At 37.3% G+C, this 230,145-nt stretch overlaps 2 protein-coding genes across 2 annotated transcripts; one reads left to right on the top strand and one right to left on the bottom strand.

Moving 5' to 3' along the window:
- The first annotated feature begins 45,991 nt into the window (after window positions 1-45,991).
- On the top strand, window positions 45,992-195,307 carry NECAB1 (N-terminal EF-hand calcium binding protein 1). Its single transcript, XM_012760724.3, has 13 exons — window positions 45,992-46,148; window positions 53,988-54,012; window positions 75,738-75,846; window positions 108,621-108,646; window positions 116,313-116,410; window positions 156,164-156,300; window positions 162,447-162,568; window positions 165,178-165,254; window positions 170,087-170,140; window positions 178,974-179,086; window positions 186,786-186,863; window positions 188,128-188,219; window positions 192,830-195,307. The coding sequence occupies exons 1-13, from the start codon at window positions 46,050-46,052 to the stop codon at window positions 192,856-192,858; spliced, it is 1,059 nt and encodes a 352-aa protein (XP_012616178.1). The 5' UTR covers window positions 45,992-46,049; the 3' UTR covers window positions 192,859-195,307.
- A 517-nt stretch (window positions 195,308-195,824) lies between these two features.
- Window positions 195,825-222,358, bottom strand: C7H8orf88 (chromosome 7 C8orf88 homolog). The gene is made up of 6 exons (XM_012760725.3): window positions 221,975-222,358; window positions 214,151-214,249; window positions 212,255-212,328; window positions 204,995-205,070; window positions 197,931-198,037; window positions 195,825-196,241 (listed from the first exon to the last, which is right to left on the bottom strand). Exons 2-6 carry the CDS (start codon window positions 214,227-214,229, stop codon window positions 196,218-196,220), a joined length of 360 nt encoding a protein of 119 aa, XP_012616179.1. The 5' UTR covers window positions 214,230-214,249; window positions 221,975-222,358; the 3' UTR covers window positions 195,825-196,217.
- Window positions 222,359-230,145: the final 7,787 nt, after the last annotated feature.

The raw sequence follows: 230,145 nt of genomic DNA, 5'->3' as shown, positions 1-230,145 counted from the left end.
AAAGCAATGACTATAAAATGCACACTATCTCTATTTTGCTTATCTCTTTGAAAGTATTAAAGTAACCACGTTACAAACAGTTTTTTAATGGCAGTTTAATTCTTGATTCTTGAAACTTTGCCCTTCATGGTATTTAATCCACTTCATGTTAAACCCAGAATTCTGTTATGTATAAAGTATTTCCTGGATGCCTACCTTGCAGGATGTCAGATTTAGCAAGCAATAATACAGGTCATCCAATTAAGTTTGAATTTCAGAAAAACAATGAATAAGTGTTTATTATATGTACATTCCATGCAATACTTGGTACCTGCTTATATTAAAATATTGTTCATTGTTTGTCTGATATTTAAATTCAACTAGACATCCTTATTTTATTTGCCAGCACTGCCACCATGTTATAGGCCCTATGCTAGGTGGTAGGAGACTACTATGAGTGAGTATGATTGCTGCCCTCCAAGAGCTTATAGCCCAGAGAAATACACATTGTGAAAAGGCAGTGGAAGAAGAGTGGGAGAGATGCTGTAAGAGATGGGGGTAATTGCGGGGTGGACAGGTAAGCTAGGGCTAGGTCACAAAGGGCTCGTGAGCCCTACTAAGGGCTTGGAACGATGTGCAATAAGTGTTACTGAAAGGCATTAGAGGCAGTGAAGGTATAATTCGATTCATCATTTTCAAAGGCACATATTGGCTGCCGTAAGAAGGAGGAGCCAGACTGGACAGGGACACCAGTGCAGAGGCTGCAGTGATCCAGGCAGAACATGATGAGGGTCTGACCTTAAGGGAGTAGCAGTGAAGATAGCAAGCAGTTAATAAATTAAAGCAATATTTAGTAGTTTGGATTTGGGGGCTGCTTAGCTTTTTCAAGATTCAGGTCTTCCTTTATATGCACAAAGTTTTCTTGAATTATAGCTTTAAGTATTAGATCTGTTTGTTATTATTGTTTTCACCTTTAGGAACTCTAATTATACATATATTCAATGTTCTTTTTCTTTTCTCTATCACTACTTTTATGACTTTTTTTAACCTCATTATTTCTTGTTTTATTCTGGGCTATTTTATTTTCTCTCTGAAATGTAGTTTTAAAATATTTTAAGTCTAATTTATGTTCACATGAATTTTCCTCATGGTGAATGACATCAAGCATTTTCTCATGTAGTTATTGCTATTTGTATATCTTCCTTTGTGAATTGTCTTTTGCTCATTTATTATGTTTTTTGTCTCTTATTACTAAGTTCAATAGCAATTGAACTTTATATTTTCTGGATACAAGTGTTTTGTCAGATATATATGTATTGCAAATATTTTCCCCAAGCCTATGGATTGCCAATTTATTTTCTTAATAGGAGCTTTTGATGAACAGAGTTTAATATTGATTTTTCACAATTTCTTATATAGATAATGTTATTCTGATTTTCTATTTGTTCTGTGTCCAGTCCAAGTAGGAATTTGTCAATTTTATTAATCATTTCATAAAAGCCACTTTTATTTATTTTTCTCCCTTTTATTTATTTTCTATTTCATTGATTTATGCTGTTTATTATTTTCTCCTCAACTTACTTGGGGTTTAATTTGTCATCTTTTTCTAGTTTCCTAAGGTAAAATATTAGATAATTAATTTTCAGCAATTCTTCTTTTCTAATAAAAGAATTTAAATGTAAAATGTGTTTTTAAGTACTGCTTTAGTGACAGCCCACAAACTTTGATATGTTGTGTTTTTATTATCATTTTATTTTATACTATCTTCTTTCTCTTCTATTTCTTTCCTTAATTTATAGATTATTTATAAATGTGTTGCCTAATTGCTAAATAGTTGGACTTGTTTATTTTTCCCTTTAGTTATGTCAATTTCTTTATTCTTATATTTGGAGGCTCAGTTATTAGTTTGCATGCATTTAGAAAGGTTGGCATTTTTAAAATATAAATGACCAAACAGTAAATATTTTAGGTTTCAGGAGTCTTGAAGTCTCTGTTACAACCTAAATCTGCCTTGATAGCACTAAAGCATACATAACAATATGTGATCACATAAGCATGGCTACATTCTCATCAAACTTCGATAAAAAAGGAAAGAGGTAGCAGACCAGATTTAGTTCACAGGCTGTCTTTGCTGACTCTTGACATAGAAGTGATAAGTCTTTTTAATGAATACATCCTTTTATCACTATGTAATGATGATGTCTCTGGCAGTACTCCTTTTCTTGACATCTACATTGCCTTATTAATCTAACTATGGATTAGTTAGATTAATTTTTTTCTTTCTTATGTTTACTATAATATTTTCTTTCTTATGTTTACTATAATATTTTCCTCATATTTTTGCTTTTCATAAATCTGCCTTTGTATTTAATGAGCTTCCTTGTAAAAAGCATATAATTGGACATTGCTTATTTTTCTGCCGTAATAATCCCTGCTATTTAATTGGACTATCTAGTTCATTTACCTACAATATGTTTATCAATATGTTTGGGTTTTAAAAAAATCACCTTGCTTCTTGTTTTCTATTTGTTTACCTTATCTTAGACTCTATTATTCTTTTCTACCTTCTTTTTGACTAATCAACTTTTTAAATACTTTGTTTTATTTCCTCCTTTGAATTTTTACCTGCAGCTCTTTTATTTTTAGTGGTTTCTTTAGTTATTTTAATATGTATCCTTAACTGTTCATGATCTATGATAATGTAAGGGCCTTCTAAATTATACTTTGATTATACCCTTGCTGTACTTTGTGCTATTATTGTCATATATTTGACTTTTCCATATAATTTAAACCCCACAATACACTATTATTATCTACGCTTTAAACAGCGTGTGTCTGTGTCTGAAATGTCACTATCTGGGTGATCTGAGCATCTGTTACATTGTCTATTGTTCTGGGTTCCCATCCCATAGTTTCGTCTCTCTGTGTGCCTGATCTTTTCAACTCAGTGCCAGTTGTTGTATTTGAAAGATTATAGAGGTAATTTGAGGTCTAAAAGAAAATTATCTTCATCCCAAATAAGATTTACATTTGTTTCTGGCAGATATGTTGAAACAAAAGCAATACCAGATCACCTTAAGCCATGAGGGATTGAGGTGATTCAAAACTGAGCATCAGTCCTTATGAGAGCTGGCCTATTTCAGTTTACCCTTGATCCTTAGGCATGACCCTTGGGGGCATCTCAACCTAAAACCTGGGGATTTCCAGAGTTCCCCCGCTTCTTGAAATACTCTGCATTCTAAGTTTTATCCTTCTAAACACATAATGCTGTTGCAAGTTCAGTTTAGCTTCTCAGTCTCTGAACATCTCCTATAGAATTAACTACTGTCCCTGGAGAAAAATGGTCCAAATATCAAGTTTGTTTTTCTGGGTTTTCTTCTCCTGGCTTTTGGTCCAGGGATTCTGTCCACCTTTGTAGCTAGCCAATGCTCTCCTATTTTTGAAAACAATTTTTGTCAAACTTTTTAGTTGTTCTGAACTGTAGAATTGGTGCAAATTGCCTACTTGACCATGCTGAATATATTCTTTCATAATTTCTAAATCTGCTTATATACCTCCATAAGATTATAATTATAATTAATTTGATGTCTGCCTAGTAATATTAGTTATGAAAAACTAAAATATTTTAAAATATGATACATTAGAAAAACTCATAAGAAATATAGATACGACTTAACTAATTATTGTAAAGTGAATATTCATATTCAGAAACCAGTTCACTGACAAAGGCTTAAACACACATTATGGATAATTCAAAGATGTGGAAAATTGATTATATTGTTCATAGCCCTTTTCTCACCAGGATTAGGGTAAAAATGGTTGAATATCACAACATGGAGCATTTCAATTTGAGCAAATTACTTAAATATTATTCATTAATTTCACATATTTTAAAAGTTGATATTTCTTACAAAGACAAATATAGAAAAGATGAGAATATCTAGTAAAAGAGAAAATAATGGTAGAACATGAAACAAGCTAAGATTAGTATAGAAAAATCTTTATCATAAGTTTCTATAGTACATTTAGAAGTGAGCCACACATTTGACTCTGAATTCCTTTTAGTGCCGAAGCAAAGAGGAAAATACAATCCGTTTCAAGATTCATAGCACTACAAACCATTGTTTGTAGATTCACAAACAAACCAATTGTTTAGGAGATGAACAGCTGTTCCTGATACTTATGTCTGAAATAAATTTCTGCTATGGGTCCTTACTCAGAAGCTGCTTAAATAAATGTATAAATTAGAATGAGACATTTATTTTTGACCAAGAATGCTAAGACACATTAAATGTGGTATATTAATAGTAAGCTGCTAAAACGGACTGGACAATCACATGAATAATTTTGAGATATTTATTGAGCAGATGTTCTATACCAGAAAACATGTCAAATACTCATGGTCTTGTGTGGGAAACAAAAAAAGGAATCTTATAGCAGTGTGAAATTATAATAGAACTACATTAAGTAGCAGGAGATGGTTAGCATCTCTGGCTCTACTTGGGACAGGGTGCCCTGCTTTGGTGCTGTTTCAAGCAATTTCTCCACCTAGGAAGAAGGATAAGAGCTGGCACTCCGGTTTGGTGCTGCCTCACCGTCAATCCCGAGCAACTGCTACACCTGGGGAAGGAGGGAATGTTCTACCAATCTAGGAATTCTCCAGCCCAGGCATATAAGATTTAGAAAGTGACCTAGAGTAACCTAAGAGTAATTAATATGCCATTAACTTGAATCTACATTGCAGTTCACCACCCCACCCAGGTGGGCTTTCTTAGAGGAAGCTCCTACAGGAAGATGGAATTTTGGAGACACCTGTTGATCATTTGATAACATCGTACACCTTCCAGAAGAGCTCTTCTCCTGACTGGGCTAATAAAAAGAAACAATCCTAGAAGTGAGGAAGTGAGTGGGTAAGTGAGTGAGTGAGCTGGTCTGTTTCTCTGCACTGGTGGAGAAAGAATTGTTTTATTCTACAATAAAGAGCTGCTCTTAATGAAACTGCTCCCTGTCTGAGGTTGCTCCATAGTATTGGCCTTGCTGGTGATTTTTCCAAGAAAGGAGTCAGAGTACCAGGATAATAGTCTGGCCTTGACACTTTGGTGTGTCTGGCCATTCTTCGGCCAAGAGCACACCAAGAACCAAGAGCCGATTGCCACTCTGACATCTATGGTGCTGAAACCCAGGATTCTGACAGAAAGGGCAATGGGAATGGGAAGAGATTCAGTTCTCCTTCCACAGAAAAATGAGAATCAAGCAGGCTTATCATGAGTAGTGTTTCTCAAGCAACAAGGGGAGGATGGAAGCTAGATAGAATAGTGCATACCTAGAATTGGAGGAATAAGAAAAAATGGAGATCTATGAATAGTTAGAGGAAGAAATACAGATTGGAAAAGAAACAGGAGATAAATCTAAAGAAGAGGACAAAGACCAAATGATAAGCCATTCAGATGCCACCTTATATCTAGTGGGGAGCCATTCAATGACTTAAAACTAGACAGGTATAAAATTACCGCTGTGCTTTAGAAAGATCGCTGTAGAAGCAGCGTGGAAGAATATTAGAATATTAGAGAATATTAACATTGAAGGTGAGAAGAACAGCAAAGAGGATATTTTGTCTCATTAGAATTATGTGTTCTTTTTCAGATAACAGAAATGTTAATTTCTCTGGAGATGACCATATAATCCTTTAAAATGACTATGTATCTAAAGGAGATTGAGGATCTGAGGCATATAGATGACTCGGAAGTGCCTGGTCTAGAACTGAGCCCTTCCTATCACATGTACATCTGACCTAAATGTATTTTCAGTCAAATTTCACATATGAACAGTCTTTTTTTCACCATTAGCATGCGCATTCTTTTTCTGATTGAAAAATGTTTCACAAGGTTAAAAAATGTTCTTGATGTTCCTAATTACTTTCTAAAGGGTTTCCAAAAGCACATAGGTGACCAAGATAGTGATAGTTCATATGTTGTTATTTTTTTTCATCCAAAGCTATACTATGCCTATAGACTACACATTCAGAGGTAAATATTAATAAAAATTTATTCCTGCCCTTGCTTGGCAGGGTATGGTGTAACATGGGATGGTATGGTATATTTGGAGGCAAATGTGTAATTAGCAGAAAACTTCAACACAAAATAAAAACTGGGGTCCACAGTATAAAACCACAGTGTGTTGTGTAAATGCAGATGAAAGATACCTCTTGTCCCTGCCAAGTGCTCAGATGTTGTGTTATATGAGTAAATAAGCTAATTGTGAATATGAACAGAAAAAATGCTAAAGGGATATCTAATCAATAGAGAGTTAAACTAGAAGAGAATTCATACATTATCTGGAGGGCTGAGATAAGATAACTGCTTTCCTCTGCCAGTTCCCTTACAAACAGCAGCTCTACTAAGGGCTATATGATTTCGCTGGAATATTTTAAAGTAGAAATGAGAAGAGTCAATGTGAGAAGGGTGTACTTGGGTTTTAAGGGGTGATGATTTTCCAAAATGCATCTCAGGAGCTAATCTTTCCTATCCAAAATCATAGAGGAAATTTATTTTCCCTCTTTTCTCACATAGAGAGAGAAGTCATTTCTTATGTAGCAAAAATGATATTACCTGCTGAAATATAAGATTTATGCTGTTCTTTGGAGTCTGTGAGTACAATGGAAAAAAGGAAGAAATGTAGAGCAGGATAGTAACTACAGCAGCAATAGTCACGAGCAATTCACAGGTACGTGTAGAAAGACTTTGTTTTATAATAATTATTCATTAAATAATGCACCTATAATTTGTGGGTCCCTATAGCCAGGGAGAACCACATGCAATGCAAAAAAGTTGCAAAAATTCTCAACAGAAGACAATGCAAAAGGAATGCTGAGGAAGGCTGGGAAGCTAATTAAAACCACTGGATGATTAGGAGACATCAATTGGATATCTCGCTAGTTAACTAAAACACAATTAAATACGTCTATACTGATACCATTTCTGGAATTTGATTCTTGCCATTGTTTTTCCCTGTTGTCTCAAGAAAGACCTCTTTTTAAGTATTATGGAAATGAAGTGAGCTGAATCCAAGTGGACTAGCGTCTTGCTACTCAATGTGTGGTCCACAGACCAGCATTCATCATCACCTGAGAATTTTTCAGTCCCACTCCATTCTGAATCAGAATCTTCTTTTTAAGAAGATTTTCAAGTGATTTGTATGTATTGTAAAATCCGAAAAGCATTGACAGGAGTATATTATTCTGATGCCTTGTCAAGGAGTTTCTTTCCCTGAGTCTATAGAGTTTCCTATTATTTTAACTTCTACAAAGTATTTTGGCCCATATAACATTACTAGTTGAATGGATTACTACTTAGCAATATAATATACACATACATGTGCATGAACACACACACACACACACACACATATATATATAAAGTCTTTATTTGCCTCTTGATAATGCAATAAGCAGTATAAGAAATTCAATTGAATTTAGTCATTTATTTCCTTGTCCTGCAAATAAAAAATAAGTGTCTATACCATACTGGTAATGAAGATGATAAAGTAGTTCAAAACATAGTTATTATTTTTATGAAAATAATATCTAATTGAGAAATTATATATTCACAAGAAAACACTAAAAAAAGAACCTGTGACATAAGTGTTCAAACTTATTTTCCAACTTGTGGATCCAGGACCCTGAGGGGAAGCAGAGGTATTTCATGGAGTCCTACTAATTTACTTATCAATGGGTATTATTTTTTCAATCAAGGAATATCAGTACAAGTGCTGTCATGTGGGGTCTATGAAGTTTTTCAGTGTTAATAAGCTCATATTTGGAATAATTAGCATTAACTACACAAATTGTTAACAAAGTCGAATTAAGAGTCAATTGGATGGGTTTAGAAGAATGTGAGTACCTTAGGTACTACAGAAAGTGAAATTTACTGAGTGTCTGTGGGGCATTCTAAGCAAGAGAAAACAGCACCTATAAGCTTATGAATAAACAAACTGGGCAAAGAATAAAAAGGAAACATCTAGAAGAGGTAAAGTATGTAAAATAGGCAGTAATGAGAGATTCAGTCAGGTAAATAAACATGAGGCAAATAATACAAAAATCTGTTATTTTTCGTTACCCCATGCCTTACTCTCTTATTCTCCAAATATTGGCAGGACATCTCACAGCTGGAGAAACCCACTTGCCAAGAGTCCTTAAAATTAGGAGTTCACAGCTATGGTATCCAAGCCTGGGGAAGAATTTAAGTTTCAGGAGGAAAAAAAAAAAAATTGCTCCTTCAGAGTGAAGTGATGGTTTCTTTTTAGTTAGATTTCTCCTCTCCATTGTTCCCTATGGCACAGCAATTTTGTTTTACACACTTAGAATCTTTGATGATGGCTCTTTATATAGGTATACAACAAAAGTAAAAAGTTGTTTTCAATTCCTTTATGTTTATTCTTTTTCTTTTTCTTTTTTTTTTTTTTTTTGAGACAGAGTCTCACTTTGTTGCCCAGGCTAGAGTGAGTGCCATGGCATCAGCCTAGCTCACAGCAACCTCACACTCCTGGGCTCAAGTGATCCTTCTGCCTCAGCCTCCTGAGTAGCTGGGACTACAGGCATGCACCACCATGCTCAGCTAATTTTTTGTATATATATATTTTAGTTGGTCAATTAATTTCTTTCTATTTTTAGTAGAGACAGGGTCTCGCTCAGGCTGGTTTCGAACTCCTGACCTCGAGCAATCCGCCCGCCTCGGCCTCCCAGAGTGCTAGGATTACAGGCGTGAGCCTTTATGTTTATTCTTGCCAAGTTTGTGAAAGGGAATCCGTATTAGGATTTGGTAGATGAAATTGTTACATTTTAAATAAAACTTTCGTATACATGAACTTTGCATTGTGTTTCATGATAATTTCTTCAATGTCTGTCTTGAGTATGAATCCTATAATCCATACAAAGGAACTCTTTTCTAACAATTACTTTCATCTGAAGAATTGATCTGCCTTGATGTCAAATAAATATAAATTCCTTTAACTTTTTTTTATTTTATAGTATCTAAGCTATTGAAAGATGTTATAATATGTTAATGATCCATAAGTTCTTTATGATTATTATATATATTTTAATAAGCTTGGAAGGTGAGATAGTTTTATTCAAGAGATATTAGAGAATAATCTCCTTTCATCTTAAATAAATCCAATCACTCTTAGAAAAATGCCAAAAAGAACAATATAATAACTAACATATCGGAAGTAAAAAAAGTGATACCCAAAGGCCAAATCTAGCCCATAACGTATTTTTGTGAACAAAGTTTTATTGGAACACAGCCTTGCTCATTCATTTATGACTGGTCCCTGGCTGCACATGGCAGAGTTGAATAGTTGCAATGTAGACCTTATGGCCCACAAAACCTAAAATACTTACTATGAGGTCTTTCAAGAAAAAGTCTGCTGATTCCTAAAATACATCATCAAAGCTATCTAGACAACAATATTTTGCATTCATACAATAGTGTTTTGTCCTTTGACATTAAGGAAAATAAAAAATAAAGTAATCAAAAATAAATATTGAGAGAATCCTTATAATCTCTTAATATATAAAACATGGTCCTGGACAAGTGAAAGCACTTGCTGATGGCAGTCCTGGAATGAAAACAGCAATGAGTAACTTTTAAAGGACAAAGTAAACTTTCAGCTCATATAAGATGTTTTTACTAAGTACTCTGATCTTTTTTAATTTTAAATATATAGGCAAATCTTGAGAGGAATGCATACAGATTTGGATAAATTTGGCAGAGTGAGGACATTGTTAGGAAAGCTAATGACAAAGTGAAAGTAGACTTTTGTCTTCTGGTAATGGAGGCATGGCTCCCACTAGACCAGCTCTCTTCCATGATAGTGACTACAAGCTCTAAACAAAAGAAAAAAGAAACTCCAGTCTTATTGCTCTTCTTCCATAAAAAAATAATTTAAAATTTGTATTCTTGCCCCTGAACCTAAACATTCCATTTAAGGCTAAAGAACTTAAAACTGGGCCAACAAGGAAGAGAAAAGCAGACTGTTTGTATAAGATGATACTTTGGCAGCATTATGTAATAAAAATTAAGTTTTTTCTTATTTTTCCAATTAATTTTATTTTTTATGTGTTAACTCTATTTTTATAAAAATTACACATGCATATACTTTAGAAGATAAAATAGTTCTATAAGGTTTATAATTTTAAATAGGCTATTTTCTATCCCATACCTATAGATATTCAGTTCATATTCCTAGGAGGCAGTTGCTTTCACTTCTGTTGGCTATTTTTTTCTAGAATTTGCCTTCATTTTTTTTTAAATGCTCATACCTATATTTCTTGATTTTCTAAATTTTACTATTTGTTGATTTCCTATTCTGAAAGATTATAATTCAGCTAAACATATACTTCCTTCTCCCGTTTTCCTAACATATCAATCATGAATTTTGGTAAGGTCAAGATTTGGTGTCTGCCTTATCACAACTGAACTCTTAAATGCATAAGGTACTATGATTACATATCGTTTCTTACATTACTTTCTGTTTTCTCAGAAGATATAATAACTATTATCCTTTTTATTTTCAATTGCTTACTTCCTATGCATGTATCATTTATTTGTCCCCAAACTGTTCACCTCTCAAAGCAGTCAAAGCTTCCTTCCTCTGGGAGTTTCTTCCTCCTTCCCTGCCTCTCTTTCTTGTTCTCTCTGTGTCTTTGACATCCTCTCTGAAGCCCTCACAACTCCTGCCCCTGGCTCACTGACTGTCCTGGGTCTTGTTGTGCAGCTGCCTCACCAGGGGCTCCTCCTCCTCCTTCAGGCTTGGAATTCCCCTGCGCCCTGGATACAATGTCTTTCTCTTTCTTTGTTTACACTCTTGTTTGGGTGCCCTGGATACAATGTCTTTCTCTTTCTTTGTTTACACTCTTGTTTGGGTGAAGCATGTTCTTCAGTGATTTTCCAAGAAAGGATATGTTTTAGTCCATTTCATGCTACTATATCAGAATACCTGAGACTGAGTAATTTATAAAGAACAGAGATTTATTTCCTATAGTTCCAGAGGTTGGGAAGTCCAGGGTTGAGGGCCCTACATCTGGTGAAGAGGGCCATCTTGCTGTGTGATAACATGGCAGAAGACATGACATGGTGAGAGAGAGCAAGAGAGGGTTAAACTCACTTTGACTACAAACCCCCTCTTACACTAATGAACCAACTCCTGAGGTAACTATACTCATTCATTCATGAGGGCAAGCTAATCACCTGTTAAGCTAATCACCTCTTAAAGTCCCACCTCTTAATATTGTTGCATTGGGAATTAAGTTTCCGACACGTGAATTTTGAGGGACATATTCAAACCGTAGCAGAGTACATGGAAGGTGAAGTTTTTGATACATTGCTTATTGTATTAGTGAGGGTTCTCCAGAGAAACAGAACTAATAGGAAATGTTTGCCTACACACACATATGTAGAGAGAGAAAGAGATTTATTTTAAGGGATTGGTTCATGTGATTATAGAAGATGGCAAGTCCAAAATGTGCAGGGTAGACCAGCAGGCTAGGGACTCAGGAAACAGCCCGTGTTGCAGTTCAAGTCCAAAGGCTGGCTGGCTGGCTGGCTGTCAGTTACAGAATTCCCTCTTGTTCCAGGGAAGTTGCTCTTTTTGTTCTATTCAAGCCTTCAACTTCTTGGACGGGACCCACCCACAGTATGGAGGGTAATCTGTTTTACCTAAAGTATATTGATTTAATTGTTTATCTCATCCAAAAACACACTCAAAGAAATATCCAGATAATGATTGACCACATATCTGGGCTCCATGGCCTAGCTGAGTTGACACATAAAATTCACCATCATACTTATTTAATTTTTTTCTCCCTACACCCTGATGGATGACTGAGTATACAGGTCTAGGTTGCAAATGGTTTTCGCTCAGAATTTTGGAGACACTGCCAAGTTGCCTTTTGGTTTTCAGTGTTCCCCTTGAGAAGTCTGATGCCATTTTGGTTCTTCAATTTAAAAAAAAAATTAAATTTTTGTAGCTTTGAAGCTTTCAAGATCTTCTTTTTAACCCAGTGGTCTCTTTACTCTCATTATTTCACCATAAAAGGTTGTGAACTGGGCCTATTTTACACTCTGTGCAAGGCATCATCAGACCCTTTCTAGGCTCGAAATGTGTTCCTCGTTTCTAAGAGATTTACTTGAAATTTTTTTTTCCTTTTATTGCACCCATTCTGCTTTTCAGGAACTTTTATTGTTTGGATATTGAATCTCTTGGACTAATCTATTTTTCTTGCTTTTTTCTTTTATAACCTATTTCTTTTATTACTACTTTCTGGGACATTTACCACTTTATCATCCATCTCTTTATGAAACATCTGCTTTCTGCATATTTTTAATATCTAGGATGTCTTTGTTATTTTCAAGTAATATATCTTTTTTATTGCATACTGTTCCATGGATTTAATATCTTATCTCTGAGAAGATATTAATTATAGAAGTTTTCTTAGGTTTTTTGTTTTTCTGTTCCCCAAATTATTACTATTTCCTGAAAGGTTTTTTCTTTTTCTTTTTTTTCCTGTTTATTCTGGCATTTCATGCCTGAGGCGTTCTTCCCATATCAACTGACCTTCAGATACTGTTCATGTTTAGAAGTGAAGCACTACAAAGCTCTATGATCCTTGTGTGAGTGTTTCTGTCTGGTTGATATTTCTAAGGGAATATTTCACAAGGGGAATTCCTCCTTCGTGATCAGTAGAACGGTTTTCTTTTGGCCTGAAGGAGGAATCCTCCCATCTCCTGATCCGGAGATGAGCGCTTGTTGGACAGCATTCTATGACCCAGATGGGAGGAAGGGGAGTGGAACGTTACAATTCAAAATAGAGGCTTTTACTTATCCTTCTTTATGTGGATTGACTCTTTTGGCCAAGCCTGGGGTTGAGGATATTGAGAGCTAAGAAGCAGAATGTGAGCACACCCAGCAGGAAACCAATCGTATTGCACTGCTTGGGAGGGGAGAGGAAACACAGACTCAGTCTTTGCCAGATGTTGTTATCCAGAATCTATGAAAATCGAGTCAGGAGAGCTGTGGGCCATGGCAGTGCTCCTAGCCATAGAGGTAAAATATTTCAGGGAAGTTCAGGTTAGAATAGGATCTGGCTATGTGGAGTGTGGCACCGAATCCAGCTCCTGAGAGGTGGGCGAGCAATGTCTGGGGAGGTGCTCAGCACCCCAGCCCTGCCGAAGTCCAGTGCCGTGGCGGCTAAGAAGATTCTAGCCGTGTTCATTGTGTGGTTCATGATTTTATCCCCATTTCTGGATGATGTGAGTTGGTATCATGCTTAAGGATTTGTGAAAACAAAAACACATGGTGGCATTCTTTTTTCCTGGGTTTGTTTCCTCAAAACGGAAGGGCTTATTATATCATCAACGCACGCAGTGTTTAGTCCAGGGCCCTGTTGCTGGTGGCTGCTAATCTGCCGTGGGCCCTGATTGCTTTGAGAGAGATGAAAGCTCTGTTCTTTGACCCAGATGCCTGGGGCAGTGCTGCAGAATCAGGGCAAGGGTCCAGTCAAAAAACAAACAAACAAAAAAATGTGGATCTAAGCCAAATTACACACAGGCCAGTAAACTTAGTTTTAACTAGAGGGTACTGCTTCAATCTAGCTTATTTTTTCCCAAATTGTCATTCAAATATATGTCTATACTGCTTCCTCATGGAGTAGCTGCTATTGTAGGACCTCATCACAAACAAGGGACTGTTTTTAGTTGCCCTGATACCCTGGAGAATGTCAGGGCAGGGAAATTAATCAGCGCAGGAATGGCCATTGGTCGGAAGACAGGTATGGAGAATAGCTTGTGGAAATCTGGAATGAGTCAAGTTGGCCCAAAGGAAGGTAATAAAATGGAACAAATAACTGTACTCACCCTCTCTTAACTGTATGTCCGGGGCAACCAGGATAATTCCCTTCTCTGTCAGTGTCCCTTATTTTATGATCATCTTCTACTTGTCACACTTTGTGAAATGAAGCCTTAAATAGAGCCACAGACGCTTGTTCTTTCTCAGAATGATAGAAATGAAACTGCACTGATATTAACAGAGAATTTTTAAAATAAACATTTTCATATATCCTTTAACTTAGAGAGGCAAATAAAAATAATGCAATTTTAAGTCAATTTCCCTCACATATTTTGGTTACAAGACAGAAGAATATATCCTGATCTATAGTCTTCTTATGAGAGGGTATTTGACAATAGCTGGAGGAAAGCATCTTTTATCTATGTAATAAAATATTTTAAAAGAATAATGATACAAGAAGATACTTGCTTGAAACAGGATATACCTGTACATTATAAAATACAGAGTGTCAGCTACTGTGTTTTCAAAAATGCCTTTCTGAAAAGACAGTTTCCATGAAGGCATAAACATAAATAATTTTAAAAGTCAAATCTTAAAATTGTGTAGATTATTCTCATTATGATAAGTGCAGCTAAGAATATTCTTAGGTAATGCATAGATGAGTTATTGCTAATATATAGTGCAAGGCACCAAAAGATTATAAAACTAGTAACAGGTAAAAGTTGAAGCTATATTTTTTTAAAAATGTAGACAAGTTAAATTATTAATAAAATATTTATTACACCAGATTTTGAAAACATAAAGAAAAAATAGTATGCCACAGTTTACTAGACACCCATGAGAAGTTGAAGGTCACTTGGGTTACTCCTGGTTAAGTGGACCAGAACATCTACCCAGTCAGCACCAATGCCAGATGACACTGCCTTTCAAGACCCCAGGGAAATGACACAGGATGTCATTTAGCCACTTTAGCTTCTGCTAGCTAAAGTTACAGAGTTTTAAAATGTTTTGGCAAGTAGCCAAACACTGATCAGTTTAGTGAAACATCCTACTTAACATGTGTGAGTTCCATGTTTATTTCAGTCAAACTAGCAGTGAGTAGAGCCAATGTCAACTTTTTGGCAGGATGTTGAATAAGTCACTACTTTCCTCTCTATATAAAAATTTAAAGGGCACAACTTCAGTTATAAATACAATATAGTGAAGGACTTGCTTCTAAACAGTTTTTAGATAAAATCTGAAGTTTCATAGTTAAACATTCCTATTGACTGTTCTATATAAAGGTTTTAAACCCTTTCCCACCATAGAAGACAGAATGTAGATCATAAATTAAACTTTTCTTGACAATTGAGCGCTGCCATTATGAACTTTTATTGGAATGTCATGGCTACAATGTTACATACAAAAGTTGATGTTGTAGAACATAGATCCATAAGTTACCAAGGGTCACCATAGATCTAAAGTGATTGCTTTCGTAAATTCATCTAAAAAATATATATTACTTTAATAATTATGTATTTCTAAGAAATTTTAGAAAGACAAGAACGGTGTGCTTATGTAGCACTTATTTTTTAAGGCACAATGGAAACAAACATGCCAAGATATTATGGGGAATAATTCTGGAGGTGGGTAATTGGTATTATTTTTTATAATTTTTATGCTTTTAAACTTCCCCCTGGGAAAAAAATTCCTTTTTTTAAAGAAAAATTGCCTTATTTCATCTATAAAAAGAGTTGAAGCATTACATTTGCAATATTGTGGCCACCAGAAAGATATTGTATGAATTGAATGCAGAAACTCTTTCCTCTTCACTGTTTTCTTTTTCTTTTTTTAACCTCTTCTTCCTTTGCTCTTTACATTCATTCAATCATTGGTTCGAAAGTATTTGCTGAGCATCTACTATGTTCCAAGCACTGCACTGGGTCCTAGGGATTGAATGATGACTCAAAGCATGGATGCCTATTCCGATGCTGACAAGTGGTGGTGGGGTAACTGGGCCAGTGGACAAATATTGATTGAGTATCACACACACTCCAAAACAAATGGACCATGAGAGTTATCCCAGCTGAGGCAAAGGGGATGCCAGGAGCAAAGGACAAAACACTCCGCAGTTCATAGGAGAAAACAGAGTCTAGTAGCAGTTAGCAGCTGGGGATAAGTCACTCTGTGCCAGACACAGAGTTGGCAACTGCGAGCTATTATCCTTGCAGGCTTTAGCTTTGGAAACAATCACCAGGAAACGAGCAATCTTTTATTCTGATTAGTGAACCTAAAAAGTCAATATTGTATCTTCTTAGGTCTCCACAACATGTCTTTCATTCAATTTTGGTGCTTTTGGAGTTTTATTTTCTGCAGGTCTGTGATTATTCCTCACATGTGCTCAGTCAGAGAATGTTGTTTTACTAACTCTCATCCCTTGTATCTCAGCATATGTGGAGTAGTAGCATATTTTTTTTTAAAGTTCTAGATTATCAAGCAATTCTGAACAGCTACTTTCTTTTCTATCCTGGAAAGCTATGGCCTTATTTTTTCTAAACTAAGATCACTTGTTATATCCTTTGTGTGCAGACAGCAATATATATTGATTTATAAGAATCTAGAAGTTCAAAAATAAGAAAGGGAAAGAGTTAGGGGCAGTTGAGAAAGGCAGATATTATCTTCCTTTAATAGGAATGAAATAAATAAATTAAAAGGTGAGTGAGTTTATGAAGAGTACTTAATAAGTTAATGGCAACGATGACATTCAAACCCAAACTTTTTGACTCCAACTCCTACACTTTTTCTGTAATGTGTCTAAATCAATATTTAGAACTGCATTAATGCTGTATTTTAGGTTTATGTAGATTTATTCAAGAATATATTTATTTCGATCTATTTCTGAAGTTACATTTTGAGAAGGTTTTCCAATGTTCTCTTCCTGCTACACTAAAACTTGCTTTATCTGATCAAAAACTTTTAAGTTGCCAACTTAAATTCTTATATTTCATATGCAAAGAGATATTTGAATCATAAACAGGATGAATAAAGTTTCTGAAATAGTATGACACTGCTGACTGCTGATGCTAGACATTCCCAAGTAGTTGAATTGTATTTAGACCAGAAGATGGCATAAGAGTTATAGCAATGGAAAATTATACACACTAGGCTGTGGACTTCCTTAGAGGATTACATTATAAACGAGGACCTACATTATATAATTCTCTGTTTTTCTGAGAAAAGGAAGCATGTTTTTCCCTGTGCAAATTTCTCCTTCCTTTTAAATTACATAATAACTGCAGAAAAAAAATAACACCCATACACACAAAATTAAAACTGTCCAAATCTCATGATGCAGAGACTACTGTCACCAACCTCTTGTATCAGTACTTCTGATGGGATCAACTATTAGAGTATAAACTGCTATATCAACTGCCACTTTCATTGAACAACATGTAATCAACATTTGGGGGTTAAAGTTGTTCTGTATAATTATTTAGTGGCAGCATAGTGTCCCAGTGCAGCAGGTACCATGATTTATTTCATCAATCCCATACTGTTAGATAAATAAGTTGTTTCCAGTGTTTTAGTATAATACACAGTTCTGTGATGAGGATCCTTTTACATATAGCTTTGCTCACATGCCTATTTCCTTAGCAAAAATTCCTAGAATTTATCCTAGAAGCAGGATGATTGGTCAGAAGATTGGAATTTCAAAGCCTTTTCCACTCATCATCAAATGGCCCTCTACAAAGGCTTTCTTAGAGGTGTATGAACGCCTCACTTTCCTCACCCCTACCTTAGCCCTATATATTATCCTGATAGCAGTTTCTAAAAAGAATTTATTATGAAGTTTCTTGTATGAGTCCCACCTTTATAGCTATACATAAAAATGGAGGAAAAATGTTCTTATTAAAGTTCATTAAAAACTTCATTCACAGCCAGGTGTGGTGGCTCATGCCTGTAATTCCAGCACTTTGGGAGGCTGAGGCAGGAGGATCACTTGAGTCCAGAAGTTCGAGACCAGTATGGGCAACATCGTGAGACTCAGTCTCTACAACAACAACAGCAACAAAATTAGCTGGGTGTGGTGTTCATCTGTAATCCTAGCTTCTCGGGAGGCTGAGGGAGGAGAATCACTTGAGCCTAGGAGTTCCAGGCTTCAGTAAGCTAAGATCATGCCACTGCACTCCTGCCTGGGCAACAGAGCAAGACCCCGTCTCTTAAAAAATAAAACTTCATTCACACAAGTGTATGAGGATTTTATTGTTTAATAAAAAGAACAAATATGTGCTGCAAACCTATGTATGTTAAATTAAACATTCTCTGAATGAAAGAATAAATGAATAAAAGAAATAGTAGTAACAACAATAATACTGCCACCTAGTGTTTTTCCCTGTGTTTACTATGAACCAGGCATTGTTCTAAAAGCATTACAAGAGTTAGCTTATTTAATTCTCATAATAAGACACTTAAAAAGATATTTCAAAGAAATTCACAGAACTATGCCTATTTGTGTTCATCCACTTATCTATGTATCTACATATCTATCTCTCTAGAAAGGAATTTTTCATGTATTATGGGCTTATTTTTATGCCACCAAGGCTAGAATCCAAACTTGCAAGATCATATTCCATGCCTGAATGGGCAGTATCCAATGTTGGGTGGAAAATTTCATGATTGAAAGGTTATATTCCATCCATAGAATCCCACTTTCCAAGTGGGAGAGATCAGGTTCCATGTCTGGGAAAGATAACTTCTATGACCGAAATGCCAGGTTCCATGTCTGGAGTGTCAGGTTCTACATTTGTAAGGCATGTTTCATGCTTGGAATTTGTAGTATTAACATGAGTCCAGTTCCCATGCTTTTGGGCCCAGGTTCCATGCTTACTTGGAGACTGAGATTCCATACATTGAAGGGCAGAGTCCAAAAGTAGCACTGCATGTTTGGAGGCTGAAATTCCATACATGGAATAACATGTCCCATGCCTGGAAGTACAGTTCTATAAATTAGGAGCCGAGGTCAATGCCTGGAGGATGATTTTGTCATACTCTGAAACTAGATTTTATCCACAGATGTCCAATTTCCAGACATTGAGAGATTCCATATCAAGAGATCAAGTATCAAGACTAAAAGGTCTTATTTCATTGTCAGAAGTCCAGATTCGATATTAGGAAGGCCAGAGTTCAGACCTAGACAGCTCTGATCCATACCTGGTTGGCCAGATGACATGCTTTGAGGTTCAAGTTCCACCCAGAAAGCTAGCCTCCAAGTTTGGAAAGAGAAACTTCATATAGGTAGTTTGACATGTCTGAAAAGACCATTCCATTCCTAGAAGGCCAGGATCTGTACACAGTAGCTCAAGTTTTACACCTTGGTTAAGTGTGTCTGCCTGGAGAGACAGGATTCATATCTGTAGGATGCTTCCACCATGCAAATCAGACTTTATACTTGAAGTCTTTACAAAATATACTTGAAGTCTTTACAAAATCAGACTTTATACTTGAAGAGCCAGGATCCATATTTGGAGGGCCACATTAAACACTTGGAGGGCCAATATACAGACTTAGAGGGCTAGGTTTTATGACAGGTGGGCCAAAGTTTATGCTTTAGGGCTGGGTTTCATATGAAGAACCAGATTTTATGCCTGGAAAGGCAGGATTCACATACAGAACACTTAAATCAATGTCTAAAAATAACAGAATTCATACGTTGAATGCTAGCATTCTTGCATGTATAGCCAGGTTCCATGCTTGGAGACTGGCATTTCTTACATGGAATCCTCATTTCTAGGTCAAGGTGACCATATTCCATTCTTGGTGAGTGATATTTCACATATGTTATGGCAGACTCTATGGATGTAAGTCTAGGTTCCATGCTTGGAGATTGGCATTCCTTACATGGAATCCTCATTTCTAGGTCAAGGCAACCATATTCCATTCTTGGTGAGTGATATTTCACATAAGGAATGGCAGACTCCATGGTTGCAAGGCTAGGTTCCATTCTTAGAGATTGAGATTCTATATATGGGCTGTCAGGTTTCATGCCTGGGAGGCCAGTTTCTAAAACTTAGAGTGGCAACATGTAGTGGGTGAGTTTAAGGGATTTGGGGCTAATCAAGGAAAGAGATATGACCACAAGGGGCAGTAACACACGAGCTTAGTGTGCGGTGCTTGGATAGGGTTGCACAGAGGGGAAGTACCTACAGCATGAGTTCATCCAGAGGCCATCATCCAGAAGAGGAGGAAGGCAAAGAAACCTGGGATTGGGGGATTGAAGAGAGAGCTTATGGAGCTTTAGGTGATGTTCATTCAGCAGCATGGGGGAGATTCTCTGGGTCAGAAGGGTCTTAAGGGCAGCAGCAGCTTGGGGCCTTCTAACCATAAGAGTCTATTTTATTAAAAGGTGAAAGATTTATGTGATCTGAAGAGAAACCAGAATATAGAGTCTATCTTATTAATGGCTAGCAGAGTAGTTTCATAGGATATGCAAAGCAAGTAGACTCTAAATGCCCCAAAATTTGCCTACTTGGGAGTTTTTTTCAAATAATTAAATGTGCAAAAACTTAAGTGTAACACCAGTGGGCTTTTGAGCCAATGGTTCTCAGGCTCCAGTGAAGAAACAAAGGGGCCAATACACAGAGGTCATCTTTTATTTATATAGCACAACATCTATAACTGATATTCAAGTATCATGCTTATATTTCCAGTTTGCACACTTGTAATATCATGTTCTTGTAAAATCATAGTCCATTTTTTAAAAATGAGATTATGTACACAAAGGGCAAGGGGCCTTGCTTGTAAGGCCAGCATCCCTATCTTGGAAACTATGACTCAAATGCCTGGAATCTTATGTGGAGTTACAGGCTCCACATTTGTAAAGCCATGGCATATGCTTGGAGATTGAGCTTCCACATGTAGTATGTCATGTGCCATATATGTGTAATCATGTTCCATGTGTAGAATTTGAGACTTCACATGGAAAGTGCCAAGTTCTATGCTTATAAGATTCCATATTTAGAGATTGAGATTCAACACTGCCAGGGGCCTGTTCCATACCTCAAAGTACAGTTCTATAAATGGAGGGCCAAATTCAATGCCTGGAGAACTACATTTCCACACTCAAAAATTCAGGTTTTATCCATTGATGGCTAGTTCCAAACATGGAAAATCAGATTCTATGTCTAGAGTCAAGTATCAAGACTGAAAGGCCCTGTTTCTTGTTGAGAAGTCCAGATTAGGAATTTCATAGCTAGAAGATCATGTTTCATCGTTGGTAAACTAGATGGCATCCCTTAAATTCACATTCTACCACTTTGAGTCTATTTTCCAAGGCTGGAGAAAGGGATATCAAACAAGTGGGAAGTCATGGCTTGTCTCAAAGGCCTAATTTCATGGATAGAAGTTCTGACCTACATATCGAATCACAGATTCCACGTAGAATTCTAGAATGAATGATTCTATGGGAATGATTTTTTTGTCTGGAAAGGAAGGATTTACATTTTGATGCCCTTTCCATGACTGTAAAATAAGATTCCACACTGGAAGAGTCAGCGTCCTTGTTTAAATAACTAGGTTCAACACCGAGGACCAATGTTCATACTTAGAGGGTTAGGTTACACTCCAGGAAGTTTAGATTTCAAGATGGTAGAGCTAAGTCTCATGTGGATAACCAAATTTTATTCCTGGAAAGACAGAATTCATACCTAGAACTAAGTCTATGACTGATAGTCTACATTTCATACAAGAAGTGCCAAGTTCCATGCCTGGAGACCTCAGTCCTTATTTTGGAACTTCTATGGCTCAGACATCAGGCACAAAGTTTGAATTGCCATATTCCACATTTGTAAGACCATGTTCCATGCTTGTAGAATGAGATTCCACACATACAGTGCTGGTTCCACTCTTATGGGGCCAGCCTTCATGCTTGGAGATTGAGAGTTCACACTTGGTGTGACAGGTTCACTGCCTAGAAAACCAGGTTCTGTATCTTGGGGAGCCAGCCTTTATGACTGAAATGTCATGTTCTGTGTCCTGAGTGCCAGGTTTCTTGAGGGCAATAGTCTATGTTTAAGGATTAGAATTTCACACATGGGATATTATGCTTCTAAGGCCAGGTTCCATTCTTAGAGTTTGAGATTCCACACATAACGTGCCATGTTCCATGCTTATAGGGTGAGGTTTCATGCTTGGAGATAGAGTTCTCTCCCACAGGATACAAGGTTCCTTATTTGTAGGGTTGATTTCCATGCCTTGAGATTAAAATTCCAACACAGAAGTCAGGTTCCACTCATGCTTGTAATGTTAGTTCCATATATGGTGTCATAGGTAGCATGCCTAGGAAATCAGGTTCCATGACTTGCACAGCCAAATACTATGATTGAAACACCAGTTTCCACATCTGGACTGCCAGGTCCTACACATGTCAGGCCACATTTCAGGCTTATAGTCTGAGATTTCACACACTGAGATCCAGATTCCCTGTTTGAAGGATTATGTTTTATACAGTGAGCATGGAGATTCCACACTTGGAATATCAGGTTCCATGCTTGAGGTCCTATATCTATGAATGACAAGAAACTTTACAGGCCTAGGTGCCATAATCCACACTTCTGTAGTCAAGTACCTATTTGGAGATTTAATATCCACACATGAAGTGTCCAATTCCATCATTGTTTGTCCATGTTCCCTACATGAAAATATATATTTCGTGAATGCTAAGAAAGATTCCATGCTTGCAGGTTTAGAATCCATTTGGGTAGTAATAAATTCTATACTAGGAGATAAGTTTGCATGTTTTAGAAAGCCAAATTCCAGGAGTCAAACTTCATCTTCCTTTTCTGGGGGGTTAAAACATATAAAGCCAAGTTATACATTTGGAGATTAAGATTCCAACAGAAGTACCATGTTGCATGCTGTTAGGGACAAGCTCCAACTTGAAGATGGAAATTCTACATATGGAATGCCAGGTTCCATTCTCTTGGGACCATATTTCCTGTCTAGAGATTGACAGTTCACACATGACATGCCAACTTTCATGCTTCTAAGGCCGGGTTCCATGTTTGGAGGTTGAAATTCTATACACTAAATGCTATTATATTTTCTCCATGATTTTAGGAACCAGTACATGCTTAGCAGCTAATAATGAATATATATATTTAAAATTTCTTACCTGGGAGTGAAACTTCCCTGTCTTGGAAAGCCAGCAGCTATACCTCACACCCATGTTCAATGTCTGGAGTGCCAAGTTCCACCCAAATAGTGCTATCTTCCCTGCTTGCTTTTTGAGATTATAGATAAGGAGTGCCTGGTTTTATGCTTGTCAGGCCAGGTAAAAGGCTTACATAGATTCCACATATGAAATGCTAGTTTCCATTTTAACTGGACAATGTTCCATGCATGAACTTTGAGATTTCAGACATGCAATGCCAGGTGTCATGCATATGGATCTTAGTTCTTGCTTGGAGATTGAGACTCCACACATACCATGTTTGTAGGACCTGGTGCCATGTCTAATGATTGGTATTCCAGGCATAGATTGTCAGGTTGCATGATTTTAAGGCAAGGTTATACTCTTGTAGATTAATATTTCACACATAGAATGCCAGGTTAAATTCTTACTGGGCCAGATTCCATGTGTGCAGATTGAGATTCCACATATAGTGGGAGGTGCCAAGCCTGTAGGGCCAATTTTAATGCTGGGATACTGAGATATTATACATATAGTGAAAATACTATGCATAGTTTCACATACTGCAAAGCCAATTTACATGACTCAAATACCAAATTCCATGTCTTGAGTGCCAGGTTCAGTACATATAAGGCTATGTCTGTCCCATGCATGGAGATTGAGATTTCACACTTGGAATGCTAGATTCCATGCTTGTGGGCACCCATAGTCCATCCTTGGATCTGAGATTTCACACTAGAATGCCAAGTTCCATGTTTGGAAGGCCAGATTCCATGCTTAGGGGTTGAGACTCCTTACGTGGCATGCCAGATTCCTTGTTTGTAATGCCAGGTTTCATGCTCTGAGATTAAAAGTACCCAAGTCATGCTCCATGCTTATAATGCTTGGAGATTTAGGTTTCTGCCACAGCATATTAGTCTGCTGGGAATGCCAGAACAAAACACCATAAACTGGGTGATTTAAACAACAGACATTATCTCACAGTTCTGGAGGCTAGAAGGTGCCAGCAAACTCAGCCTCTAGTGAGAGTTCTCTTCCTGGGTTTCAGAAAGCCACTTTCTCACTGTGCCCTCACATGACCTTTCCTCTGTGTGCATGCAGACAGAGTGAGCTCTGGTGTCTCTTCCTCTTCTTATAAGGACACCAGTCCTTTCAGATTAGGGCTCCACACTTAAGACCTTATTTAACATTAATTACCTCCTTAAAGGCCAGATCTCTAAATCAGTCACATTGAGGGTTAGGGCCTCAACTTATGAATTTGGAGGTGACACAATTTAGTCTGTAGCACATAATGGGCCAGATATGATGCCTTGGAGAGCCGTTTCCATGTTTTGAAGAGCCAATGTCTATAATTGAAATGCCAGTTTCCATGTCTAGAATACCAGGTTTCGAAAATGTGGCATGTTTCATGCTTGTAACCCACACTTAAAGTGCCTACTTCCATGTTTGTAGATCCAGGCTCCACACCTGGAAATTGAGATTCCACACATAGAATGCCAGCTTCTGTATTTATAAGGTCATATTTCACCCTTGGATGTTGAGCTTCCATGTATGAAATACCAGATTCTGTGTTTATATGGCCAGATTCCATGCTTGGAGATTAAGATTCCACACATGGAGCTCCAAGTTCCTTGTCAGGAAGACCACATTCAATATGTGGAGAGCTAAAATCTATGAGAGAAATACAGGTTTCCATGTCTTTGGGTGCCAAGATCCACACTATGAAGCCATGGTCCACGTTTAGAGATTGAGAGTTCACACATGTGCCACCATCCTTTATGTTTGTAAGACAGGATTCCTGCTTGGACAACTGAGATTAAATACAGGGAATTCCAGGATCCATGACTAGGAGTCTAGTTTCCAAGTTTTGGAAAGCACATTTGTATGACTGAAATACAGGGTTATATATCTGGAGTGTCATGCTTCACGCTTATGGAGTCAAGTTCCATGCTTTGAGATTGACATTTCATGTATTAAATGTCACGATCCAGGCTTGTAAAGCTAGGTTTTATGCATGGGATTTGAGAGTCTACAAATTGTACTGCAAATTCTATGCTTGTTAGGCCAGTTTTCATGTTTGCATATTAAGCATACATGTGTGTAGTACAAAGTTTCACGCCCGAGAGATATGAAATCATATATTGGAGAGACAATATCTGCAACTCAAATGCCAAGTTCCAAGTTTGAGGTAGCACATTCATCACATATAAGGCCATATTTCATAGATGGAGATTCAGATTCCACACATGTAATGCCAAGTTGTATGTTTGTAGTGCCAGGTTCCATGACTGGAGATTGGCACTTGTAGAGCCATGTGTCCTATTCCGAGATTGAAATTCCACATATGAAGTGCCAGTTTTCATGTTTATAGTGCCAAGTTCCATGCTCGGAGATTGAGAATACATACATGTAGTGCAAAGTTGACAAGATTTCTTATGTTGAATAGTCAATATCTATTCCATACCCAGATGTCTAACAGCCACATGTAGAAGTCCAGGTTCTATATGTAGAAAGCCAAATTTTATGCCTGAAAGAGTAGAATGCACATTTGGAGTTACTTTCAGTGTCTGGAAAGTTGGATTCCATGCTTAGAGGTCTGGGTTCCATGACTGAAGGGCCACATTCTATCTCTGGAGGCCAGATTTCATACTTAGAGGGCTGCTTTCCACTCCTGGAAACTAAAGGCATACCTGTAGGCCTGGGTCTTATGTGGGAAACCAGATTTTATGATTGGGAAAGCTAAATTCACAACTAAACAACCTAAATTAATGTCTGATAAAACAGATTCCATAATTGGTTGGTCAGATTGCATTCCTCTAGGCTCATATTCCACACCCAGAGTTTGAAGCTCCTTAGTTGTAAGGTCAAACTTCATGTTTGTGCATAATCTTGCATTATACACAAACTATATGTTTATGTATAATGTTGCATTATATTGCAAGATTCATGGCCAGTTTTCACAACTGGATGTCCATGCTTCATGCTGGGAAGGCTGAGTTATGCATGTGAAAGTCCAGGCTCCATGTCTGATATTCCTGGTGTGCCAGGTTCCATGCATGTACCACAGTTCTATAGTACAAAGGTAGGTTACGTGACTGCAGAGCCTCTTTCCATGTCTGGAATGTCAGATTTCACACTTGGAAAGACAGAATTCATGCCTGGAGTGGCCGAGTCCATATACAGGAGGCATGTTCTTTGACTGCATGTAAGTTTCCACATCCAGAGGGTTGATTTACACACTGGAGGGTGGAGCCAGGTTTCATGCTTGGGTGGGGGTTAGGGAGCAGTTATTCCATTGCCTCCAGGGTCAGATTCCATGACTCAAGAACCAGGTTCCTATGAGTGGAAAGCCATTCCCAGGCCTGAAGGACCAGGTCTGAAGCTTGGACTGCCTGATTTCATGGCTAGAAGGCCAGGGTCCATGCTCCAAAACAAGCAGCCCATCCACAGCCATGCTCTAGCTGGGAAAGATGATTTACCTCCAAAGTTATTACCATGGAAATAGCTATTCTAATTGCCGAATTGAGACTACATTGAGACATGAGTGACCTAAGTATGAGCAGAAAAATGGCGTCAGCCTAGCTCACAGCAAATTATAAGGCCTACCAAAAATTTTTATGCAATGACGCAGTAAAAAATGCCCCAAGTGAAGTGAGGAGACAAATATATTTTGTTTGCACACTTTCAGTCATGGCAATCCAACTTGGTAGTGTGATGATTACTGAGACGAACAATGAGTCAGGTGCTTTGCTAAGTCTACACTTGCATCGTACCATTTAGTACCAGGGGGTATGTCCTGTTATTTGGCAGATGAGAAGGCTATGGCACCGAGACTTTTACTGATTTTCCCAAAGTCTCCCAGCTGGTATACAGTAACGCAAGATATGAACTCTGCTACTCTTAGTGTGTTTTAAATGATAACAGGCTATGTCTGCAGTGCCCAATGAGCCCCAAATGAGCAGTAGTTAGTGCTAATTCCCTGGCTGCACAACCAGACTCAGCTGCCTCTGTGGTATGATGCTCACAACCTACATTTTGAACTGCAAAATGATCTTACATGGTATAAGATAGAAATGGTATCTCAACTCCAATAAGTATTCCTGCTAGCAATTAAAAACACAAGTTCCATTCAACTTCAGAGGTATGAATTTATGGTGTGCATGCCGTGTGATATTCATAATTGGTTCCTATAAGCAATTTTCATCCCTGAAGTATTTTATGAAATTAACTAATTAATCTTCACCATATCCTTTAGAGAGAGATAACCGTATCTGGCAAAAAGCCTCTGTCATGAGACTCAAAATGCTTTATGAATATTCTACACAGTGATAAACAGGCTCTAGGCACTTCAGATAAACACACTGACATTGAGGATATTAGAATTCATTCATTCCCTAAGCAAATGTTGATTTAGTGTCATTACTAGAAATCTATAACTGTGGGATTGATGTCCCTCGGAGGTTAGACGTTGTCTGTCTGGATGAATGCAGTAGAGATTATCAGTGGGATGTTGTCTTTAGAAAACACAACCAGTCCCCCCTGACCTCCTTGACCCAAATATAGAATTACACTCATGAGGGCAGGTCACCCAAGTGCAGAGGCTTCTACTTCCTTCTGCTCACATTTTCTAACCTGTAGAGTTTATTTCTAACTTGGCTCAAGAACACCGATTGCCTTGAACTTGTAGTGCAGGCCCCCAGTGTTTGCATTCCTCACAGCTGCTGACATTTCCCGCTGCCATGTCCCCCCATCCATTTTCAGCCCTGTTCTAGTCCCTCCTCTCAACTACAGTCTGAAAAGAATGAAGCAGCACTAACCCAGAGATCTGAGGTTTAGTGTTCAGTCATCTGTCATATTAGTCTAGTGCCAAAGTACTAATACTTTTTTGGGTTTGTACTTCATTTTTGGTGATGTACCCTAGAAGCAGAGTCTGAAAAAAAGACATTTGTGCAAATAATTTATATAGAAACTGCTCTTAGGAGAAACTAGCCAGGAAGTGAGAATATCGGAATAGCACAGGAGTTGGAGCTATGATGTGAAAAGTAGTCTCAACCTGATTTCCTGACCACAGGGGTACAATTCTCATTCTAGAGGTAAAGAGGATAGGCTACTATATGTCCAATAAGTCAGTCATTGGATATGAACCACACTCGACAGGGGACAAAGTCCACAAGTGGGATGTCTCTAGGTGAGGTGGCTTTCATCAGCAGAAAGATTTTTGTCAGCGGCCAACACCTGCAGTAACTGGGGGACAGTGTCCTGCTCTGGTAAAGGGCGTCCGGGCAGAGCACCACCAACACATGCTCCAGCCCACCTTGCCCAGCTCGGATCCACTTGCTTCTTGAATTAAGTGTTCTCAATATACTCGCAGTTTCTTCTGGTTTCTTTTTAGTTATAATTTCTAGGTAAACTCACAAGAGGAGGATTAGTGAGAGAAACTATAGCCTGCTTTTGCTATTGGTCCTGAAGAAGCAATTGAAACTCACTGTGACCCTTCTCTCCCACTATTCTTCATTTCTTTCATCCTAGTTCATACTTCTGATGGTCTAGGTGATTTGCCTGCTGGCTGGCCTAGCCCTAGACCCACATTCTGGAGGGCTCTGAGCCCTTGATTACCATGCCCTCAATGGGGCATAGTTATATTTGCCCATTTTATTTTATTTTATTTTATTTTTTGAGGCAGTCTCGCTTTGCTGCCCAGGCTAGAGTGAGTGCCATGGCATCAGCCTAGCTCACAGCAATCTCAAACTCCTACGCTCAAGCCATCCTCCTGCCTCAGCCTCCGAGTAGCTGGGACTACAGGCATGCGCCACCATGCCCGGCTAATTTTTTCTATATATATTAGTTGGCCAATTAATTTGTTTCTATTTATAGTAGAGATGGGGTCTCCCTCTTGCTCAGGCTGGTTTCGAAATCCTGACCTCGAGTAATCCAATCGCCTCGGTCTCCCAGAGTGCTAGGATTACAGGCATGAGCTACCGCGCCCAGCCTATTTGCCCATTTTAATTAAAATTGGGCTTGGGCATATACCCAGAGATGCCCAGTGGATAACACGCTTGCCGAGGTATTTCTCCTTGCCTCTCTTATAAAATTCTAATCTATCTCCTCACAACAATTCACATAGTATCTATCTCATTTATTTGTCTGCTGGTCTATTGGAACAATGATCCCAAAGCAAACAGGTAGCAGCCACAGCTTTGCGTTTAGGGAGACTTTTACTAAGTGTTTTGGTGAAAGTTTTCCCAGGAAGAGTCTAGGATCTTTATTCCTACAGAGCCTAAACTTAGAGTGATAAGAAACATAAATTTTCCAAGCAGGTCACTGGGGAAAGATGGTGACTGGGCCTATTTCTACTTGTGCATCTTAGTTTCCAGATCTGTGTGTTCTATCTGTTGGGAACACAATAATACCATGTAATGGGTGTTGAATTCAGGTATATACTGGGTCCCAAAGAAGAGAGCTCCCCACGGTCAGGCGCACTGTGTCTGTAAGCTGGTATGTTGTAGGAGGAGTGGATCCCATCATCATCTGCCCCCTGCTGCACGTCCTCTGCTGTAAAGTGAGTCTCTTGGTCCAAGGCAATGCCATGTCAGACCTCATAAAGAAAAGCCCAGTTCTCTGGTGACCATACTGGTTGGAGCATTGTGGAAAGAAAAGGTAACCCTCTACTGCTACCTCAGGATGAACTGCTGTCCTTTTCAGGGTAGACAGAGTCCATCCATGTAATCAACCTGCTACCAACTGCCTGATTTGACTCCTTAAAGGAGGAGCCTGTATTAAGTGCTCAGGATTGCCCTTTCTTATTGGTCAGATATTTAGCAGTGGCATTAGCTAGATCGGCCCTGGTGAGATCTGACAAGGACAGAAGCCAATAGGCAAGCAATCCTGTGCCCTTGCTTGTCCAGCACCTGCCTGCACTGCATGCTTTCTGGTGGGCATCAATGTGGATACAAAGATACTCACATTTTGCACCCACCCACACCAGCTGCCTTTTCCCTAGACCTCCTTGGCCCCAGTCTTCTCATCTTGCTTCTTCCAGGCCCCTGACCAGCCAGTGAAGCCATTCACCACTGCCCATGATTCTGTGCACATTCTCAACTCAGGACATTTTCCCCCACACAAATAGAGGATGAGGTTCTCTGCCCCCAAAGCTCTGTTACTTGGGAGGAGATCACCTTACCACCATTCTTTCAGGATCACCCCTGAGTTAGGATGTATTTCATCATCAGCCCATTTTCAACCTGCAGAACATATTGAGCTAAGCCATCTGTGAACCAAGCCTGGGTTTTTCCTCCTCCGTCATCTGATCTTAGGGAGCTGCATGTGGCCATCGTGTGAGCTGAAGGAGAGGTATTGGTGCAATGGTGCTGGGTGTATGGGGTATGGCTCACCTGTTCTTGCAGATTACTCTTGCCTTCTTAAGCATGCTTAAGCCCAATCCCGATATTTCTCCTGCTCTTTATGATTGGTTTCTGCTGATCGTATGATATAAGGGGTCTGACAAAACTCAGTTCATGATAGACATTTCTGGCTAAATGGTCACTTAATGTCCCATGATCAGAAGCTCAATATCAACTAAGGTTCATATAGCATGCCAAAAGATGCTTTTCAATTCTTCATATAGTTCTCTGCAGCAGACAACATGGCCTTCTTCCAGAACCTTAGGTGTCTAGTAATGTGATTCTCCTACCAGGCCTTTCTAGAAATTCCACGCAGACAGCTATAGTACTGTGGAATCTGTTGTGTCACATGGCCCACTTGGCAGGGCTGCTGGTATTAATACTATAGCCTAGACCTGCTATAGGAAGCTTTCATTTTCTGAATTCCACTCAAAACAGACAGCCTTTCTTATAACCTGATGAATGGTTAGAATCAGTATTTCCACAAGAAATAGATGCTTACCATACGACCCAGCAATCCTGGGTATATATCCAAAGGAGGGGAATTCAGTATATTGAAAAGATATGTGCACTCCCATGTCTGTTGCAGTGCTATTCACAATAGCCACGTTTGGAATCAACCTAAGTGTCCATTGATGGATGAATGGATAAAGAAATTGTGGTACACATACAAATTGGAATATTATGTAGCCACAACAAAGAATGAAATCCTGCCATTTGCAACAACATGGATGGGACTGGAGAACATTATGTTAAGTGAAGTAAGCCAAGCACAGAAAGACACATCTCACATGTTCTCATTCATATGGAGTAACTAAATATGAAAAACAATTGATCTCATGGAGACAGAGTAGATTGATGGTTACCAGAAGCTGGAAAAGGTAGTGGGGAGGAGGGATGAAGAGGGGATGGTACAAAAACATAGTTATATAATTAGATAAAATGAACAATATCTGATAGCACAACAAAGTGACTATAATCAACAATAAGTCAGGGTGTACTTTAAAACAACAAAGAGTGGACTTGGAATGTTTCTAACACAAATAAATGATCTATGGTTGAGGTGATGGATACCCCAATTACCCTGATTTGATTAATTCACATTGTATGCCTGTATCAAAACATCACGTGTATGTCCTATAAAAGTATATAACTTTTATGTAAGAAATATATGCTGCTTCCAAAACCCAAGGAGGTTCTATTTGGTGTTGTGCTTCTTTCTTAGTGGGAGGAGGGACAAGGTACTGGTCCTTCACCATGAAGGTGATGGTTGGCATACCCAATACCACCACCCCAAAAATGACCTCACCTTTAAAAGATATGGGTATCTCCTGTGTACAATTACACAGTACATATCTGTAGGTTCCTTTGGGAGGATATTGGGAATTAGCACTTGCTACGACACTATAGGGTTCTTTACTCAAGGTGACCCAGCCCCTTTCTTAATTCATGAGTTCTGAGAACTATTTTAACTTTGAAAACCAAATAAGGGATGATGACTTTCCTTTGGGCAGCTTGTCTGTGCATGCACGTGTGTGTGTGTGTGTGTGTGTGTGTGTGTGCCCTGTTGGGTATCCATATGTCTTGCTTCTGAGAACACCACATTTTATGAGCCATATCCATAGACTCTTTTTAAAAAAATTTCTTTTTATTTCAGCATATTACAGGGGTACAAATATTTAGGTTATGTATATTGCCCTTGCCCACCCAAGTCAGAGCTTCAAGCATGTCCGTCCCCCAGATGGTGTGCACTGCACCCATTAGGTGTGTATATAATACCCATCTCCTCATCCCCCCTCCCATCTGCCCAACACTCAATGAATGTTATTACTATGTGAGCACTTAGGTGTTTATCAGTTAATACCAATTTGATGGTGGAGTACATGTGGTGCTTGTTTTTCCGTTGTTGTGATACTTCACTTAGTAGAATGGGCTCCAGCTCTATTCAGTATAATACAAGAGGTGCTAGATCACCATTGTTTTTCGTGGCTGAGTAGAACTCCATGGTATACATATACCACCTTTTTTTAATCTACTCATGTATTGATGTGCACTTGGGTTGTTTCTACATCTTTGCAATTGTGAATTGTGCTACTATGAACATTCTAGTGCAGAATGTCTTTCTTTACTTTGGGTAGATGCCCAGTAATGAGATTGTTGGGTCAAATGGTAGTTCTACTTTTAGCTCTTTGAGGTATCTCCATATTACTTTCCATAGAGGTTGTACTAGTTTGCAGTCCCATCCATAGACTCTTGAAGGTCAGGTACCCCGGCCGCCATTCTGACCTTGTTATCCATGACAATAATTACACCCATCTTGGCTCTGATAGTTACATGCTGTTGCCTGATTTCTGCTATTCTGAGATCCATCCTTCCCACTGCTACTAAGGAGCCCAGTTCTGGAACAATGTCTCCCATAATCACCTTACAGAGGACAGCCACTATTGAGCTTGTCAATGATTCCTTTCCAGAACATTCCTTCTTGCCTTGATAAACGTATGTTCTTTGGGCCCTTCCAAGGGAGCCAGCTAGTGGATCTTCCAGTCTTATTTAATAAATCCACCCTAGCATGATCACTTTTCTAAACTTTTTGATCCCTGCCTAAACTGCCACAGAGTATTCTTAACTATCACATTATCTCACCTCTCTAAAGAGCAAGACTTTAGGCTACACACTGGGCCCCAGTATGGCAGGGCTATGGTGTATGGAAAGAGAGGGCGGTATCCCAATTTTTCCAGACAGGTTATTGCATCTTAGACTCAGCATGGAGATCCAGGCACCGTACCAGACCCAGGAAAAGGCCTCTGGCATATGCCCTGTTGCCCTGCCCAAGTCCCTTTACCAGGCTGTGCACCAGTCCACAGCTGCTTTGGGTGCTGGCTGCTGTCAGCTCAAAGCTGCATCCTTCCCTGGAGGATTATCCCTGGCTAATGGGAAGCACCTTGTCCCTAGGTCCTGTCCCTGTCCCTGGGTCCCACAGTCAAAAACTGGCTGCTGAAGCAGTATGATGGTCAAATCTCAGCAGGGCTGTCGGGCGAGGCCACACAAGTACCAGCAGGAAGAATGTAGGTGCATCTGAGAGTAATTCCGAGGGTGCCGACTAAACTGGGACATGTAAATGGAAAGCCGGATCGGAGGTTTTGTCAGTATAGAGAGCTCTCCCAATAGCCTGGACACTAATTATGTCCTGGCAAGGGTCCCTAAAGCCAGTTCCAATCTGCTTCGGGGATGGTACTTAAAAATTTGGGTGAAGTAATGGCCTACGTTCAATCCAGCAGAGATGGCAGAACCATCGTGCCTGTGGAATCATCTGTCTGGCACCAAGCCTCTTGCAAGCTCAATAATTTGAAGATCATTTAAATTTCTGAGGCTCAATTTCCTTATGAATTAAAATGGGAATAATAAAACTTACCTCATAGTGGGTGAATGTTAAATGAGTTCCGAGATGTACATTTGCTTTGAACAGGCCCTAGCACAATGACCTTTTTAGAAATGTAAGTTATTATTGGTTTTATCGCTACTGAAAGAGTTATTTGATGTATGCTGGTTGCTTGGGCCTCTGACTATTGCCTCTTCCTGGATTCCCCACTGCTTACCTCAACCAGCGTGTTGGAAACCAGTGCTCTCCCACCCAAACCCTGCCTCACATTGGATTCCACTCCCAGAGGACAGGTGTTGTTCTAAACTCCAGCCTTTCTCATCTGTCTCTCACTTCCACTCTGTCTGCATTGGCAGGAAGTGGCCCTGCCCCTCCCCCTTGGGAGGGGGACCCTGGGGGGGTACTATGCTCTTTGTGCCTTGGAACTAATAGCATTAGGAAGCTAGAGCCAGCTTCAGAGTGTAAGAGTCTTTAAAACCACCATGTCATTTTATTTATTCAACTTTAGTGCTTTAGAATATATTTCTATTGCATCACTGTTACATTTTGCAACTGAGTATCATTTTCAAGCATGATTTGTTCCTGTCACATGAAATGATAAATTTGTTCATTTGGAACTGCAAATCGAGTTATTCATGCTTTATGTAAGCAAATTAAATTTTTTCTTTGGGATTATTGACAATATTTAATATTATGCTTTCTATTGAGATGTTGAAGAAGGGATCTGAATTTTAAGAACCACAGTAAATTGCAAAATGGGTTTATTGATCTGGGGAGGTTTTACAGAAGAGATTACATGTGAGCTGGGACTTGAAGGAAGACTTCAATTTCCCCAGCTGTGGATGTGGGCTGGGTAGAGCAGGCAGTTGAATATACTAAGCTTAGGTGTAGGAAAGGGAAAGGATGGGGTTAGTGTGGGCAATACCTGCTGTCCAGTTTGGAGCACAGTCAAAATCAATGGCTACGAAGGTAATGTGCAGGCACATCTATAGAAGTCCTTGAGTACCATGTTTCCCCGAAAATAAGACAGGGTCTTATATTTCTTTTTCCTCAAGAAGACACCCTAGGGCTTATTTTCAGGGGATGTGTTATTTTTTTTTAAGTACGGTACAGTAATCTACATGTTTTCAAATATAGTTAAGTCGTCTTCTTCTGGAACATCATCATAACTCTCCAAACCCCAAATTCCATACTGAATTTCTTGTGACTCTATTTCCTTTAGAACCACTGGGCCCAATCTCTTATGTTGAGCAATAGAGCTCTCATAGGGCAGATGAGAAAGGCTGCTCGTTTTTTTACCACTCCGCGATGAAATGCATGGGTTGTGCAGATACGCCATGTAGCCACGCTCAACACTAGGTCTTATTTTCAGGGTAGGGCTTATATTGTGCAAATGCTTCGAAATTCTGCTAGGGCTTATTTTATGGGTAGGTCTTATATTCAGGGAAACATGGTAGTGGGCTTTTGACGTATCCATGCTTCAGCCTTGTTGCTTCAGAGTGAACCTTTAATTAAATCAGTTCCCATGAGATAATAATACCCATAGGTGATGTGATGGGGTATTGATATACATAGCCAATTTTAGAGTCACGGTGGACCTACCAGAGCATGACAGACCCAGAATGGAAATTCTTCTCTTCTTATTTATAACAAGTGCCATGGTATCATTATATAAACATCTCTCTTAATGTAACATGCTTTCAAGTTACTTGAAATATTACCATCAGATAAAATGGCCACTAATATTTTGTATTTTGGTGATCTTTCTTCCCGATATCTCTGTATGCTCTCTCGCTCTCCCTCTCTCTCGCTCTTACACACACACACACACACACACACACACACACACACACACAGAGTCCCATTTTCTTTACATAATTGCATACATCAAATCATGCTTTAAAGATTGATTTAAACCTGATTTTGATATAATTTTGAATATATCAAAATTCACTGAACCAATAATCTATGCATAAAAAATTGGGGTTATATAAAAATGTGAAGTCCCTAAATCACTTTACCACAAACGTACAGTGTACATCTGTATTGGAACCAACTTACAGTCTTCCCCACATTTTCCTGGTCCCACCTGCCTAGCAGAGCCTCAGCTGCTTGCTCAATGAAGCTCAATGGAGCACAGAGGCTGCCTTTGCACTCGCCTATCTTCTAGTCCTGGGGGCCGTCTCAGACTCCCCCACAAGTGACAGTCACGTGTGTAGAGCTTGGCAGGGCAGCTGCAGCACAAGCCAGACTCAAGGGGGCCCATGAAGTTCTGCCTCCTCCCCCCACTTCCCAACTTGGAGCAGAGAGCTGGGGGCTGCGTGGGGAGGAGATTGGGTCTGGCTTCCCCAGACTGCCTGGATGTGCCAAGTAGCACAACCTGGAATTATAGGAGCACTTAATATGCCAAGCATGGGGGTGTAGTGGCAAGCTGACCAGGGAAAGACAGGGGATGAGATGATAGATGGATTGTCACCCCTCTTTCCCCCACCCCAGGCAAATTCCCAGGTGCAGTGGATCCACACAGCCTAACCAGAGGAATCTGGCATGACTCGGTGACCAGCTATGTTATTTTATACCAAAATGGACAGAGTTTTATTTTTTTCTCTCTCCTTTTCTGCCTGGTTTCCCTTTTCTATCTTTTTTGCTGCCCTGTGACTGTATCTCCCAATAAAAATTGACCTTGCAAACTTTGCCTCAGAATCCATTTTCTAGGCAATCTGAGATAAAATATCATCCGTGAAGTTGTCTGCTTATCCCCGCGGAGAGAAGTGCCTAGAAGCAGACTAGAAGTCAAAGGACACGAACATTCTCACTTTAACACAAGCTGCTACACAACCTCCCACAGAGGTTGGGTTCATTTACCCACCGCTCATCAACTGAATGCTAACATCTTTTTGAGGCAGAAAATGATGGGCTATGAAATGAATTCTTCTTGTTCACCTTTAATATTTTTTATCTTTTGCTAAAATTAACATTAAATTCGTGCTGTTTCCGAAAGAAGAGTTCAATAGCTCGCTGTAGTTCAGCCTAGGGAAAAAGGTATACTGATACATTGTAACATTTTGTTTACAAGATTTTTCTCATGCATTGCTCCCATGGAAAAAACTAATATGTGACTCACCTAGTTTAAATATTCCTTTTTACGTGAGATATGGATACGCTGAATTTTAAATTTTAAGGGAACAAAATGAACATGGCAATTTGTCATTTAACAGATTTTAACTCAACAATACTTGCTAAGCCGCTATAATGTGTTCGGGGCTTAATACACAGTGCGGAAAACTGGCTTCTGCCTTTTTTGAGTTTATGTGCATGTCTGTGTGTGCACACATAAATGTGTGCATGTGAAGGTAAATAATGTATGTATATGTGTGTGCATGTGCATGTATAAGTGTGTGTCTGGAAAGTGGGCTCATGCAGAGAGATGAAACTGGATTTTGCAGGGTCTTGAGAGAAACATAAAGGACATTTGGACTCAATCCCAAGATCAATGGTGTCCATTGAACATTTGTGAAAGGGGAAATCAACAGAAATATATATATATGTTCAAGATCATTGCTCCAACTGTGGCACTGATGGGGAAAGGAAATATAGTGTCTCAGGAGGAGGCCATAGCTCCAGAGATAAGGTACTGAGAAGTGATTTGGGGCAAAAATGTAGACAAATGGAGGGATATAGATCTGGAACTATTTATGTGTTAGAATTCACAAGACCTGGTACATGACTGGATTTGTTAGGGGTGAAGGGATGATTCCCACTCTCTCTCTCTTTTTTTTAAATTTGAAAATGCTCCATCAAAGCATGTCCTATTCTCTTGCTCATATTCATAGGGAACTACAAAGGGATTTATTCAATTGCTTAGTATATAAATTAATAATTAACTTTATTAAGCGATCATTTTGAGCCAGACATGAGATATTTCATTCAATCTCCACAGCTCTCCATGAGGTAAGTGCTATTATCAGTCCCTTTTTCAGATGAATAAACTGAGGCACAGATAGGTTAAATGACTGGCCTGAGGTCACACAGTTCAGAAGTGGAAGAGCCTATTCAAGACCTAGTTCTTTCTCCCTCCCTCTCTTTCTTCTCTCTCTCATTCTCATTATCTCACATTATTATAATGACTGTTATGGACTGAATTGTGTTGCCCTAAAATTCATATGTTGAATTGGCTTCATAAGAGTGGGCACTTAATCTGATTTGGCTTGCATCCTTATAAAAAGGGGAAGAGACATGAGAGCTGTCTCTTAGCATGTGCACAGAGGAAAGGCCATGTGATGGCACAGCAAGAAGGCGACTGTCCATAAGTTAGAAAAGGGCCCTCACCAGAAACCAAAATCAGCTGGCACCTTGATCTGGGACTTTCCAGCCTCCAGAACTGTGAGAAAATTGATTTCTGTTGTTTAAGCTACCTAATCTGTGATATTTTGTTATGGCAACCCGAGCTGACTCATACAATGACTTCTATTAGCAAAAATGAAAAAAGAACTCAGTGAAGTTAGGAAATTTTTTTAAACCTAAAGTAATTGTGCCCTTTGGAAGATGGGCAGTTCACCTTAAATAATTTAAAAAGTCTAATTACTTAGAAATGAGGCATCAAGGGCAAAACTTCACAATTACTTAGCAGTTGAGTTTTTTTTTTTTAATGATTTTGTATTACCAATTTTTAAAGTGTTATTCCATGCCTTTAAACAAAACCTACTCCCTTCATTTTTTTCTAACAGACAAATTTGAAGCTAGGAAGGAAATTGGAAGGAGGAAGTCACTGCTGTTGTTAAGCTCTGAGAATTTTACCAAGTGTCATTCAATCTGTAAATTGCTTTCGTAAATTAGATTCTTTGGAAAACTTTCCCTAAGATGTAAATAAAATGCTGTATTTTATATGGTACTTACATAGGATTGAATGTACTTACCTCAAGGGTATACTACGATCCAAAAGGGCTACTTTTCTTTATTAAAAATATTGAAAGCGTATATTGTGGATTCTGAAATGTCTGAAGAAGAGTTTTATGATTAGAATATGGTTTCCAACTCTTGTGTAGTAAAAGCAGCTTAATAAATCCAGTTTAAAAAAAATCACTTGAAAAAATTGTTTCAAATAACCTTAGTTCATCCACAAACTAAGCAACATATTTTAGCTTTCAGGGCTTCTGTTTTTAGAGAAATTGTTAAGGGTCAGTCTGTTCTTATATAGTTCCCTAATTAGAGGCTAATTTGCACTTTTAAAGGAAAATGTCAAATGCATTACAAAAGCCCCTTTTCATATACTAAGGAGCGACTAAAAGGGGAAACTGCTAATAGGGTGAAATGGGGCACTTTCACCCTCTACACAATTGCAGGCAGATGAAGAAAGTCATTATTATGACAGCTCTTGCCCAGGTGAAGTCTTGTATGTCTGCCTTTCTTTTCTTTACATCCCTTTGAGATTAGAAAAGTTGACAATGTTGCACACGTATCGATGATCCTACTGTGTGCTGGTTGCTGATTTATTCAACCAGCATTCACTGATTGCTGAGGACACAGTAATTGAACAAAACAGACGGGATCTGACCACAGTGTTCATGGCAAAATGTACGTCTATACTCGTTAATCCCACAAAAATCTTATGCAGTGACTATTATTATCTGATCTTTAGGAATGAGACCACTAGAGCTCAGACAGATTAAGCGACGTGCTCAGGACTCCATGGCTGCTAGTAAATGGCAAAGCTGGAATTGGCTTTCTAATCCTGCCCCTACTGTTCTTTCTCATGTTGGCTCCCAGGGTTTAGTGGCACATTCCCGGGAACTTCCATGAGATTCCTAAATGTCCACATTAGTGTGAAGAGGCCAAGTCAGAAAGAAATGAGGCATGTTCCTAGGACTCCTGGGTAAGACCCTTGGATTTTCCATATAGAGTTGCCAGATCCTCCTTCCATCTCCCTACCATCTTTAATTTCTAAAAAATGTAGGTGCATATTATAATACATATTTCTTGTATTTTTCTGATTGTGGAATAGTAGCTAAGTTCATCAAAGTTTAATGGTTCCCTTTTAGGGAGGCAGGGCCACCCCTGCTGTGTTGCCCTAAGCACACCCTTAGTCTGCCGCTTGGTGACTCAGCATCCAGCTCTGCCCAACTCTAGAAGCCAATGCTTACAAATCTTCCACCAGCTTTTGAGGCCCCTCTGCTTTGTCTCTGTACCTTTTTTTATCATCAATTCACGTAATTGGACATCATGACAAGGAAGCAGCTAACATCATTCATATTCTTACTCTGATGTCTATAAGATTTATTTAACCTTTCCCATTTTTGTTCATTCACTCCACATTTATCTAGTGCTTACCATGTGTCTAGCAATTTACCAGGCACAAGATATAGATGGAAAATATAGTTTCTATTCTATAGCATCTCAGAGTTCAAACAGGCAGGCAGAGAAGATACTAAAAAACTATTTATAAAAAAATGTCTAGAGGACATGAAAGGAGTATGCAGAGAGTGCTATGGAAACAAGGAGGAGAGGAAGCCAGTCCAGACCTGTGGATTGGTGGGGGCGCAGGATCTTCCGCAGAGGAAAAGATGTCTGAGCTGATTCTTAAAATCAAACAAGTGATGGGCAGGATGATTAAGGAAGACACATATTCTAGGCAGAGAATGCCAAGGGCAACAGCCCAGCGGCATGGCAGAGCAATGCATATCCAGGGATCTGCAAGTAGTGATAAATAGGCACATTTTGGTGCCATTATTTTTGTGCAAGGTACCATGCGAAAGGTCTTACATGCATTATTTAACTGAATCCTCATCTAAACCCTGTGCAGTAGGTACCGTTCTTATTTCTATTTGAGAATTGAGGAAAAATAGAGGCTAAGTAGCATGCCTTAGTGTTATCCAAAGATAATGAGAAGCTAGGCTTGGATTGGAGCCCAAATCTTTTGGATATCATCATTTATCTGCTTAACCACTTAATGCCACTCCATTTATACTGTGTGACCAGAATATTGAAGCTAGGGAGGAATTAGGAGGAGAATGGCAAAAGATTATGCAGTAAAGGTGATTTTATTTTGAAGGCACCAGTGAGCCTCTGTAGGATTTTAAGCAGGTGTATGCTATGCTTAGATGTTCATTCTAGAAGCCTCACTCTGGAAAGTGTGAAGCATGCTTTAGAAGGATGCCTGATTGGAGACAGGGAAACCAGGCAAGCTTCTGCTTCTGGTGGGCACTGCCAGGGGCACTGCTTCTGGCGAGAGGTGACAGTTTCTTGGTTCCATATAGTGGTGATGGGGATGGAGAGGAGAGGGTTGATTCCAAAGATAAGGCTTGCAACTGTTTAGACAGAGGTGAGGATGGGATGGAAGTAGAATGAGGGACAGTGAGAGAAGGAGTCTAAGATTATTCCCGAGTTTCTCTTCTGGATGAATTGGTGAAGGGTGATGTTATTCAATAAGATAGGAAGCATATGGTAATTAGGAAAGAATGATGGATTCATTTTTAGTTATGCTTAATTCAAAATGCCTAAGAAATGTCCATAAAAAGATATGCACCAGTCAGGCTGAAACATGAATCTATGTGGTCATCAGTCCATAGACAGTGGCAACCATGGGATGGGATAATATCAGTGTATGGAGGAGAGGAAGAGAGAGCAAGAATGAGAGCAAAAGAGATGAAAAGGTGAACCAGAAATGCAGTTTATAAAATGTAATAACTAGAAGGCTTAGAAGACCCCATGAAGAAGACTAAGGAGAGGAGGAGGAACATGATCAGAAAGCAGAAATAAGAGTTTCAAGAAGGAGGGAGCAACAAACGGTGTCTCGGGCTATAGAAAGCAATGTCTTAATACTAGTGACCACCACCGCAAACTGGACACTTAAGTGCGGGCTGCTTCTAGTCCACCATCTTGCCTCAGCTTTTCTTCCTCAACTTTGTTTTATCAGATGAGGAATTTTGCCCATGAGAAAGACTGAGGTAATACTAACTATTAATATAATAACAAATAGGGTCCAAGGAGAATATTGGGTGTTTAGGATTTTTTTTTTTCTGTTTCAAGATGGACGTGCTTTATGTTGAGTAAGCCAGTAAATGGGAGTTTTATTTTACTCACATAGTGGCATACTAGAAAAAATTTATTCTCAGGGTAAAAGCTCATTAGGAAAATAGCCATTATTAACTAATAATTCTGGTCCATGGCACTTACTATTCCCAAGACCTAATTTTGCCATCTACAGTTACATAAATGGTCATGTAGAACAGGCACTAATGGGGAGAAGCAGCCTTTTCTTCTATTCCCCATCAGCCCTCACTGCAGACCTCTGGTATTACTCTTGTCTCACTGCATTAAAATTATCTATTAAAATAGAGTCTCCTTAAGCAGTGTGTGCTCTGCAAAAGCAAGGACCGGTCTTTTTCATCATTTCTCCAGCTATGCCTGGAACGAAGCAGGCACTCAACAAATGTCTGAAGAGAATTAAATTTTTTAGCCAGTTTTTTCCAGTGACTTCACAAATAGCCCTCTTTAACAGGAGACATTCAGACTGAATATATTAGTCAGAGATCAAACATCAAAAACTAACCCTAAGGTAAAACAGAAAAGAAAAGATACCACGTCTCTTGGGAAGTCAATGCAAAGGCTGGAGATCAAGCTTGGAGGACAGGGCTGCTGAAATCACAAAGTGCTTAAGTCACCTACAGGGCTCTGCTGCCCTACAGGTGCTCACTGCCATTAATAAATTTCCCTTCATGTCCATTGATCTAGATTTAAGGGCAAGTGAAATGTTCTATTGACTGAGCCTAGATCTCTGTGCTCTAATCTGTGCTCTAGCCAGCAGGGGAGAGGGAGAGCGAGAAGGAGAGGGACCATCTTCCTTCCCTGCAGAAGAGGTGGCCCTGCCTCCAATCAGGACCCACGCCATGGGGACAGGCACCTAGAGAGGAAGAGGGCTTGGATCCGAGGCTGCCAAAGCAACAGAAATGTCCACTAACTTGACAGAAAGGCTTCTGACTCATTGCTCAGCAGGATAACCTTCCCTAGAATTTAGAATATAAATAAGATAGATTCCTGGCTGTCTGAAATGGTTTAGATAATAGTTCCTCCATGAGGCAGAGATAGATTGAAATACAATACATTCCCACACAGCTATCATCTTCTGAAATGCTAGAAATACCTTTCTGTCAAAGTCTTATCATAGGAAGCCTGAGAGCTGGAATCTAGAATTACATATCTTTTTTTTTTTTTTTCCCCCCAGGCCCTTGCTACAAAGTTAGTAGGAAGATGCATTTCCTCTTTTAAGTCTAGTGTCTCCTGTTTACAACTGATACTATATGCACAGCAGTGCAGCATCTATGTATGTTTCAGGAACATGATGTGTGAAAACAGTTTTCAAAAATGCATGCTGTCTGGATAAAAAGAAAACTAAAAATATGTTTGGTCACCACTTCGTTGAGCCTATTGAATTTGGCTGTGAATGGGAATCTAATTGCCATGCATTTCCAGTGGCACCTTCCATGACCGTCACATTTCCATTAAAAAGAGAAGTCAGCTGTAGCACCCTAGTGTTCATGCAGGAATCGTAAAAATAAATAATGACCAGTTGGTTGTTTAAAAATGTATATTTCTTTTTGATAAGACCAAATAAGCAAAGCCACAGGTACAGAAAGTACCATTCCTTGTCGGCAGAGGGAAAAGGAATGTTTTTACTGAAGCGTTACAAACAGCTTCCTGGTTTTGAATGCTGACTACTGATTATTCCCCTGTTCTTCATTTATAATCAGAGAAAGTCTTCTTCATCACCTGTTCTTGTTACCATGGGACTGGCATAAAAATATTACCATTTGCAGGGCTGAATGTGAGGGCTGAGGGACCAGACTTAAACCGTACTTGTTGCAGAAAAATCCATACAATCCTCCATCCAACGGCAGGAACAAATAATGTGTTATTTTGGTAAACATGGTAACCTGATGTTCATGACCAGTACCCCTCCTCCTTCTCCTGGTTTTTCTTCTTCAGTGATTTCAATGACCATTATCCACTTGATGGGTTGGCCAGTCTGTTTTTTAATGATTTTGTATTTCTTTTGATTGAACAGTTGTTAAAGGGAAGAGTCTATTCTAGCAGTTCAGATAAGGAAATTTGCGGTGAATATAGTAAAAGCACGCAAAGATGCCAGATGAATATTTCTAAAGCACAGCTCCAATCAACATCTCCCCTGATTAATATCTCTAATTCCCTACCTATTTAAGTCCAAACTTTCTGGGTATTCATCCTATATAGCCTCTGTATGTCTTCTGATATTTTATTCTTTTTCTCCTGTACTGTATGTATAGCATAGTCAAGTTTGGTGGTTCTTAATCTTACACATACATTAGAATCACATGGAAAGCTTTTTAAAAATAAAATTTACGCCTTGGGACCACCACATGCTATTAATAATTGAATATCAATCTAAGGATGAAGCACAGGCATCAATTTGGAGGGCTTTTTTTGGAGTGGAGAGAAGTAGCTCCTTATTCTGGTTATCTATTGTTACAAATCCAACCACCCTCCCCCCAAGATTAATTTGTGTAAAACAGTGTACATTTTATTATACCCCCAAATTCGGTGGGCCAAATTCTGACAGGCACAGCACTAATAGTGTGTCTCTGCTCTATGACGTCTGTGGTCTTGGCTGGGACAACTAAAATGGCTGGAGATGTCTTCAAAGAGGTGGGGGCTGCAGTTATCTGGAAGCTTCTTTAATGACATTTCTGCTTGCTTAGGTTGGCGTAATGCAGAGACCCTGCTCAGAGAGAGCTATCAGCCAGGTATGCCTTTCCAGATAGCTTGGTCGTTCTCAAAGCACAGCGGCTCCTGGTGGTCACACTTTCCATATGGAAGCTCAGGACTCCAGGAGCAAATATTCCACTGGAAAAGGTGGAATTGCAAGGCCTTTTATGCTGGGAACCACAGACAGTACATTGCGTTACTTCTGCCTCATTTTCCTCATTGAAGCAGTCACAGTCTTTCAGATTCAAGGGTAGGGAACCAACTCTCCATAAGAAGAGTGTCCATGAATTTGTAGCTACATTTTAAAGTTGCCATATAACTCAGGTGATTCCAACTCAGGTGATTCTTGCTGCCCTCGACTGGCATGAATCTGAGAGTGACTGTGCTTAACTCTGTATTCGTTTTTGTTTGTTTGTTTGTTTGTTTGTTTGCAAAGTACTGATCTACAGAGCAGGGCTGGGACTTGGGTGAGGTGAAGGAGACACATATGGTGCAAAATTTAAGAAGCCAGTTACTCTCAGGATCATGCCAGTCCAGGCAGCATGAGAGGGAGTACACCTCCTTACATTTTGTGCCCAATGTGCCTCATTTGCTTCACCCTAGCCCTGGCCCTGTCGCAGAGCAACCGTGTATGAATCGGTGGGGCGAGGGGCTAGGTAAGATTCCTGGGCTAGCTAGTAGTTTAATGCAGAGTTCATAGCACTACCTTTGTCAATAGCACTACCACATGTAAGCCTCAGAACACTTCGAGGTGTGTGTCGTGACCATTTTACTGATGAGGAGAATTGAGGCTTAAAGGATTTCATAACTTACTAGATCGCAAGATAGCAAAGTAACTAAGGCGGGTTTGGAACTCAGGTCACCAAATGGCTTCATCCCTACCTGCAACCAGTCGCTCCTTTCTCTGTGGTATCCCGCGAACCCACCCGCCTTTGGGGACAGTGGGGCAGACAGGTTCTCTTGGACCAAAAGCAAAGTAGGCAAACCGTCTTGGAATCCCTCTTGATTCATGGTTTCCACCTCGGGGTGAGCCTGGACTGGGGGCGTCCTTCGCGCTTTGGCTGCTCAGGACAGAAGCCATCTGTCCCCCTCTCCGTGGGGACCCCCGCCCCGCTCCCTGCTGGTGGGGCAGTCTCGGGTGGGGCAGGGGCCCCCGGCTGTGTCCGGGCGGCGGCCAATGGCGGTGCCCGGGGGCAGAGCCCGCTCCCCGCGAGGGGCGCCGTTGCTAAGTGCAGCGATGAGCCCGAGCCCGGCGCCGTCAGCCCAGGGAAGGGGGAGGCGAGAGTTGGAGCGCGTGGGAGCGCGGAGGCCGGCGAGAGGGAGGGGAGACCGGGCGCAGGGACGGCGGAGGGAGGCGCGCGAGGGAGCCGGCACACTCGGATCGCGAGCCCGGGAGGCGGCGGCGCCAGAGGCAGCAGCTGCGGCCGCGCCCTTGCGCCCAGCCCCGCTGCGCCCTTGCCCGAGCCCGTGCGCCCAGCCCCGCGCGCCCTTGCCCGAGCCCGTGCGCCCAGCCCCGCTGCGCCCGCGGCCGGCAGCGCTCCCGAGCATGGAAGATTCCCGGGAGACGTCGCCGTCCTCCAACAACTCCTCGCAAGAGCTCAGCTCTGCCCTGCAGCTGTCCAAGGGCATGTCGATCTTCCTCGACGTAAGTAGGGATGGCAGAGCGAGGCTGGCGCTCCCCCAGCGCCTCTCCTCTTCCCGGGAGGGCGGAAGGGGTTTGGCTCCGGCGCTGACCAGCCGGCGTTTGGCCACCAGAGCACGGGTGACAACTGCCTCCTTCCTCTCCAGAAAACCTCGGAGGCGCCACCAGAACGACTGCCACTTAACTTGTATAAAGGGCCGTCCCAGACCTGCAGCCCGGGGCTTCACAAGCCTTCATGAAATTCCAAAAGTTAGATTTCCCAGGAGCCTGGGTTTGATAAAGACGGGATTGCAAATACAACAGTTTCCATTTGGGTGATTGGGGCCTTTGAAAGAGGTATAAGGTGTGAGGTGGGGTAGACTGTCCCAACCCCTCTCTCATGTGCCCTATTTGCAGGTAACCAAGGGGAGCAGTATAGGCTGCGAGGCTCACTAACCTCCCCCTGCCCCTGGGAAAACAATTACATTGTACACATTTGTTTTTCCCTTTACAGCCTGGCTAAGATCTCTTTCATGATAATTCTTTTTTCACTGCCACCTCCTATTTTTCCTTTTTTTCTACCCTGTTACTCTTCTTCCTTGCACCTCTCCAAGTCGTAATTACTGTTATCTTCATGAATTCTAGCTTTCAACTGTGTTTCCTTTGGTCCTATCCTTCGTTTTGGTGTTGACTTCCTTTCTCCATTTCATCTTTCTTTTCCTTCTGTGCCATTTTACTGCCCTAGTGCTGTGGTTTCTCTCTTTAAAGCAGTTTTATTTCTTATTTATTTCTCAATTTTGCTTTCCTTCCTCTTCCTGCTGTTTCTGTTCTCTGTATTTTTCACCCTGTCGCCCAGCTCTTTTCTCTGCCTTTGGGTTTCGTGTTTTTCCTCTCTCTCAGTTGCCTGCGGTTGTCACATTCATGCTGTCCCCCCTGAGAGGTCGTGTCTGGCTCAGTGGGGACAATTCTGGCAGCTTCTTAGTTAGGCATTATAGAAAATGACAGAGGGCGATGAGGAGTGCCGTGGGCTCTGTCCTCTACCCTTCTCTGAGTTATAATTTCTTATTAAAACCAAAGTGAGTGGGAAGTGGGCCAGAGGCCAGATACATTTGTTTGTGGATAAATGAAAATATGAGAAAATCAAATGATTAGTATCATAATGGTGAGGTAGATGTGAAGGTAATGGGGGAGGGCAAGGAACCCTCCCAAGTTTATTTTTAATGGATTAGCCAGACTGTTTGTGATTGGGAGAGAAATTCCTATTATTAATTACAACTGGCCTAAGACAAACAATAGAGATGAGTTTCCACTATATGTTAGGGCAGCTGTCTCTCTTCATTACCATGTGGTTCCAATCGGGGATCCAGGCATTCTGGGCTCACCTAGTCTTCTTGCCACCAAAACCCAAACATCTGATTCCCATTCAGCCACTCAGGGATTGTTAAGTACCTTGTTCTTCCTGAGCACTTACCTCTGTTGGGCTTGGGTCAATCAGGTGATGTTACTGGTGCTAATGGTTTAGCTAGATTCCTTTCAAGTCCTGCTGTTCAGGGCTATGAAGCCCTCAAGGAACTGAGCTGGGAGAGGAGGGAGGCACCACATACACCTGAGAAGGAAATTCTCAGGAGCAGGAGATAGGGCCCCGGGAAATCATGTCAGTTACCAGGCTAAGCACCAAGCTGCCATGAAATTGATTCAGAGAGAGCAAATGGGGTCTCCATTCATTCTACCCAATCTTCATTTGTCCTCCAATAACATCAAGCATTTCCCTGTGCTTGTTTCTAAGCAGTTAACAAATCCTGGTGATAGTGTGGAGATGAATGGATTAACACTATATAATGGAAAGTCATCCTTCCTACACGCCAACCTTGGCTCAAGTGTTCAACTGCAATTTTTTTTTTTTTAAACCAGGAAATTAAAATTTCTTATTGTATGGGCAAGATTGTTCCCAAGTCTGTAAACAGCATCAGGTCCCTGTCCTGAAGGAACTTGTAGCCTATGAATTGGGCACTCTTGCCTTTTTATATCTATATCTAGAATTTAAAAATATAAAACTGATTCCACATGAGAGGTGTTGGCATGCTTGTCAGTAAAATGCTAGAGTCTACAAAAAACAAAACCAAAAACTGCCATTGGATTTGTCTCAAATAGAAAAGATTTTGTTTATACTTTTCTTTGAGTTATTTTGTGAAAAATCTAACACTCTGGTGAAATACGTGACATGAAAAAGGATTTATTACTTAGGGATTTTTTTGAATTATTCATTTCTTGATCATAATGCCTTTAGCAAACTAAACTGTGAAATATAAATGCATTATTTTATTTGATTAGATTTAATATATTCTAGTATCCCTGATGAAAAGGATTGCTATTCAAATTGCCTTCATATTATAACAAATAGGTGGTAGATATTACCTATTCCAAACCGGAGCAGAAATGAAAGCAATTGGAGGCTTCTGCATTACACAGACTAATTTCCAAATTTGAGGAAAACTTTGATTTCCAGTGTTTTTATACTCCAATGTCACTGGCATAATCAGTCCTTTAAGAAATTGTTTAAACAGCTTTTGAAAATACTCTTAATGACGTGATAGACATGCCCAGCTGGTTAGAAACTAGAGATAAATGTTTAACAAGAAAAGCAGGGAAAGATTTATCACAACTGTTGGCTCTTGCTTCATTATCCTTCTCTTCAAATCGACAATAATCATGAGTATGATACTTCCCAGGGTTGCTCTGATTATGAGATAAGAGGTCACAGGTTAGAAAACTGCATTTGCGTAGGGCGCACCTGCCAGCCATGAAAGAGGGGCTGAACTGGGTCCAGTATGCAGCAACACAGAGGACCAGAAGGATGATAATCACCTTTCCTTTTACGCCAGGGTACTACCGTTTCCCAGTTTTCTGCATTCCAGATAACAGAGAATGAACTCTAATTTAGAATACTAGTCCCTGTAGCATGCGTACCCTGCTTTGAGTCATTACATTTAATCAACTCTCTTACTGTGCAAAAGGAAACAAACGTTCAGCTCATCCCCCAAAAGCAAGGGAAGTCCCAAATGAAATTAGTTGCAACTCCACTCACCGATGCCACTTTTCTCTCCCAATGGTTTTCCTTTGATTTTTAACTGGAAGGGAAGTGACCCTTCCACATGCCACTGCTGGAATGGGAGTAAGGCTGGAAGGTTGCAAAGGAGAGAGATGATTTTGCTGTTTGTTTTCTCTCCCCTCCCCCACCTGGGCCTGCACACTCACGATGTCCTGAACGCGAGGCACTGTGCCTTGAGGGTCCAGGACTTGGTGAAAACAAGGAATAGTTTCTCCTCTTGAGGATTCCTAATTCCAAAGCCCTGTATATGCTCATTTGTATGAGAGGTGAGATGGACAGAGGACGGTCAAAACAGTTTGCCAGATATGATGGTTCTATGACTGAACTGTTAGAGGCACACACCAGATCCTATCTGATCTGGTCACACGTACACAGTTGCTTATCTGAGTGGGGTGGTCCAGTTGGAAGGATGGCAGTTAACCCCATCATTGTCTGCCCTAATGGGCAAAGCAAATGTCACTCATTACAGGAAGCAGCAGAAATTAGAAACACTTAGTTTTACTGTTATCATACATTAAAAATTGTTTACTCCCACAGGGCTGAGTGCTAATTACCTTCTTTCCATCCATCTTTCAGTACCCGCTTCCCTATATCCTATCGCAGGGCAACAAGTAAAACTACCTGCTGGGTGTCCAGGCCCACACGCCATGACTCACCTGCTGCGTCTTCCCTTCTGGATGGTGCACCATGTTCTGGATGAGTCCTGACTCAGTGTCTTGTATCCTAATTTCTCAGGAGTCCACCAAGTGACTGACTAGCTCCTCTCATTATCAGGCTGTAACCTGCTCCGTGGCAGAAGCAGTTAGTTCAGTAAATGGTGATTACATTATTGTATTATGCTTCCAAGATAACATTTACACTTTAACACCTGCCTTTCATAACTTAAAAGTGAGGAATGGGCCGGGCGCTGTGGCTCACGCCTGTAATCCTAGCTCTTGGGAGGCCGAGGCGGGCGGATTGCTCAAGGTCAGGAGTTCAAAACCAGCCTGAGCAAGAGCGAGACCCCGTCTCTACTATAAATAGAAAGAAATTAATTGGCCAACTGATATATATACAAAAAAGTTAGCCGGGCATGGTGGCACATGCCTGTAGTCCCAGCTACCCGGGAGGCTGAGGCAGAAGGATCACTCGAGCCCAGGAGTTTGAGGTTGCTGTGAGCTAGGCTGACGCCACGGCACTCACTCTAGCCTGGGCAACAAAGCGAGACTCTGTCTCAAAAAAAAAAAAAAAAAAAAAAAGTGAGGAATGAAGAATTCCAGTCAAGGCCATCAAAGAATATCTTTCAAAGTAAAGGAATCTACTTGAAAATCCTTAAATTGTAGCAAGAACACAGTGTTACCTGTAATTAAACGTGAAGCCTAACCATAATTATTAAATTTATTTACTATCTGTCTAGTGATAGCAGCCATAAGATTAGCTGACCCAGATGATTGTGGTAACGTAACATAATGAACTTGATTCTCATCCAAAGTATGTTTTTTATTAGTCTGGAAGCTCAGAGGCAGAGTTTGTAGCAGAGACGGTTCTGTTCATATTTAATTACAAAGAACTGTGTTAATAACAAAATCTTGTCTTAATTTAATAACAAAACATTGTCTTAATTTCATCTCTAAGAGGCTGAATGATAGCTAAGATTATTCTGTATGAAATAAAATGACAGAAGTCCCGGGTCTAACTCTGTGGTCTGTGGTTATTCCTATTCTAGTCACTTCCAACTTGTGAGCACACAATAGAGCTCGAAATTGAATCTTAGAGTATATCAAAGGTAAGAAATAGGATGTGTTTTGTATCTCCCTGGCTCTTAGCTGGGGCTTCATGGTTTCAGAGGAGAGGAAGAAGCTGGTTGTGATAGAAGGATCCCCGAAATCCTCACTAGCAAGTACCTCTATGGAGTAAAAAGAATTTGGGTCTCATTCTGCTCTAAGCATAGCTCTTACTATTGAATGCAGCCCTCTTGTAATAATTAAATCAATTTAGTAAAAAGGAAGACTGACTTCTTATACACAGAGGGCAGGGTAATATGAATCTGTTGCTGAAAAAGTTTCATGGGTAAGATTTTTAGTAATATGAGGATCTTATAATAAAACACATTGTAGTAATGATTAGATTTATCTATGCCTCATTTCTGTGAAGTCTAAAGAAGGAAATGAGGATAGTTTCTATAGTAGAAAGCAGTAAAACACACAACTCGGGAATAAAAACGATTGCTCATGTTTCAGGCTGGCCAGCAAGAAGTGACGAGCTAAATATAAGAATAGCTCTGGTTATTCAACTACAAGTTACTCAGAAAAAACTGCAAGTTACTCAAGGGCCCCTTCTAAGTAATTGAAGTTTGTCATTGCAATGTGGTAGAACAACATTTTCTTTGGTTATTTAACATAACAAATTTGGATAATAGTACATATTATCCAGATTGTTTTGCTATCAGTAACGTTTCAGGATTAATGCAATTGTAGTTTACAAAAAAAAAGAAAACCAAACTGTCTTAAGATTTAAAAAAATAATTACTGACTTCTGTAATGAAAAGCAGAGATCACGTTATTGGTGTGGCTTGATTAGGGACTCAAAGAGTGTCATCAGGATCCAGTTTCTTAAAGTCTCTGAACACTACTGTCCTGGGTATTGGTTCTTCCCAGGTAATATATTGTATTAATTTCCTAGGGCTGCCGTAACAAAGTACCACATACTCAGTGGCTTAAACATCAGAATTTACTCTCTCTCAGTTCTGGAGGTTAGGAGGGTGAGATCAAGGTGTTGGAAGGATGATCCTCCTCTGAAGGCTCCAGAGGGAGCTATTTCAAGCCTCTATTTTTTTTTTTTTTTTTAGACAGAGTCTTGCTCTGTCACCTGGACTGGAGTGCCATGGCATCAGCCTAGCTCACAGCAACCTCAGATTCCTGGGCTCAAGCAATCCTCCTGCTTCAGCCTCCCCAGTAGCTGGGACTACAGGTGCATACCACCACACCCAGCTAATTTTTTCTACTTTTAGTTGAGGGGTGGGGGTCTCACTCTTGCTGAGGCTGGTCTCGAACTCCTGAGCTCAAGCAATCCTCCTGCCTCGGCCTCCCAGAGCATTAGGATTACAGTTGTGAGCCACGGCACCTGTCTCTCCCTCAAGCCTCTTTCCTTGCTTCTGATGGTGGCTGTCAGTCCTTGGCATTCCTTGCCTTTCAGCTGCACCACTCCAATACCCGCCTCTTTCATCATATGGCCTCAACCTTCTCTCTCTGCATCTCTGAATTTCTCCTTATAATGTCACCAGACATTGGGTTTAGGTAACACCCCAATCTAGTAATCCTTCATCTTAATTTGATTATATCAACAAAGACCCCATTTCCAAATAAGATCACATTTACAGGTACTGAGGGTTAGGACTTTAGCATTCGTTTCTGGAGGAAACAATCCAACTCATAACGTATCTAATAACAAAATGGCTGATAGCAGTCCCTTGCCTGTATCTTCCCAGATTCAAAGCCAGCAGAAAGGAAAGTGTCTCTCTCTCAACCTCTCAAAACCATGTCCTCTCATTCACTGGCCCTAATGTACTCATGCCTGAGCAGTCACCATAGCCAAAAGGATGTGACGCCCTATTTGCCAGACCTGAGGGCTCTGCCCAACCCTGGGGCACGTGGGCCAAGAGAGGAGGAAAGCTTGGTTTCCTAGAAAAAACACTGGCAATCACACTAGATACCAGATGGCCAAACATTTCCTATATGCCAAAGACAATTTAAAATAGGTCTAAGATAATATTATCAATGCATACAAGTAGGACATAGTAGAGACATGTGGGCTTCTATCAACTGATAATTTTTCTTTTGTTGATTCTCAGTTTTGTTGACGTGTGATTAACTCACATTAAAGTGTATATATTTAAAGTGTAAATTTGATGTGTTTTGACATATGTGACACTATTACCATGATCAAGATAATAGGTATCTCTGTCACCTACAAAAGTTTTCTCACTCCCTATTATAATCCACCTTTCCCTGTCCTGCTCAATCCGAGGCAACTCTTAATCTGGTTTCTGTCACTATAGGTTAGTTTGCATTTTTTAGAATTTTATGTGATTGGAATACACAGTAGATCTTCTTTTGTATCTAGACTTTCCACTCAGTCTTGTTATTTCGAGATCTATACAAGATGTCATAGGTGTCAATAGCTCATTCTTTTTTATTGCTCAGTAGCATTCCATTGTATGGCTGTATCACAGTTTGTTTATCCATTCACCTGTTGATGGACATTTGGGTTGTTTTCAGGTTTTGGCTGTCATAAAGAAAAACCTCAGTTGGAAACCTTTACTTAAAATTGGAATTCTGGCTGGGCCAGGCACGGGGACTCACGCCTGTAATCCTAGCACTCTGGGAGGCCGAGGCGGGCGGATTGCTCAAGGTCAGGAGTTCGAAACCAGCCTGAGCAAGAGCAAGACCCCATCTCTACTAAAAATAAAAAATTAGTTGGCCAACTAAAAATATATAGAAAAAATTAGCCAGGCATGGTGGCACATGCCTGTAGTCCCAGCTACTCAGAAGGCTGAGGCAGAAGGATCTCTTGAGCCCAGGAGTTTGAGGTTGCTGTGAGCTAGGCTGATGCCGCAGCACTCTAGCCCAGGCAATAGAATGAGAGTCTGCCTCAAAAATAAATAAATAAATAAAATAAAATAAAATTGGAATTTCTTTAATGGATGAATTATGTGTAAGGGTAATGTTCACTATAATATTAAAAATAGTGATAAAATTTTTCCTTTTTTCTTTCAGATACTGAGAAGAGCAGACAAAAATGGTAAGATGAAAAATCTATAGTTTCTATTTTTACATTTTAGATCACCTTATAAAGAATAATAAAGGAGAAAGGGAGAGCCCTAGAAAATTGACATATAAAATGCCAGTTTCTTATATTAGTAATAGTTTTAGGCAAATTTTAGGCTCCAGATAGTCATAAGAAGTTGGCAGAGGGATTCACATTTGACAGAAATTTATGCCTTGAAAGTGGGGAGCTCTGTTGTACTTTGGCTCTGGCTTTTCTCTTTTATGCTTTAAAAAAATAATTTTACAGCAATAACAGCTTCTATTGAGTGTCTACTGTGTGCTAGGCATTGGGCCATGTGCTTTGAGTACATTATGTCTTAGAATTATTAAGCTACAAAGCTGGGGCTTGATCCCATGTCTGTTTGCCATCAAAGTTTAGGCTGTCCATGCTGAGTTTTATCACAGCCTTGGAGATGCTCCTGCGCTCTAGGATGATTGCCTGGAAATCTGCATTGGCAGCCTCATCCCTACCACGTCGTTTCTGGCCATTAGTCTGCCATTTGAACTGTGTTCACTGGGATAAACTATAGAGACAGAGAAGTAGGAGATGGCAAATCAGAAGTAAAAAATTGCTCTTTCAATTTAACAATTCCTGCACAAAGTCCATTTATAAGATGTCATAAGCATCAAAAGCATAAGCATTTTGATTCATTTATTTCACTAGGAATTTTGTCTCATAGAATACCAACCCATACCTTATTAAGTTTATTCTTCAGCTATAGTATAAGTACTATGGCAGAGATTGGGATTCTTGACAAGAATTTCTTGACAAATTCAGTATACAAAGGGTCCTTTCCCTTTCTTGAAATCCCATTTCTTACCTGTGGGGAGAGATTACAATCAGAGTCCAGATCTGACACTTTAAAGACATGTGTTGTAGTCTAGTTTGCCCTTAAGCAGCCAGATGAAGAAATGCTTGAATGACACTGAACACCTTAGCACACAACAGAAAAGATATTCAGCCATGGAGCAATGAAACAGTGTCCCAAGTCCCAATAATATTTTACTATGCCTCACCATAAAAATATTTTCTCAAATTGTATCTTAGTTATTGATATATTAACAATTCAAAGGTGCTTTTTACCCCACTTGAAGCATTTGATTACTCTCTAAGACAGAATAATGGCACCGTCATCTTGTCTTCTCATGCTGTCCTTTGACCGTCTGTCAAATATCCAGCCCCAGCGATGGCTAGAGTATGACTGTATCGCCCGTCTGTCTCTGTGCCACCTGCCTCATATTTCAGCAGCTGTCTCCAGCTCAGAAAAGCCTTTGCTCCCTCTCCACCCACGTTTCTGCTTCTCTCAGGCTGCCCTGCCCAAGGCTCTGATTAAGGGCCACCCTTACCTTTGTATCTGTGACTCTTCTTTTCATCAAGATTATCATAATCCACAGTCATCATAAAAAGCACCAGACAAACCAATTCACGTGACTTGATGGTTTATGATAACCTCACACGTCATGCTACACAGAGTGGCCTCTTGTGCTGGCAGCCCCGTGTCCCATATCTCTTTCCCCCCCTTATCCCCCTCCCCCAGGCAACACCTCTTCCCTCCTTGCTCCCTTTCCTAATGTCTGCCCCTAACATGCTGTCAGAGTACCCATACTTCTGCTCCTGTCTCTCCCAGTCTTCCCGATGCATCCTCCTCTACAGCCACGGAAATACTCAATTCCCCGAGCATCCATCCGTCTGCCCCACCTCTGCGATGTTGCCCTGCTTTGACTTCTGCCTGCTACAACTATCCACCCTTAGCCTGAGAACACTCACACTTTGCTCACGTTCCTGCTCAAAAGCCACCTTATCTGGGAGGCCTGCCTCAGTTCCCTCGGCAGGGCCCCACCCTCACTGTCTGTGCTATCGACACACTTTGGTACATATTGATCATTGCCCTTAAGGTGGAGACTGCAGTTGTTTGCTGGAGATTGTATTTCTCTAAGCAAAACATGCCTCTCTAGGGCAAGGAACTTGTCTTATGAGTAGACACTATACCCAGGCAGTAATAGGTGGCCAGTAATGTTTGTTGAATGAATTAAGAAGAAAATGTGGCAATGTATACACCAGTGGTCCCCAACCTTTTTGGCACCGGGGACTGGTTTTATAGAAGACGATTTTTCCACGGACGGGGGCAGGGGACATGCGTCGGGTGGGGAAGGTTATGCTTAGGTGGTGATGCAGGTGATCAGGAGGGGAGCGGCTGTAAATACAGTGGAAGCTTTGTTTGCTTGTCTGTGCTCACCCCCTCCTGTGCCCCGCCCACTTTCTAAGTTTCATGGAAGACAATTTTTCCATGGATGGGGGTGGGGGCAGTGGAGCTCTGCTGCCCAGTCCGTAACAGGCTGGTACTGGTCCACAACCTGGGGGTTGGGCACCACAAAATATGCTATGAAATACTATTCAGCCTTAAACATGGAAGAAATTCTGTCATTTGTGACAACATGGATGGAATTGGAGAATATTATGCTAAGTGAAAATAAGCCAAACACAGAATGATAAATAACACATGTTCTCACTTATATGTGGAATCTAAAACAATTGCCCTCATAGACGCAGAGAGTACAATGGTAGTTACAGAGGCAGTGGGGTGAGGGGAATAGGGAGATGATAGTTAAAGGGTACAAAGCCTCAGGAGGAATGTTTGATTTTTTTTAGGTCAGTTGTCCAGCATGGTGACTATAGCTAATAATCGAGTTCTGTACATGTCAATATCACCAAGACAGTAAATTTCTAATGTGCTTATCATGAAGAAATCTTAAATATTTGAAGTGGTGGATATGCTTATTAGCTTAATTTAATATTTGCCACATTGTATTAAAAATCATAATACTTTGCACCCCATAAATGCATATAATTATAATTTATCAACATATAATGGAAATTAAAAAAAATAATTAAGGACGTTTCGCTCCATTATCCCTCTCCCTTCTCCCTGTCCACTCTTTCCCCCTCCTTTCATCCCACCTTACTCTTCTCCCTGATTCTCAGTGTAACGTGGAGGGGAGGCAGAGTCAGGGAGGTTTGGGTTTAAATCACAGGTGTGCTATGCGTAACCTTGTAATGACGTGTATGTATGTCATGGGGTGATGATAAACAATAAATGAGATACTATATGTAAAGTCTCCAGGGCAGTGCCTAGCATGTAGTAAGAACTTAATGCTTGTTCACTTTGCTGCTGTTATTGTGATTAAGATCACTTTTGCAATTGAAAGCTCGAGTTGTTTTTGTGCTGTGATGCCTTGGCTAACTGAGACTCCGGGTGATATTTCAGTTATTTGTATTGCAGTGGAGTTTGTTAGAACAGAAAAACAAGGCTATTTACCATACATGCAGCATTGAAAAGGGAAAAGGATAGCAGACCATCTAATGTAAATGAGAAGGTACTAACATAAAAATAACTATCTTTCTGTACCATGTGTTCATCACATTCTGTATTTGCAAATAAACAGCTGCTACATGTATTTGAGCTCTTGGTAACAGACCCTCATGTGACAGAATCCCTTATGGACAGCATAATTGGGGACAGAATAATGCAAGGAATAAGAGGCAATAAGCAGGATAATAGTTATCCTGCCAGAGGACAGATTTAGCTTTTGGATTCTGACATCAGAAAGAAGCTGCTGTGGATAAATGGGAAAAAATACATAATTAGTGATTAGCTATAATAATGGTATCTTGAAAAGATTTTTTTTTTGGTTGGTCGTTGTTTTTAAATCATAGGCTAGGATCCTAGACATAAAGATAGACCTCAAAATAGGATTGCTTGGGAGAGACACTAGTGCTTTGATCCAGAGAGCCCAGAATTAAACTTAGAAATGCAAAACTTCTGGGAAAGCTCACTTACATGCAGCTTTAATGAAAATGGAAGTGACACATGGGTATCTGAAAAATTTGCAATAATTTTTTTTAATTTAAATATCTTTTATTTTAAAATATTTTCTTGACAAATAAAGATTGAATATATTTAAAGCATACAATGTGATGATAAGACATACTATACATCGTGCAATGATTACCACAATCAAATTAATTAAAATATTCATCCCCACCCATTCTGTATATGAGATCCCTAGAACTTGTTCATCTTATAATTGAAAGTTTGTACTATTGACCAATATCTCCCCATTTCCTCCACCCCCCCCCCACACACACACCCATGGCCACCACTATTCTGTTGTTCTCTATGAGTTCAATTTTTTCAGATTCCACATATAAGTGAGATCATACAGTATTTATCTTTCTGTGTTTGGGCATAAAGATTTCTAAAGTCTTAGTAAGAAGCAAAATGGACAGGCTCATAGGAGCAAATCACACCATCTGATGCCTCTTGCTGACTTGCACGAGCTAACATCCACTGTCATTCTTGATCAGCATGTAGGTAAGCTATGTGGATGGTGCTTTTGACTTCTGTTTAATGACTGGTCTCTCTAAGTTCTCCTCAAGCCTTTAATTCAGTCTAGCAACCTGTACATTGTAAATTTGTGAGGGCAGAGACTGTTCCCATTTCACATACTACCAGATCCGCAGAGGTGAACAAAATGCCTGCACAACACAGCTCAATAAATATTTGTGAATCTGTTGGAAGGAAGTGCATAACCAACAAGCTGACTTTAAAAACTGAAGAATAAACACAATCATAATCATATACATCTTAACCAAGCGCTGTTGCTATTTATGTTGTTTATTAATAAAATTGTCTAAAATTTATGGAGGATATATTATGGGCTAGGTCCTACCCTAGATGCTTTATGTACATTGTTTTCAATCATTATGAAAAGTCTACAGAATAAACAGTTTAGAACAGTGGTAAAGACATAGGCTTTGAGGTCAAACAAGCTCATGTCCCAGCTCTGCCTCTTTCTAGCCTTATGACCTTGAGCAAGTCACTCAACTCCCTCATGCCTCAGTTTCCTCATCTGGGAAAGGAGGATAATAAAGTCGCTTCTTCCATGAAGCGACTCTTTCCTCACTCTTTTCTCAAACTATTTCTGGAAAATTAATGAAACTGAGTTATCAGATAATTTATAGTTATCAGTCGGGTTCTCAAATAGCTTTATACTCATGTTTACTCTTAGGCATATACACATCTTCAACTATACACCTACCAGCTTGAAAGTCAAAGCAAAGTCAGTTGGAAATGATTGGCTTAAAAGAAAGAAATCTATGCCCTAACCACGACCGTATTAGAAGAAGAGGCTCATCCAAGACTGCAGTATGTGGGAGGGACCCATAAGTACAAGTTCTAACTGCAATGATTTTTTTTTTTAACAAAATAAGGGAAAACAATTTTTTTTTTATTTCCACAGTACAATTTTTTTTCTAAAATGTAAAGCAGTTTCACACTCATAAATGTGTTACTTTTCTGCCAAAAGCAGAAAACTGAAAATTCTTATCTTTACATAGCTGGGCTTATCAGCTGTCATAGAAACAAACAGAATATTTAGATTCAAATTCTTGAGTCCACAAAATGGCTGCCCCAAGCTACCAAAGGCTCAGAAGTGAGGCCCTGCTCCGACACCAGAGCCCGGAGCACGCAAAGCATAGAACTTACCCTAAAACGTGGCTTCCGCCTTAAGTGCTTTCTGTAATCGAGATCCGTGGGTTGGCAGCCCAGCCTTCCTTGCCCTTTCTGTTCTACAATTAAATCATCTCTCTTGCTCCATCTCGATCCCAGAGGCATGTAGCATTAGCTTAAGCTTATGAATGGCTTTGCAGTCAGATCACCTGGGTTCAAATCCCTGTTCCACTTGCTGTGAGACCTGGGCAATTTACTCAAGTTCCCCATCTGTAAAATAGAGTTAAAGACAGTACTTCTTTCACAGGCTTGTTGAAAGATTAAATGAGATCATACACAGAAATTTTTTTGGAAAGCTGGCTGACCTTTAGGAAGTTCTTAATAAGGGTTAACTATTTTTATCCTAATTCTCATTCTTTGATGGGACTGTCAATCAAAATGTCCTGCCCACCTCCCCTTGATGCTGAATTGTTCACATGGCAGTTCCCAGACGTCTGTCCATGATGCCCTTACTAAGAGCCCAGAGCTGCCCTGGTGTTTGTCCTACCTTTGCTCTTGTCATTCAGCTTTCCCTATTGTTTGCAAACCAATAACCCTAATTTAATTTCTCATGTGTGCTTAAAGTTGTTCTTTGTGCCCAGCTGCCTGATTTTCTCCTCTAGCAGCATCTCCCATCCCAGGACATGCACCAGCAGACAGCGTGGCACCAGCCGAAAGTTTCAGAGGCCTCCATGATTCTTCTCTTTCTCTAATAACTCCACATCCAGTCTATGAGCAGGCCCTGTTGGCTCCACTGCCCAAACATTTTCAAAGCCTAATCACTTCTTGCTACTTCCAAACCTTCCACCCTACTTAAAGCCTTCATAATATTGTACTTAGAATATTGCAAAAACCTCTAGATTAGGGTTATTGAAGGCTTCAGTAAATCAGTGGCAAAGGTGATTGAGATAAGAAAATGAATTTGATATTTTTGGATGTATAATTAACTAGGAATTGGTAATTAATTGGAAGTGTTAAGAGAGATGAAAGTATTTAATGACATGCATGGGTGTGGGGTCAGATTTCTAGTTTTTTGCTTGAGTAACTGGGTGAGTAATGAGGCTGTTAACTTCTTTATGTTTATGAGAGTGTCTTGCATATTAAAAGTTTAATTTGGTTGTAAAATTTGAGTCACTTTTATTTATGACAGTTTTCCTGTGAATATCTGTTGATCTATTAATAAGCAATGCTTCTGTTTTTCTTAAAATTCTAAATCATATCTAAATTGTTAAAAATACCTGAAAATTGTAATTAGCCTGTATATTACCAAGTCTTATATGGCCATGAGAATGCTGATTCAGAGTTCAAAAGAAAATATTACAATAACAACAGTAAATAAACTTAGCGAAGGATTACTATATGCTGGATGCAACACTAGGCATTTTGTTTACTCTGCATAACAATCTTACAAGGAAGATATTATCATTATCGCAATTTTATCAATGAGTAATCTGAGCATAAGTAACTTCTCCAAGGACATGATGTGAGTAAATAGTAGTAGAATTTGTATGTAGATTCCCTTCTAACCCGAAAGCCTTAACACATAACCAGGATGCTTCATTTGGTGTGGCTCATCTCTGTAGTGGAGTTATGCTGTTGAAATCTAGAAATACTAATCTTTCCACATGAATGTTACTAAGTGACTCAATGTAATTTAAAAACAAGAGACAAAAATATATGAAATTGTTTTGGCTATGATCCTATTTGAAGGTGGTACAGCGTAATGGAGATTTGGAACAAAAAAATAACAACAAAGCTTAATCTTGATACTGATGTTTGTTCATTCATTCATTCATTCATTTGCCTAATGTTTTATGAGTGCCCTTTGTATGCCAGACATTGCTCTATGGTGGGACTACAAAGACAATGCATAAACGTTAGTATACATTTACTAGGGTGTGATCTTGAACAAATTAATCTTTCTGAGCTTGTTTCCTCATTTCTTAAGTAGGAAGGAATAATAAGACTTCATTTGTAGGGCTATTGTTAGGAATAACAAAGGTAAATATAGTAAAGCCCTAAAGATGGTGTTTAGCATATTATGAATAATCAAAACATGTCAGTTCCCTTTTGCCTTCACTAATTTCCTATATGTCCTAAAGATATGATTTCTTCACTTGTGAATTAAGGAAGGCAGACTATAAAAACTGTGAGCCTTTACTGGGCTTCATGTTACTAGGACAATTATAATTTGTGTAATGAAAAGGAACTCTTGTTTGATTTTTGCATATAGTTTAAAAAAAACTTAACAAATTCTAGACTCTTAGGGACCGTAAGTGGGGAAGCAGTGTTGGACAATGTTGATCTCTATGAGCTTGACATTTTATTGATAAATGAGTCATAAGCACAGAAGAAATTGAATAATAATGTGCTCAATGATCCAAGGGGTATCAATAAGCCAAATGAGTGGTAAACATGGCAATATATGATATTAGAGTTCTAAGGAGGAAGAGGTCTAGGCATGGGATAGCCTAGGAAGTCTTAATGGAATAATTGTCCTCAAATAAATCTCCAAAGATGAATAAAAATTTAGATAGCTAGGGGAAAAAAAGGTAATTATCAATCAAGACCAATTCAGCTTAGGCTAGTTTCAGGAAAAGGGAAATTGCTGGCTCTTATAATTGAAGTGCCACCACAAATAGTATTCAGGCACATTCAAAGCATCAGGTACAGCTATTTCTAGGTATTCAGAAATCACTCTTTCTCTAGTTTCTTCCTTATCTCTACTTCTCAATTTTGGTTTTCCTAATTTTTTTTTTCCCCACCAGGTAGGCTCTCTTACCAGGGGTGGAAAGATAGCTCCTGGAATGCCTCCAATCAGTTTGAGAGGTCAGAATAAAGAGAGAACTTCTCTTTTACAATAATTTTAGCAAAATACCTCAAGATTTCCTTTGATCAACGAGTTATATGCCCATCCTTGAAGCAATAACTGAGAGATGAAATGAACTGATTTTCCAGGGTTGGATTACATACACACTCCCAGAGTGGGGTAAGGCGCAGAAAGCGACACCTAAAATACTTAGGGAGAGGGCAAAGGATCTCTCTAGTGAAAATCAAAGTGTTTTTATCAGAAGAAGAGAGAATAGATGTTGACCAGGCAAAATTAACAGATATTCTTCTTTTGGAGGGTAAACTAGCTGGGAAAGCAGCGATTATCCAATGGGAATGAATGTATGGAGGAGGGGAGAGAAAAGCCATTCAATTACGTATTATGCTCCTCTTTCTATATCTAATGCCTGTGTTAAAATATTTAATTTACCAGTGAAATTTGCCTACAAATGGAGTATTCTTTATGTGGCTAATTTTGAATCTACATCCTCTACAAATAACTAAATGTTCCTCCAACAAATGTCTCATCTGTCATTCTACGAGAGCCTCAGTAAATGGGAGTGTGTTTTTGTTGCTTTTTCTCCTAGGCTCGCATAAAATGTTATAGTTAACTCTCCATGGAAGTGACATTAAGCGGATTTTTTCCTACTAAATTAGAAGTACATCGATTTTAGCTATGAAAGAATTCATTCCCTCAATATGAAGACTGTTTTTTTCCCCATATTCCCAACAGAATTCCAAGTGACAAAAATATTTTCATGTAACAAATAAGCTTTCCCTATAAAGTATCTAAATATTTGATGTCAAGTCAGTAAAGACCCAAGCATTTGACTGAATTGATCAGTTTTCTATGTAATATCCGGTACCTGGTAAATGTTAAACCAAAGGCAGGTTTAAAGACCAGCTTCCAGGATTCTGTCCTGGGAGATGTGCTTTCAGGGACATTTGAATCATTTAACTTTGTTGTATTTCAGTTTTCTTTTCTTCTTAAAAAGAAAAATAAGAAGATGTTACTACTTCATGAAATTACTGTGATGACTATAGTCAATAAATTTTAGAGTAAAAATGCTTTCAAAATAACAGGACAACATATGTTGACTTGTATGAGCATTGATGAATGAAACATATTTCATTCCTTCAAATAATCTATAGAATATATGGGAACCATGTTAAAATGTCTGGAGTTAGGAAAGTGAATCTCTTAAGTTTATTATTGTTTTAAATAAGTTATATATCAAGATCTAGTATGAATAAACGTAACTAATTTCACTGTGTTGATGTGGTGAGTCAGTTTTTAATACATGAAGATATTTTAATATTATATAAATTTCATATTCGATTACATAAGTTTTTAAATAATTTTTTTTTATTTCAGAACAATTTTAGATTTACAGAAACATTGTGAAGCTAGCATAGAGAGTTCTCATATTCCTGACACCTAGTTGCCCTTACTGTGAACATCTTACATCAGTGTGGTATATTTGTTATAATTAATAAACCAATGTTGATACATTGTTAAATAAAGCCCATACTTTATTCAGATTATTTTAGTTATTATTCAATGACCTTTTTCTGTTCCAAGATCTCATTCAAATTACCACATTGCGTTTAGTGATCAGTTTTCTTTAGGCTGTCTTGGTTGAAACAGTTTCTCAGACTTTCCTTGTTTTTGATAATCTTGACAGTTTTAAGGAGGACTAGGTCTTATATTTTGTGGAATGTCTCCCCGTTGGGATTTGTCTGATGTTTTTCTCATGCTTAGACTGAGATTATGTGTTTTGGGGAGGAAGGCCACAAAGTTGAAGTGCCATCACATCATAGCAAGCATACGTGCTACCAGTATGACTCATGACTGCTGATTTTAACATTGATCGCCTGGGTAAGGTGGTGATTGTCAAGTTTCTCTACTGCAAAACTTACTCTGAGCCCTTCTGTCCATCCTTTACTCTTTGGAGAAAAGTCGCTATGCACAACACACATCTTAGGAGCACAGAGTTAGGTTTCACCTCCTTGAAGGCTGAGTATGTGCATGAATTATTTAGAATTCTGCATGGGGGATTTGTTTATTTAATATTCATTCATAACACTATGTACACATGGATATTTATTATATGCTACTCAATTCATTTGTTCAAATTGTTCCCACTTTGACCATTGAGAGCTCTGTCAGTTGACTCCTGTGTCTTTGACATACCCTCGTGATTATAGAGGGAAGAGAGGTTGAGAACTTCTTTATTTTGTGGCGTTACCAGATGCTTCAGGCTCACGTTTTATAATCCCTGCTCTAGTCTCTAACAATCCCTCATCTATTTTTTTCAGAGAATGTTGTTAGAAACCAAGATCTGGGTGGTAGACATGCTCATTGTTACTGAGGTGTCCTCATTGCTTCTAAGCCCTCCCAGCTGATGGAGCAAGGAAATACAAATGTGTATGCTAATCCATGTATATGCACATGTCTATAAATATTTCTATGTGTACCCATATGTATCTATACTAAGCTAAACATGTGTGCATACTGATGTCTCAGACACTAATACTTTACCACATGGATTATTCTAGCCTCCTCCCTTTGCTTATCTGCATCCTCTTACTCCAGCAGTGAGAAACCTGGCTTCTAGCATCAGCCACTCTGTTTACATAATTGTTTAGTTCCAGTCTGTATGGGTAGCAGTATCAGAATGTTTAACTCATACCCAATGGAAAACAACTTTGTCAACTATAGTACAGTGCTATGTACAGTCTTCTTTGCCTTTAACTTATAGACTGCTATTTCTAAAGTTTCTTAAGTGCCAAAATGTTTTCAAAGGCTGAATTATTTTACTTTCCCAGTAGTAATGAATGAATGTTCCTATTGCTCCACATTCTAGCTGAAAATTGGTGTTATTTTTTTCAGGTTTTAGCCATTCTAGTAAGTGTGGAGTGGTATCTTGCTACTGTTTAAATTTTTAATTCCCTAATGACAAACAATATTGAACATCTTTTCAAATATTTATTTGGCATCTGTGAATCTTTTTGGTGCAGTGTCTGTTCAAATTGTGGGCTTATTTTTTAGTTGGCTTTTTTGATTTCTTACTGTTGAGTTTTAATAGTTTTTCGTATGTTATGGATATAAGTCCTTATTCAGATATGTGTTTTGCAAATATTTTCTCCTTATCTGTGGCTTGTCTTTCATTTTATGTCCCCACCTCCCCCCAGAGCAAAGTTTTTAATTCCAATAAAGTCCAACTTTTTCTTCCTCAGTTCATATGATATAATCTTTTTTATTTTGTTGATTTTGTGAATTACATTGATTGATTTTTAAATACCAACCTGGCCTTCCATACCTGAATTAAATCCCACTTGGTCTTGATGTATAATTTTTTAAATAGTATTGGATTGGATTTGCTAATATTGTGTTGAGGATTTTTGCATTTTTGTTCATGAGCCATATTGGTCTATTGTTTTTCTTTCTTGTAATGTCTTTATCTAGTTTTGGTATTAGGATAATGTTGGCTTTATAGAATGAGTTAGTAAGTGATTCCTATGCTTTTATTTTCTGGAAGAAGTTGTGGAGAATTGGTATCATTTGTTGCTTAAATGTTTGATAGAACTCACCAGTGAAACCATTTGGTCCATGCTTTGATTTTTTTTAAGGTTATTAGTAATTGATTCCCTTAATTTAATAGATATTGACCTATGGACAGTAACTATTTCTCCTCATATGAGTTTTGACAGTTCATGTTTTTCAATAAATGGATCCATTTTAAGAGTTATGAAATTTGTGGACATGTATTTGTTCATAATATTCCTTTATTATCCTTTTAAGGTCTATGGGAACAATAGTGATAACTCCTCTGTGATTTTTGTTTTTGATAATGTGTGTCTTCTCTCATTTTTCTTGCTTAGCTTGACTAGAGGTTTGTCAATGCTATTGATCTTTTTCAAAGAATCATCTTTTAGTTTTGCTGATTTTCTCTTTGTTTTCCTGATTTCAATTTCATTGATTTCTGCTTTAATTTTTATTGTTATTTTTCTTCTGCTTGTTTTGGCTCAAATTATTCTAATCTCTCTAGTTTCCAAAGTTTAAAGCTCATAAAGCTCATGGTTTTAGATCTTTCTTCTTTCATAGTATATACATGTACTGGTATAATTTTTTCTCTAAGCACTGCTCTTATTGCATCCCATAAATAATGGTATGTTGTATTATCATATTTATTTAGCTCAAAATATTTTAAAATTTTTCTTGAGCATTCTTCTTTGACTTATATATTATTTGGAAAAGTGATGCCTAATTTTCAAACATTATTAATATTTTTTTGGATTTTGCAGCTATCTTTTTCTTTATTGATCTCTAGTGTACTTCCACTGTGGTCTGACAGCAGACTTTATATGACTCCTGTATATTAAATATGTTAAGGCATATTTACAGAATGTGGCATATCTTGGTGGATGTTCCATGTGAGTTGATAACATTTTGCATTTTGTTGTAGTTGGAAGGAATATTCTATAAATATCTATAAATCAAGTGATAGTGGTGTTCAGGTACCATTACTTATTTTCTACATGCTTGATCTATCACTGAAAGAGTGGTGTTGAAGTCTCCAATTATAAAAATGAATTTGTTGGGGTTTTTTTTTTAGTTCTATCAGTATTTGCCTAATGTATTTTGACACTCTGTTGTTAGTTGTGTACATGCTTAGGATTGTTGCCTTCTGGGAGAATTGACTCCTTTATAATTAGGTAGTGACCCTCTTTTTCCTTGATAACTTTCCATGTTTTGAAGTCTACTTTGCTAAAAATGAATATGGATACTTCAGCTGTGATTTGCATTATTATCATATTGCATCTCTTTCTTCATCCCTTTAGATTTAACCCATCTGAACCTTTATATTTAAAATGAGTGTTTTGTAGATAAAATATAATTGGATCTTTTTTTAAATTCACTCTGACAATCTCTAATTTGTGTATTAGACCATTTTGAATTAAGGTGATTATTGATATTGTTGGATTAATATCTACTATATTTGTAGCTGTTTTCTATTAGTTGCACTTGTTTTTTTTTTCACCTGCCCCCTTTTCTACCTTTTCTGGTTTTAATCAGTTTTTATGTGATTCTGTTTTATTTCCTCTTTTAGCAAATCAGTTATATTTCTTTTTGAAAATTTTAGTGGTTGGTATTTACATTTTTAACTAACCTAATCTACCTTCAAATAACATTATACCTTTTCATGGGTAATACAGGTACTTTTAAACAAAATTTTCCCAGTTCCTTCTGCTGATCCTTATAACATCAATATAATTCATTTTACTTATCCATATTCATAATCACCAATATGTTGCTAGTATTCTTACTGTATACAGTTATTGCTTAGATTAATTCAGAGTAAGAAAAATAATTTATTTTATTTTACTAGTATTTTCTCTTTCTTGAGCACTCTCCTTTGCTTTATGGATCTGAGATTCTTACCTAGATCACTTTCCTTCTCCCTGAAGAACATCTAACATTTCTTGCAGGGCAGTTCTTCTGGTAATTAATTTGTTCAGTTTTGTTTGTCTGAGAAATTATTTATTTCATCTTTACTTTTGAATAATTTCATTAGATATAGAATTTTAAATTGTGTTCTTTCAACACTTTAAAAATTTCAGTGTATATGCTTCTTTTTGCGCAGTTGTGACAAGAAGTCCACTGTAACTGTAATGCTTATCCTTTGTCCTCTATAGATGAGATGTTTGTTGTTGTTTTCCTCCCTTTCTTTCTAAAGTTCCTCTATCTTTGGTATTCTTCAGTTTGAATCTGATATACCTGTGCATGAGTTTGTTTTTGTTTTGTTTTGTTTTTGGTGGTGTGGGGGATATATCCTTTTTGGTACTCTCTCAACTTCCTGGATCTGTGATTTGGTTTCTGTAATTAATTTCAGAAAATTCTTATCCACTGTTACTTCAGATATTTCTGTTCTGTACCCTCTTTCTTCTTCTGATATTCTAATTATATATAACACCTTCTCAATTTCCCAGAGTTCTTAGATATTCTGGAGCTTCTTTTTAATTCTTTTTTTTTCTTTTTGCTGTGCATTGCAGCTTCAGAAAGTCAGTTTTTTGAAAGAATAATCATTTTAAGTGTTTACAAAAACTAGAATAAAATTGTCACAGGGGAAGAAAAATACTGACATTTCTATCAACTAATCCTCAAGTTCCCTGATTCTTTCTTCAGCTGTGTCAAGTCCACTGATGAGCCCAACAAAAACATTCTTCATTTTTGTTAGTTATTTTTTAAATTCTAGTATTTTCTTTTGATTCTTTCTCAGAGTTTTCATCTGTCTGTTACCTTACCCATCTCTTCTTGCATATTGTCTACTTTTCCCATTAGAGCCCCTAACATGTTAATCATAGTTATTTTAAATTTCTTGTTTGACAATTCCATTTTTTATGTCATATCTGAGTCTGGTTCTGATGTTTGTTTTGTCTCTTTAGACCATGCTTTTCCTTGCATTTTAGCATGACTTGTAATTTTTTGTGTGCGAAAACCAGATATGATTCATCAAGTAATAGATACTGAGATAACTAGATCTTTAGCATAAGGATTTATGATAATCATACTGACAGTTGGGCTCTGTTTAATGTCTGCTCTAGTAGTAGGTGCCAGAGGCTTCAAATTTCTTTTGTATCTTTTTGTCTCCTCTGTTGAGTTTGAGCTTCCCTAAGTACTCCTCCTAAAAGAGTCTGAGTCTGGCAGCTCTTTCAGCTGTAATTCATCATTATTATATAGGATCCCTGTTGGTGTGGTGGTAAGGAGTGGGAGAGAAGATATTGTTTATATGTTATGATAAATTCTAAGTCTTTTTTAGTGACTGTGTGTCCCTGAGCTGCCACCTTCATAAATGTTTCTTAGCTCCCCTCACCCACACTTAGTTGAGATTGGCACAGTAGCAGATATTGCAATGGGAGAAATGCCCTTCCTCCTAGGAGGGATAGAACTCTGGTAAAGTCTTTGCCTCTAGAGAGTAGACCTTTGTTATGGAGAACACTCTAACTATCTTTCATAATTACTCTTCTAAGCCCTTCTCCTGCCAGAGAAGGAGAAGGGGGATATTTCTTGCCTCTTCACTGTGAGAACCTGGTGGGGTTCCTGGAGGTCACGCCCACCTAAATATGGAGACGCCCCAAAAGCAGCCCCAGGAATTTCTCCCTTTCCTCCCAGCCCACACTCAGTCTCTAGCAAGTCATCAAAATTACTATTTAAGTGTTTCTATCAGTTTATGGCTCCAGCAGCTTCTTCTCCAGGTAAAAAGATCTTAGCTATGATTCTCTGGTTTTGACTACCTTTATAGATTTTGGGTAGCAGTTTGCCCTTTGAGCTCAGTTTTAAGAGGATTCTAAGAAAAGACATTGAATTTCAGTTTGTTCACCTTTTTTTTTTTTTTTTTTAAGGAGAATGATGACATTTTTACATGTTGGAGCTGAAGCTGGAAGAGCTTCTATTTTATTATCATTTATATATTATTAGTAAATTTTAAAACAGAACATTAGAAGGTCAGAACAGGAGGGATTCTTTATTTAGAGATAAAGAAATTAATGTACAATGACATTAAATGACTTTTACAAGTTGATATGTACATTTGATAGTGTTTTATCTATTAAGTTTAACAAAATATGAATATAATTTTTTGAATTTACAACTTAACTTCATTTTAGGAACAAGGTTGCTATTTTATTTCTGCCTCTAAAATTTGCATATACATGTAAAGTATATTCTGTCCTTTGTGTATTAATTCAATAATGCTTTGCAGGTGTTCATTTTGTTCCAGGGATTCTGTTATTACTATTGAAGATGATCATATTTCAGTGTTTTGATCTTAACAAACTACAATATTCAAAGTGTTCAAAAATGTTAAAGTAATACATAAAAGAAAACCTAGTGCTTTGAAAGCATAATTATTTTGAATCATCACACAAACTAGATTAAAATTGCCATGGGGGAGGGGAAATAGATCAGATCTCTAGCTGTTGGCATATTTGTGGATGTAGCTTGATGGGGATATTAAATGAGTATTTAAAGAACTTTTTTTAAAAAAAAGATGCTCCAGTTTGGGGATGTACAAAACCTAATTACCTAAGAAAAATAAAATAAAATTTCTATCATTAAACAAACATATTAAATATCCATTTTCTGTATGTACCAAATAGTATTCATGGAAGAGTAGAATATGGGAATTAAAAACACATAAATGATCTTCACTTAGAAACTCGTAATATTGTTGCACTTTTAGTATGTGCTAGGTATTGTGCTAAGTGTTTTCTATATAGTCTCTCACTTAATCCTTGCAATAATCAAGCACATATGAAATCTGAAACTCAAAAGAATTTAGTTGGCATTTCCAAAGTCCATTCTGGGCCCTTTTCTTCCTCACTGTAGGCCTTCTCCCTGGAAGAACTCCCTAAGTCCTCAATTCTATATTTCTATATATTGGTAACTCCCAAGCATACATTTCAAGCCCACATTCCCCCTTGACTTTTCTAGATCCATATGATCCTACTGTGCACTAGATGCCTCTACTTATCCCATAAGCATCTCTAATTTCAATAGATCCACATGAGCACTCTGTAGTTCCCTTATGCTTCTGCCCAGTGTTTTCTCTTACAAAGAATGGTGATGCCTAACATCCATCTATTGCTTAATCCTGTAAAGTGAGTCTCATCATTGACTAATTTTCTTCTTCTCACCCATCACCTCTAACTGATCACCAATTTGTTTTGATCCCATATCCTAAACAGATTAAAAATCTGTCTACTTCTCTATATTCTTACTATCGCCACCAAAGTTTCTGCCACCTTTGATTTTTTGGTGGGAATTCTGCAATGTCCTCTTAACAGGTCTTTTTTGAGCATAACTCTCCAACTGCATTCTACTTAGTGCAACTGCAGTAAGCTTTGTAAAATATGACTGTGGCTCCTGAGCACTGTTGGGGTAAATTAAAAACTCTTTACCATGATTTTTATGGTTTCTCATGATTATTTCCTCTCTGTATCTAACTCTCTGACTTCTCCCCCTTCCCTCCAAATCTATACTCCTGAACTAAATATACTGCTTTTTCTTTTCAATTTCCAACCCATATCCTTTCTGTCTCCTAGCTTAGTCATTTGCGTTCCCTCTGCTTGGAATACTCTTTCTCTTTAAAGATCTTACTTCACTAACCCCCATTTTTCATTTGTGTCTCACCACAAGTGTCACATCTTCTGGGAAACCTTTCCTATCCCCTTACATCTGGACTAGTTTTTTTTTTTTTTTTCTTTAATGCTCCCATATCACCCTATGTCTCCTAGAATTGTTCTTATAAGACTGCACTTGGCTGTCCATTTGCTAAATCCTCCTTCATAATTATAATAAGATCCCGAAGGGCTTGTTAACCTTGTGAACTAAAATAAAATCTTAAGCCTCCCCAGCTGACTGAATGGACCTCCACTTGGCCAACGGGACTGTAGAATCACCCTAAAGCTGAGTTGCTGGCCATGAGAAGGGAGGTCAGACACACATCATGTCCCCTTTCCCTTCTTGGAGATGTCCTTTGTAACTCATTAACCGGCCTAAGGCTTGCAAGACAAAGCTTAAACCACACCTGTAGGTCCTCAGTTTACTTATTAGATCACATGAGTCTGTGTATATGACCAGTGGGTTGTCTCTGATTAACGGACTTCCTTAATTTAAACACTCCAAGCCTTTAGGCAAAGCTTAATTTCTTTTACCAATTTGTCAAAGAATCTTTGAACTCACCTATAACCTGTAAGGACCCGCTTCAAGATGTCCCACCTTTTGGGGCCAAACCAATGTATGCCTTCCATGTATTGATTTGTGACTTTATATGTAATTCTTCTCTCCCTGAAATGTATAAAACCAAACTGTAAACCAACCACAGTGAGTCCAATTGTTCAAGTCTTCTTGGGCATGGTTCTGGGTCATGATTCTCAAACTGGCTCAGAATAAACCTCTTTAAATTATTTTACAGAGTTTGGCTTCTTTTCCATTGACAACCTATATTAACACAAAACACAGTGTTTGGCGCATAGTAAGATCTTGATAAATATATGATGAAAGAATGGATTAAAGTTCTCTACCAGCAAATGACATATCCATATTTAAAACCCAATATTATCTTTGTTCCAAGACTGTGCTCTAAGCAACTGTACTCTACTGCTTCCATTTCAAAACTGAGTGAAATTTGGAAGATAAGACTAGAATCATCTGGGGGATGGTCATGCTGGAAACTCAGACTTGTGGGGGGAAGGGGGAAAAGGCATTTATTAAAACCTTAAAATTTGTACCCCCATAATATGCCAAAATAAAAAAAAAATAAAATAAAGCAGAGAGAGGCTATTTTCAGAACAAACTCAGGAAAAGCATGTAATTCTAATAGAAAAAGCTGAAAAACCTGTGCCCTTTGATGGCAAAAGTTAAGATTTATTACCATAGGAAATCAGACCTCACAAATTTTGGCATTCTGTGAGCCAAGCCAGTATAAACCAAAGTTTAACTGTGTTGTTTTTTCAAAGAAGATTATCAGTAGGAAAATTGAAGTTGAAATATAAAATATTTTTAACAAAAATTGGTAATTGCTTTATTAATGCAGAGTAATATTGTAAAGGAATATTTTTTCCTTTCCTTAAAACATATAATACTTTTGTTTAACATTAAGGTATCAGTCTAGAACTGTTCAAATGTAACTATTTGCTTGTTTAAAAATGTGGCAGCCTGAAGTGAAGAATTTCAGGATTCAGCATGTGGTAAAAGGCTTTCAAAACATACTCTCCACCCTTCAAACCAGGACTGTAATTCAGTGCTTCCTTTTTCTTTTATATATTTTTTCCCAGTCAGAGGTTTAAAAAAAAAAAAAAAGTCTTTTAGCTCCAGAGACTCATCAGAGCACTCGTTAGTCAATGCTTTTATTTGATAACATGCACATTATTATTTGAAATCACTTATCATAATTATAAAGCACTATTACAGAGGCCCACCCTATCCACAGGGTGCACAGGCAGCCAGAGCTCTGGAATAGCCTGGTTCAGCTCACCTGAGAACTATTAAATATTCACCAAGGAAAACATATTCCATCATGAATATGTATGTATTGCATTCATTACACATCATAGTGGTGGAGATGTAAATAGTGGGTTGATTTCTGTTTTTCTCTTTTCTTTCTTTCATTCTTCTTTTCTTTTTATACAGTGCAGGAAAAGGCTTTTCCCTTTCTCTCTTTGACCTGTACCTAGTTCTGGTTTGTGTGCTCCCCAACCTGGCCACGTACTTTTCATCAAAGAGATACACAGTAGAAATACCACACTAAGTCTAGTCTAGGATATCCACCAGGTGACATGGGGCTCAAGTTTAAAATAATCATACAAGGTATGAAACTAAAATAACTCATTCAAAATCAGAAACACAGAATTAGACAATCCACGAGCCCGGTGGATTTAGACTTCATATTGTAATGGGTTGCCATGGTGTCTGAATGGCTGAGCAAGGCTGGTCTAGGTCCCTGGAGGTCAGGAGCTTATTCCGTGCTTGATCCGGATCTGGATTTATTCCACCTGTAAGGCTATGTTTGCCCACTTAACTGTTGGCAAGAATTAACTGGAACTACATGTACTCACCAGCAAATTGGTATTAAAGGATCAACACCTAAGTGGACATATAGGAGTAACATTTATCAGGTGTCGGGAGGGTGGGATGGGTATATACAACCACAAGGAGTAAGATGTGCAACATTTGGGGGATGGACACACTTGAAGCTCTTACTAGAGTGGGGAGGGGGGCATGGGCAATATATGTAACCTTAACACTCGTACCCCCATAATACGCTAAAATAAAAAAAAATTAAAAAATTAAAAAAATTAACTGTAAGATTTTGTGCCTATTAAATTAAAAAGCAAAATTAAATAAAATGTATTTTAAAAACCTCTTCGGGAGGGTCTTTATATTTTACAAATAAGGATTTTTGAAAATGTTCTAGCCTTTAAGCCCTTATCTGAATAAAAATCAGTAATTTGGTGATTAGGGCTATTTTTTTTTATCTCTCAAGCATAAGTATAAGAAGGAATCACACAGGTTGTTAAAAATTCTGAATTCTTGTTTGCCTAACTCTCTCTGCCCTCTGTGAAATTCTGATTTGCTTGTAAGGCCCAGTAATCTGCATTTCAGCAGCACTCTAAGCAGTCTGTAGGCTATATTTTGAGGAAAAAAAATACTTTCAGTGACTCTCAAAGACCCGATCCTATTAAATCATGTCGTCTTCTACTCAAAGATAAATTCTGCTTTATTCAGTATGGTATTGTTGGTAGGACCACATTGTAGGAGTTTTGTGACCTAGTGTTCTCATTGTAAATGGAAAGGATCATTCCATCACTTACAGTCATTTGGCAGTTTATCTAAGACAACTGACAGACTAGCACAGTTATAAAGATGCTTTTGTCTTCCTTCTCTCATTTATTTCTCTAGATTTGCTGCTTCTGTGTTTTCTACAAGTCTTTTGCCTGTTATTAATATGTTTCTTCCATCTGTGCTTATCCAGATTTTACCCATTGTTCAAAGTCAGGTGCAAATGCTACTAAAATCTCTCATGCCCCCAAATAAAAAGAATATTTTATTACCCAAACTCCCATACATTTAAAATGTGTCTGTCTCGTTGCATTTATTATGTTCTACTGTGTAATATATTTATACTTATGTCTGTACATCCTATCTCTTTTATTAGACTCCCTGATTGGGTTTTACTTTTGTGTCCCACAATAAGTAAACTGTGTTTGGCATTAAAAGTATTCACTGGTTTAAAGGGTTACAGGAACGAACATAGTTTATTGGACTGTAATAGCAACTCTGATATCCTCATGCAAGCATCTGTTTAATCAATGTACATTTATTAAACAGATAATATTTATCCTGCAATCTGCTAGGTCCTATATGTGCTTGGTACCATGAAGGCAAAACGCCTCAATAATTGACCGTGTGTTGAGCTCTTTATGTGGTTGTGTGGATATCTTTTCTGTGTGGCCAGGTCATTGGCTCATTAAATGTTAAATGTTTGTCATGTGAATAAATGAACCAAAAAATACCCCCAAAGTATTTACACTTATACTTCATCAGAGTACACACCTGCATTTTACCAACTATAAAGATATATTACATTATTTTTCTTTTCATCACCTTCAACTGTTCTTTCTTTTTGAATACACGTGTGTCCATGCACAAATATACATGCACAAGCATTTGGGCAAAGTTTTAAAAATCAAAAGATAGAACAAGGTACAAAGATGAAATAATTTGCTTCTCATCTGTCTGTTCTTATCATTTCAGATGATGGAAAATTATCCTTTGAAGAATTCAAAGCGTATTTCGCAGATGGTGTTCTCAGTGGAGAAGAATTACACGAGCTCTTCCATACCATCGATACACATAACACTAAGTAAGGAGCTTTTTTATCACAGGATTCTGTAAATGAAGATGAGAGAGTGTGAATGATTATATACCCATGAAGGAGAGAGGGAGGAAAGATGTAGAGGGTTCATTTTGTCATGTTTTCCTATGTTTAATTCTGAGATAACCTGCTTGTTAATAACTAAAATGCTTTGAAAGACTGAATTTCAATCGGAAAAACAATGATCTTTTTGTAGGGATCTGCTCTAACGTGGTTTTAGATTGTCCCCTTTTTGCTTAATGTAAAACAAAATTATAGATTAGAAATAATTCTAGTTCTGTCATTGATAAAAAAGTAGAATCTTGCCTTGTTACTAAGGCTTCATCTCAATTTGCTGTGTTTAAAACTTGTTCTTAGGCCATTCTTAGATTAACATAGTGAAATGTAAGCATTGTATTAATAGCAGTTACCTGGACAATTAAGGTGTGCTGAATTCCAAATCACTGTTACCTGAGAAATGCAAGTAATGCAAGACACAGAATTATCTGTGAATAATCAATGTATACAGTGATCCATTTTATTAACCTATACAGATATCTCTCTTGCATTGAGTATAACATTTATGAAGCTTCTATTTATATTCTTACTCTGCTTAAAAATATAAGATAATGAGGACTTTAGAACATAGAACAGAAATGAGCTGCTTGTGTTGGGTGATTGAAACAAATCACATTGTTTGTGACAGTCACAGTTATAAAACTCTAATGTGAAAAACCACCGTTTCAGCCATCCCTTGAGACCCATCAGTGTGTGTACTACTTAAATGATCACTATCTTGCTTTAGGCAAAGTGCTGAGATGGTTCCAGGCAGTGAACCAGCATGTCAAGAAAATGCTCTTGGGCTATCTCTATAAACAGACATTTTCTAAAGCCTAGGTATTAAGAAAAATTAAAAGATTAAATTCACTGTACTCAAGCAGCTGAATATTTTTATAACAGCCAATTTGTAAGTTTCTTCAGAGGGGTTTCAAATTCTTTATGAAATAAATGGCTTAAGATTTTCCTGTCAGAAACAATGTTAATGGGTAACTGTATCAGAAGTTCCATTCTGTTCAACAAATCTATCCTATCAAGTCCCTTGTAGGTATTGGTGGTCCAACTTAGAACCAGCTTAGAGTTTAGTGGAGAAATAAAGCCACTAATTGATAATGTCAATGTAATATCATAATTGTTGTGATTGAAGTATTCACAGGACACTTGGGGATCACACGGAGGGAATTTTAGATCAGTTTGTTAGGCTCAGGGAATGTTCACAGGAGCTGAATCATTATGGGAGAGTAGAAATTCCTTCGTAAAGATGGGTAGGGAGGAAAATATTCCAATGGGAGGGAGGAGCATGATGGCAGAAAGGACTGATGGCAGAAAGTGAGTAGGAGTGGCAAGTATCTTCTTATTACTAAAGTGTCAACTTTAAGGCTGAGAGTGAGAGGAGATGAATCTGGAGAGAAAAGAACAGACCAGACTAGAAGGAATTTGCATTCTGTGGTTGCAAAAGTGTTTCAGCTTTGTCCTGTAGGCCAGGGAAAGCTATTAAAAAGCTTGAGCCGGGGAGCAACATCTTTGCAGGTCATTGTGGCCTTACTGAAGGACTGGCTTAAAAGATAGAGGAGGAATACAGATGATTTTAGTTGAATCCTTAAATTACTACTGGGAAAGAATGTTTATTCATGAAAGACAGGCAACCATGTTATGTCGTACTAAGAAATGATGCTTGAAAGGAAAAAGGAGCAGAGGCTCCTTTTGTGGCTCGTGTGTTGGAAATTGAGATGCTAATATTTCATCCTGCATGCTGATTAGTTCTGCCTCATTACATTATTATTAAAGTTTTAACAATATCTAGATTTTAAACATTTATTGAGTGTCATAGTTCCAGAATTGGCATCATGAAGATTTTTCAATACATATTTATCAATGTTAATGAAAAATAAATTTTCAGTAGATCTTCTTGGCCTGGATTTGCTATTTTATGTATATCTTTATCAGTTTGGATGCCTTGGCATAGCTTTAAGATTTCTAAGTGCTAAAGAAGTATAGGTAATGATTTATACATCAAGTCTAAAGGCATAATTATTACTACCAGTTACTCTCATATGCATTAGTAATAACAATAAGTCGTTTCTGATCCTAATGATGTTCAACCTAATTTGGAGCTAAAGTATATTATGTTGAGACTTCTGAATAATATTCATGAAATTCCTTTTTTAAAAAAAGTATGTCAGTGTCAGGCTTTGATCTTTTATAGAGATGAATTCAAACATTGACACAGAAATTCCAGAGCTATGCTTGAAGCAAGTGATAACTTTTATCTTTGAATGACTCAAGTTTTAATTAATAATTATTTTAGTGATTATACTATATATGCCAATTACTTTTCCCCTTCCATATACCTTCTAAGGAAATATACTCTCCTCCCAAATCCTGTCACTGCCACTACTCAACATCCCTGGCTATTTTAATTCAATCAAAAGTACAACCTGGCCTCAAGGAGCCAGTCACACCAAGGCTGGACCAAACCAACCAGACTCACTGTCTCTCACTGTTCGTGGGGGGCTGTGAAAGTCAGAGTCCATGGTCATCTGCTGCTGAGGCCCCTGGGCCACCTGGTTCCTGCCCCTCTAATGTCTGAAGGTTTAACTTCACCTTGGAGTCCATTACATCAGTGTCTGTTTAATATACTGTATCTTCTTGCTCTTGATTGAGTAGGACTCTGTCCCTTGCAAAAGTATGTTCTGAGACAGTGTTACCTCAGCTCATTCCTGCCAGCTATAGAAACCCAAGTCTCTTTGCTGCAAACGTTAAATTTGCCATGTTTGAAAAGTGACATATCCACTTTGCAAAAACTTGGAAAGAAAGAAGGAAAATACTGAGAACATATCTTGCTGGTTACATTTTTCTCTTTTGTCTCATGAAGAATATTACCAAAATACTATGCTTGATCACAAGCAGCAAATATTATTTGGAAGCATAATTAGAGCGGTTATCTATAGTACAATATAATTAAGATATTTTATATATCAAAATTAAGTAAATTATTCCTTGTAAAATGACATAAAAAACCATGAGGTAAACCTATAGGCTTTCAAAGGTCATGTTTTATAGGTAGCTTTCAAATGAGCAAACTACAAATATAGAGTGGTGTGGCAACTAAAAAAAAATTTTTTTGACAACCAAAAAAATATATACTGCCCTCTCCACACACATTTAGGTAGCAGTCATAACTTCCAAATCTAACTCTGGTTTTTCTCTTTCATTTCATGCATTTATTTCTTTGATCTTTAATTTTAAAAATTCAATGTGTTCATTTAAGAAATTCTCTTAAGAGGACTTCACTGCAGTTTTTTTGTTTGTTTGTTTGTTTTGGTTTTTTTTGTCCCCATGCCCTGGCATTCCTCAGATCTTTTCAGTCAAATTTCCTTCATGAATGCAATTGTAAACTAAGACAGACAAACAGAAAAACAAACCCCAAACACATCCAACCTCATGAGAATTTATACTTTTGAAATTATGCAAAGATTCCTGTATATGAATGTTAGCAAGGTTGGAAGTATTTCAGGTCTGAATCAGAGAGTATGTTTTTAGCGTATTTCAAAACTAAGCTATCTGTATCAGCCACATGTTCCTCCCTGCTAAGGAAAGTGTCTAGTGAGCTGTAGTCAGCCTCTCAGCCTGCCCAGGGGACGAGCTTAATCTCAACACTCTATATAATCTTATTCTAATGAGAATTCTATGGATCATCTTACTTGTTTGGTGCTGTATTAAAATCTTAGTACAGTGAATGATCTACCAGAAATTATATTCCTGCTGTATATAGCCTGAAGATTTCATTCAGAGCAGAGACTTCAGAAGTGATAAGAACCCTGAATGAAAGTAGGAGAAATTTGAAGGCATTGGAAGCCTAACTTTCCATCACCTTTTTAATGATTATTTTAAATGGGCAGATCTTTGCCATTAGGTTTGAACATTTGGGAAGTTTACTTGAGTTTTATCTTGCAAAGAGTAATTGGTTGAGAGAGGAGCAAAAGACCTGCTTGTTTCTGGTATTTGGGATCTGTGACATGGCAAAGGAGGAAAAGGTCAAAATATGTTTGTCGTAAACCTTAAATGTCTCAAGGTTTAAGGGAAGTATGTACAGTTTAATGTTCTGAAATATTCTGAAGAATGTCATGTCCATCTTACTAGAACTTTCATGATTTCACAGATTTTTGTCAAGACTCATTTTAACTATTTTCTTTCTGGGTCCAATACGCCTAGTCTTTCTTTTTCTTTAAAAAACAAATTGTTAAATCTCTGAGTCATTTTAGTTAGTCTTACTGCATCTCTTCCAGTTCCATTAAAGATTTTTTAAACACATGTTTTTCTCAACTTTTGTAAAAGTTCAGAAAAGAATAGTTAGAGCCCTTAAAATGTAAGTTTTTTAAAAAAAGACAATATTAGCAAAAACTAAATCTACAGGTCGGTAGTTTATAAATTGGGACCACTACAGCAGTTAGAAAGCAAGAATAAATAGAGTGAAGATCATTAGATCAAAAGGAAACTTCCGTGGTTCATCAAAAGGGTTCTCACTCATCAGAAAGTCAGCTTCTCTATATTTTGCAGTCAGTTACAGGACAACTTGAAGAATTTAGCATAAATGCTTGTGATGTTTGTTAATCATGACAAAGGGAGGGAAAAGATCCCCTGGAGACCCAAAGCAATTTTCCCAGCATAGTATACTTTGGAGTTCCAGATTGTCAGGGTAGACCAAATGGTAGACCAGATGGAAGTTTCGCTTCTGGGTCAGAAAATGAACATACAGAAAAGCATCCCAGGGCCCTCAGATGGGGGTCTGCGACTAGAAATAGATGACTGATATCTTCTGATCAAATGTTCTTTCTTCCAAGCTAAAATAATTTTGGGGGGTGCTGAGCAGTGGGATTTCAACCCAGTACTTGTTAAATCACTGAGACACACCAAAGCAACAGAAGTATCACCACCTACTAAAAGAGGTCCATCTTGAGCTAGCTCTGATCATCTAAAAAGCTCTTTCTTAAACCAAACTGAAATTTGTCGCTCTAAATTTCCACTTGATTCTGCTCCTTAGAGCCATTCAGCATATGAATATTTTATGACAAGTCTTTCTAATATTTGAAGATAGTGTTCATGCACCAGTGCTGAGATGAAGCCCCTTAATAACTGGAGAGAAATGGTATCGAAGGATTTGTCTCAGATGGCAGAATTCTGCTCCTTCTAAAACAAACAAAAAAATTTGCTCATCCTGTATTTGTACATGACAGATAAATTCTAAAGCTTGATGAGTTTTTGGATGAAGGCACTTTCTCTCTTATTTATTATACTGCTTAAGTGGACATATTTAGTGGGCAGTGGGAAAAGAAGGCAGTATCAATACCCATGGAATAAGCAGTAGGTTATTTTGAAGAGCAGGCAGCACAGTTTGCATGGCATCTCAACTAGAAAGTGCATTGCAATTTCAGTAATGGGCGAGCCTTCCTATTATCATAGCCTATGCCATTTGACTGGAGCTGAAGACTTAGAAAGCAGCACCAAAACTTAAGTGCCTGGAGAATAGAATAGGCCACAGTCTGAGTTGTTCAGCTAAGTGTGTGCAGCATGATGGGGAGGTGCACAAGTAAGAAATCGGAAGAGAGAGACAGAGGGGTGGTGTAGCTATATGTCAAGAGAGCAAAGTGAAAATCAGTGTCCAGGGTACACTAGGCTAACATGGAATGGACAGACTGGGTGTGGCAGGGTTGAGTTTCAGCAATACAGATTTGGCTAAGGAGCTTTCTCAGAAGGAAGATCCAAATACTCAGATGAGGTCCAAACTGGCCATGAGGAAACTAGCAGATAACAGAGTCCAGAAAGAACATTTCTTTCTGTACATGGCCAAAGCTTCGCTGTAGAAATTAGGCAGTGAGTTGATCTTTTTCCAGGCTCCAAGTAGCCTTCTTGGCATGAACAGATAAAGGCCAGCAGATGTATGGTGTTTTCAAGAGAGAGGCATGATTTTCAGAACACTTTGGATGCCAAATCAGGGATGGAGTCCGAGCAACCACAAAGCTGCAGAGAAAGAGAATACCATTTTTTTGACAGATTTTCCTCAACTTCTCCTAGACTGTACTTGGTAGAAGTCACAGCAGGGCAAATGACACTATAGCAAGCAGGACTTATGGGTTGTGAGTGACTGAAACATAAGTTAAGCTGACTTAAGGAAATAATTATCTGGCTCATGTGTCCAGAGATAGGTTTCATGTGTGCCGGAGCTCAGTACCCAAATGAGGCTGCTAGAAATCTGTCTCCTGTCATTTGTCACCTCTTATTTTTCCTCCGTGTTAGCTGTTCTCTTGGGAGGACACTCTCGCTGAGAGGTCAAGATGGTTACTAAAAGCTCAAGGTTCATATTGCTGCCAGCTTGGCAAACTCTCAGAGAAACCTCTTTTATTTCCCAAAAGTCCCAGCAAAATTCTGGTCTTGATTCGTGTTAGCCCAGCGTGGATTTCACCTACATCCCTAAATAAATCACAGTCTTCAGGAAAACATAACGTGACATGGAACCAGAGTTCTGTTTCAGAACAAAGGGGAATAGATGCTGGGCAGGCAAAACTTGAGTCTCCTGCAGATCAAATAACTGCTTATTCAGCTTCAAAGGCTTCTGTTTGCCATCTCATATTTTAGAGGAAGATAATCCCCTTCCCCGAGAGGACAAGGGGCGTGGTGGAGATTGAACTCCAGAGAATTCCTACTAGTTGTGGGGTCAACCAGGAAAATCTGAAGCTGTCTATGAGGGAAGAGACTGAAGTCAGGGAGAACCCTTTGTTGTGACAGGCATCCTGATCCCACTGAGCTGTTCAGTGTCCTAGCCCCTTCCTCGCCCTTTCTGACCATCTGACTGTATCTATTCCCAGTGGTCCTGCCTTCCCATACTCTCACTGCGGTAACTATGCACATGATGCCCCTCTTTGTCCCTTGTGGTCCTGCCAGCTCTTTGTATCTTCAGGCACTGCAAAGCCTCAGACTTGGAAACACTTAGTCTTTTTTCCATTAGTCTTTCTTCATGATCACCCATCTAGTTTAGATATTCTGGATAGTTCTTACATATTGCATTTGACTTATTTCTTGAGAATTTAAAAATAAGAAAGAACCACGTACATGGCTGAGAGGTTGATTATTTGATTGTATCCTGTATAGTGCAGGTAGACTGTATAGGATATAATCAAATAGTCTGGCAATCCTACCAGCACTCACTCTAATCTATTACTGGGTCTGCATTACTGATTCCATGTGGACATTAGAACTGACCTGTGGTCAACAGATTTTCTCTTTATTCGCTCCTTTTTTAGATGTACCTTTCACTTCAAGAATTACTAAAACATTTGCTTGCTTTGAGAATATTTTTCTCTAGCTCACAATGATATGGAGAGGAAAAAAACAAAACAAAACAAAAAAAACAAACCAACCTATTTCCTGAGAGTTACTTTTAAAACTCTTCTTTCCTGGGAAGGCATTTCATTGGCATCATCACCTTCTCCTAAATCAGGCCACTCCACAATCTGCAGTGTGGATTGAGGCGGAGGAGTCTTCCCTGGAGGAAAAGTACAGAATCAACAAACAAAATTCTACTTCATAATTAAGGATATTAGCATAGTTTGGAGGATTTATAAAGGAGGGAATTTTAAAGGGAGTTTTTTTTTCAAATGACATGGAAATGGTTTGTACCGAGTTACAATTTCTGAAAAAATAATTGGTTCTAATTTTTCTCATGAAGATGATAGTCAAGTCAAATTTTGTGTCAAGGCAGTTCATATATGACTTCTAAAAAATACTTAACTTCTAAGGGAAATGTTTAATTTCTAACTAAATAATGAAATACATTTATCAAATGACTGTGTACCATGTGCTTGTCTCATCTTATTTAATGGACATAAAAACCAGTGTATTATTATTCAAAGCCTATGTTAAGCAATCTGATACAAGAAGTTAAATAACTTGCCCAAAGTTACACAGATAGTATGTGTAAAGCCCTGGAATTTTCCCAAGTTTGCCTAAAAACAAAACTCAAAACTCTTTTTGTTATCTTGCCACCTGAATAAAATTTCATCCTTTTAGCTGTCTATTTGTATATCAGAAATCAAAATATTCCAAGACCGGCTTTAAAAATTCCTTTCAGGTATTTTATCCTTCATGAAAAGATAGTTAATTCTCTCTGGTAGCAGAATACATTTGGATGTACAGTATAGAGGTAATTGCTTTAATTGCTGCCTTTATCTCTTTTCTTTTTATATCTATTATGTAGGGTTTTTACAGTGTAGGAGTTTCTACAATGTAGAAATGTTATTCTTTTTTTCTGTGGACATTGTGTTCATTCTTTGCACATTTTCCCTCCCTCTCTTCTACCTTTATACCTGGAATTCATCGTCTACTTTTAGACTTAGTTCCTCACCGCCCTCCATTCTATCACTTTGCATTTGCAACAATTTTGCTATTGTTTTCTACAGGGCTCTTCGGAGCACTCAGAGTTTTATTGTTTCCTTTAATCATTTATATCAAGAACTTTTGCTTTTAAACTTTTTTCAGGTCTTTTTATATTTTTAATTCTTATCTACAGAATTTGGGGGGGTTGTCATCTATTCCCCAATAAAGAGTTTGAATTTTTTAAAAATCTTAATTGAACTCTCTTCCCATCAGCCATGATACAGTTGCCAATGGGGAACTCAAATCAATTACTACTCAAAATAAAAATTGTCTACTGAGGAATCTAGTTGAATTATTTATTCACACAAATGCAGTGTTTTCTCATACCTCACCAATATCCATCATATGGATGAAATCAATTCAGTAAAATTGTAATCTTGTGTCTTTAAAATTCATGATGCTTGCTTCCTGAACAATTTCTACTCCCATATTCAATGCAAAAACAAATCCTGTATTTTTTTTAATCTTCACCACCACTACCTAAGTACAAGCTCTCTGTCTTTTACAGCTACGTTCATTATTCGCAAGAATGATCAGTTTGATGAAATAATTACAATTGTTCTTCTTTATGACTCCTCAATATTTTAGAATTCTTGAAATAAATGTAGATTACAAATAACTTGAAAGTTATTGCTTGCTTTTGAAGTGAAAGTTTTTCAAGAGCAATTTTCTTAGGAAAATATTTTCCCCATTGTTATGGTCTGGATGTGTCTCCCCTAAATTCATATGTTGAAATATAACCTCCAAGGTGATAGTACTAAGAGGTAGGACCTTTGGGAAGCGATTAGGTCATGAGGATTCCACTGTCAGGATTGGGATGAATGCCCTTATAAAAAAGACCTGAAGGAGTTTGTTACCCCTTCTACCATGTGAGGAAAAATAGAAGGTGCCATCTAGGAGGAAAAGGACTTCATCATACACCGAGTCTACTGGTGCCTTCATTTTGGACTTTCCAGCCTCCAGAACTGTGAGCAATAAATTTCTATTGTTTATAAATTACCCAGTAAAGTATTTTGTTAGAGCAGCCTGAAAGGACTAATACACTCACAAATAAGATAATACAACATATAACTATTATAAAAAGAATTGAAACAATATAGAAAATTATAAAAAAGAGCATAAAACACCCAAAACCCCATTACCATGAGTTAACCACCAATAGCATATGGTTTCCATAACTTCTAATGTATACATTCTATTTTAATCATGGAGAACTATTTTCTCTTGGCTTTTTTTCTTCTTCCATAGTCCACCCTTATTCCACCTCTGATAACCAATCTTTACCACCTAAAGTGTGATCTTGTATCTTTCTCCATGCTTATGTAATCATACACACATCTGTATATATCATGAAAATCTTCCCTGACCATCCTTATTAGGGCCAATTTTCCACTCTGCATTCTCACTGTAGCATGAACATCTTTCCACAGCACCTATATCAGTTATAATTTTATATTAATATTTATGATGTGTTTGTTTGATTAGTATTCACCTCCCCTAGTCTAAACTCCAAGAAGTCAGAGATCATTACTATTTTGCTTTCCATTAATTCTCAGCATAGTGTATAGCACATGTTGCAAGCCCAGTGAATATTTGAGGTGAGAAGGGATAAATTCCTGCTTCCCCACACCTCATGCTATGCACTTTGTCTGAATAGCCTTGCCCCTCCACTCTGCATAATAAAGTTTTTCAGGCATTTAGGTCCACCCAACTCCATAAGAAACACTGTTGCAATGTGGAAAGAAATGAGGCTTGACAAGCTTGAGCTTAAATCCCTCTGCTATTTAGCTATAAGGACTTTGGATGGTCATTTCTGTGTATTGGGCTGTACTTTCAGTGGCTGTAAAAGGGAAGCAATGTAAGAACCCATTTTGTAAAATTTAGTAATAATATAAAGGCACCTGCCACAAAGTAATAAATGATGATTAAAATGTATTCACTAACCTTTCCTTCTTTCCTGGATCATCATCTGTCTCCAAATTTCTATAATTACAGTTTATATCTTCAAGAGGTACCACTTAATGATATATTATTTTCTGTTATTTTTGCTAATTGTTTCATTAGCATATTAATCTTGTTTCCAAATCTAATTATAAACTCCTTTGAAGCAAAGACTATTGTTTTCCACTATTTCTAGCAATTACTGTAATACATTCAATAAGTACTTGGCTACTTGATTGATTGATAATAGCAACAGGATATATTGATTAGATGTAAGAAAGGCATGTGAAAGTACAATGCTGGTAAATTTTAGAGTTTAGACTGTGGCTGATTAACTATAGAAAAGGTAATGCTATTAACAGATGCTAGCAAATATAGAAGGAGAACTGACTCTTTTTGTTTGAGAAGAGTAAATGATAAATTTGGCTCTAGTCTCTCAATTAAACTTAAGCAGTTTCAAAGTTTACTTCTATTTTAAAATAGTACCTCCTAGGAATTAAAGGCCATGAAATATTATTTTAGATATAAATTTGGATTATTTTCATATTTAACAGATACAAAATATGTTCTAATGAAGAATTTCTCTTTTTCGTAATGAATAAACATTCATATGTGAAAAAAAGTTTCCATTGTTTCAAAAGGAGCTCCTACTACATAGAATATTGTATTCTTTGTTCTGGTCTTAAAAGGTTTCTCAGTGAGAAAAAATAGACTAAATAGCAAAAGCTTTTAGTAGTGAACTCAAAATGTAAGAAGAAAGCTACGCATGATTATCAGCTGAATGTTATTCTTGTCTCAATAATGGGTTTAGTGGTTTAATTTTATTTTTAAGTTTTTCTGGGAATCTATTTTTAATCAACTCTAGATCAAAAACAATGACTCAGAATAATTAGAAACGTACCTAAAATGGGCTATAGATTTCTAATCATTAGCATAACTAATTTTTCCTCCATTGTCCACTGTCCTCATTGCCATCAGTGAGGTTGAAATTAATAAATTCTGACTTGACACTAGCACAAAGAGGTTTTTTTTCCCTGTATTTTGTTTAAATTGTGAATAGTTTCCAAGAGAAAATTCAGATGGTCAAACTTGATAGCCATTATTCCAATTAAGTGTGAAGCTTCTAAAAAATTAGTCATTTATTCCCTAAATATTTACTGGTTCAATAAATATTTACATTTATCTACAATGGATACCATGTACCATGTATTATGCATAAATGAATAAATATTACTTCATATTTATGGGAAGCTAACACTGATGGATAGAAAATTGTTTTTCAAATATCTCATGGCGGGCTGATTTTTTGCTAAAGTGGAGGGCAATGGCTCATACTGTGATTGAGGAGTGTGAGAAGCACTCTTGCCCATTAATATTTCCATCTGTATGCCTATCTTTAACCCAGGGGCTTTTCAATAGTTAATTCTTGTTGATAAAATGTACTTTAATTGTTTTCATTATAACTTTCATACAAAAAAAATCATTAAAGTCATTCATGAGAAACTAACTTTTAAAAAATAGTTCCAACAAGCCAGAGATGCATGGGTATTGTGCTAATCTCAGGGAGGTCACCTGCCTTACTTTGGCCAAAGGTCAACCACTTAAATAATATAGATAGGCGAAATGGGATCCCATAACAGTATTCCCCATTGCCCATGGGGGATATGTTCCACGACCTCCAGTGGATGCCTCAAACTCCAGATCAAGGGTCCTCAAATTCCGGCCTGAGGGCCACATGCGGCCTGCTGAGGACATTTATCTGGCACTCAGGGTGTTTTTGCCACCGCTGCCTGTCCTGCTTAGCAGCCGACTCATCCCAGGCCCACAGTGCACATGTGTGGAACGTGCGCCACACTCTCCAACGTTGGCCCTCCAACGGTCTGAGGGACAGTGAACTGGCCCCCTGTTTAAAAAGTGTGAGGACCCCTGCTCCAGATAGTACTGAATCCTATATAGACTATGCTTTTTAATCTGATAGCTGAGATGACTACTAAGTGACTAATAGGTGGGTAGTATATACATGGTAGATAGACTAGACTAAAGGATGATTCAAGCCCTGGGAAGTACAGAAAGGGGCTGCAAGATATTTCATCACGCTCAGAACTGTGTACAACTGAAAACTTATGAATTGTTTACTTCTGGAATCTTCTATGTAATATTTTCAGACCATGGTCAGTTGTGAGTAACTGAAGCCAAGGAAAGTGAAACTGGGGATAAAGGAGAAACTACGGTACTTGAGAAATGATTGATCAGGGCTGCTTCTGTGGATTCATCAAGAATCAAATAGGGAGAACAACCATTTTCGACCTTTATTTTAAAAATATAAATGGAAATAATTATGTTTAGTGTCTCTGAGTCCCTTTCTCTGGTTTCTCTCTCTCTCTTTCTCTCTCTCTCTCTCTCATTCACTGTGATCCTTTTCCAGGTTTAATTGAGACTAATTGTTATGTCTATAACAGACTCACTTAAATTAGAATGGACTATTAAATTAGAATGGACTATTAGAAGCCTCCAGTCATTGAATTTTTGTTTTGCTATTTATTCTACTTATCTCTTTGCATTTCTACCTCTCTTCTGAATTCCTAACCCTGAATTTTTGCCCTTTATATTTTACATTTTAAAATCTTTTTGTTGTCCATAGAACTATGTCCCATCTGGTTCATGAAAACTCATTGGAATTATGTTTTTAAAATAGAATATATTGAGAGACATATTCCAATGGAAAAATCAGGGTATTTTTTTACTTATCTTTGTAGAATGTATGAAAAATTATTATTCTCATTATATTCAGTTAAAACTATTCTCTGGGGTGAAAAAAGTATAGTAAGACTTCACTTAATGTCATCAGTGGATTCTTGCAAACCAAGACTTTAAATGAAACCACTTATAAGGAAATCAATTTTCCCACAGGCCAATTTCTTGTCAAACCATCACCAATCTTCTAAATAAAGACCCAAAACATGTCTAATATTAAATAGTGAAATACATACATTTAAGAAAGATTATTAAAAGCAAGATAATTATTTATTCAGTTATTACAGTTCAGGGTCACTGATAGCTTGAGCCCATCCCAGCAGCTCAGAGGACAAGGGGGAACCAACCCTGGACAGCACACGTTACATCACAGGGCGTACTCACTCACACCCACACTCGCTCCAACTGTGACAGTGTAGACACGCCAACTCACCTTAAGTACAAAATGTGGGGATGTGGGAGGAAATCCACACAGACATGGGAGAATATACAAGCTCCATGTAGACAGGGCCCCAGGCCAGGAATTAATTTTTTTCATCAATGTTATAACAAAACAATGTCAAAATAATGATAGTCAAGGACCTACTATAATGTAGCTTTCAAATCCTATGACAGAAATCTTTTTCATTGTCACAGACTACACTGGAAATTTCTGTCCTTGATTTGTTAAAGTCTTTGGCACCAGATTTCTTAACCTGAGCAAAATCAATTCCTGGAAATTTAATATAAAATTAAATATGAAATATTATAGATATTGCATATTTTTATTTTGAAGGACATGGAAAGGAAATGATTGATACATTCTCCCAGACTGTCAGTGTTATGTACCAAAACAGCAAACACCCACCATTCATCCTTGCTCTTAACTTCTAAATCTAATTAGTCGTCAGTTCCATCAGCCTTTTACAAATCACTTTATATTAACTCTGCTATAGTAAAAAACAGTTTAAATATTATAAGAAGCTACCATGAAAGGTCAGCGAAGTTTCTTGAGAATTCTAGGGGAGAGAGTCTGGGAGATTAGGGAGACAGGAGGCTATTAAATTTGAACTTTGAAGTTAACCCATGTCTAACTCATCCCACAAGGTCAATTCTATTTTGCCCACACAAACTGAGCTTGCCATTCTTCCAACAAAGAGTTACTGAGTGTTTTTACTCTGTGCCAGACATAATGCTAAGTTCTGGGAATACAGTGGTGAACAAGGGATTTAGAGTGTAGCAGAGAAAGTAGACAAGCAATAACTTGATTAATTATGACAGAGAAATACAATGCTTTGTGGGGGGGAAGCGTGCTAACCCCCTCTAAAGCATCAGCCAAGATGTCTTAGAAGAAGTGACTTTAAAGCTAAGTCGTGAGGTATTATCAAGGAGAGGTGGGAATGGAGATGAGAGAAGTTTTCAGCCAAAGAGAAAGCTATTTGGAAGCCTACAGGTGAGAGAGAGTGTGGCAGGTTGGAGGAACTGGAAGACACTGGGCATGCTGGCAGTGTCAAGTTCAAGGGGGGATGGCGAGAGAGGCTAGGAAGGCAGGCAGGAGCCCCAACCGTGAAGGATCTTGGGAACCAACAGGGCATTCGGATTTCCACCCTTAGGTCAGCGCAGAGCTCTTGAGGGAAGTGACTGGATCACGTTCATGTTTTAGAAAGATGACTCTCTCCAAAGTGAAGAGAGATGGTGGGAGGTGACAAGTCTGGAGACAGGCAGCCTAGTTAAGAGGCTGCTGCTGCTGTGCTTGAAAAAAAAAATGTTATCTGGACCATCATTTTGAGGCATCTGTATCTTTGTCTTCTGAGTTGGCTTAAATTTATCTTATCTGGCAAGTTTTCTGGATAATAATTACCCTGATGCTATAATAATGGTCAACGTTTATGGATCCTTTATCATGTGCCAGATCCCAGCACTTTCCACTCATGAACATATTTAATCTTTATAAGAAACCTATGATTGACTGCATTTTGCACATGAGGAAACTGAGCCAGACTAAGATGGAGTCATTTTCCCAAAGTCACGCAGAGAGGAAGGGTTAAGGTTTGGCAGTGTGGCTTCTAACCACTACTCTATACAGCCTCCCATGAAATCCACTTTTGTACGCTGCCTTGGGGTCTGGCAGAGAGCAGTGATTTTCATTCTGTTTTGGAAGGCCCTGGCCGAGCAAATTTTTCAGTGCTTTACTATCTTTGAATATTAAGTGGAGCTAATAATATTTTCTGGCAGGAAACTTGTGAAAGCTTACGAGCAAATCTTAAGAAGCAGTTTAGTCTGCCAGCCAAGGAAAGTGCTACATAAATATGTGAAGTTTGTTTGACTTGGGTTAGTAGTAGTACTTCTAAGTGCGGAACCCCATGACGCACAAATGCATTGCTCGTTGCTGCCTCCTGGGTTCAGGACAGGAGCAAAATCGTGGCGGTGGCTGTGTAGTCACACTGTGCATTTAGTTCTCTGTGCACTATCCTAACTCTTCTTTGCTGGGTGTTGCTGGAATTTGTGGTGAGGGCACAGGTATCATCCGTCAATAGAAATCTAATATTTCCAGAAGTGTTACCGAGGAAGAACAAAATGGTAGTGATCAGCCTATTAAAAGTCATTGAAGTAGTTAATTGGAAAATAGTGCATAGAAATGATCTATCTCGGCAGAGAGCCCTTCAAGATTAATATCTTCCTTTCTGAAGAGCCTTAGAAATCCGTGCTCCAGTTGACAGGAATTGCTGTTTTTGTCATTATGTCTTGAGGGTGTAATAGTATCTAGTAAAATGGGCTTGCTTTGAAAACAGAGATTAGCATAGTACAGAGATGCTTGGGAGAGAAGGGCTTTCACTTCATTAATAATAGAATACTGGAGACCACTTAAACTCCTGGGTGTTATCTAAGAAAGGGAGTTAAGAACTGCCTTAGGTGTTTGGGACTCTGCCTCCCCCTCTCCTCCTAGCCTTTAGTCTAGCAACAGTGAGAATGGCCTGGGGACTTATTTTCAAGGACAGCAAGGAAAGGGGGACCTGAGCACACCAAGTTTCAGTCTTCAGAGAAAAGAACTCTCTCCATGGATAATGGGCAGGTGGCCGCTCTGAGAATTAAAGGAAAGCAATCTGCATCCTGGTGGGAATTATCAGAGAAAATGGTGTGGCCAGGCAGCTCAGGCCTGAGAAGTCATTTGGCCTTAATAATCGGGAGCAGCACCCGTAGTTCTCTGAAAGGTAGAGCTGGGGGAGCCACTGGGAGCCTCCTAAAACGTTCATCCACCTCCAAACCCACAGGTCAACTTTTTTCCTTGGGCTTGAAGTTGTATCACGACATATCTGTATACCTAACAAAGAGATGTGATGTTGCTTCCTTTTGAATTTTTCCATTGTTTCTCATTCCTTAAAGACAAGTGCTGGGTAGGAGGAAGGATTGGTTGAGCTGCATCTCACATTGTCGAAGCTGTCTGCGGAGGAACGTCATGTGCAAGCTCTCAAGGGCCTGGCTGTGTGGGAGGGCTTATTGGTTGCTCTTAGCTGTTTGTTTTATGTGGGCTGTCTGCTAGAGCAGCTTGTCTGCTAGAGCTCTTTGCTCCTCAAGTGAATCCTGGGCTGTCTAGCCCTGCACTGTGCACCATTAGAGCTTTTTGACTGCACTCAGAGAATTTTCCCATTTTCTATAAAATGACAGAATGCCAAGACAGCTCTGCCCTTTAGATGGCCAGAAACCTTTTCCTTTGTGTCTTTCTCGATAGATTTTAGAACATGCCACAGGACTTTTATAGTGTGTGCCTTGAGTTTTACTGAAGTTGCTAACACCTTTGTGGGTGATGCAAATGGTGTGCGATTGTAAGCTCTACAAAAGTTGCCTAAAAATGTGGCAGGTAGGGCTGGAAACATGTAAGGTTTGCCCCACTGTTCTGTGCTCCTCCCACCATCATTCCTTTGTTTGAATAGGTGTATAATTGCTGGTCTCTTTTTCCCATCTTATCCAAGAGGGGTATGGATACTTTCCCTAGCAGAGGGAAGAAAAAGGAATCTTTTTATGCTTCCTCTTTCTGTTCTTTTTCTTTAAATTTTGAAGCAGCTGTGATGTGCGGGGTCACGAATAGAAGGTCTTTGATATTGCTTAGCATGTAGCAGAGAAATGAATTTGATGACTTTTCATTGGCCCCATTGTCTATTGTTAGTGAGAACTGATTATTACCTGCTCACCAACCAGAACAGTGAGACCTAGGTGACAAGACCTCAAGGACAATTTAAATACTGAACTCTGGGATTTGCTCCATTTCTCTTAGATATATATTCATTGTGCACTGGCTGTGAGATAGAAACCTTGCAAATGCAAAATCTAGCATCATTTTGGACACCGGTGCTTCCTTCTAAGCCGGATGCTTCCCTTTATATTTTTGTATCACTGACAATGTAGATCAAGAAAAAGAAAAAAATCCTTGCTTCTGGCGGGGACATTCTAGTCTAACTTCTTCATTTGACATTTGAGGAAACTGAATTCAAAGGATCTAAAGGACTTTCCAAAATTATGACGGACTCATCATGGGCTGGAGCCCATGTCTCCTAAACCCATCCCTCCTCCTTTCCATACTGCCTCCTTACTTACGAGCGTAATAGACCATGAAACTGAGATGTGTAGGAAAGGGCAATGTCACTTTTTTTCCTATAACTTAACCTAATTTCCATTTTGAGCTTTCGTTCTACCAGATGATAGAAATTTAATTTCAGTCAACTCACGGTCACTTTCCTCCCTGCCTGGGGACTGTGTATAAGTCTGGAGCATTACCTAGCACAAAATTATGAGACAGGAGGGGGCCTCTCTTCCTCTCTGTGCTCAGGTCTCCATGATGTGTCCGAGTGATGTCTTCATTCTCACCTGACTTCTGGGTAGTAGTTGAGACAGGTCCCTGTGCATCTTCCTTTATTCTTAACATCCAGCCCTTTTCAAGTCTGCCAGCTGTCTGTGCCATGTCTGAGACCCTGAGGGTTCCTGTAGTGTTCCCAAACTAGTCCCCTGGGCAGGTAATTCTGGTCCTTCTAGCCAGGTATTCCATGCAGATATGTCTGCTGCTCCTTGTTATGCCCATCGGGGAGGGCACAGGTTTTCTATCTGTAAGTGGGTCACAGATCTTCCCTATTGTCACATCCTTCCTATTTCTCTGTGTCTCAGCTTCTGTATGTTTCACCTGCCAACAGTCCCCACCTCCACCACCATTTTCCTCTTACAGACGTGGCCTGCAGGGGAAGACAGTATGCGTGACATCTTCTAAGGGATGCACTTGAATCTAAGCTCTTCACTTTCCCTTTCTCTCCTTTCCTCCTCTTCTCTAGGGAATTTTTATCTACATGGGGGAGTAGGAAGGCATGGTTGTCACTGAGCTGTGTTCTTCTCAATCCTTTATCTTACACCTGGATCTGGACTTTTGAAATTCTAAAGTCAAAATTTGACCCCTTGAATTAGAGTTCTCTAGAGCAAGAGAACCAATAGGATGTGTATCTATATGAAAAGAGATTTATTTTAAGGAATTGGCTCACACAATTATGGAAGCTGGCAAGTTTAAAATATGCAGAGTGGGCTGTCAGACTGGAGACCCATGAATAGTCAGTGTTTCAGTTCAAGTTCAAAGGCCACCTGCTGGAAAATGCACTCCTGCTCGAGAGAGGTCAATCTTTTGTTCTAGCCAGACCTTCACCTGATTGGACAAGGCCCACCCACACTGTGAAGGGCAATCTGCTTTCTCTGTAGTCCACTGATTTCAATGTTAGTCTCATCCAAAATATCCTCACAGAAACAACCAGAATAATGTTTGACCACATATCTGGGCATCATGGCCAAGCCAGTTGACACATAAAATTAACTCTCACTCTCCTCTCTTGTCTGTGGTTTGCCTTGTTGTTGCTTCTCCAAGACCATAGGAGCCTGGTCAGTACCAAGAGATACTGGAAGGTGCTTTGGGGATAAATGCAGATTGGGAGACATTGGCTCCTATTTTTTAAAATACCTATTATGCATAATTACATAATGTATTATATGTATGTATTTAGCGTGTCTTTAATTAATTAGAACTTTTCAGTATGCTATTTCATAAGAACATTTGATTTTTGCAGATGTTTATCTTTAGTCTTCAAAAAAAAACCTCTTGAAAGTAAGCATTGATTTAGCTTCCATTGATTGCAGTGTTTTATACAAAAAGACAATAAGTTCCATTAATTGAAAAGATTTCTTTTAAAACCACAAGATACAGCACTATGTATTTATGTATTTAAGTGAAAGCTATGCAACTTTCAAGTAATATTTGTCACCAGAAAAAAATCTGAAGTATAACTGCTTTTGTTTAACTTGATTTAAAACAAATTTTTCCTTGAGACTTGCATTTTTTAAAAATTTTATTTCAGAATATTATGAGGATACAAACGTTTTGATTATACAATTGCTTTTGCACCATTTGAGTCATAGTTATAAGTGTGTCCATCACCCAGCTAGTGTGCATTGTACCTGTTAGGTGTGAATTTACCCATCCCCTCCTCCCCACTCCCAGCTGCTTGATTTCCAATGAATGTCATTTCCATATGTGCACATAAGTGTTGATCGATTAGTACCAATTTAATGGTGAGTACATATGATTTTTTTATCTTTATGCAAAATCAAAGATCAGTAGTCCGCTAAAAGTTCTAGACAAAATTTTCCAAAAAGTGAGCAATGGTTTTTGCTCCAAATGCTGGGATGGTTTTTCTTCCTAGAGTATCATCTGTGTTCTTAATTTTTGAAGTATATTTTCTCTGAGTGATTTTTGAAAGCTGACAAAGTAATGCTTACCTCTTTGAGTTGCTGGGAGACCACAGGGTTTTCTAGCATGAAGTGCCACCTGGTACATCCTAAATTCTGTGAAGCAGAGACCAAGCTGGGCTAAGTGAACAAAAAGTGGCATATCCTTAATTACCACAAAATGATACCTAATTACCTTCCTGCCAGCTTTAATGTAACACCGAAGGTAGCTGAGATGGTGTCTGATTTTAGCGTGAGTTACATAAGACAACCTTTCAGAACTGGAACAACTTCGCCAATTTTTCCAACTTGCATTTTAATAGGTATCCTGTGGGTGCACTGTTGTCAACATGGCCGCCCACACTTTGGCCACTGATAGCTGATGCCTTCCTAGGCTTGTTATTATAACAAAATAGCTTTTGATTTAACAGTGAAATTGTGGGAACAGTTATTAATATTTCACTGAGTGTGCTTAAACTTGCTTTTGATACTTAAAGAAGGAATAGAAAATATAATAACAGACACTTATTGTCATCAAAATGGAAACTGCAGCAATTTTGTGATAATAGATTTAATATATGAACTTGTCTCTAGTTAGATTGAACTACAATGGTTCTACAAACTTTACAAGAACTACCTCAGTAAGTATTTTAGAGTTTTCTTATTGTAAGAAACTAGCTATGAGTGGTCTTCAGTCCTTCATTGCAAAAGATTTAAGACAGGAAATTTAGTTTTAAGTGCATTCAGTAATGAGATAGCATCAATCAAAAAATCAAGTGTTCTTTTTTTAGTTTTTGCTACATTTATTTATTCTATTCTACAATTTATTCTACAGTTACAATTGAGTGATTACTATATGCCAAACTGTCCAGACTAGGATTTAAGACTATAGCTTAAAATGATAGAATAATTTGGACTGCTATTTTTCAGGTTTCATATTGTTATGGCAGAAGAGTTTAAGAAACTACTTTTTATTCTTTAAATTTCCAATGTTATTTATTTTTAATACAACTATTAACAAAATAGCCATAGTTGATCATTATGTTTAGCTATAATTTCCATTTTTGTAATAAAATTAATCTGCTTTTGTACTTGAACTCTCTAAAACAGAAAGAGAAGGGACTGCGGTCTAACATTAATTTAATATCCCAAAGATGGTAAAGGGAAAGAATAATTCAATATAACCTGTCAAACACAGTAGTTGCCAATTAACTTCAAATCGTTTAAGCTTCTAGATGTCAGCAAGGAAACTTCATTCAAATCACCTAAATTACTTCTAGCTGTCAGCAAGGAACAGAGAGGAAGATGAAAATGGAGATATGGAAAAGAGAAATTAGAGGGACAAAAGGAAAGTAAATAAAGTGGAATAGGAAAAGATAATTACTTGTTTGATTTTAAGGCCTATTTTCTTAAATGCAAAATGATTCAATATGATTAATGAAGTTGCTCTGGAAGAGAAAAAAGTTATCTTCTTTGATAGTAATGTCCCTTGATATTCATTTCAATAACTTAAAGATGGTTTGGCACATAAAGCAGCACATTTTTCCACTAGCATATTGTGTAAAGAATCAGCAAACTTAATGAAGAATGGAAAGAAGATTTAGGCTTGAAGAGATCTGGTGTAATGTCAGAGAGGCCTAGAAAACCAACAGTCTGGAACAAGTAGCGAACCTTGGAGAGTAGGGGAAGATGGATTGCAAAAAGCATCATTTGTCATAAATAGATGATAACTGTATAACATATGAGATAGGAACACTACACCAATCAGGAAGTATGCTTTATTAGACAGCTGGGACGAAAGAGTACTGGATTAGGAAATAGGAAAACTAGGGAAAAACTAGAGTTTTGGTACTTTGTCTAAAATCAGGCATCCTCAAACTACGGCCCTCGGGCCACATGCTGCCCTCCAAGGACATTTATCTGGCCCACAGGGTGTTTTTGCCATGGCTGCCTGTCCTGCTTAGCAGCCGACTCGTCCCGGGCCCACAGTGCGCACTCTCCAACAGTCCCAGGGACAGTGAACTGGCCCCCTGTTTAAAAAGTTTGAGGACCCCTTTTGTATATCTTCCTAGTGAGGTTCAAGTCTCTTTGTTTCCATTGGAATCATTACATTCCCTGTGATATCATGATATAATAGAAATATATTAATATATTTTTGGTCTTTGTCCCTGGTTCCTGGCACAGAGCTTCTAAAACCCTTGGAATTTCTTAAGTGTTAGGGGTGAGAGGAGCATCCTGTGTTATTCATAACAAACCCCTCTGTGCCATACCTGAGTTTATGCTAATGAGGTGACTCTTGGAGGATGGGCCTGGTTGCCAGAGGAACGGACCAAGAGATTAGAGAGTTGGAACTTGCCACACTAACCCTCAGCCTCCAGGGAGAGGAGAGCAGCTAGAGATTAGTTTATTCACCAAGGGCAAATGATTTAACCAATCCTGCCTATGTCATGAAGCCTCCATAAAAACCCTAAATGACGGGGTTAAGAGAGCTTCCAGGGTGGTGAAAACAAAGGAGGTGTGGCGGCTCCATGCACTGCTACCCTCAACACCGAGTCCTGTGCATCTCTTTTATTTGGCTGCTCCTGAGTTGTGTCCTATATAATAAACCAGTAATAGTAAGTGAGCCATTTTCCTGAATTCTCCTGAGTTCTGTGAGTCCTTCTAGCAAGTTATCAAACCTGAGGAGAGGGCCGTTGGAACCTCTGATTTGTGGCCAAGTTGGCCCAAAGCTGTGAGTAACTTGGGGACCCACTATGTCCAGTTGGTGTCTGAAATGTGGGGCAGGCTTGTGGCACTGAGCCCTTAACCTGTGGGGTCTGCCCCAACTCCTCGTAGTTAGGGTCATAATTAAATTGGGAGACACTTGGTGTCCAGAGAGTTGGAGAATTGCTTACCGTGAGGGGAAATCCCATATATTTGATGTCAGAAGTATTATGTGACTATAGAAAGAAAAGTGGGGGATCTTTTATTCTCATTTTTTTAAATAGATTTTTTTAAATGGCAGTTTTAAATTTCATGGCAAAATTGAGCAGAAGGTACAGAGATTTCCCATCTATCTACTACCCCCACATGAGCATACCCTGACCCAGAATCAACATCCCACCACAGTGGTACATTTGTTACAACTGATGAACCCACATTGACTCATCATTATCACCAGAAGTCCATGGTTTACAGTAGGATTCATCCTTGGTGTTGTATGTTCTATGGGCTTGGGCAAACTTGTAATAACATGCCCTAAATTCCTCTGGCTCCACCTATTCATCCCTCCCTGGCCTCTAACCACCTTTTGTTTTTGTTTCTTTACTTCTCCAGTACACAGGATCCTTCACTAAAATGAGTTAAAGTGAATCAATACACTTTTCTTGTTGTTTTTAGTTTTATTTGGAAGATGGGCATTGTTTTTGAAGAAATGCATCAATGAAAGTCTCTCCTTGATACCCCAATTGCTCACTCACTCTGGGGAAATACCTGACTTCACCTTATGTGAATGTCCATCAGGAAGGGTATAAACTAAGAGCTGCCAAATTCCTCCTTTGTACAAAATACTGTTCTAAATATTTTATGCTGTTACCTCCTTTAAAATTACCACCACCTAGGAAGGCCCCGAAAAGTTCAATATTTTGCCCTTTAACAGTTATGTCATGTAACTGGTAAACGATGGATCCCACATCAGAACAGAACTTCTTATCTTCAAAGTTTGCATTTTCCCATCATCAAATATTGTCCACACACTGGTTGTACCAGAGCTAAGTGGAACATTAGAAGAAGCATAGCACCATATTTTGAGTGCTTTCCATGTTTTCCCGCCCATCCTAAACTTGGATGCACTGATTTTAAATAGAGGAAACTAGGATTGAGAATGATTAATTTGCTTAAGTCATGTTTTTTTTAATCTATAGCAACTAACTGATATGTCTTAAATTATTTGTTTTTAGCCTTTTGGGGAGGGGATACAGATTAAGATCCATATCCAATTTTATCTTTTCAACTTCATCTTTATAGAAAGACATTAGGAAATTAGTATTATTCAGTCAACTGAGAGCCCACAACTTTTGCTAATGATAAGCATCTATTTAATATGTCATTTCTTCACCTTTTCAAATTTGCGATGATCCTAAAATAAAGATAGTACTATTTGAAGCTGAGAAAAACATAGTTATACATGGATTATTATTGCACCGAAATGTTCCCAAAATAGTCTCCCCTGAAGCCAAACTCCCACAGCAAAACCCTGAGACAAGGAATCTCAGAGAGCGCTGTGAAGGCAGAACCCTGCATGTGCTCTATGTAACGCACCTGTCAGATTGGTGGTACCATTGAGTCAAGGCTACTGACTCAGACCATGTTACTATGTATACTCCACTTGTCCAAGCTTTATTTCCTTATTATTCTCAATGAGGCTTTCTTTGCCATTTCTACTGCCGTACCCAGATATAGGATCATCTGATATGGCTGGGCAAGAGCACAAAAGCATGGAGAAAGCTCCCTGGGAATAACGGCTAGAAGAATGTCACTGATAGTTATATGGGAGTAACCTGTGTTGTCCCTGAGAGGGTACAGCACTTAGGCCTGGATTATGAGGCGTATATGATATTGTTTGTGCAGGTCTATTCTATTTAAAGTAACAATAGTAGCTATAAGTAAAGCTTACTTTTTGCCTGACGCTGTCAAATGGTTCAAGATTTATCTTCTTTCATCTTCATATCCTGTACGATTAAATTTCTCATTACTTTCACTTTATAAGTGAGGAAGCTGAGCCCCAGAGCAATTAAGTGAATTGGCTAAGAGCACACAGCTAGGAAGTGTGAGAGTTGGGATTCAAACCCAGTAAGTCTGACTTGGAAGATTTCACTATTAACCACCCACCTGTGACTCTCTACCTTGCCTTCATGTTAAAATCACCTGTGACCTTTATTTTATTTTATTTTATTTTATTTTATTTTATTTTATTTTATTTATTTATTTTTTGAGACAGAGTCTCACTCTGTTCCCCAGGCTAGCGTGAGTGCTGTGATGTCAGCCTAACTCACAGCAACCTCAAACTCCTGGGCTCAAGTGATCCTCCTGCCTCAGCCTCCCGAGTAGCTGGGACTTCAAGCATGCACCACTATGCCGGCTAATTTTTTCTACATATATTAGTTAGCCAATTAATTTCTTTCTATTTATAGTAGAGACGGGGGTCTCGATCTTGCTCAGGCTGGTTTCGAACTCCTGACCTTGAGCAATTCGCCCGCCTCGGCCTCCCAGAGTGCTAGAACTACAGGCGTGAGCCACCGCGCCTGGCCGCCTGTGACCTTTAAAAACAAAGAATTCACTAGGCCAAGGCTGTACCAAGGATCAATTAAATGAACATTCTGAGGACAGGGTCCTAAATCAGTATTTTTTTAAGACTTTCTAGGTGATTCTAATGGGCAGCCACTTTTGCAAATCACTCCACAGTGACTCATTGCTATTCCTGGTACACTCTTAACTCCTGGGCTGCACCTCTATTTAAGAGGTATTTATAGAGTACTGAACATGATACCAATAAGTTAAGAAATTTATTATCCATGTGCTCAAGAATGTATTAATCAGTAGGGAGATAACACATGTATTACATTTATCAGCTAAACAACACCATCAGGCAGTACCAAGTTGTTTGATTTGGAGATAAGTGCTATAGAACCTAGGGTTTCAAAGATAGGCTTAGGAGATCGTTAAACTACCAAGGTAGTTTTTGTTCATATGTATATATGCAATTCCTGGGTTGGGAAATGGATAGGTGAATGAAAAGATGAATCATACCTTTCATCAGTTTCTCAAAATGGTCATTGATGCAGAAAAGGGTAAAGATTACTGCTGAGCGTGCAGAAGAGTGGAAGTTGAAGATGGGCTAGAGTGGTCAGAAACAGTGTCATGAAGAAGATGGAACACACCGGCATTGGAGGAGCCCAATATGATGATATGAGAGGAAGGAAGGAAAAGACCCTTCCAAGTCCAGAGAGGAGCAGAAGCAAGGTTTTGGAGGCAGGAATATCCTACTAGTTTCAGGATTATGTGGGGGATTCCTTGGGAAAATTTTTTATTAAACATCAGGGATGATTTTTTTTCTTCCTTCTAGGTCTCACATTAATTAACAGATTGCTTTTATAAGACTATGAGTTAAAGGTTCAGTGCCCTAAGGCATTTCTACAAATTTCTTTATTTTCTATTCAAAATAACATTCCGTAACAGATATCACCCCCACTGGCTCCTCAGATTTCTGTGATAATGAGGTCTTTGTTATAACTGTTTCCATGTCCAAGGGGAATCAAAGACATGTCCCACAATGTTCCCCTTCCTGATCTTAGGAGGGACAGCCAAGGAGAAGTTCACCCACAGGCAAGCTGTGTAAACGGGAACTTCTTTCACGCAAGGTAACCCAATGTGACTGGCAAGAATGACATGCAATTCCACCTTTCCTTTCCTCATTTGAGTTTCCTGCAAAGAAGCAAGCATGCAAAATTTCCCTGACATAGGGCAAGATATAAAGACTAAAGAACATTTCGTGCATTTATTTTCTTTCCTTTGTCATATGTATAAATTAACACTTAGAAAAAGAATGGCCGAGGCTTTACTACACCATCCTTTCCTAGTGACAGGTAACCGATTCCATACGGTTAAGGGTAAAGGAAATGCTGTCGCATGACTAAGAATCTACCACCCTTTTTGTCTACAGAAGCATAATTATCTAAGTGTCCCTTGGAATAAGAGTTACCACTTTGGGGGATACTAATTATGTGTCAAGTACTGGGCTAAAGACATTACATGTATTACATTATTTAATCTTCACAAACAATCTTGTGAGAAAGGTATTATTATCCTTTATTTATACATCAGTGAACTCTGGCTTAGAAATGTAAAGTAACATACCCAAGATCACCCATCTAGTAAATGGTAGAGCTAAGACAAACCCACATCTCTTAATTCCCAGCCACTATAGGAGATAGCCTTACAGTGCTGATTTAAATCCTGGTTTGAAACATGAGAATGGTACATTGAGAATGGGATGTCATCTGAGAGCAATGAATGGAGGATGAATTGGAGAGGGAATTGGGCTTAGGGCTTAGGAGGAAGAGTTAGAGGCTAGTGCACTAATACAGTACTTCTTTCTATATAAATTACCTCTCAATTAGTTTGGAGGTGACCTGTCTTAACAGTTACACTAACTGAATAGGGATTGCATAAATAAATTATGGTAGAAAACTATGTAGCAATTAAAATGAGTAAGACAACACTACATTTACAGGTAGAGAAAGATGTCTGAGATAGGTTGTCAAGTAAATCAAGCAAGATACAGAATATCTTGTACAGTATGCTGCTTTCTGATTGAAAAGGAAAGTATATGTGCATGAATTTGTTAGCAAATATTAGAATATCCTTGGAGAGATACACACGAAACTGCTAATAATAGTTGTCCCCGTGTAGCTAAAGGATGAAATGGGAAGAAAACAGACTTTACACTAGAGATACCTTTTTAGCATTTGAATGTTGTACCGTGTACATATATATATTACCTGTTCAAACAAACAGGTATGACAATTGCACAGTGGTGAAGATGGAGTTCTCAATAGTAACAACGATGTTTGAAAAAAGCTTGCAAACTTTAGTTTTTGAAATGAGGTTATTTTATGAGGCAAACGAATGAGGCAATTTCATTTATTGGGCCTGAAGGAGGATATGCAGGCTATTAAAGGAATATCTTGTTCAGCGTAAATATGCAGACTTTTATATTTGTTTATGTTGTATTAATATGGTTTTTCCTTGAGAGTGAATTTTTAAAATAATAGAAGATCACTATTTAGCCATATTTTGAATGGATAAATTAATAAGTGGAATGGAAGGGATTCTATTTAATGTTGGATATATAAAGCACATGTGAAGTCTAAAATGTTTTTACCAAGTATTTCTCTTACTTCCCCTTTTCCAACTCACACACAGAATTCATAGTATCAGAGAACTTGCTATTAGTACACAGGATAGTTGAAATAGATACCACATATCTTGGTTCTCCACAATAACCTTCCTCCTCTTTCACTTACAATTAACATTTTGCATTTTTAACTTAATGCTTAATTTTACTATATATAATGCTTAATGTAGTGCTTAATTTTTGCAATCTCTGCCCTTTTAAATAACATCAGTATATGTAAACTTTGGAAAAAATGTATTTTCCCTATGTGTCCATCTCAAACATTTGAATGGCTTTTGGTGAAAACACAATACTGATTTTAAGGGGGAAATAAAGGAAGAATTCATTTCTCAGTCCCAAAACCATCTTTCTCCACTATATTGAATAATTTTCTGGAATGTTTCTGCCTTTCTTATATTGCCTGCTTGATGACAAAGATTAAATTCTCAAAGGCAGTCTGATGTTTGAAATAAGCCCAGAAAATTGAGTTTTAGAAATATTAGTAGAAAGAAAGATCATGCATTTTATGAGGCATGTTAGATTCAGAATTATGCATAATAGTTTTTCATTGCATAAAAAGAAAAGTATAAACATACCTCAAACCCATCATTCTTCCTACTTTCTAAAGTAACCTTTTTATTTCTCTGACTTCTTTTTAATTTTTGAAAAGATTTAGACATTCCTAGTCATATCAAGCTTTCTTAAATTAGGACAATTTTCTGATGCTTTTGTATATTTATAAAAATATGTGTGTGGGTTTTCTGAGGCTTAACTCTTAAACCCACTCATTTTGTGGAACCCGCTTATTAGTGAAACCATTTTATATGATGCCAAGACAGACCATTTTATATAGAAATTCTATTAAGTCATAGATAACAAGATGAGACAGTATTAATACATTTAATACTTTCTTGACATTATTTGCTAAGTCATTAAGATCTAGAATCATAGGCCTTTTATTCAGTTAAAATTGAGCTTTTTTAAAATCCAATTATTTTAAGAGATTAGACAATGGAGACAAATTATTCATGGCAAAACCAAGAAGTGGAACTCAGTTTTTATTCCATGCAGTGCTGGTATTTCTGATACAAGCCACATTTCTTAAAAATAAGTTCTGAAAATTAAAACAGAAGCCTTAACACTCACTTGAACTCTAGCAGCTCCCTATATTGCTGGGACTCAAAGTGTGGGTCACAGACTAATGCCGGTCCTCAGACTGTTACTTGTCCTTGTTGAGGTAAGAAGAAAACTTGAGTTATTTAGAAATTTTTATAGCAAGTTGACATCACTACAACATCCAAGCACATGATTGTGTAATTCATTTCCATAGTTTTCTACAAAAATATCGGTCTGGCATGAATTAGAAATTTAAAAATCTCCTTCTTTACCACAGAGTCCAAGAAGCACTGCTCTGGAGAACATTCATGAGGCTCTTAAAGAGTTTCAGATGGAGAAGGAGCTAGATAAGGAACAACTCTTTGGTGGAGAAAAGGAGGAAGGAAAGGAAAGGAAAAAGGGAAGGCGAGAAGAAGGGAGGGCAGGAAAAGGGAGGGAGGAAATGAGCTAAATGACTCTACAATAGTCACAGCTGAACAGAGTAAAAGACCCCAAATTTAAGCCCCATGTGAAGGGAAGATTAATTTGTCCCTTGGCAGAGCTATCACTGGTTGTGAATTCTCTGTTTAAGTCAGCCTTCTCCTAAGCCACATGTTAAAGAACCCAACTCCAAATAGCTTAAGCAAAAAGAACCCATTGACTTGCATACTGGAGACTCTTGGTGTAAAGCTTGTCCCAGGGATTCCAGGGATTTGGGATCCTCATACTTATTTACTTATTTATGCTCTCCCACTCCTTCTCCCACTCCTCTCTCCTATCAGTTCTCTCCCAGAATTGTTCTATACTGTTATACAGCAGATGGGACTCTGCTATTTGGTGGAGGGGAGTGGAATGGCTTTACATAGAGCAAGGCGTGTGTCATCTTACCTTAGCTGCTTCAGGGGGAAGAGAGGGCCCTCCTCTTAGAGAGCATGCATAAAATCTCAAAGGAGTACTCTCATGGCCCTACTTACGCACCATGCTCAACTTTGGGCCAAAGGGAGAAGAAAATACTCTGATGCACATGCCATAGCCAGGGAAAGTTGGGTTGAGATAGGATGGAAATGGGGTTCTCTAATCAAGGTCCCCATGGGAAACATATAGTTAATGGCAAGTTACCCAAAGATGGGGGCTGATGTTACAGAAGAATGGAAGAAAGAATGAGCAGAATGAGCAAGAAATCCAGCAGGTAAGAAACATGGCAGGAGGTAGAAGACATAAGAAGGAAGACAATCAGGAAAAAGAAAAATCCTCCAGCAGCTTGAGAAAAATAGGATGACATGTTTTTCCAATTTTTTTTTGTCTCTAATATGTGACACGTTGTGTTTATGTGTGAAAATAGTCTGACCCTAATTTGCCTCAATATTAGAGAGTTTCAGACTCTTGCTTATGGGACTCCCTATAGACTGAACTCCTGCAGCCTCCTTCCTTAGGGAGGAGTGCGTGGTGATCTCTGTACAATCTACAGTACACTTCTCAAGCCAAATGCTGCCTCATACACATCCCTGTAGCCCTCATGTATATATACTTAGGGCCATTTGGCTGTGACCCACTCTGCGTTCTAGGAATAATTATAGTCTTCAACAGAAAGGAGTTACAGAACTTTTATCCGTGTTCACTTATATTCTCAACATCATGTCATACTATGTTGGCAGCCTTGCCTCGCATATCATAGTGATTCTGACAACCAAGTACTTATTGATTATGATTGATTATAAGAACCAATCTCCACTTCTACCCTGGTTCTGGTTTTCTGGTTTAAGTATATGGTTTGAGCCCCTATTTAATAACCCATTTAGGTATCCCCGTTTGTCTAGAAGCAAGGCCTGTGTTCATGGTCGGGCCCAGTGTTTGGCTATGGGCTCAGGACTCTGGTCACTGAAACAATTGGCCCCAGCCTGCTGGGCTATTTGAATAGCATCTGTTTGTTCTTGATATCCCTTTGGCCACATCTATTATGCCACCACATTCCTGTAGGTTAGGTTTGCCCAGCTCACAGAGCTCAACTCAGCTTAGTTGGTTTCTGTAGCATCTGATCTATTGCAGGGGGCACAGCTAATTCTAGGTCACAGTCTGCCCTGTCCGTCTGCTGTTCACCTGACACTTGCATGACCAATAGCAAATATAGTTCATGGAATTAGTTAAATATGATTCAAAAGTATTTTCAAAGTCAGGCACTTTATCACTCTTCTAATTTCCCAGTATTGCTTCTGTTGATTTTCATTAATGCTGTTTCCTTTGGTATGCTAAGACTAGCTCAACACATTTGTCCTGATAAGAATGGAAAGATATTCTGCTCAAATTATCTTTGTGAATTAGGAGTTCATGATATTACTTTGTAAAATAAAGATCACAATGATGGCTCAGCATGTATGTTACTTAGTTAGTCTGCCAGTCTGCCAACAAACCAACATGTGCATCACTACACTATCATCATAGTAACTGAGTATGTTGCTTTTTGAGTCAGATTCTCTTTGCCTCAAATCCTGTTGTAATTATCTATATGCCAAAACTAACTCTTTCAGGCAATTAAGGAGTTTAGCAATGTTTAGCACACTGTTTTGCGAACTGAAAAAAAAAAATTTTTTTTGCACCAGTAATATTCAGGACAGGAATCTCTGTAAAATATAAGCTAGAACTTGGACTTTAAGGATTCCTAATAAGATCCACAGTATGGAAATTTTTGTTTTAAAGAAGAGATAGCTAAAAATAAATTTGAATATAATCAGGTGAAACAAAAAAGGAGTTTAGAATTGTAGATTTTTGGTAAGAAATCCACAATCTTTTGTTCTTACTTATAATAAATTGAAATGGTAAAGGTAGCTAAATTTGTAGAAAAACAATTCAAAGAAATAACTAGGAATATTAACCTGAACATAAGATTGTTTTGATATAATATCCTAGAATTGAGAACTGGCATATAAGAAGGGTATTAGAAAGATTCTGAATTCCCTACAGAAATCAGACTGTATACCCCAAATATTTTCTCTTTTTTTTCTGAGCAGTAAACATACTTCTTTGGCTAGGAATTTGATTCATTATAACTTAAGGGTGCCCAATACAGAAGAATAAATTCAAAACAACTTCAACTGCCCCTAAGGGTCGTAAATGAATAGTACCAAATTATGTATGTGTGTCAATGTCATACTAAGAATGTCAACATTGAGCTTTTCGTAAAATTGAGTGCCAGGTCCAAATTGCCAGATGTGTTTCCATTGTTTATAACTAATGTAATTTTTTATTTTGTTTTAGAAATCATTTGAAATAAGCATTGAATCAAACTGACCCCAAATACACTGAATTTAGGTATGAAAATTCTAGCAGTTTTGTCAAGTCAGAAATCATGATGGCTAACATTTATTAAGTGCTTATTTTATGTCAGGTACTCTTTTAAGTGCTTTATATGTATTCATTTATATCATTCAGCATTCCTATGAAGCAGAAATTCTTATTATCCCCATCTTGGGGCAAAGGAACTAAGCCACAGAGATGTCAAATACCCAGGTCACATAGAAGGTAAATTGTAGAATCAGGATTTGAATTCTGGCTCCAGAGCCTATACCCTTTACCAATATGCATTATTCCCCAGCGTGTTCCAGAGGGAAACACAAATCTTAGGAATTATTTGTTCAAAGAAAGAATATGATATAATCATTGTTAATAACCTAAGACTATTTAAACAATGTAGAATTTGTAATATAAGAGAACTATCAAAATTACATACCATCTATCAATATATTTAATAATAACATATAGGTGATTAACTGTATTGAACTATTAAAAAACTTAAATGAAAAATATTACCAAAATAATAATACTATTTTTCTTATCTTTCCAGCAATCTTGACACAGAAGAACTATGTGGTAAGTTTCTTTAAGATCTGTCAAACTTGTTTTAGAAGAAAAAAAAAATATTATCTGTTATATTCCTATATTTCTTAGAATAAATGGTATAAATTAGGAGTTCTGAAATAAAGTAAAAGAAAAATCTCGAGAGACTTATCTTTATCCATGAATTTTACTCAAGCATGTATTTCACAGCAGAAAGAGTTGGGCCTCATTAATTTGTTCATGGAAGGAAAATTGTTATCACAATCAGTACATTAGTTTCACAAGAGCAAATTCTCCACCAGTTTGAATATATGTTTAAATTGGTGTTTAATACAACCTCATTATTCTCTTCACAATATGTTGTGCAGAGCCTTTTGTTACTGTTTTGCAAAGCTGTCTCCTTGAAATGTAAAAATAACTTTGTCTCATACCTGCCTGAACCATTCTGGAGTTTTAAATGTCACTTGCAAAACAAGTGATTCAATGGAGAGAGATAAATCTGTACAAATGCCTGGTTTAATTGCTTCTTCATTTGTTTTCTTCATCTTTGTAAAGTCAAATCTTTGGCAAAAATCAAAGATTAGAAATAAGAAAAGGTAAAAATTCTGAAATTCATTATTTTTATAAAAAAATGGAGCATTCTGAAACTATTTAATTTGAAACAGCTATATTTCTCTGAATACTGGAAGGTTTTATGTTTTAAGATAAGTATACAAGGCAATACCTTTTTCCAAGTTTGATCTTATTATCTAGGCTGCTCAAAACAGTTTTTGATGGTTAGAGGTGAGTTTCTCTGGAACTCCTAATTGAAACTACAAACACTTCCTGAACATCTCGTAATTCTTACAGTTTTAGAGTTTACTAAAACCATCAAAAAGGCCATTTGATGACATTCAAGAGTGGTTATCTTCCATTTCATCTAAGTGGTGAAGCGACGCCAGGAGATACCATGCCAGACAAAATATCAGAATACAGGGTTTCAAGGCAATAACTCTAAATAAAATGAGTATAATCACTAATCATGAGCTTTCAGCTTTTCCAGTGGTCACACAAAACTGTGTGCTTCCTGTCCCTGTGTAATATCCCTCCCAGGTTCCAGAAGAAAAACCCAACTGAAAAGCAGAATATATTTATGCAGAAGCAAGGTACTTAGGTACCAAAGCAAGTCATGCTTTTGTTAGTTATGAAACACCAGCAGAGAAAAACAGGGAAAATCCTTGTGTGCTTTCAGACACTATTAAGCGATGGCACCATCCACACATGGCTGTCACTGTGCTAAGTGCCCCAAAGGGCCCACGTGGACCATTGCCATGAGGCTTATGATGAATAGCAATCTCCATAAAGTTCAAGTTGGGTTCACTTTCATCCATGTGTAGAGAGTCCTGCCAGTGAAACAGAGAGATGAAGTAGAGAATTGAGATTATCTTGATAGTTTCATGAAGGTGGGAGACCCATTTGCCTCAGATGTCCACATGTCAGGCCAAAGTAATCATTCTCAAATCATTCAGATAATTTTCTTTTGTTTTTCACTTAACTTTGACTGTGTAGGCACTGCTGATGAGAAAGCAAACTGATATAAGGGCTTTTAAGATAAAAACACTTAGTGGCCCTTTATTTGCTGTGTCACTTGTCTCTTATCATTAAGGAATATTGTGTTATCCTCTATCTTCCCTTAAAAATACTTAAAATTTTAAAGTATGATAGTGTCCACTTCTCTACAAAAAAAATAATTAGGTTGTGAATTTGTCTTTCTTCTATCATAAGGGAACTAGATTAGGTAATTATCTTGAATTTATTGAAAAAGCTTTGATTATGACTTCCCTCCACAGTTTTAGTTGGAGCACTAGTATATGGGGTTTTTAATTCAACAGAATTGTTCTGTATTTTTTAAATCCAGTGATTGTATTCCCAATCATGTGTTATAATCCTCCCCCTCTCTGTTCAAGAATATGCATTTTAATCTCCAGAGTGCAGTTTCATTTCTCATTATTTTGTGAATATAAAGTAAATATTTAAGTTGAATTCTAATCAAAGCCAAATGCTTCAGTGCGAGCAAGTGAAATATGTCTATTCACACCCCCACAAATTCCCCCTTGTGTGTGGGAGGGGCAGAACTTGATTGGCATGGAAAGTAGATTTCATGTACTCTCTTCTAGAAGATAATTAAAAGTTTCAGGTGTCTAAAACTTTCATTCTGCTGCTTTTACTTAATTCATCAGTATACTATGTTATGGACTTGGAAATCTATTAAATTTTTGGAATTTAAAATCTATTAATCTTTGTGGCTGGGCGTGAAGGATCACATCTGTAATCCTAGCACTCTGGAAGGCCAAGGCGGGAGGATGGGATTGAGCTCAGAAGTTCAAGACCAGCCTGAGTCAGAGCAAGACCCTGTTTCTACTAAAAAAAATAGAAAAAAATTATCCAGGCATCTTGGTGCACATCTAGGTGCTAGGTGTAGTCCTAGCTACTTGGGAAGCTGAGGTAGGAGGATGGCCTGAGCCCAGGAGTTTGAGGTTGCTGTGAGCTAGGCTGATGCCACTGCACTCTAGCCTGGGCAACAGAGCGAGACTCTGTCTCAAAAAAAAATTGTAATTTTAATTATGAAAGTACTACACAAGTGCTTTTTTAAAAAATTTAACAATACAGAATTATGTAGGTGTATAAGCTAAAATGTCAAGTTTCTCTCTCTCATTCTCTTCCCCTGATACTGAACTCCACTGTTAACTGCCTGAAAAGCAGCTTATAGGAGTGCCCAAATTATTCACTCTTCACATATAATTGTGAAGGCCTTCCTCAATGCAACTTTCGGCCATATTTTATCCCTATCAGTCAATATATGAGTCGGTTTTAATTAGGCAATTACGTTTGAACTCTAGCATCGAGGCTTTGCTTTTTGTATGCATGCCATCTTTAGCTCCGATTTGAAATGATCAGGAGCATAATTATTACTTTCCTGACCTTACCTAGTCTATGACTGTTTTCATAACCTTACTTATTTTTACTGAACTATTTTGCAAATCCTGAACTTGGTGGGTAAGAATTTTGAGATATTTATAGATGGTTGAAGGATAATTGCGATGAAAGTTCATGTAGCAAGAGTGCTTGATCTGAAAGCTTATTTGTAAGAAAGCTTTGTGAGCAAGGTGGAATATATTTAATAGTGTAATTTCTCATCCAAATGGTTACCAAATATTAAACTATTTTAATAAGTTCAAAGTTAAGTTAGATGAAGTCTATAAATACAATGGATAAAAACTGAGGGTATGGGAAACTCCCAGAATAAAAGCTTATGAGCTTCATACACAGTTCCATTGAGTAGCTGTGCATTAGGCACCGTGGGCAGACTCAGAGCAGCACCAGCTTGCATTGCCACAGCCTGGGCAGTGCTGAGGGACCTGTGCCAGCATGTCTGGGTGCTGGAAAGTCAGAAGCCTGTATGTCCTCTTCCAGGTCCTTAGAGCCCCGGCTACCTGGCACATGTCACTCAGTGACTGAGTTATAAACTGTTTGAGTGACACTGATCTGTACGTCCTCAAAATAACTCATATTTCTAAACTTCTAATTGACCTCCTTATTGAGAATATGGGGGTTTCAGCTCTCTTTCTCATCTCATTTTCTTTCCTACCTAGTCTACTGCTTGAGAAGTTCTAACAAAGTACATACTGTGAGATGCATCTAAACTCATAAGAATGCTTCATGACACCAGTTCGGGGGAGACCTCTGTGGCAGCTCTGGGTCCTTTGGTTCTGATTTTGAATTCTTAGGCTAGACCTGAAAATGCAACAACTTGGAGGATTGAGGTGAAGAATAGGAAAAACAAAACAAAACAAAAAACAGTAGTTTTGGTGATACAACACCACTGATTAAATATAGTAGGAAAGAAAGAACCTAACCTATCTGTTGGCATTTTATTAGAGAAGATGGCGTGTTCAATATCCATGAGAAAATAATTTGCTTTCTGACAGATAACATTAATACATCTGCTTATAAATTGTGCTGTACTCTTTCCGTATATACAATGTCTAGACTCTTTACTTTTCAAAGATTTTTCACTTAAACTGATGAAGAGTAGGTCTCACATATTTCCATAAATATGATACAACTCTATTTTACTCAAGTCCACGGAACCCACATGTGAATTTCAATAAAAGTAAGTCTTTTCTCCAGGAAGTTATTCCAGTTACCAAAGGACAAGCATTGTAAGGAACTAATATTCATTCTGAATTGCTCTCTCTCTTTAGTGCCATGATTTAAGAACAAAACACATTTGCCCAGCTCACACTGGCATTGTGATTCAAATGAGAAACTTGATTCACCCTAACAGTTAGTCTAAGCTCACCCTAAAATATTAGTCTAAGCTCAGCCACTTCCAAAGCCATCACTGACCTTGCCTCCCTGCTTGTCTCATCTTGGAGCTTGTATATATACTGCTGAAATTCTAGACTCCGATCCTCCTTTCATTTTACAGCTTTGGCAAGACCCATGGTCCTTATTCTGTGATGAAATCATTCCAGGAAATTGATTCTGCCCTTGTCTCTCCTGATGGTCTCACCAACATTTCTCTTATCATCTCTACCCCTCCCCCCCCAGTGCATTCAGGGTAACCTTTCTAATAGGAAAATGTTAGGATGTCACTCACCTTTTCAAACTTGTTCCATGGCTTCCCATTGCCCATTGTGGTCTCCAATGTAATCTGTATCATAATCTCCTAGGGAACCCAAAGATTCTGATTTAGTAGATGAGAGCTTCTCACTAATCTTCCTTTCAAACAAGTACCCTAGAGCAGTGCTTCTCAAGCTTAAATGTGTCTGCAGATAACCTGAGGGGCTTATTAAAAAGCAGATTGTGATCGACTGATCTGAGGTGGGCCTGAGATGCTGCATTCTAACCAGTTCCCACATGAAACTGAGGTTGCTGGACCACAAACCACACTTTGAATAGGGAGGCACTAGAGGATTCTCACTCTGATAGTCAAAAACACGGACTTGAGGATAAAAGTCAGAGCACCTAGCATGGAATGTTTCTAACACATCTAGCTTCCTCTCTCACCACTGATTTTTAGCATTTTACTTCCTTGCTGCCTCCCATCCTCAAATATTTCCATGCCCTGTCCTTTATGTCCTAGCAATGCTAAGCTACACATATTCCTGCAAACACAAGTTATTACCTGCTTCCATGCCTTCCCTCTGATTATCCAGCACATTAAGTCTTAGTTGTCTGTTAACCAAACCATTGGTGGTGTCTCTTCTGTGAAATTCTCTCTGACTTATCCAGACAGACTTGGGCATTCTTTGCTCTGTATTTGGATTGCACCTTGTACCTGGGCTCTTAAACAATGATCATGTGTACTGCAGTTGTTTGTTTGTTGGAATGTTTATCTTCCCTACCTGATTGCAGGTTCTTTAAAGATAGAGGTTCTGTCTTTTCATCTTTGCATTCCAAGCTTCTGCTATAGCAGCTGACATATGAAAGGCACTGCAGAAATGTATTTTAGGTCATAGAATGAGTAAATGAACACTCAGCATGATGAGGTAGAGGCAAATTATCTCCTTTCGTCTTGTTAGCTGTCTCTGTCTTTTTCTTCTAACTTCCTTCTTTGAGATTTTTGGAGCTTACTTGCCTTGGCTGCCTGACACACGTCTCTCAATGAGTAAGTTATAAAAGAGCTTTCATGACACTCAGCTGTATCACCTCGAAATAACCCTTAAGCTTAGATTTCCAACTTAAGCTCCTATCCAGGGCTTGGGTATTATAATTCTCTCCCTTCTCAGTCATTTTCTTGGCTATCTAGTGATTTGTTTTCATACTAGAGAGTTGAGATGAACAAATGGATAAATGAAGGAAAGAAAGAATGAATGAAGGCAGGATAGGTGTCAGCTCTGAAGCCTCTAGTCATTGTTTTTCCCATGTGCTTTATCAGCAGGTACCTGCATAGATCCTATTTCAAAATGGAAAAGACAACTTAAATTCTCTCCAGGAACCTTACTGATTAAGCCAAATATATTGTTTATGAATGAAGTATTTATTTTAAAAGGTGGCTTTACCTCTTGTTTTTCTTTTTTAAATAAACCTGCTTTTATTTTTTAGCACCAAATTTCTTTTGTTTCCGCTTTATATCTTTCTGTCTACTTGCATTTAAAACCCTTATTACAATCTTCCTTGAGGCTTTGTATAGGTATAAAAACAAAACTAAACAACTTTACTTTTTTGCATTTTTATTACATTTTTTGCTTCAACTTAGTATGAACTCAATTATGATGTTGATTATTTTTCCAACTTATGAATATTCTACAGCCACATTGCTTGCTGGCTGATGAAGAATGTTGTTCACAGGGACTTTGTTTATTACAAATAATTGTACAGACAAGGTCAGAAATCTTTGTCAACCCTATCAGAAAGTCAACATCATAACCGAGGATTAAAATGTTATTTTGAAGCAAGTATTTAAGGAGTATCTACTTTCTATTTGTCTTCCAAAAATAATTCCTTCCTAAGCAATCTTTATGAGAGATGAGTTGTACCACTATTGGTAAGGAATGCATTTTGCTTTTTGTTAAAAATATGTCACTTGTTTTTAATCGGTGTGTACACAGACTGTATTTTGACAACCATGATTTAGAATTGATTTATTGCTCACCTGTGTTTTCTTTCTTCCAGAAAAAGTCTGCACATTGACTAATAAATCAGTCACTGGTACTTTCCATTTGTTATTAATATCAATGTCAACAAATAATTCCATCTGGGGTATTAAAGAAATTAATCAAGGCAGTTGCCATCAAACATACTGAAGTGTATCCCAGTGATCTCAAGTGGCTTACATGTGATTATATTTACCATTTCAGTTGAATTCTACAAGTACTTATGGCACATTAAGGAGAGACAATAATAAACTCTAGTTCATCCAAAGATGAGTTCACAGGAATGGTGAGGACTATTGATGTTTTAGTACCTGAAAGTCCTATATCTTTTCAATATATAAATTTCTGTTAGGCTAGATTGCTCTCATTATAGAAATCTACAGATTTCTGTAAGTAAATATGAGACTTTGCGTTTATCTCTGTTATATTTCACTTTAGTAGTTTAGGATCAGTCCATGTTCTATACTTTTCATTTTAAGCATAATATCCATATTTATTCCTAGCAACTAAAAACAACATGATAGGCATGACATTTACTCTGCCCAAATTATTGAAAAAAAATTAGACCATGACAGGAGCAGTTATATAAAAGGTACCATAGGATACCTCACTTGTGTTTTGCAGACTCACTGACTTGTAACCTTGAAGAGTGCTTACCTTCCTTAAATGTTTCCTGGAAGAAACAGTAAAATAGAACTTAATTTTTTTCCAAATCACTGTGCTGGTGAGATCTATAATAATATGTCATCGAGAACAATTCTTTTTTTATTGAAACAGTCTTGTTGATCCAAATTTATTTATTTTTTTCTTATTTTTGTAGGAAAGCACATTTCCTCAAAGATATAATGGTAACTAACCATCCAGGTTTCTCTTTCTTTTTCTATTTAATGAAATGAACAGATTGGCACCTTAGTCTCATTTGAAAACCTTCCAGTTTTCATTTATAGCTGACATTTTATTTGTTTTACTTATTTATGGAATAAATCATCAGTTGATTTTTTTGTTTTATGATTGCCTAAACTCAAACATGAATTTATTTCATTATTTTCACTTTTCAGAATATTTTTCTCAGCACTTGGGCGAGTATGAGAATGTCCTAGCAGCACTTGAAGACCTAAATCTTTCCATCCTGAAGGCAATGGGCAAAACAAAGAAAGTAAGAAAATGTTGATATTTATTTTCTATAAAAATCTCTTCTTTGAAAAATACTTTTCTTGAGCATCATACTTATTTCCTCATGTATTAGAAAAGTATTGATTCCTTTTTGTCACTGGTAATTTACTTTTCTTCATATTAAGTGAATTATTTTATTCATCCAAAATATAATTATGAACACTAAGTGCCAGGGACTGTGCTTTGTGCTGAGAAGACAAAGATACGAGGCATTGGTTGTTCAAATAGCTCTTAGTCTGATGGGGATACAAGTGTGTAACTGAGCAATTCCAATACAGCACAACAGAGACAAGCACAAGATGAGACACCTAGCTCAAGCTGGAGGAGATGACCACTGAGCACTTAGAGATAAAGGAGGTCTGAAGAAGGAAACACAGGGGACAACATGTGCAAAGGCCCTGTGTCAGGAGAGGCCTGTGACACTCAGGGAAATGAAGATGGACAATAGGATAAGGTACGAAACCAAAGAGTGGCATGATGTGAGATGGAACAGGAGTGGCAGGGAGGGGCCATGCCTTTCACTCTATTGTCAGCAAAGCTAAGGATTTAGGCCTGATTCTTAAATGCAGATAAATCAGCAAATATTTTAGGCAGAGATATGAAAACTCATACAGTCTTTCCAAAACACCATGCAAGAATTAGTTGAGGATTAGGGTGGAGAATATAGGGGGATGGAATCAGAAAGATGAGTGAGGAGATGAGTTCACTTGTCTGGCTGAGAGATGTTGGTGTTTGAGAATATTGGCAGAAAACATGGAGAAAAGCAAATGAACTGCACATATATGTGAAATTATGTCCATAGAACTTGAAGAGGGATTGCCTATGGAGGGTGAGAGAAGAATGTGCTCAGGATGAATTCTAGTTTTTAGCTTATGTACGTGGGTAGTGACACTACATAGACAAAATGCTAAACGAGGACCAAGTTTGAGGAGGTAAGAACCAAAGTTCTCCTTTTACACATTTTGAATCTTATTTGCCTTTGAGACATTTAAGGAGCATCAGGTAAACCATGACATACAGCAATCTAGATCTTAGAGATGAGGTCTAGACTGGAGATACAAATTTATGAATTGTTAGCACTTGGGCAAAGAACTTGAATGACATCATCTAGAGAGAGCATAAAAAGTAAAAAGAGGAAAGGACCTAACACTGTGCCATAAGAAACTTCTACTTTTGACGGTGAGTGCAGGAGAGAGAGCCAGCAAGTGAGTCTGAAAAGTAGTAGGTAGGAAGATAAGAGGAGAGCTGGGGGAGTGTCGTGTCCAGAAGTTGAAGAGAGTAATGCAAGACATAGGGAGTGGTCAAGAGTATTGATTGCTATATAGAGATTAAGAGAAATGAGAGTTAAATTTTCCATTGTCAGTGAATCACAGAAGATATTTTAGCATATAAGATATATGACAAATAAATTTTAAAGCATATGTGGAATTTCTGGATAAAGACAGATTTTATACATCCATTGAATTCTGCTTGCTCCCGAAGCCTCATGAAAAAGGCTAAAATGAGATTTTTTTAAATGGGAAGGGTATAGCAACAGAATTTGGAAACTGAAAAGCAGATGGACAAGTGGTAGATGACAGAAGACTTGAGACATTTAACTACTTGGCATACAGTGAGAAAAGCAGAAAGCCACCAGTTCTGCTCATAGAAGCAAAGGCTCAGGAATGGTGGCACTAGTTGCCACTAGAACAGGAGTAATGGTAAGGCTAAAATAGGGTGCCTGTTGTAATTCAGTGTGAGAAGCAGTTAGATTCCCAGATCCCCTGTTCTGCTCTACCCAGCTGAGCAACTATCTCTTTGACAACCCAAGTAGAAAACATAGATTTATTTCTGAAAAGGGTAAAAGAGAAGTTCTGTGCCCTGGGGTTGCATCAGTTGAGGGATTAAGTAAAAGTTTACATAGTAAATGAAAAGACCTCCAGTTTTCTTCTTTACTTAACTCCAGAGCTTTGGCAAAGAGCCTATGTCCTCCTGGCACACAAAGAGAGTGGTCTGTGAGAAATATAAACAATACCAGAGAGAAAAGACCTGAAGATTCTCTAGTGTTAAGATTCCAGCCAGATCCCTCTCTCCTCCCTGAGCATGCTAATCAGCTTGTTCCTAGCCCACCCACACGCAAAGTAAATATGCATAGTCAGCCATGAAGTGTGACAAACTTCTTACAGGAAAAGCAAAGACCAAGACAACAACAACAGCAAAAACAAAAAAGAAGAAGAAGGAAGGAAGGAAAGAAAAAATGGAAGGAGGAGGGAAGGAAGGAGTTAAGAGGGAATTATGCAGGAAGATGAAAACTTCAAAAATATTCTTAACCTCCTTGGAAAGACAAGAGAAGGTATTGCATCATGCAGCAAGAATAGGATGACAAACAGTGGACAACCAGAGAACAAGAAAGAGCTCTTGGAAACTAAAACAAGAGAGCACAAATAAAGACTCAACAGAATTTTTAAAAATAAAGTTTAGAAAGTCTCCAAAAACTAAAGCAACACAGAAAATAAAATTGGAGCATTGCCTAGGATGTCCTATATCCAAATGACAAATTCCAGAAAGAGAGAACAAAGAAAACAGAAAAAAGTGGAATCAGAACACATTTTCTTTTGACCTCTTCAGTAATATTTGGAAGCTGCATAATAACTTCATTCCTTAGTAACTTCTCTCTGGACATGTTTATTTTTTTAAATCTCTGCTTTGTGGGGCTGGCTTCTCCTCATTTTCATCTTAAACACCATTGCCTCAGAAAGGTCTTCTCTGACTACCCTATCTTAAAAAAAGTCTAAAAAAAAAAGATTATTTCTATTACAGTATCTTATTTCTTCCTTGCTGGCAATTATCAGAGTGAGTAACTATGTAATATTTTTTTTCTCACCATATATACCCTGAGCCTAGCACAGGACCTGAAAATTAAAATATACTAAAAAAATTATTGATGGATTAAATAAATTAATTAAATGAACATTCATACAGCACCCAAAGCTAAATACTTTTGCTCCTAAAAGAAAAAATGTTCCTAAATTCATTTAAGAGCCTTTCAGATTCCCTCTAATAGTAAGAAAAAGCAAATATATAATCTTCTGTATTTTCTCACAAACGTGCACTAAAATCATGGCCTTTTCCCTGTATTAATGCAATGAGGCATTGTGGGATTGAAATTGAGGTCAATCTGTTATTGTGATTTCTTAAGTTACAAAATCTTTTTCTTGGCACTGACCCTTAAAATGAATTTGCTTTATATTATGATACTACCTAATCAAAAAAGGTCTCTGATTTAAAATAAGAAAGGAAAACAAAAAAGAAAAGAAGAAATGGTCAAAAATAAAATTAGAAAAGGTCCCTGTGTATGACAACTCAAAGATAAGTGAAATTCAGGTGTTTTTGACGTTTCTTAAGCCACTCTTGAATTGACATCTTCTCCTACTGTCTAGCATAATGAACACTTCTGGGTAAGAAATCCAGCATATTTTTGTGTGCGAATCTCTCTATATTTTTACCCAGATGAAAAGTCCTGTCTCAGTAGGAAGGGCTGATTGTTCCAGGCTTTTATGAAAAATGAAATATATGCCATTTGTGATCTATCTTGACTGGCAGTACCTCTGTTTGCTGTGTCAGAGAATGGATAAAATGGGCTTTAGCTTCTTAACTTAAACTCCAGGAGGTGACTTGGGACAGATACAGCCTGTCATTATTTTCCTTTCTTCCTCCTTCTCCCTTAACTTCATCCTTTTGACAGATTCTCAAGAGTTACATGGATTACTTTGCTTGTTTTTCTGGAGCTAAGACACCATAGGTCAAATTCCAATGGCCATTTGAAAGTCCCAAAGATAACTAAAACCAGAACCCTCAGTCTGACTTTGGAATTTCACAAAAAAATATTCGGCTTGTCAATTTGTTTTTCTTCTTTCTACAGGGTAGGTATAAGCTAACTTGTATTATCAGTATGTGAAGTGCTTGTAATGTCAAAAAGCAAAGGTAGAATTCTGATGCTACAGCTAAAATTCATCATGTGCTGTGTTATGTAAACATAAATGGGATTCCCTATTTATTGATAAGGCTTAAAAGGAGATTATCATGAGCTACAGTGAACAATGATGTTCTTAAAATAATTCTTTAGGCTTTGATAGTTACCTTACTGAGTGCAGCTGTGAAAATTTTTGAAATTAAAATGTATGTGTATATAAATATATATATACATACACATATATATATTCTTCTTCTAAAAGTTATTTTTCAAACAAATACATCCTATAATACGTTTTTAATAATTTTAAGAAAAAAATAGGCTTGAGTCCTAGCACTGCTGGGCTTCTGTCTTCTCCTTACCTGTTATCAGATCTGTCTGTGACATCTGTATTCTTTCTCTCTCTAATTAAAAATCACAATCTTTTCATTTATGAGTCTTACTGTATAAAAGATGAAATAGCAATAGGTCACAGAATTTCTATTTGGGGAAAATATCATTAATTACTACACTTTGATGTAGGATTTATCATTAAAATTTTCCCTTGTTTCAGGCTAAATATCAGAGCTGAAGTGATACCATATGTGGAGTAGCAAAAGAGCTTCTTAGCCTTATAACAGGCGAGGATTTTCATTCTTTACTATAGTTTCACTATAATCCTTTAAATGTTCATTAAAAATAAAATGACAAAATTATTCTTGAATTTCAGAACAAGAATAGAAAATGTTTTCCAAACAACTTATTTGACATCCCGTTTGTTCTTTGAAATGATCTATCTGAGTGTGTTTAGGGAAGAGGAGGTAGACACTAAGAGAATGGAAAATAGGAGAGAAGTATTAATATTTTGAGAGCACAAATTGGCCCAATAGAAGGGAAGCCCTGAGTCAGACTTAAGCCTTAGAATCCTCCTTGCAATCTTGGCCAGACTTCTGCCCAGTACCTGGCAAAAGGGAACCCCCAGGCCCTTGGAGAGGCTGCTCAGTTAAGTCATGAGGGACATGGTCCTCTCATAAAAGACTCATGTTCTGCTGAGGGACTGGGTAGTACCTGCTGACTCAGAGAGTCAGGAATCCTGAGCAGAGAACCCATCACCTATGACTGGGCAAGTGGGGACAGAACTGAGTTGAGATACCTAACCCTTCTAATTCACATGAGCATGACTTTTGGGATAATTCAAAGGTGAAAAGAGGCCACTCTGAAGTACTGATAGGGTTCCCACAGTAAGTATGAGTGATCAGTTCAGGCAAAGATCATCAAGGTGGTGGCTAAGATGGATATCCTAGGAGGAGAGAGGACAAAAGCTCATGGTGAAGGATGGGCAGGCTCGGGACTCAATTGGCACCCACCTGGCAACCATGTCATTGGTTCTTTCTCGCCATTGCTGTAGCGCCGCCAGACTCTTGGTGGCTGACCTGACTTCCCTAAGCTAAGTTGCCAGACAAAGCCTAATCATTCTTCTGCCAGCCTTCACAGTGCCTATGACCAAAAATATGACAAAGAATAACAGTAAATGCCAACTAGCATTTATATAATGCCTTGGAGTTTTCAACATGCTTTAATCTACATTATTTCATTTATTCTTCCTAACATCCTAGTGAGGAATGTTAGACAGACAGTAATATACCCATTTCAAAAATGAGGAAACTGAGTCAAAAAGTGGTTAGTTGATTTATATAAATCATAAAGATAGATTTAAATCAAATGATTCTCATTTAGAAATTTTTTTCTTTAAGGTTTATGTGGTTCCATACTGAATATATTATAAATATATAATTCTAACTTGTATCATGACACAAAAACATTTCTGGTGTTAGATAGCTTTGGTCTTTGAAACAATTGAAATCTTCAGAGTTTAGCTGTGAGTCAGTAAAGGCATGGAGATTTCCAGTTTTTCTGTTAGAATTATTTTCAGTTTTGTTTTAAACAAATGAAAAGTAGGTGTCTGGAGCTCAGTGCAATATGGAAAAACATGTTAAAGAAATTATAGGCAGAAGTAGATTATAATTAAATGCTGAAATAATTAAATGATAAAAGGAAAAGATGAAGGTACATAAGCAAAGTTCTAGGACAGGAAGTTCATACATTTTTTTAATACAGTTTGATGTCATCAGAGAAATAGATGAAATTTTAATTAGAAAACAAGGAAAGTTACATGCCATGCCAAACAAGGGATATTTAGCTTTTACATACTGGGAGAGCGAAATATATCTGAAAGGAAAGCTGCTGTACTTAAAAGCAATAAGCAAACATATTGGCCTTCTGAGCTCTGGGTGTATAAAGGACCCAAAAGCATACCAACAGGAGTCCAACTGATTTTTTTCCAAATACCTAACTGATTATTCCAGTGCTATTACTTGAACAATTCATTCTTTATTCACTCACTTAAAATGCCATGTTTGGTATCGGATAACTAATTACAACATCCTTGTGTTTGTGTCAGAGCTCTCTATCCTGTCCCCCGGTTAAAGTGTCCTTTCCAGCATCATGAATCCACTATCTGAATTCTTAAATACATAGGTATATTTGAAAATGTGAAAGTCCATACTTTACTAAAGATTTTTCTCTTGGGATTTTGGAGGAGGGGATGGGTACATTCACATCTAATGTGTGCCATGGGTGCTGTCTGGGGGATGGGCACGCTTGTAGCTTTGACTTAGGCAGTGCAAAGGCAATTTATGTGACCAAAGAGTTTATACCCCCATAATATTCTAAAATAAAAAAAGGGAAGCTTAAGAAAAGAAGATTTTTCTCCCTTCATTTGCCATATTTGCTAAAGTTTTATAATTGTTTTTTTTTCAAGTCTAAAGAAAAATTTTGTTGGAATTTTTACTAGGTTTTCATTAAATTTGTAAAGTAATTTTGAGAGAATTGTCATCTTGGTAATATTAATCCTTTTCTTGCAGGTGCATACATTATTTTCCATTTATTCAAGCTTATTTTTATGTCTCATCAAAAATTTTTTGTGATACTTTATATGAGTTCAAAACATTTCTTGTTAAGTCAATTCATACATATTTTATATTTTTGTTGCTTTTATAAATGGCCTCCCTCTCCATGTTCCTAACTTAATGTTGGTGGTATATTGAAAAATGATTGATTTTTGTATACATATTTGGTAACTAGGTTAGCTATCATCTTGGGTAGCTGCTCTGTGGCGTGCCATTTATCTTGCGTTTGCTGATATTATAGCTTGAACATTAACATCCACTGTCACTGTGAGAACCAACCCACCTTATCCGTCTGCCAGAGAAATTGACCAATCTGTGCATAATCTTTAACTTCTTGACCCCTCCTCTTCCATTTTTCTGATCTGAACTTGAAAGTTATACTTTATGCCTATTGTTCAAATTCTACTTCAATGCCATAAGGCAAAAATAAATTATTAATAAATAGTAATATATAAATTGTGACTCTACAGTTTAGAATCTTGTATCTTAGAGGAGCACAATCATTTTCCGCAATACTAAACATAGCTTTAAAAAAGGTCAAATACAAATTCTACAAATACAAACATTAGCAGATTGTTTATGTATTTTTATCAGAAGGAAAAACACAGAAACAATAAAACAGTGAACAAATAACGTATTTAATTAATAGCCAATGCATTGATAGATACTAGAGATAAACTTGACCTTCAGAAAAGGGAGAGATTAGTGCTCACTAAGTAGTCAGATGAGACTTTAGGGAGGAGGTGAGACTTAAGTGAGCCTCAAAAAATGAGCAGAATTTTAAGAAAGAAAGAAGGGGATGGGATAGCCTACAGATAATGACCCTTCTTTGAACCTTTAAGGAGATAGTTTTGAAGGTTAATAAGAGGATAAGGTTTATGGGCGAATGGGGTCAGGTCTTGCTGACTGCAGTTTGCAACATATCACCTTATTTACTGTTTCTTGGATGAGTGTATAAATACCAAAGAGTGATCTTGAAAATAATCCTGACTCAAGAAGATTAAAAACAAAAACCTCAACAAATTGCAAAAGCTGTGACAGTTAGAAGCCCCAAGTGAACCCCTGGTGTGCCCCAAAGCCACAGGGGTCCCTATTAGTCATCACTTTATGGTGAGACATTTGTTTTGTGTCATGCACCTATAATTTTGAATAGCTGTTTATTTCCTTTGTGGAGGTCTTTTTAAATTTGCATTTCTTAAATCGTTAGCTGGATTTATGTTCTTATGTTCCTAATAGAAACTGGGAGTTAATTTTCTGCGTAATGAAGTGAGGAGTACAAAGTACACTATGGTACTTAAACAGAAAAGCTAGTTCATTTTGCCTGAGGATAAAGTGCTGAACTACAGTTGCCTGAGTGAACTTACAGCCCTGTTACTGAATAACCAATCTTTGAAATGCTAAAAGCTAGTAAGGGAAAGAGAAGTTCATGCAAACCTTCCTGGGGGTACACAGGGCAGCATGTGATTCCTTTTGTCATGAGAATTAAATTTGATATGACTCATTTCTTTTGCCTAAAGTGGAACAGTGCAGAGAGCAAAATTCAAAATTGGTCTGTGTTGTGTTTCTCAAAATCTGACAGGCATAAATTATTGTCATGTTCTTTTCCCTTTCCATGGCAAACAAGAAATACTAAGTATTACTCAAGAATTAATTAGTTTTTCCAAAGTTTTTATTTTTTAAATAAGTATACTCTAAAGAATGTACTTTCACAAAGAAAATGACCATGTGCAAAAGTATATTATAGGTGCCTCCCATGTGGCTACAGGACTAGAGAGTCATGATCACATGATGTTGTGGGACGTTCCCTTTGGAATGATTTATTCAGTGATCTGTCCATTGCATAATAACACGTGGAACATAGCTCTAACAACCCTATAAGGTTATTGGCTAGGATCTCTAGGAAACTCTCCTAGAGTTTCTTTGGACTTGGTTGAACTTCAGCTCAAATTTCTGTTATAGATCATACTTGTTAGGTTTACCAATTGCCCTACAAGCGGCCTACCTTCTGACACTATTGGAAGGCAATGTTTTCATTAGTTGTTCACGTGGGTGTCAGAATACTGGCTATGTGTCATTACTCTATTTGATTGAATTCCTACTGAGGAGGCTGCTTAGCTTTACTTTATAAACCAAAATAATAGTAATAATGATGTAATAATATAGCTAACATTTTTTGAGCCATTACTGTTTACCAGGCACAATGCTAGGCACTTTTACTTTAGTATTGTCAAGTTTTAGTCTGAAATGTCAGTTCTTAGCGTGCTCATAGCAGAAAAATGACCAGATGCACCAAAGAGAAGCACAAAAATGAGGTTTATTGAGGAGAGAAAGATAGGATTATAGAGCAAGAGCAAGATGTAGGTTTACAGAGCATGATACATACGCCACAGATGACGACCAGACTCATTGCCGCAGCAAAGGGAGAACAAGAGGAAGGGCACAAAAAGGGCCTGGTTATGGTCTGCATCTTGTTTTATAGTGCCCAGATTGGTACCTCCCTAGTGGCTCAGATGTCACCATGGAACCACTGTCAATGGACAGTTGGGAGTTGCATATGGGTCGTTCTACACATGTGGGTTGTTCTAGATCAATTTGTGGACTCTATGGTACCTATGCTGCTTGTGGCTAGAGAGTCTCTGCATTCTTTTGCAGCTGGCATGCTAAGTTCTGATTGACAGATTTGTAGGGTATTCCCTCCTCCTCCAGGTATGGCAGTAGCTCAGGGCAGGATTAGGGTGGGGAAGGACCAAGATGGTGGCCTGGAGCCCACCCTTGTCTGTCTTCCCGGGTGGGGCAATTGCACCAAGGCAACAACATCCACTTTTGTCCCTAGGAGACCCAGAATCCCTCACTATCTACCTAACAATATCATATTTTATCATAATCTTTTATTAAGTAGGTTCTGCAATTATCTCTGTAGGTGTGTGAAGAAATGGAGGCCAAAAAGATGTTAGGTAATTTACTCAAGGTCATGCAGCTAAGATGTGGACAGCAGTCTCAAATTGATGCCCTGTCAATTCTAGCCCTTCTTTGCACAAAGGTACCATAGTTTCTATCAATTTCTTTAGAAGATGACAAAAGTCGTGGTTGGGTAGACAGAAAAGAAAAAATATTTTAGGACTTGTTAGTGGTAATCCTTTCAAACGAAAGAAATAGAGTTGGTCACATGGAGGTCAGTTAGGAGAGCTTTCTTTCTCTCATATGCACTTGTTTGTTTCTTGTCACCTCTAAATGAGGAACATGTTTATTCCAGTGATAATATTGATCTTTAAGTTCTGAAAGAAAAGTTATTGTGCATATTATGCCATTTTGTTTATGTATACCCTATTCTAGGTATTTTAAAAAAATTCTAGAAAGTTTTTCACTGTTTTCAATAAGCATTACTTATTACCACATAGAAAAAAATATACTAGAACTATGAATTTTTCTCATTTTTAAAAATGTCATTCTTGATCTGATTCTTTTTTTGTTAACAGTTACAGAATGAATTAAGAAACACAAAGTCAAGGTTTTCAGTACTGAGTGTTTTCCTGTTCAAGTATATTTTCATGTGATCTAACATAATGGATAAAGGCCAAGATTTTTTGGCTAACAACAACAAACAAAATAGCAATTATGTAAAATGTTCAGAAAATATTTGGGTAAGGATTTTTCTTGGTTTTCTCAGGAATGTCAAAATATATTGCTTATCACTCTTTATTCCTCACATGTTCGTGTAGGTTTTCTATATTATTCCAAATATCAGTATTTCAATTAAACAAAATCGAAGTGAGTAAGCAGTTAACTCACAGGTATTATCTCTATTGTGGGAGAGAAATATGCCTTTATTTATAATTTAGTAAAGTATAAGCAGTAATAACTACCTAATTATAAACATTTGATAGCATCATGATTTCCATAATTTTAGAAAACACTGGATCACTAAATACCACACCTATCAAATTTCCTTTGTAATATATATACACTTAAAATGATATCAATAAAGAAATATTTTTAATGAAAAAGAAACAACCCATATCATTATCACCCACTTGAAAGGATGTCCCCTGTGTCCCCTTCAGATCTTTGTCACCATCTGCCCTTTCCTTTATCCCCTGTGGTCCAGTCCTAATGACTTCATCTCTTTAATACTGCTCACATCAGTCCTCTTCTCTCTCCACGCTCTGTCTGGGCCATGTTAGGCAGATCCACCATGACTCTCACTGCGATTCCTTGTCATAGACACTCAATTGTCAATGTTTTGCATCCACTGTTGTCTGCAGACCATGCTCCACCCTGCAGATGAGAAATCTTTTCAAAAAATAGGACTTTCCCTCATCTTCCTAAAGACCTTACAATGATTCCTCATCGCTCTCAGGAAAAAGTCCAGACTCTGTCCAGAGCACACAAAGCCCCCCCAGATCTGAGCCTTCCCTGCCCACCTCCCTAGTCCCACCACTGGCCAGTCCTTACCATGTGATCTCAGTCCCAGCCACACTCTGTCATTTACGGTTCCCTGAGGTCCCCACGGTCTCCCTCTTCCAGTGGAGCTTTGCCGTAGAGGGGTCCTTCTCTGTGGATGATGTTCCTCTGCCCTCCAGGGTCATCCACAGGGCTCCTCCAGCTGTCTACTTGCTCTTCATCTGGCTGGTCCTGTGGCATTCCTGGTCATACTACAGGACTTAACTTAAATGTCACTTCCCCCAGGAGGCCTTTATTCTTAAAATGTTTTATTTTTTATTATTATGGGTACATATTAGTTGTATATAATTATAGGGTACATGTGATGTTTTTTTGTTGTTGTTGTTTTTTGTTTTTTATTTCGGCATATTATGGGGATACAGATTTTAAGGTTTCAATAAATGCCCATTTTCCCCCTCCCCCCACAAGTCTGAGTCTCCAGCATGACCATCCCCCAGATGGTGTACATCTCACTCATTATGTATGTATATACCCGCCCCCCTCCCCCCTGCCCAATACCCTATTACTGTAGTACCTATGTGTCCACTTAGGTGGTGTTCAGTTAATACCAATTTGCTGATGAGTATATGTGGTGCTTGTTTTTCCATTCTTGGGAAACTTCACTTAATAGTATGGGTTCCAGCTCTAACCAGGAAAATATAAGATGTGCTATATCACCATTGTTTCTTAGAGCTGAATAGTACTCCATGGTATACATTTACCACATTTTATTAATCCATTCTTGGATTGATGGGCACTTGGGCTATTTCCACAGCCTTGCAATTATGAATTGTGCTGCTATAAACATTCGAGTGCAGGTGTCTTTTTTGTAGAGTGTCATTGGATCTTTTGGGTAGATGCCCAGCAATGGGATTGCTGGATCAAATGGTAGATTCACTTGTATCTTAAGGAATCTCCATATTGCTTTCCACAGAAGTTGAACTAATTTGCAGTCCCACCAGCAGTGTAGGAGTATAGAATTTTTTTATTTCCATCTTGATTTCTTCATTTATGAAGTAATCATTTAGTAGGAGGTTGTTTAATTTCCATGTTTTTGTGTAGAAATGTGAGTTTCTGTTAGGGTTGATTTCTACTTTTATTCCACTGTGATCTGAGAAGATACATGGTATGATTTCTATTTTTTTAAATTTCTTGAGATTTTCTTTGTGTCCTAGGATATGGTCAATCTTAGAGAATGTCCCGTGAGCTGATGAGAAGAACGTATATTCAGTGGATTTTGGGTAGAATGCCCTGTAAATGTCAGTCAGACCCAATTGTTCCAGGGTTTTGTTTAAGTCCATTATTTCTTTATTAATTTTCTGTTTGGAGGATCTGTCTCGTGCCGTCAGTGGGGTGTTGAAATCTCCGGTGATTATGGAGTTGCTGTTAATCCATTTGCTTAGATCCAGTAAGGTTTGCTTTATGAAACTGGGTGCACCTAAGTTGGGTGCATATATATTTAAAATCGTTATCTCTTCTTGTTGAAGTGTGCCCTTCACCATTATATAATGACCCTCTTTGTCTTTCACTACTTTTGTTGGTTTAAAAACTAAATCGTCTGAAATTAGAACTGCCATGCCAGCCTTCTTTTGGCTTCCACTTGCCTGGAATACTGATCTCCACCCTTTTACTTTTAGTCTATATGCATCCTTGCAGGTTAGATGTGTTTCCTGAAGACAGCATAGACTTGGCCTGTATTTTCTTATCCATTCAGCCAGCCTATGTCTCTTGAGTGGAGAGTTTAAGCCATTCACATTTATTGAGAGAACTGATAGGTAAGGTAGATTACTGTTCATTCTGTTGGGTTGGATGTTGTTGCTTTGATTTCTCTCTTGAGCCATTGTATTATCTGGCCTTTAATCTTTGGGTTTTGGTTGTTTTTATATTTGTGAGTTTTTATTATGGTGTTCCGTGCGTGACACTGTTTTGAGTACTTCTTGTAGGGCTGGTCTTGTCTTGGTGAATTCTCTGAGACTTTGCTTGTCTGAGAGTGTCTTTATTTCTCCTTCATATATGAAGCTTAGTTTTGCAGGGAAAAAGATTCTAGGGTGGGCATTGTTTTGTTTCAGAAGAGTGAGAATGGGGCCCCAGTCTCTCCTTGCTTGTAAAGTCTCATTAGAGAAGTCTGGTGTTATTCGAATTGGCTTTCCCTTGTATGTCACTTGCTTCTTTCGTCTTATAGCTCTTAGAAGGGTCTCTTTAGTTGATATTTTGGTGAGTCTGATGACTGCATGTTGTGACATCTTCCTGTTTGCATTGAATCTCCCAGGGGTCCTCTGAGCTTCTTGAACTAGTGTATCCGAGATTTTGAGCAAGGCCTGGGAAATTTTCCTCTATTATATCTTCAAATAGCTTGTCCAACCCTTGGGTGTTGTCCTCTTCCCCTTCTGGTAACCCTATGACCCTCACATTAGGTTTCTTCACATAATCCCACATCTCTTGTAGGCTTTGCTCTTTTCTCTTGTTTCTCTGCTCTATCTCTGTGATGGTTTTATTTAGTTGGAGGGTGTTATCTTCAATCTCTGAGATTCTTTATTCTGTTTGATCTACCCTGTTCTTGAGACTTTCCACTATATTTTATAGTTCCCTGAATTGATTTTTCATTTCCAGGAGTTCGGTTAAACTTTTCTTCATTGTGTCTATTTCTTTAGTGAACTTTTCTTCTAGGTCCTGGAGGCTTTTTGTGGTTTCTTTGTGTTGGTTATTGAGTTTTGTCACAGGTCGGTGAGTGTTCTTATGATCCACATACGAAATTCCTCTTCTGTCAATTTGGTTGCCTGATTTGGGTTGGTGTCCATTTCTAGGGGGCTGGTGCTCCTCTTTGGGGGTGTGTTTTCCATTTGATTCTTCATATTTACTGAGTTCCTTCGCTGATTTCTTCCCATGTCGATCAGTTGTTGTTTCTTTTCTTTAGGTTTTTGTTTGGGTATTCACACACCTTGTTTAGTTTCTGAGCCATTAGGTGGTGTCTGTGGGTGAGATTCGACCACTCCCTATATTATAAGTCAGTGGGTGCCATGAAAAGGCTGTGCAGGATGCCGTCCCTGTCAGTAGGTGGCGCTTGCTTGGAGGAACAGGCTATGCTGTTGTTTTTGTGTCCTGTTATCAGCTCTGGTTCTGGGTGGAGCTGGGTTGCGTAAGCCTGCCCTCAGGCACCACCAATGCCGTTAGCAGGGGTCAAAGTTCTGTTCTCTGCTTCCAGGGAAAGCTGTCAGGGCGGGGCTGGAATGGTCCCGCTCAGCCAGAAAGTCTGTGTGTGGGGGTGGGGCTGTCTGAGACCTGCAGTCTGGAGTGGGCCTCGCTTCTTTCCACCCTCCCCAACTCCGCAGCTACTCCTGGGCCTCTGCCAGCAGGCCAGACCACAAGCCACCAGGCCTCCCCAGACTGTGATGCCGGCGGGGAGGTTCCCTGCACAGGAACGCCACCTGGGTTGGGCGCACGGCCTCCTCCTGGGAGGAGGGTTGCCCTCTAGGATGCCGATCCACCCCTGGAGGCACACACACCTCCGTAGGCTGTTCACGTATAACCCTTCTGTGCCCTGGGCACTGCTAGCCCTCGGTGCAGGGGATCTGGTCTGCAGGTCCGACCTCTGGGTCCCAGAGTTCAAACTGTATCCCCACCGGGGATAGGATTTCCGGTCCCAATTCACCCACAGGGAGCCCAAGCTGGGTCTATGTCTCTCAGCCTCTGAGTCGGCACCGTTCTCCTGGGAACACGATGCCAGCAGCACCTGGGAGGGCGGGCGGGTAGGGAGCTCACAGTCTGAGTTCCCCTGAGTCAGGTGTAGGGTCCCAAACGGGAAGGTCCCGTTCCCTGGAGGTGCCTACAGCTGGTGGCTGTATTTTCTCTCTGGGTAGCCTCGGGTAGGGTCGGCGGAGGGGAGGAGAAGGCAATATGGCGCCTGCCGCGCGGCTCGGGTCTGTGCACACGGAGGTGCCCGGAGGAAGTTGGGAACCTGATGCCACGTCTGCTACAGGCTCACAGTTGGCAGGTGGCGGCGGTCTCTGGGCTGGTGTCCGCAGGTCTCTCCACCCACTGGGGAGCCCACCAGCAGTCCCAAATGCAGGGGAGGGGAAAGGTGATTTATCCACCTACCCTTCCCTCTGGTCTCTGGGCTGCTCCGGCAGTCTCAGCTTCCAGTTCTCCTCTGCAGCCTCCTCCCGTGGAGTCTCCTGGGGTCTCAGGTACCCCTCCTTCCGGCCTCGTCCACTGTATGCTCGCCTTCTTGCTTTTTTCTAATTTCTGCTAGAATCTGTCTTTTCTGCAGACACTCTGTCTGGCGGTGTTTCTTGTCCGCCATCTTGATCCTCCCCTCATGTGATGTTTTAATACAGGCATACAATGCATGTTAATCAGATCAGAGTAATTGGGGTCTCCATCACCTCAACCATCGATCATTTCTTTGTGTTAAGAACATTCCAATTCCACTCTTTTAGTTATTTTAAAGCGTACCCTAACTATTGTTGACTGTAGTCACTTCATTGTACTATCAAAGATTGTTCATTCTATCTAACTATATTTTTACACCCATTAACCATCCCCATTTTATCCCCCCTCCCCACTACCCTTCCCAGCCTCTGGTAACCATCATTCTGTTCTCTGTCTCCATGAGATCAATTGTTTAAATATTTAGCTCTCACATGTGAGTGAGAACATGCAAGATTTGTCTTTCCATAATTGGCTTATTTCACATAACATAATGTTCTCCAGCCTATCTATGTTGTTTTAAATGACAGGATTTCATTCTTTTGGGGGACTATATAACATTCCACGGTGTATATGTACCATAATTCTTTATCCATTCATCTGTTGATGGACACTTACGTTGATTCTAAATCTTGGCAATTGTGAGTAGTGCTGCAGTAAACATGGGAGTGCAGGTATCTTTATGATACACTGATTTCCTGGGAGGCCTTTCTTGATCCTCCAAGAGTGGGTTGAGTGCTCTCAAACCACCTCATGCACATCCCCGTGATAGCTCCTTTCACTTTTTACTTGTCTGTCAACCCAGCTATCTTGAAGTGTCATATGTTATTGTATCACCAACAACTAGTTAAGACACTCAGGAAATTTTTTCACATATGCATTGGCTCCCAGGAGGACAGAGACTGTGCTGCAGATCACTGCTGATCATCCATCAGCTGGAAGGAAAGAGGGGCTCAGTGACCATTATCCAATTCTGCACAAATTGGGGAGCCAAGATGGGTGTTCATTCCAAGGAACAAGGGAGAAGACAAGCAGGGAGCAGATGCACAGAATATACACCCCAGGCTGCTTCTAAAATTTGGGATGATTGCTTTTCCAGAGCAACATAATACTCTTTCTGAATTCACTGGCTTACAGGGTGAAAACTGTCTATCTACAGCCAGCCTAGGTTCCACTGGTGCTGGAGGCAGTCAAGGCCCCCTGCCATGGGCCAGATGCATTTCCTGGCCAGCTGGGCATGGCAGAGAGGGTCTGGGGAAAAAAAAAGAGATTAGCAGTTTTAATCATAGTGCTCACACAGTTTTCTAGTTTGCAGAAGATGCTATTAAAAACAAAATTGAAGGTCAGCATCAAGTTTTCTCACAGTTGGATTTTTTTTCCTTAGTCCATTATGCTGAATTTGCCTTTTAAATGATTTTGTCTATGACACATCTCTAGTTCATGATCTTCTGTTCTGACATTTTGAGAGCTGTAACCAAGATTATAATGTGGAAGAACATGGTAGGCGCAGGTGAGTAATATTTTTAGAGTTTCTTAGAAACAGAAGCTGCATTTTCATGCTGATCATCTAAAAAGCAAAGGAGAGACACACATATAGCATAAATATCATTTAAAGTGCTTATCATATAAAGTATCAGAACACGTTTACTGATATAGCCATAATAGTACCAAATGCTTTTTTCATCACATAAATATTTTTAATAATGATGATGCTAAAGAGAGCCCAGTTCTCCCTTAATATATAAGGAAATACATGGTACTAGAAGAGTGAAACTACTTTTATTTCCTTGTCAATTCTGCCTTTGAGGTCTGCATATATCATTCCTCTATAATAAAATATGAAAAATTACCTTCCCCAAACTATGCAAATCAAAATATATGAGATATATGCAGAGATGTCTCCAGAAAGAATAATTTCGTACTCAGATAAAATTTTACTCAAATCCTAGCTCTGCTACTTGCTAGCATATGCCCAGGTTAACCTCTTTGCCTCCATTCCTTCCTTTTTCAGAGGTGAATAACTACAATTCCTTCCAAAGGATGTTGGAAGGATAAAATAAGACAGTGTATGTAAGAGGTCTAGTACTGCATGTGGCCCATAACAGGCACAATATGGGCATGGTAGGCATAATAGTCATAAAAGAGACTAGTTATCTTTTTACTTTCACGATCACTCCCCAGTTGCAGGCGTTGTTACTGGAAATAATTGCTAACCACGTAGCTTGGTGCTTTATAGAGGTATGATTGATTATTTCCTAGAACAAAACCCAAAGTGTTTTATTTCTACAAAGTAAGGGAGACAATTCAACAGAGCAGCTAATCAATAATCTAAGTAAAAATTTGGAATGTTGATCCTACAGAGAAAAATTTCAAGGCAGAAGTTTACCATACTGATTAAAAAAATAATAATAATAACTGTGAGCACTTCATGAAACTTTCCTTCATTATATGGATACACATTTCAGCTGACCTGTGAAAACCAAATCAATAACTGAAGCACATGGGCTAGTTCCTGGGAGAACGTGAGTCTGGCGAATGTGTAGAGATGCAGGTATTCCCCTGAGTGATTGACTAAGCTGCTATTTATGGGCAGAGACACACATGATTGTGTGGAGGCACAAATGTCTGTCAATAACAGAATTATCAACACTCAACAGAAATTAATTCATAAAAATATAGGGGAACAACTGAAAAGGAAGCGCAGCTCCTAGTCAGCCATCTCCTTATTAATATGATCAAAACAGATCATCTGCAGTGACAGAACACGTACTCCTACAATCCCGTTGGAAGCACAAAGGAGGTATGTGGGACCCACCTACCTACCTACCCAGAGTTATAAGTAGCTCCAGGAGCAGAATCCAATGCCTCTGAATCCCAGAGAGAGAACACAAAAACAGTAGTCTCAACACAAAGGAAGCACAGATATCTTTTGAAAAGCAATAAACAAACAAAAGGTATGTTTGTTTGGGGAGGGCAAATGCTTCCTAAATCTACTTTAATAGACTCGCAAAAGGCATCTACTATGTTCGTTGTGTTGATACTTGCTAGACACCAAAGGGAATCCAATAGGAAACAAAAGTTAGCCCTTACCCTCCAATGAAATGATATGATTACAAAAACATTTTTATTAATGGCTACTCTGTCGTCTTGATCATTTTGTTGCAGGTATTTTCAGCTGATAGAAAAGTACTTCATAGAGAAGTACAGTGAGGAAAAAGACCTGCGCAATAGCTGGAAGGGACTCTTTTTCTTCCTTTAGTCCTTACTTTCCACTCCCTTTTATATTTTCTCATGTAAATCAGGGGTACAATTAAAGCTCAATGAGCTGATGTCAGTAGGAGGATAATTCCTCCAAGTTACTCATTTTAGACAAAGTGTTATGTAGAGTCGGTATTTTTTGCAACCTAAGAGTCATTTGGTGGATTAGTCTTAAAGGATCATCAGGTAGAAAACAATAGTAAAAAGACTCCTATTTCAATTTCAAGCTAAATTCTTGGCAACTCTTTCTCTTCTATTCCCACGATCCTTTAGGGACCCTTCCAGGTGTAGTTAGGGTGCAAATTTACTGTAAATCCACCACTCCTTATCTGCGATCCAAAAGCCAAATGTCCTAAAAACTGAATGTTTTGGTTTTCTTGTTGTTTGGTAAGCTTAGCATCAAAATCCATTTGGTAACAGAACATATTTTAATATAAAGATTTTGTAGCAAAGTATCAATATGGTCACTACAGGGTACTACTCTAGACCCTGCTGTGGGTATTATATAATATATGGTATATGCTGAGTATTACCTCTCTAAAATCTGAAAAATTCTGAACTTCGAAAACATCTGGCCCCAATGATTTCAATAAAAGATTGAATTAAGGTGGCTATATCATTATCTGCAGTATGATAATAGATCTTCTAATTATTTTTTCAGTTATACTGAAATGCAGTACTATCTTAGGTTTAAAAAACAAAGCAAGACAAAAAAGTCTACCAATTCTTTGAGAAGTCTATTGCATTTCAAAGGGCAGTCAAATTATATCATGCATAGACAAGTGAAAGTATACCCCTGGTGCTCTGGGGAAAATGTGGATGGATTTATTAACCTTTCAAAAATGACACTCTTATGAGACTCTAATTATGTTTGTGGCAAGTGTACTGGCATGTAATGAATTAAGAATGCTTTCATTCGTAGGCTTAACTTACTAAGAGAAATCAGGAGTTGCCTCCTGTAAGTTACTGTTGACAGATGGTTTAAACGGCTTGGCGAATAATCATTGGTTTAAAAAATAATCCCTTCTTATATTTTACTATTGCTACAGAATGAGATTATTTATTATCTCTTTATAAGCCTTTTATCCTTTGTCCTTTTCTGTAGTAGTTTTGCTAGTTACAGCCTATATCTTCTTTGGGGGTAAAGAGTATGACCTCAAAATTGTGTCTTAGGTGTGGAAAAGTCTGTTTAATCAAGTTACAGTTAAGAAAAATCCATAATTACACACCTCGCTATGGGGCTACATTCTGAGCATATGGGAACGTAACTGCCAATCCCAGCTGCCCTCGGTGAGAGTAAGTTCAGACAGGAAGGAGGTCAGGGCCCTGTCGGCCTTCCCTATCGGCCTTCCTCTCCCTTCTTCCACCACCACTGCTCAGGGTCCCAAATCAAAATTGAAAATACAGCCTTGTCTTTAAACTTGGTGTAGCACAGCATATGGATTGATATCAATATTTCCCCACTTCACTGAGTTAAGACATCATATTATAGTAACCATTTAGGGACCTGCAAAAGCACAGAACCATAAAAAATAAACACATTTGATATTTGAGGCCACCTAGGACTGAAAGTCTCCAGAAGACCTGAAACTTCAATAGAAGCAGCAGCCCCCAGGGAGAAGTTCTCCACTGAGCTGAAGTGACTAAGCCCAGTTTGCTGCTTGGATTATGCTCCCTGGTCCAAGAGCACAGTCCTCTTCTCTTGCCTGGCTCTTCCTGTCTTCCATGACTCTTGATATCTCATATCCATCTGTCCTTTTCACACATAATCCTATGTAACTCTTGTGAATAGAGATAGGGACTGTTTATTGAGCATTTACTACATGTCAGCCACGGAGCACGTATTATCTCAATCCTTTAGCTCAGCTGCATCGAGTTGCTCTCATAGTCAAGCACCTGGTACATGGTAGCTACTCCATCTGGTTTCCTCCCTCTCCACTTTCTCTAATAGTCCCTGCATCCCATCCCCACTGAGATTCCTTCATCTGGCACAACAGGTATTTATGGACCCCTGTGTCTGTTCCAATCCTCTGGAAAGCAGAAGCCAGGTGCAAGAGATTTGCTGAGCAAAATGCCCATGAAGGGAAAGGGGGAGAGGGAACAGGGGCAGCGGGAAGAGCCTTCAGGCTGAGATGAAAGTCTGACATCTGTGAATGGAGGACAAGATGGAAGTTGGGCAGGAAGAGCCTCTGGGGAAGTTTTAGCCAAGCCAGTGGGACACGCCAGAGCAAAGACTGTGCCCGTAAGAGGAGTCCCGTAACTGGCAGAAGCGGCTCAGCTCCTGCACGTCCTCTGTGCTCAGGGCTTGCCAGGGAGTGGTCTGGCAAGAACGTGGCCGCGTGAACACTGCAGAAGATCCCCCGATGTCGCAGCTGGAGCCTGTCAGATAAGTGCACACTTACAGCAGCTTCTCTCTTGCGGCCCCTCCACGGCTGCCTCAGTACCTACTATGAACCAGAATGTGATTTGAGGAACATGGGCAAAAATTCAAGAATCCTTGAACATTGACCGTTAAAGATCCATTTCTCTTACTTGCAATGTTTTTTCAGTCTTTAAGAGTCCAGTCTTTATAAGTTTTTGAAAGCTAATATCCTTGGGAAAGCAAAGATCTAAAGTCCTTGTTATTAAATAGCTTCACAGAGGATAGTTGAAAGCTCACTAAGAGTAAAGGAATGAGATCCAAAATTTATCCGAGCTGGGGTAAGGTAAGAAACTCTAAGGACAGAGAGATATACAGAAAGGGATAGGGATGTACCAGAAATAAATCTGCTAGATGTAGCCCGGCTGTAGTTTGTGATATGCTGATATGCCAATCCTGTCCCCGATGCATGTAAAATTATAATAGTGCATTTGATTTTTGCATATATTTATAACACCCTGCTTTGATCCAGAAAGGTTTACAGTGCTTCCTTCTTTCCATCATAGGGAGCTCGTAATTCAGGTGGGTCCTTATTTCTGATACCAGTTTTATAATGAAGCTAAACATGATAGTTTTTAGAATGTTCTGGAAATATTCTGGGCCCCTCAACAGTCTGTAAGAAGGAAGCCCACCATTCTTGCCTCCCTAGGGTCAGACACAGCATCGTTAAACCTTGAGTATTTGACGGGGAGCCTGCAAGAGCACACCGTGTCTAACACAGTAGTGTAAAGGCGCCCTCTCTGATCAGTAGGAATAAAACCTTTCCCCTGCCTTTCTCTGAGCATTTGCTTAGTGTTTCTGCGTTTTCATTGGGATTATTTTCTTCATTTTATCAGGAAACTGAGTAGTTGCTCAGTAGTGAAGCAGCTGAGCTTAGTCCTTATATACTGAAATGAGAAGATTCAAGGATCACGTGGAATGTCAGGGCGCACACAACAGAACACCTGTACACTCTGCATCCTCCCACACTGATCTGTTTTGAGGCCAGCTAGCACAAGGGAAGGGTAGAGTGGGCATGGGAGAATTGTTTCGCCTGTGGAACGAGAGGAAAAAAGTGACTCTCTTATTCCCAGCCAGCTCTAGATAAACCAGCGAACACAGACGGACTGTTCTGGGAGGGTAACTGAGCCCAGTGTTCTCATTTCATGGGTTTGAAAAAACAAACACAGAGGAGTTGATGGACGTGCCTAAAGTCACACTATGAGTTCATGGCCAAGCCTGTCACCCAACATAGAATCTTATCCTCTGTGAGGACACAAAATAAAATATTCAGAATTGGATAGAAATACTCAAATGAGTTCCTTCCAGCCCAACCACTAAACTGTTAACACAGGCCTGTTCTGAGCATAATGAAGATGATCACTGAAACCTTCCAGGTACAGGATCTTCTATCTGTTGCCATGGCAAAGGAGCAGAATCCGAGCCTCTGATTAAAATGAATGCTTTTGTATGAAATAATCAAGATCCCTATCAGGGTTTCATCACTGTCCTATGGTCTTTTTCACTTTCCATGGGACCTCACATTGGGAGCGCCAAGTGCTTACTTGATATTTGCTTTTTGTTGTTTATATAATAAGTGAATTAATTTTGCTCCATCAGTTTCTTTATTTTTTTTCCTCAGTAACATAAATGTACTTTCACCATTCTAAATATTTGAATGTTTTGATTTTAGTAATAAAAAATAGATTGATGGATAGTGAGGTTATATCTTAAATTTGTTCTACAATCTAGAGTTGATCTTTTAACATTCATGTTTTTGAGTGCTTAATTCAATATAAAACACAGAAAACTTAATCTCAGATGTGACAGAAGAATGTAAAATTATTAATGAAACAACTGGCAGCCTGGAGATATTCATTCCAGCGGAGGCTTTGATAAATCTTTACCTTAAGGCCATAAACATTTCAGAGAAACACCTTCTGAGGCTGCTATGATTTAAGTCTCTCTGCTGAAGAAAAATTGGTGTTTAGAAATTATGCCATCTTTTTTGCTACACTCAGCTTAAATAGAAATTCTATTGCAATTTAGTTGATGTTTCCTTTCCTTTTTTAATTGCTGGTTTTCAGCCCTGAAAAGCTTTCCTTCTAGCATGCCCTTAAGGGTACAGTTGTTTTTTTTTTTAATTTTACATTTCAAAATGTTAAGGGAGTATGAATGTTTTTGTTACATAGATAGCTTTTATAATGCTTAAATCAGGGAAGGGCACAGTTTTATAATGAAGAGCCTTTGCCCCTTGTAGCCTCATGACACTGGAACTTTCTGTTTCTCTCCAGATATGTTTAAAACTGACCTAGAATAATCAAGAAGCTTGTGTTTTGTGTTCTAAATATCTGTTGATAGCAGACAGCAGGAAAAAGACACCTGTATTCCAGTCTAGCCTAGCACAGCTGTGTGGTGTTGAGCAAGTCTCTTTATTCTATCTGGACCTCATTTTGGAAATGAGGAATTTTGATTCCATGGTTCCTTCTAGTTCTATAATGCACTGCCTTTGGTTGATTTGCGGATTGCCTGTGAAATTCAGATACTGTGACTTTCTGACACTGAATTTTGTTTTCCAGCTCAACAGACTATCTAGACTATTCTTGCCATTAATTAAATAATCTCTCTTTCCCATACTAACTTGAGTCTGGCAGTTACATACATCTAATGGAGAAATGATAATATTCTCTAATTAGCAAACCCTATCTCTATTTAGTGTTTGGCCAAAGCCTCATTTGCACACTCTTTATATTTTGTGTGTGTTAATGTAAGATAAGTGTTGAATGATGCATTTTAATCTATACAACTGCAAAAGGCTATTTCATTTCCTTTTTACATGTACTTTGCACAGTTATAGTTACAAAGGAATATTCAATAAATAATGTACGTCCTAATCTACATTATTCTTTCTCTTAAGAATAAGAAACTGGAGACTCCAAATGATTTCAAAGCCCATCTTCTTTCTGGCAAACCACAAAGCCTAGTTTTTGAAATTTCTCAGATTATTCTTCTACAAAACATAGCACTATTGAGTTACATATGTAGAAAAGGAGTCAGTTGAATTATCTACATTATTCTTTCTCTTAAGAATAAGAAACTGCAGTCTCCAAATGATTTCAAAGCCCATCCTTTTTCTGGCAAGCCACAAAGCCTATTTTTTGAAACTTCTCAGATTGTTCTTCTACAAAACATGTCACTATTGAGTTAGAGTAGAAAAAGAGTCAGTTGGATTACGTCGTGCTTAGGAATGCAAAGGGACTCGTATACTGTCTCTGTGTATAACACACAAATCATATATATATATAATGTACATATATACACACACATTATATAGTTTATATTGTATAAATGTTCAGGCTTATCGATTGTCAAATAAATATAAATTAAATTGATAATAAAATACAATTTTATCAATAAAAATTTTTATAATACCCATTGTTCAAGCATACAGGAAAATAACTCAAATATGATAATGAAACTTTAATTAGTACTATTTGTTGGAGGGCAAATTTAGTCACATGTATCAGACATTTTCAATTGCATGTATCATTCCACCTAGTAATTCCATTTCTAGAACTTAAGGAAATAATTTTGTGTCTGTATAAGGAATATGCATCATATAATTGTTTATAATAAGAAAAATTGGAAGTTATCTAATATCCCACAATGTGGGATTGAATGAATCAGTTATGAATACAATAAAACATACTGTTTGGTTATGAAAATTATGTTGTAGATGAATACAATAGATAAGGAAAGATGCATGTATTTTTAAGTGCAAATAACTGATTAAAAAGGTACATCTAATTGTTTTTTGAAAATAATATAGTATGGGTTTTTAATAGTTTTATTGGGTTATAATTTACCACCATAAAATTTGCCAATTTAAGTATACTACTAAATAATTTTTAGTAAATTTATAGAATTGTACAAGCACTGCCACAATCCAGTTTTAGAATAATTATTTTTAATATTTTATGTTTCCCATCTGTATTGCTAATTTATAGTGAGTACATTATTTTAAAAGTGAAAATTATTTATATTTTAATTAAAAATTTTAATATAGCTTTATTTATAGAAAAACATGGCATATCTTTTTAGCAACTTAATATAAGTCCAGCAAATTTTTTTTGTCTTTCTTTTATTCTTTTTTTTTTTATTTCGGCATATTATGGGGGTACAGATTTTAAGGTTTCAATAAATGCCCTTCCCCCCACACACAAGTCTGAGTTTCCAGCATGACCATCCCCCAGATGGTACGCATCTCACTCATTATATATGTATATACCCACCTCTCTCCCCCCCCCACCTGCCCAATACCCTATTACTGTAGTACCTAAGTGTCCACTTAGGTGCTGCTCAGTTAATACCAGTTTACTGGTGAGTATATGTGGTGCTTGTTTTTCCATTCTTGGGATACTTCACTTAGTAGTATGGGTTCCAGCTCTAACCAGGAAAATATAAGTTGTGCTATATCACCGTTGTTTCTTAGAGCTGAATAAGTTGAGTTTTATTTGTTAATTTTTTTCTATGGACTAATTATTACTTATGAATAAGAAAGTCAAAACTTACCTATTATCTCTATGACCTTAGGTAGGTGACTTTATTTTTTATGCCATATTTGTAAGGCTCGAATAAAGTAATCCATAGAAGAGACTTAGCAACTTCTGTTTATGGCAGTTTGGGGAAACAGATTCTTTGAACAATACTCTTGCTGAACCAAACTAAAAATGATGGATAAAATATATTTTTTAAATTTGTAAATATATCAAAGACCTGGCAATAAAGTAAAGACTCCTCAGAGGCCAAAATCTAAGTGAAAGGGAACTCAAAGAAATAAGCAGTGCAGGGAAGCTGGCTTTAATTCAATGACCTTAAATTTTAGTTTTCAAGCCTGCAGGACTAGGGCAAGAAAAAGCCTAGCCACCAGCACCCCTCAAGGTAAGGATTCTAATGACAAGCTTACTGCATAAATTTGGAACCAAAGGCTTCACTCTTCCCAGCAAAGAAAATTACCACAGTGATCCTGAGCACCAAATAAACAAAGGGGGTTGGGTAGCCTGCCCTGAGAATTTGTAACTACCAATCAGTTCTCATGTGAATTTTCAGGCCAAATTCAAACTACCTGGGGTGGTGGGGAAAGCTTCAAGCCATGAATTTAATTTAAAATTATTTCAGGATGATGGTCCTCCCGGATATTGGACAAAAGCAAAATCAAATCCTCTCTTAATCTAGACCTCAACTAATTTTCACCGATCAATCTTTCAAGGAATATGAACTGATAGTAAAAAAAAAAAAAAAATTCTCCAAACACATTTTAGACTGTATTCAAAGATTTTATACATTGAAATTATCAGCTGAAGAATAAGTATGTTAATATGTTTATATAAATATATGTGGGATTAAAAATATGAGAAATGAGCAAGAGAATACAAAGAAAGGCAAAACAAATTTGAGAAAATACCAAATAGATTTATTAAAAAATTTTAAAAGCATAATAGTTGAAATTAAAACATCAGGACTGTACCTTAAAACTGTAAAACTAACAGTAAATTAAAGTAGAAAAGAGAATAAGTGAACTAGAAGACAAAACTGAAGATATTACACAGACAGACAATGAGTCAGAGAAACAAAGATCTAGAGACTATAAAAGAGGGTAAGAAACAGAATATTGAAGGAAGAGCTTGGGCATCTGCAGTGCTTCCTGAATCTGAGAAGTCAGGTCCTTTGTTCAGTCCTGCAAAATTCTCAGCAACTGCCTCTTTTCTGTTCTCTTTCTTCACGTCTTAGGACTCCATTTATGTAAATTAAACACTCTCATTCTCTTCTCTGTCACTTAACTTCAAATTCATATTGTCCATCTCTCTGCTTCAATTTGATTACTTCACATTTATATTCTATCAATAGTTTTCTAATTCTCTATTTGTATAATATCTAAACTGCTAATTGACATAGCCATTGGGTGTTTAATTCTTTTTTTTTTTTTTAAGTTTTTATTGCTTCTCTTGAAATCTGTCTGGTCTTTTGCTAATGTCTCTCACTACCACTTTCTTATGTTTCCAATTACCACTTTTATCCCTTTGAAAATTTGAAGCATGTTACTGCTGACTCTTCTTTGTGATTCTTTTTTTCTTTGTGTGATATGGATATATGGATAGATTGACATTTTTTCTACTGTGAATTTATACTTGACTGATTAAATCATTGGGTATTCTGGGAAATCTAGTTTTTTGATGCATTACTTTACAGAGAGTATGTTTTCGTTTCTGCCAGATGCCCCAGGAGACTGCCAACAAAGAATGGCTTTGAGTTAATCTCTCAGTTTGGGGCTTCCCTGGATGATGCAGAGGAATTGGAACTTTAGACTCTTGTGTAGACTGAGTTTTCATTATAAATTTTCATTATATGACTTTCATTATAAATTTTTGTACCAGAGTTAAGGATGAAAAAATGTATTTGCCATCTTCCCTTGTTCATGGGTAGAGTTTTTTTTCCCAGCCCTCTTTCGTGGTGAAAGTGTGGTCCTTTGAGTGTCCCAACTCCAGCTCCTCACCTTGATTCATCTCCTGTCCCCACTAAAAGTTGTTAAAATCTGGAACTCTAACTTTCTAGCTGAAGAAAATTCCAGCAGGAGAACAAGTCCTTCAATGCTAGATTACTGGTCCATTTCTCTACTTACTGTTCATTTTTTACTCTCTTGGTTTTCTCTTACTTTCTTGGAAGCCCTGCTTTGCATTTAAAATAGTATTTGTCATATTTTATCTACCTTTTATGGTACATTATATAGTACTCACGCCTGTCATCCTAGCACTCTGGGAGGCCAAGGAGGGAGGATCACTCAATGTCAGGAGTTCGAAACCAGCCTGAGGAAGAGTGAGACCCCGTCTCTACTAAAAATAGAAAGAAATTAGCTGGACAACTAAAAATGTATAGAAAAAATTAGCCAAGCATGGTGGCACATACCTGTAGTCCCAGCTACTCGGGAGGCTGAGGCAGGAGGATCGCTTGAGCCTAGGAGTTTGAGGTTGCTGTGAGCTAGGCTGACGCACAGGCAACAGAGTGAGACTCTGTCTCCAAAAAAAAAAAAAAAAAAAGGAATAAAATAAGGAACACTTTAGGATAGTTAACTAATCCTATTACAAAAGTGGAACTTCCAGTAATTTTATTTAATGCAAATATTACCTTCCAATATATCAGTTCACACATGAGATATTCAGGATGAATTTTATTTTTATTTATTTTTTATTTTATTTGTCCATTTATTTTTGTTTTTAATTTTTATTTTTTATAGTCAGAGTCTCACTCTGTCACATAAGCTGGAGTGCAGTGGTACAATCACAGCTCACTGTTGCCTCGAACTCCTGGACTCAAGCCATCCTCCTGCCTCTAGAGTAGCTGGGACTACAGGTGTGCACCACCATGCCTGGTTAAATTTTCTTATGGTTTTTGTAGGTCTTGGTATGTTGCCCAAGCTAGTCTTTTTTTTTTTTTTTTTTTTTTTTTCTCAAAATATCAATAGTGCAACCAAGCTAGTCTTAAACTCCTGGCCTCAAGCAATATCCCACCTAGGCCTCCCAAAGTGTTGGGATTACAGGTGTGAGCCACCCCACCCAGCCTCATAACCAATTTTAAGTAGCCCGTGTAGTCATCTAGAAACACTTTAATAGAAAGGAGGATGCAAGTAGATTTTTATAATTCACTTTTCCTCACATATGTTTCCCATATATTTTTAATCACAAAAATTGGGGGTCTTCTTGTAATCCACTCAGTGTGTGTGTGTGTGTGTGTGTGTGTGTGTGTGTGTGAGAGAGAGAGAGAGAGAGAGAGAGAGAGAGAGAGAGAGAGAGAGAGAGAGAGAGCAAGCGAGCGAGCGAGCAGGCTGCATTGTTTTAAATAGCTAATATCATAAAACCCCTTCCACCATGAACTCTTGACATACTCCTCCAGATGCCCACTAAGATTTCAACTAGCTTATAAACCTATCTAGAATCCCCTAAAATAAGCCAAGAGACCTTGACCCAAACCCAGTGCTAAGAAAGGCAAGCCCAGGCTGATTTCAGGCTACAGCCACTGTCATCTTATGTTGCTTGGTTATATTCTTGAACATTTGTGAGAAATGGTGAGTGCTGATCCAGACTTTCAAATGTGGAATGCAGAACACAGTGAAGTTACAGGCCCAAAGAGATTATCTATACCGTTAGCTGTCTGTCGTGGGCCATATTGAAATGTAATAAATAACACACCACATTTCAGCAATTCAAAGATACATAATTTTTCTCTTTTTAACATCTGTGAAATTGGGATAGATCTTTCAATTGATGGTACATTAAATTTAATTGGCAATATTTTTATTTCCTAGTGGTATATAAAATATCAAAATAATGGTGCATCTTATAAGTCATATTTATAACCTTTTATATTTGATGAAATATAGCACTCTGTTTTTTATAAAGTCCCACTGGAAAAAAATTATTTAGCTATTTGTTATTCTGAGGAAGTTATATATTCTCAGAAGCTTTTTTCCTGAATAAAAAATTAGTGGAATACTTTGATATTCTATTCATAAGTGGGACACAAAGGCAAATTAAATCCAGAAATGTGTCAGTGTTCACATATTTATTATCTACTATTTCCCATACACTATGCTGTTTGGAAATGCTCTTGCTATTTTAATACCCAATTACTCCTTCTGTCACAGAATTTGTTTAGATAAAAGACAAGGATAATTTGTCTTTGAAAGCAGAAAGATCATATATGCTGTTTTGAAAAATGAATTTGTCACTGATAAATTCAGTAACTTAGGCCCATTAGCTCTACATATTATAGGACCGTGGTTAAGATAGAACTATCTATCTGACACATACACTGTTTAGGAGTCGCGTTGCACTTGACTGTTACCCTTGAAATGTGATTTACTTCAACTCTGTTTTATTCCGTGAACTAAAATGATATTCAAAGAAAAGTATGTGAGCAATAAGGTAGAAAGCAGCATATTTATGGGGGAGAAATTTTGGTGAGTCTTTTTATCAACATCAATAAATATAAACCGAGCCCAATTTATGTAGGAATATAGCTCTGTGCTCTTCACGCTGAAAAATGTAACATTTGGTTCTGTGTTACACTCTAGAAAAATGCAGGCTAGCAGTTGAGAAGATGATATATAAGAAGTGATAAAAATTACTAATTTGGAAGTGTTTACAGATTTTCTTGTCCTATTGCCTGCCAAAGAGTCCTGTATTTTACATATCTGTCTATTCCACAGCTTCTCAAACGTATGAGGATCATATATTTCTACTAGGCTAGTTCCTACACATCTCTTAACCTTTTTATTGTAAAATAAAACAAAAGAGGAAAGCCACACAAATCAAATATAGATCTTGATTATAAGGCAAACACTCTTGAAACCACTACCCAAATAATAATAATAATAATAATAAAAAACTGTCAGTCATCCCAGAAGCCTTTTCATGTGCTGCACTCTATTCCAATTTATCACTTCTTCTGAAAATAACTACCGATTCCTCTAGTGATCACTTTCTTGCATTTTATTATGGTTTTATTACACAGGTGTTCATCCCTAGAAACTATAGGTTAGTTGTGCCCATTTTATGTCTGTTGTATATCTTTTAATTTACAAGTTATTCCATAGTATTTTTGTTTATTTTTATAATTTATCTGTCGCAGAACCCAGAGAGATTTAGACTTTGCTGGTTGCTGCCTACTTGTTATACAATTAAGCATGTTCTTACGAACTCAGATTTCACTGCTGAATTGTCAGCTGAATCCAGAGGTTTATTTGACAAGACTATACCTGATAATGCATTCTCTCATCAGGAATCACGTACTATCTGGTTGTCACTCTCTTTTTTGGTGTCGGCAGCCTTTGATGCTCAATGCCTTGATAAGGGGTCAGCAAACTCCAGCCATTGGCCAAATTCTGCCAACCATCTATTTTATATGATCTATAAACACAGTCTGACTTACTCATTTACAAAATATCATGGCTGTTTTCATGTGACCCCTTGTTCACAAAGCCTAAAATATTTACTATCTGGGTCGCTAGAGAAAATGTTTGCCAGTACCTGGCCTAGACCATCAGTCTGTATGTTGAAGCATCTAGTCATTTTGGCTGTCTGCAGCTCATTTTCTAATAGATTCCTGAGTAGGGGTCATGTGAACAATTCTACCTGACTTATTGTGTGTTGATAATTTTGGGGGGCCTTTTATGCCTAACGGTCGATTTTTCCTGATATAAAATCCATTGTCTTATTTTAAATATCCTAAATATATTACTGCACTTTCTTTTGGCATAAAGTATTGCTTTTGGAAAGTCTTGTGATAACCTAGTTTTTGTTTTGTTTGATTTTTTACCCTATAAGTCATTTGTTCTATATGTCTAAGTGCACTAAGAATTGCTTTGTCTTTTAAAGTCCAGTAATTTTACTAAAATATGTCTTGATGGGTGGGTTTGTTCTGAGTTGACATTCTCATATATGTAGTATGCTTTTAATATTTAATGTCAAATCTTTTTATGTTAGAAAAACATTCTTGAATAATAGATTCTAGTGTTCTGTTACTTAGTTTCTATTCTTCTTTTTTAGAAATTCTGTTGGCAGTATGTTGGACATTCTTTGTCAATCTTCAATATTTGTCACTTCCTCTCAAATTGCTTTTGTTTCTTTTCTTTATTATTTTTGACTTTTAAAGTTTTTCTCCTTTCCATCTTCCTTATTAAGGTGCTATGTGTTATGATTATTTGTTCTTGTGTTCCTTCTAATTTAGACTTAATTTTTGACATAATATTTTTCCTTTTATTTCTAATTCTCTTCTGAATTTCATTACCTCATTTCTGAATTAGTCCAACTGATGTATGTGTTTTTTTTATTATTTCTTAAATTTTTTTCTTAATGTCTTCTAGGTCATTTTTAAATACTTGGTTATACTTTGATCTGTTTTGTGAGCTTCTTTCTGAAATGCTTTCATTGTCTGAAGGGATATTATAGTATTATTATATAATATTTAACCTTAATAATTTTTGTTGCTTTTTAAAAATTTTTTTTCATGAGTTTTCAAAAGAGGCTGTGTTCAGAATTCTTTTTCTAACTTCATAGAGCATTCTCTTAGGTGGTTATCTGACAGTATGGAAAAATATGGTGGCTTTTCTTCTGAGAGTTCCGGGCTCTGTTCTTGTCCCCCACCTTTGAAATGAATCTTCTTTTCTTTGTCTCTGTGACCTTGTTCTGCTCAATTTTGACTCCACTGCCAGAAAATTCTCCTCAGTGTAGGTCCCTCTGACGTAGCATTTAGCATGATTAATTTCAAGAGTTCATGGTTCCAGCCCCTTTAGGCCTTACTAGGATTTTTGTGCTCTCTCATTTTTGTACTCACCTACTTTTAGATAAAATGCCTCACAGTTTCAGCTGCTGTTCTCAAGTTAGCCATTGTTATTCTAGTGAATGTTTGTTGGCTTCTTTGGAGTCCTCTTGTTCTCAGGTTTGTCTTATAGTTCCTTGCTTCCTTTTGTTCCTGCCTACACATCCAGCGATACTATGCAGTGTGGCTCTTGTGTCTGTCAGTGGTTTTGTTCGTACCCACCTATAATTAGGAGGTTGATGATAATACCTTGTCATCTAGTTTTGTCATATTTGTCATGTATTGGAACTTTTTATTGTTGATGCTTTATCTAGTTCTGTTTTTTTTTGTTTGTTTTTGGTGTTTTTTGTTTGTTTTTTTTTGAGACAGAGTCTCATTCTGTAGCCTGAGCTAGAGTGCTGTGGTGTCAGCCTAGCTCACAGCAAACTCAAACTCCTGGGCTCAAGCAATCCTCCTGCCTCAGCCTCCCGAGTAGCTGGGACTACAGGTATGCCCCACCATGCCTGGCTAATTTTTTCTATTTTTAGTTGTTTGGCTAATTTTCTTTCCATTTATAGTAGATACGGGGTCTCTCTCTTGCTCAGGCTGGTCTCAAACTTCTGAGCTCAAGCAATCCTCCTGCCTTGGCCTCCCAGAGTGCTAGGATTACAGGTGTGAGCCACTGCACCAGGCCTAGTTGCTCTGTTTTTAAGTGAAGATTCTAGGGGTTTCATAAACTATGCCACCAATACATTACCTTCCCTAAATCCTCTTGTTATTATCGGTCTAGTTTTCATACTTCTGCATTACAGAACAAAATTGGGCCTAAAGGAATAAAACCAGACTCATACAGTCTTGAAGAAAAAGGAAGAAACATTAGTCAATGTACATGCAAAGATACAGGCGAAAAAGGAAGAAAGATGAGTAAAATCAGAGACTGGGGAAGATTCTAGAAAATGAGGTGTTCTGTAGGAAGAGATGGCTGACAGAATTCAGAGGAGATAAAGGGCAATGCAAAACACATTGTTTAGAATTATAAATTATATCCTATGCACTACTCTTGATGAGAAAGAAAAATGGAAAAACCTTCTGATTAATTTTGCAGTTGAACTCTGCTTATTGAACTTGATACTCCTCAAAGACTGAGTTCCATCAGTCACAGCTTTAATATGGATGGTAACAAATACATATATAAAAGGTATGCATTTTTAATAAGCAAGGTAGAAGATGTACAGTAGAAAATATATGTGAAAAGAACTCAGTAAAATTAATATTTGTGAAGAGCTTACTACATGCCAAAAACCAAACATACATTTATCCTAGCAATAACTCTGAGCTGAAGTATTAAGACAATAGACAAACCTAGGTTTTGTGAATTCTTAGCCAATGATCTGTCCATTATACTTTATAATGTCATTTCTCCAGTGGCTTAATAGCAATAATGAATACTGATCAAAAGCACACCCTACTGTGTGCTTTATATACTATATTTTAATCCTCATAATAAGCTTATTCTTATCCACAGTGTAGGAAATAGGAACTTAGAAAGATTGAATACTTTCCAAAGTTCACATAGCTTTCTCTGTTTCCCAGGCTAGAGTGCCGTGGCATCATCATAGCTCACTGTAGCCTCAAACTCCTGGGCTCATGGAATCATCCTGCCTCAGCCTCCCAAGTAGCTGAGGCTACAGGCACCCATCACCATGCCCAGCTAATTTTTCTGTTTTTTTGTAGAGATGGGGTCTCACTATGTTGCTCAGGATTGTCTTGAATTCTTTGCCTTAAGCAATCCTCCCACCTTGGCAACCTCTCAAAGCGCTGGGATTACAGGTGTGAGCCACTGCCCCCGGCCTGTATCGGAACTTAAGTGTAGCTATCTTTGGACCCAGATTCTTAAGCACTACACTAGGTGACAAGATGCCTGGGAATGTGACCTGGGTCCTCATCTGTTAGCTATTTATCTCCAGAGTTGGGCTGGCTCTGTGGATGTCCCCATCCTCATACCCATGTGCATTTTACTAAAATTCCACTTATTTGAAGAGGATTATTCTTATCAGAATGGGACTGTTATTTAGGAAAAGACATGAAAGGGGTCATATGTTCTTGGTAGGGTCTCCTGATATGAGACAGATTGATATAAGGAGCCAGAGGAAAGAAGCCTACACAAAATAAGTCCTTGACAACTCTAGAATAAGCCCTTTACAATGGAGTTTGTCAGTATAAAGGTCTTAAATAGTACAACTCATCAAAGTATTTTCTGATTTCAAACTACAGATTATCTGGCTAAAATAGGGCTTTGAAATTATTTTAATTTATTAGTGTTGAATAAGATTTTATTCCAAAATTATAATCTGTCTCCTCCTCCTCCACTAACCTGAGAATCTATCATTAATTCCTTTAATCCTTGTGATGCTATAGTCTGAAATTATTTTCTTCTCCTGTTTTGCCATCTAAGGTTTCCAAAGACGTATCTAACACTAACCTCAGTCCATTTTTAAGATAATTAAGAACCAGCTCATTATTATTTATTTTTCAAGACTTAAATTTGATATAGTGTTCTCCCAGTGTGGAAAAAAAAATATGTGCCATTAAAAATGAAAGCCTAAGAATATTTAAAAGAAGTAGGGCACAGATAATGTGTGTAAGCCAGTTAGTACTTTTTAAAGGTAATAATTTGGGGAAGAGTAGAAAAAGAGAAAAAGACAACCCTGTCTTTGTAAAGTGATATTTTTTTTCCTTGTTATAGAAGCTGGTACAATGTCTCAAACGAGCTTAGTGAGAGTTGGAAGGACTTAGACCAAAAGACAGTCAGCAGCAGTACCCCCTGCTAAATGTGATTGTTTCTGACCTTATAAACAAGAATTCACTGAGACTAGATGTCATTGACTTGATTGATTTTCAAAAGGGCTACTACAAAGAGGGAAGTTTGATGCTCTGATTTTCCTAGTTAACTCAGATAATTCATAGTGGGGTAATAGCTACAATCTCCTCTCTTCCATCAACCAGTTGGGCAGAGCTTGCTTCCTAAAAATGACCTGACAATTAAGATGTGCAGTCCACTAAGAAACCTGATTTTCAAAGCACTGTGCTTCTAGTGCTAGTATTTTTACTTAAATGAATGCTAGCTCTGCTCCAGTGCTACAAAAGATAATATGGTTTGAAATGTTTACATTTTGGCTTTCCAAAGGCAAAAATGGAAGTATTAATGCTACTTTATTAACAACTTCCATGTAATGATTCATGTAACTGACAATTATCAATGACATGAATGAACATTATTGGGATCTGAGAAATACACTGTTCGCTTTCATTTGTCCATATCTTTTCTAACAGACATGAGGGACTAAACTGTGTTTGAAAAAAGAGGCAGAATTTGGATGTTGAGTATTATCTGTACTTTTTTCTTTTCTTTTCTTTCTTTTTTTTTTTTTTTTTTTACTGCTTTATTAGATCAGTGCAAGTTCTTTCTGCCATTCTCTCAAATACAGGTTTTGCTCAAAGGAACACGTGTCTTATGCCAGCACATCAATCTTCTGGGGAGTTAGGAATGCAAAGATCCCTTTTTGTACCTTCACGACCAACACATTTGTTGAGAATAAAAAGGGCTAGGCTTTGACATTTTCCAGCTTGTTATCTATTTAATTTTCCATCTGCTTCTTTTGCCACTGCCTTCCAAAGGAACATCTGCTGCATATTGAGAAAAGGGAAGGAAGATTGGATCTGCGCCACCTGGGTCTGCAGTCCCAAACCCCGGGATCCAGAATAAGGGAAGGGAAGAAGACGAACAAATGGTCTAGAAAATAAAAAGAGGACAAACAGTCTGCTAAGAACAAAGCTCTATTTCCTTCTATTGCAGAGCCCACATGATCGGGCAGGCTGGGTAGCAGCATCTACAACCAGCGAGGGGCTGGGGGCAGGGGCGGCAGCTGGTGACTGGCCAGCGGCAAGAGCAGTTCCCAGAGCGCGTAGACACTCCCTCTGGTGCCTTCCTCTCCATATGGTACCCCGTTCCTCACGCACTCTTTAAGCTGCTATGAGTCAGGCTTTGTTCTGGGCATTCCAGAGGCAGAGATGAATAAGACATAATCCCTGTGCTTAAATTAGCTAGCCTAAAATGGGCGATATAGACGAGTAAACAACCAATTACAATATCAAGTGACAGGTTCTATATTCAAGGTAGGGGAAAGGTGTTACAGGAATACACAGGAGAAGGAAGGAAGTACGTCTGATCCTGTGAAGGGAAGTGGTGGTACAAAGGAAGGAACGGCTGAACAGAGAGTGCCACAAGCCGAGTCTGGGAGGATAACTAGGGATATTAGAAAACAACTTCTTTTTTCTTCTTATCACCAAGGGGCAGCGTATAACAGCCAGCCTTCATAATTAACTCAAAAAACGTAATCCCCCAAAGCCTTTGAAGTACCCACCCACCTCTCTCAATGCCAAGGCATCGACATTTATATCAAATATATCAACCCAGCTAGGTTGTGACGTTTCTTAATGTTATATGAGGGTCACTAGTGGGGATAGCAAACTCTCATCAGAGTGAGATAAAAGTGCGAGCAACATAATAACTTCCTGATTTGCTATGATGAAGCAACGATGGAGTAGCCAAGTGTCTGATTTTAACTTTCCGTAATTATCTAACTTTAACATCACCCAGATCTTTATATGTAAGGCCATAATAGCAAATGTAATAAATTCTCAGGGTTAGGAGTTTGTCTGCAAACAGTCGGGATGAATGAGTATCTATTCTGGGCACCATGGGGAATACAGAAGTATGAGGCATGACCTTTGTGTCTAGGAAGCGAAAATCTAATTGCAATAACCAGAGTGTTTAAATTGGCTAACTTAAAAAAAATACCAATCTCTTTTCTATAGTTTTTATATGACAAATATTTAACATTTAAATAAAAAAAGAATAAGGCCACTGCTATGCTTCATTGCTTGGCAAATGTATGCTTCCTTCATTTTTCAATGCTGTCTACAAATAGGTATAAAACTTTTTATCATTTGCTTTAGATTAGTCATAGTGTATACTGAGATGCAAATATAGCTGGAATAATCTCTGACTATGCAATTATATTTTGTCTTCATTGTAATAAATTTTATTTTAAAAATATGCGTTGGCAAAATGGAAATAACTGGGGAAAGAATCGTACACACTTTTTTTCTCATCATCACAATTTCTTTCCATCTCAAAAGAAAACTTTTCTCGATTTTCAAAAACACAATGAGAGATAATTTTTTGAAGTTTTTATTGCCAATAAACAACAAGCTATGAGATCAAATTAAGTATTCTCTGTATCTTTTAGCTTGATTTTACTCACCCAAAATTCTAATGATTATTATTTTTATTTGATGGTTAGTTTCTTACATGGGGTTTAAACAAAAATGGGGTTTAATTTTTAAAATAAGACTATTAGGGCCGGGCGCTGTGGCTCACGCCTGTAATCCTAGCTCTTGGGAGGCCGAGGCGGGCGGATTGCTCAAGGTCAGGAGTTCAAAACCAGCCTGAGCAAGAGCGAGACCCCGTCTCTACTATAAATAGAAAGAAATTAATTGGCCAACTGATATATATATATAAAAATTAGCCGGGCATGGTGGCGCATGCCTGTAGTCCCAGCTACTCAGGAGGCTGAGGCAGGAGGATCGCTTGAGCCCAGGAGTTTGAGGTTGCTGTGAGCCAGGCTGACGCCACGGCACTCACTCTAGCCTGGACAACAAAGTGAGACTCTGTCTCAAAAAAAAAAAAAAAAAAAAAGACTATTAGGTATGATGAATAAGAAAATTTCCTGTGTTGTTCACCTGCACACAACGTGCTTAAAAAGAGGCTGACGATGAAAACCTTTTACTATTTCAGATTAGGAAAGAAATGAAGTTTTCCATGATATTAGATTGTTCTTCTAATAGAAAAACTTCCAAAGTAATTTATATCAGGAGGCCACAGTCCAATATTTCCTAATTTGGAGCTGACAGAAGCACAGAGTATTTTTGAGTTGGAATGTATGCCAGAGTTACTTAGTTTGAGCTCTAAGTGAGAAGGCTGAGAATCAGCCAGGTTAAATAACTGCAGTGTGGGCTTACAACTATGCCCTCAGATTCCCCAGCACGTCGTGATTCGTGTCATTATCTTGTCACCATAATTCCTTCTTCGTCTTCTGTTTTCAACCATGAAAAAAAATCATTTTGTTTAGGAACAGGGCCAAACAAATCCTTTCCTTGGCTGAACTTGAATATGCTGTTCCCACCCAAGACCCTAGAAAATCAGATTTTGCTGTCTGGTCCTATGACCTGAAAGAGTAGCTCTGACACCACTTTATTTCACACCAACCTGGTTTTCTTTCTTGGTTCTCCCTGAGACTCTAGAAAACAAGAGCAGCCGGAGAAACCATCCACAGCTCACCCATCTACCTTAATTAAGCGAAGACCCCTTTTCGTACCTCCATAACCAACACATTATTAAGTATGGTTATTAAGTCTGCAGTGATCTCTGTGTAGACCTGGAGCTGTTTGAATGAATGGTGCTTTTTTGGCTGACGTGTGGTTCTAGAAGTTGGTTCCAAATGAGCTTTAGGTAAGGTTGCTGAGGGAGAAAAGCAAGCAGATTTAGTAAACTGTTTAAATATTCCAGGCCTAACACTTTCTTAATTTTAAAATAACTACACATAATTTTCTTTGGCTTCAGCCTAATACAGATGAGGCATAATAAATACATCAAGAGAGAATTAAGCCAATTTCTGAAACGTGACTGAATTTTATTGGTAATAGAGAAAATATATGATGGCGTGGTCATCATTTAAATGAAACACAAAACAAACTCACAGTCACATTCCAACCTATTTAATTCCCCCAGATATTTATTTTTCCTTTTTTACAGATGTCTATTCTATAATTCTGCTGGGTTTTGTCCTTTTCTCCAATTTTGAGGTAGGTGCAGTGGGAGGTGAGATATTCCTGAGTCATTCCTGCGGTTTTTTTATTCAACTTTTGGAGGATGGATGGAACTCTGAGTAGCATCCAGGGACCAACACATCTTTCCTCCTCTCTCAACTGTCTCTCTCAACTCTTTCTCTCTCTCTGTCTATAGGACCAACCTGAGACTGGTGGGTACACGGAGGAAAAACCATTTCCAGGTGTTTTCTTCTACCATACTTCTAATAGCATTTCTTTTGTCACCCTTAGGACTACCAAGAAGCCTCCAATCTGGAACAATTTGTAACTCGATTTTTATTGAAGGAGACCTTGAACCAGCTGCAGTCTCTCCAGAATTCTCTGGAATGTGCCATGGAAACTACTGAGGAGCAAACCCGTCAAGAAAGGCAACTTAAAAATTTTCATATCTTGTCTCTTTATTGATTATGTTCATGAAAAACCAGTTGAGAAGCATTGAACTTATACTAGTGAAAACTAAAGTTGAGGATTGATAGATTTAAAAAGAATGGTTGGGACCTCTCCTGGGTGCCTGCCTTGTTGTTTGCCTCCAAAATGACCATTCCACTTTTTCTTTCACTGTCCATCATTTAATCAATGAATTTTAATTGAGGGCTTAGTAGAGGGACAAGATGTAAAGGACACTGTGAATGATATGAAGATATATTTAACATAATGCCAATCCTCACGGAGGCCTAAGTTTATCACATAAATAAGACATGAGCACTAAAACTATACTGCAAGGTACAAAGTGGTAAAGGTACATTTCCCCATACACAAGGGGAAATAAATTACCAGTGGGTTTCAGAAGAGTAAAGATTAAGCATGGGTAGGATGATAGTCAATTTCATGGAATTCCTCTGGGACATTTAAGCAAATGGGTATAATTTGAAAATATGGAGATGATGGGAAAGATTACAAACTGAGTGAACCTGGACAAAAATGAGGAGAGTTGAGAATTCACTAAGCCTAATTATTTCAGGAAATGGAGAAAAGTGAATGATGAGAAAGATTTTGAAATTCAATGCCACCAATAGTTATCACTGAGAAGATAGCTGGTGATATTATAATAGATATAAAAATAAAGGCAGCAATGCCAAAGAGAAACCTAAGTTCCTTTAGTAATGCTGAAGGAATAAGTAAAGCAGACATCAAGGTAATTCCAGGGGAACAGTTGGTATGTTCTTGAGTTGTCATTGTTTATACTTCGCAAGTTAGAGAAGGGTTTGGCAAAACTCTTGCTCCTACGACATGTTTTGGCTGATGTGTTACTTTCAACTTATGGATGTGCTTTATCTAACTTTTGCATTTTAAATTAGAAAGAACCACACAGTAAGTTTTTTGAACAAGCTGATAATGGACTACTCTGCAGGACCAATTTTTCTAAACAAATTAATGGATACATAATTATTAGGACATCTCCAAAAAACACTAGAATTTTCCACCATGTGTTTACAATGTCAAAATGAATGAGCACCACCAAATTCTAACAAAAAAGCCTATAATTCCAGAATCTAATGAGGCCGTGCGGCTGATGAACACAGGGATGGACTCTTCCGTGGATCTGGGAAGCATTTTTCGCATTGTGAACTTTCTATTTTCACTGCGTTGAGTGATTCCATAGCAAATGGCAAAGTGTAACAATTAGCTTTAGAAAAGCAATAATTCACACAGCTCCTCAGGTTTGAGCAGAGAATAACTGAATGTCTGGAAGCACAATGAAATTGATTTCATGTGCCTAATGAGAAAATGAGGCCTGTTTTGTTGTTTCTTTTGTTTAGACTTTCTGGAAATAAAATGGGTTGTCCCTTTTGAGAATCAACTGTTTACCACCTGAGAAGAGGCTTGGAAAAGCGCTCTGCTTCCCTCCTTCACCTACACTTTTGGTTTTTTTCTATAGTCGGCTCCTGCAAACTTGGGTTCTGCATTCATCGCCATCTTGTGAATATTTAATTGACAACCGTTCTTTGTGTTAGGCCATAGGCTACCATTGCTCAAAGCTCAAAAATAGCTTGAAACAATGGTAAGTGTTACAGGTCCAATGTCAGTTTGGGGGTGCTTTTGTATGGCACTTGACTAAGGCACTCAGGGACATCCAAATCCCACCTCAAATCTGTGACACTCCTCCCTGGGAGGTTTCTGAAAAAATACATAAACTAGAAAACAGAAAACAGGGTACCACTCTGGGTTGTGCCCATAATACCCAATGTTTAGTCTCTGATGAACCAGACTAAAGCACATGACTTAGGCCCACACCTAAAAGGGCTGTATCTTCTCTCCTGAGGCTACATCTTCCTATCAGCTGGCCACCAAAAAGCAAAGTGAGAGGGACCCAGGACCCTCTCAGGACCAGTGAAGAAAAGACAGAGGAAGCCCGTCCTTTTCCCATGATATCAGTCAAGATACCAGTGAAAAAGCCTTATGGGGAGATACGACTTGAACTGACCTTTAGGGCGGATTTGAATGGCAGGATGACATTCTCCCTGAAGGGATCAGTCTCCTCACTCACCGCATGTTACTCATCCCTCATCTGGCTGACTTCCAGTTTGGACGCTGATTAGATGCTACTTTCTCTGGGAAGACTTTACTGTCCTCAAACCAGGATTTCATACCTCCCTGCTTCGCTACCATGTACTCCCATAGTGCCCTCTATGGATAGCCACTTACCTCAGCCCCTTCCTTGTTTTTCTCCCCCATTAGACTTCGAGTTTCTAGAACATGGGGACTTTGTGTTGTTCCCTTCTACTTTGTGCACCTGCTTGTTGAATGCATGAAACTGAATGAATGAAAGAGAATTCCAGGTAAAGGGAGCCCTACAGAGGAGCAGTAGGTGAGGCCCTGGGACAGTGAGGAGACCAATCTATGTGGCACCTGGGGTTAAGAAAGATCTTAAAAGCTAGACAGATGCATTCAGACTTAATTCTATCAGAGATTGTCATTGGCAATTGTAAATAAATTATAAATAAAAGCAATAAAATGAAAACAAGGTTTAAGGAAAATTAGTATGTAGGTATGTAGTACAGATTCGAGGAAGAGGGGAACAGACTCATGAAGAAGAGGTCAAATCAGTGTCTCCAAAAATTGATCAGTCTTTTATGTTAGAAAGGAAAATTCCATGATGCTCTGCGCAGGTAAGAGTTATAACCCGCAGATGTCATTAAAATTCCCCGGGTTGGAATAATTTGCTTTCCCTTCAGCATCAACATTACTTTGGGGTTTAATATTTGTGAAAGCTAGGGATACAAAAACTCCTCGGGATATGGCAAATTTAGAGAAGTCATCCATTCCATCTATCAGCCCAGGGCAGAATCACACAGTATCACTCATCCTGCAGTAATGAGTTAGACATGCTGTGTTGGGCAGAATGTCTGTGTCTATTCATGTGAAAATAGTTATTTCAGAGAGAAGGGATGTGTACAGCTGGAAGGCCACGGAGGTGAGGTTTTCAGATGGCTTTCTATAACACTCTTTTGGCCCTGGCAAACTGACTAAATGGGAGTCACTGTAATCCCATGTCTGCTGAAAGTACGAAACAGCCAATGACAAGAATAGTCATTATGTTATACCGAAGTTTCCTTCTAGAGGACCCCTGTCCTCTTACATAAACCTCTTCCTCACAAACTAGATTTCTGGGAACATGGTTAATTATATGCAGATTTCCTTTTTTATAATAGAATCTACAAGTTGGCTTTATTTTTCAAAATTATTCTCTATCCAGGGATATAAATGATTGCTTCTGGACTTGAAAGTTATTTTTTTCCTTTTGATAGTTGTCTATTATAGAAATAAGAAAAGGCTTTAATTTCACCTAGAGATGATTATGAAAGAAAGCTTATGATCTCTTAGCTTGAACATAGAGAAGGACTGTTCTAATCACCTATTCCTGTGACCACCAAAGCTTCTAGATAGTTGGGGTTTTGGGGTGTTTTTTTTTCTTTTTTATGCCATAGCAAAATCCATAGGAAGATTTAGTTAACAATTGGAGATTAAACATGTATGATTTCTTTTGCTCTCTCACAAAACCCTTAAAAAATGACAAAGTACCTGGATAAAAGGAAACATTAACCCCCCCAAAATAAAAAGGATAGAAGAAGAGCCAAAGGGACACAAACCTGAAATTTGGGAAGAAGGTCAATCTAGCGGTAATGGATTTGGAAGCTCTAAGAAAGCTGAAACTTACACAGGCAGTGTAAGAAGCCAAGATGTGATACAGTTGGTATCACAGAACCTCTGCAAAGCTCAAGAACTGGCTGCACTATGTGCAACTGCTAGTGAGGGTGAAGGTAGAGCTGACATATTGTTGAGAACTCCACCTAATCCTTGAAGAACTAGAGGTATGCTTTCTGGAGATGGGCACAACTGGTGGTCAGGGCCCAGTACTAAAAAACACAATGTTAAGTGAAGTCTCCATATTGAAGAGTGAGATGTTTAATCCCCTTCAAACACTCTGCTCCTAAAATATGGACCACTGGGCTCACACCCTCCAGCTGGGATATCCTTCTCTAAGGGGTCTTATCAGTCCAAGAGAAAAGACTTATCAGTGCTGATGGTCAGGGTCCCCAGTAAATAGGGCGAGCCAGGCCACTCTGCAGCAGAGGCTGCAAGTTGGCAGTCCCCACACAGAGGTTCCGATCAGCCTTGTGATTCCTCCCTCCAAAATGTGTGGGGTCAAACAAATGAACAAACAAAAATCAAACACAAGAAAAAAAGAGAAATAATTCAGACAGCAGGAAAAAAAAAACCTGTGATCATAAAATGATCAATAACTTCTGAAATCTAAGAGAAGATATTGCATTTATGAATTAAGGACAAAATGCTATTTAAAAAAATATTGAAAGCACATACAAGAGGTCTTGGAAATTATAAGTATGGCAGCAAAAATGATATTCTCTGAGGCAAGTTTAGATATAAAAGTGTGATGAAATCTCATCAAAGAGATAAAAAAAAAAAAGGAAAGAAATAATAAGAAAACTAAAGGGTCAGTCCAAGAGGTCTGATATTTGTAAGACAGCAATTCCAAAGGGAGAAGAAAGGAGAAAAATTATGAAATGAATAAGAAAAATTCTCAGAACAAGGACATGAGTTTCCAGCTTGATAGAACAGACCAAGAGCCCATCATGATGAGTACTAAAAGTCCAACACCAAGACATGCTATTATGAAATTTCATAACACTGGAGACAAAGGCAAGTGTCTACAAATTCTCAGAAAACCAGGTCATGTGCAAAGGATCAAGAAAACACTAGATTTCTCAGTAGTGCCTGTGGGAGCTGCAATGTAATGGAACAACTTGTTCAAGATGATTTGCAACTTAGAATTCTTTACTCCATGAACCCACCAATAAAATAAGTGTTTATACATGCAAAATCTCAAGAATTTTACCTCTTATCGAGTACTATTTCTTAAGAATCAATTAGGGGATATTTTCCACCGAAACAAAGGAGTCAGTTAAAAACAAAAATGAAATGTAAAAGTGGGGGGAGGCAATCTAACATAGGAGAAAAGCTAAAGGAATCTTCCCTAGCTGACAGATAATAAAGATATTGGGATGAGTATATTAGTATTAGATGTGACTACCTATCATAGAAACAAAAATACAGTGGTTTAAACACAAAAGGGCTTATTATCTCCTGTAAAGAAATCTGGTGGGGAGCAGCTTAATTCAAGTATGACATCTTTACAGATTTATCATAGACTTTCTGTCTTTCTCACATCTTAATTAAATGTTAAGCAAATCTTCCACTCCCAAGTTTGCCTCATGGTCCAAGGTGGTTGTTGGAATTCCAGCTATCCTGTCCACATTCCAACCAGGAAAGAAGAATAAGGAAAGATAAAAGGGTTTCTTCCTAGTTGAATCTGTTCTTATAAGCAGCCTTCCTGGGAGTTCCTTATAACATTTCCATGTGTATATCATTGGCCTGAGCTTTTCATATTGGAAAGTTAAAAGCCTAAAACTAAAAAATAAGGAGTTAGCAATTTAAGCAAATTATATACTGATATGAAAGCAAACCCCTGCTAAAAAGTATTGTCTTTAATGAAAGGGGAGAGAGGGTATAACATGGGGGCAAGAGGAGGGAGCTCCTGTTTGCTGAAATAAGATTTATAGAATTATTTGACTTTTAAAAATATAATGATGTATAGCTTTGGTCAAAAAAAAAATTTTTAAAGCTGAATTAAAGAAAGAAAATTCCGTAGGTGTCCTCAAGCTAAACAAAATACAACAGCAGCATACACATAAATGTTTTTTCTACTGCTCATTGACCAACAAAGGAAAAAGAAGTCTTTCTAAAATTACAATTTTTACTGAGACTATTTAATTTTAAGAACAAAGTAAGTTCAGAATTCTCTTCCTCCGGTTCAGATAGGATAGTACCAAATTACCTTGGGTTTCTAGAGCATGTTTGCAAACAGTCATTCTCGTAAGTTTTCATTTCACTACACTAGAAAACCTTTGTGACTGACATTTGAAGATTTGTTCCTGGAGGCAAGAGACTGAAGCACTGAAATTGAGGTTAAATGTTATCTCTGTTGTTCAAGGCAAGGGCCGACCAAGCCAGAAGTGCTGTCGATTCAATGGCCTGGAAAACGATCAAGCCGCAGAGTCCAGAGACACAACAGCTTTTCTCCTAACAGCCCTCAGTTTAATGTCAGCGGCCCAGGTAACACAGCCTTCATTGTCTTTCTTCGTCAAAGTCAATTTATTTTGCATTTTCCAATGGATTGTTTCAACAGACAGCAGCTAAGACAACAGTAATAATAGAACACTTTCCTCATACCAAATCAGTTTGAAACTGAAGTGGTGAAGAGTGCAGGGTGTTAAGAACTGGACAGTTGTCCTGTCCATCAGCACCGGCAGAGTCCTGGCAGTTGTGCCTGGGGCGGAACACAGAAAGATGGTGAATTGGGAAGAAAGTAGCTCCATTAGCTGCTACCCAAAGACTTGAGCTCTATAGAACTCCCCGTCATCTTGAAGCAAACAGGTTTTTTTTTTAGGCTATACCCTAATACACTCTAGATCACCCAACCTCCTCAGGCATACCCCAAATTCACTTAGGAAAAAGCATCCTTGCTTCCGTGATAGGATTAGTCATAGCTGGTTTTTTTGAAGTTTGTAATGTAAGATTTATTGGGCTAAACCTTACTAATAATTGTTAGGTTATTAAATTTTAACTGTGTCATTTATAACCATAATATTTTGAAATCAATTTGAAATATGCAAACTCATGTTGCTAAATATTGGAGTAATTTTTACAAAGCATACGTATTATATACACATGCACATATATTACTTGAACGTGTTGTTCTAACACAAATGAATCTTTATAAATCTAAGATTCAGAAAATCAAAGTACTAACTATATCCTATATTTGTACCAGCTGTACTTGAAAGGTTTCAGAATCCTTTCTTAAATAGAGCCTTATTTTATCCTAACGCCTTGTAAGATAGATGTTAGTTTCCCTATTTCCCCATTTCACAGGTGAGGAAACCAAAATCCAGAAAACTAAGTGGTTTGTCCATGGTCACATGGAATATTAGTCCATTTCCATTTTTATTGTGAAACAACTTTCAAGTCTTGGTGGTTACAATTGCAAATATATGTTTTTCTCTCTGGTGAGTCTCTGGCTGGTTGTGAGTTGGGCAATTTCAGCTGGACGAGGCTCTGGGCTGTATGTAAAGTTCAGCTCTCCTCACATAGCCTTCTTCTGGGATAAGTGACAATGGAGCATTTTCTTCCCCTGGTGAGTGTCAGAAGCCCAAGAAGCCAGATCAGAATTACACAAGTACATTCAAAAAACACTGTGTGCATCCTGCCTGCTAACTTCCCATTGGCCAAACAGGTCACATGCCAAGCGCAGTAACAGTGGGGAAAGAAATAACACCTCACCCTTTATAGTAGGAGGTAGTGCCAAGTTGTGGGCATAGTACATATACGTATACACAGAGTATACATACATATACTTCTATAGCAGGAGGAAAGTGGAGAATTGGGAACAATAATACAGTCCCCTACATGTGACAGTGCTAGGCTCCCGAAGCAAAATGTAGATTGTTCTTTCTATTTTAACCATTTAGAAAACAGTCTTAGTTCCAAATAGCCTTCCTAGGGACTTTGATGTGATAGCCACCTTACATCCTTTGGGGATCAGCCCAGATTAGAAATATGTTAATGAATTTGTGAATTAAAAAGTAAATGTGAACTTATTTATACATTTATAATATCTTCCTCGGCCTCTTTTCTATCTCTCTCCCCCCCCACCCCCTTTTGTAGCCACTTCTTTGTGGCAGAGCTAATGCTCATTTTTACATCATAATTTATTTTGTGGGCTTTGAGAGGTGCTTCCTCCAAGAAGGCAGATGGGAAAGTGAATTCTTATGTGCATCACTACCCCTTTACAATTGAGGTCTTATTGAGGTGCATTCAAAACTAAAGCTTTATAGTCTTGAATTCAATCAGATCTCTGTTTCAAGAAACATTAAATAATATTACTTCAGCAAATGACTGTGGAAACATTTTGAGTAAGCTACAGTAAAGGATACACAAAGATGCCAGGATGTTTGTGCAAGGGCTGAGACCATAACTCTTCCCTTTGTGCCTTTATATAATATTAACAACAGCAATAATAGCATGATGTATATGATGTTTGTCTTGGTGCTAGACACACACACATATATACACATGCATACAGATCTCCTACATGCATATATACACACGTGTATATATCATATATACAAATATAGATCAACAGGCTCTAGTCTGCACACTTAACCATTACACCGTGTCTAAAGAGTCCATGTGTACTCAAGTTAGTTCCTGGAAAAGGAAATACCAGCTGTCTTGCTCTTATGCCCTTTTGAATTGTAGCTATTTATACCTTGCTGGGGTCAGGGGTATGGCTGAGCTCCTGCCACTGCCCTACAGGTAAGTTTAGAATTATTGATTGATGCTTTCCTTTTTTCAAAAGATAACCAGCTGCCTTATAGGGTTTTATAAATGGCTCAGCAGGATCTTTTCATTTGAATATCAAAGGCCAGACAGGCAACAACATGAAAAACAGGCCCATGGAAATGAACCCACTGGGATGCATGAATCTGCAGAAATCAATAACTTAGAAAGTGCTCATATAAAATACATTTTAAAAAATGTGTTGACTAGTCAATGACACTGCATCCTTCCTTCAGGATAAATGGAAAGCTCTGAGATAACCCAGCATCCCTATTCTGTCTGAAGTTTAATATGTTCCCTTGTAATTCTTATCCCCCCTCCAGGCTTATTAGAAGAAGACAACCAGTGGATGACCCAGATAAATAGACTCCAGAAGTTAATTGATAGACTGGAAAAGAAGGTGGGCGCTTCCTTTCCTTTATTCTCTCTCTTGTTTTTCAAGATATTCTGACTCAATATTATGCATTGCCTCAATATCCACGGCTGCCACAAAGATAGAATGACATCCAGGATCCCAGTTATCCTACAAATGGTTGCTTGGAGTTATTTGGGATTTTGTTGTTGTTACTGTTGTTGTTAAAGCAAATATAGAAGCTCACGTCAATTCTTCTTCCACCCCCAATTATATTTAAAATAGGATGTGGGGTTAAGAGTTCAATAAATCTACTGCACTGCCTGGCTCTACTGTTATCAAGCAACCCAAGTGGCAGTGTGCTGGAATGATGCTAATGGCAGCTCTTAGGTATGACTTGGTTGAAGTCTTGGGAATCTTTCAAATTAATTCGGGGAAATGGCAGTGCTCTCTACTAAAAGATGAGATTCCACACTCAACTTCTAGAAATTCGCGTATTAACTGATTATTTTCATATTAAAACTATCTAGCGAGCAAGCAAGTTAGGATATGATGAAGAGTCCTTAAGAATTATATTTTACGTTCCTAGTTATTGTGTTTTTATTGATTAATTCAGTTAGTTCCAAGTAGTCCTGATATTGTAGTGATATTCCCTTTAAACAACTTTGATGGTAGAGGCAACCTTTGTCAATCAGTAAGAAAATGTGTTTTCTGTCCAAGCCAGGCACCAGGGAAGGAACATTTATATTTGAGACAGAGCCACTGATTTTGAAGAATCCATAGTCTACCTATAAAAATAAGCTATGTTTTTTTTCTGAGACAGAGAGAGTTAACAGATTGTTTTTTAAAAAAATATATATGGTAACACAAAACCAGGTTCATAGTAGTTGCTCAGTAAATAGTGGCTGACTGACTGAGACATGCTAAAGAAACAGAGCAGGTACTAAAATCTGTAGATACTCACCTAGGGACATGAGCACTGTGAGCTGGGTTCTCAGGAATGACTAAATGTGACAGGAAGAGTTTAAGAGAGACCTTAAAAATGGTGACTCAATTAAAAATTTGATTGTATGCAATGAATCACTTCTCTAATCAAAAGGAGAATTTTCTAGAAAGATATGGAAGGGCTCACAGAATCAACAGATAGTCTAGAGAACCAAATTCAGGAAAAGTCAAGAGAAAGATAACTCTATAGATCTAGATAGTAAGAGTCTCTCAGGTTCCCTCCACAGGAATAAATGACTTCCAACCATTTCTAGCCTGTTGGTTTCTGCTCAAGATACTACTTCCTGGAAGAGAGAGCCTGGTTGGTCTCCTTAGGGTTATATGCTAACTTGAAAGGAAAATATATTATCATTGAAGTTGGTGTAAATGCTAATCAGCTAACTTATAAAAAAAATGATATTTGCAATAGAGAAGTAGAATTTCAGTAAACAGAGAGCAGCTGGAGAGGGCATTCAGGAAGGTGATGGTGTGAACAAAGGTAGATCAGCCTGGTTAACAGAATTTCATTTAGGGATGTAGTGACAAATAAGGTTGTGTGGACAGATGGAGGCCAGATCATGGTTGGCTTTAAATAATAGGCTAAGGGATTTGGACTTGGTCTTGGGGACCACAGGAGGCATTTATTATTTTTCAACAGGTGAGTGACAAACCAAAAAGATCCTTCAGAGACAAAATTGAACAGCAAGATGCAAAGTAAATTAAAATAAATGCAAAATAGATTAACACAAGAAAAAAAAAAAAAACCAACTCAGGCAGAGCAGATCTGTGCCCCTGAACCCACGGGGATCAGGTATGGCAAAAGATGGGCCTGGACCAAGGTAGTGAGTGAGAAGAAAATGGCAGATTTGAAAGACATGAAGTGAAATTAACAGCATCATTGGATGGGTGAGGTGGGCAAAGGACAGGAAGAACTGCAATGACAGTCTGAGGACTTGACAAGCCTCTCTGTGTTGGTTATACCATTAACAGACAAGGGAGAAACAAGTGACAGATAGTTGGTGAGGTGAGGTGAGAAGGTGAACTGGGTGTTCAGATGTGTTCATTTCAAGGTACAATAGGACACTTGGGCAGAAATCCCCAGTCAGATGTTAGTAGGAAAGAAGTCAGGCCAACAGGTTAAGATCTTAAAAGCCATGTCCACAAAGATGAACCTCAAATCCTGAACATGGGGCAGGTCTCTGGAAAGGAGATTCTGTAAAAGAAGAAACAAGTTAAGGAGAAACAACCTTGGAGAGTTCCAGTTCCTTTGCCATCCTGTCTTCATTTATTAAATCTGCATTGATCACTTACTATATAATAGAGCCAATACCAAAACTATGAACTTGCTGCAAATCAACTGTCCTCCTTTCTTATTTTATTAATTGATATGTGAGCTCAGACTAAAAAGATTCATAGGAAAAATAGTGACTATGAAAATTAGTTTTCCAATGTTGGAAGCTATGGAAATGCAGGACTCCTGTTTGCAAACTACAGCTTGTTAAACATAAGGATTTGATTATTAGATATGTTTGGATTCATTTTTAAAGAACACAAATATCTCTTTTTCAAGTGGTTTTGAAGTTCTGGACAAAATGTTATTTAGTATCTGAAATCTATGTAGTTATTTTTAAAGGAATGGTTCAAACTTAGGCCATACCTTTTTTCCAACTTTAAATCAAAGTACTGGCACATACCTTTCTTTCCTAGACTTTTTTCTCCCTCCCTCCTATGAAAGGGCTTCATTTTGAGGTTTGCTGAAAGTATAATCTGATGGTTTGCAGCAGAGAGTCTCCAGCTGCGTGGAGCTCAGCATGAGCTATCTTAATGAATGGAGAAGCAGTGCAAGTTCAGTTTTCTTCTACAACTTCTTCTGTATTGCGCTGAATTAGGTTTTTAGAGAAAAACTACCCAATTGCCAAACAGTGACTAAGTGCATGTCATTTCACTGCTGACTACTTTGTCTCCTGTAGTTGTTAACACTAGGCTTGATCTCCCCATTGAAAGGAAGTGAACCTGTGGTGGAACATATGTTATCTTTTTTCTCCATTAAGTATTTATGATAAATCCTTCCTGCACTGTAAACTGATTCTATTCATGTGGGGGGAAAAATAACACTTGCAATTTTTGCAAGTTCCTTCAGGTGTTCCCTCTATCCATTCCAGCCTTCATGAGTATTTATGGGCACATCCTGAGCTTTTATCTTATGTTTTGCTTGATCCTGCAGAAAACACCTTTCATGTTAAACAGAACAACAGAACAAAAAAAAAAAAAGCCTCTTCGTTCTTCATGAAGTCCTCAATGTATCATCACATCACAGGACATTCTCAGTGCAAGGGATATAATTAAGGATGTCATACTCATACAACTTGTTTTAAGTTTTTCTTACCTTAGATCAGGAAAGAGAGAACTGAAAAGTATACCTGAGTTGGTATCAGAAAAATAGCAGTCAAGGAGATTACTGTGTAACAGTTACTATGGGTAGAGCACTTTTTAAATTTTCAATTCATATCTGTATGCATTTTATATAATTTTTGCCTTCATGGAAACATTATGATTTAGATGGGGCACTCATTCAGCTGTTCATTTATTCAACATGTATTGAGTAGCTTCTATGTGTCCTATTCTGGCAGTGGCAATACAATAGTGATCAAAATAGGTAACATCCTTGGTATCTAGAGAGACAGACAAAAGCCATGTAAACAAATCCATGAAATAAGATCATTTGAGATCATGGAAAGTGCTATAAAGAAGAAGTAGGGCAATATGATGGAGATTGGAGGTGGTGTTGAATACTCAAAGGAAGTGGTTTGGGAAAGTCTCCCGAAGCAGGTGATATTTGAATTGAGATGTGAGAGATGAGAAGAAGCCAGGTATACGAAGACCTAAGGATAAAGAATTTAAGGCAGAGCGAGCAGTAAAAGTAAATCCCACAGAAGTTAAATAACTTGCGTAAAGTTGCATGACGAGATAACAGTATAGCTAGTGCAATACAGCTCTATTATTAACAGGCTGGATTTCTATAGCTTTCGATTTATTTCTTATCCATTTGAGGAATTGTGCATAATCCACACTTGGAAGAAATGCTAGGATGTATGTTCACCAAATGAAATTGTCAGAGATTACACACTTGGTTTCACTGGGGACGTTAATGTTATCTTTTGGTCATCAAAGAAGAGTCTAAGGTCTTTAGAGCAATCCTCCATTTTTAGTGAATATCAATAGTATTTTCATTTACTTTTTAATTCACTTTCTAATAAATCACTAATAAATTAGTGCTAGGATATAAATGTATTATAACAGTAGACTAATGTTTATAATAATCTCCCCCAAAAATGTAGAAAATGTGATAATACTCACAGCAAGATAAATCAGACTGTTAGGCTTAATCATTCTAACCTTCTTTTTTCTTTTTACCTTCCTACCCTTTCTATTTTAACATTTCCCTGTTCTCCAATTTGCTCTCTAACGGCATCAGTGAAGGAAACTTTAAAGCAATAACAAATTGAACACATCTGAAATAGCTCCTTGTAATTAATAAATAGATACAAAGGGTCTTTATTGGAATAGCTCAATTTTTAAAAATCAGAGTGATTTCATCTTCTTTAAGATAATTAGGTTGATTCAACATTAGCCATAAAAGGCTAGGCCTGTGAATCACGCCTGTAGTCCCAGTACTCTGGGAAGCCAAGGAAGGAGGATGCCGTTGAGGCCAGGAATTTAAGACCAACCTTGGCAACATAATGAGACCCTGTCTCTAAAGATATATACATATATATATCATATATATATATATATATATATATATATTAGCCATGAAAGAATTATGATTTGAATATCTGGAGTTTTTAAAAAATTATCTAATTTCTGGGTTTTTCTGCCATTTCCTCTAATTGAAGGATCTGAAACTTGAACCATTGGAAGAAGAAGTTATTGAAGGGAATACTAAATCTGTAAGTACTTTTTCCCTGTCAAAGTTTTAGAAATATATTTTTTGAAAACATGATTTAATTTCTTCAAAGATTAGTTGCTGTCTTCATGAAAAGTTAAAAATATAAGTAGACATATTTCATTTTCAATGGCTTAAGTACTGTTTTCTAAATCGTGATTTGTGTAAACCTAATACCTATTTCACAGGGTTTTTGTGAAAGCACCTGGCATGTAATAGGTGCAAAATGAAGATTTTATGCATGTATAAATCAGCACGTTATCATCTAATTGAATGAATATGACTGGCAGAGAAGGGAACATTCAAATTGTATCATAAACACATTTTGTAAAACCTGCTATGTGGAGAACTGTATATACCTGAGCTGAAACCTGGTTCTATTCATTTTGTATTTACAGCATTTAGCCTAGGGCCAGGAACATTGTGAATGCTCAGAAATAATTTTTCGAGGAATAAATTGATGTTTAGAGAAAAGGGAACATTTATATCCCTAGGGAAACGATGTCTATCCAGAGTGGTGACAATTTATAGAAACTAAAAGAAAATGGAAAAGTGATCCTAATAGGTACATGAAGATAAAACAAAAAGAAATTAATATTGAAAGGCAACACATACCATGTTTTGTTATTTTACTTTATTTCAAGGCAAATACTTATGGCACATTTTATTTTAGGAAATTGGATGTTTATATTTGCATTTAGTGGAAATTTGGCTTTTAAAATCTTGGGTCCTACAGAAAATCACTTTTTTCTTGATAACTTAAAAATGTATTATATACTTTATAGATGTTGAAGGATCAGTCACATTTACACAACACAAAGGTAGGAAATATTCCTTTCTGAACCACGCACTCACTCTACAGCCACTGATTACATGATAGAAAAGGTGAGACCCACCTGTGTACCAGGCTTCTGCCCATCTGTCCAAACTCATAGCACAAAGTGAATCTTCAGAGGAAGCCTCGGGGGAATCTCAGAAAAATTAATAATGGCTACAATTATCAGAAGCCTATACTTAATGCATACTTTGCCTTGATATAAACTATGTCTTTCACTACATGTTTAGTGCTTTTATCCCTCCAAAGACAAGATTGTGGTCTGTGTTGATTCATCAGGAACCTACAAATGTAAAGTGGTAGATGTTGGTGGGAAGTGAGAAGAGAGGGGTATTGAGCACACGTATTAGGAACAGCAGGTTTGTGCAGTCCCATAGGCACGGGAATGGCTAACATTGTGATCAGGTGTCTATTATTGTCCCATAGGTTTGCATGTAGGAGAAACTACACTGCAGTGAAAAAAACTGAACATAACTTTCCTAATGTTGTGTGAGACAGATTGTTTATTCTTACATAATTTTCTCATGTAAGGCTATTTTCTCTCTCTAGCTATGAGGGAAAAACATTGTCTAAGGATTCTTTGTGAAAGCTGACAGCTATTCCATTAGCTGGTCCCCGAATACCCAATGCCACTGCCAATTTTAAAAGATCCACATATACAACATTACTAATTCAATAGTGCATAAAAAAAATAAGATTGGGCAAGGTGTTTCAGTTGTCAATCTTGCTTAAAAGCAAGAAAGGATGTTCCTTAACTATTTTCAACCATATGTAGAGGTAAAATAATTATGCTCTTTGGGAGTAGGCATATAGTAATGATTTGAACCGGTTTATTTTTTCAAAGATACCAATAAGATATTTGTCATTAAAAATTGTAGTTTTTCATTAGTGGCAGTACATGCATTACTATAATTCCTATAAAACCTCCTATTCAGAATGGCCAAAACCATTTTTCTCCTGTTATTTCACAGCTAGTGCTCATAATTACATCCTACTATGTGCTTAATGATTTATCCTGGTGCCCAAAACCATTTTATAATTTATCGACTACAGAGGTCATTTTCCTTGTCCATAACTGAATGCACAAGAACTTTGAAAAATAAATTCCACATCAGAAAGTGAAGACTAAATTTGTATTACACTTGATTTTTTAAATACGGATTTTTACTGAGCCTTTGCTAAGTGCCAAGTGTTGTGCTAAACACACACATAAATAGCTCACTAAATCCTCACAATAGCTGAATGAGGTGGTGCTGTCCTTATTCTACAGATGAAGAAATTGAGGTTTAGAGAAGTTTACCATAGCTGAACCCCTGCAGCCCGACCCAGACCTGTGCTCATTACTACACTCTAACGTTCATTTCCAGCCCTAGTGTTTAGGGGAAAGCTGGCCCCTAAAGTAGAGCTGCTCTTTGCTAGCAAGGTTGTGGACTAATGCATGATTATTTCTTGAGATTTTCTACCATGACAGCAGAGCAGATTATCTGGTAGGCTTGTTTAAGCACACAGCTAAAGTCCTGAACCCTACCAACTGCCATGTCTAGTTTTCTGGGCAATGAGCCATTACATAATGTGAGTCTAGGATACGATTTCTTTTTTTAAGTCCACTTTTTTTTTTCTCAGCCCAGAGTATGAGAAGTAACATTTATTTAGTACCCATCATGGACTTTATATATACTTTATATACATTATTTTATTTAATCCTGCCCCAAACCCTGTGATATAAGTACCACCAGCTCAATTTTTTTTTTTTTAATTTTTTTTTTTTTTGAGACAGAGTCTCACTTTTGTTGTCCAGGCTAGAGTGAGTGCCGTGGCGTCAGCCTAGCTCACAGCAACCTCAAACTCCTGGGCTCAAGCGATCCTTCTGCCTCAGCCTCCCGAGTAGCTGGGACTACAGGCATGTGCCACCATGCCCGGCTAATTTTTTTTTTTATATATATATCAGTTGGCCAATTAATTTCTTTCTGTTTATAGTAGAGACGGGGTCTCGCTCTTGCTCAGGCTGGTTTTGAACTCCTGACCTTGAGCAATCCGCCCGCCTCGGCCTCCCAAGAGCTAGGATTACAGGCGTGAGCCACAGCGCCCGGCCCCACCAGCTCAATTTTATCAGAAGACTTATTAAAAGAAAAAGATTAAGTAACAAGTCCACATAATTAGTAAAAGTGAAGCTAATTTTTTTTAACTGATACCCTGTGCTCTTGAAGGAGAAAGAAGAAAAGAAATAGAGGACAAGGTGATAGAGACAGATAAAGGAGACCCTAACACATGTGCAGTGCTCTTGAGTGCTCAAGGCCACCTCAAATCCTCTTCGGGAATGAATAAATAAATAAAATTCATTAAATCTAAGAATAGTAAATAGCTAAAGAGCAAGAACATCTTTAACATGTTTATTCCACAAGTAACTTGACCACCAACTATACACCAGGCCTGGAGAGAAGTTCTGGAAATGAAGCAGTGACTATCACAGGCTAGAAGCAGACTAGAAGAAAATTAAACAGAGACTGTGATGAGGATTAATATAGGAAAGTATAGGTTTACACAACAAGGGGACACAATCTAGGGGATTAAGACATGCTTCCAGAATGTCATAATATTTAAGATAAAACCAGAAAGAACAAGTAGGAGTTAAAAAAATAATATTTATGTATCTCTTACTCTATTGTTCTAATATTGCACTAAAAGCACTAAAAGGTGCTACATGGAAATATTAAAACATTCCAAATGATTTATAACAAGTACATTGTAAATATAGCAACTCCACAATTCATAATTTTATTCTTGCTATAGGAAAATAGGAAATAAAGATACATCAGGGACAAATCCTAATCTAATGTCCAAGACCATGACTTTTATGACTCATTGAAAATTTGGAGATAATTTATTGTTATCTAGCTGTCAGATACCCAGCAGTGGGTATGAATCATAGAAAGGTCAATGTGATTTTTGAAAGGAATCACTCCAACCAGACCACACACCCTGGGTTTGGCCAAGTGTATTGATCCACCTGCATCCTTTTTGCTGGTTCCATTGTGTGCCTTTGGAACTTCTTATTAAATGACTATTGGAATAGGATGATCACTTTCTAGATATTTCCTCCATTCAAAAGGAGTTTTTTTTTAATTTCAGTATATTATGAGGGTACAAATGTTTAGGTTATGTATATTGCCTTTGCTCCACCTGAGGCAGAGCTTCAAGCCTGTCCATCACCCAGACAGTACACTCTGCACCCCTTATGTGTAAATATACCCATCCTCTCCTCCCCTCTCCCACTTGCCCAACACCTAAATGTACTACTATATGCATACATACGTGTTGATCAATTAATACCAATTTGATGGTGAGTACATATGGTGCTTATTTTTTGCCATTTTTGTGATACTTCACTTAGTAGAATGGGCTCCAGCTCTACACAGGATAATACAAGAAGTGCTAGATCACCATTGTTTTTTGTAGCTGAGTAGAACTCCATGGTATACATATAACACATTTTATTAATCCACTCATGTATTGATGTGCACTTGGGTTGTTTCCACATCTTTGCAATTGAGAATTGTGCTGTTATAAACATTAGAGTGCAGATGTCCTTTTTATAGAATATCTTTTTTTTTTCTTGGGTAGATGCCCAGTGATGGGATTGCTGGATCAAATGATAGTTCTACTTGTAGCTCTTCGAGGTATCTCCATATTACTTTCCACAGAGGTTGTACTAGTTTACAGATTCCCACCAGCAATCTATGAGTGTTCATATCTCTCTGCATCCACACCAACATTTGTTTTGCGACTTTTTGATAAAAGCTATTCTCACTGGAGATAAGTGATATCTAATGTGATTTTGATTTGTGTTTCCCTGATGATGAGAGATGTTGAGCATTTTTTCATGTTTGGCCATTAGTCTATCTTCTTTTGAAAGGTTTCTGTTCATATCCTTTGCCGCTTTTTAATGGGGTTGTTTAATTTTTTTCCTTGCTGATTTTTCTAAGCTCTATATAGATTCTAGTTATCGGATGTGTAGCATACAAATATTTTCTCTCATTCTGTAGAGTGTTTGCTCTTGTGATAGTTCCTTGGCTGTGCTTGGCTGTGCTTTTTAATTTGATCAGGTCCAATTTTTTTATATATGTTGTTGCTGTGATTGCCTTTGGAGTTGTCTTCATAAAATTTTTCCCCAGGCCAATGTCTATAAGAGTTTTTCCAACATTTTCTTCTAGAATTCTTATAGTTTCATGCCTTAGGTTTAACTCTGTTATCCACTGCGAGTTGATTTTTGTGGAAGGTGAGAGGTGTGCATCGGGTTTCAGTCTTCTACATGTGGCTATCCAATTTTCCTAGCACCATTTATTGAATAAGGATTCTTTTCTCCAGTGTATGTTTTTGTCTGCTTTGTCAAAGATTAGATGGCTATATGAAGATGGTTTTATATCTGAGTTCTCAGTTTTGTTCATTGGTCTATGTCTCTGTTTTTGTGCTAGTACCATAGTATTTTAGTTACTATAGCCTTGTAGTATAGCTTGAAGCCTGGTAAATTGATGCCTCTCAATTTGTTCTTTTTGCTCAAGATTGCTTTTGCTATACAGGGTCTTGTCTGGTTGCAAAAGGAGTTTTTAAAAAGTCATGATAATTTTTTAAAAAGACTCGAGCACATTCTTGTGCTTTTCAAAAAGTCCAACTCTTCTTCAGCACATTGTTGTGTATACTAAAATGGCTTACACAATAGAAGTCTACAAATCTAATACTTTTTTCTGTCTCTTAACCCCCATATATCAAACCTATGCATAATGTTTTGTGAAGTAAATTAATTCTGCCAAACATTCTTAAGGGTTTGGGGCTATTGACAGTTAATATGTCACGAAGTATTAAAACATAGTCTTGCTTTGCAATGGCTATTTAGAGAGTCAGTGAGAGCACATGAGAAAGGCTATGATATCCCTGAAGACAAACTTGGAACACAATGGTAAGCATAGTAAATAGAGCCAGATAACAGGAAAAAGTAAGTTACATTTAAAACATGTCTCTGTTTTCTAATATTAAAAAAGCCGACATTTCTTCAAATGTTCCAAGAAATCAAAGACAGATACAACTACAGCCTAAAGTCACTGGCAAATACTGCTCTGTAAACTCAAATTGACTCTTCATACATAGCACTTTTCAGATCAATAAATTCCAAATATTCCACCATAGTTCCATTGTAACAAAATTCCCAGAAGGTGAATGACAAAGGCTATACTACACCTTCTACAGCAAAGAAACAAAAATGTAGCACCATGAAAGGATGCTCTGGGGTAACTATTTACAACTTGGGATCTCAGATTTCAGTAAGCTTTCAGACTGATCCTGAGAGGAAATAAAACACAAAGCTTAATTAAAATTGAACTCATTACAGTGGCTACACTATGGAAACAAATAGATCCAAAGTATGGAAAGGTCCCAATACAATAAAAGCTGGTTTCTTGCTCAGTAAAGAGTCCACACAATGGTTCAGCTATGCAAGATCCTCTCATCTGTGGTTCTGCTGCTCCTTGGGGGAGATCTTCATCCCTTAGGGAGGAAAAGGGCAAGAGAACGTGGAGGAGGCTTACATCTTCCTTAAAAGTCTTGGCTCAAAAATGACACATGTTACTTCTGCTCATGCACTGTTGGTGAGAACTCAGCAGTTGGTTACACCAAACTGCAAGGGAGGATGGGTTACGGGGTCTAGCTGTGTACCTGGAGAGAAGAGGAATGAACAACTTGGAGTTTCTGCCACAGTCCACCTTCTGGCCAACAGATATTCATATGCGTCTTCCGTTCCACATATAGAACACACACACAGACCCCTCTGTGAGGGACACCCCCCAAAGTTTCCTCCAGTTACTGCTTCTAGCTCAAAATCTAGGATCGCTGCAGGATGTTCAGAGTTCTCTATAAGGTCAGGATGTAGTCCCTTGGGGTCTGACAAACTTATGAAGATCAAGGTAAGTCATCTCCCCTACCCCGCTGACACAAGTGCATGTGCACACACACATACACACACACAAATAAAATATACAATGATAAGACTGGGCCAGGAAAAATGCCATAAAAACTGCCATTCAGAAAAGGGATGGCCGGGCGCGGTGGCTCACGCCTGTAATCCTAGCTCTGTGGGAGGCCGAGGCGGGCGGATTGCTCGAGGTCAGGAGTTCGAAACCAGCCTGAGCAAGAGTGAGACCCCGTCTCTACTATAAATAGAAAGAAATTAATTGGCCAACTAATATATATATAGAAAAAATTAGCCGGGCATGGTGGTGCATGCCTGTAATCCCAGCTAATCAGGAGGCTGAGGCAGCAGGATTGCTGGAGCCCAGGAGTTTGAGGTTGCTGTGAGCTAGGCTGATGCCACGGCACTCACTCTAGCCTAGGCAACAAAGTGAGACTCTGTCTCAAAAAAAAAAAAAAAAAAGAAAAGAAAAGGGATGAATGGGAAACACACAGTATTCACTGGTCGATTGCAGTGATGAATTCATGTTGGGAAGATAATTTTCAGTGAAGGAAGTTCTGTGATTAGACACTGGATCTCTATTTTGGGAGAAACCCTGCTGACCATTGTTCTTTTGAAAGATTCTTCTTGGTCCATTGTTTTCCATGACTACATCTGAAACAGCCATTCTTTTGGGGGATCACACAGTAATTATAGCCTGTTTCTTACTCATACAGTTGGGTGGGCCCAAATACTATTTTAAGGCTTAAACTATCAAAAGATTTTAAGACTGGGATCAAGATTTCTTTGGCAATACTGTTCCCTTAGAAATTTAGTAGACTTTTGCTGAATTTACATAGAGTCCATTTCATGTGCCAGTAACCACACCTAATATCCTCAGCCAAGATTATTTTCAAGGCTTACTGATTTATTTACTAGGCCCTATGAAGATGAGAATTCTATCTTGATCCATTACATTATATCCAGAACCTCGCCTCTACCTGGCACAAAGTAGGAACATTTGTTGAATATATTGAATGCCTAACATAGTCCCTACAGTGTAATCGTGTTCAACAAATAGTAGCTATTCACATGCAGTGAGAAACTCATTGGAATAGGAGACAGTAAACCAGGGGTTTAATTCTAGCTCTTATGCTACATCGCTGGTAATATTGTGGAAGTTATTTTCTCATATCTCAATCATCCTCACATTGTTGTGTTTTGCACTTTCAAGATTCAGATCAAGCCTTACTTTTATTTGCACTTTTATATTTCACTCCCAATCCTTGAAGAAGAGGAAAGGACTAATGCAACCTAAAATTCCATGAGAAGCACATAGGCAGGTCTTTAGGGAAGTTTCAAACTAGAATTGCTCTAATGCTAATAGGATTTGTCACAAGAGGCAGTTGGCGTCCAACCCAGTGAGATCCATTAAACACAGGCTCCATCTAATGCCACGGCATTTTGAACATAGCCTGTTGTAATTGCTAATATGTTTGAGAACCCTGTAATAGCTGATGCAACTTTGGAAATTAATCAGTGAACACATAGTTTTGGAAGTTTAACTGTAATGATTGTCACATATGTCTAATACCACAAAATATCCAAGGAGAAGCTGAAGCTGTGCAGTATGCAACAGGACTTCTCTTTAAAATTTGGCAAATGACTCTAGGGCAGCGATCACAGACCTGGCTGCACATTAGAGACAATTAGGGAGGTTTTAAAAATTACCAATGCCTATATCTCATTCCCAGAGATCCTAACATCCATGTAATTTTAAAACTTCCTCAGTGATGCTAATCGAAAATCAGTGGTTTAAAAAAAGAAATACGTCATCGTAAGGGACACTTTGTTTAGCTCCTGTCACTAGAGGTGAGAAAAAATACCCTGCCTGTATTACAGCCTTTATACAGTTTTATACTTGGCATAGTCCTGGCCTTTCTTGGTCACATTGTTAGATGGTAATCATTTGCTTTATGAGGAGAGACGGGACGGGCAATAGGGGTTGGCTGAAAGGAGGCTCTGTGACAGCCAGCGCAGTGACCCTTGCTCCTTCCTTGGCAGCACATCATGCTTGTGCAGCGCCAGATGTCCGTGATAGAAGAGGATCTGGAAGAATTCCAACTTGCTCTGAAGCACTACGTGGAAAGCGCTTCCTCCCAAAGTGGATGCTTGCGGTGAGTGCTCCTACACACCACCCTTGGCCTTAGCCAGTTTTGGGGCGGGGAGGAGGCATTTCCCACTGTAGATGAGGCTGGGGGTCTGCAAGACAGACATCCGAGACTCCTCATGTGAGGTCCCAGCCCTCTGGGTGGTGTCGTTTGTGCGGCCTTTAACTGGCTGTTTTCTCTCTAATCCTTGAGCCCTGTGTCATATTGACCTTTATGGGCACAAGCAAAATAAAATGGGGAGAACAACGTGAAGGAGAAGAGGAGGTTGAATTCCAAATAGACTGAAACTCCTTTTTCTGTATCTGGGCAGCCTGCACTCTGATTTAAATCAGCTCTGGTAGATGAGGCCCCAACTCTAGGTCATCTAGCTTTGATTGCTCCCTTGGCTGCATGCCTGATGTCCTAATGACCATTTCAGCTATTTTAAAATTGCAGGGACCTCTGAAGTCATGATTTCAGGCTATGGTCATTTGAAAAAAAAAAAGGCAGCAGTAGCTCTTATCTCAGTCTATTAAAATATGCTAACTATACCTCATTTTTAGTTTTTCCACACCAACCAGTCCAATAAACAGCTGCTATAGTAGAATAATTTTCCAGAAACAAGTATCATAGAATTTCCTTAATCAGGAATCTGCAGCAACTCTCCAGTGAGTATCTTATCAAATGCTACATATTTGTCCTGACTCTATGTCTATCCTACGAACAGACCCAGGAATCCATATCATTGCTATCATTTGTTCTCCCACACCTGGGCACTTTGCCTCAGTTCTGCACAGCTAAACTTTCCAGCATAACTTGTTCATTCCTACCTCCGTGCCTTAGACGTGGCTATTCCCCCCTCCCCCCAGAGCTGTGTACCCAGTTGCAGGTCTCTGCCAACCCCTGCTCTGCCCCAAGTCCAGAGCTCAACCCCAAAGTCACTTGCTTTTAGAAAACTTCCACACCCAAATCTAACCCTACCTTGGGAGCTTGTTTAAGCTTACATACTTACATAATGGTGTGGTGTGCACCAACTGGGGGTTGGACATGCTTGAAACGCTGGCACAGAGGGGAGGAGGGGTGGCAGGGGCAATATATATAACCCCAACAATATTTGTACCTCCATAATATAATGAAATAAAAGGAGGAAAAATAAAGTGTATTTCATAATGCTTTTCAAATACTGCTTTGAGAAAGCATTTTGGCGTGTAGAAGTGTATGTCTGTGTATAAACACATACTTCATGTCCCTGGGTGCTTTGCTTTTCCTCCCAGTGATTGATTGTATTTTATTCATACCCAAGCAGAATACTTCTCCAGCTAAGAAGTCCGGCTGTGGAATTAAACATGGGAACTTAAGAGCTTTGTGATTTAGGAAATGATTTTTACTAGCTCTAAGCCTTGGCTTCCTCATCAAGAACTTCATAAGATGGTTGTGAGGATTAATTGAGATAGGCCATGTGAAGTGCTCAGCACTATGTCTCCTGTCCACAGAAGATCGTGAAACATGAGCTAGGTCACTGTTGCGTTGACTATTGCTTCCTCATTGTTGGACTGGCTGGCCTCCTGTCTAGACTATGAGGACTGCACTTGCTCAGCGCCATTAACAGCGCTGGACTTCAGTAGTGCCTCTGTAACAGGAACACAGGAAATGCTGTGCTTCCATTATTTTTTTTGTTGCTGTTATTCTACTTCACACCAGGCCCAGAAGGGCACAAATCAAAACTGCATTTTAGTCATTTTAGTTCAGTGACTGTAGAGAGATTTGCAAAGGTGGGAATATATGTAGTTTTAAAAAGCCCACTCATTTAAAAATAAAATTGAATATTTAGAAAATGCAAAAAGAACCTATATATACATTCCTCAGTGTAAACTGCAGAAAGTAGAGCTCAGTAAACTCTTTTTTAGAGAGTGAGGACATAAAGAAGATGAAGTCTGTTTCAGTGTATCACAATCTCCAGGGGTTGATTTGGATGTTTTACATTTATAAAAAGGCACAAAGGTTTATTTTTTAAGGTGCAGAAACACTGCTTTAATGTGTGTTGGGGAAATGACCTCAAGCTACTAGAACAGCCCCAGGGAGTGGGAAACAGGCTGCAGAACAGTGAGAGAGCAGATAGATTTGTGCTGCCTGCTGCAAACTCGGTTCCCTCTGTAAGGAGGATGAATTGCTCCATCAGCTCCCGCTGTGAAGTAGAGGGAAGAAAAGTGTCCTTTTCCCGTAAGACGGAGACTCTCAGCCTCTCCTTTTCCTTTACAAGACTGGTTTGTTTCTTAAAGGTCCTTCATTCACTTCTTATTGCTGATTTTTCAGCTAATTTCTTTCTTTAACTGGCATTATCAAAACGTAGACTATATCAAATAGAATGAGCATCAGAGAAGCACCACACACAGAATGTGTGGAATAGATGTTATGCCAGTGTGCCTATCTAAATTCAATTTTTCAGTTGTACCAGTTAATCAAATTCAGTTTTCTACCTGTATCAATTGATAAATAATCAAATGCCACCGAGGCCATCCGTCATGCTCTAATGCTCCCAGCATGATTGCCTGGTGCTTGGCTGAGAAAATAAAGCTCTACGGTTATCAGAGTTTTGCAGTTTCTTCCTAGCACATAATGTTTAGCTCAGCCTCATTTCATGGTTAGACATGAAAGGCCACCATGAAATAAAATAGACATTATTGAGAACTAATAAGGTTAGCCATTTTGTACCCATTTTCTTATTTAATCTTAACAGCAATCATCAGAGGCACATACCACATCCAGCTTAGGCACAAACAGGACTTGGAGGGGTTAAAAGACTTGCTCAAGTTTTTCTGACTCCAAAATCTATGTTTAATCTGTCTTGCCAATATTTGATCATCCTTGAATTAGAGTTTCCTGGACTGTCTTATGATTAACCAGAGGAAGAATAGACCAGATCCCTCCTGCTGCAATTATAACAAGGTCTTACTTTCTTAAATTCAGGTCACTGAATTAGAGAAGTTTTTGCTCTCTAAGTATTTGAGTAGGAGGCTCAGAAGTTTGGGGACTGACAAAGGCTTTGCCTTACTCATCAATGAGTTTTTAAAAAGAGTAAGCGAAAAACTCAAGCAGATCAGTTGTGTGGACCCATGTATATAACAAATAACACACACATTGATACTGTTCTTTTTTTTTTATTTTTAAAAGATGGAGTCTCTCTCTGTCATCCAGGCTAGAGTGCAGTGGCAAGATCTTGGTTTACTACAGCCTCAAATTCCTGGGCTCAAGCAATTCTCCCCAAGGCTGGGATTACAGGCCCATGCCACCATGCCCAGCTGATACTGTTATTCACTTATTTTGTAATCATGAAGGCTCATTAATCCCTGTGTTTGGCATGGGAAGGTACCAACTGAATATACTTGGTGTACCCAGTGTTTTCTCAGAACCATGCTTGACACCATGAAGCAAAGAATAGTTTCTGTTTTCAAAGATCTTAGAATCTCAATAGGTGAAATCTCAATAGGTGAAATCATACCCTAACAGGTACAATGTACACTATCTGAGTGATGGGCACATTTATAACTTTGACTCAAGTAGTACAAAAGCAATTCATGTAACCAAAACAGTTGTACTCCCCTTAATATTCTGAAATTTAAAAAATAAAATAAGATCTTAAAAATCTAGTTGGGAAAACAGGATACTCATTCATGAAAGTAGAGAACAATTAAAACTGTTCTCAGCCTAAAATTTCAAAGCTGTTAAATAGAATAAAATGATTTCTGAAGTCACAGCTATAAAATTCTAGAACTTGAATGTGTTGGAAACTTCATGGGAGGGGAATAGGGAACATGAAAGTGGCATATAAGAATTATATAAGAATCAACCCTGAGACATGGTGGCACATTGAATCATTAGTCATTTATCAGTATTTATTTAGGTGAAATAAATTGGTGGCCAGAGCTCAGTATGAAGCAATGTTGGATAATGTTCTTCTTGTTGTGCCTTTTCGTCATTGCTTAGGCCTTGTGGGTTAAGGTAAGGTCACACATGTAGGGGAGGGAGGAAGCCAAGAGGGAGAGTTCTGTCCATTATGAACAGTTGCCTCTGGGTAAAATCTTTAACCCCACCTGTTCCTGAGCCACCTCCCTTTCCCCTAGAAGCCATTTCGCTGTCACATTTTTCAGCTGCCAGGAATATTCAAGGTCTCCTAAAGCTCAGGGCTAAAGCTTTTAAGAACTGTACTCAGAGACTGCTTACTCCATGAACTGTTGCTTCAGCCAATGAGTGTTAAGTGTCACAGGAAATATGAAGATGTCAAGGAGAAAGACAGAGGTGTTCTGGGTTAGCAGAGTCTCATAAGCAACAGATCACAGGTGTGTCATGCAATTTTAAGTTTACAAATAATTGAAAGCTAATCATTCAAATCCTAAGCCTTTTAGCAGTTACTGACATAAATATTTCTAAAAATTATTTCATAAGTGACCTTTTCTTGCTGTCTCAGTGTTATTTATCATTGTGTGTTATAATTTGTATTGTATAATCTAAAATATCAGTGTCCTTAAATATCATTGCTCCATTTGGTCTGTTTGGCCCTTAACTGAATGCACTCAGTCTGTAAAGCAATTCTGGTTAGCATTTCCACCATGTCCCTTTGAGACAAAATCTGTACTCAGTCATCACTGTATATTTCTTGTTATCCTTTTTAGGTTTCCTACTCTTTGTCAGAGTAGCTTTTGGAGCCAAAATGCCTAAATTCAAAGTCTTGTTTACTCATTACTAGGTGTGTGATTTTGGACAAGTTATTTAGTCTCTCCATTCCTCAGTTTCCTTATCCATATACAATGGAGGAAAAAAAAAATACTGGAGAAAACAATAGCGCCTACCTCTATCACATAGGAGTGCTTTCAACTGCAATTAGAGAAAGCACAGTAACTGTTGCTTGTATCAAAAGTATATTTATTATTGTTCTCAATAAGAAATCTGGAGGTAACAAGGTTAATTCTACAGTTTAATATCATCACAGATCCCAGCTCTGTCTTTCAGCTCTGTGATCTACCTCTTCACCAGATGGCCGACAGTCAGGAAGAAAGAAAGGGAGCAATTCCAACAAGCCCTCTTCTCTTGCTTGATCCTAAGGATGCAAATGTTTTTCCAGAGCCCCTGCTTCCCAACATACTTGTCTTTGCATCTCACTGGCCAGAACTCAAGTCACATAGCCACGGCTGGCCACAGGGGAAGCTAGGAAACAAGTGTCCAGTAGAGACAATTAAGATTGCCATGGCAGTGCAGTCTCAGACCAGCAGTGATTGCTACATTGTAGACATTACAAATTGAACAATGGCAGGGTCCTGTTAGCAAGCGGAGAGTAATAGTTGGGGAGGTAATGGACAGTGTCAGTCACACCATGAAGGTAAAAGGACAATCCATGTAAAATGCTTAAGCCAGAGCCTTGGACAGAGCAATACATGTTAGAAATCATCACCACCACCACTATTATTAGTACTTAGTATTATTAGATTCCTGCTTCTCACTGTTTTCACAGATATGTCTATTTTTTCCTCAGTTTTTTTTTTTTTTTTTCTGGTCTTTTGTCTCCCGTGTTCCTTTTACTTCTATCATGCTTCTTAGCTTACACAACATTAAGGCTTAGCTTTCATAGCTACTCACCCAATGAAAGTGAGACTTTTTAGCTATTGGGTTAACAGCTAATTAAATACACACACATACAATATTCAAAGTACTAGTTTAAGTGTTCTACATGGAACACCTTACTGAAAATTCATAGTATTATTGTCACCATTTTATAGATGATAAAACTAAGGTTGAATAATGGGCCCAAGGTGACACAACTGATAAATGGATGGTGGTAGGTCTGTTGGACCATACTTTAAACCACTCCCATACCACACTTTGATATTCTCTTTAATCCTTCAAAAGCTTGAGCATTATGCTAACATTTTATGAATTCTTTATGGTCTTTGGCTAGTCTGGAAAATAAAAGGTTCAGATAGCAGGATAAGTGGGCTTTTTATGTAATAAGTAATACAAATGAATTAGTCTACAGGAAGAAATTGATGAAGATCCTGAAATACTAGGCTCAATATTTTAAACTTTGTCCTAAAGAAAATAGACATGGATTATAATTTGTACGTTACACTGTTAGTTTACGTTTGGGGACTACAGACTCCTTTGAGACTATGATGGAAGCTAAGGATTCTCTTCCTAGGAAACTGTATACATGCACGTTAATTTGCAGATTATTTCTGGGATTTCAAGGAACACCCTCCCCACCCCCCATCCCCCAAAAAGCCCATTCATGAACTCCTAGGATTAGAAAATCACAAATTTCACTTTCCATTCAAATTCTATTCAATTCAATCCTATAGTAAACCTTTCCCTTTTCCTGTAGTTGAGCTAAGAACATCATAACATTTTTGTATCATCCTTAATTAACCAAACTAGATAAACAACTCTGAAAAACACTACATGCAAAGCTAGAGAAAAAAAATTCAAATTTCTGTGTGTAGTTACTGCCACCTGCTGGCCAAACTTAGGTAAATCCTAAATCTACATTAATCATCTATTTTACTGGTAAATTCTGTTTTCTATATCAACTCAAAATCCTTGTTGTTTTTCCAATCCCACATTTTGCTTTCTAATCTGAACATATCGTGAAGCATTAGTTAGGTTGAACAATTTATAACTGTGTAGTCAAGTTTTTAAAGTAATCTTTGTCTCCCACTCTTCCTTAAATTTATGGATCTGTCCCCTCTTCTTTATTCCTTTGTTTCAACATTAATCTGGATCTTCATAATTTCTCACCTAAGATACTTCACTATCTTTCCAGATTTTCTTTCTGCTTTGTCTGACTGCCCTCCATACCATACCTCACACTGCCATCAAAAGGATGTTTTAAAATACAGTTCTAGCATGTTACTCTCCCTGGGTTTAAATCTTTCAGTGGCTCCTCATTGCTACAGGATTAAATCCACAGTCTTCATCTCAACCTGTCATTTCAGCCAGCCGCTCTTTTCACTTCTCCAAAACATATTATATCTTTTTTTTTTTTTTTTTTTTTTAGCCACTCTCAGGCTAAGGTCCTTCAGCTAAGGGCTGGAAGGAACAAATTGTATCTTCCCCAAACTGGAAAAGCAATTTTTTCTAAAATCTGCAATGATGGCCAGAATGTGAATTCTCAAACTTTCATCTAGAGACAAAGTTGAAGGGCGTGTATGTGTGAAAAAGAGAAACAGAGAGAGAATCATTAGGCACTGGCAAATTAGAAGTCAGCAGTGTGGCCCAAGTGACTTAAATGACATAGAGCAAATAAAAGCTGTCATTACAGGGATGGGGTAAGGCTAAGAATTTGACAAATTCACGGTGGTTGGCAGGGCCAGTCTAAAGAGTCACATTTGAGGGCAAGGGCAGGTAGCATGCACTCATATTTTTCTGAACTCTGCCACAACAGATGCTCAATAAATCTTTTTGAATGAATGAATGAAAATTTGCAAAAGTTATATTTGTGATGTCTATAATACATTGTGACTATTTTCATGATACCAAACTAGAAAACTAAAAAAGTTTTATGCCAGACATTGGACATATCAATTCTTGACAAACTTGCTTGACTTGAATGTAGGCATCTTAAGATTGTTTCTTGTATGAATGGATATGATTGTTTCATACCATATAAATGATTATAAAAATTAGTTTGCTTCTTTAGTTTCCAATGGCTAATTATACCTTTTCTTTTCTATTTCAGTATTTCTATACAGAAGCTGTCAAATGAATCTCGCTACATGATTTATGAGTTCTGGGAGAATAGTAGTGTGTGGAATAGGTAAGTTATGAGCCAGGCTGATTTTCTGTGAAGCTTAGGGAGGTGGCAATGTACATGATATAATTTTAGTATTTGTAGGAAAGCTCCAATCCATTTACCTCACCTTAAGACCTGTCCCATTTTCCCATTATTCTGAATCCTACACTTTTAAAATTTTATGGATTAGAAACCATTTCTCTCTTGAAACACAAATACTTTTGGTAATGGTCTCACTTTGAGTCTTATCATCTTACTGATGCATTCAGATAAGAAGATTTAAATAGGGGTAATGGGTATCTAAGGTGGGTGAGGATAGTGGTGGAAGTGTAGACAAAGGATGCAGAAAGGGGAAGAGAATAAAAATCCTTACCTCCTTTTCACAAGGTAAGCTCTGTGATTACTTTATTTTATAATAAAACTACTTTTAATGGTTAAGATCATCATAGCCTAACACCTTCTAAATGTCTTTAAACACTACAGATAAAGGGGAAATTAAAGTTACTGTTTGGCAAAGATGAAAAACAAATCAATTTCTTTGAAATTAAAATGATTACTAATAAATAACAAATATATAATTTTTAAATGATATGAAAGAAATTTTGCTATCTTGAGATTATACAAATAGTTCTAGGTGGTTTTAAAAAATACAGAGACTATAGCTCTCTGATAAGTCCATGTGTAAGGTGTTAAATATGATAATGGAAATAATTGAATACCTAGAAATTCAATTGATAACATATTTCACCTGAAAGTTTTATTTTTGTGGCTATTTTGAAGGCACTTTGTGCTATAATGAAGACAAAATGAAACCAGCAGTATTTCAGGCATAGAAGGGAACTCAAAGGTAACTTATTCAACTCGATGGTTCAAGGCCTACACTTTAAGATAGATGATTTTTTTTTATTTCTTTTCATTCCCTAGGAGTGGAAAATTTATAGTTCCTCTTCTTAGCTGTCCTGTTTTTTTAAATATCCTGACAGCCAAAGTATTCTCTTCTGTTTAAACTTCTTGTTGCAATTAAAGTCTACCTCCTAGTGTTTTATCTTTTATAGAGAATTAATGTTCTCCTATTTTAAAAACCTTTTATTAAGTTTCTGGTGACAATTATTAAATTACTCCTGAGTCTTTTTTAAGGCTAAAAAACCATTTTTAAAAAGTCTATATCTAGGCATTTACTTAATCCAAATTATCTCAAACCTTTCCATCTTGATTGAACTCTGCTGCACTCTATTTAGAAAGATTGTAAATAAAAATGCACAGCTTTAACCTATAATTATTTATACAGCCACCTTCAGACAAATTATAGCAAGACATTCCAAAGAAGTAACGTGGATTTCTTGGAAACTCCAGAACTCACATCTACCATGCTAGTTCCTGGTAATTATCTTGGGTTCACAGTGTTTCTATGTGCTTTTGTATTGTCTTTTATTTCTTAAAACATAGCATATTCTTTTCCCCCACACTTTATCAGCGGTGCTTTCCTTATTATTTCTTTATATATCTTACAATTTAGCAGTGGGGCAAGAAATGAACCTATTTGTATTGCTGGCTATACTGAACCTACTGTTTAATCATTTGCTGATCATCATTGTAACAAACTTGAAGTACAAGTCAAATGATGATACAGCAAAATATTATTCAAATTCATTACCATATTGTAATTTAGTGTATTAAAACAATTTCAAATAAGTGATCCATACACTGGATATTAGAATTCTATTAGAAATATATTTATTACAAAAGCTGTTACAATAATGCGGGGTGCGGAACCTGCAGCCTCAAGATCACATGTGGCCCTCCAGATCCCGGCATGTGGCCCCTCGACCAAATCCAAACTTGACAGAACAAATCGCTTTATTAAAAGATTCATTCTGTAACATTTGGATTCAGTCAAAAGGCTGCACTCAAAGATCCAGAAGGTCACATATGGCCCCAATACAGCAGGTTCTTGGCCTAGCTAGAGCTTATTTGAGATAACTGAGAATCAGAATTCATTTGTTCATCTACCCATCCATTCAAGTACCAATTAAACATATATTTACTGAGTATGAATATGTGCTAGGCACTGGGATTGCTGGGGTGCTTAGTCTATTTACTGGCACTGATTGAGCTCCAACTCTGAATAAGCATTGTGTTGGGGGTAAAAAGTAAAAACACAATCCTACCCATAAAGTGCATTCTGTCCAGTTTGATAGAATTTTGCAAAGACAAATGTTTGCAGGGGAAAAAAACTGCTTAGGGCATAAAATAGTAGTTACCATTAAAGGTAGTATGTGCTTTCTGGACTTGGAGAAGTGATTACTTCTTTAACTTAATAGTTTTTAGAAAATGACTTGAGCTAGATATTAAGAGATTTGGACAAGTAAAGGTGGAGAGGAAGGGTACTTTGGTAAATTCGAGACATGAAGAAATGTGAATGTGATTGGCTTCTTGGTGCAAAGGTATGATTAAGGCATAAGGTTTATATATGACACATGTGGGGAGAGAGGAGTGAGTGATAAATGAGGTTGACAATGTCACAATGAGGAGTCTGAAAAGTAATCTGGAGTCATTTAAGGTTTCCGAGAGGGATGGTGACATACTGTAATCAGTAATAACTAATAGGGGAGAAAGATGTGGATGTCATGGAGAAGACAGATTAACCAGGCAGGGCAATAATCTAGGCCAGGGAAGAAAAGCACCTGAACCAGGAGCTAGCCAGAGACTTTGAGACTCCATTTGCAGATATAATTTTCAGGAGTTAAGCACAGGATGATGGCTGAAGCCTGGGATTGGTTAGAAAGTATGAAGATAAGAACAAAATATGTAGTAGAAGCCTGGGGAGATGCCTTTCATTAAAAAGTTGGTAGAGGAAGAAAAGCCTTCTTTATTAAGGAGACTGAGGGGAACCAATCAGAGGTAGGAGAATCAGAGTACTGGAGTATCAAGGAAACCAAAAGAGGAGTAAAATGCAAGGATACAGTGCTCCGGAGGGTGGGAGGGAAGGATGTATAGTAAAGAATGACTGAAGAGAATAGGACTGGAAATTGTATTTGACAAGGTCACTGCTCAAGAGAACAGTTTTAATAGAGTAATAGGAATTTAAAATTAGGATAGAGTTTGATGGATTGGGGAACAAATGGAAGTTGAAAAGTAAATTGTAGAATTAAAGGTAGGTGAGGAGATGAAGGAAGTCAGGTGTGAATGCTTTCGAGTTGGCTGACTCACAGTCTCAGCCTGAACTCTAGTTATGTGTTTACTTTAGATCTTAAGGAAAGCTTTGTCTGGCCTAGAGAACAGTAGACTTGTAGAATTTCTCTTCATGTACAGCTCAAATTTAATCCTCAAATAGGAGAGCCATGAATATGGTTGAAATTTCTCATGATTCACAATTTGACCCAGGCAGTTTAAATTAGGATGCATCATAGCTTGAGAAAAGGTACAGCACAGGGGCACACAGCATGGTAGCACAGGTTATTAAGAAACAGACTTCAGTGACTGTCTTCAAATTATCCAAGAAAATTTTATCTGAACTATTGTACCAGGCTTGAAGAATATGTTATAAATGGGGAGAAAAGTCCTAGAATTCAATTTCTGTAAATATGACTGCTGTAACCTTTGAACATACAATGCAGGAAAGTAAGATCCACATCTTACTTACCTTAATATTCCCTACCCTAATGCAATATAGGTACAGTGTATGGCTGCAGTCCCTAACCCCTGGCCTGCAGGCTGGTACTGGTCTGTGGCCTGCTAGAAACCAGGCCACACAGCAGGAGGTGAGTGGCAGGCAAGCCAGCAAGAGTTTCATCTGTATTAATAGCCACTCCCCATCCATTACATGACCGCCCGAGCTCCATCTCCTCTCAGATCAGTAGTGGCATTAGATTCTCATAGAAGTATGAACCCTATTGTAAACTGCACATGTGAGGGAGCTAGGTTGCATGCTACTTATGAGAATCTAATGCCAGATGATCTGAGGTGGAGCTGAGGCGGTGATGCTAGTGCTGGGGAGCAGCTGCAAATACAGATTATCATTAGAGAGGTTTGACTGCACAATAAATGTAATGCACTTGAATCATCCCCAAACCATCCCCTGTCCACCCGGTCCATGGGAAAATAGTCTTCCATGAAACCAGTCCCTGGTGCCGAAAAGGCTGGAGACTGCTGGTGTATGGCACACAGCAACAAATATTTCTTAAGGAATGAATAAGGATTTTGATGTCATCATAAATACATTGGTCTTTGGTCATGAACATTTCCAAGAAGTCCTGACACTTATAATTTTTGTGTCTGCTAACATACCCGTTTCAACTCTCCCAATCTTGAAACCACTGGTTCAACAATGTAGAAAGAAAGGAACAAGCTTGCTTTTATTGGTGTCTTGAGTCCTTTCAGTACAGAAAACCCCTGACTAAAATTAGAGTAGAAAGAGAGGCAAATGAGTTCTTAGTGGGGAAAAAATGCTATAGTAAGAACTGAAAATGTAAAGTAATTTGATAGAGTTTTCTTGTCAAATTTCACCAATATCTTGGACTAACTTTCTATGCACTGTTAGTGTCATTGGTATATGCACTACATTACTCATTTTTCAATTTAGAGAGAAAAGATGAGCACAAATAAAACTGGAGAAATTCTTGTTTTCTTAGCCCAGATTTAATACAATTTAATGCCTTTTCATTACTGCCCTATTTTGCATCAATTTTCATATCACATTTAATCTTAACAATGATCACTGGAATTTGATAAAACAAAAAGAAAAGTTAGGCTTGATTTCTAACACAATTTTTAAACCTACTTCAAACAAAATTTTAACATTTATTTGTGCATCCCATTCTATTTTAAAGTCAAAGTTTTACAGTTGCAACAGCAGGCACATTCCAGCAAGCTGAAATTAGTATATAAAGATTATTTACGGGTTTTAATGGCCCTATGACTTCTAATACTATTTTTAATAACCAGTTTTGTGCATTTTGTGTATTATAATGACTGTGAAGATTAAAAATAAAACAATTAAAAATGTATTAGAGTTTCACATATTTAGACCTAAAATTAAAATCTAAAAGAAAAACACAGCTATTACATTTAGAAACACAGGATGAGTAGGTTTTTCTAATTTAACTGATAAATTATGATTTTTAATAAGATTGCTTTTTTGTTAAGATTACTAGGTGGTTTAACTAAGATGTATTTCAAGAAATAAAGCAACTAAACCAGACTGTATCCAGATACGAAAATACAAACTAAAATATATTCTTATGAACTCTCAAATACAAATATTCAAATGAGGCAAACTGGAATATAGAATCAGGTCCATAGCCATCATAATCACCCAGACAAAAAAAGTATAAGACCTTGGTCTGTGGGGCAGAACATCTCTTGGCATAAGAAAAAGGTCTATGGTTATGAGAAAAGAAGATACACAGAAAGGTACTATTGCCAGCAAATTAAACATCTTTGAAAGCAAATTTTAATCCTTTCCATTTATGTGTTTTTCTCACAGTATTCCACCAATCATACTTCATTGTCATAGGTTTTTCTTTGGGATATTTATATTCACTGTGGTAAAAATTTCCAATTTTACAACATAGATATACTGAAAATATTATTTGTAACACAAACACTTGCACCCAATCTTTCTGAAATCTATATGTAGAAGTATCTTATATATTCTTAACTACTATCAGGGTTTGGTACATTGAAACAACAATAACAACATGATTTTATCCTCAGGGTATTTATAATCTTGTTGCCAAATAAATCTCTCTTCGTAAATAACAAAAATTGTAGACTATGACAAAGTGCCAAAAAATATGGTATGAATAACAATTGCATAGTTCTCTATTCAATATTGGCACAAACAGTCAGGAAATGGTGACTAGAAAAATAAGGAATTACGCAGACTAAAGCTGTGAGGGGAATGATCACTTTAAGAATGATTTGTACCTTAAAATTTCTTTGCCCTAAAAGTTATTTTCATTATTTTAAAAATTTGTTTTTCTTTTCAGCTTCATGGTGGATCCTGAACAACAACTAGATGTTACTAGACATTTTCTTTATGGTTCCAAGTGTAAAATAAGTGTTGTTACCTAAAATGTCAATAGAAAATTCTCTGTCGTTGTTAATTTACTGTATACTTTTATTTAATATGTTTGCTCTAAGTGAACTCTTTTAAAATGTATTCTATAACTTTATCATTCATGTGAATTTTAGCTAAATTTTAAAAGTTCAGTATTCTCAATATTTGATGCTAAATGCTTTGCTACATTGTAATCAACTTAAACCATTTAGTGACAAAATCCTAATATGTGGGAAAAAAGCATATGCATAAAGGAATGATATTGTGAAAAAGCATATCAAGTCTTTGGGAACTTTTAGAACATTACTTCATAAGTCAGATTTTGTAGACTGTTATATACTATAAAAGGGTTAAATCAGCATTTTGTGATTAAGTAACAGATTTCCTGTGAGTGAAGCTTATTCTTCAGTAATGTCTACTCCATCCCCAACTCATGGTCCTGTGACTAGTTTCTTTACATTACCTAAAAAGTTAGTACATAGGCATAAAACAACCTTGGCTATAACCTGTAGTATCTCTATCCATCTGTCAGATTATAAACTGGTTTATCAAAAATGAATAATTCTGTGATAAGTTAGAGTACCATTTAATATCATTTACTATATTATGGTGGTATGTCACCACTGTATCATATATTAGCTTCTTAATTCCATGCAAGTTAAACATATCAAGAAAAAAAAGTTTTATTTTGGGGAAGTATTGTTCAAATTTTATGGCATATAATTTTGGTATGTTATCCAAAGAGCTAATTTTTCTTATAAAAATAGATATTTGGATTTAAATAAAGATTTCAAAATACTTTAAAAATAAAATTTTAACCCAAATGAATAAAGAGGAAATATAAAACAAAAGCTTTAGGAAATTCACAATAGTAGGGAAAGTACCAGACAGAAGACATCTGTTTTCCAGTTTCAACACTAGAATGACTAAAACTATGTACCTTATATGTTCTGCTCTACAAGCTCAGAAATTAAATATTTTAAAAATAAAAATATGATTATAAACCCTGCTAATGAAATATAATACATATAAAAATATGTTATGTTATTCTCCAGTCCAAGTTTTTTTGAAACCACAAGTGTTCAGGGGAAAAACTAAATGCTAAAATTTTCCTGATTTTTCACTGTTAGAAAACTCACGAAAAAAGGAATGTTGAAGTAAAATTTTCTTTCTCAAATATAAAATTTGACCTAAAATGTTCTCTCAATCTAATTTACGAAATATCAACTCTGACCAATACCTTTGTATACTCAGTGCTCATTCAATCTAAATAAGTACATTTTCATAGTTTCTATTAGAAATTAGTAAATTGTGACATATTGTACATATGCACATGTGTGTGCATATATATGTGTCTCTGGTCAACTCTGAGGATGACAAGCACTATGAAACAACACCTGGCTCAACTCTTTTAATTTATATACAAAGCAAAGAACAACATTAATGGAGATGTACAATGATTATTCAAACAAGCTATACACATGTAAAAAGGCAAATAGATAACAAAACCATCTTTGCGGTCTTACTCTGATTGTAGATAATAAGGAAGGATCAAAAGACTTTGAAACCTATGTGTCTTTTGATATACAAACTCTTCTTTAAAACAGTGGTTATAAATGGCTTCAAAAACACAAATTATAGCCAATCAAAGCATTACTTTGGTTGGTCCATTTCAGTATCCAATTCAAAAAGCATGTCAAAGTTTTTGAGTAGTAGGCAGTTTCCAAAGTAGCGTGGTTTTTATGACTTTAAAGGGTTCCATCCTCAGTGCTAAATGAAAGGGCTCTTTAGATTCCAAACTGGAATAAGTTCTATCTTATTTCTTAAATTGGAATCAAAAAGACTTAAGAACAGGCAAACAATAAAGTAAACCAATGTAATTAGATGGTAATTCTGATCCCAGCTCTTCTATAAATTATATATTTTTGTGTATGTTTGTGAGAGCTGTGTGAATATTCACATACATATATATATTACTGGAACTTAGAGTAGAAAAGGAAAATAATAGGGTAAAAAACAAATGAAAACACCTGTCCCTAAATGTATATGTCTCATTTTAAAGTAATACATTTATGGTTAATGTAGTGGTTTTTTTCCTATTCAAAAAACAACCCATTTTTCTGGGGAACAAAGTAATAAAAAAGAGGGTACTGGAAGACCAGGATAGGAGGAAACGTACCTAGGACTAAAAGCTTGAATCTGGGTAACAAGCCCAAAAACTAATGAAGAAAAAGGCAGGGGTTTTAGGAGTTCACAATTCAGTGAAACAAAACTTTCTGCCAAATGATGGCCTTGAAATGCCTTGCCAAGAGACCTAGGGATCTGAGAGAAGAAGGCAGAATTTACACTTACCTTTGTATCAGCAATTTTTTTGGACACTATGCTGGAAGAAACCTTTTTTTTTTTTTTTAACAGTAACATCCACAGTGACAAATTACAGATTTATTGTATAAAATTTCTAGAATTAAAAGTTTAAACCCCAAAATTCTTCATCCATACATGTTGTTATAAAAAAAATTATAGAATAGAAACTTAACACAACTCAATTATTTGCAAATGCCTAAATTTTTCCTCTTTTGGAAATAAAGATACCAGTTTTATTTTGCAATTGCCCAACTTCTGTTCATATAGTCTGATTAATGACATAAGTAGTTATTTTTCTACTTTAGTTTCATTACTATTATCATTTCTAAATTATCAATCTCTGCTATTAATTATGAATTTAGACAATGTTATCAAACACCTAGAGACCAATCATATATTTGAAAAGAAACGCCTATGAAAAAATTGAGAACCATGAATTGAACATCCTGAATCACTCTTGTTCTAAGCCTCTGAAGAGATTGTAATGATCTATTCACACACTGGTCTGAAATCAGTGGGAAACAAAACAAAAGCAATTTTAAGAAATTATGTACCATATATACATTGTAGCAAATACTTTATATTTGAGAATCTTTACAGCTTACATTTCCATTCCATTATTACAAGTGATGAAAAGCAAAAAATTGCAAGTAGCATGCAAATTGTAATTACACAGTCTTCCCACTTCACTAACCAAATTCCTACTTTCCAGTGTTACTTCCCAATTTGTGCAGGAAACTGCCTGCAAAGCTGAAACTGATTAGAAAATTCTTTATAGTTTAAAATATCTCTTTCTCACTTTAAGAGAAACCAAATAGCCAACCATCAAAATTAAAAATAAATTGAATTGTCACAGTCCTTTACAGTTATTGTTATAGATCCACTTCATTTGCAGGTGTCCAAAATATAAAACAAATAATTCTTTATCTTCAAATTCGTCTGTTCTTAAAATGCTACTTAAAACTTTGGTTGTTTTCCTGTAATATAAAAGAAAGAGTTATCAGTTGATTGAATACATTTTTTGCTAATTAGTTTATCAAACCAAAATACTGTGAGCCTACTAAGTGTTTACAGATCTAAATGCATGTTACTATAGAATCTATTAAAATAAATGGAATTGTCAAATAACAAAACAGTTCTTCTGTGTTTAAAAAATACATGTAATTCATTTTTAAATATATTTAATTGTATTCCAAACTGCTGTTCTGTTTTCTGTGGTATCTAGCTTTAAAAAATGTATTAATGCATAAATCAAAAGTAAACTTAATTCTAATGTGTTTGTTCCAGATAAAGTGTATGTCAAATTTTTATTTACAAAATAAAATATTAAAGATGGAAAGGTTGCAAATGAAAAAGTGACTATATTTTATATAACATTGAAGTTTATATTTATTCTTATAGACCAAGGATTATATATCCCAAAGATCTTTGAACAAGTGGGAAAATTCAAACATCATCAAATACATTTTTCCTCACTAAATATGCCTATTTGAGAAGCATTATTTTAAAAGTTGGTCTTTTTATGGTTAGTTAAAAATTTTTAATATATGCTTTAATTTTAAAATAAGAATTGGCTGAGGTAAGTTAGAGAGTTTAAGAAATATTGATATAAACTACAAAGAACATAAAATCTTTTAAAACTGTAATTGAGAAAAAATACTATGGATTCCAAAGGGTTAGACTCCCAGAAATGGAGACAAAAGGTAGTAGGTCTATATCTCACATTCTATTCTTATCTCAATAGAATCTAGTTCCTTTTACCTATATAAAAGTATTTATGAAAACCCTAACAGATTAAAGTCAAATTCCAGTTAAATTTAAGTAGAGACCATAAAAGATGGAAATCATTTACTAAGTGCATAATGAGAGATAGGTACTATGCTAAGCACTCTCACACATTATTTTATTTAATCCTAACAACCAGAGGAGATTACCATTCTTATCTGTAATTGCAAAACTTTGGTTCAATGAGGTTAAGTGACTTGTCCAAGTTTGAATTATCAGTACACAGAATGGACTTACAAATTGAACCCAAGTCTGATGCCAAAACCCATGTCCTTTCTAATAAACATCTGAAAAGATATATATATATGTATGTATTATGTATATTCATAAAGATGGAATTTAATAGGATAACACAGAAATATAAAGAGCTAAAAGTAGCAAAGACATGTTGAAGAAAAATAAATGACTTGTTTTACTGTATAAAAAGACTAATGGAACAGAATAGAGAGCCCACAAACAGACCATGCCTATATTGCCACAAAGTTGTCAGAGGACTATCCTTTTAATAAACATTACTAAAATGACTAAGATAGCCATGTAGAAAAAAGTAAAACTTAACTCCTATTTCATATCATACAGTAAAATCAATTCCAGGTGGATTATAGAACTTAATTGAAAAACAAAATAGAACTTTTAGAATATGGCATGATATTTTCATGACCTCTCAAAAGAAAAATATTTCTGAAAAACAATTATTCCATTCTATTTCTTGAGTGGTAATTACTTTATAATAATTGGTTATATGCCTTTAGATTTTTGTACTTTTCTGAATTATATTTTGCAGTAAAAAAGACTATAAATCTAGAAGTAGAGTCAAATGAAAATGTTAAAGACAAATTTTGGAATACAATGTTACAATACAAAATTAGAAGACTACTTACTGGCTTTTGAAGTACAATGGGATGATCAGGCAGAAAGTCTGGTTTTTTTCTGCAGATGGAAACACTTGAGAGCTTCAACAGGAAATCTCTGCTGTATTTAATTCTCTCTGAAGATATTAAACATCAAATGTAATGTTATAAAACACAGAACTGTCTAGATCACTTCTGGCTCAGTTCTTTCTGGATGTATCTTAACTTCATTATTTTATAAAATGATGAGTAGTATCTATGCAAAAAAGAGGGGAACAAAAGCTTTGAAAACCATCTACTGCCTCCAGTTTTCCTTTAACACAGCAAGGAAGCCAAGTAACCAAGAGAAAATGAAAGACAATTGTTTGAGAAAATGGATAGGTAAGGCATGGCTTTTTTGTCTGGTTATTCAGGTCTAATAAAATGATCTGGTATTATAAAATATAACAGCAGTAACACCCGTTGGGCAATTTAGATTCTGCTAAAATGGAAACTTAATGAGCCTATCTAGTCTTAACACTATAAACTAAACATAATAAAAATAAATTCAAGTCAAGAAATACTGTATAATACCTCCTGTGTACCAGGGATTATGCTAGGTAATGGTGAATAAGCCCCAAGATAGGGCCCCTGTCTTCAAGGGGAACAATAATTCAAATATCTGCACATTTCTCATCAGAAATGATCACCAGAAACTATCACCAAGATATACCACATGCTGGGCCAGAAGATAGTGGGAAAATATTTTTAAAGTGCAAAAACAAAAGAACAGTAACCCAGAATTCCATATTCAATTTAAAAAATCCCTCAGGAATGCATGTAAAGACATTTTCAGATAAAGGAAAACTACAAGAATTCATCTCTAGCAGATGTGATCTACACTAAACGCTAAAGGAAGTTCTTCAGGCTGAAGGGAAATTATACCAGACGGAAACTATTTTTCAGAAATAAAGAGCAAAAAAGATGGTAAATAGCTGGATAAGTATAACAGATTATTTTTTTCCCAAGTTTTATAAAAAATATACAATACTGTTGGAAAGCAAAAATTCTAACATTGGTGCAGTTTTCAAGGTATGGAGATGTAATATACATAACTATAGTAAGAAGGTCAATGCAGTGAGGTGAAGGGAAGGGACCTGCATATGGTTGCAAGGTTTTACCATCATCATTATGTATGAAGTAGTAAAATATTACTAAGTAGAAAGGTTATATATTATAAATCCTTAGATTATAATTGAGAAAATTTAGGTAATATAATCCCTAGAGCAACCATTTAAAAAATACAAACAAATATAGCCAAAATCCAATGGATAAATTAAAATGAAATACTAACAAAAATCCAAAACACTCAAAAGAAGGCAGTAAAGGGGAAAAGGAAAAACAACCAACCAAACAAAAAACAGAGAAGACAAAGTGAAAACAGATAATAAAGTAACAGACCTAAATCCAACCAAATTGACACACATTAAATGTTAACTTAGGTGATTTATGACAGGGATCAGTGAAATTTTTCTCTAAAGGGCCAGATAGTAAATATTTAAGAATATGGGGACCATACAACCAGCATCACAACTACTCAATTCAGTCTTACTGCACAAAAAGCAGGCTCAAATATATAGATGAAGGTGTGGCACTGGCCTGTGGACCATAGTTTTCTGATGCCCCAGGTTAAACACTAAATTAAAGGCTATGAGTTGGCAGCATGAATAAATAAAGAAGACCCTATTATCTGCTGTTTGCAAGAGATGTGCATTAAATATGGCACATATAGGTTGAAAGTAAATGGATATAAAAAGATATACATGCAAAAACTAGGAGTAAGAAGGCTGGTTATCTTAATACCAGACAAAGAGATAACAATTATCAATGTGTTGTGCCTAATACAGAGCTTTGAAATACATGAAGCAAAAATTAACAGAAATAAAATGGGAAAGAGACAATTCCACAATAGTCAGATAATGTAAAAACTCCTCCATCAGGCTGGGTGTGGTGGCTCACGCCTGTTATCCTAGCACTTTGGGAGGCCAAGGTGGATGGAGCGCTCAGGGTCAGGAGTTTGAAACCAGCCTGAGCAAAAGCGAGACCCAGTCTCTACTAAAAATAGAAAGAAATTAATTGGCCAACTAAAAATATATAGAAAAAATTAGCTGGGCATGGTGGCACATGCTTGTAGTCCCAGCTACTTGGGAGGCTGAGGCAGAAGGATCGCTTGACCCCAGGAGTTTGAGGTTGCTGTGAGCTAGGCTGATGCCACAGCACTCACTCTAGCCAGGGCAACAGAGTGAGACTCTGTCTTAAAAAAAAAAAAACAAAAAAAAAAACTCCTCCATCAATTGATAGAACTAGACATCATTTTATAGGATTATGTTATTTGTGAACAGACATAATTTTACTTTGTCCTTCCCAATTTAAATACCTTTTATTTCTTTTTACTGCCAATTGGCTCTAGGTAAAATTTCCAATATAATATTGAATAAAAATAGTTAAGGTGGGCATTCTTATCTTATTCTTGATATTAAGGGGAAAGCTTTCAGTCTTCCATCATTGCATATGATGTTAGCCGTAACTTTTTCATATATGCTTTTTATCATGTTGAGGAAATTCTCTTCTATTTCTCTTTAGCAAACACTTTTTATCAGGAAAGAGCACTGGATTTTGTCAAATGCTTTTTCTGTATCAATTGAGATGATCATGTGTTCTTCCTCCTGAATTCTGTTAATGTGGTATATTATTACTAGTTTTCATATGTTGACCTAACCTTGCATTCCTGAGATTAATACCACTTGGTCATGGTGTGTAATCTTTTTACTATGTTGACAGTAAAAAGTTGCTAGTATTTTCTTGAAGACTTTTGTATCTATATTCAAAGGGATATTGGCTGTAGTTTTCTTTTCTTATGATGTCTTTGGCTTTGTTATCATAGTAATACTGGCTTCACAACAGTTGGGAAATGTTCCCTTCTCTTCAATTTTTTCAGAATTGTTTGAGAAGGATTAGTGTTAATTCTTCTGTAAATGTTTACCAGTGAGAAGCCATCTATCTAGTCCTGAACTTTCCTTTGTTGGGAGGTTTTAATTATTGATTCAATCTTCTTGCTCACTATAGGTTTATTCAAATTTTGTATTTCTTCTCAAGTCAGTTTTGGTAAATTCTGTGTTTCTAATATTTTTTCTATTGTAACTAGGTTATTTAATCCTTTGGCATACAACTATTTGTAATATTCACTTATAATTTTTTATTTCCATAAATTCATAGTAATGTCCCCACATAAAATAAGTTTATTTTGTATATTAATGAACAATCCAAAAAATTCAATTTACAATAGTATCAAAAAGAATATAATACTTTTAAATATTTGTAACCAAGGAGGTGCAAGACTTGTACACTGAAAACTATAAAACATTGCTAGAAGTTAAAGAAAACCTAAATGGGAAGATATCCTATGTTCATGGATTGGAAGATTTAATACTTAAGATGGCAATATTTCCTCAAAGTGATCTACAGATTCAATGCCATCCCTATCAAAATAGTAATGGCTTCTTTTGCAGAAATAGAAATGCTGATCCTAAAAATAACATGAAATTGCAAAGAACCCCCAAATAGCCAAAACAGTCTTGAAAAAGAGCAAAATTGGAGTACTTACACTTCCTAATTTCAAAATTTACTACAAAGCTACAGTAATAAAACAAAGTGTGATACTGACATGAAGAGATGCATATAGAACAAGGAAATAGAATTGAGAGTTCAGGAATAGAATTGAGAGTCCACGAAAAACGTACAACTATGGTCAACTGATTTCAACGAAGATGCCTAGACCATTTAATGAAAAAAGAATAGTCTTTTTAACAAATGATAATGGGACAACTGGATATGCACATGAAAAAGAATGAAATTGAACTCTTATATCATACATAAAAATTAACTCAAAATGGATCAAAGGCCTAAACGTAAGAGCTGAAACTATAAAACTCTTAGAAAGAAACAAGGGTAAACCTTTATAACCTTAGATTTGGCAATTATTTCTTAGATATGACACCAAAAGCATGAGCAACAAAGGGAAAAATAGATAACTTAAACTTCATCAAAAGTAAAACTTTGTGCATTAAAAGATAGAAGTAGAGAAGAAAACACGTGCAAATTATATATCTGATAAAGACCTAGTATCCAGAGAGCATACACACACACACGTGTGCTTATCTAGAAAGCATAAGCATATACACATGCACACACACACACGGAGAGAGAGAGAGAGAGAGGAGAAAAGAGGGAAAAGGTGAGGAAGAGAGGTGGCAGGGAGAAGAAGGAAAATAGATAATATGTAAGACTACAGTAGCCAGAACTCTTACAACTCAGTAACAAAAAGACAAACAACCCAATTAAAATATTGTCAAAGGACTTGAATAGATCATTTCTCCAAAGATATACAAATGGCCAAAACAACACATGAAAAGATATTCAACATATTTAGTCATAAGAAAAATGCAAATCAAAAATCACAATGAGATACTAATTCTCACCAGCTACAATGGCTTATACTAGTAAAAGAGAATAACAAGGATATTGAGAAATTGAAATTCTAGTACATTGCTACTGGGAATGTAAAAGAGTATAACTGCTTTGAAATATAATCGGGCAGTTCTTCAAAAAGTTAAACAGTATTACCATATGATCCAGCAAGTCTGTTCCTAGGTATACACCTAACAGAAATGAAAACAGGTATTCAAACTTATATACAAATGTCCATTATTCATAATAGCCAAAAATGAAAACCCAAATATGCACTAACTGAGAAATGGATAAACTAAATGTGGCATAATCTATACAATGCAATATTATTTAGTCATAAAAAGAAATGAAGTACTGATAATGCTACAACATCAAGAACCTTGAAAACCTTTCAATAAGTGAAGGAAACCAGACACAAAAGATCATGTATTATTCCCAACACAAAGAAAAGATAAATGGTGATGGATATCCCAATTACCCTGATTTGATCATTATACATAGTATATAGGTATTAAAATATCACATGTACCCCCAAAATATGTGTGACTATTACATATCAATTTAAAAGATTTTTAAAAGGTCACATATTGTATAACTCCATTTATATGAGATGTCCAGAATAGTTTAAATCCACATAGACAGAAATGGATCTAGGCATAGGGGACAATGGAGAGTACCTGCTTGATTGGTATGAGGTTTCTTTTTGGGGTGACAAAAATGTTCCGGAATTAGATAACATTGATGCTTGCACAACACTGTGAATGTACTAAAAGCCACTAGATTGTACATTTTATTAATAAAACGGTTAATAGAATGGTTAAAATGGTGAATTTTGAATTTTACTTAATCAAAAAAAAGAAAGAAACCAAAGGATTATAAGGGGATATTCTAAGATGAAAGCAAAAGTCTATTCCAGGACAATGGCTGCACAGCAGTACTAAAGAACTAGTCCATATTGGCACAGGGTAACGGAAGATAGTGAAAGGAAAGTCCCCTCTAGGAAAAGAAAAAGAACTAGTATACTTGAGCATAGATATTACATATAGATAAATGTGACAGAGTTGTTACAGCATTTTAGGCAAAGAGTTAACATAGAAAAACACAAACATTAGCTCCTGAAAAAATAATGGATTGCTTGAAAAAGGAGATATGCACCTCTTGGCTAAGCAGCTGTATTTACACAGTCATAAAAATCTAAAGTATGATTAAAACTTTAACTGAAACTTGTGACATAACCATGTGGTGGGAAAGGGAGATGGAAGGGTGAAAAAGTGAGGACTGATGTGGAAGACTTAAGTTTACATTTACCAAAACAGGACATCAATACATAATATCAAAAATTGAGAAATTTGTAAATAATTGTTTAAATATTTGTTTAGAAATATGGGAGTATATACTAAAATAAAAAGCTAATAAAGTCTTTTCAAATGTTTTAACTTTTAAACTACATATGTAGATTGAATGACAAAAATTTGGAAACTAAATTAAATCATTTTTATTTTATCTCAAAAGTAGCTAGTGCAAGAGAAACTGTTGGTTCTCCCCCAAGAGCAGTTCTTTCTTTCTGCTTCAGTAATAGAATTAGCTTGCTACACAGCTAAAGACTACATTTCCCAATCTACCCTGTCACTGTGTACAGCTGGCAATGAGATGTAAACGGAAATAATATATGCAACTTCTGAGTCACAATGCTAAGAAGAACTTCCTTTCCCCTTTCCTCCTTCCTAATAGTGAGATAGGGGACATGATGGCAGGAGCAGAGGCAGTTATCTTGCACCATGAGATGGAAGCCATGTGTTGAAGATGGCACAGCAATAAGATAGAGAACACTGGGGAAAGAGAAACTTCATAGAGCAAAACCAGTATAGCAGCTCAGAATTTTACATAATATAGAAAATCTAGGAATAAACTTCTATTTTGTTTAACAGTGGTCCCCAACCTTTTTGGCACCAGGGACCAGTTTCATGGAAAACAATTTTTCCACAGACCAAGAGAGAGAATGGTTTCGGGATGATTCAAGTGCATTACATTTATTGTGCAAACCTCTCTACTGATAATCTGTATTTGCAGCTGCTCCCCAGCCCTAGCATCACTGCCTTGGTTGGCTTCACCTCAGATCATCAGGCATTAGATTCTCATAAGGAGCACATAACCTAAATCCCTTGCACGTGCAGTTTACAGTAGGATTTACGCTCCTATGAGAATCTAATGCCACTACTGGTCTGACAGGCGGTGGAGCTAGGCAGTGATAGGAGCGATGATGGGAAGGGGCTGTAAATACACTCACTCTTGCTCACTTGTCCCTCACCTCCTGCTGTTCGGCCCACTTCCCAACAGGCCAAGGACCAATACCAGTCTGTGGCCCAGGGATTGAGGACCACAGTTGTTTAAGACCTTGTTATTTATTCTGGTCTCTCTTTTAAAGCAGTAAAACCGACAGCCTGACTAACATAGACAGAAATCAACCTAAAAATATATAATAAAATTCTTATGTACATAGGTTTGCAGCTAAGCAACAAAGTAATATTACCTTTATGTGACTGCTAAGACATTGTGTGATGAAACTGGGAACTATGGTAAAATTTTACCTTTTTTAACTGGAGACTGATGTTGCTGTTGTTCATTAAGACCTTGAGAAAAGGTTTGCATTCCATTCGTCTTACACTGTTGAACAGGAAAATATATTTTTAAACTCAGGTTTAGAAATTTTATATAAACTTTTTTAACCATCCCAAACTACTTTCCTACTAATCAAAATATTACTCAAGGCATATTTGGGGGCTAAGTGATAAATATTCATTACAAGTCTGCTTATTAAAAATGAGCAACAAAAACATCTTTCAAAATATATTCACATATATCTATAAGTATTTTTGCCATTATTATAATTATTTTTGAAAGGGAACATAAAACTAAAGATAATTATATGGTCTTAAAGATATAATTCCAAAATCATTAAAAATATTTTTAATTCATGAAAACAACACATTTTTACTCACACGAATCTACAATAACAAAGTATTTACTTTTTTAATCTCATGTAAAATAAGTCCTGATGTCACTTTATAAGCATATAGACTGTTTCACCCAACATCTTGTATTAATAGAGGAAATAAGAAAAAAATTAATTTATCTAATGAAGCAAAGAAAATCAGAAACATTGGCAGAATGTAATGTCCTGAACAGAGAGATGCCTTGGCCCAGAGGTTTTCTAGTCCCATTTGCATGACCATCTTTATTGTGAGATTGGCTAAACTAATCTAATGACATTTTAAAAATCCATGTTTTAACTAAATCCTTTTCTTCTGATTCCAAGCTCACCAAGAAATATTCTGACAATTTAGCTTTCCATAAATCTCCCTAGAAGCAGACAACATACCAGTAATACCAATATAAGAATCCCAGAACACAAAGTAGCAAGATTTCACCAACCCCCAAGAAATGATCTCCTTTTATGCTGAGAAAAAATCAGTTTGCAAACAGTCCTCGGACCAATGTAATTCACTACAGTAGAGTTCTTTGAAGATATCCATGCTAGAAAATGAGTATTTCTGCTCTTCAAATCATGGAGTTGGCAAGTTGTAAGACATTCCTTAAATTTCTGCAAATGTTACCAAGGTAACACTGCCTAAAGGCAGAATGACTCATTATTTAACCTTATGGCACAATAAGGAGATAATTCTACACTATTGAGACATCTTATATTTCATCAGAAAAACATCAAGTTTTAGTAGTTTTTTAAGTAGAGATAGAAAAAAAAATGGAGAATGTCAAAGATTTTGGTTTTCCAAAGTTCTTCCTGTTAGATTGAATTAACTATAATATGGTATTCTAAGAATAAAAAATTTTCTAAGAAAATGTTAGCAGACACACTTCACTAATGTGGTAACACCTACTTAAATGCAAGATCTAAAATCAAACTTACAGGTAAAATTGTACTTTATCATGTCTGCATACATTAAAAACTGAAAATACTGATTATTTTCAATCTTCATAGCATGTAAAAAAGTACACCTATAAAGCAAGTATTATGATCACTGTGTTACAAGCAAGGAAAGTCAGGTCCAGAAGGATTTGGTGACCAACCCAAAAGTATACAGATAAGAAACAGTTGAGCTAGTTTTTGAAACTCAGGGCTACCACATGTAGTTATGAAGGTTGTGCATCTTAAGGAGTGCCATTTACAACACAAATGTATATTTTCTAGCAGGTGGCAGCAAAGTATCTTATTCTAACAAAATCTGTGTTTTTCTATAATTTTTGTTTCTCTTCTAATTCTTGCAAAGATGCCAAATGGGTAGCAGTGGCCCTGTTGAACTCAATCATTTAATAAACATATAATGCCTATGACATGACAAGCACTGTGCTTTGTATCAGAAATACAAAGATAAACATGACATTCCAGTATCTGTTCTCAGAGACTTACAAACTAAAAGGCAGACAGAAAAATAAAATACCAAATCACAATAAAATTTGTGAAGATCTATAATAAAGATATGCAGAAGTGCAATAAGACTGAGTAAGGGTGTCAAACTTGGCTTAGAAATGTTAGGAAAAGGCTTTACATAGGATATGATGCTTAGATTGACATTTGAAGAACTTAGTAGGAGTTAGCCTGGCTAATTGGTGAAAAGTGGATGTTTATGGACTAAAAGAGTAGCCACATGCAGGGGAGCATGGGATAATATGGCTAGTTCAGGAAATGGAAAAAGTTAAATAGGCTTGAGTAAAACATGATAAGCACCAAGATTTTTATTTTTTAAATTTCAAGTCAAGTGTTTTTCACAATATACAGTACAATCCCCAGTATGCATTCCAACATACTCTATTTAGCTTTTTTATATTCTATAGCAAAAAATGTTCCCAGTCCCTGTCACTCATCTTAAACAAATGTATACCACTGAGATCAGCAAAGAGAATAGGAAGAAACAAATACATATCAATCTCCATTTTGGGAATAACAATTTTAAATGTGAGATTTATAAATAATATCCATCAATAATCCCAGCACTTTGAGAGGTTGAGGTGGTAGGATCCCTTGAGGCCAGGAGTTCAAGACCAGCCTGGGCAACATAGCAAGATCCTATCTCTACATAAACTAGGAAAAATTAGCTGCACATGGTGATATGTGTTTGTAGTCCTAGCTACTTAGGAGGCTGAGGTGGGAGGATCTCTTGAGCCCAGAAGTTCAAGGTTGCAGTGAGCTATGATCATGCACTCCAGCCTGGGCAAGAGAATGAGAGCTCTGTTTATTAAAAAAAAAAATCAAAAGACAAAAGTTAAACAGGAAAAAAGTTGTAACTCATATCATAAAGAGTTGGTTTCATATAAAAGAGATCCAGGAAACAAACAAAAACCCTAAAAAAAAAAAAGAATGGACATTCTACTAAGTGAAGTATCACAAGAATGGAAAAACAACCACCACATGTACTTACCATCAAATTGGTATTAACTGGTCAACATTTATGTGCACACATAGTAGTAACATTCATTGGATATCAGGCAGGTGGGAGGAGGAGATGGGCATATTTACACCTAATAGGTGCGACGTGCACCGTCTGGGGATGGACAGGTTTGAAGCTCTGACTTGGGCAGGGCAAAGGCAATATATGTAACCTAAACATTTGTACCCCTGTAATATGCTGAAATAAAAATAAATAATAAAAAAAAAGAATGGGCAAAGGACAAGAATTGGTAACACAGATGAAGGGAAATGACTCTTAAACAGATCAAAGATGGCCACAAAGTTATAATACTCCTCCCATCAAGAGGTAAATTCTATATCTCCTCCCCCTGAAAACTGGCAATCTGACTATTAAAAGACAGCAAAAGTGACAATGTGCTGGTTTCCAGTCCCAGCCCTAAGAGACTGGCAGCTTCTACCTCCTGTCTCTTAGAATATTAGTCTTGGAACCCAGATGTAGTGCTGTAAGAAACCCAAGCCACTTGAAAAGGTCATGTAGGTGCTTTCTCAAGTCCATAACAACAGCTGAGCTCCAAGACAATGGCCAGTATCAACTGCCAGCCATGTGAGTGAGCCATTTTGATCATCCAATCCAGTTAAGTCTTATTGAATGATTTCTAGTCCTAGATACTATCTGACTGCAACCACATGACTGAACTAAAGTGAGAAATGGCCACCTGAGCCCAGTCATACCACAGGGCCAAGAAAGATAATAAGCTTTTGTTTTAAGCCAAAGTTTTTAAGTACTTTGTTATGAATAATAAAAATAAATATGTTAAAGGAAGTTGTTGTGCAGAAGGAAGATAAACACAGACAGAAACGTGGACTTACACAAAGAAATAAAGAATGCTTGAAATGGAATAAATAAAGGTAAAATAGAATTCATTCATTTTTAAAAACTAATTTAAAAAATGAATAAAATCAAAAATAGTAATCATGTATTGTGTGTTTATAGACCAAATGAAAATAAAATTATTACTATAATAGCACAAGAATGGGAGGAAGGACTCTACAAAAAAGCTACTAGATCTAATAATTGAGTTCAACAAGGTCGATATACAAAAATCAATTATATTTCCAAATCCTAGCAACCAACAAGTGAAATTTAAAATTTATAAAAGATATCATTTATAATAGTATGAAAATATATGAAATACTTATAAATTTGACAAAAGATGTTCAAGATCTCTATGCTAGAAAATACAAAGCATAAAGAGATATCCCATGCTCGTAGATCAATATTATTAAGATGTCGATTCTTCCCAAATTAATTTATAGATTCAATGAAAATTCTAATAGGCTTTTTAAAATAAACATTGACAAGCTCATTTAAAATTTGAATGCAAATGCAAATGACCTAGAATAACCAAGACAAATTTTAAAAAGAACAAAGTTAGTGAACTTTCACTACCTGATTTTGAGACTTATAAAGCTACAGTAGACTTATAAAGTATAATGTTGACATAAAGATAAACATAAATCAGTAAAACATAATAGAGAGTTTAGAAATAAATTCATGCATGTATGATTTTTAACAAACTGTTATGGTTCAATAATAATAAAAAAAACCATTAAAAGAAACAGGCAAAAGATTTGAACAGGCACTTCACCAAAAATAAAATAAAAATAATAATAAAAAAGGAAAAAAATACAGATGTCAAATACGCTTATAATAAGATGTTCAATCTCGTTGATCAATAGTAAAACACAAATGTAAAACACAATGAAATACCACTACTTACACACTAAGATGGCTAAAAATAAAAAGATTGACCACACTAATGTTGACAAGGGTGTAAAGCAACTGAAACTCTCACACACTACTCGTGGGAATGTAAAATGTTACAACCCCTTTGGAAAACATTTTTACAGTACCTTATAAAGAAAGCTAAACAAACTTATATGACCTATTAATTCCACTCCTGGGTATTATGTATACATCTACATAAAGACTTGTACATAACAGTCCATTATTCATAATATCCAAAAACTAGATACAATCCAATATCCATCAACTGATGAATTAACAAATTGTTGTATATATATATCATAGGATACTATCCTACATTTAAAAAAAACTACTAATATATACAACATGAAAAAAAATCTCAAAAACATTATAAGGAGCAAAAGAATCCAGCACCAAAGAATATATATGATTCCATTTATATGAAATTCTAGAACAGTCAAAACTAAACTGTAGTTAAAGGAAGTAGATAATGGATATGTGGGGCAGGAAAGAGGGTTAAGGGTTAGTGGAAGTAGGAGTGGTGAATGATTGCAAAGGGTTATAAGGCCACACTGGAGGAAGATGGAATTGTTCTTTATCTTCATCTGAGGGTTCATTAATGGGGTAAATATTTGTCAAAACTTATTGAACAAATGAGTTCATTTAACTGAATATAAATTATACCTCAAAAAAGGTGGTTTAAAAAATATATGATGCATCTCTGACATAGGTCCTGGTAGTTTTTGCATTATAATTGAAGCAGCAGACAAAATTGTAGGTTTGGAAGTAATTTATTGCATTATTTGATTTTTCTCTATAATGTCTCAATATTAATATATTCCTTGTTTTACATATAAAGTTTCTAAAAGAAGGTCAATGGTTCCCTAAAGTTATGAATATTACTGTCGTATTATTTAGGGAAATGCTAGTTGTTAGAACAACAAAACAAAACATTTTAGTGACTTATAGGAAACTCATTATAAAGCAAAAGTAGTTAAAATAACATGGTATCGATATAGAGATATACAAAAAGATCAATGGAACAAAATAAACATTCCAGAAACAGATATATCTATATGGAAAACTTATTATGTAATAATGAGCTTATAATCAATAAGTGTGGAAAGGATGAATTAGTCAGTAGGTTTTACAATTGACTATATTAAAAAATTAGATTTCTATCTTATATCATACAAAAAGTTGATTTGTATAGGTAGACTATACAACCAAATATGAAAGCAAAACTTTAAAGCTTTTGGAAGAATATATAGGAAAATATCTTTTGACCAAAGATGTCTTAAACAAAAAGTGAAATCATAAAGAAAAACACTGATAATATAACTACATTAATACTTAAAACTTCTGAACAAAAAACACGACAAAAAATAAAATGACTCTCTTGCAGATGATATTCCTGGGAAAGAAAACATTTGCTATGCTCATAAGAACAATAATTAGAATCCATAATATATTTTAAAGTTGCATAAATCAAGAAGAAGGAAACCCAAGAAAAATGGGCAAATTATATGAATTGGCAATTCACAAAAGAGGAAATCCAAATGGTAAACTAAATATATGAAAAGATGTTCCACTTCACAAGTAACAGAGAATTAAAAATTAAAACCAACCAAAATATATGATTTTGTACCCACTGCACAAGAAAAAAAAAGTTCAAGTCTAAGAATAACAAGGTAAGGATGTGGAAAAATTAGAGGCCTCATGCATTGTTCATACAAATCACTTTGGAAAGTAATTTGACAGTTATCTAATAAAGTTGAAAGTAAAAATACCTTTTAACATAGTAATTCTACTCCAATTTTATACCACAGAGAACGTCTCAAACATGTAGAATGAAACATATAGACAACAGTCATTGTAGCATTTATTTAAAAATAAAAACAAGTGCCCATCAACAGAAAATGGAACAAAAAATATGGTATATTCATATATATTAAAAGATGTTTCTGTATCAGTGCATATACAACTGCTTTATTTATTATAAAGTTGCCTAGTATTCCATTTATAAATATGCTTACACATGCATAGTCTATTTCTGGAAGTATCTGGATAAGAAAATGGTACAAGGGTTACTTCTGGTCAGAGGAAATAGGTAACTGGAGGATAAAGATTGGAGGGAAACTTCCCACTAAATGCCATTTTGCATATTTTGAATTATAAACTTTGTGACTATTTTACTTAGTTAAAAAACTAAATTTTTAATATAAACCTTAATATGAAATAAAAATGGCAAACATATATATGGGTATAATGTTATTTATATAAAATTATAAAACAATTATATTATTGCAACAAAAGTACAAATACATTCACAGAAAAACTAACAAATTGAGGATAGTTATCTCTGGGGAGGATGGGAAGGAAATGGGATGGTGGAGGAATATAATAAGGTTTTGAACTATATCTGTTAGGTTTTTTTCTTTAAGATTTTTAAAAACAAATAAAACAAAATATTTAGATTTGAAAATGCTGGGCAACAGTACATGGGTGTTGTATTCTCTTTAATATATGCTTGAAATATATAATAAATTATTTAAAAGTATATAAAGAACCTTGCATAGCATCTGGCACACAACAGCCATCTAACAAATGTTACTTTCCAATCTAATGCTTCATTTTATAATTTCTAAGACTTACTCTGCTAACTCCACTTTGTAAGCACTGAGTGTTGCATGGATATTCATTTTGAAAGTTGAAAGGGAACACTGTTCCTGTTAGGAGAGAGAAAAACTATTTTAAATATCCATGACTTTAACAAATAATTTAACATCACCTAAAAAGCCTTAGGGTCCAGGATATTATTGGCACTATTTTAAAATGTTTTCTCATACTGCATTTATTCAACATTTATCCAACTCTAGGAAATGTCAGCAGCAGTGTTAGGGGATGAGGGGATGAAAATGAGTATACAAACATGAGAAGAGTTCAGAGATACAAGAGTTCATAGTCTACTTTAAAAGACAAGCTCATAAATAATGACTATAATACAATTGGATACACAGTAAGTAATTTCAGAGATTTAGAGAAGGTACTAGGGAGAACAGAATAGGTTTAGGGGTATCAGGAAGGCTTCAGAAGAGGAAGTAATTCAATCCGAGTCTTGAAGAAAATGTAGAAGATTCCTTTGGGGATTTGAGTTGACCAGGGAATATGGAAGTATGTTGACAAAGGCCCAAGTTAATTTCGGATTTACTAAACTCTTCTGCCTAATCAATCCCTACTCTGCTGTTTGGAGTTTAAGAGGATATAAGCAAATGAGGGATCAGGGCTACCTGCTCGCCTTGTGTTCCCTCCCATTCACCTATGTAATAGCCTTGGAGAGAAGGGATCAGTGAAAAACTGGATCTGAAGAGATGAAGGGAGAGGTGCTGACAAAAGGCTGGTCACAGAAAGGAGCTGCTGCCAATGGCTTTTTATTCTTCACTTTAGGATAAAATCTGAGATTTCACCCTATACAACTGTGTCCAGTGCACCAGAAGAATATGGGATCAGCATTGCTAAACTCTAGAATAAGTCATTAATTTCAATTGTCTGTCCTAAGTCATAGCCATTTGGAAAACAAACATGACCAAAGAGGAAACAATCTGCCTGGTAGGAACCAAGGATGAGAAAATGAACAGGGGACAGGAATTAGTGCCATTTCTACCTTTTCTGTTTCATCTCTGTACCCAATAAAGGTCTTTATTTTCTAAGTAGCAAATTAATTCAGTTGAACACATGGACTAAAGAAAATTTAAATAGCACATATATATGCTATTTATTATATTTATTTATATTATTAAATTATTTTATTATATTTATTATATTATATATTATATTTATTATATATATTTATATATATATATATATGTATCGCCTAAGTTAGACCACAGAAGCTATTATGGCAACAAGTAATGAATAGAATAAAAAAGTTAATATTATAATTTAGGAGTGAAATATCAAGTATTTCAAGAATTTGTCCAAAAGAATAGTTCTATAGGCAAAAGAAAAATATTTAATTTTAGAATTTTTTTTGTTTAGATTTTGAAAAATTAGATATGTTCCAGACCAACACAGCCCTAACCTCTACCAGAGTACCAGTATGACATAACCACTATAGAATGTATAAGTGCTGTTTTGTGTTAATCTTTTTTGTTAGTTTGAATTTGGGTATATGCTCAAGATGGCTTAAAAGGTTAATTCTCTCTCCAGCATGATTGCCCTGCAGTGATCATAATCATAGGGCACAATTTGTATTGGGAGTATCACTCTTGATCAGAAGCCAGTTAACTAGGGAAATGAGATATGAAAAAAAACCACACAAAGTTACTTTCAGTCAAGGACTATTCTTCCCACCTTTATTGGTCTGGTTGACTACAGATTGGTAGATTATTAAAAATATTGGTTTTTTTGGTAAAACTTGTAAACTCTTAGTTTTCATTATTTCTCTAAACATCCTCTTGAAATAATTACTTTATATATTGGTTAGTCTTTCAAATACTAACTAGCTATTAACAAATTAATACTTAAAGAACTGTACATTATATTACTCACCTGGGGGAGAAGTCAGATGACGAACAGGTCTTGCTGGTTGAAGCGATTTACCAATCAATTTTTTGGTTTCCATTGTCATGAAGACCTTGAGGTTCCATACTTTAAGAGGGAAAGACACATTTTTATCTTTTGGACAAGATAATCAAGATGCTTTACATAATACAAAGAACCACAACACTCATTTGAAGATACTTATGTTATAAGGTGTAAAACACAAAAACAAAAAAGCATTTAAAATAATATGCAATAACTTTAGACCTTTTTATAGTATTTGTCAAAGTTGAACATCTCCCTCTTTAAAACATTTTCCTCTCTTAACTTCCATGACTCTATTTTCTCTTGGTTTGTTTCCTATTTCTTTGCATCCTCTAACTTCCCTAGCAGATTCATTTTCTGTTATCTAATTAAATGTAGGGATTCTTCCAAATGTGGCTTTGGTATTCTTAGCTAGCCTCATCTATTCTCATGATTGCAAATACCTATATAATAAATAGGCCATAATTTATATTTCTGGCATCCACCTCTCTTTTAAATTCCAGTTCTATTTTTCCAATTGCTTGATATTTCAATTTACATGTTATCACAGGTACCTCAAATTCAACATATCCAAAATCAAATTAATGACTTTGATCCCAAAGATGTCCCTCCTCCTGTATTCCTTAAAGTCATCACCAACTCTTTTGGATCACACTTGGTAAAAGATACCTTTAATTTGATGGTCTAAATTAGAGCCTCACACCCCATAATTAATCTCTAATTCCTGTCCATACTACTTCCAAAATATATCTCAAATCTATTTTCTTCATTCTCACCTCTACTCTATTTTTTTTATTTTGGCATATTATGGGGGTACAAATGTTAAGGTTATGTATATTGCCCATGCCCCTTCTCCCCCATCCCTCCCGCCCAACACCTGATAAATGTTATTCCTATATGTCCACTTAAGTGTTGATCCATTAATACCAATTTGCTGGTGAGTACATGTGGTGCTTGTTTTTCCATTCTTGAGATACATCACTTAGTAGAATGGGTTCCAGCTCTATCCAGGAAAATACAAGAGGTGCTATATCACCATTGTTTCTTAAAGCTGAATAGTACTCCATGGTATACATATACCACATTTTATTAATCCACTCATGTAGCAACAAAGAAAATAAAGTACCTAGGAATATATTTAACTAAGGAGGTAAAAGACCTCTACAGGGAGAACTATGAAACACTGAAGAGAGAAATAGCAGAGGATGTAAACAGGTGGAAGAATATACCATGCTCATGGGTCAGCAGAATCTACATTGTTAAAACGTCTATACTACCCAAAGTGACCTACAGAGTCAATGCAATCCCTATTAAAATACCATCATCACTTTTCACAGATATAGAAAAAATAATTTTATGCTTCATATGGAACCAGAGAAGACCCCATATAGCAAAATCAATCCTAGGCAATAAAAACAAAATAGGAGGTATCAATTTACCAAATTTCAAACTATACTACAAGGCTATAGTAATTAAAACATCTTTGTTCTGGCACAAGAACAGGGACATTGACCAGTGGAACAGAACAGAGAACCCATATATAAAACCATCCTCATATAGCCAACTAATCTTCAACAAAGCAGACAAAAACATACACTGGGGAAAAGAATCCTTATTCAATAAATGGTGTTTGGAAAACTGGATAGCCACATGCAGAAGACTGAAACAGGACCCACACCTTTCACCTCTCACAAAAATCAACTCACATTGGGTAACAGACTTGAACATTAGGGGTGAAACTATTAGAGTCCTAGAGGAAAACATTGGAAATACTCTTCTAGACATTGGCCCAGGCAAAGAATTTATGAAGAAGACCTCAAAGGCAATCACAGCAGCAACAAAAATAAATAAATGGGACCTGATCAAATTAAAAAGCTTCTGCACAGCTAAAGAAACTGTCAAGAGAGCAAACAGACAACCCAAAGAATGGGAGAAAATTTTCACAAGCTACACATCTGATAAAGGGCTGATAACTAGAATTTATTTAGAACTCAGGAAAATCAGCAAGAAAAAAAATCAAACAACCCTATCAAAAAGTGGGCAAAGGACATGAACAGAAATTTTTCAAAAGAATACAGAATAAAGGCCAACAAATATATGAAAAAATGCTCAACATCTCTAATCATTAGGGAAATGCAAATCAAAATTGCAATGAGATATCACTTATCTCCAGTAAGAATGGCTTTTATCAAAAAGTCCCCCAAACAATAAATGTTGGCGTGGATGCGGAGAGATAGGAACACTCCTACACTGCTGGTGGGACAGCAAACTGATTCAGCCTCTGTGGAAAGCAATATGGAGATACCTTAAAGCGATACAAGTAGATCTACCATTTGATTCAGCAATTCCTCTACTGAGCATCTACCCAAAAGATCAAATGACACTCTACAAATGGGACACCTGTACTCGAATGTTTATAGCAGCATAGTTCACAATCGCAAAGGTGTGGAAACAACCCAGGTACTCACCTCTACTCTCTTCCACAGTAGCTCTTATTTCATATCTCATTTCTTTGATCACCTTTTAAATAGATTCAAATGTTCTCCCTCTATGTCCTTGGGATACCAAGAATTTATCTACATTATGACATGTCAAGAACATGGTACTATAATTGTTTATTTATATTCCATGCTAGACAAAAACGAGGAACAGATTCTTCTTAAAGCAAGGAACAATCAATGTCTTTATTCACCCTGTGTCCCCTGCAACTAACACAGTACTTGGACTGAATCCAAAGTAGGCATAAAATAAGAATTCCCTGAACCAATGGATGAATATATAGGCTCTTTTCTCTCCAAACTATGATCCCTTTACACATACTTTTGATTTAAAAACTTCAGTTATCCATCATCTCTTGGATAATGACAGAAGCAGTTGCCAACATCCATGTCATCCATACTGAACCACTTCCCTACACTATATTATTCAAAACAACTCTATAAATTTGGCACTAATAATAGTCAGAGATCAGCCTACCTGGGTTCATATCATGGCTCTACCATCTAGTTATATTACTGTATGGCTATCAGTATCCTCTACCTCCCAGGCATGATATGAAGACTAAATAATCTACATAAAGCACTTAGCACAATACCTGGTACATAGTAAGAGTTCAGAAAATATTAGCTAATCTTATTATCATTCCCATTTTACAGATAAGGCTTAGAGAAATAAGGTAATGTACTCAAGGTCAAGAGTCTAGTAGGAAGTCATAGCCCATACCCATAATTGTGGTCAACACTCTACAATCTAGATAGCCTCAACCTCTCTTCCCATCTCACAGCTAGGGAGAATTGCCCAACTTCTGGTTAAGTAACCTTTTTATATGTTTACAAAGCACCCATCTCTTCTTCTAACATGGTACTTATTGCACTAGCTGCAATTACCTATTATGTGACTATTAAATTACAGTTCTATAAGTCAGGTATATTTCTAGAGTCTACCACAGTGTCTGGTACACAATGGTTGTTTGATAAATTGTTATTTTAATGTTATTTTCTTTCACCACATATCTAGACATTCAGGTGCTCTATCTGGAGTTTCCTCACTCTGTCTGCTGCTTTTCTCCCAAACAGCTATTAACTCTGTCAAGAGCAAGGTCAAGCTCTTGCTACCTCCTTGGAAAATATCCTTATGTCTCAACAGGTAATGTTAAATAGTTTACATGATGCTCTCTAGTTCCTAATAATTAATAGTAAAACAATAACAACAATAATTCTTCTTTCATTACCTTTCTCCTCCATGGGTCCCTACTGGATTCTATCAGTTTTATTAAAGTATATCACAGTTAAATATATTTGATTAATCTATGAGTTAATTGAGGCCACAAAAATTGTATTTTATCTCTGTATCCTAGTTTAGTTTTACTAAATAAACTCTATTAATTTTAAGTACTTCTTCATTATAACTAAAATTTTATGATACCTGCATGGGAACAAGCTTTCCAAATTTTTATGCCCATCAAAACAGTCAAAAATAAAAGCCCACTTGATTTGCACCTGGTCACCCAGAAATAATTGTAGGCATGTGATCTCATGGAAATCATAAGTCTAAGTGACTATTTTCCCAAGTATAAAATAGAGTAACTCCCTTTTAGTTCCAAGAAATGCTTTATCCTATTTAAAAATGTATTTGAGCATATATAATTTTAATGTTAAAATCATAAACTTAAAAATCTCTCAAACATTCGAGCATGTTAGCAATGATAACTAAGCTCCAAAAAGTTGATTTTCTGAAATTAGGAGATAAGCCAGTCAGTACTCCAAGTTAATACCTACGTAATTTGTAATGTATTTATTACCTAGTATTTCAACATGACTATTAACAATCTAAACAAAACTAATGCTATCTGTACTTCTTGGCAATATAACTTTGATATAACAGAAAACAAAAAAGCTATAAGCACAAGTAGGAAAAAAAGACTTCAAACAAATATTATTGATTTTTATGTGAAAGGGTATATTTAAAATGAGGACCAAAAAGCAATCCAATATACATTGCCTTATTTAATGTTTATCCTAGCCATTTAAATTTTAATTTACTACCCCTAATACTAGTAGGTAGTAACTTTCCATCCTGTTTCCCACATAAACTATTGAATCAGAATACAATAGAATAGAGTACTTTGGCACACACTTCCTTGTTTTTCATTGCTCAGCTGAAATTGAGTTGTAGGTTGTAAAGTCTTTTCCAGTTGCTGAGCAAGGCAAATCCACAGTATTCAAACTAGGGATTTTCAAGAGTTGGGGAGTTACAGAACTCTATTATATGACTTTGCAACACAAGTAAACAAAAAAATGAAAGCTCCTTTAATACCACCTACCCTTCAATTTATAGTAGGAAAGTTAACAGTGAGGGCTCCCATATATGTAAATCCACATATCAGTCAAGGAAATTAGAAAAGATGGTGCAATGTAGTACTCTAATATTAATGTTAAAAAAAAAAGTAAACTATGCCTGCATAGAAACATTGACATTATCGGGAATTAGTTTGAGATTACAATGCATACTACATACCACCATGATGTTATTAATGAAAAAAGGTAAGTATTTACAAGTAGTAATTTTATTGTAAAACTAATTAATGGGGTTATAATCAAGACAGCATTTCACAAACCAAAACCTAATTCTCAGTTTAGTTAAAAATAATAAAGACTTGCCTGAACTACAAAGTTAGTACACAAAGTAACTTCCATCTTAAACTCTAATACCTGCTTCACCCATGGAATGTAGTGTTCAGAAAGTTTCCCTTGAAGCTACTGGTACTACCTAGAGTAGACATTTATGATATCAACTATTATAAAGGACAACCTCACGATAGTGGACCTATCATAAGGTTGTCTTTTAAAATGTAAATATATAGTTTTGTGGCATAAGTGTTTTTAAAGGACATTTTGGTCCAATGTCTCAAAAATATTCTATTAATACATGCTTAGAAATAGTTTCTGAATAAAGTAATTTTTTTCAAGTTCATACATACTTAACAAATTAGCTTAAAAGGCCAAGTTGTATGAATAGAATATCGATCTATAAGTCAGGAAACCTAAGTTGTATTTGCTATTCCACATCTGGCAATACTAACTATATCTTAGGTTCTTTTTCTATTTTTTTAAAAATTGAACTAAACATGAATCCTCAGGCACCACTAATTCTGAAATTACAAATCAATGTAGAATTTTCTAAAATATAGTGAGTACAATGGGAGAATAAGCACACTTACCAATTTAAACACAATATTATTACCCAGCATATAACATTCTTTTTAAAATTAAAATACCATTATTAGATTCTACTATATGCTAAATACCTTAACTATATTATCTCATTTAATTTTGAGCCATACTTTAACTGTGGAGAAAATTATTATTAGCCCCACTTCATAGATGAGAAACCTGAGGCTCATAAAAATAAGAGACATACCCAAGTTCACACAGCTAATAAGTGCTACAAGTGAGATTTGACTACAAAGCCCATGCCTTTATTTCTAAAATTGCCTGTTTGGTAAGAAAAAGAAAGACATCTGACTGTCTGCTATTCCATCTGGGCACTGCATGTGTGGATAAAAAAGTTAACTATGAGAAGTAATATTTCTTTATAAAGTCATGCTGAATAAATTGGCATATTCTAATAATTTCCATTTCCTCAATTTATAATTTTTCTTAAAATACTAAATAAATTATGGATTACTATGCTACAGACACGGTATACTGCCATACTAATCATAGGTCACAACATAAGAAATTTCCTATATACTGTTTTTAGAAGCTGGGTACTATACTGAAAATCTCCAATTTAAATTCAAGACTTCTTTGTAAAGTGTTGATGGTTCTGCTGCCATTAAGGAGTAAGATCATATAAAATAAAATGATGAACTGGGCATCTACCCAAAGGAAAAAAAGTCATTCTATAATGAAGACATCTGCACTCCAATGTTTACAGCAGCACAATTCACAATTGCAAAGATGTGGAAATAACCCAAGTGCCCATTAATACGTAAGTGAATTAATCAAATGTGGTATATGTATTCCATGGAGTTCTACTCTGCCATAAAAAACAACGGTGATCTAGCACCTCTTGTATTATCCTAGATAGAGCTGGAACCCATTCTAAGTCAAGTATCACAAGAATGGAAAAATAAGCACCACATGTACACACCAGCCAATTGGTACTAACTGATCAACACTTAATGTGCATATGTGGAAGTAATATTCACTGCCTGTCCCGGGCAGGTGGGAGGGGGCTGGAGGAGATGGGTAAATTCACACTTAATGTGCAGGGCGGAGGGGGGGGCACACTTGTAGCTCTGGCTTGGGGGGCGCAAAGGCAATATATATAACCAAAATGTTTCTACCCCCATAATATTCTGAAATTTTAAAATAAAAAATAAAATAAAATAAAGAGATGAAAAGCCCAAATTCTCATTTACCTTGTGTTTATTTCCCATAAAACAAGACAGGATTTAATCTCAATCCCCAAATTCAAAACATTACTTTTACGAAGTTAAGATTCCTTGAAACCAAATGCTGCTTGTAAGTAAAGTGACCATTCTGATGAAATGATGAAAAGTAACACAAACGAAATATTCGGAGATTAAGAAATAAAGCAATTATGACAGGTGGTGAAAGACATTTTATATTCCACAAATCTGGTTGCACTATTCAGAAAAACTAAAACTAAGATATCAAAAAGCTCTAAACGAAGAGAGTTTCATCATATTTTCCATTTCATGCCTTCTCTTTACAACTAATCAAAAAATGGGGTTTTCTTCCCCTTCTATTTGAGGTATTTTTTTCAATACAAACACGATTTAACATTTAGATGGGATAAAACTGTGCAGGTGATAGGAGTCTGGGGCTCCCCTGACTAACGTAACTGTCCTTTTCTGTAGCTCTGCCCCAAATGCCAGCAATGAAAACCTTTTACCACAGGTTATGGGGGACGAAAAGTCTCCAAACCATCCCGCCACCCAGAACCAGATCCTGGGACAGAGACAAGAAGGCTCTGCGCGTTTGCTTTTTTAGTGGTGGTTTGTTGTCAACAACCCCTCAGCAGAGTAACTCTCCCACTGCCACTTGCCCCTCCTCGGGATCCTTCGGGGTTTCCCTTCCCCGGTGCCAGGTGCCCGCTCCCACCCGACTCTGCAGCCCACCTGCGGGGGTCGTCAGTGACCCGTCCCGACCCACCCCAGAGCTTGTTTCCCTCGCCTCAGAGACGGCGCCCACCCGTCTCCACATACCGCGGGGCCCAACTTTTGTCCCCGGGGGTCGCTCATCCTCCCCAGCTACCTACCGCCTCAAGATCCAGGAGGATTTCGGGGCAGCAGCGTCGCCGCGCTCAGCCCAGACGTGGCGGCCGAGCGCCCCGCTGCCCGTCGGGGAACGACTCCGGGGTTGTGGCGGCGGGGGGCGGGGTCGAGGGCGGCTCCGAGGGGCGCGAGGCGGGCCCGGGAAGGGAGCGGGGCGGGGCCTCGGGCGCCGGGCCCCAAGGGCGCTCGCACCCCCGCAAGGCCAGAACCGTTCAACCGTCGGCGCGCGCTTCCCTGGCGGGCGGGGCCGCTAGGAGCCGCGCGTCGAGCGCAGGAGGCGGCGAGTGGCCTCTCCAAGGTGCTGACAGGCTGGCTCTGCCCGGGGCGCGCGCCCGCATGAACACCCTTCGAGACCCCAGTCCGCGGCCCTGCGTGCCCGAGGACCCGGAGGCGCGAGGCGGGCCTCCTGCGCGGGGCCGGGCGGCGGGCTCCAGGCAGCGTCTGTGAGGGAGGCCGCCTCTGTGAGGGAGGCCGCCCGCGCGCTGACGACTGAGGCCATCCGCAGTCACAACGGGCGGGCGGCGGGCCCCGCGGTCCAGTGGGTGCCAGGATGCGGGTTGGCGGGGAGAAGGGCGTTTGAGAAATGGTTTACATCAGGCAGGAGTATGTTACCTCACGGAGATGGCCATCCTCGAAAGGAACAAAATGAGTTAAAGTAACTCCATCCGAATCGCACTCCTTTTTTTTTTTCAACATTCACCTTTAATTCATTGGCTCATTTTTCATTGTTATCTTTGAGTGACCCCTCTGGTGACACGCGTCTGCCTGTGCTGGGGGACATGGGGCGGCCACGGGTAAAAAGGACGGTGGAGCCCAGCGGGGCGCAAGGGCTAGTGGACAGTACAAAGACTGTGATGCAGAAACAGGAGATCTGGGTTAGGAGCCCGGCACAGGGAATGCTTAAATTGACCCTTAGGCCTGGAAGGCAGAGTTTCCAGTGTAGCTGATGCTGCTTTTGTTGCATTTGCCTGGGGGAAGACGTCAGGAAAAGAGGAGGAGGAAGTGTAGAGGGAAAAGAAAACCTGTCAAGTGTGGAATAAATGATGGAGTGGGGGGAAATGAAACAGGAGAGGTGAACATGAACCAGATTTTGATCACAATTGAATATGTGAAAGGTCATTCTGACTGTAGTGGGGAGGACACATGTTTGGGGGAGTAGAAGATATAGCAAAATTATACAGGCCACAGGAAGGCTTCCTTGGAGGAGTTTACAATAACTCCAGTAAGAAATAAGATGCCTCGGCTAAGTAGAAAAGAGGAAGGGGTAAATCTGGGAGATGTCTATGAGGTTAGTTTAGTGACAGATTGAATGGGAGAGGCAAATGAAAAAATACGGGGTGGCTCTTGGATTCCTGATTTGGGCAAACAAGTGAGTTGGTGGTGACACAAAATAGGGAGTACAGGAGTCAGAAAAGGTTTGGGGAGGGAAATGATGAGTTCATATCCGGACTTGTGTATATGAGATTATAATGATACATTTAAGTTGAGATATCAAAAGAGCTATTTTATATAGACATATAAAATATATACCCATACACATATAGCATATATATGCATGTATAGCATATACATAGCACATATATATGTCATGGGCATATTATAAATTGTAACATTAGGAAAGGGATGCTAATTAAGAAACCTTACACATTCCATAAAGAAGCAGGTAGAGAACTCAAAAGGCAAGTAACCTCCAAAGGAGGCTGGAAACCAGGAAGATATGTTCAGGGCAAAGAAACTTGACTAGAACTGGGTAGCTGAAGAAGGCAGGCCTCTGAAAAGGGACCATCTAATCTAGGCCTCAAGGTGGATATAGGATAGGAAAAAGTGTTTAGGTAAAGGGAATAGTAGGTATTAGTGGCCTGGGGTGAGAACAAATGAAGTTTGGCATATTCTAGAAACTAATATAAGACCAGTATGGCTGGGCTTTAGAAAGCAAAATAGAATGTTGAAGATGAGTTTAGAGAAATGGGAAAAGCCGAAATTATAGTGTTTTGTAGACTCTAGCAAGGAGGTTGAATTTTATTACAAGAGCATTGGGATGCACTGACATTTCTAGTGGGGCAGTAATATGATAGAATTTATTATTTCAAAAGGTACATAGTTTCACAAGCACTTCCAAGTATAGTCAAGTTATATTGCTAGTTGTCTTTGAGTAGAGATGTCTTCCAGGAACATTCCTATCAGCTACTAAGACAACTCACTTGGTTGGCATCAGAGACTGAAGTGCAGGGTCAGTTGATGTGTCATGATAAAAATGTGTCCTATGGGATGAGGCACCATAAGTTTGTGGACAGTAGAGTCAATATATCCTTCCAACCCCCAGATGTAGAAAATGTAAGTGTTGGATTCAGTTCTCATCAATCCAGTCAAAACAGAAGTTTTCTTCTTCACAAATATACTTAACAATATAGCATATATCATTTTATATACATCTTACAGTAAAATTATTTTGTACATATTACTGTATAAAATTAATAGAAATTATTGTGACAAAAATGTGACTTGGAAGAAGAATTTTTTTCAGATCAAACCAAAATTAGTAATTTTTTAAGGGGAAAAGAGAAATTTTAAATAGAAATATAATAGATAGATAGACTCCTAGATTTTTTGATAATTAATTAAACAAATGAACCACATAAACACATTGAGACTTTTAAAATTTTCTTGTTGATTAGGCATGAAATGTTGGCATCTGCAAGAATAATCTAAAACTCATAATACACATTTACAACAAGAACTTTGACAACAAATAAGTTAATGATTTTTAGTAATTTTACTAAAAAGTATTTAAGGTTAGTCACTGGCGTAAGAAAACTTGAGGTGCCCTGAAATCACAGAACTCACATAAAAAACTTATGACAATTTTCCCCAAATGTAGCAATACTAAAAATTGATGTGTTATTACCAATAACAAATTGTGAAATTGAAATTAACTTTTCTAAACTTTCAATAAAAAATACATGTTTATGCTGGAAAGGAATACCAAATTATTGATTCTTACCAGAGAAAATACATTACAAAGTTGGCTGTCAAATGAAGACTTTCAAAAAATATAAAACTAGAAATATAGGAAAAACACAGTGGTGGTTTGGGAAGTTAATTTAAAAATTTTGGGGAATCCTTTTATGCTTGTGGCATTTGTCATCTTTTTAAAACTGGTAATTTGTCATTGGTTTTCCTATTCTGAGTAAACATTTACTTTGATTCTCCCCAACACACACACATACACACACACACAATACAAAAGGATTGGAGAATGGATTGAGTAAAAGCAAGAGTGGAAGTAAAAGAAGGATAATAATTCACAATGTGCCTTGCTACTCCTAAGTAGAGGTTTTATATACAATTATATTTTCATATCTTATTTAACCTGACTTTCCCAGTACCTGGTACTAGAAGCACACAGGTACTGTGTACAGAAACTGGTTACCTGCTCTCATGGTATGTACTATCTAGTTGAGGGTGCAGATATGCAAACAGACAATTCCAATCCGATAAGCTGATTGTTAAGATGAAGGTACTGTATCTTAACCTGGGTGGTGTTACTGAAAGCCTGGTGACTCAGGAAGAGTTAGCATTATCTAGTGTTTATCAAATAATCTTATCAACCTCCTGCCAGTAGTCTGCCTTTCATTCATTTATTTCACATTTACAAAGCATTTTATGAAGGATACGCAAGCACACAAACACACACACTGATAATTATTATAGCAATGTGTTAAAAGCTAGAATAGAGATTTGGTTCCATTCAGCTCACCTCAGCTCAGGAAAAATGTTTTAAAGATCTATGCTTAATATGTGCTAGAAACTGTGGATACAAAGACAAAATGAAATAAGACTAGTATGGCTGATGCACAATTAGCAAGAAGAGAATGATAGTCTAATAATAGTGCCTATACACTAATAAGTAAAATAGAAGGTAGCATGTGTACTAGAAATATTTACATGGAACAGAAGTACTACTACAAGGAAAGACTTAATTCTGTTGAAGGATGGGAGGGAGAAGAGAGATTGTGAAAGGGTTCATAGGGGAGGTAATGCCTGAGCAGGATTTCAAGGATTAAAAAGTTTACCAACTTAGAAAAGGGTATTCCTTGAAGGTGGAAAAACAAGCCCAAAGATACATAGGAATGAAACAATAGTCAATACTAGAAAATAACAGTAATTCAGTACTGCAGAAACACAAAATACAAGAGACTGCTTGGTAGTGGATCAATATTAGGCTAAAGAAAGATAAAGGGTCTTTTATCTCCTTTATATAGAGATATTGAAGGATTTTAGGTTGTGTGTAATAATATTACATGACCATTTGGAAAAAAATTACTTAAATAAAAATGTGGAAAATGGATCGGGAAGAGGACTAGACAGCAGGCAAGACAAGAAGAAGGCAGGGGGATCAGTTCAGAGGTTTCTATGGTAATCCAGGCAATGATTATGAGATCTATAAGTAAGGCAGGTAGTGACCATGAAGAATGAAAACTGCATGCAGCTGAGAAAATGATAGAGTGCAAACTTGCAACTTGATAGAGTGCAAAGTGAGAATAAGTGAAAATGGTGATGCCAATTAATGACTTGGGCACCCAGACAGATACAGGAAACAGTAAAAAGATATTATGACTTCCCTAAGGAGGCACAATGGAATGAGATCTATATTGTAGGTAGAAGGAAGGAACAAAAACTAAAATAGGTGAAATAAAGAGATTATCCAGTAAAAGCTGAAGGGGTCTACAGTGGAAAGCAGTAGGACTTGGAAGTTTTGAAATAGCATTTGTGGGGAATTTGCAGAAAGAGCTGAAGACATGTAAATGTTGTTGAGAAGTCAGTGGAAGGTGAAGATCAGGAATTTGTAGTGGCATTAATCTATGTAGTTGTGGGATTCATTGGTAAATAATACAGGAGGGGATGATAAAATAATAATAGACCTCAAGTCCTCAAGGAACTGATACTCAGGAACAATGGCACAGAGAGAGCGAGAATTTTATGAAGACAGAAGAGATATATGTTAAGAGAGTAGGATAACTGAGGGTAAAAGTTCAGAGATGGAGTGGTTCTATGTGTAACCACTCAGCATGCAGTTACAAAGGTTAACAGTAGAAGTGAAATGAAGATAAAGGTCATTAGACTTGACAGAATCAAAGAACTGTGAGTCTCAACCACGGTAATAGATAGGCCATTCAACTGATATCTAAATCAGTGTCATATGGTAAGAATGAAAACCAGGTACTAAAGTCTACATTGATTAGGACAGAGTAAAAGAAGACATACGGATGGATGGCAGATGGTAGGCAGAGGAACTTATGAAGGAAGAAGTAAGGCAAGTATGTAGAAAGAGACCCAGAAAAAACATGGCATTATATGTAAGTGGAGGAATTTTCCACACGTCTCCTAAACTCTTACTAAAAGCATAATAAGTAATAAAAATGTAATGCAATTCCTCCAAGATTATTTAAATGTCCAAACTTAAGCCAAATGTATATTTGATGTGGAACTGTCAGACACTGTGGCAAGGCTTTTCAGAAAAGTGTATTGGAATTCTGGTAACTTATCCACAGTGCTATATCCTACCATTAGCACCTACACATATGAATAGGGCCACTCAGGACATTCAAAAAATTTGTTCAGAGCAATGTGTGTGATCACTTCCTACTTAGTAAGTTACCTTAAATATCTTTTAGTTACAAAACTGAAAAGACTAAAGTTAAAGACTCTTATCTGATAAATTACAAACTATACCCACTTCTTAAATCTTTAGCTTTTCCTCATACCTTACTCTGTGGGGAAGTATTCAAAAGAATGTAGGCTCTTTATTTTTATGCTTTTCATGTAGTATTCCACCTCAGGGAAAACATATGCAAGTTTAGCAAACTATCAAGAGCATAATATTTATTTAAATTTGTAACTGAGCATGTAGAATGAATTAAAAAATTAAAAGTCTTTATAAATCTTTTTATTAGTATTTTGTGCTACTTAACAATCATTTTAACAAATATTGCTAGTACAAGAAAAAGAAAATGAAGTTATATTATTTAAAGTTCATTGCATATCAATTTCCTCATAGTTAATAGAAAATAGTTCTACTCAGCCTTCCCATAATTTTGTTATTTAAAAGAAGATAAATATATGTGATAATATTTTGTTGCATAAATTATAATGCTCTAAAATTGATGTTATTGGATATAATATCAAATCATGAAAAGATTTTTTAAACTAGAGTATTCTTTCAAAATGAATATTTTGGGCAAACATTTTCTATTTTCTTCCACAGCTGAGCTACAGACAATGAACAGCAGGGGGCACAAAACTCAAAAGTTATTCGCAACAAAGTAAAGCACAGTAAAATCTCATGTAGTGGAAAGCAGATCAATTTTGGAGGCAGACAGGCTGTTTTATTTCAGCTGGCTTCATCACATATAAGCTGAGTGACCTTTAATTATTTAACCTCTCTTAGCTTCTTCAATGGTAGAATCATAACTGTGACATGGAGATTAAACATGTAAGGCAATTCAAACACTAGGGCTTTTTTTTTCATAGCTTATTACATATATGTGCATGTACATACCAGAAACATATATTGAATAAATGAAAATTTAGATTTTATAGCAATTTATGCAGATCGTGAACATGGAAAAGGCTGTAGAGTTTTATTAGCATATGAGTGCAAGTAGAGCCATATCAAAAGTACACAAAAGATAAATGAAAGAAATGGCATTATTTATACTCAAATACAATCATAGCTTTTTCTATATGTGAAAATATGGATGCCAGAGAAAGTGGATATAAATGTGTGAGTATATTTTCAACATAGTGTAGTACAGTGTTTCTCAGGGTGTGATCCAGGAAAAGCCTACAACAGAATCATCTGGGAGTGATTGTTTTTAATGCAGATTCCTATCCTACTCAAAATCTACTTCTTCAGATCTATGGGAGTAGCACCTCAATTTCCTGTGATAAAACAGAAACAAGAATACCACACTTGCTTCCTAGATTCCTGTAAATATTTAAACAGCACAAGTTGTGAGGCTAGCATAGCACCTGACACATGCCATTATTAGGTTCCTTTCTTTTACTCTAAAATGAAATATATCTATATTTTATACACACACACTCACAAATGACATGTTCAAGGATACCTGATCATGGTGCCAATTTTATCCTCTTTTCTAAGAAGAACTTAGGCAATTTTTAGTACTTTGGACAGCAAGGGACAAGTAAATCCTTCCTTTTCTAATTAGTGGCTCTGGTGTATTCTTTCAAATAACCTTTTCCCAGCACTTTCTATGTTCCCTAGGCACTGGAAGACATGTTCTATTTAAACTAAACAAACAAAAACGTGAATATAAAATTTCAAAAATTTGAATTTAATTAATTAAAAATTTTAGGTAATTCATATAGGACTAAGCTTAAATATGTATTTCTTGATGTTAAAATTTGTTTCATCAGTGAAATTCATTGGTTTGGATTTTAGTAAATTTATTGTAAAATCCTTCAAGAATCAAAATAAAAATGTACACATGCTGATGTAAGCATTTGTATGTAAGCACTTACGATTCTTATCTATTTACAAAAGTAAAATTTACTCTTTAATTATTAATGTATTTCAAAAATAAAATAAAAATCACTATTCTCTCATCCATTACTCTCTCATCACCCAGAGATGATCACTCTTAACTTTTCAGAGTTTAATTTTCCTTAGGTTTTTTTAATACATACACATAAAATAATTTTTTCCAAAAGTAGATCATACTCTATGCATTACATAATATTTTGTGAACCATTTCCAAATCAATAGATGAAAATTTTCATTATATTTGTAATTACTGCCTGTTATTACATAGAATAGATATGATATAATTTATTACATCAATTCCATGTTATTTGATTTTAGGACTATTTCTTATTTTTAATCCCTATTATAAACAGAAATGTGATAAGCATCATTATGTATATATATCTGTTCCTTTATTCATAATACCTTTAGAATAAATTCTTAGGGATAGAATCACTAAGTCAAAGAATATGAATGTGTGTGTGTGTGTGTGTTTGTTTCCCCAAATCCTCAACATTACAGGGATATTATTACTGTTTAAAATTATTTGTTAATATGGCAAGTGAAAAATAGTATCCCTTTGTTTTAACTTACATTCTTTGATTATTA

Source organism: Microcebus murinus, chromosome 7, assembly GCF_040939455.1.
Source record: "Microcebus murinus isolate Inina chromosome 7, M.murinus_Inina_mat1.0, whole genome shotgun sequence".
In the NCBI taxonomy this organism is placed as follows: Eukaryota; Metazoa; Chordata; class Mammalia; order Primates; family Cheirogaleidae; genus Microcebus; species Microcebus murinus.
The sequence above is the reverse complement of the archived record's forward strand: the minus strand, read 5'-3'. Positions and strand labels throughout refer to the sequence as shown.

Excerpts from the sequence above, each read along its gene's own strand:
- NECAB1 (XM_012760724.3), top strand. The coding sequence starts at position 46,050 with ATGGAAGATTCCCGGGAGACGTCGCCGTCCTCCAACAACTCCTCGCAA. Across the intron at positions 108,647-116,312 it reads TGACACAGAAGAACTATGTG|AATATTTTTCTCAGCACTTG; the intron begins GTAAGTTTCTTT and ends TTCACTTTTCAG. Across the intron at positions 156,301-162,446 it reads GAGCAAACCCGTCAAGAAAG|GCAAGGGCCGACCAAGCCAG; the intron begins GCAACTTAAAAA and ends CTGTTGTTCAAG.
- C7H8orf88 (XM_012760725.3), bottom strand. The coding sequence starts at position 214,229 with ATGACAATGGAAACCAAAAAATTGATTGGTAAATCGCTTCAACCAGCA. Across the intron at positions 198,038-204,994 it reads TCAGTCTCCAGTTAAAAAAG|AGAGAATTAAATACAGCAGA; the intron begins GTAAAATTTTAC and ends TAATATCTTCAG. Across the intron at positions 196,242-197,930 it reads CCATTGTACTTCAAAAGCCA|GAAAACAACCAAAGTTTTAA; the intron begins GTAAGTAGTCTT and ends TTTATATTACAG.